The sequence below is a fragment of the Coturnix japonica genome, chromosome Z (genome assembly GCF_054131305.1).
Source record: "Coturnix japonica strain WE chromosome Z, WE-NBRP24, whole genome shotgun sequence".
NCBI lineage: Eukaryota > Metazoa > Chordata > Aves > Galliformes > Phasianidae > Coturnix > Coturnix japonica.
This window is the reverse complement of record NC_140702.1, coordinates 38,051,219-38,263,349: the sequence shown is the minus strand read 5'-3', so window position 1 is coordinate 38,263,349 and position 212,131 is coordinate 38,051,219. Positions and strand designations below refer to the sequence as shown.

Sequence of the window (212,131 nt, the reverse complement as noted above, 5' to 3'; positions counted from 1 at the left end):
ACAGGTATCTGCCTTGTTTGTAGCATTTGATGAGCAGTACACAAAGTGTGAGACAAGTATCAGAATTAAGGTTTCTTGGCAAAATACAGACAGCTGCACACAGCAGTACAATTCCCACTGCCCAGACAACATTGAAGATTCAGATCCCGTCTCTGTTCCCACAATATGTTTGGCTTTCCAAGGGAAATACAGAGTTTGTACAACCCACATTTAGACTCAGATATCTCTTACCCTGATTGGCATTACTCTAAAGCAAAAAAATAGACATCTACAGAAGAATTTTCAGGGTTGTACCAGGTAAGCTTATCTTCATGGTTCCAACTAAGTATGTCAGCCCACTTCTTAAGAAGCATCAAAAACATTCCTTTCTGAAAAGGAAAGGTTCCCAATTCTCCCATCAGCAGTTCTTCAATATCAGCAAAATAAAAGCACTGTGATAACATAGCCATAGGCAGGAAAAAGGCAGAGAGAGGAAAAGGGAAGCTACGCAGGTTCCTGTCCCTTATTGGGCTGGGCTTCAACTGTGGATGTATCCATACCATACCATACCATACCATACCATACCATACCATACCATACCATACCATACCATACCATACCATACCATACCATACCATACCATACCATACCATACCATACCATACCATACCATACCACTGCCTGGTGCCATGCAGTTTCCCAAAGAGTGTGGATTCCCTCATCTGTACATCTTTTACTGGTTAGGCTTAAGAACTCTTCCTGACACAATATACTATATTTCATCTACTTCTCCACCCAAGAACAAGTTAGTATTTTGCAGTTACTAGGAAGTTACCTAGGCAACTTATCCCTTGAAATAGCATTTATTTATGTAGTACACTTAAGCTTTCTCCTAATCATCAGTGTTCTTGTCTGATAAGTTGTTGCTGTTTAGAACACACTAGCGCTGCTTGCCTTTTGATTATCCTGTAGCTGAGCAGTAGGTCTGTGTAGATTATAATAAGGCAGTTGATAATTTCTGCTGAGCTCCTGAAGGCTTTGTTTATCCAAAATGTTGCTGTGTCTCTCAGCACAGTTGGATAGAAATATAAACACCACAGAACCTGGCAGCCACTCCTGTCTGTAGCAGCCTCCAGAGCCTTTATTATGAGTTACATGCAAAGAGGCTGCACAGAACATTAAGGTGTATGATGTTTTGTACACCTGTAGTAAGTACCCAGTGATACTTAGCATTAACTCCTATGGCTAATCTACCATTAACCAGAGATTCCCACTTCCATAGATGCAGCACACTAAAAGTGCAAAGAGTTTTAATGCTTAGTATACAGTGACTGCCAAAAAACCACTGGCTGCCAAAAACTAAAGGATCAGTAGGAGATGTATCGTTACACAGTATTTCTGAGGAGATCAGGTGAGATTGCAGAAGCAGGGTTCAGTTCTGAGTTGTTTACAGTATGTCAGTGGTGAAACTGCCTTCTGTTAATCAAAGCACATGTTTTGCTAAGGGTAACTTGAGATTCGCTTAAAGATCTGGTGTGATTTAAAAGTGTTTCAGCTCCAACATCTGCATATAAGGAAAAGACTGGATAAAAGGAAAAAACTTTTTACAGTGAGTGTGGTGAGACACTGGAATGAGTTGCCCGGAGAGGTGGTGGATGCGTCATCCCTGGAGACCTTGGAGGTCAGGCTGGGTGGGGCTCTGAGCACCTAATTGTTCCTGTTCGTTGCAGGAGTTGAACTAGGTGACCTCTAAGTGTCCCTCTCGACTCAAATGACTTTGTGATTCTGTGACCTTTTTTTTTTTTTTTTGAACTTCTGCTGTTTCTTAAACTCATGTTGTATTGTATGCTCTACACAAAAACAACTGGCTGAATGAAAAAGGGAACTGAATGTAGGAGTGTGTGAGACAGATCACGCTTTAGAAAAGCCATTAGCAGAAATTATCAGTGTAGGTGCAGTGAGAGAAGTTACTTCATTTTTGCCTTTTTTTTAAAGTAAGTTTTTCAATATCTGTAAGTGATCTTCTGGGTAATTATACGGAGAGAGAACTTCAATGCTGAATACCCAATACCAATATTATTTCAGTTTTAATCCTTATTTGTGTATATGGTGTTCCTTCAATTCCTAGCTAAGGCTGTACTAAACACGTGAGCAAGAGGGGCACTATAAGAGCCCTGTCATTCACTCAAGAAGTACTGAAGAATAAGGAAACCATTGTTGTAGGCATTCATTGTCATTTTAACCTGTGAAAAATGGATAAAGGATTTTTATTTGGTAGTGGTTTATGTCCATATTTCTGAGGAGTAAACAGTCATACAAGCTACAGAGATTTAATGAGAAACAGACTCCAGATGTTATGTGCCTATTGAAATTGGGAGATTAAAATAAACAAAATACACTAACGATCATGTGGCTTTCTCTTTAGGTGGGTGGTTGAGTTTCTGTTTGTTTTGTTTTACATAGTGATAAAGTTTCAGTCCAGCTGACTTCTTTATTTGCTTTGGCACTTTGTGTACTTTGTGCATTTCATTGCTCTGTAACTCACAGTAGCTGCGCTCCTTAAAAGGAATAGACTCAGAGAAGCCTTCGTTCTGGCCCAAACAAGTCTGATAGATTTAATGATCCCAAATACTGGTGAGGTGAAAAATATCCCAGATTCAACTGTCCTCCAAACCCATGTTATTTACTGTGCTCTTGCTCTACAATACTAATGCCTGGATTGAAAGATACCAATTAAATTAGCACTGAGAAAGCGAACAGTTGATTGGATAAAATCACAAAACAATTGAAAGGGAAATCTGGTCCTTTCAGCTTGTACTTTGAAAGCAAGCTCAGGTTTCCTTCTGACTGATGTTGTCTGAGAGTTACCATCGACAGATTTTGCTAATTGTATTGTATGGTAGACTGACATCATATTTGCAATGTGAACTTATGCCCTAAAACAGTAAACAAGGGAAAAAAAGCAGTGAAAGCCAAATAAAAATGTTGATGTAACAAATATTCTGAGAGGGATCAAAGAGGAAAATGAGAGAATGGTGAAGCAAAGGATTTGTCAGATAATCATTTTCATATAGAGGAAGGGTGAAATAAAAAATTCTCTCTTAAATTCTAAAGATTTACCATGTATGGAAATTTTCTTGAGCATCTCCACATGTATATGCTCTTATTAGAGTTATTAATGTGTTTTGAGGTGACAGTAAATAACTTCAGGTTCAAAGAGAGACATAGAAACAATATCGGCTTAGGAGATGTTTTGGAAAAAAACAAATGTTTCAGTTGCTGGCAGATACTGTAAAGTTTTGCGTTTTTATTTTACCTTCTATCATGTAGTCTAAACTTCACTAGCACTGAAGCATCACCAGAGCTAATTTGTATGAACTGTTTTCACTCTCACCTCTCCACTGGCTCAATCAGAGAGGGAGGAAAGCCAGAATACATTTGCAAAATGTTGTACAGTCATACTGCGGTAGAGTTGGGATTGAAAGACTGATCATATCACTTCTACTCCTGCTCTTCAGTTTGTCAATGAAGCACTCAGTAACATTCAGTCAAATACTTCTGAAAGTTTACCATAGTGTTTACTTATGCTGACTGATGGCAGCGTTCCATTAATTAAACTGCAGCAGATAATGCACCACAGCCACACTGTTCCAATCTTTTGGTGTTTCCCTGAAACTTCATGATGTATTAAAACAGAACAAAATCTCTTTTGAACTTCTGGCAGCAACTTATCTGGGCTTGATTTAGTTCCCACTCAGTATTATTCACAATTATCTCTAGTTATTAACAGACTAGAATGTGTTCAAGCACACCTCCCAGGTCTGTCATCCCAGTCTCATCATTTCTTCATCCTCATGTTTTAACATTTCAGTAAATCCTTAATGGCCAACCAACATTGCTAATGTATTTTGTTCCTGGTATACTTTGACCTATCGGCCTTTTTAGTACCAAGTTATTCTTAAAGCAGTAGTTATTTAACCTTCCCTTTACCATTTTGTATACTTCCTACCTTCTTTTCTGTATGCTGCATTTTTTCCCTTTCCCTACCAATTAAATCAAGATGAAGTTTTTGCCAAATTGTCTTGGTACTATATATATATATATATATATAATTTAATAAGTCTCTTTAAAGTTCTCTTTTATTTATACTACACTGTGCTTATTCTTCTTGCAGAACTCACTCTTAATTTTCCCAGATTTGTAAATCAGCAGTTTTGAAGTCTCAGGTACGTGGATTAATTCAAGGAACTCTCTTCTTTTTGCCCATAAAAGTTGTTGGTTTGAGTTACTAGATCCTTGCAGGAACTGGCTTCAGGTCAGGTAATAATATTTTTCACCAAAACTCACTTTTTTCAAAGGCTGCCACAGATTTTGTGCAAAAATGTTATTTAAAAAGCTCCTGTAATTGTTAAACAAATAAATCAATGTTGTTTTTTTTTACTGGCTAGGCTCATATTCTCCAAAACAAAAGATTCTAACACAGTACAGGCAGGAATAATTAGGAGTAATTAGTTGTATTCTCATTTAATTCAACTGTTTATAGTATTCTTCCTCTCTCTCTTTCTAATCCTAGCAGCTTTAGCTTTTTAGATAATCCACTGGCTCACATGTATTTAATACCCTCAAAATTTTAAGTTACCAGGAACAAAATACTTAGAAAAGGTCTGTTTTACTACAAATGCCAACCAGCCTGCTTTATGCAGTCTTTCTAATGATATAGTTGTAGTCAAAACAAAAATCACTGTTAGTATGTCGCAAGCCACATTAATGAAGAGCCCTGAGAGCTAGCGTTAAAATTGTGTGTTGGGTTTGCAGATAAAGTTAATGGAAAACACTCAAATGAGTCTTTTAGGGAAAGCAGGAATAGAGTCTGAATTGTTGAGTGATTTAATTTTGAGCAAAATCTAAGCTGCAATCAGATTCAGATGAACAAAAAGGGGTGGCCAGTACAGAGAAGGAGGTGATTGTCCCCCTCTACTCAGCTGTTGTGAGGCCCCATCTGGAGTACTGCATTCAGGCCTGGGGCCCCCAGTATAAGAAAGATGCAGAGCTCTTGGAATGGGTCCAGAAGAGGGTCACTAAAATTAACAGATGGCTGGAGCACCTCTCCTATGAAGAAAGGAACTGGGCTTGCTTAGCTAAAGAGAAGGCTCCAGGGAGACCTCATCCACAGATGAGGATTGTGACCTTGCAGTACTTGAAGGGAGCAAATAAACAAGATGGAGCACAACTGTTTACATGGTCTGATAGTGCTAAGACAAGGAGGAATGTTTTTAAACTAAGACAGAGGAGGTTTAGGTTGGATATTAGAAGGAAGTTTTTCACACAGAAGGTGGTGACGCACTAGAACAGGTTGCCCAAGGAGGCTGTGGGTGCCCCGTCCCTGGAGGCATTTAAGGCCAGGCTGGATGTGGCTCTGGGCTGCCTGGTCTGGTGGTTGGAGACCCTGCACATAGCAGGGGGATTGAAACTACAGGATCACTGTGGTCCTTTCCAACCCAGGCCATTCTGTGATTGTATCATTCTGTAAAAAGTTCAAATTTTATGCTATAGTGGGATTTAAATTATGTAATACTAGCTACAAAAATTTGAAAATACTAACTAGCATTTTCAAAGACTCAGAAGGAGCAGGTTAGAAACACAACAAAACTAAGTTATCCACACTTCTTCAATTGTTCAGTATAAGCAGAGCAATTCACACCTAACACAGAAGTATTCTAGAAAGAACATATGTAAGGCAGTACTATGAAAACACTTTCTTTGGAAGGCAGAAAGCAATGAGTGGGATGGAGAAGTGGGAATGTGAACGGAGAAGGACCATCTTTGACAAGGCCTCGAATGCCACAAACTGCAATATGGCATTTTGAATACCTTAAGAAGGAATTCAGTTAATTAATTAGTTGTTTGCTGGGGACTGTTGAAAACCTATATGACCTGTTGGCTTCAGCCTGACTCACAGTTGGGTTCTGAATGCATGTTCAAAAGCATCTTAAATGAGAATGGATTACAAAGAGGTTTTCCTTTTCTTACCACCTCTTTAAAGTTCTTTTCCCCAGATGAAAAAGCAATGAGAGCTTTACCAACCAGAACAGCTACTTACCCCGGAGTGCATAGAATGAGTATACTACTCACCGCTCATGTAAATTTCATGGTTAGGTTTTAAAAGGAGGGAAATCTTTCCCCTTTTTTCCCCATACTTCTAAACTTTACAGGCACACATTTCTACCTCTACCACTTAGGTTAGAATTTGTCTGAACTGTTGATAAGCTCAAAACCCTGTAAATGAGCCTGCTGAAACAGCCAAGCAAGAAGAGCGAAAAACAGTGGTTTTTGTTTTGTTTTGGTTTTTGACCAGGCTGACACAAAGGAGAGGTAAAGGATCAAGCAGCTGAGATACAGGTGCTGATGTTACATAATGTAACATGATATAAGTGATGTTACCTTCACTGAGATAAAACAAATTCTTTTTTACAATTCCCTCTCCCTTATATTCTTCAACAGAAAAGAAAAAGCAATAGTAATTCACTGAAGTCTTTACTTATAAAAGTTAACTGTATTCCAAGAATCTTATTTAAACTGCTGTCATCACATAGTAGAGAAGCAGCTCATTTTTGCAAGTGGCGTGAAATTATACTTCTTCAGCAACCAAAGTCTGAGATCCTCTGACTGACTGCTCAACAGATACAAGCCAGAGACCTGAAGTGCAACAGGTAGGTATCTTTCCACTATTCCTATAGTTACGTAGGCAAACAAAAAGATCAAAGAAACTCTGCTCTTGCAGTAGAATCAACAGCCAAATGCTTAAAAAACATGAAAATTCTGAATGTTTTCTCTTAATGTTCCCATCACACACAAGCCAAAAAAGCATTTTAGTGATACTTTTAGTAATGAGTATCTACAGTTAACCAAATCTCAAGTGTTTCAAACTTTCTGGGTGTATTATTCTGGAAATTTCAATATTTGGATACTGAAGACAAAGCATGTATAATTGAAAAGTAATGACACAACGATACATCCATCCAACACTTATCATAATAAGAAACATTTTGGGAGAACAATAATTCAAGCAATATAAAAGAAAAGCTAGAATTCCAGGAATTAGGATACCGTAGTACAAAGTTAGGGCCAAAAATACTGTATTTTTAACCAGGACATTTCTGAGGGGCAGTAATTACACAACCCACAAAAAAAGAAATAAGAGCCAACCAAAAGAACCCCCCAGCAACCCAACAATTCCTCTCCCTGAAAAATCAGACAATACATGCATTTAAACGACACGTTAAGAACAGCAAATATGATCTTTATTTTTAAATACTGCAAGTTTAAAAATGTATCTGATATCCCCACCCCCAACCCCATAATAATAATAAAAAAAATTGGTCAAATAAGGATTTCCTACAGCATGGTAAATGAGGAAACCAGCAACAGGCTTCAGCTTAGACTGTATTTCAAGGAAAAAAAAAAACAAAACAAACAACAAACAAACAAAACCAAACAAACCCACAGCTTTACAGTAAGATTGATCTGATTTATCTTGTATTTTTACACTGTCTTCAAAATTCCCCTTCATTCCTTTTTTTTTTTTTTTTTAATTTTTCTTTTTTGTTTTTTTTCTTTTTTCTTTTTTTTTCCCTGCAGCATGGCTACTGTGAAAAAGCTTGAGTGAAACTTACAGCAATATCCCCTTAACTAGATAATGACTGGATTATTGATTACATGGAAATGTTTCTGTTTTGACTGATACAACTCAAAGTGTTATGGGTAAATATAAGACAAAAAAGAGGAAATACCAGTAACTCCTCAACACAAAACATACAGTTTTGCAAGACCTCTACTAAACTAACAAATTAGACAAGGACAGATGACTTTAGTTGTTTAATGCATACTAAGTTTTAGAATGTATGGTTTATGTCAAAAGAGGGACTGTATTTACAAAAGCGTGAATTTCTAAGTTACAGTAGTTGACTACATAAATCATCTCCATTTTAGTTTCCTATCTTCTGATGGTCTCTTCAAAACATATTTATTTTACTGGTCTCTTAGCTAGAGGTAGGTCATTTGTAGGCCTTGTTAATGTGCTGTGCACACTTCATTAGTTTACAGTATGCAGGATAACCATGCACAGAGCTTCAAGAACAGCAGCACATATAATAAATAATTTGGGTAAATTTTACTTTTTCCTGTGGGTTAACATGTCTCGTGTTCTCCTAAAATGCCATTCTTTTGTGAAGAATGTATAACAAAGAGAGGGTCCTTAGGTTGAGTAATCTGAAAGTCTTTTGACCCTTACAACCAAAGGCTGGGAGCCTAGCAATGTCTTTATATGCAGCCCTTTTCCCCCCATTTAAGTATTTGCAACTCACGCAGTCACTTCTGACTGATATCCAGCATAAAAGTCTCCTCCGCTTTCAAACTTAAAAAAACTCATTCACAATCATGTGGCAGTAAGATTAAAAATTACAGTTCATACACCTCGACAATCAAAAGAGTCATAGTTATAAAAAGTAAACTGCCCTTATAGCTGCATCATCCTACATATGCAAGGACAGTGCCAGACAATTAGTGAACAAGGCAAGTTTAAGGTTTCTGTAAAACACATATTACAGCTTTCTTGTGCTAGCGAACATCTAGAATACACAGGTCACCAAGACGTTTTCCTTCCCTCCTCACCCATTTGTGACATTCAAAGAAATCACATAATTTTGGCAAAGTTAAAAGGGTTTCTGTCTTATTTTTGCCTTCTGCTTCATGTTAGAGGCACAAACTTCTGGACTCAAGTACTATAAGGCATAGTAGAAATCACCAGTTAAAACAACAGCAACGACAACAACACAATAACAACAACAACAGTATATTGCAAGTGGGAACAGCTGTGTCATTTAAAAAGGAAAAGTTTCTTGTAAACTGTCACACTGCAATGCTGTGTTAGGTGATTTGTGTAAAGCTTGCCCTGGCATGCTATTTTTTTTTTTTTTTTCTTTTTCTTTTTCTTTCAGAACATGCTCAAATGATTTAAACGTTGCCACAGGTTTAACTTACTTAAAATACACCAGAAATGAAGACCAGTGGCACACACTCTTTAAAACTTCTGCAATCACAATATAACTACAAACCATGAGTAAACTTCTGTTTTACTTTTATACAAAACTTAGAACAACACGTGCTTCTCCCGGGCCTAATATTCCACAACAAAAATCAAAATAAAACAAAAAACCACCAAATCAAACCTCAGTTAGACACCAATAGCATTTGCCAATGCATTCCCAGGTTAAAAGAAGTGTTATTATCAACTGTGGAACTGTAAAACAAGAAGCTCTGTTGCACTTATGACAATACCCAGGACCAACTCTATAATGCTGTGCAGTACACTCAGCTGCTCTGATCACCTATTTATAATGTAATAATGTCAGTGTCACTTTTTACAATCTACATCCATCTGCTTTAGCTTTACTATAAAAAAAGCTTTAACATCTTACAGTTGTTAAGAATGATGAAGTGACATTTTGGTTGTTATCTAAAGCTTCTGGAATTTCTACAATACTGTTTAATTCATTTCATGTTCTGGGTTATTTTTGGGTTATTATTATTATTTTTTTTAATAGAGAAACAGCATTTACCCACAAGTATTTATGTGCAGTAGCTTGAATCATCTCTAAATTCACTTTTCTAATCAAAGGTTCTCAGAAAGGTACAAGTAACCTAATGCAAATGTGTCAAATACTAAGAGCTTATGTTCCAATCCCAGATATAACACCTTATGTTCTCCTCACAAAACTGGTTTCCACATCTGTACAAAGCCCTGTCAAGCTTTAAGCAGATTCAGATGTGAATGACCTCTGTCTGGGTGTCTCCAATTTACTTCTACTCAGGAATGTGCAAATGATTTTATACAGCACGATGCTAGTACCGCTCTGTACTACAGATTTTTTTTTGTTTTGTTTTGTAAATAAAAAACAACAACAAATCCCTAGTCAGAAATAAACTGACAAAATTTACATTCTTCTCTCTTAAAAAAAGTAAATAAAATAACATTATTTAAAATGTGAATTAGCTATAAGACATACAATACAATTACATAGATACATATCAATACAGCACATTCAATTTGCCAAAAATTAATGATTACAAAGCCAATATGGATGCTGCCATATATATATATATATGTATATATATATATAGATGTATGTACAATGATTATAGCATTCATAATTGCACTATACCTACAACCAGTTTTAAATTACAAGGTGTTTCACAAGGGACCAAACTTATTACCGTTGTTTTGGACTTGGGAGGGTTAAGGATGAAAAACGTCTCATTAGTACTTATTGTTAACTTTGGTAATCAATTAATAAGCCATTCCTTTTCCCACCTCCCACCTGCTGCTACGAGGCAGCAATTTCTGTGTTAAGTGCATTCTAGTGCTACTTGGCAATGCAGACAATCAATCTAATTACATGCCTGATCTCTGAGTCTTCTGTAGCTTGCTAGCAATCATGCACCTGGTCAAAAAACACCTTTCAACCTAAGCTGCAGAATAAAGGCTCAACAATGTGTGCTGCATTTTTGTTGTTAAAAAAATTGCACATTAAAATCTCAAGAATGATTTTTTTCACTGTATCATTTACATTACTACATCATTTCTAAAGAACATTGAGAGAGGCTATTTTGCATGAAAGCCTATCAAATGTCTGTGAATGAGTTAACAAGCAACCTTCTCAAGAAAGGTTCCTGTATGTGATCCCCCATCAATATTTTTTTTGTTGTTGTACAACTAAATGTGCCTTGATATTATCACAGAAAACAATCTCATGCCATGTCTGACATAAGGAGAGACTTGAACTGTCTGTAAATTAGCAGACCATATGCATGCGTGTGGTGCACCTTGTAGCACATTCACGCACAGAGTTGTTTTTGGTATTTGAAAACTGAACACTTTCTGATAAAGGGAACATAGGAGCTGATGTTGTTTGTTTGTCATTTGGCAGTTGACTCAATCAGGTCAGTTCCCAACTCATCAGTTTGGCATTTCAATCAGTATCTCATGTTTCAAGAGTATTCATATTATAAAAAGCCAGATTTGGCAACATTATTTTAATGCAATAAAAATTGTTTTTGTACTATGAAGAAAAAACAAAACCACCACCACCAAAACAAAACAAACCCCAATGCTTAAGAAGAGCTCTAACTAAAGAAGGAAAAAAGAACACTGTTTCAGGCTGTAGCCATTGGGGAAAATGTAGTGTCTATGACATTTCTGTTTGGCATCTGTGAATAAAAGGAGAAAAAAAAATGGCACATGGCAATTTAAAAGAGATTCTATCATATTCAACATACATCCTAAGTTGTGTTTTAATTATTTCATTACTGTCTTCAACACACCTTTCCAAACAATGAAAATTAATCAGTATTCATACAAAACTCTAATTCTACTCTGTAATCTCAATATTCTAGTTGCAAAAGAGAAGACAGAATGAAAACACTCATGTCAAGAATTTAAAAATCACAGTATCCATTCTTTTGATCCTTCAGAGAAGTACATACTGTAAAGTTAAAATGGTCTGATGAATTCAATTCTAATGACAATATTTTCCTGACCAAATCAGTCAACAGAAAATGTTTTTACTCAGGAATGTAACTGGGAAAAAAAGGCCATTGTACCTTCAAAAGAGATAAGAGAAAAAGAAGGAGGGAAAGAGAAAGGGATAGGGAAACAGTAAACAAGCTTGATTTTGCTCTGATAGCAGAAATCTGCTATCCTTTATAAGTGTGTGACTGAGAATTTCAAATACATTGAGTCACAAGGTTTTGCCTAAAAAATGAGGAAATGTGCTGTGAATGTACTTCAGCATCTTTTTGTTTTCCTCCATGTAGTTTAAATGAAATCATAATATTAACTACAAACTTTGTGGAGATTCACAGAGTCCAGGCCGGCAATAAATTAGTATTATGCAAATTGTTTTCACAGATCATACAGTCCCTCCTGTATATCTTCAATCACACAAAGTTGGTTCTGGAGGGCCTCCTAGGCACAGTTAGACCAGGTTGTACTCCTTCAGGTTTAACTGTAGGATTGTGTCCTTGACAGCAGCAAAGACAAAGCGGATATTCTCTGTGTCTGTAGCACACGTGAAGTGGGAGTAGATAATTTTGTCACTGTCTGGATTCAGGTCTACGAACATCTTCAGGATGAACTCTCGGGCCGCCTGTGCATCCCGCTGCGGTCCTGGTAATTAAGAAAATAAAATCTATTTTCTTACAGACAATTCAATATCTGAACTTCTTTAACAGTGAAATGTCTTTGTCCCCTCTCTCAGCTCTTCATTCCAGTGTATGTCAAATCTTCCAGTACCAACCATGGAAGAATGCCTTCACATGATACACTGTCTTTTTGAGAATATCTTTGTCCTTTTGCCCATGCTTGCCCCACCTTGTTACCAGAAGAAATCAAATCAAACCATAATCTTGTTTGTAGAGCTAAGTTCAGCAAGAACTGTATAATCAAGAGACAAGGACTCAAAGACTTCCACCTCTGAACTCTAACAGCCCTACCACTCCTAAATTTTTCTTTTTTTCCCCTCACCCATGGCAGATGGCAGAAGAGATAAGTTTTCCCTGAACTGCTTGAATATTGCCTGTTTGTTTTTTTTTTCTGGACAAGCACTTAACACAGGTGTTATCTCAATTTCAGTGTTGATAGCACAGTATCTTGCACAGCCTTCTCACCTTTAGGATGTCATCTAAGAAGTTTGTCATTTGAAATATACTTGAAAGAATGAGATTCTTTTCTATTCGACTGTCAGTTTTCTCCCACCCTATCAAACTAAACTTACTCATTATTATTACAGTCTGATCCCACAGCCTGTTCACTGCTTAAAACAACCCTCAGACACACAGTCTTATACAAAAGCAAACCTCAACTAAAGAGTATGTGAGACGATTTGTAAAGCAAGGAATGTGTTTTCATTTATTTTCAGCTCTTACACTTCAGTTCCAATACTCACTCCAACTAATGAAAATAAACAGAATCCGGTCCACTGCCAACATGATAGTACTGATCTAAAAATTAACTATTTCCCATAAAGAACTGGTTATTAAGTGTACTGTCCCCCTACAGACAGTAGAAAATGAAATCATGAATGATTTCAAAATGAAATCTAAAAACTACACAAAAGATTTCAATCATATTTTTTAAAAAATTAGATGAATATAATTTGCAAAGGTTTTTTCCTGGTTTTTTTTGTTTGTTTTTTTTTTTTTGGGTGTGTGTTTTGTTTTTAGGTTGTTGTTGTTGTTTTTGTTTTTTTAATTACATTTTGTCAGTATGGCAGTGTAAATAGAGAATGAGCTCCGATGTCAGTATACTTACCATCATACTCCGGAAAATAATCAACTAGATGGGAGTACATAATTTTCTCCTCTAAGAGATCCTTTTTATTTAAGAACAAAATGACTGAAGAATTCTGGAACCATGGATATGTGATAATTGTTCTAAAGAGTGCTTTGCTCTCTTCCATTCGATTCTGGAATAAAACAAAGAAAAGAGAAATTCAAGTAGTCAATCAAATATTTAAAGAAATACATGCAATCAATTTTAGCAATCTTATTTTAGTTAACAAACAGAGCCTTTTCATGTTTTCCAACTTCTATTCAACTACAGCTAGTATGTAAGCAGCTAGGTAAACATGCAAGCCTTGGTTGTTTTTTTTTTGAAACTTAATCCCTCATAAATATTCTTTATAAACATATTATAAATATTTATAAATATTCTTTAAAACACAGGTTGAGAAAATGAACGCCAGAAGTGATACAAATATAGAGTCAGATAGAGTCAGACTATGCAGAGTTATGACCACCCATCAAACTTGTGACCACTGAGATGCATTTGATGAATAACAGGGAAAAGAATAAGAGAAAAATACCTAAGGAACAATTCAAGTTTGAAGAGCATTACTTATTTTACAGGCCTTTCTTGAATTCTAAATAAGGAATTATATGATTCATACAAAGATCAGCTTTAAAATAGTCACAAGTAAATTTGGTATTTGAGAATGCTTCCCCAGTGTCCAAGAATTGTAACAAAATCTTTTAAAATTGTTAAATTTGTCACTAATATAATTGGGTCAGCCTTTAATTTTAATTTATTGCTTAAATGCTTCTTAACTACTTTTTTCATTATAGCTGAAATGTAAACAAAGCCTATATCTCTATTTATCATTTTTGACACAGCAAAATTACATTATGATTTGAAAAAATTCTGAAGAACTGCTAGGTTGACATCATGTGGTTAACAAAGCATTGGAACAGATGGAATTCAAACCCAGAAACTATATCCCTCTCTTTTATTGTCATTAAAGGAGCTGCCTACTCCAAAGAACTGTTTCACCACCACCAGGAAGAAACTGAATCCTGCAGATATTGCTGTTGCTTAGTGAAACAACAATCCATTAGAAAACTCAGTTTTCCAATAAGTGTATCTTGCATTAGTCTCCATTTTAAACAGACCAACAGTATGCACTAAAAAAATAAAAAATAATGATTTTGTAGAAATTTATGGTTTGATGGTCATCCTTTATAGAACACAATCTTCAAGTGATTCATAAAGCCTGACAAGCATTTTGGAATATGGATGAAAACAGAAAGCCGGATTTATAGGTTGAGAAGCTAATGCATAGAGTAAGATCTTTTTTGGCTTTCAGTCAATTCTTACTTCTTATCCAGTTCAATTCTTATGAATCATATTGATTTCAGCGCCGCCAGGATTTCATTCAGAAATGAGAAAAACTGAAACATCAAAAGAGCTAAGCATAAAATCTAAGTCACTGGATTAACTGTTAGTCAGACTTCTCCACATTATGTAAAGACTTCTTCTCTACTAAAGGGCTCATAAAGAGGTAATAAACAAACAAATCAGAAATGAAGCAGATCTCTATGACTTCAGAGAGTGCCATAAATTCAAAGCCAATTGGGAATCCCCAAAAAGGAGACTTCCTACTACAAAATCAGTGTAAAAGAGCTGCCTTAGGAAAAAGTTGTATCAAAGGAAATCATTAGAGCCTTGAGAAATAATTTGCAGAAGTGGTAAGCCAGCAATTGCAGTCGAGAAAACTGAAAGAACAACTGAACTGCTTTAGGCATGTAGTTCAGGACGTCAGTAACCGAAGTCAATAAAATACTACCAGATTATCCCAGACTCCTTTACTTCACTGTATTCACTAGTAAAACCACAAGTTCCATTTCTAAAGAAGTCACTCACTTCCAAAGTTCATCTTCAACTACATTCCAGGATACGCAATGCTAAATATGAATCTATTCCTGAATCTTGCAAAGTAGGCTTTGAAGAGGAAATAGCGGACCAGTGCTCCTGCTAATTTTATATTAAGTTATCCAATGCTAAATAAAATGAAATGGAATTCATTGACAGAGCACACTGACTCTAATGATACAAGGACCTTGCCCTGTACCGCGGTAGCAACTGAGGATATTGGGAAGGTGAAATAAAGTCTTGCATAATAACTCACATCTCTGGGGAATGGTAACTATTTCACTATTGGTACATTGCTATAGACAGCCCTTAGAGCATCTTCATGTGCAGAGTAAAGCAAACAGCAGCAACTAAGATATCAGAAGGGCTGCAGGAATATTTTCTGAATATATGCTATTCTGTAATGTTCCACAAACACAAATGTCCTTAAAAAAAGATGTCTGTAGTAAGATAGTACTGCTAGAACATCAAGAGAACAGATTAGACAATTACATGGATTCAATGCAGATTTCACTTACACTTACACTTACATTATCACTTACACTATTAACAAGTGTCTTGTAAAGTCTTGTAAGAGTGTAAATTAAGAAAATTCATTTAAGAAATTAAGAAATTTAATTTCAGTTCATTGCATGATATACACAGCATTGTGTATATTACTAAGTAACTGCTATAGTCAGTGCTACTTTACCGGATGGAAAGTTACTGACTTTGTAGGAAAATATTGCCATTTGCATAGTTAAAATGAAGAGCAAGTGGAATTGATACTTGTGGAGCTAGCATGAAAAATACTCAACACAAGCCCTAAAGATTAAGATTATGACAATTATTTTTTATCTTATTAACAAGTTAATAACCTAGACTCAGAAAAATACACAGGTCACTCTGAAAGTAATGTCTCCTATTTACTGCCACAGAAATGAAAACAGATACAAAGAGCATAATAATAATAAAATAATATTTAAAGGACATATCTGCTGACACCTAGTGAAAACAGCAATTCCCAGCTGAAAAAAACAAACAGTGCTTTGATAGACTAGAAAATACTAGGTTCAGCATTAAGCTGAAACAAAACAGAAGCAGTGATGGAGATTCACTCAAAAATATAATTGTCTAGAGAGTCATCTAGTGGGTAGAATGCAAGTTACATATTGAAAAAAATCTATCAAAATTTTTCTTATAAACTGTTAAGAACTTAAGTAGCATCTGTTAACAAAATTAGGAATTCACAAATTTTTAGGGATTCAATTTTACTTAAGTATTGGGAGAAAATGTGGTGAAGCAGACAAACGTTCTTAAATTAACAGTTTCCCTGGTATAGTAAATTTATGCTGGTAACAAATGTTTATTCAAGTGAGAGGATAGTCAGAGGATGATAACTGCAGAACAGGAGGTACTGGCATGAGAGCTTCATAAAAAAAGCTCTTACAGATTGCAATATTCCTTAAGTTGCTTAGCATTGAGTAACACACTATATTATTTTATATGACATGGTGTGAATGGTTTTTGTCAGAAAGTCTGCATTAAGAATGTCTCCACTATACAACAAGGACTTCCAGCAATTATTTAAACAGAAGAACTGCCTGGCTGCACAGAAGACCCTGTAGTGTACTCCTTGTCTAATAGGGCTGCTAACTGAAAAGTCGGGAAATAGCAAAGGAAATTGGAGGTGGGAAGTAAGGAGATATTCCTCTGCTATGAAAAAGAATAAATATGGGATCAAAACTGTAAGTGCTTCTGATTTTTACCACCAGTATGAAATATAAACTTGAAGCTACACTGCTGTGACTGGCAATTTTGATAAAGGACTCAAAAAGAGACTACTTCAAACAGGGAGCTCAGAAATAATTCTATTTGGTTTGCTTTGCCTCGAATCTTTCTGCAAATAACCCTCACAAAACAAACAAACAGAAAGCAACAACAAAAAATGCTGCTGACAGAAGTCAAATCCATTGCCGAGAATTGTACTTCCAAATCACCTGGAAGAAGTCTAACCACTCCAACAATGTGAAAGTATATTGCAATGTTATGCATCTAGCAAAGGTAAAAATAAATAACAACTGAAATCCATGAAAACTGACATATTCAGAAACCACCAAATCACAAAAATACCGCCAAAATAGAAGTAGTCTGAAAAGTGGTCAAAACTGCAGCATAAACATTGCTATCATATTTTTAAACTGAAAAATGAATATTCTATTGATTGGAATGAATGACATGATTGCTACAATAATAAAATTCTCATCAATATCCTCCTGATAAAAACAGAGAAAATATATTTAAAATAAAACTGTTGTTGAAAGCTGCTACTCTCTAGTCAGTTTTTACATTGGTTACTGAACAAAAGAAATGGCGATATTCTTTGCCAGTGATTGCTGCCAACAGCAACATTTACCAGCAGCACTTCTGTCAGCTTACCAAATGAGTTCATGAACATTCAACCTCTCATTTCCATTATTATCCACCTACTCTGACAAAAAGAAACAGGCTCCAGCTCTTCCATACACAAATGCTTAATACTTTACACTTTAAATGTATAGGGTTCTTTATCCACAAACCAAAAAGAGAATATGAATGTGTGTGAGCCTGTATGAACAAATATAGTACACACAGTAGACAGTTTTGGCACAGATGATTAATGTGTTATTTTCTCTAGTTTCCAAATAAACAATGAGTTTTGGAGATTTTATTCACTGTTAACATTGTTAGGCAATTATGAAGACCATTTGAGGATTTTAATTATATCTGGGAGTTTGTATTATCCCTCTGCCCTATGCTCAGTTCTTCTGGATTGCAGAATGTTGAAAAAACAGGCAACTGAAGAATAATTTTTATTCACGATGGAGAAAAAAGATATCTGATCTCAACATTGTTTTCTTTCAGTCTTCATGCTAAGCCATGTAGGACCAGACTGTGAATAAAGAACACAAAGTCCTCAGAGAAAAGTGGAAACATGCCCAGATGTGAACTGAAATATAGTTCTGATGTAAAAATGAAACACGCTCTACAGATAATTACCTCTGTGAAGAGTGGAAGTATTCTAAACTCCGTGTCCTCGTGCCATCCTTATTTTTGGCTTACATTATGAGTACATATGACTGGAACACTGTACTCATTTGTCACCCATTAACAGATCACACTGACGAACATTACAGAAGTTCCACCTAAATAATTTGGATACTCCTTATTTTTACAGATTAATTTTGTCCCAATACAAAACACGAGCATGTATGATGGCACCTACATCCCTGCAGACTTTCAAACACTTCTAATATGCTAAACGTTAACTGAATTTTTTTTTAACAAACCAAGAAACACTGACTACTCAATTTTGGACAAGCTAGGTTTTCCATCAACCAAAACAACTGACATCTTTTGTCTTTGTTCAGCACAGAAACATCACTTAAAGCCTCTGTTCCTTTGGTTTTAATTTGTACTTGTGGCAGAGGCACAGAAACCCTAATTTTCTGAACATCCTGTTCTGCCTTCAAAGAAGTATTACTTCTAACAGGCTCAGAAAACGGTTCTTCGATGTAAATTAAGTACAGTGAAGAACTGAAATGTTGGATCAAAACAGTAAATGCATCAATTGAAAGAGGTGGTACTTTCTAAAAATTTAATTGAATCTGTTGACATCTATTTGATAACTAAAGGCACAGGAAGGAAACACTAGTTTAAGAGAAATTAAGTTACACATTACTATTTTAAAGGTAATAATCTTAGCTGCAGCTATATTAAATAACTAAGGCGTAGCTTTAGAATTTACATATTCTGCTCTCTTCAGTATTTTCCTAGGTTGTAACAGGTGAGTACCTGAAGACTAGATGGATCTTCTATACTGTAAATCAGTGTGATCTGTTAACAAATGATGAATTGGTACAATGTTCCAGTCATAATTTTCTTTTGATGTACAAGATTAAGAAATACTACAAGTTCAGAAAGAAAAAACAGAAACTCTAAAAAAGTACAGATCTCTACTTGAAAAGAAACTTCTTTTTAAATTAAAAGTAACATAAAGTACATAATCCTTTAAAGGTTATAAATTAAGAATCTGGATAGGAAGTATAAAGGAATTAGATAATAAAAGTAAAGATGATTTGTTCTGTTTGCTTCGGTATCCAAGGCTAGTGAAAACCCAGCAAACGAACCTCCTACAAAATACAAATGTTTAAAGTAATATTAATGTTAATGTTTTAAGAAAGGCAGTGATATCTTAATTTGTTTGTACTTGGTTTCATTTATCAATGAAAATGAATTCCTTGACAAGACAAAAAGGAGAAACCACTGTTTTCCTAAGGTACAGAGATGAACATTTAAGATACTTGTATATACCTGTCTAGGTTGATCTGAAAGTAACACCTCCTATTTATTCCCACAGAAATTACAAAATATATGAAAATCACAACACAGTTTGACAGAGCAAAGCATCAGTTATGGAACACTGTTTTCCAGCATAGTTACCATCATTAACTGTACATTTTCACTGGCGATGAACAAGAGCCTGCATACTACGCTCATGACAATCAGCACCAGAGCTGACTCACTGTCATTGTTACTACTGCTGAAACACACCACCCACAGCCTCACTGTGCTCACATCCACTGTCTGATCTCCATAAAAGTTTAGCAAGTGTCAAAGAACAACAAGGGACCTATTTCTTCCATGTGAAGGAATTCAATTCTACACCTTCTCTGTTTTTGGAGATGTCAGAAGGGTGACTATCAAAACTGCTCTCTTGACTTTCCAGAGGGTGGACTTTGACCTGTTCAGTATACTTCTTGCAGGGGTCTCTTGGGAGTTACTCTTTAAGGGTAAAGGGGTCTAGGAAGCCTGGATGCTCCTCAAGATGGAAATCTTATAGGCACATGAACAGGCTGTTCCCAAAAGACCAGTGTGGATGAACCAGGATCTATTGTTGAGACTCCAGAAGAAAAAGAGAGTCTATGTTCTCTGGAAGCAGGGACAGGCTACCTGGGGAGATTACAAGGAAGTTGCTAAGGCATGCAGGGCAGAAGTTAGGAAGGCAAGGAAAAAAAAAAAAAAAAAAAAAAAAAAAGCCCACCTCGAATTTAGATTGACCACTACAGTTAAAGAGAACAAAAAATCCTTTTACAAACACATCAGTGGTAAGAGGAGAACCAAGGAAAACATCCACCCCTGTCTAGATGCAGTGGGGAATGTGGCCACTGGGGATGAGGAGAAGGCTGAAGTCCTCAATGCTTTCTTTACATCTGCCTTTAATAGGCAGATCAGTAATCCTCAGGGCACTTTATCTGAAAGTCTGGGATGGAATGCAAAATACACCCCCAGTGATTCAGGTGGAGGCAGTTAGAGAGCTCCTCCTCCACCTGGACTGCCACAAGTCCATGGGACCAGATGGGCTCCATCCTAGGGTGCTGAGGGAGCTGGCAGGGGTAATTGCTGAGCCACTCTCCACCATCTACCAGCACTCCTACTTAACTGGAGAGGTCCCAGAGAATTGGAGGCTTGCTGATGCGACTCCCATCTACAAGAAGGGCTGTAAAGAGGATCCGGGGAACTACAGGCCTGTCAGCCTGACCTCGGTACCGGGGAAAGTTATGGAACAAATCACCTTGGGTGAGATCAGGCCCAGCCATCAGGGGTTCATGAAAGGCAGGTCATGCCTGACCAACCTCATTTCCTTCTACAACTGGGTGACCAGACTGGTAGATGAGGGAAAGGCAGTTGATGTAGTCTACCTAGACTTCAGCAAAGCCTTTGACATGGTCTCTCACAGTATTCTCCTGAGGAAACTGGCTGCCCATGGCCCAGACAGGTATACCTTCCTTTGGGTAAGGAACTGGCTAGAGGGCTGTGCTCAGTGGATAGTGGTTAATGGAGTTAAGTCCGGCTGGCGAACTGTTACAAGTGGTGTCCCCCAGGGGTCGGTTCTAGGGCCCATCTTGTTTAACATCTTCACTGATGACCTAGATTAGGGGACTGAGAGTACCCTCAGTAAGTTTGCAGATGACACCAAGTTGGGAGGTGGTGTTGATCTGCCTGAGGGTAGGGAGGCCCTTCAGGGGGATCTGGATAGGCTGGATTGCTGGGCTGAGGTGAATGTGATGAGGTTCAACAAGGCCAAGTGCCAGCTCCTGCACTCTGGCCACAATAACCCCATGCAGCACTATAGGCTTGGGGCTGAGTGGCTGGATGACTGTGAAGAGGAAAGGGACCTGTGGACCTAACAATCTAAACTGATATTTCTTACCCAGTTTGTACTGGGCAACGGATGGTTGCCTACAGATTATTTTTTTCATTAGTGAACACCTCATGATATTCAATGCCTTTGTAGCTTTTCAGCATATAATGGCACCTCAAAAATACATCCTTTGCTTTTTGATAAATCATACATTTTTGAAATTTTTTTAGCTTATTATGAGTTTAGAAGAGTTGTGTATATTAATTTAGCAATACTGAAGAAATTGCATCTTTTCTGCTCTCCTCTACCTATAAAAAGTTCAAACTTTCATTATTACTAAATATCTACATGAGCTATACAAGTTTATTTATATTCCTTCTTGTCTACCAGAACCTCCAAAATCACAAAAATCACATTTGTATGAATCCGGATTTTGAAACTAGAAAGAGCTGTCTCTAGTTCTCCCATAATTGCAAATGCTTACTGGCCTACTGCAAAGCAGAAGATTATTTCAGTATTTATTATCTGTCCTACATAAGGCTCTCACAACTGGACAGTCTGAACACAGTCTCTTTTTCTATGTATGTTGTCCACTTGCAAAGTATTCAACACCTTGTTCCTCAGAACTCTGAAGACTTAAGACCACCAAGGGAATGAAGGTGTATACTGTGGCCAACTCCATTAAAAAAAAAACACCTGGAGAGACATTAGCAAAGTCTCTCAACTCAATATAGACTCATCTGATTTATAATCCAAATACATTTCTTTTGAGTAGGCTAAACAATGGAAGAAACAGACTTACAGTTTTAAGTTTGTCATGCATTACATTTTCAAACACAGGTCTGAATCTTGAGGGCTCTAAAACCATTTCAGAATGGTGAAGAGCTGTATAAAAACACATGCACTGAATAACAAATAACAATTCTTAAGATTTGTGTTTATAGATTAGAATGATATTAATGAAATTATTTATTAGCTAAAAAGAAACCAACAGATGATTTAAAAGTATACTTTTCTTTGAGACTTCAGGCAATAACGTACAGTGGACTAAATAGAGAAAGAAAGTAGTCTGCCTTACAAAAAATCATACCGTATAATCTGGTCATACAAGAAATGCAAATGGAGAAGCAGGTCACTGAAACTTGTTGGGACAGATCTTTAAAGTAAGAGGCACACGGATCAAAGCAGTATTAGACTCTATCACAGCATCACACTGATGCTGTACATACAAAGAAAGAATGGCACTTACAATTCGGTACAGAAATTTTAACATCATTTCCCAATTAGAAATGAGATGCAAGAAACATCTTCAAAATGAAGATTTTTACAGCTTTTACAGTTTTACAGCTCTCCAAGGTATAAGAAAAACGGTAAAATCAAAACACCTTTAGAAGTAAAATAATCTTTTTCTTAACAGCGATAAAGCAGTTACAGAAAAACTACCATGACTTGAGGTATTCTTTCGGTCATCAGAGAGCCCAAGCATAAATGTGATCTTTAGTGTATTCCCTTTGATTAAATAGACAAACCCTTTTGGTCTAGAATCACAGAATCATTAAGGCTAGAAAAGATCGTGAATCTAGGTCAACCTGTCAATACCATGCCCACTAAATCAAGTCTTTAATTGCCTCATCTACTGTTCTCTTGATTCCACCACTTCCTGGGGCAGCCTGTTCTAATCCTTCACCACTCTTCCAGAGAATAAATTTTTCATAATATCCATGCCACACCTCTCCTCATCTAACTTAAGGTCAGGATGCCATTAACTTTCTTGGCTACCTGGCTGGCTAGCAGACTCAGATCTTGGTACAGAATGCATCACGATCACAAACACTCATCCTGTTAGGGGACTCCAACCACTCAGACAGCTGCTGGAAAAGCAGCACGATGAGCTGCAAGCAATCCAGGAGACCCCTGGAATGCTCTTAGGATAACTTAGTCAGGTAACAGATGGCCTCACCAGCGGTCATGCAATACTGGACTTGCTGCTCACCAGTGCAAATGAACTGACTGATGACATCAAAATGGGAGGCTGCCTGGGTTGTAATGACCATGGTGTGGACTAGGACTAGGGGAAATGGTTTTAAGTTGAAGGAGGGAAGATTTAGGTTGGATGTTAGGGGAAAGTTCTTTACTAGAAGGGTGGTTAGGTCCTGGAACAGGCTGCCCAGTGAGGTTGTGGATGCCCCATCCTTGGAGGTGTTCAAGACCAGGTTGGACAGGGCCCTGGGCAACCTGATCTAGTAAAGGTGTATGTTTGGTGGCCCTGCTAGGCAGGGGGGTTGGAACTACATGATCCTTGAGGTCCCTTCCAACCCGGGTAATTCTGTGATTCTGTAATTCTGTGATTCTGTGTGACGGAGCTCACGCTCCTGAGTAAAATTAGGGTGCTAAATTTTAGGAAAGCTTATTTCCAGCTCAGGGAAACTGTCCTCATGGGCCAAAGTGCAGAGCAGAGCTAACAGACCTTAAAAAAGCTTTCCTCGGAGCACAAGAGCTGAGACATCCCCAGGTGCAGAGTCAGAAAAGGCTGGACACTGCATGGCTGATCTGGGACCTGCCAGTCAGAATGAGAGCAAGTCCAAAATGCACACACTATTGAAACAGGGACAGGTACCACTGAAAAATATAAAGAAGCTGCTAGGCTGCATAGGGATGGGGTCAGGAAAGCCAAGGGTTGATAAGAAGAAAGGCTCCTACAGACAATCAGAAAAGGAAAGTCCATGAAGGTGTACCCCTCTAGTGAGTGACATAGGCAAGCTGGTAACAAAAGACAAGAAGGCTGAAGTACTCAACAGCTGTTTTTTTTTGCCTTGATCTTCTCTGATAACTGCCTGTCACATGACTGAAAAAGAGCTGGTGGATGGGAAGCTGAACAGGAGTCAGCAATGTACCCTTACAGCCCAGAAAGCCAACCATATCTCACGCTGCATCAAAAAAAGTGCGGCTAGCAGGACAAGGGAGGTGATCCTGTCTCTCTGCTCTGTGCTGATGAGACCTCACATGGAGTACCATGTACAGATGTGGAATCTTCAATATAGAAGGGACACAGACTTCCTGGAGTACACTCACAGGAAGGCCACAAAATGATTCAAAGGACAGAACACCTCCCCTGTGGATAGGCTGAAAGTGCTGGGGCTGTTCTACCTGGAGAAAAGAAGGCTCCATGGAGACCTAACAGCAGCCTTTCAGTACCCAAAGAGGAGCTACAGGAAAGAAGGGGACAGACTCTTTAGCAGCGTCAGTGGCGACAGGACAAAGGGAAATGGTTTCAAGCTTAAGGAGGGTAGATTTAAGTTGAATATAAGGAAAAGATCTTTCACAGTGAGGGTGGTGGGGCACTGGAACAGGATGCTCAGAGATGAGGTAGATGCCCTGCTCTTAGAAACTTTCAAGGCCAGGCTAGATGGGGCTCTAAGAAACCCAACTGAGCTGTAGATGTCCTTGCTCATTGCATGAGTTGGACCAGAAGACCTGTAAAGTTCCCTTCAATCTCTAAGAATTGTGTGATTCTATGATTTTACGATCCTTTTCCTCTGTGCAGCTTTCCAGACACTGCCTGTATGGGACTATGTGAATAAAGGGCAGGACCCACCAGAACACCAACTCTTTCAGTCACCAGCTGAATTTCCATCACCACTCCCTGGGCCCAGTCATCCAGACAGCTTTTAACAAGACTATATCAGCCATGAACTGCCAGCTTCTCAAAAAAAACAAAAACAAAAAGCTGAGGGATGCAGTGACAAAGACTTCACTTAAGTCTATATAGACTACACCCGCAGCCCTTCCCTCAACCACTAGGTGGGTCACCCAGATATAGAAGGAGATCAGGCTAGTCAAGAAGGACCTGCCTTTCATGAAACCATGCCAGATAGGCATGATCCCCTAGTTTGTCCCACATATGCCATGTGATTGTGCTCATGCTTAACAGAATAAAGCAAAATTGTAAACTCCAAATGATTCAACCCAAGAAGGTATTGCTCCATCTTTAGAAGTACAGATGCTCTAAGTCATGATCCACAAGCTGACATTACCTGATCAAACAGAAAAGCAAGGGTTTCAGCAAGCCACCTGGCCAGATCAAGCCATCTGAGAGCAGCTTGGCAGAGAAGGATCTGGAGGTCCTGATGGACAAAAGACTCAGCATGAGCCAGCAGTGCGCTCTGGCAGCCCGGAAAGCAAATGGGATCCTGGGCTCCATCAGGAGAGGGGTGGTCAGGAGGGATAGGGAAGTGATTGTCCCTCTCTACTCGGCTCTTGTGAGGCCCCATCTGGAGTACTGTGTCCAGGTGTGGAGCCCTCAGTACAAAAAAGACATAGAGATTCTGGAAAAGGTCCAGAGGAGGGCCACAAAAATGATCAGGGGGCTGGAGCACCTCCCCTATGAGGACAGGCTGAGGGAGTTGGGTTTGTTCAGCCTAGAGAAGAGAAGGTTGCGGGGTGACATCATTGCAGCCTTTCAATACCTGAAGGGAACTTACACCCAGGAGGGGAGTAAACTCTTCGAAAGGGCTGACAATAGCAGGACACGGGGAAATGGTTTTAAGCTAAAAGAGGGAAGATTTAGGTTGGATGTTAGGGGGAAGTTCTTCACTAGGAGAGTGGTTAGGCCCTGGAACAGGCTGCCCAGGGAGGTTGTGGATGCCCCGTCCTTGGAGGTGTTCAAGACCAGGTTGGACGGAGCCCTGGGCAACCAGATCTAGTAAATGTGTATGTTTGGTGGCCCTGCTAAGCAGGGGGGTTAGAACTGCATGATCCTTGAGGTCCCTTCCAACCCGGGTCATTCTGTGATTCTGTAATGTAAAACTAGAATTAAACCTTTCCTCAAGTTTGGTAGCTTATTTTGGAAAGTTAGAACAGAACCTGAGAATTACTGTAACTAATTATTCTTTAGATAATTTCCAATATACTTTGTTTAGACTTGTACGATTAAAATGCTGATTATTTCTTTGTTACCTGTGTCAGCTACCAAACAGTAACACAAACCACAGAAAAAACATAACCAGACACTTCTGGCTTGGCTTGAATCTCACTGAATTATCTTTTTATATTCACATCTAGTTTTCAGAATTACAAGAGATCAATTGGTGCTAATTAGGGCAAAAGGACAGCTGCTCATTTAAAGACCACCTCTTATTGAAAATTCAGCTTTCAGTGACATTGTTGATAATAAAGAAATGTAATCATATATTTCTCTCAGAAGAAGACTAAATGTAAAAGCTTCCAGTGCTTGGTCCCAGACGACTAAAAAATTAATCTGACATACAGCCATGTCCAGAAACACTTACCATGCTATATCAGCCATTCCCTTAAACAGTGAAATCAGTATGTATACAAGCCATGGAAGAAGATTATTTTTTTTCACCTAAATTCCTTGAGTGTATTTTAATAGACTTCCATGGAACAGTACGTAACTTATAGAAGTTTGATGCATATACTGGATGCTAATATTCTTTGTCCTTTCAGCTCACAGGTCACCAACTAATATTTCCTTGTTTCTTCTGTTTTTTGAAATGAAAATACAACTACAAAATACATTAATACAGTCTATGCTTAAGTCAATTAAGTGAAGTTTATTAGTGTAGGGTCTGTTCTAGAAAGGAATCTACACATTTTGTCTTTCACCACTGTTTTTTTCTGTCTCTGATTCTAAACACTAACTACTCAAATAACTAAGAATATCTCTCTTTATTCAACAATATTCCTGTTTGTTGAATGCTCCACAACATGGCTTAGACTTTTGATCTCTGTAGTACTCCTCATTTCATTACACACAGTTGTGTATGACTGCTGGTAGATGGATTTGGAAAACGTCTGGGACAGGCAGAAGTATTTTTACTTCAAAACTGGTGCTCTGTGCTAATTATTGCTTACCTCATTGTCTGATTCCACAAGCACTTGATCATACTCACTAAGAGCTACTAGGAACATGATAGATGTGACATTTTCAAAGCAATGTATCCATTTTCTTCTTTCTGATCGTTGGCCTCCTACATCCACCATTCTGCAAAATTAACAACCACATCAACTCTATGAACACCATAAGAGATAATCACACAACCACATACATAACAAAAAAGAACTCAGTTGAAAAGAGAGCTTGGTTTGTTCTTCTTGATGATCTCTCCACTGAGATTAAAGTTTAATGAAATCTGTTAAAAGTAAACAAGTAACCAAATTTGACTTTTAGTTTGATGTCTATATTTAATTCATTGTAGGTCTCAAAATTTTCAGATTTCTGAGATGCAGAAGTCTCACGATAGTGAGCCATGATTCTGGAATGTATACCCTGTATATTTAGCAGAAACATGTGCAGAGAATAGGTTTAGAGCTCTGCCTCTTCCCTCCAAAAATTATAAGTGTCAAAATTTCCAGCTTCTCACAGATGATCTATGTAAGAGTGCACATAGAATACAACATGTATTTACTGAAGCTGTCAATAGACAACAGAAAAACTCATATTTGATGGCAGGGTACTCTCACTTCATTCCATGTCATAATGTAACTAAACCCTTGAGAGGTCTAACTTGTATTGTAAATGCACAGTTATTTTCAAGCAATGGTACCTGCACTCAAATAGGTTTACTTTCTCTTTAGGAGAGTGATTTCTTGCTAATCATCAGCTACACGGGAGGTAATTTTGCATCCCATAATTAGCATTAGATAGAGACATGATTACATTTTTAGATTATTACTCATAATAAAACTTTGTTAATTTTTATTGAAAAGATTACTTGTAGATTTTCTATCAGTAGTGTCTTAAAAAAAAAACAACTAACCAAATTATCTTTCATTGTTTTGATACGTTTAATATCAGCTGCTTAATAATTAACCATAAAAATGAAATGAATAAGCTTTACTTTTAAAAGCACAGTATTATTTTTTAACGCACTTTTAATCAGTATCCTACATGTGACGTAATTAATGCAAAGGAAAAAAAAAAAAAAAAAGAAACTAAATGAGTGCTAAACTTTTTTTCTACCTGAAAATGACGCTTTGTAAGTCAAATGGATATTCGATGATTCCTGTTGTTGGAACTCGAACTCTAAGCACATCTTGCTGAGTTGGCAAGTAGGTGGAATCTGCTATGCGGTCCAAGTCATTAAGATAGCTATAAACAGGGAGAAACAAAAGGAATGCAAGACAGTGACACCATAATTTGACTGAGGAAAAGAGAAAGGAAGATTAGGAAGCAAAAGTTGGCTGCTGGATGAGAAAAAATGCCAGAAAAAAGGAGCATTATTGGCCTAAAAAAGAGGACAAAGTGTAATGTTGTGCTACACTTGTCCTTCCTGTACACTTTCACAGCTTCAAGCAAATTTGACAAAATTATTGTCCTTTTAAAATCTACTTGGCTTCCACATGCAAAATCACCAAATATTTTTTTGTTACACGTTTCTAGGCAACTTATGGATAAATAATAATATAAAATGTATAAGAAATATGAAATTGCACAGTTTTAGCTGACAGGATAACATATTCCTAGATATTTTGACTTTAGAATCTACACAGACATACAGATAGTACAAATCTGATAGTTATCAGTTCAGTGTATGTTTACTAGACATAAAATGATTGGAAGATAAATGGCACCAACTGAAGATTACATTGAAAGAAATAATAATTACACCAAAAAGGAAAAAATCCACCTACTGACAAAGAACTCTCCAGAGTTACTGGAAGGCAGAATTAATCTCACAGTGGGACCTCTTGCATCTGAAATTTCTGCACTCACACTGAAACCTCTCATCAAGTTAATAAGTCTAAATAACATACATGGAACGCTTCCCAGATAGTTAGCAAGTAATCCAAAACTGAAATAAAACTACTTGTAAAGCTGTTCATTAATTACAACACCAAACTCTTCTGCTGTTGTTTAATGGTGGTTTTCAATCATAAAGCAGCAATGTACTGGAAGTACAGGAGCTCTCCTAAGAGAGATGCTTCAAAAAAGAAATGTGCCAGTGTGTGATGGTGATGGTCTGTTTGGGTAGAGGAGCTGGTCATTTCATGAACTGAGTGCACCAGGCAGCAGGGGTTCTCCCATAGGGGATGTCTGAGAGAATGACTGCTGCAGAAGTTCTTGGCATCTGGTTACTTAGAAGCACAATGATCTCAAGCTAGCCACTGATATAATACATTAATCTAAGAATGCTTTGATCTGTTGTAGTGAAGGGCAGAAATGGACTCCTTGATGAAGTATCACAAAACTCTTAGCATTCTTTTCCTCAGGGTTACTACTGAATGTGTTCTTTAAAAACAAAAACAAAAAAAACCACCATACAGCAAATTATACTACTTCTAGGTGCTCTGAATGATTTGTTATCAAACAGAGGAAGCAAGTCATTCTAAAAAGAAACTTTGTACCTGAATGACAGAAACAAAGCAGCTTGAGTTCTCTACTTCACAGCAAAATACTGAAGAACTAATCTATTAGGTCAGGGAGACAGACAAAAACATTAACAAGCTTTCCTCCCCATAATTTTATTCATGAAAGATTAATCTGAAAAAAAAAAAAAAATAAAAAAAAATTTGAATGTGGGAACCTTACATGTATTTAGAAAGATGTATTGAACCATGCACCTTGCATTACTTAACATATTCATAAGGTGTAACTCCAAAAATATTTTCTCAGATTACTGATTAGTTTCTGCCAATTAAAAAGGCTTGAGAACCTGAATACTTCATCTGCACTTAGATGCTTTAAACAAAAAGCAAACCATCTACTTGCTGAGGGGAGAAAAATGTCCAGGAAATCCATAACCACCACAATAGGAAACTGATGGAGGCCTTGAAGCACTGCCTACCTTCTTTTAACCTTCTACATCACAGTAACGGTTTTGTTACTATTTTTTGAAGGCTCCTTGAAAGCACCATGAGTCACTCCATGCTACAGTTGTATTTCTGACAGCAGAAACTGGTATCTGGCCCATTTATACAGTTACCTTGTTGCACTACTTTGGAAAGCCTCATTTGTGATCTCCAGCCTGAGCCTGGTAACTATAACTCTGAACCATAACGGCAGCAGGGATACTGCTAAGGTGTGCTGTAACACACATCTGGCTGATTCTAGACTGGAAATAATTTAAAGGGATAACATTAAATAAACAGATCTCATTTGAGCTTCTAGAAGCTATTCAAAGGGCAGATGAGCATTTTTTACTTACTTATTTATTTTCGTCCTAGCACTGTTATCATTAGACCTCACAAGCACTTATCTATCCTTTAAAAATACATTAAAAATAGTCCAAACTTTAAAAAATAAAACTTTTTCTATTGAGCTTTGTTTTTTCTCTTTTTGTTGATTTCTTTCTTTCTTTCTTTTTTGAGACATTTCTGCTGAAGAATTATTCCAGTTGAAATTCAGATATTAATGAAGCTTGTACAGTCTTGCTCTGAGGCAAAGGACTAGGATTTATCCTTCTTTGTATTTTATGTTACTCTAAGAATTCTGCAGAACCACTACTCTACCCATTAACACATTGTATGTGTGTTTTCACATTCTTCTAGCAACTTAGAGGAGAGTTAAGTCACTGAATGATTAAACACATCAGACATGGGTGAAAAATGTTTCTGAAAAAACAGACTGAAAGCTTTGACTGCAGTAGTAACATGAAGTTCCTCTCAAGATACTCCAAAATCACTAAAACCTAGATTTCTCTTAAAATTCATATTATCTCTCAAACAAAGTAACACAATTATTATTGTGTATTAAATATATAATGGTGTGATTATATGTCCTCAGAGCTACATGGACAAAACAAAAACCAAAAAAACCAGAACATCTCTTTTCCAAGCACAAGAACAGACTTATACATTGCACTAGGAGGCATGGGGTGATGGTTTGATTTTTCTTAGTAACCTACTCGCTGGATTGATTTTACCGTTTCAAAATGCTGAGACAAAATACAAGTATGTAAGACAATTGAGATACCATTATTATTTAAAAATATACTACACAGAATTTTCATATATCATTATGTGAATAGTGGGAATAGCTGCTCCTGTAATACTGAAACTTCATCATTGCAATTATTTAGTTTCTTATGGCTTAATTCCTTACCATGGTAAAGACCTATGTTTTTGTGTCTTGCTCATACCAAAAGGGGTGGAAATTTAAAGCAGTGGTTTAAAGAAATTCTTTGATTAACATGGGAATGGCATTGCTGTGTGCCTATGCTTTAAGTATTCTTAAGCTTATTAAACAATTAAAGAAAACACCAACTAGCAATTTTAAACATGAACACATTGGTGAGTGCTAGTTCTTTTCTATCTACAGCTGTGCAGGCTCAGGCTCCACTCTAGCTGCATCTCTGTACTGAAGCCACCGCCCTTACCCAGTTGCCAGATTTTTCACTTATACAATGTCTTTGTAACACATTTCTCTCAAAATTATTTGAACAGTGAAAAAATACTATTAAAACTGTACAAATTAAGCTAGTTTATTTTATAGGGATGTAGAAAGTCCGTAACTTCCAGCAGGAAGCCAGTATGGAGTCACTTCCTCCAGTAGCTTACCTACAGCCAAGACAGAACTTACTAAGCCAGAGTTATGGGAAATCTCTTAAGAGTGTCTGAATTCAGATAGGTGATGAATGAAGAAAAATAAGGATTTTAATCTCTTTTCCACATCTGTTTATTACAAGTGTGATTCAAAGTGTCTTTGAAGTGCTCACCTAACGATTCCCTACGCAAACTAGTGACAAACACTCATGGGCAAACAAACTCTGTGCACTTAAAAATAATAATATAAAAAACCAAAAATAGCTATATTAAAGAAGTGCACAAGTTATTTCAGAAAAATGTAAGAAGTAATTTTTAAAAAGCCCTCGGGAGTTTTACTGCACGCACATATACACAAACACTGTGACCAGCCTTTCCAATACAAATGGCTTTTCAGCATATGCTAGAAATTAATGCACATGCATTCTTGAATCATAAAACTTGTCACAAATAAAAATTTTCACCAACAAAACTGCAGCCAACACCTGCCAAAGGGAGATCTTTCCTTAGTTTATTAAATTCAAACTTTAAAATACTGATGGTGAGATGGATATTGGAAATAGCTGGGCAAATGCCTTGTGACCTAGTCTAACAGTAACTTGTGTTACGAACTGAGAACTCACTTCTGTGTTGAGCAGCAGCTGCACAGAAGTCTGAACTGCATGGCACTCTAAACTGAATTTTGCCACCTGCTAAGAAATGTCTTATTTTGATGAGACATTTTGTAGCTATAGGTCCTCTCACCCAAATAGCACTTCTGGCAAGCATTTCTGAAACAAACAAAACCTGCATATTACTTTAAAAATAAAAGATGCCAAATCACATAGATCTGATTACATTTGTAGTGAAGATCCAGTTTTAAAAGTTAATTATACCCGTAATTAGTTTTATAAAAATGAATTTTACTGTCTGCTGATGTAATTTTCCAGGAGGTTGCTATAGCAATAGGCACAAGGTGCATTACCAAGGTAATCTGTGTGTAATGAGCAGGTGACAGTAGCTCTCTCTTGACGTCAAGAAAAACTGCCACAGCCTTGTAGCACACTGGTGATCTGCACACTGACCAGAAACAAAGGAAGCCTTTTGTTTCCTAGTCAGCACCGAGAAAGAAGTAATTATTTTTAATGCACTTTACATTGCCTATGACAAGGTCCAAATCCACAGCCAGTTTCCAAGAAAGCCAGGCCATGAAGGTGCTAATGATAAGATTTGAATGTGTTTCAAATGTACCTTTTGTGTGCATTACAAAACAAACAGAAAGAACAGGTTAACAGGAGTAGTCTGACTCGCTCTGCATTTACTACGTGCCCTTTTCATACAGAAAATGGGCAAAGAGGGGTGACTTCTAACTCTATTATATACACCAGAGAAGTTTTAACCAATAACCTTTTCCAAGAAGTACAGGTCTCTCATTAAAGCCCTGTCCAACATCTACTACTTTGGAGAGCTGCACCACCTAATAAAAACTGACCATTAAAGCCTACTGAATTTATTTTCAGTGAATGAAGTCCTGAAACATCTTCAACATGAAGAAACACAGGGCAAACACTTCATACAAGCACCTTATTCTAGCCATTCTCTAGCCTGAGATTTTTTTTGCAGGTACCACATGATAGTGAAGCATTTTCTGAAGAAAAGGTTTCTGAAGAAAATTCTTGCATCTCTAAACTAAATTTAGTGCATAGCCTAATTAATCAAGCAAAAGCATTAAGAGACTGGAGAAAAAAAGACAGGAAGAGCTACATCCTTCATCTATCTATAACTTCCATTTTTATTTCCAAGGCAAAACAGAAGATTGCTCTGTTCATCAGTACTGCCCAGTAACTCTTGTCAAACTCAACAGGCAAAACTGGTGGGACCAAGATGCTCATTAGTACACTAATAAGCACTCTGCTAAAAAGAAATTTGTCTGCAAGATCTGAAAGAATAAGGGAGACATTCCTGGAGAAAACAGTGCTTCTGGTACATTCTGCTGAGAAGGGATGTGACTAAACCAAGCCTCTAAAGCAAACAAAAGACGCTGAATAGAAGCAATTATTAACAGTGGTAAAAGCATTGATGTACAACTAGTAAAGATGACTTGTTACAACTCAGCCAGAAAACAATGAGACTTTTTGCCCGATCTATATAAGAAAATGAGAGTACTAAACAAGAGGAAAGGGGCAAACCCATGGAACAAACAAAATGGATATTATATTAGGAGATTTCAGTATAACTGCAGCTAAAACAGCAATGCTTACCAAGAAGACTTCATATGCAAACATTTTCAGTGCTTTTAACCATAAGCAAGATAGATATCATATGGCTTAAGTCTTCTAGGTATGACAGTTAACAGTAAACATTTGCAAAGTTTAAACCCCAAAGCTCCAGGCTTTAATGAAAAAAATGTGTATTTGTGGGGGGAAAAGAAATATGACTCAAGTCATACGACTGCAGGTATAAGCAGAGCTATATCACTACACAATAACAAGGAAATGAAAACACTACAGTGCAAGTATGATAGCAAATGCAGAAACAAAAACTTTAAGGATTCTCTGCATGAATGAATAATAAAATAGAGCATTAGATATCTTGCACAAGTAACCAAAAGGGGGGATTAAATACTGGCACAGACAACACACTGAAGAACATGGGGGAAGGGGTGTTCTATTTATTTCTCTGGAATGTTATAAAACACAGGTAGGACAGAGTTACTAAACAGTTATTCTCTGACATCCTTATATAGCAAACTAGAAAGCCTGCTTCCTTAACCTTGGTTAAGATACTGTTACCCAATAAAGCCCACAGAGAAAGATCTCAGCTCTCAGAACTATTACTTAAGTTTATCTTCACTGTGGTGTTGGTTTACATACTGTGAACGCTACCTCTGAAGCCATAAAGGGAAGTGGTTTAGTGGTAAATAAGTGAGTAAGTCACAAAATAACGTATACGGGAAGTTAATAATCTATTTATCTGATGTACTCTTGATTTTATTATGGCTAAGTCTAGAAATTACTTTTAAAACCTACAGGAACATTGAGCTTTTGGAATATTCAATAGTAAAAAAACAATATATTTGCTGAGCTATCAAGAGTTTCAAATCAACTGCCAAGGCCCAGAAAACTTTCTCTTAGACCTTATCCTTCTCTATTCTGGTAAACAGACATGATGCATTCTTCCATAGCAGTGGGTATAAAACCAATAAAAATGACAAAACAGGTCAAAGGATAACAGCATGTACAGAAAAACACAAGATATATTAGAACCAGAAACAATACTCAGAAACAATAACTACAAAACACAGAGGAAGAGGTTGAGAAAGACAGCATACACTGATACCGGGGAAAGAATAAAAACAGTATAGAGAACAGACTGAAAACACAATTACTGCAAAAGCAGAGAAAACTTATGAGGAGAGAATCATGCAAGGAATGAATGAATAATACAAGACATATCGATACATATGCTCAGATTATATACAAGAAAACAGCAAATCATTGCTTCTGCTTCAAACAACATGTCAGAAGAAACTACTGTCTCACCGAGTCAATGAGCACTGGGTGCTTAATTCTGTCTTATTGTCTTGTGAATCTCAATTGTAAATTTTAAGCATCTTGTTTTGCTGCTTTGTGATACAGTGACTTAAAGTTAGCAGATTCTATTCAGGTGTTCTGTTGCTAAATACATTTGCTGTATTTCTGAAACAATATATTTTTGGTTTCTGTTAGTTTACTACACTGGACTTCCCTACTGGAAGAAATTCTACTCACAAGCATAAATATATTAGAGGATCTTATAAAGTCTCATATATAATAATTCGTAATTCTTATGTTATACTACTCCTTCAGAAACAGATTTTGCAGAACTGTGTTGTATGAACTATATTATAGCTAAAACCAGCAAACTTACAAACCTCATGTTAAATCGCTATATCTGTTGAGCTTTAAAAATAACCCATTGATTTGTATGTTTACTTTTGGCAAATCATTGGTGCAATCAATTTGCTTTTATAAGTACTTAATTACTCTTTATTAAATTTAATAGTTCTAAGAAGATCCATTTGTCCCCCAAAAACAAGAGTTGAACATTTGATACCAATTCCTATCACACAGACATTTTCATTGTTGTTGATCTACAACAGGTATATTTTGAAATGTTCTAACTCTACTTTTTTTTTTTTTTTTTTTTCCTTCTATGCTTTACCAATTTTGGTACTTTTTCAGTTATATGTTTGCCTTTCTGACAGATACATTCTTTCACATTTTGGCCTTGTTTACACAAAAGAAAAGCAGCTCAATAAAACACACTACCTACCTCACCACCAGGACTGCAAAAGCAGCCTGTGAGAAAAAGGTGAAAATCTGGGAAGAGAGAAATCATAGAAGACTTTGCTTTTTATGAATCATATGAAAATTGATAGCACTTCTTGCATTAAAGTACATGGAAGTACTTTTGCCCAGCTTGTACTTTTAAATGTAAGTCACAGGAACCCAGGCTTTCTACTTAGAATCTCTCAGTTAGAATATTACTTTAGAGTTTGAATGGTACCTAAGTTTCATTCTGGTAAATACATACACATTTAGTAATAAACTAGAAGCAAACCACAACTTAAACGCAGCTCTTAAAATACATTTGGTAAGTGTACTTTTGTGCTGCATGTCTACAAGTAGTTAAAAAGCTAAGAAGTAAAAATTACTTTGTAAGAGACAATGTGAGATACAGCTGTTTGTAGACATCGTATACTTACTATTTAGTTGAATCTGATAACTGATACTCCCGTCGTCGGTCATAACATTCCTGAATTCCAGGGTCATTCCATAAGCTTCTTATTGCATCTACATATGGGTTCTCAAAAGTTGACACCTTCTCTACATCGACTTCCCGCACTAACTGTGCGTGAGCCTATTTGAAACAAACAAAGCAGTAGAACTTAGACCACCTTAATTTTCAGAACAGCCACCTCACCAATGTATATACAGAATTTGTAAAGTACTATATGAGGGAAGTTGTGAAGATGGGGAAAGATGACCAGCAGCATAAGGAGCTCTAAAAAGAAAGAACAGAGGAAACCTTATCTATTTTGTTTGTTTACTTGGAATGTTTGCAGATCTCAACATGGATCAACACATTTTGCTCTTTATATGTTACCAGACTCTGTAAAACAGAGTACCTGTTGGTCCCTTTACTACTGGACAACTCATTAGCAGCTGAATATGGGATAACTGGGTAACTAGAAGAAAAAAAAAAAAAAAAAAAAAAATGGTGAAAATGCAAAATATCCTAGGAGGAATATTTCACCAAAATCTGTATTCACGTGAATGATGGTGCAGGAAGAATCATAAAGAGTACTGAGTAAATTACACGTAAGTAATGATAAAGTACACTTGAACCAAGACAAAGAGCAGTAGATATAAAACTAGGACAGAAGATGAATTAACAAATGTGTGCCTTTATTTCAGACTATGTTTACTCCAGACTACTTACTATTATTAAGATTGAATATATGAGGTGTTTGAAACAAAATTCTTACTTAATTAAGCTAACATTAAGTAAAATTTTCAATGTTGAATTTTACAGATTTAGGGCATATGATAACCAGTTAGTCATCTTGACTGATTCAGACTCTGAAAGAGCCCAAGAGATCAGAGAGGAAGTTAGGAAGGAATCTGTCTTTCATGGAAATTTACTGTAAAAAGTTCTTCATGCTACCAGAAGCATAACAAAATTTACTACTGAGCAAAGCAAAGCAAGATTCTTAGAAAAGCTCTCAAGTTTCAATTTGTATTATAAACTGTGGTTGTGCTATATTACAGAGATTCTTAAAGAGTAGGTTCTAAAATTGGGATTTGCCAATAGGAAATAACCTCTAATAAAAACATCACACTCCTAAATACTGTCAGAATTTACTTAAGCACCATGGAGACAAAGAAGAGCAATTTCTAAGTTGTGCACACAATTTCTGTGAAACATGATTTATTTATTTATGTAACTTCCTTGTATCTTATCAAGCTCAGTTGCTTATTCTGTACCCTTCAGCTTTCATATGCTTCCAGAAGAATGATGCCCCAAATATCTACTTGCTGACTGACAAAGTGATACAACAGTATACTCTGATATTCTTTTTTATATACTTGAGCTCTTAAATTATAGCCAAGTGCTATATCAGAATGCTAACAAAGGTGAAAGACTGACTAACTACTCAACAATTGCTCTTTAGCTTTCACCAGAAATTTCTCCTAACTGATTTATGCCTCTGAAAGGTACTCAAGTATTCAACAACGGTAGCAGAGAAAACCATAAATAATTACTTAATTCAATTATCAACCCAGACTTACACAGCAGTTGTCCAAGACACTGCACTCTGTCATTTATCTGTTCAGAGTGTTCTGCCATTCAACTAATACAACTCTGAACCACAGTTAAATCTTATGAAATCAACTATGCTATATTCCAGTAAGCAATATCCGTCAGAAAATTAATTCAGCTTTTTAAAGTGATAAATACTTCCCCTGTGAACACTGCTTCTGTTTCCTTTTGGTTTGCTTGAGTACACTCATGAAAGCTTGTACTCTACTGCTCTACAGCTCTCCACAACAGTGCTAGTTAAAAAAAAAAAAAAAAAAAAAAAGAATAAAAAAAAGTAGAATCACAGAATAACCTGAGTTGGAAGGGACCCAGAGATCTCTGAGTCCAGCTCCTGGCTCTAAAAAGCACCACCTAAAAATTAGACCATACATCTGAGAGCATTGTCCAGACAGGTAATGGCCCTTCATATAGATTTCAAGTCTTTATGAAGCCTCGGATGCATCTTCTTGTTCACAGAAGCACTGTGCTCTCCTGTAGACAACGTTTTTTACTTCTAGAATCTTTCTCATTCAGTATCACACTCATAAAAAAGTGCACAGCAGATGCACTGTTTCACACATGCTATGACAGCACTGTTTCTAGGAATGTATTGCCCACAAAGCTCACCCTTCATTGGCCCTAACAGATGCAAGTCAGAACGTACCAAACACAGACTATACAGTGTGGTCCAGCCAAGACTGGCAATGTGCTCCATGATCTTCAAATTGGAATGGGGCCTGGCATTATCATGCTACATGGGAAAGGCTGTCTAATTCTCTGGCCTAACTCTGGAAGCTCAAGCTTTCAGTGCAGTCAGTCATGATGCAGCAGCCAGAATAGGCAGTTTGTCTGGGCTCCAGGAAACCCAGAAGCAGCAAGGATCACCTGTTTGGTCTCCATAAACATTCCACAAGTGTTGATGAATATCAGTGGGTATCAGTTTTTCCTCATCACGGAATTCAATTACACACCTTTGCTTCATATGCACTTCCAAGTCAGATGTCAGACTGTCCCTCTACTGCCATCGTTCAGATGGCAACAAAATGTAACAGAACATTGGTGTGAAGGTTCAACCTCTATTGCTCTATCACTAAAATATATCTATCTCTGATGTCACGTGCCAACATTATAAAAGAGGAGGCATTACTTTCAAATTAGTACTCATAATTCTTAGTGCTAGAGGCAGACATCTAAATACATCACTTAGTTTCGTTTTTCTCTCATTTGTTCAAGCAAATCATTGAAATATAGAATGGTTTAGCTTGGAAGGGACCTTTAAGATCATCTAGTTCCAACTCCCTTCTACAGCCATGGACACTTCCCACACAACTTGCCTGGTCCTGAACACCTCCAGGGTGGGAGCATTCACATCTTCTCTGGGCAACCTGTTCCAGTGTCTCACCACCCTCACAGTAAAGCATTTATTCCTAATATTCCAAAACTAACTTCTTTCAGTTTAAAGCCATTTCCTCCTGTCCTGTCACTACAATCTCTTATAAAAAGTTTTCTTGTAGGCTCAGCTTTCTCATAGGCTCCCCTTCAGGTACAGGAAGGCTGCTATATGGTCCCCCCCAAGAACCTTCTCTCCTTCAGGCTGAACAGCCCCAGCTCTCTCAGCCTGTCCTCACAGCGGAGGTGCTACCAGCCCTATGATCATCTTTGTGGCCCTCCTTTGGACCCACTGCAAAAGCTCAATGCCCTTTCTGTGTAGGGAGCCCCAGAACTGGATGCAGTATACCAGGTAGGGTCTCATGAGAGCAGAGTTGAAGGCCAGAATCACCTCCCTTGACATGCTAGTCATATTTTCCTTGATGCAACCCAGGATACAATTGGCAGCCTGGGATGCAAGCACACATTGCCAGCTCATGTTGAGTCTTTCAACAACCACCAGGACCCCCAAATCCTTTTCAGGACTGCTCTCAAGTCATTCTCCACCCATTTTGTATTTGGGCCTGGAATCATCCTGGCCCAGGTGCAGGACCTTGCAGTTGGCCTTGTAGGAAAAAGCCAAAAGCTCACCTCTAATTGTGTCTAGAGTGTGGCGGTTGACTCCGCATCTTGAGACTGCCTCCATCAAGAAGGAAAAAAAGGTGACTGTCTCTGGCATCTCCCTTCTGAGAGAAATGGAGGTCCTGACTCTATTCATGCTGAGAGAAGCCCTAGGATTTAACAAAAGGACTTCAGAGGACTTGAGTGGGCATATAGGTCATATTTTCCTCTATCCCTCCAGTGGCAAGGAGGGATACTGAGAGGAGCATGAAAACACATCTCGCATAAAGATGTGGCTGAGAAACTGGAGCAACTGCAAGATTTTGTTTTTGATTTTTTACTATACGGCAGTTTACTCATGCCTAGCCTGATTTTTGCTGATGGGTTTCACCTGTGTCAAAAGAAGAACAAGTCTAGGATGTTTCTGTATGGAAACTGTATTCTGTAAACTGTATTCTGTATTCTGAGTGTATGGAAGATAACTTCCTGACATAGTTGGTTGGGGACTTTCTTACACAGAGTTCTCTAATCTTGGTGAAGCTGATGAACAGCTACCCTGGACATCTGGAAGATGGACTTTGAACTGTTCAGGACACTGGTAGGTAAGGCCCATTGGGATTTGGTCCCCAAGAGTCCTGAGGTCCCAGAAGGCTGTCCACTACTCAGGAAGGAAGTCTTAAAAGTGCAGAAGGAAGCTATCCCTATTCGCCGCAAAATGAAACAAAGAGGAAGAAGACCAGCATGGATGAACAGGGAACTTATCCTGAGGCTCCAGGAGAATAAGAATGTATGTATTTTGCGGTTAAAGCAATGGGCAACTTGAGGAGAGTACAAAGATGTTGTTAGGCTGTGCAGAGAGAAAATTAGGAAGGCAAAAGCCCATCTTGAATTCAACTTGGAGACCAGGGTAAAAGAGAATGAAATCTGTTTTAACAAATATATTAATAGTGAGAAGAAGGCTAAGGAGAATCTTCAGCCTCTACTATGATGTGGTGGGGAATGCAACCACTGAGGATAAGGAGAAGGCTGAGGTTCTCAATGCCTTCTTTATGTCTGTCTTCAAAAGTCAGACCAGTTATCCTCCTGACCTGGAAGTCTCAGATGGTGAGAAAAATAAACTCCTCATGATTCAGTTGGAAACAATTAAGAGACCTACTACTCCATTTTGATTGCCACAAGTCCATGGGGCTGGATGGGATCCACCTGAGGCTGATGAGGGGCATTGCAGAGGTGACTGCCAAACTACTTTCCATTATCTATTAGCATTCTTGGACAACCAGAGATGTCCCAGAGGACTGGAGACTTGCCTACTTGACTCCCACCTATAAGAAGGGCCGTAAGGAGGATCTGGAGAACTAGAAGCCTGTCATCCTGACCTCGGTATTGAGGAAAGTTACGGATCACCCTGAGGAAGATCACATGCTACATACAGGACAACAGGATTAGCCAATCAGCATGGGTTCATGCAAGGCAGCTACTACTTGACCAACCTCATCTCTTTCTATGAGCAGATGATCCTCCTGATGGATGAGGGAAAGGCTGCAGATGTAGTGCACCTAGACTTCAGCTAGGCCACTGACACTGTCTCCCACAGTATTCTCAACAGTGACTGCAACCAGCGTTTTAGTATGCTTGGAAAAAGGCTCAGTCTTTTATATTCCTTTTGATATAATCCCTGTAATTTTTTCAAAGTAGGAGTCCAACCCATGAGTAATTTATGTAACAGAGCATTAGCAGAAATGTAGTCCAGGGGCTTCAAAAGAAATTTCTCTGGGATCCTACATCCACAAGAGAAAGCAGCACACTTGAGATGCAGCAGACAAGGTTGCTTTTTTATTGATAATTTCTAAGGACTAGTTGATATTAAGATGCTCATTCAAAGAATTATCTCACATAGGATAGACCATCTTTATATATGTTTTCTGTTTTGTAGAAGGATTTCATAAACACACCAGAAAAAGCCTGTGGCTGTAAGTGTTTGGCAGTCAGTAACTAAGGGATAAATCAGAGGAGTTAGGTTTGGATGCCAAAGCTTACATTGATTGCATAATTGAGTGCAATGGCATGTGACCAGATCCAAGAAGTCCAGGAGCTGAATCAAAGTTGTTACAAAGCTACCACCATGATCACGTACTTGCCAAACTATTAATAATGCAGCTTAAAAGCAGAAATGATTACTTAACACCAGTTCAACAGGAGTCATGAGTTATGACTCATGAACCTGATGACTTGTCATCTACAAGTGTGGTTCACGCAAATACCCCCTCTGCCCTTACAGGATTGTGTAGCAAGGGATGCTTCTTTGGAGATTATCCTGCAAACCTATAGATATTTCTAAGAGATATAACATTCAATAAGAATAATAAGACTATTCTATTTCACTCTCTTGAAAACTAAATGGCTGTGGGATATGTTCCTCACCATGCTGGAAAACAGGAACTTAACTGATAATCATCCCCCAGTAGGAAAGTACACTTACACAGTATTAACAAAAACAAGGGGACTGTAAAGAGAACATTGCTTCTTTTGAGCAACTTTGGAGCAAAGAACTAGGCTAAACAGGAAAGAGGTTTCATGATGTGCTATAAAGAACTGTATACAAATTAATACAGTGTGCTATGAAGTGCTCTAAAAGGCTTAGTACGTTCTTAATCATCCTTCAATTACTGAAAAAGATTAACAGGGTATTGCACTACCTCAGTAATAATTTGTATCTTTTCATACTTCACATTCTGATGCTAGAAAATTTAAAACAGCATCAGCTTACTGAAAAAGAATTCCCAAGACACTAAACAGAATCTGAAAAACTCAGTTTGGGTCAGGAAAATTTTTATGTTAACAGTCATTTTCTGTAAAAAGTTTAAGATAACATATCCTGACTAACGAGAACTACAAAAAAGCAGAATTTATGACTTAACCTATGACTTAAGTTGCAGAATAAATCCATTCAAAATGTATCACTAAACTCTAGCTGCAATAATCTTAAATATTAAAACACTGCAAAAATGAAACAAAGTCATATGCACATGTATGAGGCTTGCTTATTTGTTTTTACTAAGGCTTAGAGAGGCCTCAGGAAGCACAAAAAATGAGAACATAATTTGTATGCTGCCAACAAAGCCCTGCTTTTTCTTGATCTTTTTATTTACCTTAGAAGCTGCATCAGAGTTGGAAGACGAACGCTATGCCACTGCTACAGGGCTTCAAACAGAAAATTTGAGTGAGATTTTATCTAGACTCCTATCACAATTTCTACATACACAATAGCAAAGCCTTTGGAAACTTCATTTTAAAAGTCATATTGTTGTTACAGTCTTTGAAAAAAATGTTTCACAGTGTTTTATGTCCTTCTAAAAGATTCTCTTGGAAGTGTCTAAGAGAGATGCCACCCTACTAGTCTCTCCTAAAACTTCTGATCCTTTTTCTATAAACAAAAGCCTTCACAGGCAACAAAACCATTTTCTCTGATGTCATTAAGCTGAAGAGTAAAATGTTATTTTACTCCCTGGATACTAGTTTATCCTGTGAGAATAACTATCAGAAATACAGGTGAGTTAGAAAATCAAGTATATAGACTCACAGAATCACCACCATCAGAAAAGACCTCCAATATCATCCAGTCCAACTACCCCTATATCAACATTTCTCACTAATCCATGTTCCTCAGTACAACATCTAAACATTTCTTGAACACCTCCTGGGTTGGTGACCCCATCACTTCTCTGGGCAGCCCATTCCAGAGCCTGACCACTCTCTTGGAGAAATTTTTCCTAACATGCAACCTGAACTACCCCTAGCACAACTCAAGGCTCTTTCTTCTATGTTTTCCTTTATGAAAAATGGGATTTTCTCCAATAAGGTAGAACATATCCTTTGTTTAGGGAAAGGAAAGGCACTGGAGGATACAACTACAAAAGCATACTGCACTGGGAAAAAATTAATCATGTCTAAAGTGTCAAACACAGAGGCTACTGGTAATGCAAATGACATTATGGGACAACAAGAGGGCGTAATCATTTTCCACTTACTGTCCAGCTTTCATATTTCATGTATAAACATCTGGTTACCTGGCTATCACTGTTAAGCTTTGTCTGGCAAATAAAAAACAATGTTAATGGATCAATAAGCACAAGTGTGATCTTCTTTTGAAGTGAAAGTGAAATCTCAGATTGGTGAAATAAAACTCACTAGGACCTGAGACTAATTTACAGAGAGCCATTTCACCACAAATAAGAAAAAGACTGGCACATAAGCAAAATTCTAGTCATGTAATATCAATTTAGTGCCACTGTACTAGAACACTCAGTATCATGAACTAACTCTGTATGACTGACATAATACATTCTAGCAATCCAGGAATCTCTCTGCCTAAATGGGATAACTTGTTAACCAGACTTCATAATCACCTACCACTCCAGCTGAATTTTTTACACATCTGACCTGAAATTGCACAGCTAACTGCTGGTTTTCTGATATGTGAATTAAAAATCCATCATTCTTGCTGCGTGAATTCCAGAAAAAGAAACTGCATAACACTCTGAATACAACTCCTAGTGACTTTTAGTTACCTTTAGAAACCTCTTTATGGATCAGTCAACTGCCATACTGCTCCTTTCTAACTACTCCAGCAATTCACTTCCAAGATTTTTTTGACATGCAGGAAGGCTATGTATTCTGCTCTGAAACTGCTCAAGATAATCTGCCTATTTAAAATATCCCACAGTATTACCTTCATTTATGCTAAATCCATTAAAAAAATACATGCAATTGTATTTTAATAATGAATAATAGCTCCAACTTTAACTTTAATTAAAGAACTCACTATATTCCACTTACATGCATTTAAGTTCTTAACTGGGATTTTATTCCATTAATTCAGCAAGTTTGGGATTTTTAGTTTGAAGAAAAAAAAGAATAGCAAGTAAAATACAACCCATATTAGTGAAGAGTATCCCCTACTTTCTTATAGCCTCCTTTACATACTGAAGAGTGGCTGTCGAGTGCTCCCGGTGCTTTTTCTTTTCCAGGCTGAATAGCCTCAGCTCTTCCAGCCTGTACTCATGTGGGTGACGTCCCATTGCAATATTTGTGTGGCCCTCCTCTGGCTGTGCTCCAACAGATCTGTGTCTCTCCTGCACTGAGGATTACACATCTGGACACTGTACTCCAGGTGAGGACTAATCAGAGCAGAGAGGGAGGATCTTTTGATTCAGCCCAGGGTATAGCTGGCTTTTTGGGCTGCAAGGGCACAATGCTGGCTCATGTCCAAATTCTCATCCACGTGTATCTCCAAATCCTTCTCTGCAAGGCTGTGCTATCCTTTCTTACCCCAGCTCATACTGACAGTTTCCTGAGTCTCCAAATTCAAATAAATACACACATTTCCCAAGCAAATAATGAAAAATACTGGTCAAGAATCCCTTACTGAACTTTAGAATAAACCGAATTGCAGCTATTTGAGTTTTGACATTGCTAATCTTAACATAAAACCAAATCCAGACTTCTCCTGGATGTAGCTACCAGCAACTATTTACATCCTACTGAAGCCCTCATAATTACCAACTGGTGCACCCAAGTGTGTGCAATTTTTTTCTACTGATAAAACCTATTTCCTCATTAACTCAGATCTGCAGTGACAGAAATTAAATTAAAAACATTTCAGATCTAAATTAATCTAAGCAGGAATTCGCTACATGATCCTTCCCCTCCACCACAGTTGTAGTTTGCACAAATTATCCAGATTTCTGCTCTACATAAAGATAGAACTACCAACAATTGTTTCCAAAAGACCTAATTATGCACATACTGTCAGGTTTTCAGAAAAAAAATAAAATAAAAAAAAACATAGTATAGAATTTATCTTTTTGAAGAATAATTCTGAGATCTCTACATGCACAACATATTTATGATAAAAACATGTTAGCAAATACACCATTGTTTCTTGAACTAGCTAAACCAGTTCATATATACACAATGTAAATGGGCTAAACTAATGGACTTCTCTTTAGTGTTAGAGAAGCTAACATTCTAGGTGTTAGTGAAACTACTGCATACAGCCTACATGAGTAACTAAGGTGACAGAGGCAGAAGGCAGTTACACTTGAAGCTAAAAGACTCAAATAACATGTTCCATTATATTTAGCTGGTGTAAACTGAGGCAGGCTTAGAACTGTTTTCAGCAGCACTGAACAGAGGTCAGCACCAATCCCAGAGTCAGGGATGTGTTTTATGGTCCACCACAGCTTGTTAACATGCACACTCCACAGAATTGAATCACAGAATCACAGAATTGTAGGGGTTGGAAGGGACCTCTAGAGATCATCGAGTCCAACTCCCCTGCCAAAGCAGGCTCCCTACACCATGTCGCACAGGTAGGTGTCCTGGCAGGTCTTGAATATCTCCAGAGAAGGAGACTCCGCCACCCCCCTGGGCAGCTTGTTCCAGTGCTCCGTCACCCTCACTGTTGTAAAGAAGTTCTTCCGCACATTCGTGCAGAACTTCCTATGATGTAGTTTCATCCCATTACCCCTAGTCCTATCCCCACGCACTTCTGAAAAGAGACCAGACTCACCACTACGGCTCCCACACCTCAAGTCCCCTCTCAGCCTTCTTTTCTCAAGGCTAAACAGACCCAGTTCCCTAAGTCTCTCCTCATAGGGGAGATGCTCCAGGCCCTTCACCATCTTAGTGGCCCTCCACTGGACACTTTCCAAGAGATCCCTGTCTTTTTTGTACTGGGGAGCCCAGAACTGGACACAATATTCCAGATGAGGCCTCACCAGGGCAGAGTAGAAGGGGAGGATCATCTCCCTTGACCTGCTGGTCACGCTCTTTTTAATACACCCCAGTATGCCATTGGCCTTTTTGGCTACAAGGGCACACTGCTGGATCATGGTCAATCTGTCGTCCACCAGGACGCCCAAGTCCCTCTCAGCAGAGCTCCTCTCCAGCAGGTCATCCCCCAGCCTGTACTGGTGCATGCAATTATTTCTACCCAGGTGCAAGACTCTACACTTGCTTTTGTTGAACCTCATCTGGCTTCTTACTGCCCAGCTCTCCAGCCTGTCCAGGTCTCACTGAACGGCAGCACAGCCTTCAGGTGTGTCAGCCAATCCTCCCAACTTTGTGTCATCAGCAAACTTGCTGAGGGTGGTCACTATCCCCTCATCAAGGTCGCTGATGAAGGTGCTTAACAAGACCGGACCCAGTACAGACCCCTGGGGGATGCCGCTAGTTACAGGCCTCCAGCCAGACACCGCACCGCCACCAACAACCCTCTACACTCCGTTAGTCAGCCAATTCTCGACCCACTTCACTGTCCACTCATCTATCCCATACTTCCTCAGCTTTGTTATAAGGATATCATGGGGGGCAATATCAAAAGCCTTAAACAACATACATCTGACATCCTATTATTCACAAAACAGTAGCTGAAGAATTCGGCCACATGGTAATTAACAAATCAAACATGCTCACTCTCAGCCCTTCCCGAGGAGCATCTCCTATATACTTTGCCCATAGATAAAATTATTAATGGATACAAAAATCATGAAAGACAAGTTAGTAAATTCAACTGTCTCTCTAAAATGACTTCACAAGAAACCAGGATAAATAACTGTAATTTTTAATTAATGTTTTCCCTACGAGAGCTTGATAGTAGTCTTCTAGACCTACTAAATGTTTTTGAAGAATGGTGGTCAATAATAATACCACAAAAAATATCAAACTTTTCTGCATTGTTTTTCAAGCAGGATCCCTGGAAGAATATGCTATACAAACATGAACATGCTAAAATTTAATTCAGTTTTTAAGTAAAATGACTGGCTGTATTTCACAACCCTGAAATAATTAATTGTCTCTAACAACTGCAATACAACAGTAAGCACATAAAAAAATGAAATGACAATGCTGATGTATGTGAACTCTCACTTAAGAAGTGTACACATGCACAGAACTCTTGTTCAAGCCTTACTCCTGTGCAAAACCTGAATGAACCTTGTACAACAGAATCAGAAGAATAACAACTTAGCTTGGCTTCATGGATTTGAATAGATAGAAACGAAAGAAGTAATAGAGGTAAGAATCATTTGTTTCAGGCAGTTTAGAAATTCATGAATCTCCTTCAATTGTTTACATGAACACATAAATTTCACTGTTTGATATTTAGGTGAAAAGTAGGCATGTTTCCTATTTTGTTGTTTGTTTTTCTTTTTAAATCAAGTTTTCACTCTTGTGTTTCAACTCAGGAGAGCAACATATTAAAGTATTTGCATTAAAACTAATCTTCTACAGAATTATGTTGTATCAGTTTTCAGTTTCACACATATAATCTTTAATCTTTATAAAGTACTACTCCAAAGAAAAACAGACCACACTATCCCTTATTTTTAAAGGAAAAGAGTGCCCTCTGCTGACTAATTCATAACAGAGAACATAATAATCTCAAATGCATTTCTAGAAGTATCAGAAGACTGGGAGCGTCCCTTTTAAAATGATAACCAACTCCAGCAGAAATTCTCCTCTGCAAAAAAATTGCAACGAATTTAAGTGGTTAAGTGTGTACTCTTCAACCAGGATGACTGCCTTTCTAAACAACTACCTAATTTCTTGGATAGAACAATTTTAAAAATGAGTTTCAGATTTATCCTGGGCATGCAAAACTACATTATAAATTACCACTTACTTCCTTTGGATGCTTTCATTAACCTTTTGATGTCTAGAGTAATGAAGTGGCAAAACTGCAGGAAGGGGCAACATTTAATCTCAGATGAAGAGCTGCTCTTTTGAATAGGGTCACACAAGAATGAATTTTGCCCCAAGCCATTAAAGACAGCAACCAAACATCATTTTCCAAGAGAAGCCACAGACATATTATAACCTTGTGATGAGTAACTATTTGCAAATGCCATCGGGGAGAATAAAATGGGAAGAAACAAAAGAAAGAAAAAAAAAGAAGAAGAAAAAAAAAGAGGTTTTGTGCCATGTGTGGCCTAAAAAAGTGACAGCTTCTTTATAAAGTAGGCATAATCTTTTCATTCCTAGAAACATACCGTATTTCTACTGGCTCTAATCAGATGCCAAGAAGCATTTACTTAAAGGACAGTAAAGCACTCCTGACTCCTCTTTCAAGGCTTCAGGCAAAATATCAGTCTCCTGAAACACAGTGCCAACTTCAACCATTAAAAAGGAGGATGAAAAGCCAATAAAAACACAACACTCCCTCAGAGAAATCATAGAAATGAATTTTGTATAAATAAGAGCTTGAAAAGCTTTTTTTTCCCTGTTACTTGGTGTGTACAAAATCAACACCCTCTGAATTAGCATAAGTAATTTGTATCTCAAAATGATTCATTCTGTTCAGTATCTAATCAGTATTTACAGAGCAAGGTCACAATAGTTCTTTTAACAGTAATTTGGGACAGCTTATATCTGCCAAAGCATAAATGGATTATCTTCCCAAGATGATGGCCAAATCAGAACATGATTCTTGTAACTGTACAACTAACCGTTAAATGTGAGGAAACAGGTTTTTTTGGTCTATAGTTGGTTTGGTTTTTAGTAACGTAGATGGATTATGAAAGCCCATGTTTTCAGTTAGAGTCAAATATATATAAAAGAATGCAAAATGCAGGGCTTTTACTACGATTTTGATTAAATTGTACCTGGAAGAGGCTTTTGTTAACTATGTAACTGAGTGTGTTGTTTTTATTCGTGCAGAAAGGTTTCTATACTCAGTCACCTAATCTTGATGTGCTTTCAAGTGACAAAGTCAAAACCCACACGCTGACATATCACATCAAATCTGCTGGACATAAAACGTCCTGTGTAGCAACATATGCTTCAGATGTAGCACCTTTGCAATTCCTTCAGAAACATCTAAGGGAGATTCTAAGGAAATATTCAAATTTATTGAGTTAATTTAAGGAAGCTATTGGTGTAGCAGATAGGCTGCTATTCACATGTCCTATCACACACAGACAACTACTTAAGAAATTAGCTCAAAGCTCCACACAATCACTTTTGAACTGGAATTACACTATTAATGCAAATTACTATTGTAATACTGAACTAGACAGTTAACAGAACTGGTCTGCAATTAGTATGTAAACCTGAAGATAGCATTAATTTCCCTTACTTTAGAAACAAGAAAGGATGATGTTGAAAAAGTCATCAAACCACCAGACTTCCGATCCAATAGCATTCAACATTATTATCGTAATTTCTTTTTCCCTCAGTGGGCACAAATCTCCCTCTAGAAGGTCTGTAGTGCTTTTTTTGGTTTTTTTGGGGTTTTTTTTTGGTTTTTTTTTTTTGGACAAAGTAACTACATACTTTAATTCTGGCCTACCATTAATTGCAAATTGTTCTAACAGCGAATAATATTTTGCTTCATTCAATCATTACGCTACTTGAATTTCATGAAATTGAACTCACAAAAAACCACTGTATCAGAAACATGAAACACTGCAACGTGTTTGCAGGTAGGCTAGGACATGATTCTCAAGAAACAGAGAAGAGTGGGAAGGGAGGAATTAGAATGCTGCCAACCCAAATAACACGTTTTTTTTTTTTAATGTCTATTTCTATAGATTCTGCAGAAAGCACAGCAACTCCACAGTCACTCTAAGAAATGAAGGCTGCTCTAAGGACTGGATGTCCTGTTGGTCAGCACCTGGTAGTCCCTCTATTTAGGTATGCTACCGCTGCTGTCCTTAAACAGCCTCTGGAATCAAACACACAGACCATGAATCACAGAATCAGAGAATATCTGGAGTTAGAAGAGATGCACAAAGGATCACCAAATCCAGTCCCTGCCATGACACAGGACCACAAAAATATCAAGCCTTATGTATGGGAGTACTGTCCAAATGCTCCTTCCTTGAACTTCGACAACATGGGCCTGTGCCCACCGCCCTCTGGTGCAGACCCTGTCGCTCACCCCCAGCTGCCCCTCCCCTGGCACAGCTCCATGCCTTTCCCCGGGCCCTGTCGCTGTCACACAGAGCAGAGCTCAGCGCTGCCCCTCCGCTCTGTGTGAGGAGCTGCAGCCGCCATCAGTCCTCCCCCAGCCTGCCCTGCTCTGGGCTGAACACACAGCCAGGGACCTCAGTCACTCCTTGTACACCTTGTCATCTAGACCCTTCATCATCTTCGTAGCTCTCCAATAGCTTTATGTCCTTATACTGTGACACCCAGTGCTGCACACAGTGCTGTAGGTGAGGTCACACATTACAGATCAGAGCAGACACCCCTCCCCTCGCCCAGGGGCAGTGCTGGGCCTGGGGCACCCCAGGTACTGGCACACAGCTTGCTCCTGTTCAACTTGCTATCAACAAAAGATCCTTTTCTGCAGGGCTGCTCTCCACCCTAGTCTCCCACTCCATACATATATGCAGGAATGTCTGAGTCCTGGTGCATACTTTGTGGCACTTGCCGTTGATAAACTTCACACAGAGAGTTATGACCGCCTGGCCCTCTAATTTGTCAAGATCTCTCTGCTGGACCTCTCTACCCTGGAGGGAGGGAACAGTTCCTCCTAATTTATCATCATCTGCAAACTTAATTAGTATGCAATTTGAGTACAGCATCCAGAGCATATGAGAAAACTCTGAAGAGAACTGTTCCTAAAATGGAGCCCTGGTAATCCCACTAGTAACTGGTTGCCAGCCTCGTGTAACCTCATTAAAGAACAACCTATTAACCAATTGTCTATCCATCCTAGCATGTGTTTATTCAATTATATGCTGGACATTCTGTCCAGAAGGATACTGTGAGAAACAGTATTTAGAATTTTTCTGAAATTCAAAAGATAACATGTACTAACTTCCTCAGTCAATTAAGAAAGGACTACGCCCTTCTCTTCCTTAACCAGCATGAGCACAGTTCCTATTTGGAAATGTTATTAGAATCTTATGATCAAAACACAATCATATGTTGATTCAGAAATCAGCACAGTCACACAGTATTTTTTACCTGACAGAAACATTCTCAACTGCTATTGCTGTCAAACCCTCACAACTGTTCTTAACCAAAATTCAATGGCAGTGAACTTAAAGTAGCTTCACTTCATTGGTGTAACTCTGGTGAATTGTCAGTAAGCGTATAACAAAGTAATAAAAATCTCTTAATAGAAAGCTAAGCAATTCATGGCACAATTCAAAGAAAACTAAACTTTCTCTCATTTCTGGCATGGGAAAAAGAATACCCAGAATCCATAATTCCAAGGCTGTTTCTCCTGCATTTTCTTCCTTTCAATAATTAAACAAACCACTGTCAGTGCCACTCTGCCATGTACTGTTTTAAATTTCAGAACTTTTTTTAAAACAAAAAAGGTCTCACTTAGAAAATCAAATTCTGCTTTCCAAGAAGCAACCAGTTCTTTTTCTTCCACACAATTCCTCACAAATTACACATTCTACTTCCTTTCTCAAAAATCTTGTCATGGAGTTTTCACAAAATAACATTCAAAAATCCCAGTAATTCACCACGAGGAGAAGTATTAAATTCAAGGTAAATTTTCATTGGCAACCATATTTACTTTTCAGAGACTGTTAATCGTAGAGTAGTAAAATCATTCAATTTCAAATTGGAAAAAAAATAAGAAACCAGTTTGAGGTCAAAAAGTCTTACGCACTTTGGAGAACACCAACTTTTAAATTCAAGCAGCAAAAAACCAGAAATGTTTGCACTGTTTGCTGCTGAGAGCCAGCACATGACTCAAGTACTCAAGTATAATGAAAGAGGGAAAAAGAAACCACAAAAAACAAGCCAACAAAAAGAACAAAGCTCCCTGGATAAGAACAAAAGGCTCCACCTATGCACATTACAATGGCTGCTTCCCTGCAAAACCTATTTCAGCCTGTTGCACAGTGTCACAAATACAGTTTCAACTTCAAAATTTAGAATCACAGAATCAAAAGGTTGGAAGGAACCTAGAAGATCACCTAGTCCAACTGTCATCCCATTACCATTGCTACCATAACCCACTAAACCATATCTCATAGCTCCTCATCCAGATGCCTTTTGAACACTGCCAGGTATGGCAGCTCCACCATCTCTCTGGGCAGCCATTCCAGTGCCTGACCACTCTCTGAGAGAAAAAGCTTTCTTTAGGTCATGTGAATCCCACTTAGGAGATTATTAAAACTTAGGCTTTTGAGGAGGAAAGAGAAGTGTTATTCTTCAGAAATCATATTTTGATTCCATTAACACAGAAGACTTATCAAACTCTTTCATACAATTAGGGTAAGCATTTATTTATGGTTGGGCTCTCAATGCTATTAAGAAATTTCATTCTCTCATATAACATTATTTTAATGGGAATCAACCAATTTTGTCTGTAAGTCTTGATGCATCATACATCATACTTCTCAGCCACTATACTGCTATAACAGTAAGCAAAATCTTCAATCTGGAAAAAAAGGATGAGCTTGATTGTTAAGAACACATTCCACCTTCTTCACCTCTATGACTGATAGGAACAAGAGTAATGACTTGGGTGTAGAACTGATATTTCCATGTTAAGAAATAAGAAAAAGGAGAGAAGGAATGAATAACAAAATATTTCTCTCACTTTTCAAGTGCTTGGCAACCTCAATTTCTTTCTATTGAAATCCAAATCAAAATAGCTCCTGCAATCTGTACTAAATGAGCAATGCAAAATTTACTAATTTTATGTCAATCAGATAAATTACACAGATTCCATAAGGGTCTTAAATCTGGAACTTGTATTCTTCTCCTGGCTTTGTCTTGTTATGTAACCATATTTGAAAGCTAACTACTGGACAAATGATGATAAATAGTTCAAAAGGCCATGTTGCCTAATTACAGCCTTCATAAACTGAAAAATGCTCAGTAATTCTCCAAGGACTACTGTGAATTCAGAGTCTTAATTTACATAAAATCTACTTTATTAATACAAATGCAGCTATTCTGTTGCTTCTATCACTATATATATATAGTGATAGAATAGATAGATATGTGTGTGTATACATACACACACACACACACATGATGGCAACAAGGAGAAAGCTATGGGAAAGGAAATGACAGATTTGAGAGATGCTGTGGGCACTGCTGTCTCCTGCTGTCCTGAGAACAATTATAAAAGGAGAGTTGCATGCTTGAAGCAGGGGAATTATCAAAAACACTCCTAATCCAGTATTTTACAAGTACATTGTTCTGATGTGGCTAGTCACCTTACAATTACCAGTAGATTCAAAGGGTGAAATAAAAAATAATAGAAATAACTAAGAAACACAGCTATAGCAATATGGCTATAGATTTTTATTGCTTCTCACTGTAAAGGTACCACCACAGTGGTTGCTTTCATGTATAATTCTCACTTTACAGATAAGTCCACTTCTAGTACTACATGTTCAAGTGATGTACCAACAGCACCAGCACCAAAATAAAAAATGAAACATTGAGCCTTAAGGCCAATAAGGGTTCCTATTTCCCCAAAGAACTGAAGAAAGATGTTCTAAGTTGCCCTTTTCTCTCTATCCATCAGCATTACCTGTATAAATGCTAACAACATTTCCAACATCGGCCCTCCATTCTAATATGAGTGAATAAAGATGTCAGAGAAGATGACAAGATGTCAGAGAAGCAAGAAGCAGCAGAAAAAGCAGTCTGGGAGAAACCAATTCATTCATCCAAGTGTTAAAAAGATTGTAAGATAATTACGGACTATGTCATGTCTCAAAATGTGCACTACAAAACTTTCAAAGGGCCACAAGAAAATAAGGTCCAGTGACTTGAAGCGGGTCTTAAAATAAATTGTACTTACTGAATTGTGAGAAACATGCGTATTTTTAGTCTAAAGAATAAGATTAGGAAAAAAAAAAATGAAAGAGGAAGAAGAGCCAAGCAAAAACCTTCCAGACAAAAAACATTTTCCTTGGTATCACGCAATACTGGTGAAACGACACTCCACTTTGAAGGAGAATCTATAACTTCACAATTTTGATTAACATGAATAAGATTATGTCTTTCCTTTAAATATCTGAACTAATGCAGTTAGAACAGATCTCCTTGTCTATATTGCAGTTAGCACAGAGATTAACATTTAAGCTATCATTGCTACTGCTCAGCAAAAAGAAGAGCTAGCCACAAAAAAAAATTATTAAGAAAACACAAGTTAATGCAATGAGAAACTGCTGGAGAAGACAGCCTTTCAGCCAGACAAAAATTTGTGGAAGTTAGTAGAATTTTTAATACACAAAACCAAACTCAAAAGTTGTAGAGACAATAAACAATTAAAAAAAACCCACATACAAAAACAAAAAAAACCAAACACCAGAAACCCCCAAACAAACAAAAAACAAACAACAAAAAAAAGACATTAAACCATTCATATTTCAGCACTGAAACTTCTATCAGTATTGTTTGTATTTTTCACCCATACCATGCTTCCATTATTTTTACCCTCATGACAACCTTCTGTTAGCCACTACTGCTTTCTTTATTGTTATCTCACAATAAGCACTTAGTACTCATGCAGATATTTTTAGCTTTTTTATTTGCTGGAGGCCTTGTGCATAAGTTGACAAATTTGACAACTCCCTTCACAAAGACTTCACTTGTTACTGAACCGCAAGATCAAGCTCTTTTGTCTCATACTGAAATACGGTTCAAGAGTCAGACATGTAAGTCTTGATTTCCCTCAACTGTTCTTTCAGAAAACTTGGAAGACATCCAGCAGCTACATTTTCTGCTTATCACATTATTATCACATTTAAAAATAAAAAATATATAAATTAAAAAAAATTTAAAAAAAGAAGAAGAAGAAGAAGAAAAAAAAATTTGGAGCAACTACTTTCTTTTCTGGGCATAAGAAACAAAGATCCAAATTGAGATCATTCTTTGGCAATACAAGAGATTTTACTGACTCACAAGCTTTGTTGGATTTATCAAATAGTTCTTGAGGAACAGGATTAGAAATAAGTGCTTTGAGCTTCTCCGTGGCATACTGTCCATAGTGTTTTATATAAGAACTAAAAAGATCAGTTAATTGCTACATTTGCTGCAATTATACTCACGGATTAATTTCAAAACCCTGTGGGTTTTAGTGTCTGTAACAGCTCATAGTAGTATCTCCCGCTGTAATAAGCGAAGGTGTTCCTGAACTACACACCTATAACTCTCTGAAATGAAAGACACCATAAGTATCTTGCTACCTTACACAAATGATCTGGTTTTACCTTACTGCTTATGGATTTTTTAATTAATAGTATTTTGGCATTATTTTCTGCACTTGTGTACACATTTTCATGAACACTGATAAGTGTAGTACCAGACTAGAGTTTTACTTTAAGAATAAATGAAGAGGCACCTGTATTTTTCTTGAATTATTAAATAGCATGTATTGTAACACATTTTAGGTGCCATCCACTATCAAAACCAATGGCTTCTTCATATGTAAACTCATAACACTGAGAGGGCTTACAACTAACGTAAGTATAGGTGTGCTCATTCAGTAAATAGTCCTTCACTCAGATCATCCCTATACATTTTGGAAGCTACACTTCCACTGAAAGGTTAAATAAATAAATAAAAAAGCCAAACAAAGCATATTCAAACCTAGACTAAGCTTATATCTCCCTACTCCACCCCAATGTTAATATTCCAGGTCTACCCTAATTTGAACCCTGACTGTGAAGCACTTGAGATTTTAAATGACATTTGATGACAAGTGTTTAACAAGACTGTTAGTTACCATATTTTACAGTTCCTTGTTCCAGGAACAGAAGACTGGAAAAGCCAGTTGGGTAATTTACATCCTCTCGGGAATAGGGTGAACTACTGCAATTTTCAAGGTACTAGATTTACTTCTGAAGCATACTAGAATAAACGTTACAGAGTTTATAACTGAATTAGGTCATTAAGTTAACACACACTGGACTACACATACTCTTGAGCTAATTTCACAGCAAAGGTAATTATCCAGAGGGGAGGCTGGAGGTAGGCTGTTTGCCAGGAGATCTGGCCAATAGCTCCAAGCATCTTAAACTCATTATGGCGTTGAAAATAATGGGAAGATTGGGCAACCAGGAATGTTTGGTGTATTGCATGCCTGTGTCACTGCACCCTCTGCAACAGCTCTTGCCAACCCCGTGAAAAGAGAAGAAAAAAGATGCAAAAATGACTGTATGGGACATTAATGGGTGAAACCCCAAGACATTTTTGTAATCTCTATTCCTTCCACTGAGTTTTGTGTCTTTCTCAGGACATACTTTAAGCTGATAGAATCATAAACCTTGGTGTAAAATATTTGATAGTATTTTAGTACAGGCTGAAATCTTATTTAAAATGTGCAATCCATATCTGAATTCCATAGGTTTACCAACTTCCAGTATCTAAATTACAATAATTTTTGAATCAAGACTGACAACACTTCTTTTTTTGGAAGTATAACAAGAGCTCTCTCTCTCTGAAGTTGATTTATGCTGAATACTTACAGCATAAATCAACCTCTCAGTTGCTGTGCTTGCAGCTTTTTAATGAGATTTATTGTTCAGTCACTGCTGCTACTTCCTCTTCAAATAAACAAAACTTCAATTTCCGAAGTTTAAAAAAGTACCTAACTATTTAGATTTGGAAAGGTAATAATTTAAATGGAGATATAATACTGTATTAGAAGACGACAGCATGACTTAACTTTGCTATTCAGTATATGTCTTAAGAACTCTACACCTATCTTCCTGCTCTTCTTAAACAAAGGAAATGAAGTCAAAGTGTTCCTAGTATTTCCTAGGATCTCTCAGGAAATCCTGCAACTGAAACAGATCCTTCCCCTATACATATTACAAACAGTTTTTATGGAATGTCATACAACAACAAAAGAGGCACATTAAGTGACATGCGGCAGTCATTTAGTAGTATTCAGATCTGACCAGGTATGTGTTAAATCTAATAAAATACAGCTGAAAAACATCTCCGTAGCATAGGCACTGCTGGATGAGTTGAGCATTCTTTGCACTACCCTCACATTTCTTATTTCTTATCAGTTAACTTATTTTGTAAGTCCTGACTAAATCACATAGAATTGTTTAGGTTGAAAGGAACCTTAACCATCAGCAAGTTTGAACCCCCCTGTCATGAGCAGAGTTGACACATCTTTAAGTTTGACTTTATTGCATTATTAAGTTGGGTCTACTAGCCAGATAATAAAACTGCAAAACTGAACTAAAAATAATCTGGGAACTATATTCATAGAAAACCAAACTCTGCTGGAGATTGTGTTTTGTTTCATTGCATTAATAAGTCCATGAAACACTTCAGTCACTGTTGTTTGTTTTGGCTGGACAAGGAAGCGTTATACTGTTTTATACACATTACAGTAGCTGTTAGCTGGAAACGCTCTGCATCTAATATATGTTCAGAAAAGGAAATGGAAATGCTAATTAGCATTTCAAAATGAAAATCTGAATATCCAAAACAAAAAGTTAAAGAAAAGTGATTATATATCAAACGTTTCTTTTTGTAGACATCTAGACTGCTATTGATTCAAATCCCACACAGAAAAATATACCAGTTAGAAATCCATCATCAACATGGTTAATACTGAAATTTTATGTTTGATCTTATATTAGATGATCACAAGATATATAGTGAAATATACAGTAATTAATTACACTCAAGAAGAGTGTAATTAAATCCTTTATAAAGTATTTAAGTCAGGGTAAGATACAGAGTTAAGCGGGAAAAGAAATGTTTTGTGTTGTCCTTGCTAGAACACCAAGAAAAGGAAACAATGAAAAACACAAAAAGAATGAATTTCCTTGAGAACACTCAATAATAACAGTATTTCATTATTTCAACACTGCATTGAAGAATGAGACAAAACATCTCAGAGAAAATTTGTTAGAGAAAGGCTAAAGCATGTTGAAACGAGTAAAATACATGAAGCTACATGCTTTCTAAAGAGTCACATCAACTTCTTAAAAAGAAATAAAAATGTTAAATAATAGAACAGTCAGACAAAAATACACCTACATTTTTTTTTTTTTAAATAGAATATATTTACTCTTAGACCTCGAACACAAATACTCTAGTTCAGTTTTTGCTTCTCAGTAAAGCAAGAAGTGTAAAATGTTGAAAATAGAATTCAGTGCTACTGTTGGACTCAACTCTACTGAGCTATTGAGCTCAGAAATAGCAAACAAATAATTATTGAATGTTAGGTGTAAATATGCCAGAAAATCATATGGTTAGAAAAAAAATCTGGGAAATGAACATGCTATTTCCATATACTTTGTAACACACTGAGTACAGCTGTAACAACCAGATGCAAATGTAGCCTCCATCTCACTGGAACAGTGAATGTTGACTGCTATTTCAAAATAAATGAATTCAAAGTATGTCAAGCTACATTTTGGAGCTTTCTTCATCTTACAAGAAACTTTTTTTAACGTATTTTCAAAGTTTCCCAGACCACATTTTGAAAGGAATATTATAACTCCAAAAATCATACACAATTTAAAATTGGCAGCAGCAGAGGATATGTACAGAGCTCTAAGAAAACCATATCCAACTTCAGTTGTCAATGCCATTAACAGTTGAATTTTAATTTAAAAATTTAATTTAGTCACTTATTCCTTTTTCTATGTATTTTAAGTTATTTCACTATGAGAACAATAGTAAACAGCATATGTGGGGAGTTTTCTTCATACTGGTCTTTTTCAATTATGCATTTTCCCCTCTATAAAGGCAGATGTCCCAGGGCAAGCAACCCCTAGAGCTACAAATAATTTTCTGTTGAAACAAGAGAAAAATTTCTATTGAAGCAACATGGAATTATGGTACTACTAGTAGAATAGTAAGGCATTATGATATTACTTACACAATGCATTTTGAGAAATTAAATACAGACTGAAAAAAAGGAAAGGAACCTGAAGGCACTTCTGTACTTCAAGTAGCATAACTGCACGTCCACAAAGAAAATTTTTACAGAGCCATTCTTCTGCACTACCGTGACTCCTTCATATGTGGTAAGCAAGCATAAATACCCTCAGAGGGAAGGAAATAGCAACTTCTTTATACAACTCTTAACATATTTCCCAGTTTATTCCACTAACAGTTTTGCGCTTCTTTTACAGAGGAAATGCAACTAAAATGAGAAATGTAAATAAATCAAAGTAGCTTTTGCTATCCTAGATAACATTTCGAAGAAGCTCTGCATTTTTTTTCAGCACAAAAAGTGCTCTGCTCTTCTACTTCCTAACCTGGTAAATCAGCTAGACTATTAGAAGAGAAGAACAACTTTCAGAGAACAGGCTGTGTTTAGTCTCCTGAGTATGGATGTTCATGCATGCATATCAAGCCTGGTCTTTTTGTAAATAACACTTTAAAAATGAGAGCACAACAGGATCAAAAGAAGGCTAATCAAAAGAAAAGCAAAAGCAAGGGGAACAGAGGTGGGTACAAAGTGCGAAAAGGTGACAATTTCAATACTGCAATATGTACACATTAGGTGTATTTCCATTTTAACTATCCCTTGCATACACCCTTCCAAATTATTTGCAAATAATACAAAACAAATTTGCTAGCCTAGTCGAGGAGTGCCAGAATCAGGACAGGACCAGGAGAAGAAACATATAAAGATTTAATTAAGTCTAAAACGAAACTTTGCATTACCTCTACCAAAGCACATGAAGAACTGCACAAAATTCCTTTTTAATTTTTTCTTTTTAAAATTATTCTCAGGGAGGTTCCTAAGCTTTCAGAAGACATAATCTCACTTTATCAAAATCTTGCTTGTAAACATTCAGTGAACAGTTAATAAAACTCAAACGTAATGACTTGTCAACACAGTACTTGCGAAAAACGGGAAAAGGAATAGCTGAAATTTCCCAGGACTCCCACTTCTGCCCACTAAGAAAAGCAAAACCATTTCATCTCTGTCAACCTTTCCTTGTCTAAGTGTTAGAGCACTTTCAGGAATGGAAACCCCATGAAATTTCAGGCATACAATTCAAAAGCCCTAGATAAGATTGGGAAAGGCAACACACAATTTTCCAAAGAAGTGTTTCAATGTAAGTGATGATGCCTATACAGCTCCTTCTCAGCCATGTATGGATCCTAATGCTGATGTCATACTGACCAACCAGCCTCACAGAGAACCTTCTCAGTGAGAAGGCTCTAATAGACAAATTGCAATCATATGAAAATTATAGAAACAAAAAATAAAGCAGATTTAAAAAATAGAAAACAAAGCAAAGTGTAACCATGGAATGTGAAAGACTTTCACAAGGACAGAGAACTAAGAAGACATTAGGGACAGGAAGGTAAGTGAGATTGTTTGGTAACTACCAGATGAGAGTCCACAACTGGTATTACAATAAAAATAAATAAATAAATAAAGAGAACAACAGATTCCCAGAAAGCATTATAAAAATCTGTGGGTTTTTTTGTTTTGTTTTGTTTTTTTCCCAATATCTGCAAATTGTGTTTAAAATACAAGTGGGTGGTTGGTTGTTTTTTTTTCTATATACTACAGAACTTTGGAATTCAAATATATGGGGTTTTACTTGTTAAGAACAAATTATTCTAAAAGAAGCATACAAATATAATTCAGAGATAATCAGAGAGACAATAAAATATGATACAACGGCACCAGTGCCCCAAGTAAAGGCAGCGAACACAATTTTTTTAATCCCATCAAGACTCTGAAATTAGACAAATGATATAAGCAAAATTAAGTTTGTTAATTGTCTGTAACACAGTAACATTACATCACAGTAACCCGATCTTACAATATATTACCCCAACTAGGCCACTCAACCAGGAAGAGCATGCTTCCACAAAACAGTTGTCCAGATAGCCAACAGACTCATTTCCCCAGTCCTACAAATCTGTACAAGCAAAAGTATTGCTCATTCAGTGCAAACATCAGAATCCATAACTATCCAATGCAAATTTTAAGAATCCAGAAGTAATTAGAAATAATAATGTCTCAATTGTGTAAGCTACAGGGGCTCCTATGGAATTAGGTCACTTGCAGAAAAAGCAGGCACTGTCCTAGTGATGCAGACTTCTGTAAATCAGAGGAAAAAAAGGAAGTACACTGTGTAATATATTGGCAAATAGTTTTCCTTAGTAAGATAGTAATGATAAAACACAACATATTTCTCTACAACTTTTCCTTTAAGTACTTAAAACCCCAATACAGTTAAACTAAAAGTTGTATGGACACAAGTGCAGAAGTAGTCAAAATGTGACAGGATTCACTGGCACAAATACTGTTAACTTTGGTTTCCTGCATTCCATTTGTTGGTGGAATATGTCCAGTTTAAGCTGGAAGTGTTTGTTGCTTGTTTTTTTATTGAATTTAGAGTCCTCAGGAGAGATAAATGATTTACATTTTTTCTCCAAGCATTGATTTACAGCACAACCTATCTTCATAACATTTGGACCAGATTACACTTCCTTGAACTTCAAGTTTCAGGAGGAAGTGTTGAGACTGAGAAGCATCTGGAAATCCAAAAAGGTGATAGATGAATGGAGCTGCACTTGGCCTTTTCAGGTACTCATGTGCCAACCTGGCACAACCACTAATGAAATAGGCTTAGCATCTGCATCAGGACAAAGTCAGCAACTTGAGGGACATGAAGGACTGCAAGGAAATTATTGCACAAAGCCAAGATAAGAGACTCTGCAAGTCCATTCATCTTCCTTTACTGAGTAAGTATTTGGTATAGGGAAAGAAGCATGTCCATGCAGTACATGGAGGCAATGTCAGACCAAATAAGGCCTGGTAGTAAGTATAAAAATGAGTCCAGTGCTATGAAGAAACAGTAGAAAGTTGTAGTCATACATAGTTTCTTCCTAGAGGGAATGGGAGCTTCTGTTTGCAGGACAGATCCTTTTCACAGAAGACATTTTCTTGTCACAATTATGACAAGGGCCAACCAGGAAAGCTTCCCTCTTGGACCTCAGATTTAGGAATAAGTAAGGTTTTGGGGGAAAGCTGATGGAAGATGGCTGTCTTGGCTACAGTGATCAAACTCAACATCTTAGGTGTAATGAAAAAAAAAAAAAAAAAAGGTTGACAGAGTTGACACTCTGCATGTGAAAAGAATCACAGAATGTCAGGGATTGGAAGGGATCATCTAGTCCAATCCTCCTGCCAGAGTAGGAACACCTACATCAGGTCACATTAAGTTTCCCAGGAGACAGGCAGAACAGTGAAGGTACCTATAACTGATATGAGCCTGCTGTGGTACGCTATTACAACAGTATACTCACTATAAAAAACTACATTTGATCCATCACTCAGCTTGAAAGAAATAATTAAGAAGCAAATAGAAATTACCTACATCTGTGTTGATGATTGTTGTCTACAGTACATTTTCCAACTACTCACATATCTGAACCTCAGAAATAAGGGGCTTCCACAACTAATTTTGTCCAAGACAACTTAATAATAATTGTAAAAAGGTTCTATGCTTCTTTAATGTCTTTGAAAGATATGAAAACAGATCCTTATGATGATCATTTATTTCCTAAACCAAACTATATTCCAATTTTAGCTAAAACATTGACAATCAACATCACCAAAAATGCCTATACATTTGGAACCATGCCACTTTGTTCCAATACAGTTCATTACGACAACTTATACATTCAGTAAGATCCTGTTTAGGCATACTGACTTTAAATTTGAGTTCTCATGGATATCTACCTTTCTTGCAGCTACTAAATCTAAAATTGTCAGAGGGTAACTTTCAACAGAGTGGAAAACAGTGAAACGCAGTTTAAGATGTCTATGTTTTAAATTTGCTGCACACGTAGGTGCACTTTGTACACTGCAAGATTAAGGTATAGGAAACAAGACACTTCCTTTCCATTTAGATCAGCAGAACTTTAACTCATGCAAAGGAGCCCAGAATTTTGGCAGATCAAGAGATGCCAGCAGAGGTCTTAGTTCCCAAAGGGACACTCCTGAGTAGGACAGAGCAGCTGATGGATTTCATTTTTCAGTTTTTTGTTTTAAGATTTAGAAAAACAGAACAAAGATAACACCTGCTGCAACTTTTCCAAAGTTTGTCCCCTGCAGGCTACTTCCTGCACACAAACTATGTAAAGAGTGCTTCTGTATGATAAAACACTGTAAGACCAACATGAAAGTTAAATGGAAACATTAGATAAAGTCTTGTCAAGCTACACCTTCTCTTTGATCTGCAAACATAGTTTGGATCAGTTTGTAACACACAACTTGAATAAAAACTAATGGCCATTTGTAAAAACTTTACCTTGTGCTTTCTAACCTCTGCAGAGGTTAGCTTTTATTTCTGGCATTAAATAGAGTTGGATAAGCTTCTAATTGCAGGCAGAAAAACTTTCCTGTTTGACTGCAAATCCACCTGAGGATAAGCTTAATGCATGCACACACTGAACAACAACCTCAGCAAGAGGACATAAAAACTGATTGTTGTGGGTCCTTCTGCTCCACTGGAGAAACTTCTTGTTATTCAGCTTTATAAGTTTCACTACTGTACAGTATAAGCCCACAATCTTAATCAGGTCCTTATTTTATTTTCATTATTCTTTTCCTCATATGGTATAGTAGCTTTCTCAATGCTTTTTTTTCTTGATATCATCTGAGAAGTTAATTTCTATTACAACTGCGGCACATTCAGAAACAAGTTAACAATTAACCACAAAATTTTTAAAACAGCATGGGAAAGAACAATCATTCTTAGAAAATCATTTGTCAGTAGACATGCTATAATTGATAAAGATTTTCAAGAGGTTGTAACTTTTAAAGAAAAAAATAGAAACACAGTACAATAATATTGTCCTTTAAAAACACACATGAGCAATAATGCTAACTAAAACAAAAGTTATAAAACTATTTTTCCAAGTCCATTTTCCAGCGTTAGCAGAACAGGATTATCAAGGTGCATTATGGATGGCAGACTAATATAGACCCATTTTAACAACTTAATCCACCTCAGACACAAGAACAGCTATACAGTGATGGCTTAGTCAGCTGTATGGAGAACTTTCTGACCTCCACCTGTTTGCAATAACTTACTGCTTTGTCGCTGTCATGCTAAGAAATGAAAAATTACAAATCACCACAAAGAAGGGATCACTGCAGTGATTCACACAGTCTACTTCGTTCTCCACATTTCTGCCCTTTATGTCAGCATCACCAGTTCTAGTGACCAGAGTCAAAACAATGCTTGGACTTTCATCCTCCACTTGAAATTGACATCAGGAGAGCCTGGAGCTAACAGGCTCATCTGAATCTAAAACAAGGTGCAAGCAGAGTTCACACAAAGGCAGAGTGTGAATTAAGGAGGTAATAGTCTGCTGCACTTACAGAGTGGAAAGCAGTCAGGAAGAGAAGGCATGTCAATGACACTAGCAATACATCACAGGGACAACAATGCACTGATCTGCTGTGCTGTAAAAGGAACTGAACCAGAGAACAATGGAAAGGCCCTTCACCCTCAAGAAGTCAAGCTCTTGCTTGACTCTATCTCACAATTTAGATAATTGCATCCATCTGTCATGGCAAAAATCTAGCGGGCTTGTAACAAGCATCAGCTGCTTCCATAAGTACATTAAGGTGTTTCAGTTTTCAAGGCTATTTCATGAACAACTTGAGCTCGAAATGAATTACTATTACTTTGCTTGCCTCCTCCTTTTGTATTTACAAAGACAATAATCATGATTCACTTGCATATTAAAACAGTGTTCTCTTCCTGAGTTAATGCTTGCGCTGCTGTATGAAGCTCTGACAAGCACCAAAAGAAGGAATTAACAAATTTACAACTAGCCTCACCACTGTGTTTTGCTTTTTCCAGTAGTAGCTACCCAATTGAAAAACTATGTTAATTGTATTATGTTGCTAATGTTAAGGGAAGCAATGGAATGCAGCACTGCTGTTTTTCTGAAGTAGCATTCTTAAGAAGGAAAAGCTAGGAAAAAAAAAAAAAAAAAGCCATCAAGAGACATATACTTATGCTTACAACCATAAAGTTTCCTTCTCCCCTTCTTGCAGTGAGCAGCATTGAACAAGCCATCACCTTATAATCAGAGGTTCACATAAAGTTGACTCCCAGAAATTCCAGTCTAACACCATTAGGTTGTATAACAAACAAGTAAAAAGAATACCACCCTTCCTTCTCCAGAAGCTATTCAGTGGGTGCTGCCAAGACTTTAGCAAGTATTCCTCTCTGCAGATTGGTGTGTTTCTAAATTACCTTGTTTAATTCTTTTATGTTAGTTTCAGCCTTCCTGGTAGATGGAATTTTTATGAAGAACTAACAAACATGAGTCAGAATTGACTGGAATGTCAATGACTGACATGGAAATTATATCATCCAAGAGAAAGGGCATGACAGCCAGATAACCAGAAAATCCCTCAAACTTCAGCTGCTAACTACACAGATTTTGAGCCTTAGGAATATTAATAGAAAAAAAAACAACAACAAACCCCGCCACCCCCCACCTCCCCCCCCCCAAAAAAAAACAAACAAAAGATATCAATGTACCGAAACTGCACTTTACAGTAGATTTCATTCAATCAAGGTATACAATAAACTTTCATCTCACAGTTAGAAGATGAAAGAGTAATGGAAGGAATTGATGAAAAGAATTCCATTAACTAGACAGTGATCAACATAAAGTATTACTAAGTAACATCTGTCATTTAATAATCTATCCAAGTTTGGTTACCATTAGTATACAGATCTAAAATCAGAGATTCAAATATTGTTATTGAAACACTGTATTTCTGGGGAAGGATGTCTACAAAAACATTATGTCTGTGCAGACTAAAAACACCTTTTACTAAAAAACAAAATCAATTTAAAAAAAACCCTCTACTGTTTTGTATCTCAATTGAAAAGGAAACAGTATTTCAGCAGTTACATCATTGAAAGAGGACATAATTAATTAAGGTATTATGACTTGGGATACTCTTTTTTGTGCCCTAAAACATTGTAGAGATGAGGGAAAATAGGAAACAAGGCAGTACAAATTTAAGGACCATAACATGGATTTCAATGATTAAGGTAAAAAAAGTATAAAATGTATATACATAATGAATTTCAATTACTTGCTACTGGCAATCTTTCTCTGGATGTTTCTTCCTCATACTTCTCAAGACTTTGTTCCTACAGATCAGAGGCCTGTCTGAAGCCTAAATTTTACTGATTGTTGTATAAATGAACATATACTATTGAAGAGGACAAATCCACAAGTTTCTTAAATTGAACTTCTTCAGACAAGATTTTATTAGTGACAGTACTTAGCATACTGAGACTCTGCCTTAGCACAAGCATAAAAAATAAAATACAACTCTATGGGGACCTCTAGTGAGTTCCACAGTTCGAAAGAGGAGGATGATCAACAAGACATCTTTCAGGCATTTCAAATAAACTGCCTGATTATGCATTCATGTTCATGAATTCTTATGTGATTAATCTAGTGTTAGTTTATATAAGAGCTCCTCAACATGATTAAAAGGACAACCACTGGACTCAGCATAATTAATGCTGAATCATAAGTACCTACAAGGAAGAAATAAAAACAAAGATGCACCAACATGGTTCACTTCATACTACAAAATTTTAAGATTGTAGTTTTATGGAAAGGCTTTCCTGTGCCACTACTCTCATGAGGCACACCTTGGTGAATGCAAGGTGTCAAGAGAATGTCTACAAAGTGAAGAAACAGAAAGAGCACTCATTTTTTTGGTTACATTTTCAACTGTATCTTTCATTTTTGTTCTTTCCTGGAGGCAAATGGGTAGGCTCCTGGATGATTCACTACTTCAAAAAGTAACTACTACAAAAGATAAGAGATATTACACAGGAAAAATAGTTCTGGAGTGTTCCACTTATGAACTACCTATTCCACTTAACAATGCAGTTAACCAAATCGCTGGTCTGGGCTGCCATTGCTTAAGAAGGCCCATATACAATGAGTAGGTACTGCAGATCTGAGACATTAAAAGAGGTGTTTCTTTAGCCAGGCTTTCTTCCTACCAGAAGCAGCTTAGTCCGCTTGCCCTGTATGCCTCACCCTGTCAGTACGTGCAACTTAACTGACCTATGGACTACTGGTGATGCTGCTGTGAACACATTAACCATATGGAAGTCACATTCCCTAATAATACACACCAACACTGACAAAACAGATGAGATGGAGGAAAATGCTGCTCAACTGAGTCAGCCTCTCTCCACTTGAGCAAGGCAAGTCATGCAAGTAAGAGGAATCACCTCAAAAGAGTCACTACACTCTCACTGTCCACCATCTATGCACAAAAACACTTCAGGTTAACAGCATGCAATTAGAAAAGTCAGAAGACGAAGGAAATAATTGCTGCTTGTCTAAATAGTTATGACTGACTTCTATTTCATTGCAAAAATGAATTCTTCCATTTTCATAGAATTGCATTAGTGACAGTAGAAAGTTAGAAACCAAGTGCATTAAAAAAAAAGAAGAAAAAAAAATAGGAATATGATGAGCGAAAGCATTAGTACTTACTTATAACTATTCACAACCTTACAATTTCCAAAATTAGGACTCTAAAGAAGTCAATGAAAGTGGAATTAGCAGCTCAAATAGGTGTCCTCTTGCTGAATACAGACTTAGGAATTGAAAATAAAGACATCAAAAGACTGGGTCCAGAAACAGTCAACACAACTAGCAATCCACTAAAAAAAGCTTCAGAATGACATCAGACCCATTTTATCAGAGAACTGAGATTTTCTTTCTAGTATTTAAAAGAACTGATAGCAGAAGAGGCAACATAAATTTCATGAGATTAAATGAAAATTACCTGCAGTTGTCTTGATTCTTCAGAGAAGACATATCTCTTAAAAACTGGTTTTTACATAGTCAGTATTAGAAGTACTTTATAAGCAAAGTTCTTTACAAATTGCCCTCCTTACAAGTTGGACTGTAGTTCAATCACTGCTGTTTCATATCCAAAATACAAAATTTCATTAATGTCATTAAAGCAAAATCTCTTTGCCACAATTAAAAATAAATAAATAAATAAATAAATAAAACCCTTGACAGTGTGTGAAATTCCAATTCACAGTATAGAGAACAGTATAAATTACTGAACAGGCAAGAATTTATACATTCAATCCTCTCAAAATGGGGATATAAGTGTTCGTTATCTTTTACCAGGAAAAAACAAAAACAACTACTTTTCTATTCTGGCTTAGGAGATTAATTAATAGTGTTGACTTCTATAAAACAGAAGAAAAAAAGGAGGTCTTAAATCAGTTATGAAAGAAATGAGACCTGGCAGCAAAACTTGAGTTGTTACTTTAGCTTTCAGATCTAGCCCAGAGAACTACTTTGTTCCTTTCTTTAACAAGAAGAAAGTATATTTAACTACAGGCAATATCTGAGAAACTACTGAGTAACATGCATTAAACACAACCCCAGATAATGGGAAGATATGGATTAACTGACATTCTCTAGAACATATTTTTGCATATGAGGTATGAGGCCAAATGACAAATCCAGCAAATCTATGTTCAACAACATACCAAAAGCAAGACAAAAAGAAAAGAAAGAGTTAAGCATAAGGTAGCAATATATCATCTTTATGCCCTCTGGACTGTTAAAGCTAAAGCTTTTAGCTTCAGGCACTTCTCCAAGTTAAGAAAGAACATCCTCAGGGCTGGCCTAACTGACTAGCAGCTAGTGGGTCTGGTAGATAGTACTTCACTTTTTCTTCTTCATCAAAGCTCATGATGGCCCTATCACACCTCCAAGCACGCTAACATGAATAATGCATGAGACTGGAGGCAACTGTTGAGATCCACAGGTTGGCAGTAGGTCACATATAGCCAAAAATGGCAGCTCGTTATCTAAACCAGTTGTTGGTTTTGCAGAGCAGATACCTCTGCTCGCTATTGTGGTGTTACTGTATCACAAATATATGACCTCTGTATTCACTTCTGTAGCCATGTATGTTCTGAAGAAAGCTAACGCCAGTATGATTAAGACTTGTATGGGAAATCACAATTTGAACCTCTGATTAATTAGCTGAGACAAATGTTGGGTCAGCTGCGGGAGCACAGGTGAGAGTAATCTAGCTGTGCTCCCAGAAGGGGTGGACTTTGACTCCACCTCCTCTGAGACCTCATTTAAGGGCTGACCACCACTAAGACAGCATCTCTTGGAGACTGCTCCACAGTGAAGACTGCCTCAGCTTTCTGGTCAAGGCATTGACATTGGTGAGTTTTCTTTACTAATAACCTTTGACTATTTACCACCATCTTGGTCAACATCTTTTTATTAGCCACCCTTACAACACTTTGACACAGTGATTTTTACAAAAAGTAGAAATACTTTTTTTTTATACAGAGGTCAAAAAGAGAAAAAAAGACAATAGCCTAATTCAAATTTGTTACTCAATGTTTAGGTGGTGTTTTCTATATTGGCAATAAATAACATTAATATTAACCTAACTGCAATGGGATCCAGTCCAAGATGCCTATGTAGATATGCAGCTCCAATTTACTTATTGGCAGCTATGTTATTGAAACTAAATTCATTAAGCAAATAAATTGAATTAATGTATTGCTATAGAATTTATATTTAATTACCCAAATTTAATAAGCGTATTAAACATTTCTGATAGGACTGATATGCTTGTGGCCACACAAGCCAGTGAAAGAGATGAGGACCAAAGACAGGATCCCTACAGACAGCTGATGTATACAGGCAGGGGAAGAATTTATACCTCTTAATGATCCAGGGCAGTGTGCATATAATACCATCACTTTCCACTCATGTCTCTGCACATATGGAGTTATCCTGAAACAGCTTATTGTAAGAGCTCTGCTGCAAGTGGAGTGAAGAAAGCAGAGGCTCTACATAGAGCCACTACACAGAATGCTGGGAAGAAGAGAGAAATAACTCTATCCTTTCTCTGCAGCAGCTCTGAACAGTTCTCCAGCACCTCTGGTCGTTCTGAGATCTAATTACTAGTATCTTAATACTTACTGGTCTTCAGCATAGGCATCTGCTTAGAAAGATGTTGTATAAAGAACTTGAAATGACAGACACATACAAAATGGCAGGCAAGCTTGCATCAAAACAGAAAAAGTCTTTTTAAAGGATCTGAGCCTCTCTCTTGTGCTGTTACTGAGTGTGGGGGGAAAAAAAATTATGAAGTGCAGAGGAAAATGAGTTTGCTCATTGCTGAGTTACTGATTTTATTTATAAACTGTAACTGTGTTGGAACCCATAAGATATCCTAACAGTCAAGATTTACCCTTGATTCTGTCATTACATTAATCTGCTGATGCAGTGAGGCATGACTAGGAGATGGAAGATGAAAAGAGGCGTCTGTATTTTGGGTGCGGTAGGGTTCTGCTTAAGCACATTTTTAATCAGCCGGTCAGAGTGTCTATGAACTCTGATCTCTAAGACAAAATTACTCCACAGTAAAAGCATGCACTACATTTTTGCTTTTCATAAAAGGATAGTTACTGCTCCTTCCTTACAAGTATTTTTAAAAAGAGATGTCTTGTATTTTGGTCAATACCATCAACTGCAGATCTAGAATTATGGCATTGTTTTCTGTTTGCTTCCACAGCCATTTGGAATATTTTTTTCAGCAAGCCCTCTATTAACATCTCCAGATCTCTGCAGCTGGGAGAACCCTGGCTGTACAAAGTGGATACTTGGAAATGCTACCAAATCAGGAAGTCCATATTCAACCGCCATCTTCATAAAGTGGGATAAAATGAACTTATGTCAAATAATGACTCCATTTGATTGCTTCCGCAATTCCTGCTGCTGAAGAAAATCCTGAGAAACATCTTGAGTTTCAAAAAGACTGAGAGTTCAAAACAAATATAGGAACCTGGTAAAAGGAACACTGTAGTTCTTGCATATTATCCTTCTCTCATACCCTTCAGCAAAATACAGCTGCTCAGTATCTGATATGTAGAATACCCAAGGTGAGGGGAAAAACAAACAAAAAAAAGGTTTAACTTAATGAAAGAGGTCTATCAACTTGTGAAAAATAAATACTTAAGGGGAAAAAAAAAATGCTTACAAAAACCCTGCTGAGAGATAACTATATCATGTTCAAAGAGTAATTATTTAATGAAACCACTAAACACTGAAGAAGTTACTGAACAAATCTATCTTCAGGAATTAATCCTTACCTTATAAGTAGGTTCTTGTCAATTAGACTGTATTTCTTCCCTTCATAACAATGTATGTGGGTCTAACAAGCCCTCTCCAAGACATTATTTATTTGAATTTCTTCTCATTGTGAAAGTTCCACATGACAAATCTAATTTTCATTTCTTTCCCAAGAGCAAAGAAATCATAGAATCTCATTCTCACATAGTTTTGACCACTAGAGCAGTACAGGAAAACAAATTGCATTAAAATGCTGAATAGACAAAATTTGATTGCATTTTATGTTGACAAGGATTCTGTAGACAGTGTCTGTTTTGATGCACAGGCAGAGGGTTATATCATCAAGCTGGGATGCATTCATAAAAGCTTCTTTTCTACTACATACTATGGTTAGTAGATGACAAATTAAAACAAAAAACAAACAACCAAACACCTACTAGGTCACACAAATGCATCCTCATGTGCATTAAAAAGTAATTATCTGAATATGAATGACTTAAATGAAGAAAAATTAAGAATATTGCTGCATTTTTCTCATTTGTCAGAAGGGTAAAAACACCACCCACGCTGCTGATTCATATGGTCTCATCAAACAGCAGTACACAGGAAGCTCTACAGGAAGACCACAAAAGATGACAGGCATTGAAAAGGGACAGTCAGAAGCATACCAGTAAGTATGCACTGGAATCGGGAAAGAACAGAGAAAGAGAGCTTTTGAGCTACAGCTTCTCTGATTAAAATTAGACCATCAAGAATTTACAAAATAAATTTATTTTCCAAAACAGTGAAAAAATAAAGTTTTTCCACAGGGGAGAGTTGCTATTTAAAATATTTTGCAATGCAGTGAATGACTACCCTGCCACAGCATGGGCAGCAAGTGCAAGTCATTGTTTATCACACAAGAATGACATGAGTACAAAGCTGTGCTGCCATGCCCCATTCTGATTAGGACTATTTTATTTATAAATATTGTCCTGCTGAAAAACTTCTTGCTTGAAACAAGGCTGTTCAAAATGAACCTAATAATGCAGTTACATAATTTGTTTTCCTGGTCAGTGGCACTAGAACTACTGATGAAATCTTAAAAACTCCAAGTCTTAGTTTGGAAAAACGCCAACAGAAGCTTAGGTTCCTCTCAAAGAGCCGACTTGGGTCACAAGCAGTAAAAGAACTATAAGCAAACATGGTACCTTTATACAAACTCTGGAAGAAAAGCGTTCTGTGATCTAATAGGCCTACAGAAATAGACATGCTCCCTCTGAATCACAGACAGCCCCAAGAAATTACCTGTATAATCAGTGTCCTCCTTCAGGGAAATCCCTCCACTGCTGTCACTGTGTAGTCTCCTTTGCAACCTCTGAGAAGACTCATTCATTCCCAATTTCCTCATCCTCCTCCTAAATATCCTGGTCCCTTTACCAGGTTTGAGTCAGGTAAGTAACTACAATTTTCTTTATAATACCCATTTTATATTCTGCATGCCACAGTATACACACTATTTTTTTTTAAAGCCACCATGTTTCCTACTGTTCTATGCTCCTCTTTTTACTTGCAGATGGAAAGAAAATGCATACTATCCAGTATGGTTATGCACTGTTTCAAGTGGCTTTATTTTCAGTCCTTTATTTTTATGTCTCTCAGTACTGAAAACTCCAGATTGACTGAGAAAATAAAAAGGAGGAAAAAGTAACTAAAGTAACTAAAGAATATCCAGAAAGTTTGAGTTTATGGGAATTATGTAATTAAAGCTTTAGAGCAAACTACTTCAGCTTTAGAGAGCGGAAATAAATTTTGAATGAAAGCAGCTTTATTATATTCAAGAAAAGGAAAAGAAGGCATCTCTCCAAGAAATTAAAATCGCACAGTATACTTCCTATTTGATTGGAACACGTGCTCTAAAGAATAAATATAGCTTTCAGACATTGGTATAATGAATTATTTTGGCATGAGTTTTATTCTCAAGTGGTATTTCAACATATGCTGTTATGGTTTAAGTCACAGGAATACGATTTTTTCATTCTAATTCATACATTCAATGAATTCTTAAAAAAAAAAAAAGTCAACAGAAGTTAAAAACAAAAAGCAATTTTCCAATACAAACTATTTTTTTTTCCTGTTTCCGAAAATGCAGACTACTAACTGGTACTACCTTTGCATTGATACTCAGTTTAGAAGCAATACGGCAGTATCAGGACACACCTTAGAATTCTTACATAATGCAAATTCTGCACAAATTGCCAGAATCATCTGAGAGACTACTTAGTTAATACCACAGGTATAAACACCACTGATTGTCTCTCCAGTACTAAGCAGATTTCTGCTTTAAATGATCCTTGAAATAGCCCTGAATAACTGGTGGTACCATGTTTCTCCAGTTTCAAGTACCTAGAACAAGTATTGAAAAATAAACTACTGGGCTACTTCAGGAATAATCATAATTGAAAAAGCAGGCAGTAGCAGAAAGGTGAACATAAAAATCTTATTTATACTTCATTCTAAAGCAATTTTCAAATACTTTGACACAGCGTGGCCTTACAAATGGTACAGTTTGAACAGTAAGTCTGCATTCAGATTTTCCAAGGTCAACCTGTTATTCTTCTTCTATAACATATGTAGTATAAGCTCAGCAGATAACAGATACATACTAGATGAGAAAAGTTTGACTAAATGTTAAATGCCAACCCAGTTTTTTTATTTTTTATTTTTATTTTTTATTTTTTTTTTTTTTTGGATACACAGGTGAAAAAAAAAAATAGCCATGATATGGAACAATTAACCCCAAATGCCATAATAGGATTTATGAGGCTTACACAAACACTATGTCAACAGTTTTACTCTGTGGTGCATCATCCCTACAGCTCCTCCACCCAGCATATGGCTGTAGGGAGTCTAGAAAGGAAGCCCAGGGCTTTTTCATGCTAAAGTGGCAGACTTTTCATCCAGCCTGTAAAACTGGCAATATTTGGTTTAAAGTTAATAGCTAGTCCAAGTCTGGAGACCAGATGCAAATGTCTTCACTTATCAAGCACACTCATTTATCTGCCTGTATGGCCAGCAATAGAGCATACGCTCTCAAACTAGCAGCTACAGCTAGTTAAAAATATTAAAAGAGAGTATCTTCAAACAGACTACTCAGGACACGACCTACATTTTGAAAATAATGCTTCAAATTAGCAAAATATATACATGCAATCTATTACTGTATCTAGAAAATGGTTTAGAAAGGTTAACTAACCACTGATCCAAATTTTAACTCTGCCCATAGGTCACACAAATTAAAATGAAACATTCTGAAACAACCTTAATTAGCATAAAACCCCTCCATCATAATAGTTTCTTTCAGAGTATCACTTGTTCCAGCCAGGGCACACACCCCATCAGCTCTCCTGCATGATAGAGACTAAGGAAACTGAGAGCCACATAAGCACTGGACAAGTGTTATGAGGGATTTAAAGCTACTCACAGCAAATGATTTTCCTACTTATCCAAAATCTTAAGTCCACCATACTGTTAAGTAATCTGCAGTCATGACCTGTATACATTTTTACTGAAACCTAAACATTCTTCAACATTATTAGCTCTGAGTTTTGTTTCTGAAAAAAAAAAAAAAATGAAAAATTAAGATGCAGATAATGTCATGCTTTTGGCAGCCTCCTTTTCCAGACAAAAAAATAATAATTAAAAATAAAAAAATAAAAAAATAAAAATAAAAAAATCAATGGACTCTTACCACATGCCTCACATTTAAGTAATCACCTAACAGTGAATACAAAGTCTAAGAGTCAAGAAATGAGGGCCTGTGTCTTAAGAACAGGTAGACATGTGACTGAGGTAATAAAGTGAGCAGGCTTCATACATATTTTAATGCAGGATAAAAAAAAGTGCAGAAAAACTGCCATATACAAAAATACAAAACCTCAAAATTCAAAACAAATGAAAATGAAAAGCAAAAAAAGTGTTTTCTTAAATCTCTTGTTAACACAAGCTCAATCCTCAGCCAAAGCTGAATTTTACTATAAGAAAAACCTTTCTTTTATCCTGGACATTATAATTTATAATACATAAAGATAAATGTGGGCTTGAAGATTACGTCCACGATTATGTGACTTGAAATACATTTCCTATACCTGCATATTTTCACTGCAAAGCATTCCCCAAATGCAACAGGCATAAATACTGAAACAACTCCAGCAGCTGATCACTTTTAGGAAACATAAAATCCATTGCCCAGATCTATAATAAAAATTAATTTTTATTTTCAGCCTCTTGAACAACTTTTTTTGTAGTCTACTTCGTTATTTTTCCCCTCACATCACTTATGTTGTCATGACTATTTTAAAAGTTTCACAGGAACTTAAGGACATAGGATTCAAGCAAGACTTCCTGCCTGTTAATCACTACTGAGTGACGTTTTCCTGACAAAGTCTACTGAACAAAAAAGCAACTTATCTTTCCACAGTTACACTGAATGGGAATAGCATGGCGTAACTCGGTATAACGTAGTATAAGATTATTAAGAAAATCTGTGCACATTTTAATGTTGAAAAATGCACATGCAAATGTCTGTAACTGCACTTGACTTAACACTGTACATTCACTCAATACTAAAAACAGGCAATTCTGAAATTTGCTTATGTATATTTTCAGAAAAAAACTAATGCTTTTCTGTTCCTCATAAACTACTTCTTACTATGGAATTCAAGAGGCAGAAGAAAACTTCTTGTAGTTAAAAAAAGCTAACAGCACTTTGTAAGAACTAAATTGCTGGACTTAAAACTTGTTTCTTTCTGCACTATATTAAAATAATCCCAAATGCTTACTTAGCTGTTCTTTTTTAAATAAGGAGACAGATTTAAAGACTTCAAAATACCCGAACTTTAGCAATTCTCAGTTATAGGTAATAGAACTGGTACAGTAAGAAGAAAGCTCTTCTACTATAGCCGCAATCTACAGTAGCTTCCCAGAATACAAGAAATTGGACATAAGAGTCACTTTACCCTCATTTCTTTAGATGCATCAGCATCAACAGCTGTAGTTTCCTAAACTAATGTCCAAAACAAGCACTGTGCTAAAAATATGCTGTTACTTAAGCTTTGAGATACTCTCTCTAGAGATAGGATTTCCTGATATGATATTCAAATTAATAGGAAGTACTCTTCCTGTGTTTTCTAGACTGCTAGACTAATGAGTTTGTTTTCAATTGACTTTTTTTTTTTTTAAACGGATTAATTAACCAATTGGTGGTTGCTACTTTATAGCGAAGGACACAGTGTACAAAGTGTAAGTGTAGCAGACCATCATCTTCTCTAGTCTAGCATGATACAGCAGCAAGTATTGCTCTTGAATTTTCAGAAGGAATTTTTTAAAGGAACTGCCTCAAAACCATGTCATTTGATCACTTTTCTTCATATCTAACCCTATTTAAAAGTGTTATAAATGTCTGTAAAAAAGCTAAGCACAAAGATAGATATTCACTTACGGCGAAGTCACCTGTATGCAGAGAAAGTGAAAAACTCTAATTAGACAGATTTGGCCACGTGTACAAAACAGACAGCTATGCCAATATGAACTCATTCCAACTATACCAAACATGCTATATAAACTGAACACTCTAAACTTGAATATTAAGTACAGACCACATATTTTGAAGCTTTTTTTTTTTTTCTTTCCTTATTTTCTACTAATCTATCATTAGGACCACTAGACACTACAGAAAAGTGATACCAATTTTAAAGAAAAGAAAAAAACAAAACCTGTGTTCACAATGAACAAACTTTTCAATTGAGAACACTAGGAAATACTAGGCATTCTGCATACAGCAAAAACATGCACTCAAGTTATAATCCACACTAAAATGCAGTTTTCATTTTAATACTAGTTACATATTTGATTTTGTTTTCTGAGAGATGAGAGAAAACCAGACAGCTGCAGCACACAGTCAAACTAGGAAATTCAACAATCTGTTTTACTATTTTGGACAATTTTCTACCATGTGCTCCAAACACTAACTCCTATTAAAGACGGTTAACAGTATGTTTTTTGGCAGACTGGATTCTTCTACTTTTCCACTGCATAAACTCAGATTCCTTCAAGACTCTGGGGTTAATTCAACATTATGTCACCAATAAAAGGAAAACCAGCCATAACTGTCAGATGCAAATGGAGAAACAATGCTTTTTTTACCTAATAATGAGCTTTTAACTGTCCTATTTCTAAACTGGCAACCTTGATACACATACAGCAGTTAAACTATAATGATTAACAAAAGATTTTTGTATTAACACAAATATTTCATCACGTATTCCTATTCAACAACTGTTTACTTCCTTCCAAAAAATCTCGTTTTTTGATAATTTCTGTTGTTTTAAAAAAAAACATTAGAATAAATTAACCTTTAATTAGTTCATCAGAGAAAACAGTAGTTTTGTCCCATATTACTAAATTATCATTCATTCAATGTTCATAATATACAAAGCAATCAAGATTCAAAAAAAAAAAAAAAAAAAAAAAAAAAAAAAAAGCTGAGCCCTCCACCTTTTATCAACTCTTCCTGACAAAATTGCTGATAATGACTCAACTGTAAAAATCATTTCAAATTCTTAGGAACTGTTCTCAAACAAAGTCCTGCCACTTCTAAGGCAAGAAGTAGGACACAAAGCAATGTAATCTATGCATTCAAGTAAATACTAAATATTTCCCTCTCCTTCATTGAATGCTTGACATATTGTACTTACCTTTCTTTTAAAACACAAATATTTAAAAAAAAAAAAAGATTAAAAAGAAGTCAGACTAGTCAAAGACAAACCTTACAACATTTCAAATGCAGTTTGTCCTTTTGAATTTCAGCAGCATCATCAGCATCAGAAGAATCGGTTTTAAGATCTTGTATAAAACTTTTTATTTTAAAACATGCTCAGAGCCAATTATCTCGAACTATTTTTCCACATGTAATATCAATGGTAAACTGTAAGCAGTGCTGGTGCAGACCAGAGAAATGGTTTAACTGTGCTCTGGCCACAGTACTCACTGGAAGGAAAAGAAGTGATAAATTCTAAGGAAACATCAGGCTGGCGCTGAAACTCTTCCTGTAATGCATGCCCCAAGACATCTTTTTAAGAGTGGCTCCCATGGAGACAGCAGCAACTCTGTGTTGTCAGAACAACATAAGAAGCAGAGAACTAAAGACAGGACTGAAAGATGACCCCTTCTTCATAACTTCGAGTATAATTTGTATGTGACATGCAGTTTTTGAAGACTTTCACTGCATTTGCTGAAAAAAAGAGGAAAAACTTCAGCTATGGAAATAAACAAAAAATCTCACCTTATTATGTTCATACTTGTACGGAATTTTGAGAGTATCCATGGCTCTGATCATGGCCTGCATTGCTGTAAATATATTCTGGTACACCAGTTTTGTAAAGCCCCTTTTGTCTTCGTCAGAATAACCTGATCCATGAATGATTCTCATCTGCTTGATAAATGTGCTTTTGCCACTCTCTCCTGTACCTGTAAAGACAAGTAAGAAGGATATATTTTAGTTACAGGACTCAAACATAACTTTTCAGTACAAAGCTGACACCTTATTCTGCACAGGGAAGCACAGGGCAAAGTGCTGCTTATACAGTACCTACCAAGACCAGCTGACTACCAAACAGCAGTATCAGAAACAAGGCATCGCTACACTAAAACTTGAACTTGGAAGATATGATAAAATAGGATGATTTATCAACTAAATGAGTAACTAAGATAAAACTTCATATACATACATTGATCTACTATTTAAGAACATATAAGCTACAGTTCAAGATATTGTCTAAAAAATAATTAACTTCAGATAATGACTATGAGACTTGTTATCACAAAAATTCAGTTAGAAAAAAATTATCTTGTTTAGCCAATTTGCAGGACACTACAATAGACAGCAGTGTTAAACCAACAGATAAGTTAATTGTAAAATAACAGTAATAATAATAAAGTACTATAACAAGTACAGTCCTGCAAACTTCAAGCTCAGAAATATATGAAATCAGCCTTAATTAAAATTTGGCTTGTATTCATAAGCAGGCAGTCAGTTTCCTCAGATTTCTTTCAGTTTCAGACAAAGCACAAGTGATTTTCTTTTAACTGAACACTTTTTAGTATTTGTCTATTTGAAGTTAAGATCTCTTCGTTGAAAATTTTGTGCAGGATATAGCACTCTTTCCTTTTTTCCCCTTTCAATGAACTCATCCTCTGTGATTAGAAGAGCTTATCTAAATTATGTTTGCTTAAAAGGAGGAGTTGAAATTTCGAGCCAACAGTCGTACAGCCATATAAACCTTATATTCAATGAGATAGCCAGCCCAGATAGTCACAAACACAACACGTTCACCAGGCTGCACTGCTTTTCAGCCTTCCAGCTTGGGTTATATACTACAGCATTCACAACTCACAACAGAGGCAACCTGATACACCACACGATATTTTAGCATCTTACCAGAGAACTGTGTTTCACTGCACAACTAAAGTATGATGCTACACTGGCAATCTGTAAGTATTTCTGAGGTAGCACACACCACATAACTTCAAAGCTCTAAACATAAGCATTATCGTGAAACCCTTAACCATAAAAAAAAACTTCAACCCCAAATGTTCCTTACACACACATTCCCAGAATGCAAGCAGGGTGCTACATCTTGACCTATTTTACACCCACTGGGGAGACAAGTGATTACTACTGGAATGAAAAAGCACACACTCCGAAACTGGAGAGTGAGATCAAGCATGCTAATACACAGAACCTTCCCTAGCATGCTCAGATTATACTGTGGTCAAGACAACTGAGGACAACTGTAGAGAGAGCCCCTCGGGAGGGCAAAGGTGTCCAGGAAGGCTGAACACTGCTCAAGAGGAAATTTTAATGGCATGGAAGCAGGCCATTCCCATGTGCAGTAGAAAAAGTCAGTCAGGGAAGAATGGCCTGGCTGAGCAGAGAGCTTTTGCTCAGACTCTGAGAAAAAAAAGAGTTCAGAACACTGGAAGATCTAAGTATGTTGCTAGGATAAGCAGAGAGAAAATCAGAAAGGCAAAAGCCCAGCAAAAACTTCATATGGTCACCAGACTTTACCTTGTAAAAGATAACAAAACCTGTTTTTACAGTCACATTATGAGTAAGAGAAAGACGAAGGATAATTTCCATCCTTCACTGGATGATGTGGGAAACCTTACCAGTGAAGGTAAAAAAGACACTGAAGATGTCCATCTTACTTCTATTTTTAATAATCATGTATGTTATCTTCAGGTTACTCCACCCCCTGAGCTGGAATATCAGCACGGGAAGCAGAATAAACCCTACATAATCTAGGAGAAAACAGAAACCCACTGCTTTTCCTGGACTGCCACAAGTTCATGGGGCTGGATGGGATCCACCTGAGGCTGCTGAAGGAGCTGGCAGAGGTGACTGCCAAGCTGCTTTCCATTATCTATCAGCATTCTTGGACAACCAGAGATGTCCCAGAGGACTAGAAGCTTGCCAATGTGACTCCCACCTACAAGAAGGGTCGCAAAACGGATCTGGAGAATTAGAGGCCCATCAGCCTGAACTCCGTATTGAGGAAAGTTGTGGAGCAGACCATCTTGAGGAAAATCACATACCACGCACAGGACAACAGGATTAGGCCCAACCAGCTTGGTTTCAAGCAAGGCAGCTACTGCTTGACCAACCTCATCTCCTTCTATGACCAGATGATCAACCTAATAGATGAGGGAAAGGCTGCGGATGTAGTCTACCTAGACTTCAGTAGGCCTCTGACAGTGTCTACTCCAGCACTCTCCTGGTGAATCTGACAGTCCATTGTTTGGGCAAGTATACTCTTTGCTGGGGAAAGAACTGGCTGGACAGCCAGGAACACTGAGTGGTGATGAACAGAATTAAAGCCAGTTTGTGACCAGTCACAAGTGGTGTTCCCCCAGGGATCGGTACTGGGCCTGTCCTCTTCAGTATCTTCACTGATGACCTGTATGGGGGCAGAGTACACCCTCAGTAACTTTGCAGATTACACTACATTAGTAGAAACTGTCAATCTGCCTGAGGGTAGGAAGGCTTTACAGAGGAATCTGACAGGCTGGATAGCTGGGTTGAGGCCAGTGGGATGAAGTTCAACAAGACCAAGTACTGAGTACTGTACTTTGGCCATAAACCCAAGCAATGCTATTAGGCCTGGGGCAGAATGGCTGAAAAGCTGAGGTAAGGAAAATGATCTGGGAGTATAAATTAACTGGCATCTGAACGTGAGTCACCAGTATACCCATGTGACCAGGAAGGCCAATGGCATCCTGGCTTGTCTAAGAAACAGTGCAGTTAGCAGGACTGACTATCCCTCTGTATGATCACTTGCACTGGTGAGGCCACACCTCAAGTTCTTTGTTCAGTTTTTAGTCCCCCTCACTGCGAGACGACATTGAGGGCCCAGAGTGCATCCAAAGAAGGGCAACAAAGCTGATGAGGGGTCTGGAGCACAAATCTACAAGAGGAGCAGCTGAGTGAACTGGGTGAAGGAGGCCCAGGAGAGACCTTATCGCTCTCTACAGCTACTTGAAAGGAAGCTGCAGTGAGGTCTCACCTCCCAGGTAACTAGACACAGGATGAGAGGGAAAGCCTCAAGTTGCACAAAGAGAGGTTCAGATTGGGTATTAGGAAAAATTTCTTTTCAGAAAGAATGGTGAGGTATTGAGCCAGGCTGCACAAGGAGGCGGTTAAGTCAAGTCACTGTCCTTGGAGGTGTTCAAAAAAATTTGTATATGTGGCACACAGGGACATGGTTTAGCAGGCATGGTGGCAATGTCAGACTTCATGATCTCAGAGGTCTTTTCCAATCTTAGTGATTCTAAGAGTCCAGTAACAAAGGCTCTGACCATCTTCAGGGGACTGCATAGCCCTGGCAGAACTCTCCCTATGCAAGCTGGTAAATTGCAGATGACTGAAAACTGAGAGAAGGGACCAAGAGGTCAGAGGGTCATCCTAAGGGACCTCAAAAGGCCAGAGAATTGGGCTAATGGGAGCTCCACAAAGTTCAACAAGGACAAGCATGAAGTCATGAAGCCTGCAGACAGAAGCAACCCCAGACACACAAACATGCTAAGGCCACCCAGCTGGAAAGCAGCTCTGCAGAAAAATCTATGGGGGACCAGTTTGAAAACAAGAAAACACTGTGCTCTTGTCCATACAGAAGCTTTAAGTATTCTTGACTGCATTACTCAGGATAGCAACAGCAAGTTGAAGGATGTGATCCTTCTCCTCTGTTTAGCAAAGGTGAAGCCACATCTGGACTACTGCATCCAGCTCTGGGCTTCCTAGTATCCCTTGTTTTGCTAGCCACTACTTGGCTTTCCAGACAGCAAATAGACACTGCTGTCTTGCATCAAGCTGCTCATCCACCAGAACCCACAGGCTACACCCAGAAGACCTTCCTTTTTCTCTTCTTCTGACAAATATACATAGGAACATGACTGTTTCATAATTATTTCATAATAAAATGCCACGTTTTTCTGAGAAATGTCATAATTTTAATACAAAAGTCTGTTTGACTTGAACCTACAAAGCACAGAATCGTGTTATGCCTTTCTGACATGATGAACTCTTACACAAATTCTGTCCTAACTAATGGACAAGAAAACCACTTGTATCAAGCATCTATCAAGAACCTAGGTCAGCTGCAACTTATCCTTTTATGTGGTTGTTTCATTGTGTGGTATTGTACTAAGAGTTTGTCAGCCAAAGACGAGTAACACATTACCCTTGGAGACATAAAGATACATAGGTGTGTGAATATTTAATACATTTCACACACACGTATACATACGTAAAGAATATTTATTATGTGTAGTGTTTAAACACACATAACCACAAAACAGACTTGCTCTGGTTTATATGTTCTATCTATCTGTATCAACATATAAACACATATACATGAGTGAACTTTTTTTCAATAAATGAATAGGCAAACCACTATCCTTACGAATACAAAAATCTGTTTTTTGAGGATCATTTAAAGAAAAAAAAACCCTCAACTTTGCCCTTCTTCAGGTCAGTGCTCAAACTGTCATGTGATCTCCAGCAAACTAATCTTTTGATTAAGTTACCTGTAACAATGAGAGCATTTTTAGCCCTCAGCTGCGCTGCACGTTGTGTGTGCAGGGGCAACGTGTGGAAAGCAGCCCTACTGAAACAGGAAATCATGGAAAATTTATTGCCAAGAATATACTAAAATATGACTAAAGCATAAATGATAGAAAATAATAAAAATTACAGGAATGTCCCAAAAGAACTGAAGAAATTCATACACAGGAACTGACAAAAACTTGATAGTTTCTCTTATGTGGTTATAATCAAGGAAAAGAAAGTTGTCTTTCTTTTAAGATTGTTGCTGACAAAAAAGCACACAAAGAAATGTCAGGCACAGCTTTCTCTTAAAAAAGGAGTCAAGTCTTTCTGTAAAACTGTTTAATAGTGATAAAACACCATTTACCTGCATGTCTACAGAGATTTGCCCAGACACTTTGCTCAAACCAAAATAAATGGGGGGGAAAAAAAGCAACAAAAAAACAAGACTATTTACCACCTGGGAAACAGGGGAAAAATGGGATTAATGAATTACCATTGTTAGTTAAGCAAAAACCGCAATCACTACAGCATTATTCCTGGTGAAGAGAGGATATTACTGTTACAGCACTATGGTCAAATCTAGATTTTATTGTTCTAATGTATTTTCAGCCGTTTAAAATCTCATGATCAGTAGGAGGAGATCAAGGAAATGGCTGATAACACACAAACTGTGCCTTCTACAGCATCATCTATTACAGAGCAGGTTGTGAAGACATGCCTAAAATCTTTTTGCTATAGTAAACAACAACAACACAGATAATAGGCTAATTATCTCCATGGCACACTGCATCTCCATGCCATAAAACAAATATCTAGCTGGCCTGTTTTCCTTGGTGAAGAACAGAAAACTTAAAAGTGGTTTCAAAAAAAGACACATACGCCTAGATAACGTGCCTTACTGCTTCTGCTGTCCACCGTCACCTGAGCTGATACAGCTCTAGATGAAATAAAGAGACAGAAAAGATAAACAGCAACAAAGAAGAACAGCAGAACAGCACAAAGTGGAAGAACTACACTGAGGTCAATTTTCTTCTGATGCTATTGCACATTTAAACTAATCAAGTCTTGGATCAATTCTCTGAAGCTACTCTTAAAAACAGCTGAAAGCCACACAGCATATATGAAACATTAAAACACATAAGTAAGAAATCATGAAAAAGAAAAAATTGCTCCCCATCCTTTGAAAAGGATAACTCTCCTCTCAAAACATGACCTAATATAACTCTTATGTGGCACATTGCAGAGAAATCTGCAGTAAAGTAAAGGAGTATATAAATATCTTAAACAGTTATGAATAACCACTCAAACACAGCAGAGAGTATTATCAAAACTTAGGAGCTATGAAAGTCTAGCAAGTTACAGCCTGGCAAATCTCTGAACACCTCCCAGAAGCTTTTTTTCTTTGAACAATAATAGCAACAAGTATTACTGAATCATCAAGGATTCTTAAAACCAGAGATCTACCAGACCCTCAGCAGTATTTTATCCAAAAGCAAAACTAGGAAGGAAGTCAAGTTGCTTAAATGCAGCAGTAACCCCTTACGCATACACCATGCACAAGTTGCTGCACAAATGCTGTTTTTACTACTGCGTACACTGAACAACAAAATGCTGAAAAACAGTGTTCTTTACCCTGCCAGACTTCCTGAAAAAGCACTCAATTTTTAATAAGTGGCAATGCATCTCCTGGCAGAACGGCTTTAAAATTTATGTGGTGGCTGCCAAGGAGGAATCAGGAGGATAATTTAAAAATAACTCAAACTACAAGGGTAAGCAGGCAAACTTCTCTTACATATGGGTACACAATACATACATGTACTTGTTTGCCCATTTCTCTGCATTATGAATTACATAAATCTGAAGTACAATGTTTTGTGGGATCATAATGCAATGCTGCTATTAAACTAAAACCACAAAGATACCATTCTCTAAGCAAAATCCACCCAGCATCTGTCAAGTGAACAAATACTACTAAACTAAAACTGATTTGGTTTATTCCTAAATTTGACCTGTAACAGGACAAAAAAAAATTAAAAAATCACATTTTATTGGTTAAAATGTTATACGAAAACTAGATAAGCCTAGAGGGGAGAAGAGAGATTCTTAATTCTTAATATGTAATGAAGTAAAAAACAATTATTGAAATCTGCTAACTTGTTAGTTGCCATTGACATACATTTACTAAGAGCTACTGAATCCATGACACAAACATTCACAGAAGTTTGTCTTTTAGCTTAGGACTCCATGACAAAAATGAGCATGGATGAAGTTGAGAAGTTGTTATGGTTTTGCAATTTGGTTGGTGTTGGTATTCCACATCAGAACACCATGCCTAATAATGGGAGTAAAGGGGACAGGTTTTTTTTTCTGTGGACTGCCTTAAATGGGCATGTGGGGAGGGGCACCGGAAGGGAAGGGAGGAAGGGGACGGGGTTGCTGGCCCGGCTCCCTGCGAGGAGACAACGTGGTCGGAGCTTCCCGCCTTCCACAGCTCCATCGGTGAGATTGGGGACTTGGTATTCTCTTTGTTGAAACTCTCTTGTTGTTGTTTAGCGTTATTAGGTTATTAAACTGCCGTTCGTTCTCAGATCATCTTTTTCTCCTTCATTTTTTGTTAGACCCAATCGCAATCTCCCTTCCCTTCCCCTCTCCCGAAACGCACGTGGCCGGGCCGCGCCACGCCGTGCCGTACAGTGCCGCCAGAGAAAAGGGGGGGAACTGTTGTTCCTGCTCCCCCGGGTTTGTTCCCACTGTCCCCGAGTGAGCTCTAGAGAGAACTCCGTGACAGAAGTGCAGATTCTCAGGTGGAATAGAACCAGCATCCCATGCAGTCTGGATCCACCTTGGCACTTCTTTCTGCTGACTACTTTTCTACTTGAGGTATAACTATATCGTTTCATCAAGTATTTAGTCAGAAGGAAACAGACTGTAGCAAGCTGTTTCACAGAACAAAGTACAAAGAAAGGTGTATAGATCAATCTCATCAGATATTAACTAGTAGATTAGCATACTTACTGCTTAAGTTCATTTCATTAACTCCTTTGTAGAATAAGAGCAAGAACAGTAACACAGATGTGTGAAATCCAAGAAAATGTTTGATTTCAATTGTAAAGTTATATTCCACTTGGAAGGGAGCTTTATGTTCTCTCAGCTACTACTGATTTAGCTGAAGAGGAAAAAAATAAATATTATTTATTTTGTTCCTGTTGCAGTGGTGGAATGCAGAAGGATCACATTTCTGCTGAAACCAAGTACTGTGCTACATGAAAACACAAAAACCATGCAGAATCCAGGCTCTGAATGAGCCTGGCTCTTTAGGTGCCAAAATATCACAAAACTTAAGACAGACTGCATGAGGTCATCCCTGGAGCTCCTCTAGGCAGCCAGCCCATCCCACTGCTAGGACCCAGGCTGTTGGGCTGGCTGCCACAGTCCACTCGCCTAGCAGCGGGCCCGGCAGCTGAGCTCTGCAAAGCACCCACCCAGCCTGCAAGCCCTGGAACCAAGCCAGAGCCACCCTTCTCAGCTGCTGAAAGAAGAGGGTGCTGAGCAAACAGAAGGCTATGCCTGGGGAAGTGTCACAGGTTCCTTGTGCTGAAACTCTAACAGATGCACACCTCTGTGGCTCCCATCTGAAGGAGACTGTGACTGAAGATGATGCAGCTTAACTTAGCACTCCTGCCCAGCTGAGTTCGGTCCTTTTGCCCACTGCTAGAAAAAAAAGTCACCTCTACAACACACTGTGTCTCCTCTGTACCTGAACTCTTAAAATATATTTATATACCGCTCTATGCCTCCAACCATTCTGTGTATTTATAAATGAATTCTGGGAACTAACCGTTCCCATCCTGGTTAGAAAATAAATATAAAACCTGAAATAATTAAAATGAAAAGCTGTCCAAAGGCAAGAATGAAATTGCTACAAAAAAATATTACGTATCCCAAATACAGAAAATATTTCTGTTTTCTACAGAATGAATAGTAAAGCCATATTATCTTTCTTCTGAGGTTACCAAAGTACATGATTGACATCAGCGGATTACACATCACCAGGGATGCCTGATCTTGGGAAGCACTTTCAGTTATGTTTCAGTTACAATTAAGGAACAGGCTAAGGCAAGAAAGTACCTGAAGTTTCAAAGCTAAAATCAAGAACAAACAAGCTAAGTTCTCCTAATGTATGTTCCTGGAATAGTAGAACAGTAGAACAAGCATTCTTTATGCTTAAAATTGAGTACAACTGACTACAGAGAGATAAGCTACAAAAACGACTTGAGTGATGAATTTTGCAATTTAATACAGTATAAGCTTAAACCAAAACCCATTAATGAAAAAAGCTGGGAGAGCTGTCATACTTCTCTACTGCCACTGACAAAACCCTGGTACATACTCATCCTTTTATTGGTTTGATCATAGTCCACCATTTGCATATTCCATCTGCTTTCAAAAAAGAAAGCACATCATCATTTCACTGTACACTAAATTACCTACTTTGTATCATCTCAATAATTCAGCAACACATAGTTAAGAAGACTAACAATATTCTCTGAAAGAAAACAAAATATTATTTTCACGAATGACTCAAGTACCAATAATAAAAAAGGCTGGCAAGATAAGTTAAGACACTTTCCAAAGAAACAACTGACAGAATTTTATGAACACAGCTTATAATGTGAAGAATCACACTGAATAACCATGTCGAACATCAACATCAATCCACAGTGAATTGGTTCAAAAATAGTCTGGAATATCTTGAATGCTTACAGAAAACTAAGCAAATGTTACCAATTACAGAAGATCAGTAAAGTTACCACACATTATAAAAATTGTATATGTATCTGTTATATATAATGACTTTTTTCCTCATTGTTAGATGACAGATGAAAACCTGAAGAGGTTCAGTAAGGCCAAGTGCAGGGTGTTGCACATAAGTTGGTGCAAGCCCAGGTATTTATACAAACTGGGAGACCTCCTTGAGAGCAGCCCTGAGGAAAAGAACTTGGGGGGTCCTGGTGGATGAGAAGCTGTACACGAGCCAGCAGTGTGCGCTTGCAGCCCGGCAGGCCAACTGTGTTCTTGACTGCACTAAAAAAGGGGTGGCCAGCAGGGAGAGGGAGGTGATTGACCCCCTCTTCTCAGCTCTCGTGAGACCCCATCTGCAGTACTGTGTCCAGGCCTGGGGCCACAGCACAAGGAGGACATGGAGCTCTTGGAACAGGTTCGCAGGAGGGCCACTAAGATGGTCAGAGGGCTTGAGAACCTCTCCTATGAAAAAAGGCTAAGTGAACTGGGCTTGTTCTGCCTGTAGAAGAGAAGGCTCTAGGAAGACCTCATTGTGGCCTTCCAGTACTTGAAGGGAGCGTATAAACAGCAGGGGTAACGGCTGTTTACAAGGGTAGATAGTGATAGGACAAGGGGGAACAGTTTTAAACTGAGACAGGGGAGGTTTAGGTTATATATTAGGAGGAAGTTTTTCACTCAAGAGGGTGATGACGCACTGGAACAGGTTGCCCAAGGAGGCTGTGGATGCCCTATCCCTGGAGGCATTCAAGGCCAGGCTGGATGTGGCTCTGGGCAGCCTGGTCTGGTGGTTGGCAACCCTGCACATAGCAGTGGGTTGAAACAGGATGATCATTGTGGTCCTTTTCATCCCAGGCCATTCTATGATTCTATGACAGACTTACTGTACTAACAAATTTCTATAGAGCGAAGCATAAAAGTTTAATTCTCTTCCTTAATAAAGGTTAAAATAAAACCCTCCCTATTTTGTAGACAGCCACAATGCCCTCTAAAGCAGAGAAATCCTCTTAATTTAATCTGGCTATGCTTGAGCAGATAATAAACTTTGCTTATCATTCTAACATAGCCACCAAACCCAAAGAAATAAAAGTAATACTCATCCTTATTGTACCAGTGACATAATTCAACAGTCCAAGTAACTAGCACAATAAAGGCTAAATAAGACCCAGAACTGCCAACAATTATGAAGATAGAATTAAAATTTAAATTCAGCTGATGTTCTTTAGCTTCTTAAATGAATACTAACTCGAGGTTTTTCCTGAAACAGAACCTCTCAAACTCCCTTAACAAGAAATCTAGTTGATCACATTTAGCTTTGTGTCAGATAATCAAAACCACATAATGCAACCAGGCGCAACCCATTACTGTAAGTCCTTGTCTTCCTCCCTCCACTTTTGATTTTGAAAAGAAAAACAAAGCAAAACAAAAAACAAAACCCACATTTAAAAAAGATAAAAAAAATCACCCAGATGAGCAGAAGAATCTCCTCAGAGCCTCCTTGTCTTTTCAAGCTAAAAATTCTAGAGCTATCTTCTTGTGACTTACATACAATTTATAAGCAACAAAATGAGAAAAGAATTGGCTGCCTTCACAGAGGAAAAGCAAGATTTTACACAGCTTTGTAAAAAGGTTCAAATAAGGACACAACTCCACCCTGCGTGACTTTATTCTCCCTGGCTTTTGAAAGGATCCTTCTGAAAAACCTGAACTGAAACAACTCTCTATACTACGCTTATCAGTTCTGAAGAAAACAGATAACCACAGGAAGCTTCAACAAAATCTGCCCAAACCTTTCCTTCACGAAGAACAGGTGCCAAAAACAAAGTTTTACCGAATCTTTTCCTCCTCCCCAAACATTTTCCATATCCTTCTCACTGCAATACCTGACAGCAGTGCTGAAAACCAGTCTGTTTAATGCTGCTGTTCCTTGGAAGAAGTACAAACAAACACAGAAGTAGAGACGAGCACACATGGAAGTATGCGTATGATACATGTTCTTATTATCCTTGCCAAATGAAGAGCAAAACCTGCCTCTAGGAATTTATGTATAATTACTTTCTAGTGTGTTTTGGCATCCACAACTGTGGGCAGAATACAGCCTTGGCGAGCAGAGTCCCTTAAGTATGCTCCAAGACACTGAAGTATCAGAGCTGATCAAGGGAAAACCACTGTGTTTTCTCTGGAGGAATAAACTCAGAATAAAAATCCAGGTAGATGAGCTGACACTTTCTTCATCCAACCTTTTATTTTTCCTTACTCGTTTTTTAGACTGTCATGTACTTGGAAGGAGATCACATGCATCCAACTACATTTTTTGTAACCCAATTGTTATCATTATAAAAATATCAAAACATTTCTGGTGTTGATTTGCTGAGCAAACTGATTCACCTACTATTTGAATGATGACTAGGAGGAGGTTAAACATCCTAGATACTTTTTAGGATCTGTTTTTGGTCATTTACCAGCACATATTAATAAGAATGATTTACAAAATACCTGAAGAGAAGGTGTAGAGAAGAAAGAGCCAGGCCCTTCCCAGTGCCAAGACAAGAGGCAATGGACAAAAACCAAAACACAGGAGGTTTCATCTAAACATCAGGAAGCACTCCAGTACTGCGCTGATGACAGAGCACTGGCACAGGCTGCCCAGAGGCTGCTGAGTCTTCCCCTTCAAGACTGCCAGAAGCCATCTGGACATGGGCCTGGGCACCCTGCTTTGGGTGGCTCTTCTAGAGCAGCAGTTGGGCCAGGGGACCCAGAGAGCCCTGCTAGCCTCAGCAACACTCTGAATCTGTCATTGAAAACAATGGGAGATGCAAAGGACCATACAAACATTACTTCCTACAGACCTCTAGGAGCTGAATATCACAGAGACTTGAGTCAGTTTCCTGCACTGCCAGGTATCACCAGCTTAAGACAGCTCAAAACTTTAAGGAAGGAACTCTCTGGTACAAGGATTTAAAACAAAGTTGGGGGGAGAGAAAAAAAAAAAAAACAGAATCAGATTTTTAAAGAAGTTTATGAGTTGGTCAATATAAACAAAGTATTGCAAATATGCATTTTTTGGTTTTAACTGATTATGTTTTCTTGGTGACTTTTTTTTGTTTGTTTGTTTTTTAAATCAGGGAAGGAAAAAAAAAAAGGAATAACAAAGATCATTACACTGAAACATTATCAAAAGCATCAAGATGACTTGTTAATACATAATTCAGCCGTTATCAATGTATTACAATATGCAAATACAGATTACACTTGTAAAATGAAATAATAGCATCTGTTTTTCTAGTTTATGTTTCAGTAGCCTGAGTGCTTCTTACAGGGAAGTTCATTGTTAAAGTTCCTTTCAAGCCTCATATATCTTATGTTAGTCAACGGGATTATGGACAGAATTTCTATTCCTACCAACTTCTTAGATATGCTATTTCTGAGATAGCATAAAGCACTTAATCAAAAACAAGGACAAATGCTATTAATATCCATAATATTATCCCTTCATTTTTAGCATAGTAGCCAATAAATCATTTTACCCCTTAAAAACAATCAAACAACAACAACAAAAAACCCCCATAAAAAGATGTGGTTGCCCAAAAAATAGCAATATTATTTTCCCCTCTGCAGGCTAACATTTTTTTCTCCAAATGACAATTTAATCATTATGTTTGGAAATGAAGAATCTGGATCTCTTTAATATATTCTATTACCAAGCATAACTATCATGTACACAAATATATCTACAAAAGTCCTATTTGTCGCTCATGCACAGTCTTATACTTTGTATGCCCTACTTTCTTGAGGTGTAGGCAGCATTTTTGTGGTCTAAACTGTTTTTTAAAGATGCACTGCAATACCTGGTGATTATACTTACACTGATGCTTATCTGTATATATCAGAAACGCTGATAAAAAAAAAAAAACAAAAAACAGTTGAAATTTTACAAATTTCATAACAATGTTAACTATCGGTGCAAAAACATAACATCAGTTTTGAAAGAAGGGTGTTGGTTCTTCCACTGCTGTTGTTTAACAATAATACTCACCCTATTATATCTTTGTGAGATCTGTTTTCAGACCCCAACATAACACTTGATCTCACACACACACAAAAGACCTCCACACAGAAGCTGAAAGGAGGCAGCAAAGAATATGGTTTCTCAGAATGTGAAAACTCATTTCAAATGAATTGTGTCACTATGACAAAACACCTACAAGAGTGTCACAAGAAAAGTCATGCTTACACTATAGTGCAACATACAATGCAACAGGCAGTGCAGGCAGCACTTCTGGTATCACTGAGTATCCCTGTCCTAAGTGACAGATAAAGGCAAAGAACAAAGACCGTTCCATAGCACTTTGTTGGTTCTTTTTTTGTTAAAAACAAAATCAAAAAGTTTGATCGCTGTTTCTGGAAAAGACACACACTTGGGCTCTCAGCTTTTTTCCTAAATACCATAGAACAATCTCTCTCGAGAGGGTCACAGACAGAAATAATTTTCATAAGGATTTAGAAAAAACAGAAAAGTTCAGACATAAGAAAGATAAATGAACACAGAAGTAGCATCATGATCTGCATCTAACAAATGATGAGGTAACAGCATTTTTTCCTGTGAAGCTATTTGAGATCTCATGGTATTATGTTATGTACCCACAGGAAAGATACTGAAGCTATTCTCTCGTCTATTCTGTTAGTGCTTTTTTGTTGTCTGAATTACTGAACGCTGAAGTGACAGCTGTTTCTGACTGCATAATTAGACAAGAGTCAACTTATTGGTATTATTGTCCAATGTGATTTTAGAAACACAAAGCAAATGTCAGTGCACATGTACCTGTCTTACCCTTCTTCCTGATACATAATATTAGTTCACTCAGTAAGCCATGATAGAAAGAAATACTTTCAAGCTTCAAATATACCACTAGTACTAAAATGATAAAATAATCTTTACTTCAGTCAAACCACAAATGAATCTAAATAAAGTCCAGGATCTCGTAAGCAGTGAATTCAGTGAAGAATCTCCTTGGATAACACATTTTTTAAAATAAGGCATTGCACACACTGCATCCTTCCTAGCTTCCAGAGAAAACTTACGCAGAGAGTACCATAAATGCAATACTGTCTTCAAGGTGTATGTTAAACATGAAGTCTAAAGTATGCTCGTCTCATATTTAACCATTTTTCCTCATACCAGCACAAAGGTAACTCCCTGACACTCCTTATTCTTTCAAGAGGCTGCACAAGTGGTAACTACACAGGCCTAACTCTGCCTGGTTTCAAGTCCATGCATACGCACTTCCTCAAAAGAGCCTTCATCTCACTTCCCTGTATAAGTATCTCAGACTGACCTCTATGTCATTACATTTTAGTACATGATTAAACTTTGTGGGAATTAGGCATTTTATTGGGATAGAACAGGAAACACTGCACTACATGACAAGTAAGGTCAGGAAATTCCAGTTGGGAACCATACAGATCTTGAGATCTTGACCAAGAGAACATCAACACCTCTGCAGGAGGAACAGAGAAGAGGTGAGCTGAAGCAGGTGGGATTCACAACAGGTTTAATTTCCAACTAGCAGTCTCAAAAAGGCACTGAGAGGTCCATTCCTCTGAGCGCAGTAGCAAGGCTCCTCCTGAACAACTTCTTGAATGGCAGCCATCACTTCCTGGGCTGTGCCCATAACTGAGCCGTCCCTCACTGGATATCAAGAAATGGCCCTATTCTTGAAAGACTTGTCCCTTAAAACTAACAGTATTCCTTCACTCCTCCCCCAGCAAATGTGCAGAGTCCAGTATAGCTGACAGCTGAGTGAAGAGCTCTGACACTGCAGTAAGACAATGAAAATATTTACTTTCTGATGTACAATAACCAAGATATGCCATATCTAGGTTCATATTCTCCTTCTCCCCAAGCAACCTGTGTCACTTACAGCTGTGTGCTTCCAGCTGCACCAGCACATATGTACATCCAAACACACAACCAGCCCGCAGTCTATGTCAGCTCCAAGGCCAGCGGCATTATAAAATCCACCCACTGGGAAGCACAGTTCCAGATATTGTAGCACATTTCCTGCTGCTTATGGCAGACTGTCCTTAAGCTGGGGAACTTTTTTAAACAGTGGTTTCCCTTGGAGAACATTACTGTTTTTCACAGTTTCTTGCATTTTGACATCATCTCAGCTGCAATAAGGTGCTGAGCACCCCCAAGGCATCTCTGGTGACATGAGGCAGCCCCTCCACACCACAAAGCCATGTTTTAACTAGGCTTTTTCCATATTATAATACACTGATGTGCACTGTGTGCTTGAACACACAGAATAATGAAGGCTCTGCAGACACAAATTTATCACTGTCACTCTCTAAAAGTTTAAGAAATCAGGTCAAGGGTAACAGAACCAAAGAACAAGTTTATAATTAAGAAAATTATAATTAGATTCTCCACAAAGAAAAAAAAATCCCTGCATTTTATTACAAAAAAAAAAAAAAAAAAAAAAAAAGTAAATTGAATAGCAAGGTCCTGAGAGGACATCCTTGCCAGCCTTATACTCTACACCCACTGGGCATTTTCATGCCTGCAACATGATTATGGGAACATAAATTTCTTCTCAGATGAAATACTTGCTCACAGAAATAACTGAAAAATGGGGGGGGGCGGGGGGGGAGGGGAGGAGCACAGCTACTGGCACTATCAAGCCTGCATTACCTCTGAATCTGAAAAAAAGTCCTAAATTCACTGAAACCTGGGGCAGATCAAGTTCTACAGAGCTCAGTTTTTGTTTTACAGGCATTCACATAATTCTGTTGCTACCAGTTACATTTGCTCCGTGTTTCACAGAGATGACTTAAATATACTTCTAGCCATTTTTCAGTGCTACGCAGCAAGAATTAAGGACATGCTGAAGTAGATGGGCAGTCCCTATTCTGATGCTGTACACCAAAATATAAACTGATGTTACTGTCAGAGCAGAGAGCCCTAATGCAACTACAGCTCACACAGGGGTGAGAGGGTGGGGGAAGGACTCCTTGTTACTGTTTGTCTTTTTTTTTTTTTTCTTTCCAGAGGAAACTTTTACTTCCAGGAAGTAAACATTTATTTTACACGTCATTCCTTTGCACAATAGTCAAATGAAAAGTGTTCCAGTCCAAAATTTTAGTTTATATTTTAGGCTATTAAAGTGTTATTCACACGAGTCAACATTCTTCATATAATTCTGTGTTATAATTTCAGTTCAGCTAAAACAAAAAACCAACCAAACAAAAAAACACCGCAGTCAAACAACCAAGCGCACATCCAGCTGTCAGTGCAAACCATGCAGCTAGTCACCAAACGTTAAACAAGGATTTACTTCCAACAATCATGATAGTGAGCTTCTGCAAAGTGATTATATCTGACACTTCCAAATTTATTCTACTTTTCGCTGCTCTTTCATACCTTTGCAGCAAGAACTCAGTAACAAAAGCAAAAGATGGCTTATTTAGAGTTACATCCAGCCTGCAAGTCCTTCCCACAGGAGAAACAAAGACCTGAAATTCTTTCAGACTGCAAAATTTAGAATTTTATTTATATATTTAAGTGCAGTCTCTGCATCAGACATCAGTGAAAAGTGTTTAGAGACAGCAATTTATAAGGAGTGGAATGCCTGACAATACTTAAGTGAAAAACTTCAGGAAGTACAATATAAATTGCTAGAATGTTTTCATCATTCTTCAACCTGCTCTGGAAGGAAGGAAAGAAGGAATGAAGTATGAACATACAGATGGTAGCTTAAAAAATAGCCTAGTCCTACAGACATATATTTAAAAAAAAAAAAAACAAAAACAAACAAACAACAACAACAACAAAAAACTATACTCTAAAAAAGTCTTCAGTCTTCATATAACGGAAGTCCATTTTACAGACAGTCTGAATGTTGGAATTTTTCAAGACCAGGAAGAGTATTATTATAATCACTACTTTCTCCAACACCTGTACAATTTCTGGTCAACAAGCTCCCAATATGGCCAGTGATATTTTGCAGAATCAGTAACTTCAAGATCCCTGTAACCAAAGGAGGTGTTGCATCCATGGCCCACACACGCTCTTCAGACACAGTTTCCTCTCACTTGCCCCCCAGTAACTGCCCAGTCTGCCCCTGCACATCCTCTGACCACATTAGCAAGCAGAAGAAAGCTGTGTAGAACACAGCAGCACAGACTGCCAAGGCCTTAGCAGCACACTCAACACACTGCATGCACAGGTTAGCACCTGGAAGGGGAAAACATGGAAGGAGGCTGTTCCTCTGTTCATCGTGGCAATAAAGCAGTAGAGTCAGGAAGCTCCCTATGATGCTAACAGATTAATTTATTTCTGGAGCACTTCAGGCTCCTTCTCAGTCAGTCAAACACTATCAAGATGAAGCTATTGCTATTGCTGGTGAGCAGAAAGTGTTTGAAAAAGAATTCAGATATTACACTTAGAAGCACCTGTGGCCAGCATTGTGCAATGTTTCCTAATGCTGCTGCTTTAAAGAAGGATGGAAGCACAAGTCAATACGATAGCTAGACAGCCCTAAGAGCTCATTCTTCTTCTGTGTGGCTGCCAACTTTAGGGACACTTTTAACTGAACCCAGCTGTTTCATCTGCCACAGAAAGAAGAAAAATCCCAGCTGCTCCCATGCTACAGCACTACAGACTCAAACACTGCTGGAAGTCTTTGCCCATTAGTAAAAAATTAACCACTGCACACTCCCAGATAAGTACACAGCAGCTGCTGATTCATGTATGCACATTTAGTGTAAGCAACACCTCTTGCTAATTAGCACTTATGCCCTCAAAAACATTTGCCAAGAAGCTGCAGTTAATGCTCCCTTTTTTAACATGATCTACAAAAACTGTAACCATATCCACATTTACTGTCAGAGAGCATAGGCTGTTCTTCTAAGCCCTTGCTTGTAGGAACAATTTCATGAAAGATGAAGTGTTTTTAGGAATGGCCTTCCATTTGTAGCTGTTGAGAAATCTGTTAAGTAGTAAAGAACAAGAGGTATGTCTAGTCTAATCAAGTCCAGTTAAAAAACAACAACAACAACAAAAATCTACAGTTGCTCTAAGTATTTCACTTCTCAAAGTGAAAGAATAAAATAAAAAAATAAATAAAATAAATAAATATAATAAATATAATAAATATAAAATAAAATAAATAAAAATAAAGAATAAAAACTGTAAATAAGTATAACTGTGGAAACGTGTTAGAAGAGACAAGTGAATCCCAGATGCCCTGTTATATGCGTGATATGAATTCTAGAAGGAATACTTCTACCCAGACCAGCATTAAGCCTTTTGGAATGCCATCAGAGATCACCGTAAGTATCTGACAATCAAGTTTCATCTTCATAGCTTCCTGGACTGCATAGTTCCATCTACGTCCTAACAAAAAAAATACATTTTAAAGACTTCTGTAAAACCTGGCAGCATTGCAGAGACTAGCACTTATGCTGCTTATCATATAGATTGACTTCAACCTGCCAAATACTTATATTCCAAAAAAAACCAACCTGTCAAGTCAGAAAAATGAGTGAAAATGTTTCTTACATTTCACTAAAAACAAACAAACAAACAAAAAACACTTTCAAAATATGGAAACTCTAGAAAAGATAGTTTTCTGAGTCAAGCACAGCTATTTCTGTAATTCAAGTTACATAAAAAGAACACTATTTTTAATATATATATCACAGTATCACAGTCTTGTGCAGGTTGGATGGGACCTTAGAGATCATCGAGTCCAACCCCCAGGATTCGAGCCCCTGTGTAGCAGAGCGGCACTTCTACCACTTGTGCCACAGGGGATTCAAACCCGGGCCTCTGGTGTTGCAACGCGGCATTCCTAACACACACACACACACACGTATATATATATATACACACATTATTACACTGTGCAGCTTATTAAAAAAACAATTTCATTATCAGAGCTACAATAAATTGTACACCTTACCGCAGCAAATCAGTATGTTCAGGCTATTTTCAGGATCAAAAAAAAGCAAAAAAACCAAACTTTTTTTCCCTTTTTTGACTGTGACACGCTCTTATATGAGTTCCAATGATTTCAATAGAAAAGCAAAAATAAAAAACAATCACAGTTCTAAAAAATTAAATTACTGAAGAGCTTGGGAAACGAAACCAAATGACCTCAAGAAAGGTTAATCATAAAAACCCTTTTTTCTGTGATCCCTATTAAGGACTTTATTCTGCCATCCATACTCTTTATAAACTCCCAATAGATTACTGCACACCATGGCCTTATTAATATGCATGAGGGTAGCAAATTGTGAGTAGACACAGATACAGTACATTCCAATACGACTCTTAAAATAAGGAATAAAAAGCATGAAGTGCTTTCAGAAATTTTCTATATATGATATAGTAAGTACTGGTAGAGAGAAACTGAAGAACAAAGTTACCGTGGTGTGAGTTGTTATCACAACAGCTTCTCCAGTGCTTTTGTGCATGGGTAACCTCAATTATGCGTAAATACCAAATCTTATCAAATTAATTTATTAGTCCCCTTTTATTCTAGTGAATCTGGAGAAGTTAACAAGAATATCAAACATTCCAAAAAAATCTGTCCTGAAAAGTGACCCTAGCTGTGCTATTGCACGCTAAGGAATGAAGAGAACTTTAAGAGTTGCCTCTACACTTCTCTAATAACTGCTATCTTTTTAAATTAAACAATCAAGTGAGAGGAACAGAACACATTATTTCCCAGCAATTCCCTACATTTACTGTAATGCAGTTTTACTGTTACAAGTTTATTATTAGCTGTTTTCATGCCTTTTTTCCTTTTATTTGAGAAACAATTCTTTGCAATGTACTTTGTCACGAAACTAGAAGCACAGCTCATGATCCCATTCCTTCTCAATGCAGAGGTAAAATGTAACTAAACAGTAACAGTAAGCAATATAACACTTCTCATATTGCCCACAAAAGCTTTTATACTATTTTTGTTATTTTTTATTACAGAAAGTGTCTACTTCTAAGCAAAGAGATCAAATACCAATCACATTTTCCTGTGTTACTTTTCAAGTTTATTTATACTTTATTAATGATTACCAATTAGAAGTAAAGACAGCTTTTTTTGTTGTCTTTTTTTAAAAACAAAAAACAAAAAACCCTCCTCTACTTATCCTGTCTGTATTCTAGATTTCAGTGATTTTTTTTTTCTCCTTAATTCCACACGTCTGTTTCCTGAGCTATAGGTTTCAAAACACAGTTTACAAAATGTTCTCTATTCAGTTTCTTAGTTCCTTCACAAAATTTAAAACACAACAGACAGATAGCAAGAGCAGTCGCTGGGCAAACAAGCTATTCCATATTCAAACAATTTCCCTGCACAATGCATTGTTCTGGTTTCAGCTGGGACAGGCTTGCTTTTCTCCATAGCGTCTGGTTTTGAATTTAATTGAAAAGCAATGCTGACAACCCATCGATGTTTTAGTTGTTGCTGAGCAGTTGCTACAAAGAGCCAAGCGTGTTTCAGTTTGTCAGACTGTCCTGTCAGTGACAGGATTCATGAGGAGCTAGAAGGACACAAAACAAGATAAGCTGGCCTAAACTGGTCAAAGGGATGTTACCATATGGCACCATGGCAAACAATAAAACTGTGGGGATCTGGCTGGGGGGCTGTGCATCAGTTAGCAGGTTATGAGCACTGCGCATCACTTGTATTGTGAATGTGCACATATACATAATGACCACTACCATTATTTCCGCCTTCCTTTCAAGCCTTAGTAAACACTCTCTGTCTCAACTTTTTACCCTCAATTCTCATCTCTATTGGAGAGAAATGAGCAAACAACTGTGTGGTGCTAAGCTGCCTGCTAGATAAAACCAAAACAATCATCTAGATTTCTTTAAAGCTTTGTTTGTTGGAGTTTCATAACTATAAACCTACAGTCCCTCTTGACATATCCTCTCCATCACAAGGTGTGTTAGCTATCTTCAGTTAAACGCAGATGCTCTGACAACAGCCTGCAACAAAGTAGGTGCAGATGCAGCTATTTATGTTCTGTATGGTATACCAGCTTCCAATTACACACACTTTTGTGTCTCCAACAGATGACTGCAGGCAATCTAATATTTGATTAAGTCTGGAATGTATATGTATTTGAAAAAAAACCTTTTTACTGCTCTAAATACAGTGGTCTGAAGCCTGAGATAAGTGCGTTAGACATTCTTCTGATGTTCCTCAGATCGGCAGCGCTGAAATGCAACCATCCCTATTCCCACATAGGAACAGAAGACAAACCTGATGTTAGAAAGCCATCTACTACCAGGGTAGTATGGTAGTCTCTCGTGACCATTTCCTAGGGTAGGGAAGGACCTGCAGCAAATAGGCAGCAAAAGCAGAACTTTCCAGAGGCTGTTTACCAGAGCTGTATACAGCCCACATGACTGATGCATTTATAAAGTCACTGGGCTTTTTCCACAACCACAATGCAAACATGCTCTTGGCATGCATGCAGTAAACCTGGCACTCCCAGGATGCATTGCATTTACTTAGCATGTGCATAGTCAATACAACACATGTGTACTACTTCTACTCTGAGCACACTGAACTAATGAGGGGGTCCTGAAACAACATCTATGAGCTGAAATCACTTTCAGGGCAATTAACTGACTGATTATTCCAGGGCTGCATATGCAAGAGTCCATGCAAATAACATCCCAATGGATTGAAGTACCTACACTTTGGAAAGCACAAAATTATACCCAGCAGATGCTGAATAATCCTACACCATGTTCATTTTGAGGTACAAGCTTTCTTTGGCCTTCACTAAAGACCTTTTACAGGCAATCATGGACTGAAACACCACTGCTGAAATTCATGCATATTTCAGGTAGATGTAACAAAACAAACACAAATACCAACCACAAACTTTCAAAGCAAGTAGAAGGGACGGTGGCATACTAACTCTTTTGCTTGTGGTCTAAGTAACGTATCTCTCATGGTAAGAAATGCCATCTAGATCAGTGTGAAGGAAAGGAGATGCCCTGGAGCTTTGTTGCAGTCAAGCATTGTGCAACATGGAGGGAGGATGGAGCACCAAGCCAGCAATCTGCTAACTAGCTATTAATTACTTTCTTTGGTTTTTGAACCACAAAGGCTCACTGAAAAAAGAACTGGACTGGGATCTAGGTAATCTGTTGTATGTCTGTCACCTTTCTTGACTTGGCAAGTAGCTACTGGCAAATCAATCCTTTCTGTCTCCCTACCTTTAAAATAGCACAGTAAATAATCTTGTGAAGTGCTCTGAAATCTACAGATAAATAAATAAACAGTCTGCAGAAGAGCAAATGGTTTAACCAACCCAGCAGAACACTGCCTTAAGCACCTACAGTATCAGGTATTTTCATTCTGAAAGAGCAGCCCATTATTGACAAACACTGAACCACCAAAATGACCTCCTATACCAAGGAGACAACTCCTTTAAGCCCACTGTTCAGCTTGTTTGCCTCCTACAAGCAATATCAGCCAGCTACACAAGTGATTTGACTTTGGACTGTACAGTCACAAAAAAAAAAAGTTTGCTATCAACAGAAGTGCCGTATTGGCTTTTGCTAGGAAAGTGTGTTAACAATGCTGTATCAACAGATTAAACTCTTAATATTTCATTTATTTCTGCCAGCAACCTTAGTTAGAAGCCATCACACCAGGTTTTGCTTACTTGAACTGGCACATTTCTAATCAAATGTAGGATATTTTAATTTTCTTCAAGACCAGGTGACATGAAATCATGATTCCCTTTGCCATGAAGTTAGACAAGGAAGTTAATGTTTTGTATTTCCATACTCAATGAATTTAGTTCACAAATTCTCTAGTTTCAAATTCAATCATTTCAGAGTTCTTAGATGTTTTGCTTTGTCTTCTTCCTCTTATCTAGTCACTATATGTCTCCCTACTATTTGTGCAAGATCTACAGTGGTGAGTTATAGTTTAAGTAAGGACAGGAGCTTTTTTGTCAACACACAGGATCACCATCTGAGCAGCATCTAACTCCTCCAACATTATAGTGTAGTGGCTTGCTCCCTTACAAACTCAGCTGATGGACTATTTTTTCCTTCTAATTAGCACAGAGAGTTTTTGAGACGTACCTCTCAAATATGAAGTATACTCTTAGCAACTACCTCTCCAAAAGCTTCACATCTCTTTATTAAAATAAAACTTCCCTTTTCTACTCTCACTGGTGGCCAGTAATCTTAATAAATCACTTCAGATAGATGTGTATAAGATTTTGTATCTCAAGTTCTGTGCATCTGGCTCAGCCAATTTCAGAAAATTTCAGAAGTTAGAGTCATTTTCGTAGACTTAGAACTGACATGTGAAAAAGCGGACTTCAGATTTCTCACTCTTACAATAATGTTTTGTAGCTATGTATATTCCATTGGTCCAAGTTACTTTAAAGGCTGTATAAATATACTTGCGCATGCAAAAAGATGCAGAATAGAGTTGTTTTCCTTTGTTCCTGATAAAAAGACAGTCTAAAAGGTTGCCTTCATTTTCCCCAGTTTGACTTAAGATCAGAAACTTCTATTGTGATAAACTCCTGCTTCGATGAAGCTTCCACTGAAGAACTCAGTAAAAGACTGAGCTAAATGACCAATAACTGAAAGAAAAAGTCAAATCAGACAAAACAAAAAAGACAAGCAATTTAGATGCTAATGAAGACAAAGTTTTGACACTGCCTAATCAAAGAGCAAACATTTCTGAATCAATTCAAGCTTCCTGAAGAGTCTGAGAGACACTGCAAATAATGCAAAAGATAAGTGACATACTGTTAATGGTTCATACGACTTAAAAACTGAAAAAAAAGAGAAGATACTCAAAGTTTTTTCACTCAACAAGCTGATGCTGGCACTGATACACAGAAGGATTGAATACATAGCTAATAATCTTCATGAGAATCAGACTTGAAATATGTTTCTAAGCCTGAACCTACTTATTGTTAAGTATTAATCTTTTATTATCTTCATCACTAACAGGGAAGGTAAAATCCCCAAGGTGAAATGCCAATTTCACAACTTCATGCAGCACAGCAGTCAACCACTAGGGCTATGTTTTTATTCCATCTACTTTAAACACTATTTAGAGATGCCTGCAAACTCACACCTTTCTTCCAGTCTTAGCAATGCTGGAAATGAAGACTTGGCTTCCTTAAACTACATCAATGGCAGATCTTCCATCTGAAGCCCCTTGAAGACCAGACTGTCCCTTTGGGTACCCACACATTAACCTTCAAATTAGGTTCAGGAGCACACTTCAGAAGTAGTTCTCCTGACAAGTTCCTTGCACTTTCCTGAATTATCATCAAAACACCTCCCAGTGATAAGTTTTTCTTTAGAATAAAACCGGTGAAAACAAACTAGGTTATGGAAGATGTACTACAGGACCACACCTATTGCATCAAGCCACAACCAAGCATTTAGCCCTTGGGATAAGATCATATCTGGTTTGAAACAAAAGCAAAATTTCAACATGGACATCAGTGTCTCAGCACCTAGTGATCTGCCCTACAGACACACTCTTCTGTTCACAGTTTCCTAACATTTGCTAGAATGATGACTCTGTCTCCATTCTCCCACCTACAATCACAAGGATAATAATAATTAACTGCTTCCTCCCTTACAGAGGTGACAGTGAGATTGATCAGATAGTGGGTGTGCAGCACTTTCAAAATAGGAAGTGCTATATAACTCTTCCCTCTTAGTACAAATGCTCTTGTATCTAGCAAAGTAGTGTAGAAACAAGAATTAATTTGGAAAAAACTCCATTTCTATGCAGTTAAGCATTGCTCCAGTTGATCAAGCAACTGACTGCAGCAGGTTTACTTCATAGAAATTGATAGTTTTCTGACATGCTCACTCAGAGTATATTTATTGATTTCATTTAGGATGCTGTTCTTTTAGATATAAAAGCTCTTCTAGATCTGAAAAAGCCATTTAGTATTCATCAGCCAGGATCCAGAAGGACCATGAAATTATTAACTGAATCATTCTCAATGTAATTGCCATACACAACACAAGCAGAAGCACCAGCTGGTATGATTGTTTCTGTCCTACATTTACTTTTGATTAGTTTCAGTGCTGACAGTGCATGGAATTCATGCATATTCACTTCTGAGACAGACACTTTGATTATTATATCTCTTTAACATATTTATTTAGGTCTATGTATTCCAGTTTCCAGATTTTCCTACTGATCTCAGGTTTGGCAGAACAGCAATGACCCACTCTGAATTTGAAGACCCAAATTTGTAGGCTTCTGAAGCCAAGGCAGAAGACGCACATGCTATTAGAAAACTGCACCTACTAGGTATGAGACTTGAATGTGTTTGCTACTTGGAAATCAGAGCTCTTAACTAAGGCTTTAACTTAGGCTTTATCTTAGGCCACAGACAAGCACCTGACAGCCGTTTTTGAGAATTTTGTCTTTTGAAGTTCAGTGGCTGTAAGATACTCTGTCTGGATTTCAACTCACATCAACATGAAAATAATGAATTGGTATCTAGGCCAAACTCCAGAACTATGAGGATTTTACATCTGTGTTTTGCTGCTTTCTCTAGATGCTAATGAGAAAAATCTACACTTTCTCACTTTTTGACATTTAAGCTCCACAGCTGCTTAGGATTTTGCTTCTCACTTACTCAAAAGCTCCCCACAGCTGGCAAAAACGGAGAGTTTAGTCTCTCATTCTGAAGTGCCACCCAGCACCTGTAAAGAGAACATCTCCTCACAGAGGCATACATGTGGCAGGTGTTTGCCAGCCAGAACAAGTTAGGTGTGAAGCGTGAAGATATCTTCTGTGTTTCAAAACACAGACAGAGGAGAAACTCCATAAAACATCATATTTTTCAGCAAAGTCTTGTAGGATGATAAGATTTAATTTCTCTTTTTTGACCACTTCAACTCAAACTCTCATCTTCAGCCTTTCAAGAAAACGAAGTCACTATCAGTATACACTGTGGTGTACCTGCTATCCACATGTGGGAAAACAGGCAGCCACATCAGATAAATAGGAACAACAACAAAAAAATCATGTTATCACTCTCAGTCAAAAGGTCAAGTCCAATTCTGTGATGGACTCATAGATCTGAGTATCCATACACATACTTATTAATCTTATTCTGCCTGGGCTTCTAAATCAGGTCAATGGGGAAACAAGTGAGGCACTGAGGTTTTTGCTGGCAAAGGACACAATTCTCTCCAGGAATCCTGCTATCTCTTGAAATAGATTCTTCCTCTACATTATGTGGCATGAGGAGAGTAAATAAATGCAGTCAGGTGTGCAAGCTTGCTGATCACTGTGGTATGAGGAGCCAATAGTTAAAGAAGCTAAATGTACTAGAAGTAAATTATTGGATTTCAGTGCTTTTAAACAGGCATTTAAAGAAAAGAGTGACTGGACTTTCCATATACACATTCAAAAATATCAATCAAAATTACTTCTGAATAAACAGAATTACTGACATAATCCAGACAGAATATAATAGCACCATTGTAGACAACTCACATTAAGGCTTTTCAGAACAAATCAACTACTGGTACCACCAAAAAATACTGGTAAATCACCATACTCAGTAGAAAAGAATGAAAAGGAACTTCTATAAATAACGATTTTTTATAGACTTATAAGATGTTCCCGAGATACTTAAATATGAAGTTTAATTCAGACATTTAACAGAATCTTGAGTAAGATTTGAAATTCCTACTGTGCCTAGGCAAGTATTTCCAGTATAGCAACTACTAAAATCTGCGTCTTTGGTAGTTTTGGTACCACATGCTCTTTGCTCTCTCAGCCCACAAACTGGACAATGGGTTAAAGGGGGACAACACAGTCTATCACAGTAACATATCATGCCTCTCTCTGCTGCAACTTGAAAACTGAGATTCAGTATGACACTCAAACAGAAAAGACCTTGTATGACGACAGTGATCCATGAGGTCTTCAAATGAAGGAAAACTCCTTTGTGCATCGAAGCTGAATAACAGAATTGAGTTGGAAGGACCCTTAAAGGCCATCCAGTCCAACCTCCCTGCAGTGACCATGGACACCTACAGCTAGAACAGCGTGCTCAAAGCCCTGTCCAGCCTGAGCTTCAGTGCCTCCAAGAATGGGGCATCCACCACCTCCCTGGGCAACCTGTTCCAGAGCCTCACCAGCTTCACTGTAATTAATCATCCTGCAAGATCCAAGCTGTAATAATTAAGTGGATTACAAAAGCAGAGATGACAAGATGCAATCGTTCCCTGATAATTTACAGCATCTAAAGCACTATATAGTAGGTGAAACAAGCAAAAAACAGAACACAAAATCCAGATCTGCCTGAATCATCATTTTGTTTGAGAAATGATGTTGAGTATGAATTATTAACTGATCCAGGAACAAAGCTTGGTGTCATTTCCAGCATTCTGCTGAAGCATAACTCTTAGAACTATAATTACAATGAAATTACTGGGAAAAGAATAAACCCTACAACACTTATCACTACAGAGAGACTGTTAGCTTAAGAGGAAATATTCTTAAGCAATATTTATGTCACATACAGAACTAAAATAGACTTCAGTATTAGAAAAACAGCCCTGCTTCCTGACAAACTTAAAAGGCTGCCTGAAGTCCAAAACAAGATTATAGTGAATTAATTAAACTTCTGAATTTGCATTACCAATTGGTCAAGCATATCTTCTGCTTCAAGACTTTAGAGGAGGATCATTTTCCCCTTCTCTTCATGAGAGGAAATGGTAGAGATAACAATTAAGCATTTCCTGTCTGGTTATGAGTAGCCTTCCTACAGACTGTCTTTTAAATTTAACTGTCCAAACTCGAAAAGAGAGAAAAGGGCCCTGATCTATGGCATCCAGAAACAGACTGTTGAAGTCCTGAGTGGGAAGGGAAAATGGAAAGAAGGGGAGAGAGAACTTTTATTTACAGCTTCAAACCTGAACTTAACACATTTCTTTCTAGAATTTTTCACTACAGTTTCTCTGTGGAGGAAATCTGGATATTCCAGAGTACTTAATCACAGAGCACCATACACCAGAAAACTAACAAACTCATCATACCTGCATGCTGGCAGAACACATAACAAAAGTTCTAAGACACAGTGTGTTTGAAGTAGACTACTAGGAAAGGACAAAGACAGCCCATCAATTAAACGGATTTGTCCCTCCTTTCACTTATTAATCTTTACAAAGAAACTCGAGAAAATACTGAAGTCTCAAATTGGTGATTCCAGTAATAACTACCATTATTTAAATCATCTGCTTTTTCAGGCCAAGATGCAAAGAAACCCTAGATGCTGGTAGCTCAAAAGAACTTAAAAATAAAACAAAAATCCACAAACACATTGGTCAGTTTATTAAAACAAACAAACAAAAAAAACAACCACACCTCCCACATTTAGTGAATAGTGGCATACAGCTGACTCAGATTACTACCTGACAGATAAAGGAGGTCTACCCTCTGCTGAGGTCTAACCCTCTCACCTTGTCAGGAGTTTCACTGACTGCTTTCCACAAGAACACTGAGTAGCAGTTTTACCTGAAAAGAGACATGCAGATGGGCCAAGATTCCTATTCCAATGTAGTCTGGCATATCAATTTCTCCATACCTCCCATCTTTCTCACATAACTTCAGGATAACCTCAACTGGACAGACAAGCAACTTAAACATTTGTATGTATTTCAAAATAAAATTTCTATTTGAAGCACTGTGTCTTTGTAGATAGATGCATTTTGCATCTTTCCCATACATACCTACTTTGTGTAGACAATTGACCCTGGTCTTTGAAAATCATCTCTGACTTGATCTTGCAGCATACTTCTGCAAGTGATGAGTGCAGAAAGAGGAAGAGATGGGAGTTTCCTGCCACCAGACAGGGCATTCCTGTGCACAGGGCAGAACAAATGAGCTTATGACTGCACTCAAGTTTATTTATCAGGGTGTTTTTGTACTTGCCCAGCTATCACCTCATGAGATGGGCACTTATCACATTAGGGCACTGCCTAAGTGTATGTGCCTGAATTGCAGGGTTTCAACCCTCCTGTGACTATAATGATATATAATTCATCATACTGTACCTTACATAACAATGCTGACACCACTGGGGATGCCGACACTGGATCAGGCCTGCAGACCCTTAGCCTATAGTCAACTCCTCAAAGCTACAACCTGCCTCAATCCTGTGGATCCTCTGTGACCTGCTGAAAGACAGCCCTATGCTACCCAATGCAGTCCACAGCACAGGGTAACAAACTACCCTGCTGCCCACCCCACAAGACAAGCTTAAGCAGAATGGCCTGCTACTCCCCAAGAAACACTGGAAACACATTCATGTTACTGGAATACCTCCAAGCTGCACAACTAAGGTCTTCAATACTTTTTCCCTCTACACAGCCAGTTACAACAGCTCAGAAGCATCTACAAAATAATTCCTGTACACTCATAAACATAGGAACAACTGTTAAGTGAAAGGTTGCACAGAGATGGGAATGCTATAAAATACCCCCCACGCTAGTTAGAAGTCTTGATTAACTGGTGATATACATATCTGAAGCGCACTCACAGTACTTCAGAGAACCAGAGAATGGCTGAAGATAGTAGGTGTTGTAGAGCTCATTCTGCCCAACCCCTGCTCCAGCAAGGCCACCCATAGAAAGGTGTCCATCCCCATGTCCAAGTGGCTTTTGAAAATCTCCATGGTGGAGGCCACATAACCCCCAGTTAACTTGTGCCAGTGCTCCACAGCATACAGGCAGTAAAGAAATGCTGCCTGGTGTCCACACAGAATTCTGCACTGTAGTTTGTGCTGTGGCCTTTTTTCCCCACCACTAGGTACTACTGAAAAGAGAATGGCTTTGTTTTATTTGCATCCTCCCTTCAAGTATGTCCCAAGCCTCTTCTTCAGGCTGAGCAGCCCTGGCTCTCTCAAGCCCTCCACAAAGCCCAAACATTCCGATCCTTTCATTGTCTATGTAACCTTTTGCTGGACTCTATCCCAGATGTCCATGCTTCTCTTGTAACGGGAAGCCTAATCTCAAACTCACTACTCACCAGGCAGAATGAGCAGAGGCATGAGAGTTTAGGCAGATGAAGAAAACATTTTTTCCAGGGATAGAGGAACTCAGGCTACATGTGAATCAGCACTGGAGAAGAAGAGCCAAGTTCCAACCATGCTCCAGCTGCGGTAGCCTACGTTTGAAAATTTTGCAGAACCTGCTGGTTTCCAGAGGTGCACCAGAGAACTTTCTCTCACAAATACTAGTCCCATCTGCCTTTAACTCTCTTCTCAATGAGATTAAGTTCTCTCCATGAAAGACTGAAGGTAAGACATGGATAAATGAGAAAAGATATCCCATAAACATCCCAGCTTTCCAACTGCAGCTAAGTCCTGGGTCCTTCATATAATGCTGTAATGATAACAATATGCATGGAGCTCCTAAGCTGATGACACTTCATACTTGCCATGAAACAAACTGATGTGTATCTTGCAAACTGTTAACAACTAAATAACCTGCATTTAATACCCTGACACCAAACTTGAACATTTTCCATTTCATACTAGAAAGAAATAACCCAGAAGAAAACTCTAAAACAGGTAAAGAAAATAAGATGTTAAAATTTTGTTCTGGGGAGTAATCATGGGATTACTATGGTAGATAAAACTGCAGAATTTAGTTATCTCCATTTTAAGAAAAGGAGGGAAAAAATAAATAAAAAAAAGAAGAGGTCTGAATTTCACTGCAGAACTGAAAGTGATATCTTAAGAGAGGTACACTCTTTAATCAGAATTAATGTTGAAGGTCAGAAGAGTAAAAAAATATGTACTATTTGTACAAATGTTCTGATATCTAATAAGCCCAAAGAACTGCTAGTATATGGACACACATTAGAAAGGAGAGGTAGAGAGGTATAATCCATGCAAATATTGCATGAATGAAAGTTCAGTGAAGAGCTTTCTTACATATTTCAGATCTGGCTTGCTGCCAGTGATCTTTAACACTGAACAGAAGAACTGAAACGAATGTTACTGCCATGGCTGATAGCTAGAAGGTGAGACAAAAACCGTATCCTTAAAAAATTAACTTTAATGAAAAGTGGATGTGGCATTATCTCCTGTAAGCACTTAACTGATGGTAAAATTCTCAGGCAAATAACCTTGGTATTCAGAAGTTTAGAAATTACACTTTCCTAGAAGAGAAAAGCACCAGATGGAAATATTTCTGAAATAACACCACAGAACTTGTGGCATTAACAACAACTAAGACTAACACTTACAGCCCATGATCACGACTTGATTCCATTATGTTATGTAAACAAAAGAAACCCAGAACTAGTAAAGTTGGTATGTGACAGGCATGTTTTTTCACAAGAACTGCTTCAGTGAAAATCAACAGAAATACAAGTGAAAGCTAGATTTGGGCATAAACTGCAACTGAAAGACAATTCAGAACATTTTATTGAGTAGCCAGACAGCCCAAATTCCACAGAACAACAAAAATAATCATCATAATAATGAAAGCAGTCTTAATAGGGGAGGAGGAGGTAAAAAAAAAGAACACTGCAATAGGTAAGTCAAGAACTCAGGAAATTTCAGAAACTTCCAGTAGAAAAAGTAAATTAAGAACTCTCATGTTCCACAGGAGACCGCACATTTTTGTATCACACGGCACTTACAACAGCATTGATTCCTCACTAAATTGTAATACAACCCTTAGTATGAACAGAGGAAAATCCACGCATCATTAACAAATAGTTGCTTCTGTTTCCAGGAAACATCACACTTACAATGCCAATGAAAGCATTTCCACTACAGCGCCCAGTGAAGACAAATAAGGCAGGGGATTTAGTAGTGTTGAAACAGTGTTACTCAGCAAGTCTAGATACCTCAGAAGCATCTAGGAAGTCATCCGACCTTGTAATTTTTGAAATATCACTAAAGAAAAATAATAAATGAAGAGGGGGGTAAGGAGAGACTGACTAACAGGAAGCTGCTACGTGGTTACAACAGCTCCAGAAGTCTGGAGTATAAAGTAGAGGAAATAGGCATCTGCTAAGTAACTTGGTGCCATACAACAACCCAACACACCATGCCTTAAATGAATTAGAGTTGTTTAAACAGTAAGTATTAAATTATACACACAAAAGTTCTTTGATATCACTCTTATAAGCAGGATCCCAGCAATATTAGATCAGTATAATAAAGACTTTTAAACCGTGAAATAGAATAAAATCAACAAAAACTATGTGACAAAGCAGGTGGAGAATGGTAAATTAAGGAAAGGTTATGATGCAGACATGAAACTGACTTAACCGGTAAACGAGGAGCAGGCAAAGACTGTGAATCTTGAATACTGTTATATGCAAGGTTGTCATCATCATAGTATCATAGTATCATAGTCTCGTGCGGGTTGGAAGGGACCTTAGAGATCATCGAGTCCAACCCCCCGGGATTCGAGCCTCTGTGTAGCAGAGCGGCACTTCTACCACTTGCGCCACAGGGGGGATTCGAACCCAAGGCCTCCGGTGTTGCAACGCGGCATTCCTACCACTGCGCCACCGGGGCACACGGTCAATTGATGATTGAATCAACCCTGAAAAGGTAATTATTTTGGAGAGTTTTTCTATTATGGTAGACAATGATCCAAAACAACTAGTTTAATGCAATGGCTAAGAAGGGTGTTGAATTCTTCAGACACCTCTCAGCAGTGGTAACTCAACTAGCAGAAAAGGAATTTTAGTTTTGTATTTGTACTAACAAAAAAAAATAAATAAATAAATAAAAAAGAAACCATACACAAGTGTTCAGTTCTTGTTGTAGCTCTTCAGCATCAATGCCGAAATACCTGAAGAGGAGTCAAAAGAGTTAATGACTGAAGAATTAAGAAAACCATTCTACAGTTATAGTTCAGATTAACATCCCAGAGCTCCAGCCATACAGACCAAGCTAAGAACTGTTTTTTTTTTCTGTGGTTCTCTTTCCAGGTTTTTGTTTGTTTTTTTCCAGAACATCTTCCTTTTGTTCTTAAAGTTTAAGAAAATGAAGAATTTATACCATGGCTTGTTTAGTGTTTTTCTGTTTGTTTGTTTTTTTAATGTTTTACCTAATGTCAGATAACATATCCCACAGTAAATAAACAGGTTAACTGTTGCTAATTTTTTGTGGTATGGATTTATATTCTGGTTTGAAAAGTAAAACAAAAAATACCACTATCTCCCCAAAGCCAACTAATCATTCAAAGGAAAAAACAAGTACATAGACAAACCTAAAAGCCACGAGCCCACACAAAATACAACACTAAAAGTAAACTACAGTCTAGATTGGTAGGTTGAAACATTGTTTAAGAAAACAAAAACCAGTTATACTAAGTCAACGAAAACAAATGTCTTGCTTATAGCTGTATTTCCAGCCACTCCCCAGAGTTCTGGCTCTCTTTGCACGTAAAAAAACCCTGTAAAGGAACAGGAAGGTATTAGTGCATTCCATGTAGCTTGGTATCATGCAAACAAGACAAATAAAACACACAAGCATGAAAGGTGATGACCTGTTTCTCCAGCTGCAGATTATTCCAGAAAATATCATCATTCCTTGGAGATAGAAACAACTAAAGTAAAAAGCAAAAGCATTACAGAATACAGCCATGATGTTCCACCCTCCTCTTCAGGCTATTCAAACATAAGAATGCATCCTACCAGCTTGATAGCTCACATATACTGTACCACTGTACATGTGGGGAAAAACAAACAAACAAACACCCACCTTATTTTCCATCTTTAAACATCAAAGAGTTCACATCTCCTTTTTTTCTGGTTTCACACTAATGGGAAACTCCCCCCAGACAAAAAAAAAATATTGTGTATAGAAGTTTAACACCGTACTTCTGACATTGTTACATGAAATAGTACACAAAGGAAGTCCACAAATCAAAAGATTCAGCACAGGTATTTTCCCAAGAATACCAAGCTGAAAACCGCACTAGCAAAACTAAGATAGTAGTAAATTTTAAACCACAAGCCCAAGTACATCCAGGGAATACTTGTGTCAGAAGTTTCTTTAAGAGAAACAACTTTATGGCATACATATTAAATATCCTGTTAAACGTCAGAGGTTTGCATTTGTCATGGGGAAGACAGCCACAATTAAGCTATTAGCAAATTCTGCACACAGTGTTTATCTGGCTTCAGTTCAAAGGCTAGAATCCTTAGAGATACTCCTAAGTTTAGTTCTTAACCTTAGCTAGATCTAATAATTAATAATACTGCATTACTCTGTAGTACAACTTGATACAGAACAAAACTCAGAATTCATTATTATCTTGTCTCACAGATAAAAGGCAAGAATAAACTGAATTAAGCAAATAAACCCCAAGAGAACAGAAATTACTCTGGACAAAGAATGTTTCTAGATTCCACTGAGCACAGATGGTATTGCCAGCCAAGGTGAAGACGATCAGAAGCTAAGACATCTTCCAGAATAAAATACAACTGATGCTAACATCAGAAATAGATCAAACATGCCTAAGTATAGGCCAACATACATGAATTCACTAATTCCAGTGGATCTTAGCCCTATTTTCTGGAAATACTTTATTGCATATACTGATGAAAGCAAATTTACTTCCGTTGCTCACTCTGCCTCTTAATGTAATCAGCTAAGGGAAGAGTAACAGTGAAACGCATCTTTTCAAAGTTCAGAGCGAATGTTTATTATCTCTCATACTTTATCATTTCAGAGCTGAGATAAATAAAGCAAAAGAAAAAAGAATACAAATCAAAAATCTCAGTTTCATTTCTACATTCTAGTCTCACTAAGAAAAATAGTATGTTTAGATGCAGCTTCAGAGGGAAAAAAAATACTATTCCATCCAGAAATCAGGTGCAAAAGTATAAAATGTTTAATTCCAGGACACTCATTATTACTAAAACATTTTAAATTACAACTTGAGCTTTTCAGGGCTGCCAAAGATGTCTCTCAATTTCAAAGGATTATAAATGTATGTAAAAATATTTTATATATCAAAAGCATTTTTCATAGGGGATTTATATGAAACTCTCTTGGCATTAGGCCCAATGCTTGCAGTTTCCCTTATGGAAATTCCATGAGAGTTCGCTTAAGTGTCCCACTTAGAGGACACACAGAATAGCAGTGACATAAAGGAACTCTGATCACTCTCAACAATGGGCCAGGTCTGCAGGGCTCAAGAAGTCATCAGCTATCTGGTGACCTGCAATGGGAGATCTCTTCTTCCTTAATGACCTCCAGGTGCCAACAAAAAACAGCACCCTCAGGACAGGAAAGATCAAAACAGCAAGAATGCTGTCAGCCTGTCTGAAAATCCTCTCAAGCGTCTCGAACTGTTAACATACAATCATGAAAGAAAAAGGAGAAAAAGAAAGTTTAAGCAAAGCTATTTAAAGACTCCCGTAGAATCATTTGTTTTGCTTATTGGTCTTTTTCATCAGCACAACTACAGAGTATCTCAGTTTCCAGGATACTGTTATTTTCATTTTTACATACAAACCAAGAAAGACAGAAGTAAAAAGTACTGTATATGTATATAGGTATATATATATGTGTGTGTGTATATATATGTGTATATATACATATGTATATATGTATAAATCACATTATTTTTCTCTTCTAGAAGACTGAGACAATTGCACCTGCATCAAAAGTGGTGGTTTTTTTTCCTGAAACTATTTTTTTTAAGCACCTTCAAAAGGTCTTTGCTATCAACCACATGCTGATTTCAGTGCCATCTAAATTACAGATACTGAAACGAGAAACATCAAGTTGGCCACATACATGGATGGCAATACAAGAATGTGCTAAAGGTACACGAACAATTCATTTTCAGTGTCGAATTTCCATTACTATTGTTGCTTTAGTCTTTCTATGTCACAAGTAGTACACTTCATCTCAGTAAATCCAAAATCACAGTAATGTAAGAGCTTGTATTTGATCTTAAGTTTCTCAAGCCTCATAAATTCCCCCAAATCACAAGAAATTATGGCATAATTTCCTATTTATATACATGTTAGTTTTTTTCTGGCCATGTAAGTTAACAGTGTTCCTGTAGCAGCAACTATTTCATTTTCCAGATGACCCTCATTTAACCAGAGACATGGGCTAGAATAGCCCTAGGGCTTCTTTTAGAAGATTCTTTGACATATGCTAGATAATAAACACTATCATTAATGGAAAACCTAAGAGTTAAAAAATTTCCAGTGATAGGTTCACAGAACGAGGAAGAAAAGCAAGTTACCTTAACTTAAATAAACGTGCCCTCTTGGTATAAGGATTTTTGACAAAATTATCTTGTAACTTTTGAATCTGGAGCTGGTAGAGCAAAGAACTAGAGATGAACCATGAGGCAGTACGATGGCAGCCACTGAGCAACCAGATCAGGCAGTGTGACAGACATGTGAACAAGACAAGGCAGTAATGAGTTTTCTGCAAATTTAAGTATTATCAAGATCTAAATGTTTATTCTAATGGAGAATGACAAAACATACCTAAGACATCTTTATTACATAGTAGATCAGTTCGTTAATCTGCAAGCAGGAAAGTGACTTTTTGCCCCTCACTACAAGAAAGACATTGAGGCCATAGAACGTGTCCAGAGAAGGGAATCAAAACTGGCAAGTGGTCTGGAGCACAAGTCTTAAGACGAGTGCCTCAGGGAGCTGGGATTGCTCAGCCTGGGGAAGAGAAGGATCAAGGGAGACCCCACTGCACTCTACAATTACCTGAAGAGAGGCTGTGATGAGGAGGGACTTGGCCTCTTCTCCCAGGCAACAAACAGGACCTGAGGAAATGGCCACAAGTTGTACCAGAAGAGGTTTAGATCAGATGTAAGGAAAAATTTCTCAGAGAGTGGTCAGGCACTGGAATGGCCTGCCCGGGGAGGTAACGTTCAAGAGGCATGTGGATGAGGAGCAATGAGATATGGTTTAGTAGTTTGTGGTAGCAATGGTGACAGGAGGATGTTTGGAGTAGATGATCTTGTAGGTCCTTTCCAACCTTGTGATTCTAAGATTTTCTTGATTTCATGGCTGTAGCATAGCTAAAGTAGTAAATTCTAAGCTCTCAACTCTTGTTTGCTGAAATAATCTAAAACTGGTTGGGTATCTATCACATCCAACCATGCCAAATGCCTATAGAATAGTTAACCTGAAGACAGGTAACCACATCCAGGAGAAAAACACCTTGTGATGACAATTACCAACATAGAGCTCTACTTTCAGTTAACTTTAGAAGAGTTAAGGATCTAACTGCATTGATCTCTTGTAGAAGATTTCAGAATCAAAAAGGTAAATAAAATGTATTTCAAATGCTATATGCTCTTTTCACCGTTTTCTTAAAAAACAAACAAATCCCCCATCAATGTATTTTTGATAGCTGGAATTGCATCCTGAAGTATTTTGACAAGAACCATCACCCCATTTTCCAAAATATAAAATGACAGACATACATGATCAGTGAGGATAGTTCCTTGGGTGAACATTTAATCCGTTTGCCCAGTCCCGGGCACTAGACAAAACTGTTCAGACCCACTCCTAACCACTTCTCCCACATGCAAGGCAGGTCAACCTGTCTTACAAACACCACGGCCACAGCTCAGCTGCACAAAGGCAGTAGTGCTATTTTCTCTGCTATCTTTTTCCCCCTTCCTCACAAGCAGGTTCAGTTCTTCAGAAGCTCTCTGGTGTCCACAGCTTTGTTCAAGCTATGTCCATACTGTGCATCACATCCCCTTCAGGTAAGGGATGAGGTAAACCACCAATGTGGGTTGACTGAAAGGCAGAACCTTTGCTTGATGTGTTTCACTTCTGCCTCTGGCACAGCCACACACCACCCTCTTAAACGCAGAAAGTAACAATAGCACTTCTCTGCTGGCAACTGCATCTACACAAGGGCTCTGTGATAAAACTCTGCAGTCCAGACCCAGCTTTGAACACTAAGCATAGTGCACAAATTAAACAGTTTGAATATTCCATGCAATTTGTCCACCACAAGCCCACAACAGACAACATCTTCAGACTATTACTCTTCAGTTTGGTCTCTCTATCAACATTACTTATTGGGGGAACAACGTGCAACCAGAGTACTCAAGATTTAATCTTCTATTTTGTTCAAAACACATTTCAGCTCTTCCTGGAACACCCCCAGTAACTTTCAAACTACTAAAACCATACTATCTCTTAGATTTGTGTTCTCTGGCATTAATAAATCTAGTTTCTTTGCAAGGGGCTAGCTACAGTTACAGCCTGCTTCATGCTTCCAACTCTGATGCCAGAAAAACTGCATACAGGGCCTGCTAGCGTTTCCTGCGTTCAAGATCTCCCTCTGTTTCATAGTGCTTTCCTGCTTGTGGTTCGTGCCAGTCAGACATTTTGTAATTAGACCAAATAAGAAGTGAATGCTAAAATACTACCATAATTGTACCCATAAGAACTGTTCATACATAGCAAAACCAGATTTTTTCTGAGTGTCACACCATTCATCATAGGGAAAAAAAAAAAAAAAAAAAAAAAAAAAAAGAAATAGTCCACAATGATAATAAAATGTTCAGTGTTTACAGTTCTCTGTTACTGCAACAAAGCTAATAATCATTAATCACATCCATTGTACCAAATTATTTTACACCTTCCTGGGATTAATTCTGCAGATTGTCATAATATTTCAAAAGAAATACTTTCTCTTATGAAATCAGCATTGGCATGATGCACCAACGTGGAGAAGCTAAAAAGCAGAATTATAACTTCCTAAAATTGCAGCATACACCCAAATGTACTTTCTTCAGAGATTCTCTGCTCAGCACATGCTTTCCCTCCTGCACTAGCTCCATATTGTTCTTCAATGTGAGAAAAAAATTCAGAGTCCCTCAGCTCTCTGACTTACAAATAAAATTGACTATCAAAACCCTGAGCTAGCTCTTATGTGCTTCAGTGGGTGTATATCACTTCAAAAACAAAACCAAAACAGCAACAAAAAACCTTTTTAAGCACTGCAAACAAAATATCCCTCTACAATAAATAAAAATTAAAAAATGGATTATGTTTGTGTATATACATATATATATGTAAAATGTTTATATATATATATACATATATATATACATATATACATATACATACATATATATATATATATATCATATATACATATATATGTAATATGTTAAAATAATATTTATATACAGGTATATGCAACTATATACCAAAAAATAAAAAGAAGTTGTTTTGCATCCAGGATAACGTTAGAAGATATAACAAATAGAGATACTTATCATTCCAGTTACAGCACATCAGGATGTGTACATAAAGTATTTGCTCACTTCACTATTGTAAATGTGTACTGCAGCACCTAACTTAAACTAATTTCAAAGTGCGAGTGGGAGGATGGACCAATACATATACAGCAGCAAAATAAGGTTACAGTTCTAGGGTTTTTTTGTTGTTTTGTTGTTGCTTTTAATTATTTAACAGCATGGAAAGTAGTCAGTCAGAATATACTGCCCAATATCAGTGTTTGCTTCCTTTGTGCTCAGGAGTGAAACGTGCCTTATCCCTTGACTTCCATCCCTAAGCAGGGTATACTGCCTACCTGCACAAGGACTCCAGACTGTAGGAGGGAAAGAAGAAAAAGCCAAACACAAGGCAGGATCATAAAGGAGACTCCAAAGTTCTCCAGAATGCTTGGTCACAGACACACACCTGAAACTGATCTCAACTCATTGCCTGACAGATTCTTAATAACACTCAGCATTCCAGGTTAACAGCTCTACAAGTAGAACACATTGCTAATCAACAGCAAATATTTGAACCTACCTCACAGTTTATTGTCTTTCCAGTTTTGCTGTTGAAGATACTGAGATAAGCAGCTGCAAAACAGCCTACCAAAAATACAGAAGATGAATACACTTGTGTCATTTTCTCAAACACAGTTGATACCTTCATCACAGGAAGGCATATTCTGACATACTCAAGGTATACTGGAACCTCTCTACTGTACACTGCTCTTCTAAAGAGCAAAGCACTGAAACAGATACAACAAAAAGTCTGATTACTTCAGGGGTTAAAAAATAATGCCTCAAATTACACTTGTGTGCATTCACTGGCCTTTTTCTCCAAAGAATTTTGAATGAATGTGGTTGGAAAATTGCTGTCTAAGATTTATTGTCCTCAAGCTTAATAATGGTCAGAAAGCTTACAACAGCAGCTACACCGTGTATGTCTATTAAATATTCACATTTCTATTATGTGACTTGCTCTGGTTAGCTAGTCATATTTGTACACAGCAGAAATCTGTTTCTGAACAGCTTAGTGTCTGCAACAAATGTTCAGGGAAAAAAAAGAAAAAAAAGAACACATCAAACAATGCATGGCCAGACCTCTGAGATTTAGTCAATGTACATAATGTAAACAGGAAATTCATTTCTGTGTGGCTTCACAGAATTCCCATTTTCACATACTTCAAAACACGGATCTGAGTACAAATGCACCAGCAGAGATTTACTGCAACATCTGTTAAGAAACTGCCATCCTGTCCTGCTCGACTAAACCACACAGAGCAGCTCAGCTACAGTAAAAATAAGGAAGCTTGCTTGTTTCTCCAGCTGAGGAAAAGATTATATAAGACCAGCATGCTTCATTGTTGACTTAATGGGCTCACTTCCTTCTAGAGTTATCTAAAGAAAGTTGAAGTCCTTGCTAATTCACTGAGTTGCACGATTCTTTAATTCAGTCAACAGAGGTCTATGAAAGCAAATACATATATATCCTGAATGCTTATTCGATATTCACCAGGTGCCCAGAAGCTCCTTTCCACATCAGACCAGCTGCCATCCATACTAATTCACATGGCTTACCTTCTGCTTCCTTTGCAACACAGCCAATGGACAGACATTTATGTCAGGCAGCCCTCTGCAATGCACCTCTGTTATTTCAGACAGAAGGAACAATCACCTCTTAAAAACGTGTTCTGCACCTGACAGTGCCAGCAAATAGGACAGGAAACAGTAAATATGCTGTCAGCCCCTCCAGCACTTAACTTGGCCAAGGTTTCTCGATATAGACGTAGCCAGCTAGTACAATACTGCTGAGTTATTCTCTTAAACACTCCGAGAATTTCTCCAAATGCTCTGAGAAAGCAGCATGTAGCATAAATATATGCAGCATACATTCAGGGATGTCCAGAACTGAGGAAACTCTGCTGCAATCTACCACTTAGCTCCAGGTGCTGCTTTCTGAGACCCAGCAAAATATACACAAATTACAGTCAAAATGATACACAGAAAAACTTGAGCACAAGGAACTTAAGTATGTAAATGGACACTTAAAACATAAGCATGAAGAACGCTCCACATTTTGTCTGGCCCACACCAATATAATACATTAAAATACCTCATTTCTTCCCAGTTATAAAAGTAATGTAAGTGTTTTTACAGCTAGCAGCAAACAATGGATGGATATTAACAACTTTGAGCTCTGGAGAACAATCATACAGTTTTACAAAGCATTCAGCAGTAATGAAATCCAGAAGAATTTGGAAAATACGTGGGATTAAAACCAAAATTCAGTGGAAGACTGAATTTGTTCCAAAGAGCCTTAAACGTTACAGCCAAGTTCTGCTAAAAGAACTACTACGATGTCTTTGTAGCACTCTTCAGTGTATGTTTTAAGTTCTGGCTCTTTAGAATCACAACAGTAAAAAACAAAAAACTCACCACTTTTCTCCTGTTCCCATGTGTCCCAAAAATGAAGCAAAGATGTACCTAAACATGGTATTTAAATGTATAATTGCAGAGAATGTTTATTTTTAAACTAACACTTAGGAATAATCTTAACATGCACTGAAAGTTTTCCAGAAATGACTTAGCGTACGGAACTGTGACCCTACGAAAAGAAAAAAAGATATCAGTACTAATACACACGCAGGGTGCACCTGGCACTGTGTGTGTGTGTCACTTGGTAATGGTAACATGCACAACCAGGAGAGAAAGGAGAAAACTAATTCACTTTGCAGGGAAGCACTGCAATGGCAGTGGTGTGAGGTGGGGGTGGGCATAATGTGTGGCGAACACCAAAAACCCAAAACTTGTCTTCTGATCCAAAAATGCCATTTTCCCCCCACACACTGTACATACATCTAATTTTCAAATGTGGAAGTAAAAATCCAGCACAGATCTGCTTATCCGTGCCTTAAAGCCTTTCAGGTTAATAGCTTTAGCACGGGATTGTTGCAAGTGAAGAAGAACATGCATGGCCAATTAGCACGGCTCAGTGTAAGCTGTGCTAGCTCTCTCCTTCGCGCCAGGGGATACACCTCGGTCTCATTTTCAAAAGCCTTTAACCCACTTAGGCTTCTCACTCCCACACCACACAGAGGGACCCAGACATTGGAACTACTTAAACATACATTTGCGTACATTTAAATATAACAAAACTAAGCAATATTAGCACACTAGTCCTTTCAGTTTTGAGGACAAAAGACATCTTTTAATTTTAAATTAGCAAGAACTCTACTGTCTCATAACGCAACTTTAATTTCAGACATTTGCCATGCTTCCAGTCTCACCATTTTTAATAAATACTTTCTACTTTTAAAACATCTATCTCTCTTGCTCTCCTATGAACGACCCACACAGACACCACATCCTCACCAACCAAGCACTGCTGATGCTGGGGAAGCGGTGAGAGTAACCAGAAAGAGTCCTGTCATGCATCTAAAATAAACCACTATTCAGAAAACTTCTCCTCAAAATTATTATATATATATATTATCTTATATAATATATAAAAATGTATTATATAATTATTATTTTATTATACAATAAAATTATTATTATTTTATTATATATTATAAATTGAAGCTTGAACCTCTACCCAATGCCACGACTTCAACAGTGGTTCACCACTATCTACATTTCACGAGATGAGATCATTAAGTGTTAATCCACACAGCTGCACAGGCATACACACTTTCAGCCCAGCACAACAGCGTGACACAGAAAAACCATAAATGTGCACACAGTAACAATGTCTGCTCCAGTTTTGTTACCCAAAGACAGCCAGCCATGCTGCCCAGAGGGGCACTGAACCCACACATCCTGGTCTCTAGCACCTCTTGCTTACATCTCCCCTGGCACATCAGAACACCAGAAGAGGTGGCTTACACCACCTCCTCTACAAAGAAAGGCTGAGGGAGCTGGGCATGTTCAGCCTGGAGAAAGCTTCAGGAAGACATCACTGCAGCCATCCAGCACTTGAAGGGAGCTTATAAACAGGAGGGAGGCCAGTTCTTTACACAGGCAGATAAGAACAGGACAGAAAGGAATGGCATTAAACTAAAAAAGGGAAGATTTAGTTTAGACATGGCAAGGCACTAGCAGAGGCTGCTCAGAGCAGCTGTGGATGCCCCATCCCTGAAGGCGTTCAAGGCCCAGCTGGATGGGGCCCTGGACAGCCTGAGTTGGTGGATGGCAGCCCTGCACACAGCAGAATTGGAATTTTATGGTCCCTTCCAACCTCAGCCATTCTGTGGCTCTACAATACAACAACATCAGCAGAAAGCTTTCCTGCAAGCAGCCCAGCAAGACACACCAGCAGCCGCCCAGAGAGCTCCTTGTCTGCCCTTGGTCTGCATACAGCCAGTGGCACTGGGTAGGTGGGCTCTCTGGGCAGTTTATTGGTGTCAATACATATTTTGCAGTTTTGAAAGCTTGGGAGAAAACTCTGACTTCACTGCAACAAAAAACATGGAAACACTTAAAAAGTTTGGACCTGAGTTAACATGCCTGGTATGCCAGCTGTCTCCGCTGAAGTGAGCGTGCATCATTCTCTAACTGTACTTAAGCTCGCATTTGTCCAACCGTATGGATGGTATCTACTCTAGTTCATCTTTATTGTGAACTCCCAAACAGCCACAACAGTCACCAGGCAGAACCAGGCCAGAAACAAGACAGAACGCCATTACTGCAAGCGCCACCTCCACCAATGTCCCTATCAGTTGAGGAGCCCCAAGCCTTCCTCCATGTCAGAGGACACAGTGAATCCCACAGAGCAACAAACAGCACTTGCACGGGGAAGCACTGCCTAACCTCTCTGTCCTGTTCCCTGCCCCACATACAGGCCATGAGAGCAGCCCTCCCTTAAAACTCAGAGGCACTGGGGAGGGCACATGGCAGCCACTGCAAGCCACGGGCAGCAACTGCACAGCCACAGTACAGGACGTGGATAAACACATTAATTTAAAAGGCTCATTTTAACAGGAGCCAAATTCCTACTAGATAAGTATCGCTGCTGCATACTTGGAGCTCCAAAACAACCGCCTCCGTTCTAATGAGAGACATACAATGCCGAGGATTTTCTTTCCTGATGGGTGGGTGGGCTCCGAAAGTACTACAGGATCCTGTCATCCTCGGCACGCCTCAGGTTGCTATCAGCTCCTTGCCCGCACGCTGGCCTTCGTCGTTTCTCTTCCGTTCGTAACGTCGCTCTACAAGCCCAGCACAGCCCCTTATCCCAGTTTACCTCATTAAATAAAAATCACAACAAATAAAAATGCGCCAAGCGAGCTAACAGCCGCGGAACAGGGCAGGGCAGTTTCCCCCGAGCCCCCATCACCCCGACGCTCGCCCCTCCCGTCCCTCGCTCTCAGCTCCATGTTGGAGGCCGCTTCCCTCCCGCACCGAGCCTACCACGGCGGGCACCCACGCCCCGCGGCGGCGGGGGCAGGGCCGGCGGCTCTCTGACGGCCGCGGCCGACTAGCCGAGAGCCCGGGCGAGCCGGGCCGGCCCCGCCGCTGCCTCAGGCCCGACCGCAGGGACCCTGGCGCGCTCCCCGGAGGCAGACGGGAACGGCCCGCACCGTGCCGCGCCGAGCCGCGCGGGGCCGGGCCGGGCCTGCCGGCGCCGAGCCGCACTCACCCAGCAGCAGCAGCTTCAGCTCCCGGCGCGCGTCCCGCTTGTCGCGGCGCAGCTGCCGCTCGATCTCGTCGTTGATCCGCCGGGCTTCCTTGGCTTCCTCGCTCAGGCAGCACGCCATGATGGACTCCAGAGTCATTCTTCCTAACTGGTTCAAACACAGCCCCCACCCCCCTAAAATCGCACGCACTCACTCTCTCGCACACCCGCACCGGCCGGAGCCCGCACCGCGCACCGCAGGGCAGGCGCGGGGACCGCCTCGATGCCGCACGCGGGCGAAGAAAGAGGCAGGGCGGCTCGGATCCCCGCCGCTCCCAACCCCTCCTCTCCTCTCAATCATGCACCGCACAGCGCGGACGCCTCCACCGCGGCGGCAGCGGCGCTCCCCGGCCGAACCCCGAACTCCCCGGCGGCGGCCGCCGCCCCCGCCGCCCGCAGCGCGCACCCCGCCCGCTGTCGAGCGCTAGAGCCCGCCGAACCTACGCGCGGGCATCGCCCGGCCGCTGCCCTCGCCCTGGAGTCGGAGCCCAGCGACCTCGGCTGCGCCCGGCGAGGGAGCTTCCTCGCCCGCCCCTCTGGCGGGGACAGCCGCTGCCGTTGAGCTACCGCGGCACGGCTCGACCCTGACAGGGAAGACGGGAGAGGGGGCGGGCGGACAGAACCCGGCGGAGAGGAAGAGGAGGCAGCGGGGGCCGGGCTCGCCCGGCTTTTCAATGGCTCGGCTACGCGGGCGTGGTGAGACAGGAATATGGCGGAGCGCCGCTCCCGCGCTCCCCCTCCCGCTGCCCCACGTCGGGGGCGAGTGGCCGGGAGTGCCCGGCAGCCCGGTCGTTGCCCGTTGCCCCCCCGAGCGCCCCCGCGGCATTGGCGGTGGCGGAGGTGGAGGAGGAGAGGGTAAAGAGAAAGGGGCTAGAGGAAGGCGACTGTTGTCGCCCAGCGGCCGCAGGGATAGGCGGCCCCTCCGGCCCTTTCTGCGGGGATGCGCGGTTCCTCCCGGTGCTGCCGCGCGGGGCCCCGCCGCCCTTGTGCTGGGCGCCCACGAACATTTCCACCGCGCTTCTCCATCCTCCTCCGCGGCTGCGGCTCGCGGGAGAGGGGAAACGCATAAATTCCTGGGAAGGAAAAAGGAGGGGGGAAGACACCTCTCCACCTTCACAAGGAAACGCGAAGGTGCGGGTGGATGCCGTGCTGCGGCAAGGAGAGCCGCACAACGACGGCACCGCGCACCGCCCGTCCAGCCCGGGGACGTCCGCACCAGAACCCCACTATCGGCCCTCGGCCCCCCTCGGCGCGACGCACCGCGCGCTGTCCGCCGCAGCGCCGTGCCTGCTCCGAGCCGGCTGTGCGGCCTTCCCCACCCTCCCCGCGCCGTGCCCTTTGCACCCCAACCCCGGCGACCGCGGCCGTGGGTCCGCGGGTGCGTCCCGAACACTTCGCGCACGGACTGGCAGTGCAGGCGTAGAGCGGGACGCTGTGGGGGCTGAAACGGAGAGCGCAATCAGCCCCGTCGTGCAGTCAATTAATTTTGTGGGCACAAAACGTTGTTGTCGTTGCTTTAGAAAATGAACGTTCCCTACCTAGCTCCAGGTAGGGTTTTGTGTCCGATGTATAAGAACGGTCAGTGCAAGTCAGAAAGGTTTTATAATTGCATTTCTTTATCCCTCCAAATCAATATGTCTCGGTTATTAATCAGAAATGATACTTCAGTAGAGAAACATCATTTCTATTATAAAACCTTTGTGTACGTAAGTATAGCAATGTATTTGTCAGTCTATCCGGTGTCTCCAGGTTAATGCCTCAATATTAAATTGAGCGAAGGTTTTTAGAAATTGAATTTTAGATAGGACTCACATTGAAAATAATAATAATTATGTTAACAGGAGACCAAAGGGGAAGGAATTCTTTGTAAAATTAATTCTAAACGTATCAAAGCCTGTTTCTAAAGGCCAGACCTACAGCCCGAGAGCAGGCAGCAGGAGACGTTCTGTATGTATGACAGTGCTGTGCCTAGAACATGGCACACAACATTCGGCTCAGCAGTGAGCAATGTCTGCACCAGGGCTGCATCAAGGATCTGAGTGAATGGGTCAGTGAGTTTGTGACCTGCGGGTGAACCTTTCATCCATTGGCCCAAGGGCACTGCAGTCATCAGGCAATGCTGTAGCATCCGTGGAAGACAAAGTCTGACTCAACTTTCTTAACCAACTCTCTTCTATGCACAGTGCTCTGTGTACCTCACATGCAAAACTGTCATTTAATTCTGCATTTTTAATGAGAAAAGACACCCAGGGGGGCACAAATGTAATCTGTATGTACTGCTCCCACTGACATCGTTGGATTTTAATCTCTGCTGGATAAGTGCATTCAGGTTGCTAATGGGAGTGCTTTCTTGCCTGGCTCCAGCACCAGCAGAGAAGCCATTGAGCGCTGCTCTGCCCCGTGCTGTCTTAGTGGAAAGCAGAAGAACCCCCATTATGCACAATTACATGATAATAAACCCATGAGGAAGTTTCTCTCCAGCCCTCATCTCCATAATGGTCGGCATTTGTTTTGAAACATGAAACACCCTTTATAAATATTTTATCTTAATAGGAATTATGAGTAAATGACAGATGCCGTTATTACCCGTACAGGTAATTATGATGCATAGATACCATCCATACTGCCACCTAATCCTGCGGAGATACTTCCTGATAAGCCTTCCCCATAACATTAATAATTTCATAGTGCTCTATGCAAGCCATCTCCAGCTCACGGCTCATAGCAACCCATTGCCTGTGAGACGTTTTAGTGCTGCATGCTGCCACAGGAAATTAAAAGTGAGGCAGACAATGGGAGTAGAGCACAGCATTAAGCACACTGAGCGCTCAGTGCTCTTGCTCAGAAGCCAACAGAAGTTGGGGAACCACCAACCATTGTATCAACTCTGCATCTCTCCTTACATCTCTATATTGAAGACTTGAATAGGTGCAAGGATATTTCTTGTCACTTTCTGTCCACTCTGCATGAGGCGTCCTCTCTGTGATTTTCTGACAGAACCCAGCAGTGCCTGAGCCCACAGCTCCTGCAACACATCACGTGCAGTGGCAGCATCCCGGCAGCATCCCGTCCTAAGTGATGGAGCACCTTGCGGGTGCTTGTTGTTGCCATAGAGCATCCAGATGTTTTCACAGCGCCATCCACAAGTACATCCCAGCCTTGTTTCTGAGCACTTGCCATTAATTTAGAGGCCATCAGCATCTGCACAGGGCAAACTGCCCTTCCGGGATACCTTCCTGATCTGTTGCCCTTGTAGCTTTCTTTCTTGCTTCTTTGTTTGCTAGAAAATAAACACAAACAAACAGTACCTGCTAGTTCTCTGTAGGTGACATCCAACATCTGCCGTGATGTTCAGCTGAAACAGTCAATCTGTTCCTGTGTGCCTTGTTTTCTCAGCTCACCTTCCCCACCTTTCCCAGTGCTTACCCATTTTCAGGTAACAGGTGTCTGCCTTAGTCCTGATGGTCAGCCTGGTGACCAGAGTGGGGCATAAGAAAGCATCTGTTCATTTAATTTACGTGAAGTACATTTGTGCAGTTTATCTCACAGAATCACAGAACTGTAGGGGTTGGAAGGGACCTCTAGAGATCATCGAATCCAACCCCCCTGCCAAAGCAGGCTCCCTACACCACTTCACACAAGTAGGCCTCCAGGCGGGTCTTAAATATCTCCAGAGAAGGAGATTCCACCACCTCCCTGGGCAGCCTGTTCCAGTATCTCCTTGTACTTATGTGCATATTAAGAAGTCCTTACTGGTGACTTAGTTCTGCAGAAGTGCAAAAGCTGTGCAACCTTTTATCATTCCCCAGAGGCTGTCTGACTCCTGACTTTGTTCCCCACCACCCGAGGGACGCTGCTGTGCACACCCCGCATGTCGCAGCATCGCACAGCACGTGGTCATGGGGCTCAGCGCCTTTTGTGCCCTTTCCTTTGCAACCTTAAGTAGCAGACACCCGTTCTCCTGTACAGCTCGGCTGTACACACAGCTGTTTTCAGGTATTAACAGAGCGGGCCCTCCAGGTTCCGCAGCCCCGTCCCACTCCGGCGCCGTGACCCCGGCTGACGCAGCGGGAGTCCCTGGGGCGCAGCCGCGGCGCCCCCTGCTGGCGACAAGGCGCGCCGCCCCGCCCGTTCCCGCGCAGCGCCCTGCCCGGGGCTCTGAGGAACGCGGGGCGCGGAGCCGGGCGCTCAGCCGCTTTCTGCATCTTCCTGCGCTGCAGCGGAAGTGGCGGCTCTCCCTGCCGTCCCGCAGGCGAGGGCCGTGGTGGTGCCGTTGCCCTTCGCTTACAGCCCCGAGCGCAGCGACCGTCGTTTCTCCGTGGGGTCGCGTCGGGACCGGCTCCCCGTGAGCTGTCGGTCGCCCTCAGGGCGCTGTGCCTGTCCTGACCGCGAAACGGAGCGCAGCTGGACGTGGTGTGCCATGCCGGCGCTATGCAGAGACTGCTCTTTGGGTCGAGAGCAAATCCTCCATAAGAGGTCACAATACGGCATGGTGTGTCTCTTTGATGTCTGTGCGAGCCTCGGCTCCGGTCAGGTTACGGTCTCTTATTCTTCCATGGCGGGGGAGGGTGAGCCGAGGCAGACGAGCGGGAAGGTGCCATGGCAACCGCAGGCACGCAGAGCGCCCTGCTCGGCGCTGAGGCCGTGGGCAGCGGGCCAGTGCTGAGGGGTCCGCAGTGCGGGGGGCTCCGGGGGCCAGATGGCTGTAGCGAGTCTGCTGCTCGCACTGCGAGCGAGTGGGACAGAAGGAGAGGGACACTAATGCACTCCATCACCGTGCGATTCCCTGCCCTGCCCTGCTCTGCACCACACCACCCTTGCCTTCTATTCTATGGACCCTGGTCCTCACCAGCTGATTTAACTCCTCAGCCAAGCGTGACACTGCATATGTCCCCAAGTTATTTTGCTATTTGAGTCTTTTGGAACCGAGAACGGGAAAAAGCCAAGGGTGGTAAGGACCAGCCTTTCTTAGGCAGTCACCTCCTGGATATATCTGCTGATGCGTTCCACACAGACTGCACAGGCCTGGTGGAGCAGTGCTGAAAGAATAACACTTAAAATGACACAATGTTGTAGGATGGGTAGGGTACTATCACATGTCACCCTACCAAAGCAATTCATTGAAGAAAGGTGATTAAGTGTTCAGCATTACCATCAGTGATCATTGGTGACAGTCGGTCATACTGGTAACATACAGCGCTGATATCTCGTTTTTTGTTTTATTTTGTTTTTTGAGTTAGTGAGACACCCAGTGCTTTGCTGCACTGATTTGCAAGTGTTAATGACATGAGATTTTTGGATTACTTATCTCAGGCCTCAAGCATTTTTTCCTACCCTTAAAATCTACTCTTTCCCTGTTGGCCAGCTATCAGATACATGCTATCTGATTTCATTCAACATTTTCAGTACTTTACCTCCATCATCTTCAATGGAATTACACTGTTTTCCATCACCAGACATAGCATCAGACCCTGGTTCCATCCAAATCAGTTCCATTTAAGACATTTAACATCCACAGTGTAATTGTGTGTGTCCTCTCCTTTGTTGATTGGATATTTGGTCCTACATCCTCAAAAACATTCTAGCCACTAGACCAAGCTGGTCATTCTACCTTATTTCTTTCTGTGTCACTAGACAGTGAGAAATGAGTTACAAAGCACCTAAACAGACACAGCTCTTTGTGTATTTCAGTGGAAAGTATTAACTCAGTTTTCCTTCCATCATCCATTTGCTGCTGGTGATTTCCAGAAGTCCCTTCCAACCTAAACCATTTAGTGATTCTGTGATGTATCCAATGAGGGTTAATCCTGATCCCATACTTCATTAGAACATGAGTATGCATAGCACGTAATACATTTTATGTAACCATAAGTACAAAGTGATCCCCATCACAACAACAGAAGAGAAAACATTACTATATTGTTCTGCCTTAACAGGTCAGTAGCAGAATAAATAATAACTGGGTATTCTGGGTGCGGTTCCAGCATACACCACACATGGTCACTACAGATTCAGGTATCAGCGCCACAAATAAAAGTGAGTGTGCCATCAGTGAAAGACACTGAGGAACAAGACTTTTTAGTTCTTTCCTATTTACACACACGTTTTCAGTTGGTCGACTTAAATACAAACAAACATAGTAGATAAAAACAAAATAACAAAAATAGAGAAAATTCAGCATTAAAATTAAATGATATGTGGATGTAATTGACCACTCAGCTACAGGAGGATAAAAATTATAACCTGGTCAGTTGTACTTTTGGGTGGGAGATAGTTATTGTTATACATAATTTTATGAGATGATAGTAGGTGTCCATCAGGAGACTATTTCCAGCTCGTTTTGTTTTAAAGTGACTGTAGAGAAGGATCTTGAGGCAATGACTAATTGAGGTCTTTTTCTAAATGGAAGTGCAGTAACAGTGAAGGTGTTTTACTATCTCCTCATGTGAATCTACCAGAAGATCTTGTATTACTAAGAAAAATAGATGTTTTTGAAGTCTTGCATAAAACCATCACAATCACTTGAAAAAAGCATGTTTTCTGCAAGTATTTTTTAAATGGTGGGAAAGGCTGAGTTAGCAGAAAGCAGATAATTGACATCCATTTAGAACTCCTGCAGGAACTGAGACACTCCATCGGGTACTGAAGTAAAAATGCAGATGTGTTGTGAAACTTGGTTTGTCGCAGAGACAGCCAGTTAAATGTTGCCTTGGCCAATCTGGTGTGAAGATTCTTGTACCTGAGATGTGCTGCCAATTATGGCAATGCAGTGCCTGCTGTATATTACTAAAATTCCCTTGGCACCTAACACTGAATTTAGGTCATGTTCTCTCAAGGAAGAAGACAAGTGAATGTATAGTATTGGAGGGAAATACAGAAAGTCATTGGTGGGGAAAAGGACAACAGGACTCATTTCATCTATATGAAGAGAGAGAGAGAGAAAGGAGGCTTTTGAACACTGAAAATGCTGCCTTGGACATATAGAGGGCATTGAATGGCAAGGTATTTTATATACACATTATTTGAAATGCAAATTTATTACCTCAGAATGGGTATAATAATAAAGCATACTCTTGGGTTTCTGTACTTCCATTAGTCTGCTTCCTAAGCCAGTTATATTTTCAGGATGGCAACTAACAAAAATAATATGACACCTTGCTTTTATTTTGGTGCTGATATGTTTAAAGATGTTCAAAAAGGTGATTTTTTATTTTACTCCAAAATGTTTAATGCATCTATTTCTCAATGAAAATATGAGGCATTTTCAGAATTTGTGATTAAACTTTAGGTTGGAGACACAGAAAATTCTAACTATGTTTTGGATTGCATTGTATGTTCAGACTCCTTATATGTATGCTGGGAACATTTTGCCATTCGTACCTGCTTATTCTAAGAAATGACTCAATATTATATGAGATTTACACAGGAAAAGCATCATGCCCCCTCCCCACTGTTGTACCATTTACAATTAGCCAGAAAAGCTGGACTGTCCTGATGGGTCCACAAAGATAAATACAAATTCTGTTTTTTTTTTTTTTTATTTTATATGTATATATTTTTAAAGTTTGGTGAAATATATATAAATTCTTTTTGAAAAAAAAAAAAAAAAAGAAGAAATGCAGTTTTTCAGTTTCTGTTAACGTGCCACTCACAGAGGAGATAGGATATTTAACTTCTTTTTCCAAGCACATTCTGGCATTATTTTTCTTTTTTCTTTATAGCATAATGTATGTGAGCAATTATACTGTAACATTTGAGAATTTTCCAAGTTCCCTGTGAAAAGACAGCATGTCACGTTTATACATGCGTACAATTAAGCTTGTTCCATTTACACAACACCACAGAATGGAGTAATTTGGAAAGGACCTTAAAGATTATCTAGTTCTGCTCTGTGCTGTACGCAGGGCTGCCACCCAGCAGCTCAGGCTGCCCAGGACCCCATCCAGCCTGGCCCTGGACACCTCCAGGGATGGAACTAAATTTCCCCCCCCCCCCCCCTTTTTTTTTTTTTTTTTCATTAAAACCATCCTCCTATTGTCCCTTGTCACTGTCTGCCTATGTAAAAAGTCAGTCCCTTTCCTGTTTATAAGCTCCCTTTATGTACTAGAAGGCCTTCTCCAAAATAAACAAGCCCAGGTTTAAGTCACAGCAAATACATGTGCACAGATGTCAGAAGGAAACTGGCAGCCTCACACCAGTAACACTGTTGTTTCTACATGTGTTGTCAGCAAAAAGACAACCCCTTTGAAGAAGATCTTGCATTCAGGGCCAGATAAGAGTTTTTACTCCTCCAGAAGCTCTAGGTGGGAACTGGGCAGGATATCCTGTTTGATCACCTTTTTTTTCCAGAGGTACAAAATATTATGTGAATACATTTGCATGTTTTCCTGCCTAGAGAGCCTTACTTTCTTTTCCTGGATGTTTGGTGAGGGTTAAATCTTGCACATACTTACTTAGGGCTCATTTTTAACCCAGCATACAGATGAAAAGCTGAAACTGCCACCAGAAGCCCTGTAGATACACTGAAAAACAGCATTTGGGTCCTTATGTTGTTTTTTACACTGTGTGTGAAAAAGCAGTGTTTTTCCTTGGAAGAAATATCCTGCAGAAACCGAAATGCATCAGAGCAGCGGCCTTTAACATTCCCCATTAAAATGTAGTTCAAAAGTTCATTGCAAAGCATTTGTGTTGTGCTTTGCAGTTTGCTTTGGAAAAGCACTGGCCCTACTATAAGAATGAATTCAGTGTCTGTAAGAAATGCCACCCTTCATTATTTGTTCAGAAGTGACAATATCGCTATTAACCTATTTCAGGTACTTATGAGTGGTTGTCCTCCCCCTTGCTTCCTGATGTTCTCGAGTCAAACGTTCTATTTTTAATGACCTCAAATGAGCTGGCACTTGGAAAAAAGGCCTAAGCATGGGGGAAAATTACCCTAAGTGTGTTCTGCCATGCATAGCAACTATTTTAATTTGAGATTTTGTGCATCATGACTAAATTCTGGAGTGGGGCTTTTTGTTTGTTTGTTTGTTTTAAGAAGTAAACCAAGCAATGGGTCAGAGAAATGTGAGAGCAGGAACAAAACGTCTTACCAAAATAACACACAAAGATAATTCACATTTTGATCTGTTGCAAAACGGCGGGAGAAAAGCAGACGACCACACCTGTCATTGACATATGATCAGCTATTCTCGTTTATTCCTTGGCTGCGTGTACCTTTATAATACGGATAATTAGCTCATACATATTGCAAAAGTGGAGCTCATCATTGGTTCCCAATTACATACCATCCCCGAGTATCTTTGCAGCTTGTTGTTATCATCCTGAAAGTTACTCCCTTGCCGAGTTCACAAAACCATGGTTAGTTTCTCACCATCCCAGGGCATCCTGTTGATCTCACTGTCCTTGCAGGTGGCATGGCTGCTTGATTAACTGCACCGTGTTTACGACCCTTCTCAGCTAGCTGTAAAAAACACTCCCTACATTTCCCCCGTTTTCTTTTAGGATGAAAAACGGTTTGATTTAACGACCGATTAATCATATTTAACAAGCAGTTCAGTTCATTTGTTCAGTCAGTTCTCATGTAGTTTTATCCTGCTTCATAGCTGCTGTTCTGTGAACTTCTCATCTGGATCCATGACTGACGCTCTGTAGAATTCTTCTTACAATACTGCCTATAGAATAGCAACACTACTTAAATTAATAACATAACTATTATAACTCAATCAAGGCCTCGATTGACAATACTCTAAAAGTGAAAAAGAGACAAGTCAAATACAACATAACAACATTACTATTAAATCCACTAAAAAGAACAAACATGTTTGTACTGCAACCTAAGTTTCTGCAACCTGAAAATAAATCCGTGAGGGTCCCATTGTGTTAATCTGTAACTGATCAGGAAAAGTCTTCAATTTTCATATACTCTAATATATTGATTTTAATGACCACTAAAATTTGTGCAATAAATGCTTTTAGGATGCTTATAACCATGCTCTACCAACTGAGTTATCCGGGCTAATAATTGATTAATGATCGCACAATTTAATGGAATAACATGTCCAATAGAACCAATTTTAGAGGACAAATGTACTAGAGTATCACTAGGGGCATTAATACTTATTGACCCTTGAGAAACAGCAAGCCATGTTGGTGGTGGATGTGACAGGTAGTGCCAGCAGGGCGTCCCCTGCTTCAAGGTGCACGTTTCCTCTCTCACCCATCACAGATTCTCTCCTGCATTCAGGGTCTGAAGGATTTCTTCCAGTTGTACACCATATCCGCATGGCCAGTGCGTGATACAGAGCCCAAGTGGAACACCTGCTTGGAGAACAAAATAAACTATCAAATTTAGTTCTATTAGCGTGCACTTTTGTCTAAAATGATGCATGGTTATATTTTCAGATCCCAATTAATTGGATGTAAAAGAGGTATCCGTTCTATGATACAGGGTCATCTCTGCCTGGGATTCCTTTCCAGGTTTTGTCTTAGCAAATTAAGAAAAGCTAACTAATAAGCTAATAACATCATAACCAAACAGTACTAAAACATTAAAAGAGCTATTCTTGTAGATTCTAGCATTAATTAGATCAAATCCTGTTTAATACACATCTGATCTATTACTAAAATAGAAGAAGCACACAACATCCTAGCTAATGCTTTAAACTGTAAATCTTGAGACTGCATTGGTAAAACAGAAAATCACAGAATCACAGAATCACCGTATTATCAAGGTTGGAAAAGACCTAGAAGATCATCTAGTCCAACCATTACCAATACTTCCTGGCTAAATCATATTCCTCAGTGCCACATCCAAGCGTTTCTTGAACACTCCCATGGTCGGTGACTTCACCACCTCCCTGGGCAGTGCATTCCAATGCCTGACTACCCTTTCTGAGAAGTAATACTTCCTAATGTCCAGCCTGAATCTCCCCTGATGCAGCTTAAAACCATTCCCTCTAGTTCTATCACTATCACACACTATGTCAGACTATTACTAATATTATCTATAACACAGCAAGTTACAAAGCAATACCACTAAGTAAGAAACACACAATTACAATTACTATAAAGGCTGGATGCTATTTTCTGCCTTCAGATGAGACCGAAGATATCATGCTGGAACCCACATAGGGCCAGTCCCTGTGGAAATACGGGCATATTCACGACCCCAAATTGTCAGTGGTAGGGAACAGTCCCAAAGTCCTGTGGCCATATTCCAAACATTAACCATAGGCTGTTCCTTTTGCACTGGGGAAGCCTCAAAATGACGATCCACATAAGCTGTATCTGTATGAACACGATTCACAAACTTCAGCACAAGCAAAACAAGCAAAACCTTACATAATATTTTCAAAAAATTCAGCACAAGCAAAACAAGCAAAACCTTGCATAATATTTCTTGTAATGTGTCTCCCATATTCCCCCTTTTTTGTTTAATAATAAGAATGGATTTCAATGTTTGATAAATGTGATCAGTGATAGCTTGTTCAGTGGGAGAATGAGCAATGGCTGTAGTATGTTTAACACACCCTTCTTGGAGGAAAGTTCGAGTGGCCTTAGAGGTATACGCAGGCCTATTATCTGTTTTTGTAGTATGTGGGATTCCCATAGCAGCAGAAGCAGATAACCAGTGTTTACGGGTGTCATGACTGTGTTCACCTGTATGTGCTGTGGCAAATACATAAGAAGAATGAGTATCTATTGTTATATGTGCATATTTTAGACAGCCAAATTCAGGAACGTGAGTGACATTTGTCTGACACAGTTGAAGAGGTGCTGTGCCACATGGATGTGTCCCAATTTGAGGCAAAGAGGTATCAGTCAAATTATGTAGCCGGTATTCAATCATAAACACAGCGTATTGCATAGCAGAGAGGATCATTCTTAACACAGTTTTCCAATCGTGAGGGGTCATAGTGCAACTGTCACTGTTTGCAACCAAAAGATTGTATGTAAAGGCTGACTGAACTCCGTATGTTCTCACTGACTCCCTTAGCTCCTTCACTGCCTCACAAGGCAGGGATTCCAAATGGGGGACCTGATTAGGAAAGGTTTGCAACGTGTCAGCATCATCTCTTAATATTGTTTCTTTTCTGCCTTGTTCTAAGACATCACAGTACGCTGTAGGGAAATTTGTCATTCCTGCTCCAAACAAAGTATCAAGAGAAAATGCGTCCGATTCGCTTTCTGGATCTACAGGACCGGGGTCACAACGATCCTCTGGTTTCGGTCCATCCGCGTCTTTAACCACGTTATACACGGGCTGCACAGACGCAGCCGCGCACGACGAGGGGGGGGCGGCACGGCGAGGTGCAGAGAACGACGTGGGCGAAGCAGAGGGCGGGGGCGCCGTAGAGACCGACAACGCGGCGAGAGACTTGTGCGGGGGGGCAGGCGGCCGCTGGCTGGGAACGGCAGCTTGTATCGGAGCGCGGCCGCTGTTCTTTCTTGCCTGGCGACGGCAGGTGACGGTGTTGTGGTTGTCCGAGCGGCAGTTCTGGCACCACACACCGACAGCTTGGCAATTCCGTCGCAAATGTCCTTTAACGCCGCACCGGAAACATTTAAAAGAGGTGCTTGGGCCTGCACTGGTTACCGCAGACGCTTGTAAGGGTGCAAGAGCTGCTAACACTTGATTCTGGGAAGCCTCAGCCTGTGCCTTTAATCCTGCCCCTAGCTCTTTAATAGCCTCAACTATGAAAGCCTGAGCCCCCGTGGGCACACTCGATAATCTGTCTAACGCCTCCTCTATTGTCCAGTTACTCCTCAAAGTACTTAGAATGCCACGAGCTGTAGCATTACAATTCTGAAGTGCACAATGTTTTAGCATTATTTCCCTCATGTACTCTGGTACTCCAGCCTTCTCTATGGCTCCGGCTACCTTATCTAGAAACGCTCCAAAATCCTCATTTCTTCCCTGCTGGATTCCCATGTAAGACGGCAGCCCACCTGGCACCTTGATCTTATCCATAGCCTGCCTGGCCAGATACATTGACTCCCTACATTTAGCTGGTCCTAATAAAGCCTGGGCCTCCGTCCGGATGAAAGGACCCACCCCTAAAAGTTCTTCAACGGTGACATTATACAAGGGATCTCCGGGCTGCCTAACTATCGCAACGCTCTGTTGGCACATCTCTTCCCAATAAGCATTAAATAGCAATTGTTCGTGCTGCGAAAAAATCAACCTAGCTATAGCCCGACAATCAGATGGCAACAAAACCTGAGTACTCCAGATATAATCCAGTATCTGTCTCGCTGGCTCACTTTTTACTCCAAACTGACTGACCGTAGACCGCAATTGTGACAACAACTTCCAATCTAAAGCACTGATAGCAGCCCGTGTCCCGCCTGCAGCATTAGGCGAATACCCCACCGACAGCACCGCCTGTCGCACCGCTTCCAACGCCTCACCGTCTCCCGCCTCTAAACAAGCCCGCGCCAGCGCAGCCCAAGCCCCCCCCCGCTCCCGCGCGACGGCCTCCGCCAGGGCACTCTGTGCCCCAGGGAGCGGCTCATTGCAAAGGGGGGTCGAGGGGGCCGGCTGTAGCGCCATGGTCGATGCAGGCGGCTCGTCTGATACAGACGTACCGGGAGACGGGGCACTCGGCTCCGCAGCCGCCGGCAACGCAGGCTCGGAGGCCGGCGGCAACTTTACGGTGGACAAAGCAGGGGACACCGGGCAATCTGACCATTCATTAGAATTCTTATTCCTCCCCTGCACAGCACTAGCTTGTTCTGCCGCTTCCTTTTCTGCCTGATGTAGCAACAAATCATTATAAACCACACGCCACCACTTCCCGTATTTTTTAGCTGTTTTATCCCCATCTAATATTCCCTGAAAAATTGCATCTCCAAATTTATGCCACTCAGCAAGATCATGCACTAAATACGGATTCTGAAATAACCCTTTAGCATACCCATACGCTAATAACTCAGGGAGTTCCTTTTGCAAGTCTGTCCCCTTAACCTGACACTTTCTTTTCAAAAAGCAAGAAAATACCTGACACCTTTTCTTAAAAAAGCAAGAAAATAATTCATAAACCGCTTGCCTTCCCATACCTATTTGTCAGCACGCTGTTGCAGCCTTAAAGGACGTCGTCGGCCCGTATCAGCTAGGCCCTTCTGTAAGGTCACGTAGAGCACCTGCACCTTCTTTTCCTGGCGCATGCTATCCCCACTGCTTAAGGATCCGAACACCTTCGCCGCTGCGATCCTTCCTGGTAGGCCATGTCGGGGTCACCAATTGTTGCAAAACGGCGGGAGAAAAGCAGACGACCACACCTGTCATTGACATATGATCAGCTATTCTCGTTTATTCCTTGGCTGCGTGTACCTTTATAATACGGATAATTAGCTCATACATATTGCAAAAGTGGAGCTCATCATTGGTTCCCAATTACATACCATCCCCGAGTATCTTTGCAGCTTGTTGTTATCATCCTGAAAGTTACTCCCTTGCCGAGTTCACAAAACCATGGTTAGTTTCTCACCATCCCAGGGCATCCTGTTGATCTCACTGTCCTTGCAGGTGGCATGGCTGCTTGATTAACTGCACCGTGTTTACGACCCTTCTCAGCTAGCTGTAAAAAACACTCCCTACATTGATCCTTCAAAAGGGATGGAATATAGGACACTACATAGCATTCTTCATTTCAGACACAGACATTTTAAACTCCATTTTAACTTTGTAACTGTTTATCACTTTATTAATTGGATGCCCTAATGTATAATTATGAGTAAGACAGGAATTAATGCAAACAGCAGTGAAGTTGTGCCAGTCTTTTTTGAATCTTTATTAAAGATTATGCATTTTCTTTACTGAATGAACCACCAACAATTCTGACGTATGCTACAACCTATGTTATATTTTCTTTAAAATAGTATAATCTGCAACTTCCCAGAACTTGGAATCTAAGCTCAGAACTTACCTTTTTCAATTATGTGTGTATCTGTTGTTCTAGCAGGAGATATTACCTCTTCCCATAGATTTTACCTATCCACAGGTTAAATGGAAATAGGACGTATCCATTGTGTAAATTTTGCCCTTTCTTCCAGGAGCACCAAACTGTAAGAAAATGCAGTGGAATACCAAGGTTAACAGCAGCTTTTCAAATCTGAAGCATCATCTGGTGCCATTAGAAATTATTTCTGAAATACAATAGAAAAAAAAAATCAATTGAAAATGATTTAGATATTTAGGCACTTAGTTTCTTCCTCATGTGGTAAATAATAAGTGCTGCTCTGCATGTTAAGCAAGTGGTGTACAACACTTAGTAGACAAAGAACAGTCAGAAAAGGGTTTGGTGCATGCTTCACAGAACACCTGCTGAAGCCAGAAGTCCCCCATTATTTTGTATGTTCTGCTTTGTACCAGGCTCTTTGTCAGACTCACTAAATCTTTTTGGAAAACATCACACATCATTTCCCAGCTTTAAGTAAATGAATGTAAGGGTCTGGCCCTAAATGTAGTTAAATTAAAACAAAGACTTAGAGGAATGATGCTCTACATATACAGTGGCTGATACTGACAACAGCTATAGAGACAAATGAGTACCTGTTCTTATACATACGTGAACACAGACAATGTCTTTTGTTTCAGATTTGCTGGAATAAGATTTAGTAGTCATTGGATAAGAAAAGCAGAGTATAATATTTTAATGAGGGTATTCTAGCCAAGTATTTTAAATCATTAATTGCCATGATCTAAGCTGGCAGCTTTGTGTTTCCTGATGAAACATGTTGCCATTTAACACTGTTTAAGAATACACTGTGATCTTAGGATCAGATTTGGCTAAAGATTATGCTAGAAATATTTGTCTCCCTAGAAGATTCTTTCAGAAGCTGAGCTCTGTTGTCACAAGACGGCATCAGATGAAGTGAAAATACTTTCTGAGACAATCTGAATACTACTGGCAGCTCTGGAGGTGAAGAAATTATTAAATCATCCACTGAGATACACAATGTAATTATCGTTCTGTAGTACAGGAAGGTGCAAAGATAAAGACCGGAAGACTAGAAATGACTTACAGACTTCCCTTCAAAATGTTTGAGTCTGCTTTTGTGATGTGCTAGGAGAGATTTACAGAATAACCTGCTCCTTACATCCCACCCAGCAGTGAAGCAGATGTTAAATTGTACAGTCAGAGGTACAAAACCTTTTATGTGACCAGAGGTTTTTTACAACTTTGCAAGATTTTCCCCTTTTTTTTGAGGCAACAAATGCTGTTTGTTAATTGTGAGTGGGTTTTTTTTTAGTCCTTGGCTTAGCCATTTCATTTTACCTCAGAATAAATTTTCATCAGTCCCAGGAAACAGATCTCTGAAAGAAAATGATGTTTCTCTGAAATTTGTTTGGACATCACGCAAATCAGTAAATATTGGTGCATTCACACAAGTAGTAAATTGAATTCACTTAATCCAGATAGCTTTCAAAAATCAGGGGTTACTGGGTTGTTTTTTTTTATCATTTGATTGGTTTTTGTTGTTGTTTTAACAAGTGATGGGGGACTCTCACATATTGTAATTTTTCAGTTGACTATTCTAAAATCTACTTTCTGGAGTCTTTTTATTTTATTTTTTTTTTTTTTTGCTGTCACAATCAGTAATAAGAAGTACTGTAAGAATTAGAAGGCTAATCCATATGCTTGCTCACACTGCAAATACATTTTACAGAATTTATCTTTTTAATCTCACAATTGCCAGATTTGCTTATTACGCTATTTCTGAGTTCAAGATCACTATCAGCACTCACAATCAAAAAACATTTCCATATGTTTATTAGCATGTTTTTTGTTGAATAAGACTTACTTAATTTTTGTAGGGGGAAAAAAACAGCCTATCTTTACATATATGCTGAGCACCCCACCTGCCTGTAGCAAAGGATTGAGCCTTGATGGATTTTCCCACAACATGTTTTACGGGGTAGGTTCTGCCCAAGGAGAGGTAGCATCTAAGTTCCTTACAGGAACACAACTGTATTCCCAAAGGAGGTTCATAAGAACCCATTCATGCCTCCCTGCTAAGTAACAGTAGGGCCACATGGGTGGGGCCATTGCTTGCGCCAAATGAGCAACAGGATGCAAGGCTGCTCTGGTGCTACGAGTGGTGGGATTTGTCCTGTGGGATTTGAGCAGCATGGCACAGTGCAGCCCAAAGACAGTCAGCACATGCAACAGAGCACAGCTGGTTCTGCATAGCCCCAGGTTAACTGCAGTGTGGAGCACAGACACCAACACGTCCAGGATCAATATATTTACCCCTTGGCTCACTATAGTTTACCTTCCCCAGAGATGTAGGTTACAGAGTGTATTAATAAGATACAGGCTTCTTGAACCCTAAGCATAAGTCCCAGTATAGAAGACGTGGCCTGTTCAAGATCACCAGCATCTAAATGGAATGTCTTCTGCAAGGCTCCCAACACACAATCTTCCAGTACTTCTTCCAAGATGATGGCGTTGGAAGTTCTGTCCATTGTGCTGCTTACTGAGGAAACAGACCTGCTAAACCTGTGTTTTGCTACTACTTTGTGGCTTTATTAGGTACTGATCCAAGACTCACAAAGGATTTGCTTCATTCACGTAATTTGTGGGTTAAACCACAACAATGGCACCCAATGTGGAGGGCTTGAGATAATAGTAGATGTGACTGGAGTATGCTAACACAGGGAGTTGTGGTAGTTTGATATTTGCTGGTCACAGTGTTGATATTTTCCTTATGTATGGAGCTCTTTGAGAGTCTTCTCATGGAACTATACTGTGTAGCATCTTACTAGCTGCTTATTTTCCTTGTTGCATTGTTTTTCTCTGGGGGTTGGATTAAGGTTTTTATTTTGCTGTGCTTTGTGGCCCTGGCTTATATCATAAAAAAAAAATTGGCTCCCAAGAAACTAATGCTTTGTGCATATTAGTCATTGCAATCATCTTTGAGTCTTGGAAGCCATATTGTTGATACTGTTATTAATTAACTCTTACCCTTGTCTCCTCGGGGAGCTTGGCTAGGAGGAGATAGGAGAGGGTGCTTTCCAGCAGTTCCTCAACTTCCCTTTTGATTTTCCTTCTTTCTGTAGGGCTCTAGAACCAGTTACAACTCCTCTTGGGAATTCTGAGTATCCATGGAATGTTCAAACCAGTGTGCTGCCATTACTGCCTCATGAACGTGTTTCCGGTTATGTTTTAGATTAAACAATTATTTAAGGAAATCACCCAGAAATCTGCCCTGAGGTAGGATAGTTCTGAGTGGCAGGGAGTGTGGGATGGTACGGGCAGGTGTGTAGAGCAGCGGGCTGAAGTTCCAGACAACTGGGAGTGGTTTGGAACTTCACCTCTTCACTACCGCAGAATCATGAAAAACTGGCAGAATATTTCATAAAGGTCTCCTGTTGCCCAGGAAGTCCTACAAGCACAAATCATGGCAGCATGCTGGGGACTGGCCCGTGTCTACTGAGCTCTGCCCGACACTATTCAGCATCCCCAAGGGGAAGAGAGTACCTATAGGTTCTATAATAAAGCAAAAGACTTGCCACCCCTCATGACAAGCCCTGCAGTTACTCCTGCTACAGGTCCTGTGGCTGTTCCAAGTATTGCGATGAGAATAAAATGTCCTCCCAATGGAGGTGCACCATACTCAGATCAACCTGTTGTTGATCTAACCCCTGCATTGCATCCTGCAATTGCTCTGATGTTTCTGACAGACCCTGCAGTTACCCTAAACCTTCTGATGGGCCCTGTAGTGCTGTGCCACCTGCTGGATTAAACCACAAGTACCCAGTTAATATTTTATATGCTTTTAGCATTTCAGTCCCTCTCTCTTTTCCTTTTATGAATGGAAAAAAACTCAGCTCTGCAGTCTCTACCAGGCCTTATCAAGTCCTTACATGAGGATTACATCTGATACGGTTCTTACACAGCTGACCATGCTGAGAACAGCCTGTTCTAGCTATGAGCTGAGAGTACTACTTGTCATTTGAGTTCTTGTTGTAAATTGTAGATACTAGTTATTGCCGTCCGCTTGATCTCTCCTACATTCTGTTTTTGTCTTCACTGCCCCATTTGGATGCTTTGTTCATCTGTTGCATCCTTTTGTAAGTTACTCAAGATCTGATTTGTAATGCATACATGCAGACACCAGATTTGTAATGCATGCATACAGACAGCAAACAACGGTTGAGCAGTGGCTTTCATTTATTTTTTTTTTCTGTAATTCTGTAATGTAGTGTTGGGAGAGCATTAGTGGTGCAGCCCTAATTGGAATCAGCTATAATACAAATACATAGGAGAAGCTCTGTGTGATAATACAGGTATTTCAGAGATGTTAGTTTCCTCAGTGGATACATTTCCTTCTTTCTGCCATGGCAAAGCCCTCTCTGCAGCCATACTGTGTGTCACCCAGTGTGAGCACAAACTGAACTCAGAGAAATCTTCAGCCCTTCTGCAAAGGTGCAGAGTAGAACATTTAGGGGTTATAAATGTATTACTGTTAGTAAAATTACACCATCAGTTGTCAACTTCTGTATTAGTAAGCCAGTGTGACTTGTTTTCTGGTCTGATTTAGGACACTGTGCCCTTGATCAGTGCTCAGGATCTGTTTTCCTCCTGTTAGTCCAATTTTGGATTGCTTTTTAGCAACTACCACTCTCACAACTTCCAAAAAGCTCTCTCCTTAGAAGGCACATGTTTGCCAGTCACAGTCTGCCTCATATTGTCTGTCATGATGAGTCTTTACAAACAAGTCTAGATGCTTAGCTTGAATTTGTTGTTCAAGAATTACAGTAAAGATCAGGGAGATGAGTTCATGTCACACACTGATGTTCGTGTGCATGCCACAAAGTGAATTTCTACCTTTGAAACATAGTGTGATACTCAGATGTAAAATTCAGCAGTTAGCGGGAGCATTCAAGTGTGGAGCCCTCAGTACAAAAAAGATATGGAGATTTTGGAAAGGGTCCAGAGGAGGATCTGGGGGATCCAGATGATCAGGGGGCTGGAGCACCTCCCCTATGAGGACAGGCTGAGGGAGTTGGGTTTGTTCAGCCTGGAGAAGAGAAGGTTGCGGGGTGACCTCATTGCAGCCTTTCAGTACCTGAAGGGAACTTACTCCCAGGAGGGGAGTAAACTCTTCGAAAGGGCTGATAATAGCAGGACTAGGGGAAATGGTTTTAAGTTGAAGGAGGGAAGATTTAGGTTGGATGTTAGGGGAAAGTTCTTTACTAGAAGGGTGGTTAGGTCCTGGAACAGGCTGCCCAGTGAGGTTGTGGATGCCCCGTCCTTAGAGGTGTTCAAGACCAGGTTGGACGGGGCCCTGGGCAACCTGATCTAGTAAATGTGTATATTTGGTGGCCCTGCTAGGCAGGGGGGTTGGAACTACATGATCCTTGAGGTCCCTTCCAACCTGGGTCATTCTGTGATTCTGTGATTCTGTGTGCTCAAGTACCTGCTGGCTGCAGCCTCACACAGACTTGTGTGCATTACATTTCATAAGACAACATTTGAAATCAAGAGCTACATTTGGAATGAAAACATTATTTTGAAACACAGAAAAACAGCCCATGGTAAGCATGAACAGTTTAATATTTCAGAGTTTCAGATATGTTCAAAACAAGTTTTACTTAAAAAAGGAATAAGCCTTTAACTGATAATCTACATTAACGTGGACCCTAAGGAGTCTTTTTTTCTCTCTTTAAGAGCAAACTCTAATCAGTATGTCTGTTTTGAAGTCATATCTACTCCTTACACAGCAATAAACAATGAGTAGTAATTCACATTTATTTTTGAAAATTCACACGTATTTACATATTAATACACGTACATGTATTTGGTATCAAAATGTTTTACTGCATGTGGTACTGCACTAAGTTGTTATTCTTAACCTTTTTTCAAATGTTCTGTGTCTCATCTACTGTTGTAGAACGGCGGGAGAAAAGCAAACGACCACACCTGTCACTGACATATGATCAGCTAATCTCGTTTATTCCTTGGCTGCGTGTACCTTTATAATACGGATAATTAGCTCATACATATTGCAAAAGCAGAGCTCATCATTGGTTCCCAATTACATACCATCCCCAAGTATCTTTGCAACTTGCTGTTATCATCCTGAAAGTTACTCCCTTGCTGAGTTCACAAGACCATGGCTAGTTTCTCACCATCACAGTGCATCCTGTTGTTCTTGCTGTCCTTGCAGGTGATACGGCTGCTTGTCTAGCTGCACTGTGTTTATGACCCTTCTCAGCTAACCAGCTGTAAATAACACTCTCTACAATCTACATATAAATAAGAGGCATCAGGCATGATGTGAAACTCCCGGAGTGCTTAGGTGTAGGTTGCTGTTGGCTCCAACAGAGCTACAGACATGAATGAAAGTGAATTGAGTTCTCAAGCGTTTTGATAAATATAGCTGCAAGGCCAAACACTGAAATAGAAGGGCTTGTCCTGTCTTCTTAATACTGTTCAGTCAGGATTTTGGAAGATTCAGACATCCGATGTGGGCACCTAAGAGTAACTCAAAGATACCTATCATGTGAAAACACAAGTCCCCATATAGAAAACGTCAGCTTGGTACCTTAAAGATCAGACAGACAAGAATCATCTGAAAATACATTCGTTTCCTTGGGATAACTCCCAGTACAAAGAAGCAGAAACAAGCTGTTGATTTTCCACAGAATCAAATGTTAGTCTCTTAATTAACTTGATTAATAAAATGTAAGGTGAGAAAGAAAGTCTAATGATAAGATACCGAAGTACTAACCAAGACTATTGCTGCATTGCACAAACATGGCTCCAAATAGGTTTGCCGGCTCAAGGGTTTCCTCAGCAGTTTTGGAAACATCCGGATTGAGCACTTCATCTCATGATGTCAGCAAATAGCACAAGTAGTCTCAATAAGGAATTCTTGCTGTGACAGTGGGTGAGGCCAGGATTCTCTCTGCAATGGACCTACATGTCAAGAAGAGAGCTGGAATTGCTTTAGGAGCTTTGATTCATTCCTGCATTACTACTTAACAAAACTACCGCCTGAAAAACTTCAATCTTCTATTTAATAGTTGGTCATCTTGTACTTTTCTGAGTATGGTACTCACTGAGTCATTAGCAGTGCAATCTCTTACAACTAACTGTGTTGCCAGCTGTACCTACCTTGCTGTCAGGAACATTTTATACATAAAATCAGACTGTTACTTACTTTAAATCTTGATCACTGATCATATTTATAGGTTTGCTCTGCTATTCTCACCTGGTTAGAAATAAAACAGGCACTACCCTGTTCTTTTGAGAGAGAAAATTACATTATCACTACCAATTATTGTATATTGTCCTTGGGAACAGTGTTCCTGCAAGTATCCACTTCTCTACTGTTATTCAGGTAATAACAATTATTTGAAGAATTTGTAACTAGTAAAAAAAAAAAAAAAGGCTTATATTGTCTAATTTTTACTTAATTTGTTTTCAGAAATGCCAATAGCCTTTCAGAGCTTAGAAGGATGTCTGCCTCACATTACCCTGAAAACAGTGCATATAAATGTTACCTGCTGTTTGCTATTTAATTTCTTGATGCAGGAAATACATTCTGGTGTCCACATCAAAATTTTGGCACAAAAAGGTGGCTGAATAGGTGGCCTCTGTGAGACAAAATGTGAGACTGCTCTGTGCTGGACACAGTGACTGCACAATAGACTCACCACAGGACACAAGTATGTCTGCCAGCAGCACCGGTAGTGCCACTATCAAACGTATTTATCAAGGGTAAAAAGTGCTGCATAACAGCTGGGAGAAAAGCTGAGAATGAGGGACAGAAGTTGACCCTGAGAAGAAAGCAGAGTGGAGGGGAATTTGCTTGCCATTGTTTTTTCTTAGTTTCTTACCACCCTACTCTACAGTTAATTAGCAGTAAATTAATAATTCCTAGGTTGAATCTGTTTCGCCTTTGACGGTAGTTGGCAAATTATTTCTCTGTCCTTATCTCAACCCTTAAGCTCTTCCACCTTACTTTCTCTTCCCCTGTACTGTTGAGGAGGGGGAATGAGAGACTGGCTGGGCAGGCATCACTCCGCCATCTGTTGTCAGCTCACCACATACAGCACAGTGCACTAGGCCTTCTGCTTCAGTAAAACTTATATAGCTGTTTCAGAAGTTAGTATATTTTGGAGAATACACAGAAGTACCATTCTTGACAGGTTCTTTTCTCTGCCAGCACAATGATTTATTTTGAGACTTCTAAAGAGAAAATCCAAACATGGCATTGATGCTGCAGATAGGAGAAAATTACACAAAATGATGCTCAGAGTGGAGAAATATATTAGAAAAGAACAATCTACTTTCAGACTGGGAAGCTATTGGTAGAGAAATTCATGAAAAAAATATTTACATGTTAATTAACAATATTTATACACTGAATTCTTAGGTATCATCAAACAACTATGTCAGAATCAGGACAGCATATTCCATGCTCATACTTACATACTTTTACACTCTACATTCCTCCTGTACTCATATCTCTGTACTCCCACTTCTTCATTCCACCCCATTACACTCCTACTTCTACATGCACTGACTGTGATGCTGGATTCTGTCCTTTAGTATTTTGCTAATAATAAGCCTAACGCTGGATGGCTGCCAAACTACTTTTCTGAGCCAGGCAAATGTTACTCTGTCTTCATACATCAATGTTGGGAAAATATGTTCGCCCTTGACTACAAGTCTGAAAAAAAATACTCCTTTGAGCAAACACAATGCTTCCCTTAGTATTTCTAAATGTCATCAACCATATACAGACCTCAGTTAATTGCTGAAGTCCCAATTTTCCACCTTCCCATATGAGAAAGCTCAAGAACTTTCTCTGCAGAATACTGCAGAATCTTGAGTGAACCACTGGGCTTTATCAGGGTAAGAGAAGAAGCCTCCCCACCTCTTTTTGTTTGTTGTTTGTTTGTTTACTTTCTGAATTTAGATTGCATTGAAGGCTTTTGCAGTACTAGTAACACCAGCATTTGTTTCTGAAGAACTTAATTCTTCCAAGGTTCTTAAACAATAACAAAACTAAAAACGCTACTTAATTATTTTTCCACCCCAACTGTTTCTTCTAGCCAGGTGTATCCAAAACTGTTTTGTTTCAGGCCTTTCTACGTAGATTTACATTTGCTGGACAGATATTTTGAGTAGGGCTGTGTGACATTTGAAGCAGCATCCAGCATAAAGTCAAAAAGTCATTGCGTGTTAAGAGAAGGTAAATCTCCCCTGGACAAGAAGTAATAACAGGAATACAAATTTTTATATGACCAAATCCAATTCTCTATTTCATTAAAAAATCTTTCTGCTGTCATTTTGTCTTTCGCTCTTATGCTGAACTCACATAAACAGCTTCCCATAAAGTGTAGGATGAAGAGGCCACAGAAGAAATATTTCCTACTCGATGCTCTGCTTTAAAATCAGTATCTATAGGTTTTCAGTCTTCTCAACCGAGGAAGCACAAGAAAAATTAAGTCTTGAAAATATGATTTTGTGGAGATAATGCTTAACTCAGAATATATAGCTCAAGAGGGAATTGTGAAAATCATCAGCAACAGCAAGAGGAGGTCGAAGACAAATGCTGGACTGATAGCTACTGCAGGTGGTCACCCAGAAAGCATGTAAGAGGAAAAGGCAGAGACATTAATGCCTTTTTTTTGTTTTTTAACCTCAGTATTTAATAGAGGAATGACAGATATCAGGCTGCCCAGTCTTCAGCCTTTGGCAGCAGTGACTTTCTGTCTGCAGTTACCAAAATAGTGAGGGAACAGCTGTATCAGTTCAACATTCGTTAAGTCCATGTAGCCCAATGGGATTCAACCCAGAGTGGAGAAGGAATTGACAAACATTACAGCTGGAGCTCTCTCAACAAATTACCAAAGGTTGTAGGAGCCTGGGGAGATCCCTGCAGACTGGAAGAGCGTCAAGAACATACCCACCAACAGGAAGGTCACAAGGACACCAGTAAAAATACACACCTGTCAGTCTAAACTCTGTGACTGGAAAAGTTACACAGATTGTCCCGGGGGATACCAAAAGCCTACATTTAGACAAGAAAGTCATGTTCTCTTCCTTGCACTGAATGTGACTGGTCAAGAATTTAAGTTTTCATAAAATGGTCTGCAATTCAGCAGAAGAATTAAAAAACAAACATGCCAACCCAAACTGTCTATAAAGAAAATATTAAAAAGAAATATACAGAGCTCTTTAAATAATGTAACCATTAGTAATGGGAAGTACGTGATGAAGTACTGTCGCCAAAACTGATCATAAACCAGATTTCAAAGTGGGTTGTCTCCACCAAAGATACTGACTTAAAGCTCTAGGTATGCCTCTGAACTTGAAAATTTACAAGCAAATTTTATGGACAACACCCAGTAAACTGAAAAGAAAAAGAAAATGAAACTTCAGTAGATCCTCGGGAGATTATAAAATCACTATAGAAACATGTGGCTACTACTTGAAAATGAATAATGTGTTTCTAACTGTTCTCATGAAGTTTCAGAAGTCTAAACAGTATTTTCTAATGAGATTCTGAATTTCTGTATTTCAGCACGAACTTTCAGTAAAAAAGAAGCACAGCTTTCAGGAAAATATTACGAAAAATAAATGCATCAAAGTTCTGTATTTTAATAATTTTTACTTCAGGTCATAAAAAGACAAACATTTATTTAGTTCCAAAGGTATCTGCCTATCTTTTAATTCACACTTTTTGAAAGGAACTTGTTCTGGAAATACAAATGTCAAGAAATATCAAATGTTCTTTGGGCTGCCCTGACAGAAAATTCCTGAAAATCAAAGAGACAAGAAGACCTACGTAAGTAGGCAAGAACTTCGAGTCCAAGCAAGCCTCATTCAGCGTCACTGAAGGACATGCTATTAACAGAAACTAAGAAGTCATCATACATTGAGTTAAATGTCAGATGTGATTAAACTAGTAATGATGAAAAGCTGAACATAAGAAATAAATGTATTATTATAATTACATACTAAATATTTGATGAATTAATCCAATTTCATTGCCTTCAAAATGAAATTTAGCTCTTTTACCATGTATAGTGAAACACAGCTCTGGTAATGAAAGCTGTACAAGATTTACAGTCTGCTGCACTCTGTGTTGCCAGCTACCTCTGCTTAGTGTTCCTCAGGCTAAAGTGCACGGGCATTATGAGGAAACATCTAGCTAGATATCTAGCAGCACTGGTGAGTATGGTAGCTATCCATGTATCTTAGTTCCCGTCCATGCCCCTTATATTTTATATGGAAACTTCAGTGTTCCTTAGGCACTGGGTTCCCCCCACAATATCATCTTACACATTAACATTACCAAGCTGGATGGAGGATAGAAAGCATTTGTCCTTTCTACCACTTAACTCTATGTGATTGAGTCTGTTGTAATCCTTATCTTCCTCCAACAGATAAAAAGCATATCTGAAATATACCATAATGGAAAGAGCCTATTTTTCACCCTCTTTCAGTACCGAAATACCAGAAGTTACTGTATTCCTCAAAATTAATGCAGTAATGGTACTGTTACTGTAACTCACTGTGGCAGCTCAGCCTAAGCAGGTCTGCACAGGGAATCAAAATGCCATGACTAACCCTATGCAGTGAGGTCTGGAAAATGGTTCCTAAGCTAGGAGGAAATTTAAGGACAAGAAGGGTCAGTTAAAAGTATATTAATTTTTTATATATTCCCTATATCATGAATTTGACCTACATAAATACCTATGTCAGAAAAAAATTAACATTTATATCCTTATAAATACAGCTGTTTATTTATGCAAATAGAATAAAGAATATATAACTTTTTTTTTTTTTTTTTTTTTTTTTTTTTTTTTAAGTAGAAGTAGAAACTTCCTTTCTACATCTTCTTCATTCATTATTTCATCCCTTCCTAACTCTGGGGCATTTAATTTCTTGGGTGATTTTCCTTTGTGGCTTCTCATATATATGACTTTCAGAATCAATCCAGAATCACAGAATGGCTTGGGCTGGAAGCTACCCCAAGGATCAAAAATCTCCAACCTCCCTACCGCAAGCAGGGACGCCAACCTCCATACCTGTTATTAGACCACTCTGCCCAGGGCCCCATCCAACCTGGCCTTGAACATCTCTGGGGATGGGGCATCCACAGCCTCTCTGGGCAGCCTGTTCCAGCACCTCGCCACTCTCATAGTAGAGAACTTCCCACTGATATCCAACCTAAACCTTCCCTATTTCAACTTAAAACCATTTCCCCTTGTCATGCTGTTATCTACCCTTTCAAAAAGCTGATTTCCCTCCTGATTATAGGTTCCCGTCAGGTACTGAAAGGCTGCAATGAGGTCACCCTGCAGCCTTCTTTTCTCCAGGCTGAACAAGCCCAGCTCCCTCCGCCTGCCTTCACAGGGGAGCTGCTCCAGCCCTCTATTTTCTAAGAATTTCTAAGAATTTTTTTCAAAGACGGTTGAAAAAAGATTTTATGAACATTTCTGACAGTGAGATAGAAAGAAGTTACATGATTGTACTGCACACTGCAGGGATCCAGCTTTTTACAACAGAAAAGGAAGCCAGTTGTAGACAAGAGGAAAATACCTTATTTCTACTAAACGACTTCTGCTTCTCACTCAGTTGTCTTGCTCTTACACATCCTACTCTACGACATTGGAAGCTTACCCATAAAAATAAGACAGGATGTTATTTGCAGAGATAAAAGAACTGAATTTAAATGACCATATCCATCTCGAATTTTCTGAAACAAAGGATATTCACCCTTGAGATCTCAGCATTTCTTTTTTTTCTCCTCCTCAGTCCATACATATTTTATATTTCCATTTTGGCAGCTTTTTCTCTCTCTTTTTCCTTTAGTCCATCCAAACTGCTCCCTCCTTAACAATGCATTAGCCTCCAACATCACCCCCATGTTTCTAGGCCTTTTGTGCAAAAACTTGGTAATAAATTGGAGTCTCAAAACTCTTTTAATTGTTCAGTGTGCCTTAATCTGAAAATTCACAAACAGTCATTCATTTTTGTTTCTAATTGGAATGCCTTTGGATTGTCCCGAGACAAATACGGAGATTTTGAGGTTTCTTTAAAATATTTCCTGTGTGTTAAATTGCCACATCCTATTATGGCATAATGCATGTAATAAATAATACTGTGCATTTCTCATCATGCAATAGTGAAGTTCCAAGAAGAATGCGATAATGCTGTCTAATGATGACACAAACTACAATCAGGAGGGAGGGCGTATATTTCTAAGATCTGATAGTGATAGGGAAATTGGAGAATGATTTTAAAACAAAAGAGGAAAAATTTGTGCTAGCTATCAGGATGAATTTCTTTACTCCAAGGGGGTCTGCGGTACTGGTACAGGCTGCTCAGAGAAGCTGTGGGTGCCTCACTCCTGGAGGTATTTGAGGCCAGGCTGGATGAGGCCCTGGGCAGCCTGAGCTGGTGGGGGCAACCAGGCAGGGGGAATGGAACTGGGTGGGCTTTAAAGCCTCCTCCAACCCAAGCCATTCTGTGATTCTAATTACTTTCTGCTTGCTTAAAACCCAAGATTTATAAGCTCTACCAATACATCTTTGCTTGAGGAACATTGCCACCTAGCAACAGAGTTCCTCTCTCACTTCTGGACAGGAGAACTGACCTAGCAGCAGCTCTTTAAACTCTGCCAGGTTGTTTAGGAAACCACACTTCTGTTGCTTTGCTAAGTAGACCAAAGTGCACAAAAACATATGTTTTTACAAACATGTTGTGTGTACCATACATGACATTATTTTAAGTCCATCGTTAATAAAAACAAACAGAAAAAGATTTTCTTTTTCATTGCTGACCGACTTGGGAAATACACAGTCATGAACAAGCTCAAGAAATACAGGAAAAAAATAAAATGAATAATCTTGCCAATCAAAAATAGTGATGCAAAAATTATTTTCTTGTATCCTGAAAAATTTTTCTGTAGAAAGGTTGGATGCTCTAATACATTTATTTTTTTACGTTTTACTTGTTCTTTACAAATTAAATATACGAGACCAGCACACTTACTTGGAAGTCTGTGAGAACAAAAGACTTTGGAATGCTCTGAAATGACTGGAATATGTTGTTGTTTTTTTTGTTTTGTTTTGTTGTTGTTTTGTTTTTTGTTTTGTTTTGTTTTTTTGTAATTTGCAAAACCTGAGAGAAAACAGCACATCTCCAGGTCACATCACTGTGTGCTCAGGGTTGAAGTTGTGAAAGCTGGTCCATGTATTTATTTCCTGGACATCCAGAACAGCTCTTCAATGACATTACACTGCCAAATCTTTTACTAATTACCAAAAATCCAAATCTTCATGCCATTTTCAAAGCACATGGTGGCCATAAAATAGGATTACTTCAGTTACTTACAGTTTGTAAGCTGTGGGAACACCATGCATGCAAGACTGTGATGGGAACTGAGATAGGAATGGCAGATTCATCATTACATGTATTTATAGCTCCCTAGGGCATAACCTGCATCAGATCCTCTGCAATATTTTGAATTTCCAATCTGAAGATGTCTATTTACTAACAAATTCCCTTTTTAATTGTAACTTAATTGTGACCCTAGTAACTTGCAGATTTCAAGTCTGAGGGCAATTGTTTGATAGAACATGACAGAAAATTACAGGAGCTCTATTAACAGTGTGATCTCGCTTTTTTTCAGGCTGGGAAAAAAGAAAAAAAAAAAAAAAAAGGACATAAAAAAATTAAGGACATATTAATCAAAAACGATTTCAAACATGTGTGGACTAGCAATGAAGATGTATTATAACTCCTACGCCATTAATGGTGAGTTACCAAAGCAGCATAGACAGCATTTTATCTAGATGTACCGAATATTTGATTTTGCTTTGAGTTTTGTCTGTGACCGTAAGAGGCATTACAAGCACTGGGAATGTTTTCTGCTATAGTCATAATCAGAATCTGCTGTTACCATTTGGATGATTATGGCCCCACACAGCTTGCCTTTTATGCTCTATTCACAGAATGTCAAGATGAAACAACTTGTACAGACAGTGACCTGAGACTTACTGAGCTAATTAATTCCTGTTCCAGCACACTTAGGATGCTTTGGTTACTTCTGATGTTGATAACATCAGCTGTACGTTGCATTGCACCTCTGCGAACACACAGCATTCTGGCAATGTTCTAAGGGCCTTAATCTGTTTATAGATTTCCCGTCTTTAAAGTTTAATCCTTCTGTCTGCAAGCAGACTAGAAACATTACTAGAAACATTAACTGGCCAAAACAGCAAATTGCAGGGACAATGATTTACAGCAGGCATTTTCTGAAGTGGTTGGTGCCAGTGAATGACCTGCAGGTCCAGAGTTGGGACATAGACTACATGGAGTTGCTGGTGTTAGAAAGCAGGTACCTCTAATGCCCTCCACTGAGCGCTATCAAGGTCTCTCCAGTAGGAACTGCAACTGGGCCTTCATGAATTAAGCCAGCAAAGTAATGAGAAATGTGATGAGGGAAAAAGGGTTTGTTTGCTCTCACACCATTCAGACCAGCTACTGCTGGCAGCCAAAATGCTGCAGTATGTTCAGCTCACAGTGACTGTAACATGCATCTCTGGTAGCACGGATACAAGAACAGTAGGCAACACGCTTGCTGTTTTTCCAGCCCTTCCTTAAAAGCTCTCTTAGAAAAGGGAAGCTGTGATATACAACCACCAGAACCCCTACGAACTATTTCCCAGGTGCCAGCTTTACCCAAGGCACAAACAGGCCGCCTTCAAGCCTCACAACTAAGGCCGGTGCGCCGCACTCGTCTTCAAGCCTCGCAGCACAACAAGACTCGCAGCACAACAAGACTCGCAGCACAACGAAACCCTCCCCTCCCTCCCGCCCCGCCCCGCGCTGCCGGCGGGGAGGACGGCGGGGAGCACGGCCCCACGCGGGGAGGGGCGGCCGCTGGGCGCGGCCATTTTGAATGCATGAAAAAGAGGGGCCGGGGGATAGGGCTGTTCGCCACGACCTGTGTTGGAGCCGGTTTGCTGCGCCACGTGGCGGCGGGCGGTTGGCTGCCAAGGGAACGGCTACGCGTGTAGGGGCGGCACCGCGCCGGGGCGGGCGGCGGCGGAACGGCGGAGGTGCTGGTAGAGTGGGGAGGAGCTGCGAGGTCAGCCCCGAGCCCGCTCCTGGACGTGGCGGGCGAGCCTCGGGGCTGGGCTGGTGGGGGAAGGAGGTGGCCGTGGAGGGGGGGAGGCGGGTGGAGGGGGGAGGCGGCTCGGGCTGGTCGGGGCTCTGCACCGCTTTGTGCGGCTTAGGAGATACGCGTTGTCAGGAAGGCGGGGCGCGGAGGGAGGCAGGGAGGGACGGAGGGAGGGCAGCAGCGCCCCTGGTGGCGGCGGGCAGTAAGTAAATGGGAGCAGAGGAACTAAGGACGGTGTTATATAATTTCAGTCACTGAAGTAATAACTTTAAATCCGAAATTGTACTCTTAGAAGTAGCAGTCATCACATGCTCGCACGTGGCCGATAATTCTTCTCCATTCAGAATGTTTCCGAGGATTCTTGAGGCTTTGTAGCCTTTAACAGTATGAACAGAAGTTCGTAATGTTGCTATTTGGCATCCTGTGTGGGATACTTAATTCTATCTTGAGCCAATTTGCAATAAATAAATAAATATTAAAAGCAAAGGGAATTCAGACTTTTGATTGCAGGTCAACTTTTTACAAGGGTAGATAGTGATAGGACAAGGGGGAATGGTTTAAAACTGAGAAAGTGGAGGTTTAGGTTAGATATTAGGAGGAAGTTTTTCACTCAGTGTGGTGTCGCACTGGAACAGGCTACCCAGGGAGGCTGTGGATACCCTATCCCTGAAGGCACTGAAGGCCAGGCTGGATGTGGCTCTGGGCAGCCTGGTCTGGTGGTTGGCAACCCTCCACATAGCAGGGGGGTTGGTTGAAACAGGATGATCATTGTGGTCGTTTTCAACCCAGGCTGTTCCATGATTCTACTAGAGACGATCACAGCTAGTTCTGCTAGGAATAGTCCTTCGTATTTTTTGATTTTGGGTCAGGAGATTTTCAGGGCTTGCAGGAATTTTCAGGAACCTGCAGATGCTGATGCAACTAAATTAAGATTTAAGATGAAAATGTGAACTTAGCAGTTTCTGTTCAAATGTTAGATTTTTGTGGTTTTATTCAAATACCAACATGTAGCTTTTTCTGTGTCGTGCCCCCCCCCCCCATATTCAGCTGTGCTTAAATGGGTAGTTCAAGCGTTGTCTTGAATACAGCAACTAAAATTATTGATGTCTTTTTTTTTTTTCAATTTCTTGTTGGAAAAAGCTGATACATTTTTTCATTATTTTACAGAAACATCAAGTGGAGAAATGATTGACTCAGTCAAAATAAGAAGACAATGCATGCTGGATTTCTACTCACACTATGAACATCTTTGTGCTGTTCAAGGCTCTGTTCCTCTGAAAGCTGTGAAAGCTAACCTGACTCAGGGTACTCTTGACCTAACTGTAGATAGCATCAAAGCTGCTGACTGGACACCACTTTTAGATGCTATTAGGCATGATAAGACGCTGACTTCTGTTGGAATAAGATGTTTTCATCAACAAGGTCTTGGAGAATCAGGTTTGTAAGTAGTGGCTCTGGAGGATTAATATGTTGATGTATATGTTAAAATTTATGGTGTAAAGCTTCTGTGTGATTAAATACTTGAAAAGGAGGAATTGAACCATCCAAGGAATTATTTTTATTTAAAAGCAGCAGCAACAAAATGTTTTGTAATTATGGTTACTTCTAAGTCAGTAGAGATTGGGGGTTATCACTGTGTAAATTTTTGTTTACTAGGTGCTGAAAGATATAAAACTTACTTTAGAAGGAGAATTCCAGCAATTAGATCAAAGGATTTGACTGGCCAACTATGCAAAGCTCTCAAAGGCTGTCTCAGCATTTCAGATGTACTAAAAAATTTAGAACTGCAAGGTTTGCTTCTGAGGGAGAGAGATCTAATACTTCTAACAAAGGTGAGACTTTATTGCTGTACAAATAAATGAAAAAATGATTGGAACCTAAGAGAAGTAGCAACTAAACTTCATCTGTGACAAATATATAATGCATAAAAATGTGACTGTTCTAACACTTCTGTGTTATCCAGGGTATGTGTGATTCTTTTGAGACATTTAGTGTAACACTGTTTTTTCTGTCAAAATCTGTCAAATTTATATAGCTTCCCTGTGCCCTATGATTAAGGAAGACTTATGCAAAAGTTATTAACAACTTCCTTGTGTTGTATGTGGCTGTATACAACTTATACTTGTAACTACACTTACTGTAAATGGCAGGAGAAAAGTGGTGATACACCAAGGAGAGTAAAGCAGGTCTTTAAGGTGTGTTAATTAGAATACTGTCTGTAGTTTGCTTTTGAGTGGCTTCTAGAAAAGGAAGTGGTGCTTTTAGCCTGTAGGCTGGGCTCCTTCTGTGTTAAGACAAAATGAATTAGTTTGAAGTGAGCTCTAACCTTCCAACCAGCTCCTTAAGGTTTCTTGTAGTGACTTGGACTTCTCTTTATTTGTTTGTGTTTTTTTTTAATCAATAAAAATGCTGTTTTCATTCTGAAGGGTATGGCCACAACTTCATCTCTAGAGAGCATTTCTTTAGCCCACTGTCCAATTGGAGATGGAGGATTAGAAAGTAAGTTAAGAATCAAAAATGTGTCAATATACTTTTTTCTTATAGTCTTCAAGTGGATTAGTTTTTGAAGTACTTCCTGTTCTAAATTTGTAGTGATTAAAATAACAAAATACATTTTATTCGTGTCTACGTTATTTAGACTTGATTGTGCTTTCTCGACACTGGCAAAAAGCTGAACTTACTTAATAATTATACTTATGGTTTTATTTCCAGCAGTTATGAGGTTAAAGTTTGAGATGAACTTTCCTCATCCTGTTGAGATGAGTAGACTGAAATAACATTTTCTTGCACAATCAGATAATCTTTGCTAAACACCTGTGCTAAAATACAGAATTTTACAGCAGCATCTTTGACCCGTTCTTTGTCATGGCATTTGCCTACAGAAGTTGATTCAGCTTCTTAATAAGATAGTGAAAAGATGTTTGTTTTGATAACCTGATTGTGGTTTGTGTACTTAGTGTGTGTGCTTTTTTTTGTTTTCTCAGCTGTCTGTCAGAGTGTGAAGAATTCAGCTACTATCCGATATGTTAATTTCACAGGGTGTAGCCTTACCTGGCGAGGTGCAGAACACATGATGAATGTATTAAAGGTAATTTCATCTCATTTCTTGGAGCTAAATTTACACAGTAACCTTAATAACTAAGAACAGCAACTAAATTCAGCTTGTAAGAAATCTGTCCCATTTTTTAATTTGTTAACAAAAGAACTGCTATTCAGTATGTTGTATCGAGCTCAGGGAATGGTTCATGACTTGAAATCGTCTCAGGGAAGAAAGGTTATGGCAGCTATGTCACAGATTGCCCTCTTAAAATATATTTATATCCTGAAAGCTGTAATTTCATTGTGAGAGGGCTATTGTGATTTTACCTTTTCTAATGCTGAACTAATTTTATTGTGATGAATTTCGTAAGCTTATAACTGATTATCATGGAGACTGAATTGTTACTGAAGTAGGTATGAACGTCTTAGTATATAACTTAAGCTATAGTAAAGGAAAACATTCTGATTAACACTAAGAAAAGTGCAGGCTATTCCGTGTGTTGTACATGCTGATCATTTTGTTATAATAATTCTGAGCTCAAAGGAAGCAGCATGTCTGTTTTAGATACATGTTCTCTTATATCCTCTTCCAAGTATTTCCCAATTTATTAAAATGTAGTGGGATTGGATAATGAATAAATGAGTTGTCATTGTAAGTGGCAGTGAATGTACAGGCCTGCTTTTTGTTGTAGTTATTATATATTTCCTTGACTCTGAATGTTAAATTAACGTGTGCTGTTGAACACTTGTTTTGTTTTTTTTCTTTCAAGCTCTAACCAAAGCAAATGTGATGCTAAGTGTGTGAACAGTCTTTCTGAAATTTGTGAAACTGAATGCAGAAGAAGCGTATTTACGGTGTAGGAAATTAAATGTGGTCTGTCTTAACAGGTTTTGCTTGAAGAAATAACAGTTTTGACTGTCTTCATGTTTTGCTTTCTGTGAGGATTTGGGCTGTAAATGATAGCTGTTTTGAGAAGTGCTTTCATCATTGTCACATATGTTTCAAAATGTCTGAAGTATTCTCAAGCGTTTAGTAGAAATAATGAAATTGTTTGTTGTTGACAAACTACTAATTAATAAGCTTGTGACTATCACGGTATTCTAATTGATGTTAACTTTTGCTTGTGTGAGAGCACAAAATTTCCTACTGTGTATGTCTTATTAATGATGCATTGTAAGTGGGCAAAGAAGGTGGTAAGTTGTTTAGAATTCTCTGTTGATATTTAATGACTTTGCTATGAAATAGATGATGAGAACAAAAATGACTTACCTGTAATTCTGAAGCACGACCTGTAGTTCTTAAACTGTCAGCTAATATAAATGCTTCACACACAAGCCATTAAATACTAGTTATTATCTGTTTGTTATTTATAATGGCTTTGTCTTCACATTTGGTAACTCCTTATTTCAAAGCACCAGGCAATGAAAAGACACAGTGAAGCTTGGGTTGAAAGTTTGCGTTACAGGAGACCAGACCTTGACTATATGACAGGCTTGAGGCGTGTTACTTTCAACTGCAACATGCTTGTTGGAGATAGAGGAGCAAGTGCCTTTGCAGATTGTTTGGGAGAAGACCTGTGGCTTAAAGGTATTGTGAAATACTGACTCCTGAGATATAGTAAAGGCGGACAGGAAATAAAGTTTGCTGTGTGTTAGAGCAAATGTAATTTGCTCTATTTATCTTCCTATTTATCTAGGAAAGAATTATCTCTTTGAAAAGCAACCTCTTCTTAGAGGAAGTGTCCTGTAGGATACTGGAGAAGTAATTTGTTCTATCATATGTCTGTATGAAATGATGAATACCAATGGTACAATTCAAAGCATTCTGCACATGGAATTAAGTTATTTCAATACCTGAGCATCAGAGCCAGATGCACAGATAACATGCATATTGATGTAAGAATATCAGGTTAGAGATTACTTAAGCAAACTGGGCATCTATAGGTCCTGATGGGGTGCACTCAGAAGTGCTGAGAGATCCCAGATGTCATTGTGAGTTCAGTCTCAGTCTTGATTGACCTAGGTGATTGGAAGAGGAAAATGTTAATCCTGTTTTCAGTAAGGGCAGAAAGAATGATTGTGGGGAATTGTAGGCCAGTGAGCATTGCTTTGCTTTTTCGGGAAGATGGAAAAATGCTGCCATCCAGAGGGTCCTCAGCAAACTGGAGAGATTCAGTGCAGTAAATGCAAGTTCAGAAGTCCTGCACCTGGGAAGGAATAATCACATGTAGCTGTACATGCTGAGGGCTGACTGTCTGGAAAGGAGCTTAGCAGTAAAGGATACATGGGGTCCTTTTATAAACAAAGTTGACTGTGAGCCAGCTGTTTGCCTTTGTGACAGAGAAGGCTGTCATCCATTAGAAGTGCTGGTAGCAGCTAGAGGAAAATGATCTGTCCTCACTACTTGGCACTGAGGAGGACGCCACACCTGGAGTAGTGTGCTCATGGAGAGGAGAGAGATTAATCTACTTCAGAGATTCTCACAGAGGACATCTAGGATGTTCAAGGGACAGGAGAGTGTCACCTGTGAGGAAAGGCTGAGGGAGCTATTTGCTGTTTAGCCTGGAGAGAGAAGTCTTAAGGGCAGGCTTCCTCAAATGTATAGCTGTCTGAGAGAAGGGAGGGAAAAAAAAAAAAATGGAGCTGGATTCTATTCAGCTGTGCTCATTTACAAGAAAAGAGACAATGGGCACAAATGGAAGCATGGGGGTTTCCATTGGAAACATTAAGAGAGATATTTTGCTGTGGAGCAAATGCACTGGTACATGTTGTCCACTGAGGCTGTGTGGTCTCTCTCCTTAGAAATACTTAAAAAAGGTTCAAATTTTGCAGCCTGTGACTCTGGGCAGCTGAATTAATTGGTATCCAGAAATAAATCTTCGGGGAATTTTCAATTACAGTGACTTAACTGTGATTTTATATTCCTTCCTTTGCAGTTGTTTAGCATTTATTTCTTAATGTTGGTCTGTAATACTGATTATGAATTTCAGATGTGAAAGAGTTATTAATATTTTCACACAGAGTTGTTGCTGTAATGTTCTCTATTCATGTTGAAACATGGTTTTCAACAGGTGTGGATTAAATTGTATTAGATATTCACTAAAAGTTATGCCATTGACTAATGTTTTTTTTTAATCTCTGAATATTTTAGCACTTGATTTACAGCAGTGTGGAATATCCAATGAAGGAGCAAGGTCATTATTAGATGCTCTCCAAACTAATACAACATTAGTGGTTCTTGATATAAGAAAAAATCCATTGATTGGTATGTATCTATAGCTGCCTCTGTCGTCTTTGTCGATTTTTTTTTTTTTTTTTTTTCTAATAACGTCAGTGGGGGAAAATATACTACTTTCAAGGAAAAAGCCTGCAACAGTATTTTCCTTAGGCTCTTAAAAATGGCTGAAGAGATGGGGGCAGCCACTACTTATCCAGTGATTTATAAAGATTTGTTTCATAGGAAATTCTCTCGTAGTGAATTCTTAAGACGTCTTGATTCATTCTAGATCGTGTTTTGATGAAAAACGTCATTGAAAGAGTTCTCTTGAATGGAAATAGTGGTAATTCAGAGGTATGTGGTAGGCATTTTGTTTTGTTTTTCTTGTACCTGGCTTGATTTTGGTTTTTGTTTTCTTTGCAAGGATTTGTCCAGAATTAATCTAATGCAGCTATTCCAGTTACTGATAAGAAAGTGACACTTAAGCGTTAAAAAAAAACTTTATTTAAAACTCAATTTATTTTGATAATATTATTGATAATTTACATAATCAATTTTTAAGTTACTCAAGACTATTCTTCCCAGTATTAACCATCTTTAAAAGAAAAAAGTTATAGAGATGAACAGCACCCTTTGAAATCTTAGTATCTAATACTCAATATAGCGCTTGGAGTAACTTCTATAAAATATTTGTGCCATTTAGATACTAAATCTTTTGTATATAACATAAAAATCTGAATTAGTTGCCCAGAGAGCTAGTAAGCAAGTGGGTGTACACTTACTCTTGTTTTCTGAGAAGTGTAGCAATCACAGATCTTGTTTTGGAGCTTATTGCCCTTTTGGCTTTGAAAAAGATTGAAAGTCAGAGCTGTGTGTTCTATAGGGAGAATTTAATTAACTGAGGATTTCATTTGGCATCTCCTGAATTAATATGGTTTTCCATTTCGATGTCTTTTTTTAACTTTTTCGAGAAACTGTGAAAAACTTTTTCTCCTTTGCAAATGCAGTTAGCACTTAGAAAATGTTGCAGGTATGACATGGAAATGGTATCTGCCTAGAGAGAATGCAGCTCAAGGTGAGATTGCTCTACTTAAGACACTTGTTTTATATCTGCCAGAATAGTGCAGTGTAGTGTACTTTACTGTCAGTGCTAACAGTCCTGCATATACAGTTAACAATATAAAAAGTAACGGATCAACAGCTTGCTAGTAGATAACAGCTTTTTTTCCCACAAATTGCAACACATCAGACTATATCTATTATCTCATAAGCTCTGGGGGTGGTCTCTTGTAAGTAGCATTTACTGCTTATCATGGTAACAGTGGAGACATTCAGAACGGGATAATCCTCCTGTTCGGCCAGATGAATGCAAACATTTGATGTTGTAGTACCAACTGTGGTTTCTTTTGAAACTGAAACATTTACTATCCTCAGTTTTTACAGTTGATGTCTTTTTTTTTTTTAAGCTCAATTACATAAGCATTAATATAATGAAGAGAAAAACTGTTGAGTTTTGTGAAGGTAATATCTTGACGTGTTATATACTAGAAGTCAATGTGGGTGTGTTATTTTTTTTGTGTAGGTTTTTTTTTTTTTTTTTTTTCTTTTACATAAAAACTGAAAGATTAAATGTAAGTGTCGTCGGGTATACCATCACAGAATGGCTTGGGTTGGAAGGGAGCTCAATGATCACCCAGTTCCATCTTCCTCCTGTGGGTAAGGTTGCTACCCCCAGGTCAGGCTGCCCAGGGTCCTGTCCACTTCTCACGATGGGGCACCCACAGCTTTTCTAGGCAACCTGTGCCAGCGCCTTACCACCATCTGAGTAAGAAATTTGCTTGTAACATTTAACCTTAATCTCCACTTTTACTTTAAAGCCATTTTCCCTTGTTCTGACGTTGTGTAACTTTGTCTGAAACTAGTCTATGGCTTGTTCTTGTAAGAAGTTACCTAACTCATCTACCCTGTAGAGGCAGCTAAAGATTTCCATGAATGACTATCCCTTGGACATTCTTCAGATTCATCTATCTCTACTTACAGCTTTCTAACTTGCCAGGCTAACTGCTACAAATTCCATGAGTAGAATTCAGAAAATGTGGAATCTGTCACACTTCAGATATATACTGAGCTCTGTTCTATACCACATGAGCAGGGTGCCTACTATGTGAAATATGGTTTTTGTCTAACCTGCTTGTCAAGACAGGAAAAAAAAAAAGATAAGTTGCTGGTGTGTTGCTTCCTAAAGAAGGAGTTAAGTGGACTTTTGAGTGGCATTGTTATAATAAGCTGTACTAACTACAGAAGATTATGTACTTAATGACTGTCGTAACCTTTAATGTACTGTTACGACTTTTTCATTGGCTGTCAGTCACAACAGTCCTTCATCTCTTACGGAGAAAAGCATGAATCACTTCTGTGCTTTTCAGTAGCATATAAATTTATAAGGTGGTTTGTTAAGTAAAGCCTCTGAATGTAAGAAATTTTCCCACAAATATAAAGGGCTCCTTAAAGTAGTATTATCCTAGCAGCACTTCTCTTGTGTAGGTGAATGTCAAGTTTAACCTATTAATAGCTGCTGTTTAATGTGTGTAGTAAAACAGGTTATTTTTACTCTCAAAAGTTTGGAGTTCATTTCCAACTACAAAATAAAATCAACAGCTTACACCTGTCAAGAGCTTGGTCAAAATGTAGCTTATATAAGGCTTATTTAAGTCACCACAAAAAACAGTGTGGAGGAGGGAATGGCAGTGGGAGAGGAAAGGTCCTGCCAGTGATTAAACTGCTGGAATTGGTCGATCACAATAAATGATCTTCCCTATGCACTAGGTAGGTGTGACATCAGCTTACTGTTCATTGTACTCTGCTGTAGGGCTTAGGGCTAATAGTAATGCAAATAGTATTTGCATTAGTATTTGTTTCCTGTGAAACAAATTCAGTAGTGAATTTTGTACTAATTATGCACACTGAAAACATTGTGACATAGTAACTTGATTGTCTACATGGAATAATAATAATTAATAATAAAAGTAATTGGCAGATGAGGAACCTTTAAAGAATAAACCTATTACCATAAAAATATAAACAATTGCTTTTGGTTGTCACTGTCTTAATTGTAAATTGGGTGTTCTTTCTTTGTAAGGAGGCTTTTTTGCTAGAGGCAATGAAAATTAAACTTTTTATTTTTTTTTTTTAAATACTGATTTTGATAGTAATAAAATCATGTAAGTTAGGTTTTTATTGCTTTGGAGAACCTTGGCCTGAGCTAGTCATTCCTAGTAAGACAGCTTTCTGTAGAGAATGAAAAGCAAGAGCCAGAGTTTCCTTTTATAGAATTGGTGCTTTTATTTTCTCTATAAAAGGAAAAGTGTTTTGCTGATAATGTAGCATTCAGACTTGCACTGAATCTGTCTGAGCTGGGGCATTGTGGGATTTTTTTTTTAATTTGCCCTAGCTTTACAGTTTTATTAAGTTGTATATAACAAGCAGAGGCCTACATCTATCTAACAAAAAATCCCTTCATCTTAAATGAGCACCTTTTAAAATATCACCTACTGAAGTAACATTTCTTACTTTATAAATCCTAGTATAAGTGGCTGTCTTCCCCGTCTTCCAAGGATGTTTTGAAAGCTAGACCAAAGAAAAGAACTATTGTCCTAGGAAGTGGTCGAAAAGGAAAAGCTACTATTCGTATTGGTAATTTTGTCTTTATTTTCTTTAGAAGTTTCTTAAGTTCCTACAGTCAATGTGTTTAAATCTCAGTGTTCTGCAGAATCTTCCTTCAAGGAAAATTTAGTTTATACTCAATTATGTCTTCTACTATCAGGCATTTCTATAGCAAATTCACTCCTGCTTTTAATGTTGCTAGATATATGGCTGGGAAAAGAGTAGAATACACTGACTTGAGTTCTGAGTGCATCCGCCCTACAGGTGTTTGCCTCTAGTACACTTGCTGGTAGTGAGCTGCCTTTTTTTTCTGATTTCTCTAATCTTTCTGTAGCAGACTGTCCTCTACCAAAACAAGCAAGAATGATTTTTCTTTTACTGATATACAAAGAATGTTCTTTTTTTTTTTTTTTAACTTTATATAAGCCCATTATAAACAGTGTGTTTAAAATTGCATAGGTATTGTGAATATTTATAAATACTCACAGTTGAAATACACCACTTCTGAATATGTTGCTGAAAACTTTGCTGTAATGCATTTGGCTCTTTCATCTTTGTTCTGGTTATCTGGAAGTAAAGAGGTAAGCATGAATCAAATTAAAATCTGTACACATAAACTCTGATGATCAGAGCGATGGGAAAACAGAACGCTGTACTTAAACACAGGAATCAGAAAGGGAGAAGAATGCTGAAAAATAACAAACTCGGCCAGTCTCTTATTTACTTGCTGAGAACAAACTGAAATTTGGAATGCAGTTACTACAGCTCTGTGTTTTTGCACCATTGAAAGAAATTATTTGCTTTGCTGCTTGCTCTCAAAGGAGTAACTTGAGTCCCATCTCATTTAACAGTTTTGAGCTTGTTACTTTTACTGATACAAAAAGCCTTGGTGATCATTCTCCCTAAGGCTTATTCTAAATTTTTCTTGAATTACAGTGTATGACTTGAACAATGACAAAAGGCTGAAACAGTAAATATGAATTTTCATTATTATTCCACTTAAGTGGTGGTATTGCTGGCGGTCTGTGGCAGTGATCAACACAAATCGCAGCTTTAGATGTGAGCATCTTGGAAAATTTTAAAAATACTTTTCTCACTGGGACCACTAGAGGGCTATTTAAAGAACATGCATTGCATTATTTTCTACTTGGGCTGCCTGAGCTGAAAGTTAGGAGAAGTTAGTTGAATAACTCAAATAGTTAATAAGAATAAAACTCCTTGGCTGTAGAACTTTGCTTCCTTTTGTGATACAGCATTTAAGCATATTAGCAGACTGTGTGCAGATTAGTGGGCCAGCCCTCCTTTTGAGAAGAAAAACAAAAGTTGGTTCTTGCTTACTTCAGCAAAATAAGACTTAAATGATGGATTTCCCACAGCCCCTGTTAGTACATTGGAGATTTTGCTTATAAATAGTAAATTGTGACTTCATGTGTAAATACCTAGCTATCATGAATTTTCTTCTATTTTTGCTATTCAATACAGGATTAACCTCTAAAAAGTCTGTGAGTCCTGGGAAAAAGACTACACCTGTGAAAGACAGCTATTCACCAAAACCACTACCACCAGGCGCAAAAGGCTTCCTTCCCTGGCGCACTGCAGAACGTGCAAAGAGGTGCAGGTGAGTCCTTACTATGAGGGGAGAATGTCAAAGCATTAAGAACTGCATGAAAAATATAGGAGAGGACAGCTTTTTTTTTTTTCTCTTAAGTACATGTTTGAAAGTTGAACATTTAAAAAAAAAAACTTTCTGAGAATAGAAACATGCTTTGAGGGTGTTACAAATCCTGCTTGAGTAAATTTTTAAAATATACACCATAGGAAGGGAAAAGTGTACAAAAATCTTGCTGACTTGTTCTCTCATTAATATAATTTATCAGACTCAGTGTAGCTGAAAATGTAACTTACTTTTCTGACTTTGTAGTATAATCTGGCATCCAGTTCAAGCTGTCTAGGTTATCAGCCTGTCTTTTCTTTCTGTATTGTTTTCTTACTGTCAACATTATTAATGCCTAGTAAGTGTCTAAACAGTATGAAGTCGAAGAAAAAATTCATTTTCTAACACTTGGAAGTTGTAGTAACACTTGGTAGTTGTAGTATAAAACCCTGATAATCGTAGATCCTTAGATCTTGTATTCTCAAAGTTGAGGTTGTTCAAATAAGCATACAAAAAATTATGTAATGCTCTATCATAACTATTTTTAAGCTTTTTTCTTCTAGAGGTACTGGACACCAAATTCTCCTGGTTTCATAATAAACAAAACAAGTTACCTATTGAAAGTGTTGTTAGCATCCAGTAACACTGCCCTTAGTAGTGATTAAATAGGAATAGTAGCAGAGCAGAACGTGGATGTATTGAATGTTAAAGGAATGTGAGAAGGGTCTAACACTGTTTTAAGTTACTTCATCACCTTTCCTCGGTCCCTGTGTCTAGAAGTAAAGGCATCAATGATGACATGATAAATTTCTGTCTTGAAAATATTTTCTTTCTAACTTTTCAGGGGAGGGCCAGTGGACAATTCTGAGGAGTTACCACTGAAGATTGAGGTACTTTCTTACTCATATGACAGTTTATTAATTGGATGAGTCCTTATAAAAAGATGTGTGCTCATTAGAATCTTACTATCTAAAAGTTGAAACCAAAACATTTTAACTTAGTTTCTTTGTCTCGTGGAAGTGCAAAATAAGCTTTCTTCAGCATTTGTTTGAAACTTTGGTACTTAATTTATTTCCTTTTCTTTCTCTGCCTTTTTTTCTTACTTTAATTGGGAAGCTGGGCTTGGGTAGACATAACCCATCCTGAGGCTTTAAGAAGAGTTCACATTCTATTTAAACTGACAAGAACAGATACTACACTTGAGTGTGCCCCGGTGGCGCAAGTGGTAGGAATGCCGCGTTGCAACACTGGAGGCCCTGGGTTCAAATTCCCCCTGTGGCGCAAGTGGTAGAAGTGCTGCTCTGCTACACAGAGGCTCGAATCCTGGGGGGTTGGACTCGGTGATCTCTAAGGTCCCTTCCAACCCGCAGGAGACTATGACTATGATACTATGATTCTTTTTCTCTCTTCCTGCTTTCTCTCTTCCTGTTCTTCTCCTGCTTTTGGACTACTTAGCTTTAGGTACTCAAGTTGTGTGCCTCCGGTGGCACAGTGGTTAAGGATGCCACTTTGCAACACTGGAGGCCCGGATTCAAATCCCCCCTGTGGCGCAAGTGGTAGAAGTGCCGCTCTGCTACACAGGAGGCTTGAATCCCGGGGGTTGGACTCGATGATCTCTAAGGTCCCTTCCAACTCGCACAAGACTGTGATACTGTGAGTTTGAACCCCTCTGTGAAACTACCGAATGGGAGGGGTAGGGGGAGGGAAGGGGGAAGAGTAGGTGGGGTGAGGGAGGAAGTTGCTTTCCTGCACCATCTTCCTATCCCATTTTTGTCCCCTCCCAGTCCTCTCTTCTTCTCTGTACATCAGGAAGAAGCTGCATAGTTGGGCAGGCTGAATATGCGTTTTAATGGACTTGTGGAAAGCTTTGCATTTAAGGCGTTTGATGCTATTCAGTTTATCTTATTGCATGGATTGATACTGTGGCTGGGTTTTGTTTTCTGGTGCAATCAGACGGATGTTCCTGTGAAAGTGACAGTAGAAAGTGCTTCAACATCTGAAACTGAAGAGACTGAAGATCTAGAAAATGTTATTCTTCATCCTGATTTGACAAAATCTCTAGATAAGGTTAATGTAACAAAGTATCAACAATTCCAGGTAAGAAGTATGCACTGTGCCTTATACTTCATGAAGACCTGTAAAATCAAATCCTCTGTGTTTGAAGGGTAGAATATTAGGTGGATAAGGAATTGGTTGGGTGATTGCGTTGTGGTCAATGGCTCTGTGTGCAAACGGAGGTCAGTAACAAGCAATATCTCCCAGGGGTCCACTACTCTTCAACATCTTTATTGTGATGTAGACGATGGGATTGAGTGTACCCTCAGCAAGATTGCTCATGACACCAAGTTAAGTGGATTGGCTGATAAAGCAGAAGGAAAGGATGCCATCCAGAGGGACCTTGGTAAACTTGAACAGTGGGTCTTTATGAACCTAATGTGGTTTAACAAAGCAGGGTGCAAGATTTTGCACTTAGGTCAAGATATTCCCAGATATGTATACAAAATGGGAGAACTTGAGAGTAGCCCTGTTGAGAAGGATTTAAGGGTCCTGGCTGGTGTAAAACTTAGCAAGTCAGCAGTGTGCTTTAGCACATTTGTTCTTTATTCCTGCTGCTAGTTTGGTAGTTCTAAAAAGAAAAATTAAGAGTAGTAGTGAGACTATTGGTACAAATATATTCACAGGGCACATTCTAATGAAATGAAAACAAAAGGCATGTTAAAGCAACTCCATAACTCTACTGTTTTAATGTAGCACTGTTATAAAAATAACATGCTCACTCAGAGACTGGGTTATACCTCAGATGTTGCTAAGATTTGAAATTTGAGTGGAGAAGCTGTATTGCCTCCAAGTACATACTGCTTAAAATAAGACCTGAAGTTGTATTTCGTGATGGCTGTCATTGTCCACTAAATGTTGTGCACTAACTGCTCATGTCTATAAGTACTGGGATGATAGAGCTGTTTTTATATAGCCACAGCAAAGTCAAAACTTTGACATTGCAGGTGTACATTCAGTTGCCAAGTTAGGATAGCTTAGGAGTTGATAGGAAAAGCAAAATGACTACAAATGCAGGGTAAATAGTAATGTGACTTTTTTCAGGTAATATATGTTTTAGGTCTGTCATTTAGAAATTTTATTCAGGAATGTTCTCTGTGGGCCTGAGAGTTGAAGTTGTGTAAGAGCTTTTTTCCTCTTAGGTGGTTTCATATTAATACTGTTCATGTGCAGCACACTGATATTGTGCTGCACAGAGAGCGTTGAAGACAATCTAGAGCATAGTTGGAATCACAGAAATTCATATCATATGAATATTGTACCAGAAGCATGTATGCAGCAAGAACTTCGCTGTTTTCAGGAACTACTTGATCTTTGTGTTCCTGGTATTTGGTGAGAGTGGAACATTATTTCCAAGACACAACAATTAGAAATTGAAGTGTGAAGAAGTTCAACGAGGAGAACTTTGAAGTCCAGTGACTTGGAGCTGAACAACTCTAGGCACCAGTAGAAGATACTGGGAGCCACCTTGAAAGAAGGGAACTTTGCATAAAAGCCCCTTAATTTCCTGGTGCACGCCAGTTTGAAAATAGCCAACACTGAAGGCCAGTGAAGATGGTCAGTAGTATTCTGCGCTGCATTAGAAAGGGTTCTCAGCAGGTTGAGCTCTACTCAGTCCTGGTGATACCATACCCAAAGTGCTGTGTTCAGTTCCAGGCTTCCCAGTGTAACAGAGAAATGGACATCCTGGTGAAGAGTCCAGGGAACAGCCATGAAAATTACATCTCTCTTATGAGGGAAGGCTGTTTATTAAGCTGTTAAGCCTGAAGATGAAAAGGCTCAGGGGGAATCATACTAATGTATATAAATTCATGAAGTGACACAGAGCTAGTCCCTTCAGTGCCAAGTGCCAGTACAAGAAGCAGTGGACACAAAATGGAAGGCAGGGGGTTCTGTCAGAAACATCAGAAGGAACAGTTATGTCCTTAATATATTTGATAACCAAAACACTACCCAGTGCTGTAGTTGTGTATCTGATAGCACTGCTTAAGCAGTATTGGGCAATTCCCATCCCTTTTTGTTATGCTGATGTAAAAGCAGTGTTTCACACCATGGCAGAATGGAACTTCTCATCAGCATTTAATTGTGAGGTCTACTTTCCCTTCATCTTTTCTTCCATTTCTTGATTGTCTTTTCCTATCATGTATCATTTTCTGTTTATCTTATGGCAAGATGATTGAACATGCTGTTTTGGCAAAAAGTGGTATTTTTCCATGTTAGTTTTCAGCTGTGTTAATTACTGGCCAGTGTGATTGGTTGAATTTCAGAGATAGACCAAGATGAATGGCAGAAGTCTGTGTCTAATAATGTGAGACAGGAAGTGATGGACACTTCAACTGTGCTGGCTGGACTTAGGTTCTATTGTTAATTAGCATTACTGCATGGGTGATTGAGAAGTTGATCTAGCTGAGAAGCAATCAGAATGCTCAGTTGTAGCAAGATTTGGCATGGTCTGCTACTGAATTGGGACAGTCGTATGTGTAGCACGGTGACGAGACTGCAGCATGGGAGTAAACAGTAAGAGGTGAAAACTCCTTAGACTGCCAGTGTGCCAGCTAAGATCAAACATCTTTGAGGTGACTGAATGACTAGAGTTTGACTTCATCATGTAGCATCTTGAGAACTTAACATCCTTCTGCTCAAGAAAAGGATTTATGCAAAATATTCAGTGAAATACAGTTTTGTTTTCATTTAAACAAAAAATGCTTAGTTAACCAAACTTAATTTCTGCTTAAATAGGTCTGATAAATACTTGTTCCTTCCACTAGAGGGAGTTTGAACTGTCAGAGCTAGATCTTCATGAGAATGTAGTTCAGAAATATTGAAAATCTTAAAATTTACTTTTATTTTTTTGTTCATGTGTAATACATTTGGAAATAAATCTTCTGTTTTTTTGATAGCTGGAGCTAGAAGAATTCAAGGAAAAACTAAAGGAGGAACGAAGAGCAAGAATAATGGCTGAGGAACGGATAATGGAGGTAGTCATTCCTAACTAACTATTTATCTTTACACCAATCAAACAACTGGCTTACTTATTTGGAGTAATTTTCAATAACTCCCTAACCTCATAGCTTCCAGAACTTCAGTTCAAAGTTATATGGATCATTTGCTAGCCTAAGGACAATGATGAAATCTACATTTGGTAATGTTTGTTCTGTTGAACCTATTCCAGAGCCTTGAACTCCTGGCCATGCTGATCTTCCAATATACTTTGTTCTTTTCAGGTGTATTAGTTACAAAAATGAGCATTTTGGCATTTGTTTTCTGTGAGAAAATGATACATTCTGCTTGAAATTTGTAACAGTTGCAGTACTTTGAGTTTCACTGAGTAAATATGTATCTTATTATGCTGTTCCTTTGTTTTTTTGTTGTTGTTGTTTTTGTTTTAAACTGTTCCTATTGATGATGAAAATCTCAGATGCATTTATGGGTAAGTAGCATGTTAGCTGTCACTACGATTTGCTCTTGCTGACCTACATAAGACCCTTTTGATTTAAGGGTAATCAGTAAGCAGAATTCTGTAGCAAAGAGTTAATGTAGTGTAAATAAATAGATTTTATTCTTAGGCGTGATCTGCAGTAGGATGAATAAAAAAGGGATGGCCAGCAGGGAGAGAGAGGTGATTATCACTGTCTGCTCAGTTCCTGTGAGGCCCCATCTGGAGTACTGCATCCAGGCCTGGGCCCCCCCATATAAGAAAGATGCAGAGTTCTTGAAATGAGGCCAGAGGAGGGCCACTAAGATGATCAGATGGCTGGAGCACCTCTCCTGTGAAGAAAGGTTGAGGGATCTGGGCTTGGTTAGCTTGGAGAAGGCTCTGGGGAGACCTCATTGTGGTCTTTCAGTAGTTGAAGGGAGTGTACGAACAGAAGGGTTAAATGACTACTTAGGTTGGCAGTGATAGGACAAGGAGGAATGGTTTTAAGCTGAGATGGGGAGGTTTAGGTTAGGTATTATGAGGAAGTTTTTCACTCAGAGGGTGGTTGCCCAAGGACGTTGTGGATGCCCCATCCTTGGAGGCACTCGGGGCCAGGCTGGATGTGGTTCTGGGCAGCCTGATCTGGTGGTTGGCAACCCTGCACATAGCCGGGGGGTTGAAACTGGATTATGATTGTGGTTGTTTTCAACCCAGGCCCTTCTCTGATTCCGACAGTGGTGGCACCTTTTTAAACTTGAACAATAAATGGTGCCCAGTACAGTGAGCAAATTTCCCCAAAAAGAATCTGTATTCTACAAGGTTCATTTTTATTCTTCATGTGGATATTCCTATTCTATAATGTGAAGTGCACCAGTGGGCTCTGATAGTAATACTTGCTAGGCTAAATATCCCCTGCAGGATGTCTGTCTTTCTCATACTAGACTGCTTGGACCTATACTTTGCCTTTTGGGAAGGGATAATCTGAGTAGTAAGTAGTAGTTGTTCACTTACTAGTTTAACAGTAAGATTTGTGCGTTTTTGACACGCACAGAGCAGGCGAGATAGATAATATGCATTCTTTCTGATACAGAGAGATAAACATAGCATAATGGCCTTCACTATGGCCTTTGTTATAGGTCGGAGTAAGTTATTTGTGAATGTATTGTACATATGCAGTTATGTGATTTAAAAATAGTGGCTTTTTGCTTGCACTTGCTCTGTGCTGTTCAATACATACTGAAGGCAGTGCTGAGTCATCAGCTTTGAGTTCCTGACATAAGTTCACTTACAGTAGCATAGGATTGCATCTGTAGATAAACAAACATGTTCCATGTGGCAGTGGTCTGAATATTTCTGGTACAGGAAGCTTGCTATCAATTATCTTGTGTATTTCGTTTTGTGATATTTCTCTGTAAGCTTGCAAAGATGGTGTTTGCTTATTTTTTGAACTGGGAATGATAGGAATGGCTTTACTTTTTTCTTTAGCTGGAAGTTGAAAATGCAAAGCTGAGAAATCTAAATTCTTCTCTATCTGAGGCTCTTCATACGCAGTCAGTAACCAACATGATTTTGGAAGATGAAGGTGTTCTAGGCAGCATTGAGAACTCTTTCCAAAAGTTTCATGCTTTTTTAGACCTTCTTAAAGATGCTGGGTAAGTTCTCACTTTGAGTTTAACTGCCTCTGAATGAATTACGTTGCCTTCTTCCTTCAGCTCCCTAGAAATGAACTAGTAAAGAGCTAAGAGAAAAACAAATTTCTGTACATCCTTGCTGTTCATTCCCTGTTGTTCAGTGATACAAGCACTGTCCCACTGAATTCAAGTACTCATCCTTCAAAAAAATTTGGAAGAATTGTGTTCCAAAGGACAAGAAAACTGCTTTTAAAACATCTTAGCTCAATCTTTGCTGGATTGTCTGTTGCTTCTAGCAGTTCTGTGGCTCAAAAGACTTACAGTGCAGTTGAGCTGGCTTCAGAAAGTTTTGGGGCTCCTTCTGCTGACTGATAGAAAGCAAAATGGATGAAGATATCCTCTGTACTTAAATTCTGGATTGTTTATTAGAACTTAAAATATTCAAGAGAATATTGATTAAAGTTTGTATTATGATTCTGACATGTTTTGTAGTGTCTGAGTTGGTTTATTTTTCTCATTCATCAAAATTAAGTCCTTAAGCTTGTTCTTGTAAAGCTTATTTAGCAAGGCATGGCATACTTCCCTGTTAGAATGAGGGAAAGATGTGAAAGTATGCTGTAGCCTACTGATATGTTCAGAGAAGACTACCGGCTTATTTGCCCTCCCTGCCGCCTGCTCACCTCTCACCAACCCTACAAATTACAGTAATGAAGCTCAATGTAGAGTTCACTCTGAAGTATTCTACAGTTGCAATCAGTTTAAATTACTGGGAGTAATTGAATAATGCTCATCATAGGTTCTTTCACTTAGGGAGCTGCTCTGAAACTTAGAAAATGCCAATCACAAAAACTTGTTTCCTCAGTAAGCTTCTCTGCTGTGCTATGCTCTCAGATGTTGGCAGCATCTTCTCACTTACTGAAACTCAGGCAAACAAACCTCAAACTGACAGATTTGGCTGACTTTGAAGCTGGCAGGAAAAGCATTATGACTGTATCTGTGAAGCGTATAATTGGATTTGGCTGTTAAAGGTGATGCTAGTTCGAGGGATGTGTACCAAGTTTCTGCTTGAGTGATAAAGTTTTAGTCTTTGTTCTACCTGACAGGGAGATTGTTTGCCAGCATCCTGTTTTGGAATCAATGCTGACTGGAAGAATTTCATTACTTCTCCTGGTAACACTGAGTTGAGAAACTGTCAGTTTAATACATGCAAGCTAATTTGTGCAAAGATGAGAAAATAGCTTTTGCCACTTGTTTTGATCTTTAGTAGTCTATTATGGGCCCTCTTAAAAATGGAAGAATGTCTTTAGAAGTTCAAATAGATGCTGTTTCTTCTGGTTTAAAATTTTTAGGTCTTTTATGTAGCTAAATGTACATGTATAGCTTATGTAGTTTTATCTTTTTTTCTTTAACTTTGTTTTACAGACTTGGACAACTTGCTGTATTGGCTGGGATAGAGCAATCAGATTTTGGTCTTTTGGGACACCCACAGATGAATTCTACTGTCAGTAAACCTGTTAATATGCTAAAGGAGAAGTCTTTGGAAGAAGGAAAACAAGAGCATACCCAAAATAGCAAAGTCAGTCTATAGATTGAATTCTGGTTGTGATGTACTTGATGCTATTTCAGTGTATTTTTTGGCAGTATCACTACTCTGGACAGTAATGGTTAACCCGATGATCCAATTATCACAATCTTTTTCTGTAGCTGTATTTCACAGATGATAGCAATTCAGTGCTTCAGGTTTTTTTTGTTTTTTTTTTTTTAAATAATCAGCATTTAGAACAGAAAAGGTATTTTGAAGATGTACTACCATCTTCTTTAGTGTACACTAAAGAAGGTTGTGATGGTAATTTTCTTGCATCTTATTCTGAAATATGAAGCTGCCATACCGATCCATTAAAATCAGAAAATATAATGACAAGTTTTTTAGAGATATTTAAAAATATACATAGTGGTTTAAATAACTTCTTAATTTAGTACAGCATGCTCACTAAAAAGTAGGAATGTCTTTCAAGTGTATGTTTTCAGTCCTGTCAGATTCTGAGGTAAGCCATGCCACGAATTCCAGGCCACTGTACATCTGTAAGATTAGCAACGTACAGTTTTAGTTTATACTTCAAATACAACAGATAAAAGAAATTTGGGGGTATTTTTTCAAGAATATTATTTAGGTTTACTTTAACAAGATAGCAGGCTGCCAACAGTTTTCTAAAGTTGGATGATACTACCTAACTAAAAAATCATTCCACATTCCAGTATGTTTCTCTTACTGAATGTCTTCCCCATGAAGTGTTCCAAATTCTGTAAGAACACTGTGAGCTTCCAAAACAAAGTAATAAGGAGTGGATGGTTGTTGTTTTTTTTAATGCTGTTAAAAGCATTTTCCACTTTTGCAGTTGGAATCTGTTAAAAGTAGTGGGAGTAATTGAGTAATTCTATCATAAGTTGTTTCACATTGCTGTGGTTCCACTTGCAACAGTGGTTTCATTGTGATATTAAGTTGTTCACAGAGCTAACTTAAACCATGTTTTTTCTAATCCAATACACTTAGAAGCTTGAATTGAAAGTGTTTAATTTATATGTGGCAAAAGATGAATACAAAAACGTCCAACTAATGTTTATGCTATCTCATACTTACCTCCTAGTATTGCATAGTTTATAATCTTTTGGCAGCTAAGTGTAGGATAGATTACTGGTATCAAGCTGCTGTAAACTCACAGCACAGTGAATTTCAGGTGTTTCAGAATGTTGGTAGTGATTGTGCTTTGGCTCCTGTAGTACGACTGATTCAATTTTGTAGCATAAAGTTCAAGCTAGTAGAGAAACAGTGAAATACACCTACTCTGTCATTACCAGCCTAGCAAACTTCTGAAACTTGGTTGCTTTGTAGGTAATAAAGGTTATGTGGCTGCTCTTATCTTTGAATGTTTTCTAAGTTACATTAATACTTCATTTTGCTATGCAGATTCAAGCATGTTGCAGTGCTGGATTTCTCTCTATATATCTCTATCAGTATATTTATTAGAATCTCTTATTTCAGAACAGAGATGGGAACATCCAGCTTTCTCCTGGCACATCTCAATCTCAGATGATTGTGAATTTCTCTGCTGTTTAAAGAGATGCATGAATGTCAGACTGCTGTGCAGCAGCTGCAGCCAGCCTTATGGAAAGAAGATGAAGCTCAAGCAACTAACCAAACCAAAGAGGATAAATCTCGAAGTAGCACTCCAGCATTGTCTGAGAGGAGAGTCAAACAGAATGAACAAGCAAAAGGACATCATTCAGCAAGGCAGTTGGTTACTAGTCTGAATTTATTTACTGATTCCAGTGTGAACGTTAAAAATAATGGTAGCGGAACATTCACTTCTTCTGATGGAAAAAGCAAAAATTGTTCTTCAAAGAAATACATCCCTAAAGTGACTGAAAAACTTTAATTGCTAATGATGGAGAAAGAGAAGAGCAAAGTAGACTGCAGATGGTAGACCGTTCTGGAACTGATACTGTAGGATCTGCATCTGAAATACAAGAAAGCATACAAAGTATTGCCAACACCTGAAATGTTTTGACTGTTCTTTATGTGTGTAGGATTGAAAATGTGTCCTTAATGCTTATGTGTGAGTTGAGAAACTTTCTGTAAAGTAATGTAGACTTGAAGACTTAGCATTCCATGCTGCTGTAATTTTGTTTCATGTTTGCACCACTTGTTAACAACTTTTTTTTTTTTCTTGAAATGAATTATTTACTGGTACCATTCACTTCTTACCACTTGAAAAGAATTTCCTGGAGTGTGGTTTTGTTTATCATAGATCTTCTTATAAAGTGTAAAAGTTTTGGGCTAATAAAACAGTACAAATTTATTTATTTTTGTTTATTTTTGTTTTTATTTATTTTTGTCTGTTGCAGTGGGAGTGAACGCAGTGGTTTTTGGGGGGAATACCAGTTCATGCCTAACTATGGGGGTATGATATTCACAAGCATAACTTTCGGATGCGAAAGTGTGAATGTGTCTAGAATGTTTAAATACTGTCATTATGGCTGATTGCAATTCAAAGTATAATATATTGTGGAAGGTACCTCTGAAGAGTGTCTAGTCAACTCAGGTTGCTCTCAGAAGCTAGAGAAATGTGAGTACATAAAGCTAGAAGAACATAATTGTTTCAAAACTCTGGGGATTTTTCCTCCTGCTACTACTTGCTGTCTTTTCACAGGCAGCAGTCTTGCAACTGCCATCTGTGGCATGTAGCAACAGACTTCGAATTGCATGAGGCTGTGCAGAAATTACTTCTTTGCACAGTAGATGTACTTCAGTATGGTGCTAAAAACAGTACAGTATTTATTTTTTATATCTGTACAGTTGCTATGAATAGGCAGTCAAGAGTCAGGCATGGTAATTTTGTTCTATAATTATCGTTTTCTTCACTAATTTTAATAATGGCGAGGGGAGGGGGGGTGGAAAGTTGTATTGTTGTTTTCTTCATACAGAGTTCTGTGAAGTTAACTTATTTGAACAAGTCATAGAAATGAAACTGAACATTTGAACAAGTTATCTGAAGAGCTTTTAAGTCCAGCAGCAAGGCATTTGGTAGAATGAAAAAAAATAAACTTTTTGTGGTCAGATTATGAACCCAGGTCACTTGGTTAAGCAGAAGGAATTTATGTTCACTTTGAGTAAGCTAGTCAATTTTCTTTGCTTGAAATTTCTTTCTATAGCTTTTTCACATGCATGTGCTTGCACTGGTCTTGATTAAGTTGCCATAGCTGTCTTGGAGAAGTGGGATAGTAGAATCCAATCTATATAATGCTTATCTTTTATGAGAAGTTTAAAGCTTCAAAATTAGCTGTATTGGCAGTTGGTTCTGAAAAGCTGCCTCTTCTAAAAGAAGACTAAATTTTAAAGTTTCACCTTAATTTCATACATTATAGCAGTAGCTGAGACTTTCTGTGATCAAAACCTTTTAACGTACTGGTCATGTTGTTATTTATTTATTCATTTATTTTTTCTTGGCTTTGGGATTTTGTCCAGAGAGCTGAGAAGGAGGGAGGGAGTCAAGCAATGAAGACATCAGTCTTTTACGCGTATGAATTAGGCAACATAATTCAGGCTGAGCTGATGGGTGAGGAAATTTCCATGTGGCTTATTTTTCTCTCTTATCAGCAGTGAGAATTCTGTAACACAAAAAGATCTGTGGAAATTCCTGTCTCCATTTGCTTGAGAATTGTGAATGTAAGCATGAATCCTCAAATGAAAATCTTTTACTGAGTAAACTGCAGATCACCTTGGCTATTGCAACAGTGCACGAGTAATTGCATAATGAAAGTCTTCAGAATAATAGCATAGTATATTAGTCTGTGTGGTTTTAGATATTCTTTTAAGTGTTTGGGATCTGTAAATTCAGTCATGATTCACTGCTTGTGATTTTGAAGTGACTGTCTCATTTGTTGATGCAATCAGATTCTTAAGTAGTAAAATGCTGTGCATGCTCATTTTAAAACAAAAGCTCTAAAGCTAATTGCTACAAAATAGTGCATAACATTGCGATTTCAGAAGTGTATCGCACCTGTATGGGATTAGGAATTGCCTCTAATGTGTTTCTTAAGAATACTATCAAAACCATATTACAGTTTATGTATTGTGTGTCTGTTAACAAGTGGCACAAGTGATGACTGTTAAATACCACCAGTATTTGCTTCTAAATTATAATTTATGTCAAAAGTAATCATTTAAAGCCAGACTGTCCAGGTGGTACATAATTTAGATGGCCTTTCTTGTCTTCAACTTGCCAGAGGAACTGCTGCGTAATTCCCCTGCTATGAGAATCTGGTATGCATACATTATACAGTTGAATGTTGCATCTGAAATCACAGATGGTGGTAAGGGTTGCAGATTGCCTGGAAAGGAGCATCTTTTTTAAGGCTGTCATGAATACTTCAGAAATTTCAAGGTGATTTAAGAAAATGTATTAAAAACAAACAACACTACCTTTGGTATATAAAAATATTGTAATATTTATATTACATCCTATTAAAATACTTCATATTTTGTTGGTACACATCTTAAAGGATTATGTAACCACCTTACATACACCTTACAAACTGAGTTTTGCTCTAGGTTGTTTCAACCTTTTGCTATTCGTTAATGTTCTACATGTTTGTCTGTGTTCGTGTTTGACATAAAGGTCTAGAATCAATAAGTAGCCCAGCTATTTGCTAGGGAACACATTACTGTTTACTTATAAAGCTCTACCATTTTAGTCATCTTATTAGCTTCCTACGAATTACTACGCATGTTTTGTAATTGTATTATATTTGGAGTCAAATATCTGAGGAAAGCAAAACAAAACCCTCTGAAGTACCTGCATTTTATTTTCGGTCTCATCAAAATTTGCCATTCTCACTGGTCTGCTGAGCCAGACATCCTGCCTGCCTCCTGAAATAGATGCCAGGTTGCTATGTAGTTAGCGTTATTTATCTTTGAGTAATGACGTTAGTTTGCCCATAGTTGTACAAGACAGAGAACTTGTGTGTACTCAGCCTCCTGCAGCGAGTCAATTCTTTTCCAGTGGTAGCTTTTCTCTCTAGTATGAGATATTAAATCATGATGAAACCAATAAAAGTTCACTGGAAACATTGGAATTTTAATCTCTCTGAATTTTAATTTGCTTTTTCTTGTATCCATCACAGTAAAAACAGCATTTGCAGATTTGAAGTTTTTAATTATACAAATTCACATTTGTCTGTGGCACTGACAGGGTCACGAGTCAAATAATGGAAGCCAGTAGTAGCACTGTAAGTCACGATTTTTAAAGCCTGCATTGTATGTGGGATGCTTATGAATGTTGGCATACTGAATGTGTGGATTTTGAAGTAATGAGAAGATGATAATTGCTGGTAGCAAAATATTAAAATAGCAGAAATCTCAGTAGTAACAAAATTTTGATGTGACCTTCACCATATTTTCTTCATTGTCTCTTGTTGCAAAAGTTTAATAATCATGTGTGAATAGAAATGGACTGTTCTGTGTTCAGGTAACTGTCAGGTTTATTCATGGATTTTTTAAAGTGCTGAGTGGCAAAGCTTCCAGCGAAGGTTATCCTCTGAACTCATGGGAGCTGCTGGTTTTGATCTTCCTGGTCAGGATGGGGCACTCCTGAAGTGAAAAAATACAGTAGTTGGTATTTACTCCTTGTGCTCTGACCTGATAATTCCTATTTTTGTGTTCTAAAAGTGGGTGCTAGAAATTTGAACAACAACATTTAATTCCAAAGTTTTAATTTACATTTTGGGTAGTGACACGCAGTATTCAAGACCAATCCTGCTTGGACATCAATGTGCTAGGTATGGTAGGGGCCCAGCTTGTTGATGTGAGCCACCTGTAACCAACCTGCATTATTTCAGACTGTTTCCACCACCCCTCCTTACCTTGGGTGCCTTGTTCCCATGGAGTACAAGTTGATCTCCTAGGCAAAACTCTTGGCTATACAGAGCATGTATAACTCTTTGCCTTCTTCTGTTAGAGACTCTAGCAAAGACGACTGTATTGTGGCACCTTTTATGTTGTTCAGCAGGGATTTCTGTTCAGTTGGAACCAGTCTGAATAATTAGGAGTAATTTAGTTGCCTTGGGTGTTGTGGCCTAAAGTGTACTTTAAAAATACCCTGCTGTTTTGAAGAAAAAGTATTGAAACTTTGGTGTTCCTCAAGTTTGCTTTTATTTCTTCAGAACCAAGGAGGGCTCTGGTGCCTCAGCGTAAGTTTGGTGAGGTTCTTAAGCTGTGTCCAAGGCCAGAATGAAGGTCATCTTTTCTGTAAAGCTGCCAATCTCTGTTAACATTTCCTAAGGAAATCAACATGCACTAGATGAAAATGTTTTAATGTCAGATCAGGCTGTTACCTGGAAATTTCTTTCATAGTTCCAGCTTGATTTGGTTAAATAGGGAAGTGAACAAGTTAAATTACAAAGTATTTCTTCACTGAAAAAAATGAAATATATATATATTACAAAGCATATATATATATGCCTTGTAATAGTGATTAATGAGGTAATCATTCCTCTGTACTTGGCACTGGTGGGACCACACCTTGAGTTCTGTGTTCAGTTTTGGGCACCTTAATGCAAGAAAGAGCCCTGGCATGTGTTTGGAGAAGGGCAGCGAAGATGGTGAGGGGTCTGGAGCACAAGTTTTATGAGGAGATGCTGTGAGAGCTGGGATTGCTTAGTGTGGAAGAGAATCAAGGGGAGACCTCATCCCTCTTTACATCTACTTGAAGGGAGGTTGTTGTGAGGTGGGTGTTATCTTCTTCAGGTAACAGCTATAGAATGAGAGAGAATGGCTTAAAATTGCCAGAGGAAGTTTGGGCTGTATATTAGGAAAGATTTATTCTCTGAAGGAGCGGTCAGGCACTGGAACCAGAATATTGTTGCTGCTGAGAAAGCAGGTGAGCATGCGCAGGGTGAGGCAGCATCGGCTCCTGTGTAGTGCTGAGCTGAGGGGAGTTCAGAGTGTGCACCTCATGCAACTGTGAGAGAGAGCAGCAAATTTCCTTCAAGATATTTTCAATCACGCTTAATGGTTTGTTTTGTCAGAAGTGATTTTACTGCCACTGACTTTAAAATCACTTCTGAGCCTGGCAGTGCGTGGCAGTTTTTCTCTCACTAAAACTATTAGAGGAAATTGGATGAGCTAAAGGCTTTCCCTCAGCCGCAGCAATCTCCCCGTGTTAACTCCATGTTTCCGCACTAAGGTATCCGTGGGAAGAATGCTGCGTATCGGCCTGGAAGAGCTCCGGCCCAGCTCTCCGCCCCACGACACCAACGACACCCCCGGCACAGCGTGGGCAGCACCGAGGGGGTTGAGCGGGAGCGCGGGGTCACCTCCCGGCTGATCACGCCTTCGCCTCGTGGCCACGCTGCCAATGGGCGGCCGGGGCGCTGCCCGCGGGCGGCCAATCGGCTGGGCGGTCCGGCAGCGACCCCTCCCACGAGGTGTGCGCGCGGGCAGCCAATCGGCGGGCGGGCGGCGGGGCGTTTATACCGGCGCGGCGGCCGGGGGCGGCGAGCAGTGGTGGGCGAGCGGCGCCATCATGGAAGGGGCGCGGCAGGTGGCGAACTTCGGCGCTGGGCCGGCCAAGCTGCCGCGCTCTGTGAGTAAGGGCTGGGACCCTCCAGCTGTGGCGGCGAGGTGGAGGGTGTCGCTGGGGCGCGCTGGGAGTTGCGGCAGCCGCGCTTGGCGGGGCGGGTGGCTCTCTCCGGCCGCGGGGGGTGTCTCGATGGGGCTGCGGGAGCTGTTGCTCCCGGTGCGGCCCTCTGGGGCTGCTGCTGCCGAACGAGGGCGGAGAAGCTGAGGTAAACAGCGAAAAAGTCGACCGCGTAGCTCTCCGTTCGTTTATCCCGGCTGCCGTCCCGAGTTCGCGTGCGGTGACCCGCTGCCCCTTCTCCTCCGCCGGCGCTGCAGGACGGCCGTGCTGGCGTTGTCCGGCGCCGAAGCGGCTTCTGTGTGGAGCGCTGGAGTCCCGTCTGTGCGCTGTGTGTATCGTGCCGAGTTTGGTACTTTAGCAGCAGGTAGAGAGCATAGCAACCCAGTGCCATCTCTTCACTTAAAACAATAATAATGAGTGCAGCGCAGACTTGACTCTGTGGGAAGTTGCATCAGCAGCCGCAGATGACCCGGTTGCATATGGAGTGGGGGTGGCTCGTGCTGGATTACAGGCATACGACTGTCAGCATAGGAGCGATGTGCCGTGAGAGTTCGTGGTTCTTAGTTTCCTCCATAGTTTTCTTACTTATTGCCCATGTTCTTTCCTTCTCAGTTTTACTGGGTAAATGACCTCGCTCCACTTTATTTTTTTTTTATTTTTTATGAGTTCCCTCTTGGAAACGTCCCCTAAAGATTGCACTGCAAAGACATTGATTGCTCCATATGGTAGAACTGCTTGCTCAGAAAGGAGCTCTTGCCGTCTCTGCAGCAATATTGGTCACGTTGTCACAGTTAGTGGGGCGTTGGAGGAGGGTCCAGCTGTGCTGCAAGCTGCTGGTTACTTAAGCACCTTCGAAAACACAGCAACACGAATGAGCTCTGCTGCCTCATTGTTTCTCAGTGTTTGACTTTGAGGTGACACTGCATGCAGAGTGCTCAAACTTTCTGAAGACAGAGCTCTTTGTGCCTATTAGGAAGCACCATAAATGTCTATAGTAAGGCATGTGCAGGTTATCAGATAATGCTACCAACAGAACTGCATTCTACCTAGTGTTTTAACAAGCCCTTTCTGATGATCTGCAAGTTGGCTCTAACTTTTTAAACTCTCATTTGGCATGGGTATGTTTGCAGTTTGAAGCACATTTGTTAAAATACTGTGATCTCAGAGATGAAAAGCAGCACAGCTGTTCATGGTTGAACTGCTGGTTACCAGCTTTACAGTTGACAGATCACACATGCTCTATCAGCAAAGTGGTTTGATTGCTTCTGCAACTGCCCAGAGCACGTGGGGTCTTGGCAGACTCTGAGATGTGCGTGTACAGTGGGTGCTCTGGAGGCTTTTCTACTGAATTTCCATCTCCTGCTTCTATTTGGAGGGGCTAAGAAAGCTTTGCCTCTGATACAGGAATTCACTGAAACCAGAAGTAATGTTGAAACAGATGGTTAGGTTCTAATTCTGCTTTGTTGACATGCGAGAGCTATGGAAGAAAGGCAAATGAAAGGTTGAAGCAACAAATCAACTTGTCAAGGCTCCTAAAAGTACCTTGACTTTTGTTGCCTCAGAGCTTTCACAAATTCTTTTATTAATTTTCAGTAACAGAGAAGGTGCATCTTTAGAAAGCGCAGGACTTTGTCCTATGAAACCAGGCCTTGTGGCATGGAGTCACTGTGAAGTATCCAATGCCATGTGCTCTTTTTTGGTGTTTCTTTCCATATCTCAGTTAGCCTGTATGTGGGAGGTGAGTGAAAGAACACAAGGCAGGGGAAATAAGAGTAGAAAAAGCACCCTCCTGAACATTAAGCCTTCTGTGAGCATTTGGGAGTTCCACTCAGCTCTTAAAAGTCATTCTGAGGTTATCTGGAAGTGTAACTATTGAAATAAGAAATCTCCACATGAAGCGTGAGATTTAATTATGCCATTTTAAGGCATGCCTTCAGCTATTAGATACAATGAAATTACATGGTGCCTATTATTTTATCAATTTCTTTAGAGAAATGTTAGGTTACTGCACTATAGAACAGCTGGTGTGTCTATGAAATGTTAAGGATTCCACGTAGTAGAAAATACTTAATTTATCTGTGGTTTTTATTTATTCATTTATTTTTTGTTAGGTATTATTAGCAGCTCAGAAAGAATTGGTGGACTACAAAGGACTTGGTATTAGTGTTCTGGGTAAGCAAGACTTTAAAATTTTTGTATGGTTTTCAGAGTGTAGATACCTAATTCAACTTAAAAATAAATAAATAAACAAGCTTTTGGTGTTGATTTTTGTAACTGAATACTTCATTTTCTTGTGTAATAGCTTGTAATACCTTGTTCTGGTTATATATGCCCTTTTGTAAATTGCTGTTATTTCCTTACTTTTTATTCATTTGGGGGAATCATAAAATGATCCACAGATAGCTGTTTACTACTCCAACAAACTTCCATCCGTAGTTGGATGGAAGTAACTAATCATAGAATGGTTTGGGTTGGAAAGGACCTTTAAGATCATCTAGTTGTAACCGCACTGCTATGAGCAGCATGGCACCTCCCACTAGACCAGGTTGCTCAAAGCCCCATCCAGCCTGACTTTGAACGCCTCCAAGGAGGGGGCATCCACAGCCTCTTTGGGCAACCTGTTCCAGTGTCTCAACACCCTTACAGTAAAGAATTTCTTCCTAATTCCATGTCTAAATCTGTCTTCTTCCAGTTTAAAACTGTTTCCCCTTATCCTGCTGCTACATGCCCTTACAAAATCTCCCTTCCCAGCTCTCCTGAAAGGGGTCTCCCTTTCAGATACTGGGTGCCTGCTATAAGGTCCTCCTGGAGCCTGCTCTTCTCCAGGCTGAAAAGCTTCAGCTCTCTCAGCCTAGTTAATCATAATTAAAGCACTGGTATTTCTGGATCTTTAAGGAATTATCTGCATTTATATTTACATAAATTGCTGTATGTGGATAAACACATACTGTGCAGTTGTATTTATGCACAAATCTGGTGTACCATGTGGTGAAACACTTCAGATGTTTTTGATGCCTGTTGTCCTTCCCATTGGGAAGTCAGTGCTATTCTGCATGAGGTGCCTTATGTTATTTGCATGACTCAGTCATTTTTCTGTCCCAGAAGCACAAAACATTTATGAACAAGCATTCCCAGCATTTTACTTCTCCTCTGAAACTTTTTCATTGCTAAATGTATGATTTGCAGCAGTCTTTTTGGGATATGGATCTGTGTTAAAATTGTTTGCTCTTCTAGGCAGAAGAAAGCCCATGGTTTAATAAAAGGAATTAAAATACAGTAGCCTTAACTTCTAATTAGGACTACTGCATGATTAAGTTTTTGAAAAATAACAACACCCTTGTACTGGTTTAGCCAGTAGAGAGTAAAGTAGTAGCTAAGGATGTTTTTAGAGTGAAGAAATGTGCATCTTCCTAAGGAATATTTTTTATTCACCTTTTCTTTCTGTGGGATCATGTGGCTGCCAAATATGAATGGAGTGGATTTGCATGGAATTGGACAAAATCTGAAAAGTAAGAGTTTTATGGGCATTTGGAAGGCTCAACAGAAATACGAGTTGGAACTGGGAATGGAAGCCTTTGGTTATTGGGTCTGCGAGTGTAAAAATATTTCAGCTTAGCACATTTGTTAAAATCACATTCATACATTGCTGTCTTGTTCCATGGTATGTTTTTTTTTTCCCTTACCATAGAAATGAGCCATCGGACTTTGGATTTCTCAAAAATTTTAAATACAGCTGAAAACCTCCTGCGTGAATTACTGTAAGTGAATTATTTCCTATTTTTAAATTAAACTTGTGATAGTTGCACTAAAGATGTCAAATGTGGAGACTTTTCCTTGAAAGTTCCTAGTTTGTTTAGATAGGCATCTGATAAAGTAATTACTGATAAAGTAATACTACTGGAGAGGATATTATTATTAAGATAATTATTTTTTAAGAAATAATTGGAAATAACAGGAGTGTGTTCTCTGTTGGCATGCAGGTGATCTGTATATTACTGATTTGCATGCTACTTACCTGATTTTACTAACATAAAATCTATAAGGAAGTGTTTTAGAATCACTGGTCAGGAGCCCCTTTCTTATATGTGATATAACATTTATAAAAGTTTGAAATAGAAAATTGTTAGATTGTGGATTAGGGTTAATGTTTTTATATCATGCATTAGAATTAGTGCACTATTCTCATAGTAGTTTTGTATGAAAGCACTGTACTCTTTTTTGAAGGCTTGACTCTTTGTCACAGCCAACATAATTGATGGCAGGGCTTTCGTGAGTAGATTGAAAAGTAATTTTTTTGATGATGTAAATAGCTCTTCCACTTGCTCTGCATGTACAGTGTACTATGTGGTCACATGTGCAAATTTTTAAAGAGTCTAAAAACTGAATTGTACTTCAAGAACTTTCTGGTGAATCTGTCTCAATTCAGAAATGTCGCGAAGCTTGTAAGAGACAAAACTTCAAGTGACTATTAGCTCTGCTGGAATATTGTTCAAGCCTGTGTGTGCTATGTTAGAAGCTTCTCAAAAGTGAATTTGCTTATAGGTGTGTGAATCAAAGTTTGCTTATTTCCAGAAAATTCTATTAATTCAATGTGTAAGTCTATTCCTACTATTTGGGTTGTTACTCAGCTTTGGGGAAAGCTGACAGGATTTGGTTTAACCTCTTTGGTAAATATCTACATAAATAGTGGTGGTCCTTCTCTGTAAGGTTGCAGTTCAATGTATGATAGCAAGTGGTATGTGTCCTTTGACTTTCAGGAATAAAATAAATGGTTATTTCTTGCTTGCAGAAACATACCAGAAAACTACAAAGTTATTTTCCTCCAAGGAGGTGGATCTGGCCAGTTCAGTGCAGTCCCACTAAACCTCATTGGCTTAAAGGAAGGAAGACATGCGGATTATGTGGTTACTGGAGCTTGGTCAGCAAAAGCTGCTAAAGAAGCAGAGAAGTATGCCAAAGTGAATATTGTTCATCCAAAACTGTCAGCCTATACAAGTAAGTTGATGATTACATCTATTGATGTGAATGCTTACTGTTCTTAATTGCTGTAAAAATTGGCCTGTCTCAGCTATTGCGTTATTCAGCATTAACTAGTTAAATGGTTGACTGGCCAACATTCAGAAACTGTCTGCTGCATGTCTCCATATCTGTGACTGGGAGGTTGGCTAGCTGGCCTAATGGTCTCCACCAGACAAGTGTTCTGAGATTACAGTGAATAGGTTCCAGAGCTTGAGTGGTAGGAGGGAGACGGGAAATTATGTGGGCTAACTTTATTTTATTTTATTTAACTTAGATTTTAAGGTATTTGCATGTACATGGTAAAGTTAATTCAGTTTCAGATGCACTCAGTAATAAATTACTCTGAAATTGAGAAGTATGTCTGTCATCTTAACTGTACTGGCCCAGGAGATGGATGATGTGCTTTTTGTTATGGTCTTTCAAGGGTTCTCAAAAACTCATCTCCTGTTCATTTATTAGTTAGCTCTGAAATAGGGCGGGCACTTCAAACTCCTTCTCATAGACCTTGAGGACATTATTTGAATGACCACTGTATACATGGAAGGGAAGTTATGTATAACTTTTTCGTTAGACAATCTGTTTCAGGACATTTTATGTATATGCTTTAAGTAGTCTGTTGTTATCAATAATTATTGGACTATGAATACCTGAATTCTTTAACTTTGTTAATGGTGCTTGTATTTCTTTTCTGTGGTCCATGGTACATAAAGCCAAATGAGTGGCAATGGGGAAGACAAAGAATATTCCCCAAACCATTTGGTTCGCCAGTTAGCTTTTATATCATCTTCCAGGTTCATATATCCTCTAAGACACAGGAAGGATTTAAACCAATGACCTCCTGTTATAGTGGAGTGCACTCACCATTTGGCAGCTACAATTGGAGTGAGAGGCAATAAATCATGGGAGAGGTATTAGCAGCGCATCTTCCTCCTATCTTTTGGAGAAGAGGAGAAAAGAGGAACAACCGTCTGTTCTATACAAAGCCTGTTCTGTGCTGTCAGGACATGCCAGCGTATGGCCTATTGACTGAGGCAAATCTTAGTTTTGTAGATCCCTTGCACGATTTAGATAGGAGACAGCTGAGCACATGCTTACTTTTGAACAGGTCTAAAAATGCTTCTTGGGGTTCGTGTAAATGGAATTTCTGATAACTTTACCAGTAAAAATTTGGATGCTTCAGTAGTTTCAAGGACATGTAGAAGATTCCCTCTGATGAAGGTTCCTAGGGAAAAGGGACTGAAAGTCAGATGAATATCTGTAAGCCTGATGATGGCCCACCACAGAATACTGGGGATATACTGTTGTATTTCTTCTGTGTATTACCTTTCCAGGAAGCTACAATGTAGCTTTTTTTACTTTAGGCTACAAAATCATTCTGGGTTTATACTTGAAGGTGTAGTCTTAAAATAAAACTACATTCTAGGAAAATTACATCTGTTTAGTGACCTTTGATATCCTTTTTGTCTGTCTTAGACATTCCTGACCCAGCCACTTGGGATCTCAATCCAGATGCATCGTATGTGTACTACTGTGCGAATGAGACTGTTCATGGTGTGGAGTTTGACTTTGTTCCTGATGTCAAAGGAACAGTCTTAGTTTGTGATATGTCATCAAATTTCCTGTCGAGGCCTGTGGATGTTTCCAAGGTACAATACAGTTAAGGAGGGGGTGAAGGATGGAAGGAGTTGGACTTGGGTGAGGCTGGAATCACTAGTACCTACATCTTCAACTGCTTTTTTTGTTTTTGTTTTCCCTGTTTTGCTTTTCCTTGAGCAGGTGGATTATATAATGCCTCTTGTGAAATACCAGATTGGTTGAGGATGGTTTTGTCTATGTGTTTTTAGCATATTTTGTTTGCAGTAATGTGAAATGGGTACAAGGTGCTTTGAGAATTATTTGTGGCTATTAAGTATTTAGCAAATTACTGGAAAACTTGTTGAAGTGTTTGAATGAAGATATACATAGGATAACAATTCTAGCTGGAAGTGCACCTTGAAATTAGAACTTCTGCTGGCTTGTCTTTGACATGTTCAGCTGTATAATTTTGTATAAAAATACTGGTTTATTATTCAGTTAAAATCAACTAGTAGATGTATGCAGTGATTCTTTCCTTTCTTTCTGTTAGTTTGGCGTGATTTTTGCTGGTGCTCAGAAGAATGTTGGTTGTGCTGGAGTTACTGTTGTAATAGTGCGTGAGGACTTGCTGGGATTTGCACTGAAGGAATGCCCTGTAGTAATGGATTACAAAACACAAGCAGCAAATGGCTCTTTATATAACACTCCACCATGCTACAGGTAACTTATCCAGCTTTTTAATGTGTATTATTCAGGGAATTTCTGCACTACCATCTGCTATGCTTAGTGAAAAAAGGATTTTGGAGAAGAGAGTTACTTGTCTTCAAGTAACATGTGTTAAAGGATTTCATGTGATTTTGATGAAAATATCTGAAATTATTGTAGTGGGCCTAGCTGCCCAATGAATGGGACTTGGCCATAATGGATGTAATATTTTTAGAATTAAATACCGTATGTCATAATTTCATTGTAGAAATATCAAGATCTAATTCTTTGGCTTAAACAAATAGGACTCGAGCTTTTGCAATACCAATGCTTCTAAGACTGTGAGTAGGTAACTTGGGCATTTAGTTTTGCTGCTTGAACATTCATTAGACTTCATTGAATTTCTACCTGACCAGCAATTGAGCCTCCATATCCATTTCTGCCTTCATGCTAGGAAATAATAAATGGTGTTATCATTATTAAGTGTTTTTAAAGTATGAGATATTAAAAAAAAAAACCAAAAAAAAAAAACACAACACCTTGGAATATTTCTAGTTCTAACTAAATTATTTACTGCAATGGATTTTGAAATGAAACTAGAGAAGAATTTTAAAAAAGGTAGTTTAATCATTGCTTTGCCTTTTTCCCTAGCAAGATTTGCTGTATTTCTTTAGCTACTACCTCAGTGCCTGACTTGGGATTAAAAAATAAAATTGGTCAATCTTTGTAATTATTGACAGCAGACAAGGTAATAAAATTTGCATGTTCTTGGGGAATTTGTATATGCATGAGGTAAAACAGATTACAGCTTGCCCTTTTAAAAGTCTGATACCTAGCTAGGTGTTACTTTGCTACAGGAATACTGAGGAATTAAATCAGTAGTGTTTACCCTTCTTAATATGGCACTTCTAAACTGAAATAATTAAAAATGTCCTACCAACGCCTACTAAAACAGATGCTTTCCAGAAAGTAAAATCTTAAGCCAGACACTTCTGTCTCTAAAAAGTATTTTGGCAATATGTAAAAAAGAAAAACAAAAGAAAAATGTGTTTGGGTTTTTTTTTGGTTTTTTTTTTTCCCCCAAAATTTGCATCACCTCTGATCAACAGGAAATTCTGTTTCATAATGAGAATATTTAACTGCAGCTCTTAGACTTTGTTTCATACAAGCCAGAATTTTTGAAGTTACAATAGCTAATGGTATCCAGCAGATTTCATATACACTGTATGATAATGAACTACAGTGGTTCCTGCATATAAACTCTACCTTAATAGCTTTCTAATGTAAATTCAGTAGAATTTTGAGGTATGGTTTGTTACCGAATCCATGTTTCTCATGATGTGGTGTGTATGGTGTGTATTAGTGGAAAGGCATAGATATAGTTTATTTTAATTTATCAAAAGGGAAAATAAATCCGGTACCCATATGTTTGTTTCATGTTCTGGTGCACAACTGGAGTTTTCCAAAGCTGTATGGCCACTGTAGAGTGGGCAGTACTGTGATGATGTACTCCTGCAGCCATCCAAAGACTGCCCTACTGTCTGAGTATAGCCAATATCATTAGGATTTGCATTTAAGAGAAAAATTAACCTAAAGTTGCCAGTTTGTTCTTTTCTTGTCTGCAGTACATAGGCAGTATGAGCACTTTTTTCAACGACTGATAAAACCTCTCTCTCATGATTGATTATTTTCTGAATGCCAAGTCATGCATACTGTTTTGGACACCATGTACTTGCATTGCACATGCTGGGTTTTAAATCCAGCCATTCATGTTTTCCAAGTACAAAGCTATTTCCATTTGAAGAAACAAAGTTCTCAGCACTTCAGCAGTGCTGCTTCTCTGTTTTGAAAAGCAAAACCAAAATTAAGTTTTGCAGTCTTACTTAATTTTGGCCATTGTGAATAAATTGTAAAAAGCAGCATTAGCTGCACTTCATTGTCTTTCAAGAACACTAATAGCAGAGAACTAAAAGAATGGAAAATAAAGCTGGAAAACAACCTTTCTCCTTTCTGACCACTGTCTTGCCTGATTTCAGTTGGTGCTGCAGACTCAAAGTGGAGTGTGCTCCAGAATCTAAAATATAACAGAGAGAAGTGTTGGCACTGTGTATGCCTGTTTGGCTTGGTTCTAAATGGCTGTTCCAGGTTTTTATAAGGAACTGGCAAAACTTCTTGACTTTTTTTCCTCTCCTCTTTTCCTTGCACTCTCTTATTTTTTGCTGGCAAATAGACAGGAAATATTAACAGAACATACAACAGCTACTTCAGCAGGATGTTAAATTAATTTTAGGAGATGCCAATAGCTTTAAACATTGTGGCACTATGGTGCTTAACTCTTTGACCCTGATCTACTTTGGTAAAATTAGCAGTGCATTCCCTATTAAAAAAAAACAAAACAAAACATCACACTAATTTTCAAGCTCCAAGGGTTTGTTTAGCATTTAAAATTGCTCCAGAAACATTATTTTGGCTGATATATAACATGGATTAAGGGTTTCATCTGGCTGACCACTGTGGGTGATTCCAAACCTAACTTTTTTAAACTTTATTTGTCCAAAACTTTCACTAGAGGAAATGATAGCAAGAAATGAATGTGGCCCTATGTACCTGTCAAGGGCCTAGGCAATTCTGCTCTTAAATTCTTTATACCGTATATTATTTATACTATAGCCTGCTGTCATAAATGTAGCAAGGCTGTGCTCTCAGATCTATAAGGTGTATTTGTAATAGGCAATCGGTAACCTGATTTATTCTGCAGTCTTTCTGAAGTGTTCAAAGATTTGAGACTGACATCCCCTGAGAAATTAAAAGGAGTGAAGTTTAAAACAAACACCTGCTAGACTTGTGTTAGGGAACCTTGTAGGGTAATGTTCTCTGAGTACTCCCTTGGAATCTGTAATGAGGGGATAAAATAAAAGCAAATCTGTTGGAAAGGCACCATAAAAACTTGTGAACAGTTTATTATGCAAAATGTTGCAGTTGTGGGAAATGCCTGAACTTGAACAAGCTGAGTTTTATAAGCGAAAGCACAAAGGCAAAAGGCCCTGGGGACTTTTTTTTATGTTGCACTGGCATTGAAATACTTGGTCCCTAGACATGTGATTTCAGTAGGCTTCCAGGACTCTGCTTAAACTTGAATGGTAGTGAATAATTAAATGTATTACATTAATTATTTGTTTCATCAAACATCACTGTTCAGGTGGGAAAATGATCTTTTTAGGCAGAAATGGGATTGTAGGTTTTATTCTTAATGATTGTAAAAATGGGATTAGATTTCTGGCATTCTTAGTGCATGTAGATTTGAGATTCCTTCTTACATCATGGCTAGAGCTGAACAGGCTTTATGCTGTAACAGTTACCTCAAAAATAAATATAATGTCACACAGTTAAAATTTTAGTGTACTGTTATTTGTGTCTGTTTTTTGCTTTTTCAATCAGATTTTTAAAAAATAAAATAAATGTTTTCTTTTGTTACAGTATCTATATCATGGGACTGGTACTGGAGTGGATAAAGAACAATGGTGGAGCTGCAGCCATGGATAAACTTAGTTTAATCAAATCACGAATGATTTATGATATTATAGATAAATCTAATGGATTCTATGTGTAAGTTGTGTGCTTTCTCCTTGCTTAAATTTTTTTTGCTCAGCTAAATGCTTTAAGTGTAACTTTAACTTACTTTTAAAGTTACTTCTTTGTTATGTAGAAATTGAGGAATTCTGAAATCCTAGAGATTGTTTTTGCAAATAATTCACTTGGTAACTCCCAAGGATAAGTTTCATTCCAGTAGAATGTTATTTCCTGTTATCCTACACAAATCGCTTGAGAAGCCCTTAATATAATGCAGGAGCCCAGGAGATACGTGTACTGAAAGCAGGTTGCAACTATTCAGTATGCTTACTGTATGTCTGAGAATATGGGCAAAAACAGAGGAGGTGGCTGGGAAGAAGCTGTTGAGAGGAATTCTACATCACATCCATCAAATCATCTCCTCAGAAATCAAAACCTTTGCTTTTTTTTTTTTTTTTTTTTCTTTTCCTCCTTCACTTAGGCAGAGTATCTTTGTTAATTGTAGTCAACTCTGAAACACTTTCTGAATTAGTCAGAACTTAATCTGTGCAAAAAGGAAATATTTTCAGCTATTTCTGATGTTATTTTAAATAACAGATTTGACTGTCTGTTTTTGAGTATGGATTTTTTCCCGACAGGACCCAAAATGTGTTGTTAAATCTTGATGTTGTAATAGTAAGCATAATAATGATGATGTTGTAATAATAAGCAGTAATAATGTTAGTACTCATAGGTTCAAAAACTAGCAAGCGACAAAGACTGCAAAATGTTTTCCTTTGCCTTCAGTATGAAGTCAAAATTTGGGACCTAATTAACCTGAAGTTAGGATAGGGAAATTAAATTTGGATTTTATATTTAAGTTGGCTTCAACCTTAATTGGCAAAGATATAGTTCATAATATTCAGTGCATTCTGCTTATCCATTTTTGTGATGGGAAAAGCTTTGCCTTTGGCACTGCAATGATTAGAATTGTGATCCTACTTTATTAAAGCCCTGGGGACTTTTCCATAAACCTCAGTGAGCAAATCAAACTTTGAAAAAAACATTTCATGGCAAATAAAAAGAATCCTTGTTTTTGGCAAGCAGGCCTACAAGACTTGATAGGCAAATGCAGTGCAGGTGGAATGGTGAACTGGCAAATAAGGAAAACAAAGCAAACTTCATTAAGTGGTCATCTTTAAGTATGCATCTTCCTTAGCAACACAGTTCAAGCCATTTTTTTAGTAATACAGTTTAAAAAAATCCATTCTTATCTGAAGCTGTCTTCCTAGCTGTAATGTACCACCTAATCTATAGCATGCATTACTGAGCAAGAGGTGTGACAAGCTTTTTGAGAATAGAGACTGTTCCACAAAGTTCTGTGTGCCATTTGCAGTTTGTTGCTTTCTAAAGTCTCTGTGCTTTCATGGAGGTATGTTAGATTGCCTGATAGGAAACGGGTTGTCTCAAGTGGAGCGTATCCATATATATATCAAAATGTGAGAATCCTTACAATCATGGGCCTTTCAAAAGAGTGTTTTCCTGGTTTCAGCTGGCACAGAGAATTTACATATGTTAATATTAGGATCAATTACTGTTAAATCTGCGCAAAGGATCCAATGAAGAACTCAACACCCCTGCTGACTACAAAAAACAATCCAGCCCATGCTCAACCTACAACCATGTCAAATGGAATAAAAAAAAATGTTTCCTTGTGAATTTGTGCAAGAATTTACATCACAATTTTGGGAAATACTGTGGCTTCTTATCTCTTTTGTAACAGAAGCACTAAAAAGAAGTATTTAAATGTTAAATGCTTCCCTCCATTTTCCCTTACCTTTTGCCCTGCCATGTTTTTTTCTGTCCACAATAATCACAAATGAAACAGAATCCATAAAACACAAATTAGAAAAAAATGAAGTGTAATTTTGCTTCAAGTGTATCTTAAATCTTCTACTTTGGATTAAACCTAAATTTAGGTTAATCATTATTTTTGTAACTTATTCAGATGTCCAGTGGAGAAGAAGAACCGAAGCAGAATGAACGTCCCCTTCCGCATTGGCAGTAACAAGGGCGATGAAGCCCTGGAAAAGAAATTCCTTGAGAAAGCTGTGGAACTTAACATGATATCTCTGAAAGGACATCGGTAAGTGCTGCACTGGGATGAATCCCCTTGCTGTGCAGAATAAAAAAATATTACAGTGATACAGCAGCAGGCATCATGTATTGACTTACCAGCCTTTCTTGCTTACAAGCTGTTCTTCATATTGGTTTGGGAGCACTGGGAATTGCAGTCTTGAGACTGTAATTAAAAACTGGTGGTGAATCAACTATAGCTTAGTTGTGATGGGTCACAGCTTTCTTGTTAATTCTGCCTTTCTCCAGCGTAATTAATATTTCTCGTCTCTGTTCAAATGCCGAAGAAGGTGACATTTTGTCAAATTCTGTTGCTGCATAAAGTCTCCATTACATTACTTATCAAGATGATGGAAAGAGTTCCTTCACCTGTTACAGTTCTGTTTGTGGAATTAAAGAAGCGTAGAGCTGTAATAACTAATAAATACTAAGTTGCTTTAGATTCTCTGATTACCTTGAGTAAAATGTTTGCATCTCATTCATATAAAACATGAACTTCTTTCTGTTTGGGTAGGGGAAAGTAACTGTAAATGATACTTGTCTTTTTTAGCATATACTGAACTTACATTTTTTTTTTGTTTTTTTTTCCTCCCCTCTTTTCAATTCAGATCTGTGGGAGGAATCCGTGCCTCTTTATACAATGCAGTAACTGTAGAAGATGTTCAGAAGCTTGCAGCGTTCATGAGAAGCTTCATGCAGATGCATCAGTCATAAATGCTCGTGGATTAGGGCAATGCTTCACTTCTATGAAAACAAAAGCTGCAGTGTTTTAAAATTACTGTGCTAATGCACAGCCTCAGCGCACAAATTACATGTTCTTTTAGTTCCAGTAGCTATTTTAGTTATCTGCATGGAATTGAGGCCCAGTCTTGCAAGGGCTTGGCAGCCTTGGCTCCTATCTGAAGATGAAGATTATTAGACTGATCAAGATTTGAACCAAAATTTGCAAAGCAATATTCTTAATGTGTAGTTAAAGCACTGTAAGATGCTATAGATCTCAGTTCTGACTATAGACATGCTACTACTATGCTCAGTTAAAATTAGTCGCTCTTTAATTATAATAAACCCAGAATAGGAATCAGTGCTACCATTTGGGGAAAAAAAACAACAAAAAACCTCACCTGTTTCTTGTTGCTAGTTACAAAATGACTTCTTCAAATATACCTTGTTAACAGTACATTCCTGAAGGCAAAATTTCTAACAAGTTTTCTATAGAGATTTACACAGACTACATGACTACACAGTGAGTGGTGTACTGATGTTAAGTGTTCTCTAAGGGTATCTAGTTAGTTTATCAGATATTTCAGTAGTAGTTTTCAGGAGTTAATATCTGGTTTCTGAACTTCAGGCCACTGTGTTCAAAGCTTTGCTTCCATGCATGAATTGTTTGGACAGTCCCATGCAGTAGTACATGCTATCGAAGTTTAGGACTGGGTCTTTTTTGGTATTACTATTTACTGGTTGAAAGCTAAGATGCATGGACTTACAATTAAATCAGTATATAATACGTTTCTCTATGCAGTTCATATTTTAAACTTTCTTAGGTTATTAATTTTTTATTCTTATATTGGAGCATGCATATTGTCGCTCCTATCAAAAACCTGTTTTAATTTGCTACCCTTATGCCAAATTGGATCGCTGTATTCCACTCAGTGAATATGTGACTTTCTCTGCACTGACTTCTTTGTCTGAAGTGTCATTCCAGATATTTTCCTTGTCTTCTCGTTGCTTCAGTTCTGTCACCTTTTGTATGTGGGATCCTGTCCAGCTGCTCTAAGTGAAAGTCTTGACTTCTGACTATTCCTGACACTACATCATACTTTAGGTCTAATTTTCTTACTTGGATCTTGTGGCTTATTCCAGACTTTGATACTCTGGGGTAGGGGAGGAACTATATTAATGCAAAGATCTTCAGAAGATCTTCTATGTAATACCCTACTTGGGTTACTTTTCTTTCTTGGCCTGTGAATTTGGTGCCAATTAATGTATGTTGGTACTGGCTTCCTATTTTAAATTACATAAAGGCTCTCTGATAATATCACAACATTTAATGTTACCACAACTGATTTCAGACTGTTAAGTTTCTGGTAAAGAATTGAGTCTTTTTGTTTTATGTAACACTAATACAGTGGTAACAATCTAATAATGCTAATGGTGGACTGCTTCTTTCCTTGTGAATCCTCACAGCAAGTCAGGGGATAGGGTCAAGGGGTGGCTTCCCCTTGTGTCATTTTATGGCTGCTGTTAGGAGATTCTTGACAATGTAATGTAACGCAAAATAATTAAATGAAGTGGGTGAAGAAAATAAAACTTGTTGCAGCATGCTGTGAAGCACCAGTGTGTTGGAAGCTTTTTTTTTTTTTTTTTTTTTTTTTTTGGCAGGAGGATGAGAACTGCATGCATAGTATGTGTTAGAATTTTAAATTGGAGTATTATCCTTTTTCCTTAATAATGTTTCCCTCACTTATTGTTTTTCTTCAAATATTTCCTACAACTACCATGATAAAAAGAGTATTACTGCACAATAGCCTTGAAGGACGCTTTTCATGCCATTCATGAAGATTTAATTCCATTCTCATATTAAAGCTATTTAACATTTAATTAGAATCCAGCTTCCTACAGAGTTTTGTAGACTTATTTTCAACAGTAACTGTGGCTTTAAAGATAATAAATGATTCTGTGCTCCAAAAACCTCCAGTTTTTGTTAGCAGGCACAGTTTCCTGCATGGTGACAAAAAAAGAAAAGCTAGAATGGCTGTATGTGGCTGATCCATTGACCCAAAGGGGAACCTCTTTGCTTATGGTTTCATAGTTTCATAGTTTTGTGCGGGTTGGAAGGGACCTTAGAGATCATCGAGTCCAGCCCCTGGGATTCCAGCCTCTGTGTAGCAGAGCGGCACTTCTACCACTTGCGCCACAGGGGGGATTCGAACTCCGGGCCCCAGTGTTGCAAGGCGGCGTCTTTAACCACTGCGCCACTGGGGCACACACAGTGTTTGCTTCTTCTGAGTTGTGTTTCTTTTTCTAAATCACATGGGCAAAAATTGTGGAAATGCAAAATGTGGTGTTTATGATTTCACAGAAGGAGTTTCTGGCATTCTATTTAGTCTGTAATATAAAAGCCCCTAGGCTAAGGTGGAAGGTGGGGAGGCGGCAGGGGGAAAAGGAAAAAAACAAAAACCAGAACATGATGCCTGAGTAGGAGCCCTGGTGAAAATACTTGAGTTAACTGGACGACATGAAGCCCTGTCTGGTGTACTGCAGCTAGGCCTGGGGCTGCCAGCATGAGAAGGAGATGGGCTCTTGGAACTGGTCCAGAGAAGGGCCAATAAGATGATCAGAGGGTTGAAGCACCTCTCCTATGAAGAAAGGTTGAGGGAACTGGGCTTGCTGAGCTTGGAGAAGAGAAGGCGCCAGAGAGACCTCGTCCCCAGATGAGGACTGTGGGTGTACGACTGTTTACATGGTCTGAGTGTGATAGGACAAGGGGGAATGATTTTAAACTGAGACAGGGGAGGTTGAGGTTAGATATTATGAGGAAGTTTTTCACTCAGTGGTGTCGCACTGGAACAGGCTGCCCAAGGAGGCTGTGGATGCCCCATCCCTGGAGGCATTGAAGGCCAGGCTGGATGTGGCTCTGGGTGGCTTGGTCTGGTGGTGAAGTGCGTGAAGACTGGATGAGAAAAATATAATAAAAAGGGGCAAGGAGGACCCAGTGAGATACAGGTAGTCTACATTAGCCTTGCCTGAATATTGGGAAGAAGATGGAACAGCTCATCATATGTGTCAAGCAGAAGAAAATCATTGATAGTTAGCATGGACTCACCGTAAGGAAATAATGCCTGACTGAGCTGATAGATCTTTGGGATCCCTGAGTATTGTCTTCCTGAACTTCACTAACATTTTCAACCTTGTCTGCTGTAGGGTCCTTCTAGAGAAGATGATGAGATATGTTCTGGATAAGCAGATAGTGAGACAGATCAAAAGCTGGTTGAACTGCTGCACCCTGGGGGTGGTGATCAGTGGTGCAAAGTTTAATTGGAGGCCAGTAATAAGGGGTGTACCTCAGGAACAACACTGGATTGGGTCCTGTTTAACATCTTTGTTAATGTTCTGAATTTGGGCTTAAAGTGCACCCTCAGCAAATCTGTGGATGGCATGAAACTGGGGGAGGGACTGGTGCACCAGAAGGCAATGCTGCCATCCAGATGGACTTTGACAGGCTGATAAAAGGGGCTGACAAGAATCTCATTATTTTCAGATAGGAGAAATGGAGAGCCCTGCACGTGGGGAGGAATGGCCTCATGCACACATATTTGCTGGGAACCACCCTACTGGAAAGTGGCTCAGCAGAAAAGGCACTGAGAGTCCTGGTGGCCACCAAGTTGAATGTGAGCCAGCAGTGTGCAAAAAGGCTAATAGTTTTCTTGGCTGCATTAGGCAGAGTACTGCCAACAGTTTAAGAGAGGTGACCCTTCCACTCAGTGCTGGTGAAGACATGCCTAGAGTACCATGTCCAGTTCTGGTACAAGAGAGTCGTGGCCTTGCTGTAAGAAGTCCAGCAGAGTGCCACCAAGGTGATGAAAGCACTAGAGCACCTCTCCTTGGAGGAGAGGCTGGGAGAGCTGGGCATGTTCAGCCTGAAAGAGTCTCGGGACCTACAAACACCCAATGGGAAATTTGCAAAGGTGACAGAGCCAGGCTCTTTTCAATGGTGCTCAGTGCATGGGCAAGTGGTAGTGAGCACAAACTGGAAAATGGGAGGCTCTTTCTGAGCATCAGGAAACTTTTTCCTACTGTCAGGTTGATGGAGCACTAGCATAGGCTGCCCAGAGGCTGGAGGGTCTCCTGCTTGGAGACATCCAAAGGCTGCCTGGCATGGGCCTGAGCACCCTGCTCTGGGTGGTCCTGCTTGAGCAATGGGGTTGAGCCTGATGGACTCAGAGAGTCCTGCTAACTTAATGACTGTGATTTCCATAGCACAGCCTAGCACAGCTGTTGTACTGTTTCCAAGCCTAGCACAAAAAAATTAAATAAGAATTAGAAACTGGTTTGGCACATCCTTATTCGTCAAGATAATCTTAGTGGAAGAAAACGATTTATATGAACAGTGATGGGGAGAGTCCTGCTCCTTTGTTGGCTGACACTTTGCATATTCATGTTTTTCTTGTTTGTGCTTAAATTAAATTCTGTTTTTCTTTTCAACGTGTAAGTGGTTTAACATTTGAAGATGTACCAGGAGAATGTGTTTGGCTGTAAAAAATTCACGCCTCTTCCTGGCTTTGAAGTAAATGTTTGGAGTGAAAAAGAAATACAAATTAAATATGTTTCAGAAGCTGATAGACTGGAAATCGTTAATGTATGCTGAAAGCGTTATTAGGTCTGGAACTGTATCAGTATATGATTAATATTTGCTGTATCTCCTTCTCTGGATAAAAAATAAAATGAGCGTGAATCTCTTCATATTTGATGGGAGTGTACATAATTAAGAAGGGAACAGCTACAAGATTTTACATGAGATCAATCACTTTAATTGGAAAGAAGTAACCCCATTTCTATCGTTAATTGGACTCTTGATAATTTAGAACCAAGATTCATGACATCCTGTGATAAATTGGTCTCTTTCAGGCTAAAGAAGCTAGGAAGCTATAATTACCCATGGATTACTGAAATATTGGAGGACCTTGATCAAAGAGATGCAGTGAAATACGTGGCAGACCAGGTAGGTTCTGAATATTGTTTATTTAATTTTTGTTTGTTTGTTTGTTTGTTTCTTTTTAAGAGGCTAATGAATAAATGTCTGTATGATGTGACAAAAACAAAAGCTGTATGGTTTCTGACATCCTAGAAAATTCACACTCAATCTCCTGCTTTTGCACTGCGTGAAAAGCAAAAATTGAGAACTTTATAAGTGGGTTATTCACAGAAGGATCTGAAGAAACTATGAGAAAGGTTGCAATTATCTAAACTATTATGAGAGAAATTGCCATTAATCTACTTAGAATTTGTATCATAATGGACAAATCCGAGTTCAGAGTTGTTTTGACATGATTCTTTGCTTTAGTTCCATGATGTAAACCAAAGTCATCTCTGAGCTGCATTACTAGAACTAGGGAGTAGTGGTAAGAAATTCAATTTTTGATGCATAAGTGAAAAAAGATACTCTTTTGGGAGTAGTGTGTGTTTTTACCTACTGGTCTGTAAGTTGGAGTCACTTTAAGATGCAGTCTTGTGCTTTCCCTTCCTGTCCTCCTTGCTACTGAGGCTCCATGAATGCTAATATCAGGGTAGCACTTGCAGCAAAACTGTGTCTAGGGTAGAAACTGTGGCACATTACACAGTGGCAAGATACACATATCACCTGCAATGTGTAGTTTACTTGACCTATATCATGGTGATAACTGCAGATGAAAAAAGTTCTAAGTTTAATTACTTCTTTACATCCTTGTTAAATCAGAGAAACAGTTTCATTGTATTCTGAATACCCTCTGGCCCTGGTTTTAATTATGGCATTACTTGGAAAGGAAATTGCTTGTTTGACAGCAGTAGCCAGAGTCTTTAACTGGCAGCTGAGTGTACATGTCAGGAAGTGAAATAAATCACTCAATTACTAGCAAACCTTTAACCTTTTCGTGCAAAACACATGAATGTATGTGTTTACAGTAAGCCAAAATGCTACTTAAGTCCCTACTGCATTTGGCACTGAGAATGTAAGTGCATATCTGGGATTTTGACACCAACCCTCTGCCAAGTTTTGTGTGGTCTGATCTTTCTCCCTGTTTGGTGGGTGCTGTCAGCCATGTCTAAGTGAGAAAACGTTATTCCCTACACATGGGAAGGAATGCATCTGAAAATCAGTCACAGATCCTTCAAGTTTTGCTTGATATCATATGTAGGTAAATATGTGATTGCCTTGTGACAATCTTAATTGTCACAACCTCAGATCTTAATTTGAGATCTGATTACTCTGATTTCTATGACTTTACACAGTCACTGAATTGTAACTTCCTTATCCAATACAGAAGTAATTCCTTCTGTGGATATTGATTTCAAGATGTTCATCTTTGCCAAAAAAATTGTGCTGGTAGTGTATGAAATGATGAAACATCTTCTGTTTTATGGTAATCAATGCTAGCATAAATCATAGTTCAAGCTAACACTGAATTTACTTAATGCATTCCAAAACAGCAGAAGTTCATCCATTCTAAGAAGTGGACAAAACAGTAGGTGAAGTTCACCAACCAAAAAAGATTTGGCTTAAAAATACTGAAAGAACACCTGCAAACACTAAGCCAAAATGATAATTAGCATTGAAGTGAATGATCAACTGAAGTGAAATGATCAGCTGAGAACTGCTGGGCCCAGTGTATTTGCTTCTAGATCTCACTTTCATAAAAGAATTATATTTATTTAGATGGCTTACTTCATTAAGGATGCCTGATTATTGAAAATGTGGAGCTTGTTTTATTAAGAATGCTCATGCACAAAACTTTATGATGAAAGAAAGACACAGAAGAATTTGCTGCCAACAGCGGTTGCCTGGGGCTGATATACAGGGCAGCAAACACTGTGTGGATCTTCAGTTTCAGTGAAAGGGAGGAAGACATTTTGAGCAAAAGTCTCTTGTTCAGAGGCATAGTTCTAGAATAAGGCCAAGTCAGAGAGGTGTATAACTTCATAGAGCAACCAGATTATATTCATAGAGGCTAAAGCTCCAAATACAGCGTAAGCAATCCTTCAGTGGTGATGCCTATTATCAACCTTTGTTAACTCCCAGAGGCTCCTTGTATCTTTTCAATTCACACAAAGAATTATGCTGTATTCTGAGAGATGTCCTATATTTCATATTAAGACAGACCAACAGGCCAGCCATCTGGAAAACCTGAAAGACTGGAAAGTTCTCTGAGTTTTGGGAGTTGTTGATGTGAAAGTTCTGCAAAAGCAGAAGGGAATCAGTGATTCCCAGTGTTATGCTTCCTCCTGTGCTGTCATGAAGTGCCTCACAGGTGGTCTGTGTGCCTTTCCACGTGAAAGACATTAGGACAGAACTAAACTGCAGTATAAAAGCACATGACAAATGCCTAAATCCTGAAAGTTCAGCTCTGGGCAAAAGCAACGAGAAATGTCAGTAGGTGCAACAGTCTGCTACAAGATTTAACAGATTTTCAAATTTAAGAAATACTAGTTCAGGTCAATGTTACCTCGATCTGGTAACCTGAAAAGTCAAGTCCCTTTGTGAATGTGTATCGACGGCCCCGACCAAGTCACAGCTGTTTGTTACACCATTATGGTGAGCGGTAAAATGGCGTTTATTGGAATGTGAGGGTCCCTTATATAGGTATCCAGTTTCATCCTTATCTTTTTTACATATGCATGACCCAGCAGGGGAGAGCCTATCACGTTACATCCCGAGGGTCCGATTTCGCCTAATACAACAGGTCAAGAAGACATAAATCCTCTGGGGTGTTAATATACTTAGCGTGATTTGGCTCTATACAGAAATATGAGTCCCAAGAGTGCAAAACAGGAACAGTTTTTAATTCAGATTGCAAGAGGATGAAAAGACAGATGAGCAGCATTAAACTCTGGCATACTTGGGGATGTTGATATCTGTGGTGTGACCCGCATGACCTAAATAACTTACTCTAGTTTACCACTTTGGCCCACAAGCAGGAGAAAGCTTCCAGACCCCACTAGAGACAAGCTGTGGTACTGCTCTGAGAAGCTGTGGTTTTCCAAAACAGTGTAGAACTGCGAAAGAGAAATTTCCTTCATTTCAGTATTAGAAGAGTGGTGATTAGGGTGTTACATGTCTGATTGACTATGTTCAGAGTATGTTTAGGCTTCTTTACAGATTATATACAACATGTATTCCACCTGCCAAACCTGTGGCTAAGTGAGTTTCTGACATGAAATGTCTCCAGCTCTTAAGAGAGCTGCTTCCAAATGGTTTCTGAAGTTGCCGTATGCCTTATGATTTCTTATCTATAAGGATAAATGAAATCTAAAGTGGAGTCTCAAAAACTACAGTCCCTAGATTAAAATACTCCATCAGTATTAAAAACTCAATTTTAAAATGCACTGATTATTCTCTGGGAAGCATATAATCACTATTAAATTGCAGACCAAAAAGGGATTTTATGACCCTCATGCTATTGATCCTATTCATTCAAGTGATTCTGTTTTATGAAGGAGAACTGATTTCAGACTGTTAGTTATAGAAACAAGATGTAAACTTACAGTAATAAAGCCAGAGACCTTCTTGGCAATGGGTTTTAGTAACTAGTGCTCCAAGACTATTCATGTAATCTGGTTGGAGTTATGGCACTTTTTGAAACTTTCCTCACCCAAGCCCTCAGTCAGCCATGTTAGCTACAGACATGGTATGGTAGACCATGATATGCTTATCCATTGCAGTATACTGTAGGCTACTTTTCATCTCATCAAGACTGCACTGCTCCCAGAAACCGTGCAGCTGTGATAATGCTACTGAGTCCACTGTTATATCTATCAAATGTGACACATAAGGATTAATGAATGGAGGGGAGAGCAACTCAGTCAAAACTTAAGTGATCTACTGGTATATGTTTTGTGCCCGTGTAAGGGAGATGGAAAAGTCATTTATATTAGATGAGGGACAATAAACATGAAAAACAATAAACCCAGTGTGCTGCTTACAAAAATACTATTCAGTAAGAGGCACTGAAGGCAGAGAGAGTTTTGATTCACACCAGTGTAACCAAGACAATGTTCTGGGCCAGGGAAGTTCAGAGACCTCATGTTCAAACTGGGAATAGCAGCAGAAATAAAGACAACACAAGAGAAAAATATCTCATCCGAATGATTGCCTTTTACTTGGCTTAGGCTGGGGCTGTTACAAAATGTGGATCCTCAGGCCCTGGTAGAAAGAGCACTATGCATCATGTAGCAGATGTTCTGTTCTGTTCGTAATGTTGTTTTAATGGCCACACAGTCTCCTTTTGTTATGAAAAGCACAGACGAACCACTGATTCCAATAGTGGGCCTCTGCTTTTATAGCATGCTTAGGAAGTAATCCTTGTAAAAACACATCCAATGGATGGAATTGTTCTTCTTTTCATAGATGTCTAGTGTTAAACAATGAAATTATTCACGGAAAAACACATTTACAGTTCTTCCTAAGTCATTCCCACCGTCTCACAAAACAACGGAGACTGCAATTGAAATGGGTACATCACCAGTACCAACTTTGTCTGAAACTTCCTAATCTAAAAGACCTTACGTGGTAACTTGAAATTTTGCAAAAATCTATAGGCAGGCATTTTCTTGCTTAAATACACGCCTCAAGATGATCCTCCAGGAGAAGAAATTGGGAAATAGTTCAGCCTTTTCTGTGTTCCCAAATGCAGATAACAGTGACAACTATGTGGAATAAGAGGTGACCAGAGTTACTTAGAGAACAGAAGAGATTCCATGTTCTAAAGTTGGAATTTGCAGAGTCTGTGCAAATTACATGCAAAAGAAGAGCTCGAGTCCTCTATCTGAACTTGGCTCTGCTATAAATCTGTTAGAAAACCATACCTGCACAAATTTAACAGGCTTAGGTCCTTGGAAAATCTGCCCTTTACAGGCACGCCAAAGTCTCTTTTGTCCTGCCAGTGCAACCAGCCTGTCTATAACTCTAGTCCATGTATTGTTCGGCATCCTGCAGGGATGAAACTGAACCCCAGAAAAGAGGGAGGAAAAGGATAGAAACAGAGAGAGACCCTGATTCTTTTTCATGTGTACTGCAGGCACAGACTCTGGAGCTTTTGGATCATCTGCTACCCGGGAAGTTTGGATTAGCCACAGGGGCTGATCTGGGTCCTTGCCCTGCAGGTGCCCCATGGTTCCAATACTTCTCATTGCCTGTTTTTTAGGGATGTTCAGTCCTGCTCCCTGCTGTTACTGCTGTTCTGCAGTGCAGATCAGGATAGGTGAAGGGAGAGATCATGTGCTTGATTCCACTGGAAACAGAGGTGCTTGTTAATGCTCTCTCATGAACCTCTGAAACCAAAATTTCAAAGTTAATGGAGGAAGACTCTCACTAAGAGAGAACTGGAAGTCCTATTACTTCTTAGGAAGATTCTGAGGGAACTGAGCTGTGAAGGGCTCTGGTGTTTGACTGGTAGGCGCACAACTCAAAGTAGGCTTCCTTTGCTCTTGGGAAACATTAGGTGCAGAGACTTTCCCAGCAATGCATTCCCATGCTTCTGCTGCACTCAAATGCTTCTGCTGTGTCCAGATGGCCATTCACAAATGAATGTTGACAAGCCAGCTGGGGTGGTGAGGCCCTGCAAGAGCACAAAAACTGAAGTGCTGTCCCTAGATGATGGATGCAGATGTCTCCAGCCCACTGAGACATTGGTGCTTAGCACTGTGCCCTTCAGCCAGAAGCTTCAATGACAGCAGCCTATGACCATTCTGCATGAGCTGTAGAACTGTGGGCTCAAGATAATGAGCAATAATCTCGTTATTCTGCCTTCAAAAGGGACTAAACAACAATTTTCCTTTGGCTTCTCACAGCCTGTGACCCCTCAGGATAAGGTGCTAGGGGTGGTGAGGCAGGTCTTTGGCTGTGGGGTTGAGGCTGCTGTGGTGGGAGGTGGAGGCAGGTGGACTCTGTGACTCAGCCCTGCAGTGCATGTCTTGTGCCTGCTCCTCAGGCACTAGAGGATGATGCTCCTGCTGGAAGCACCCCACTCCCTGAGGGGGAGCACTGCCATATTTTCTATTCATGTGATTATTTTGGTGAAGCAAAACTTTGGGAGAGGGAGTATCTTGTACTGCACTCAGTGGGGATTAATTCAGCCCCTGTTTGTTACAGATAGGTAGCTTCTCCCCAGGTCAGTGCTGTGGTGCCTGTGCTACCCACAGCTGTATTGCTTTAAGGAGAGTCTGATTCTCCAGATCAGGCTTTCCTGAGGTGCTATGGAGTACAGTCTGAAGTGTAACAGTGTGAATGGCTGCAGGCTTCCCTTTCGCGTTATGAACAGATTTTTCTGCTGCTCTACAGTACTCTCCAATTTGCTGCAAGATAACTTAGTTTTCTAAAATATGGTTTAAAGGCTTAACTCTATCAGCGAATGAGATAGTTCATGGGATTATTTAATTGGTCATTAATGTAGACCTTGAATGATATAAAGGAAGGGCTGTCTTCCACACAGTTATACTACGCCTCTATTAATAGCCCATTAAAGCATACGTTCTAGTATCTTGCTTTTTAAATCGTATACCTCCTTTTGTTTGGGAATAAGAGGGTATAAATTGAATTCATCTAGCTCTTGGAACTTAAAACCTGTTATTTTCTCATCCAGTGCAATGGGGCAGAGGGATCAGACTAATCTTTTCAGAATTTATTTAAAGTAAAAAAATAGAGAGTTTTATTAGCTAAGATGTATGAAGCAGCTGTACAGGGTAAATCTCTGGGCATGTACTTTGCCTTCCTAAATCTCAAACAGAGGTGCAGGCTACTGAGGTTACCAGAATGTAGATCTGCCTGGTGCCAGCCTGGCACATGGGCTTTGGTGAGTGGAACTCAGCTGTCAGAGCAGGCAATGGGGCACTGGGCTGCTCCCAGGGATGTCTTCTACGAAGCAGAGGTGAGCACCCCAACTTCATAATGTACTGTGAGCATTACAGGCCTGGGCCATGTGAAGGTTCAGCATGGAGTGCCAGTGCATCTTTTCAGGTGGAGGAGCAGTGTAAGACAGGTCCAAATGAGCGACTATTATAATCAGACAGCAGAATCTGAAAAAATTGGGTGCAAGTTTGTCCCAAGGGATGCTTTGCAAGTACCTGCTTACCCAGTGCTCCTTATGTCTTTGCTTCTGGTTTCCAAGTCATCCTTCCCATAATCTGCCTGTAATCCAAATACAAGACCTTCACAGCTAGTGCTATTTAATAAACACGTGTTGCCCAGAAAAGAACTAGGAATTAGCCAAAGAGCAGAATGAAATCAGGAAATTTGCTTGTTGGCACTGGACTCCATGCTGAGGCCAACAGAAGAGGAGCTCAGCTTGACTGGATCATCTGGTTCAAGGCCTGAGTCACTTCTCTGGCAGAGCCTGAGTTGCATAAACAGTCAGCTCAGGGAGTGTTGGCTTGCTGTTCTCTCTTAGATTCTCTAGACTGTGAATGCAAACTTCACTTTACTCCTCAGTTATGTCTTTCTTACAGTATAAACTCTGTAGGACACCGGGACTCATCTTTTACTTGCTTTCACAGTGGCTGATATTCCTTGGCTACTGTATTAATGGCTGCTCCTCAGAGGGCCATGGGTTTCTTTGTCCCTTGATGAAGACACCCAGGATTTAGTCAAGGCAAAATGAAGCCTTAAGGTCTATTATGACTTTTTAGAGCATAATGCTGAAGCAGCTTCTCTGTCACTCTGTTATAATGCTCCAATTTAAGCTTAGAGTCAGTTTTTGTCTTTCCCACTGCTAGAATTGTTGAAATAAGCCACTACTGCTGAAAACAATCCAGCCTTCAATTTTATTTTCATGTTCTACTCGAGGGATGTCTGTTTGGTTTTCTTTAAAGAGGCTACTAATCCCTTTTTCTTGGCACTTGATTGCTAAAGACACAGAGCCACAAATTTCATGTCTGATGACTTTCATTAGAAGGAGAGCTCCCCTGAAAGTGGTGTTGCTCAGCAGGGCTAATTTCAAGTGCTTTTTCTCTCACAGACAGATGTAACTGTTGTAGGGTGTTTGGGGTGTAGCAGCTGCTTATGTTGTGGAAGCAGCTCCATTTCCCAGGCAGAAATCCAGGAACAGGTTGGCTCTTCTGGCAAACTGATATGTGGACTCTAGTCCCTAAAGAGTTTGTTACCTGGCTCTGGAAATCAGCTGTTTCATATCATAGTAATAAGATGAAGAAAAATTGTAGGGTGTTTGTCATCAGCTGCAGTTCCTTGAATTATTGCTCTATATCTCTCCCTGTAAGAGATGAGTTTCTGAGACAAAGAGAATACTGACACAATAGAGGATGAAAAAAGCAAGGCTGAGCCTGAATTTAAACAAAATTCTGTGCTTCAAAACACTCTGCTTTTTAGAGATGTTCTCTTCATTTTAAAAATTCAACATAATAGCTAAAAATAAGCAATCATTAGAAGACTCATCTTTTTTTCCCCTTAGTTATATAATCCTTTATCACTTGCTGCTGCACATTTCTAAGTCATTCCTACAGTGTGCTGTAACCAATGATACTAAAGTAGTTTATAAATACTTATAATATAATTAGACATTGTAATAAATAATCCTGATGCTTTACAACATTTTTACTGTATCTGCTCCTATAAAAGGAACTACATTCTTGTTTATTTTTACAGTCTTTTATGAATCCTTAACTGGAATGAAACCAGAGGCTATCTTTATACAGAATATTTATCTTTCTTTCCTGTACATCTATATGCTTTTTAGAAGCTTTGTTGTGTTCAAGAAACAATCAAAACACACAGCATATCCATAACTATACCTAGAGCATGAAAATTCCAATGTGTAATGCATACTCATACAATACTGTTAATTGCAAAAGAGCGCCGGTTTGAGGGAATGTGGTCTGACGGAACTGGAGGTGCCTAGATGCTACTGAGCCTTAAAGAGTTGGTATTACATTTAAAAACAGTCACAATTTTCTCCCACTTCCAGTGAATCTGAGATAGCTTTCTGCACATTCCAGCTTTCAAAAATGGTCATTTTGGGAACTTTCTGAATACAAAGGCCATAATGGTATTTTGAATTTGTAGTGAGATGTGGTCCATTTCAATCCTGTGAGAATGAGGAAATTGCTT

The 212,131-nt window shown here is 38.9% G+C and overlaps 3 protein-coding genes and 1 long non-coding RNA gene across 5 annotated transcripts in view; 3 read left to right on the top strand and 1 right to left on the bottom strand.

Annotated features, from left to right (window-relative positions):
* Nucleotides 1-7,548: 7,548 nt before the first annotated feature.
* On the bottom strand, nt 7,549-125,879 carry LOC107306232 (guanine nucleotide-binding protein G(q) subunit alpha). 2 transcript variants are annotated; one of them, XM_085529918.1, is made up of 8 exons: nt 125,741-125,879; nt 125,265-125,409; nt 79,687-79,871; nt 36,634-36,788; nt 28,387-28,515; nt 27,279-27,408; nt 13,346-13,499; nt 7,549-12,202 (listed from the first exon to the last, which is right to left on the bottom strand). In XM_085529918.1, the coding sequence occupies exons 2-8, from the start codon at nt 125,398-125,400 to the stop codon at nt 12,012-12,014; spliced, it is 1,080 nt and encodes a 359-aa protein (XP_085386044.1). In that variant the 5' UTR covers nt 125,401-125,409; nt 125,741-125,879; the 3' UTR covers nt 7,549-12,011. The 2 variants fall into 2 exon arrangements, with proteins under 2 accessions (XP_085386044.1, XP_015704671.1); XM_015849185.3 differs by having other exon boundaries at nt 125,745-125,877.
* Nucleotides 125,880-156,375: 30,496 nt separating this feature from the next.
* On the top strand, nt 156,376-178,998 carry CEP78 (centrosomal protein 78). The gene is given in 18 exon segments (XM_015849188.2): nt 156,376-156,408; nt 157,632-157,901; nt 158,121-158,296; nt 158,891-158,963; nt 159,449-159,552; nt 160,917-161,091; nt 162,655-162,768; nt 163,010-163,074; nt 166,305-166,413; nt 167,866-168,001; nt 168,882-168,927; nt 169,991-170,134; nt 172,993-173,070; nt 174,996-175,162; nt 176,564-176,717; nt 178,182-178,253; nt 178,255-178,566; nt 178,569-178,998. Coding segments are annotated over 17 exon segments (2,307 nt in total). The 5' UTR covers nt 156,376-156,408; nt 157,632-157,648; the 3' UTR covers nt 178,698-178,998.
* Nucleotides 178,999-184,194: 5,196 nt separating this feature from the next.
* On the top strand, nt 184,195-199,650 carry PSAT1 (phosphoserine aminotransferase 1). The gene is made up of 9 exons (XM_015849190.3): nt 184,195-184,281; nt 186,447-186,507; nt 188,024-188,093; nt 189,125-189,330; nt 190,828-191,000; nt 191,480-191,649; nt 195,112-195,240; nt 197,192-197,329; nt 197,928-199,650. Exons 1-9 carry the CDS (start codon nt 184,222-184,224, stop codon nt 198,031-198,033), a joined length of 1,113 nt encoding a protein of 370 aa, XP_015704676.2. The 5' UTR covers nt 184,195-184,221; the 3' UTR covers nt 198,034-199,650.
* Nucleotides 199,651-202,913: 3,263 nt separating this feature from the next.
* The window catches only part of LOC146753927 (uncharacterized), an 18,386-nt gene continuing 9,168 nt past the window's right edge, over nt 202,914-212,131 (top strand). The window contains exon 1 of the long non-coding RNA XR_014939757.1: nt 202,914-203,041. This is a non-coding gene — a long non-coding RNA (uncharacterized LOC146753927). The remainder of the gene's footprint in view (nt 203,042-212,131) is intronic.

What these genes read in the sequence shown, in the direction of transcription:
- LOC107306232 (XM_085529918.1), bottom strand. Translation starts at nt 125,400, where the DNA reads ATGACTCTGGAGTCCATCATGGCGTGCTGCCTGAGCGAGGAAGCCAAG. An exon ending in TTACAAAGCGTCATTTTCAG is followed by an intron (nt 27,409 to 28,386) that starts GTAGAAAAAAAG and finishes TTAATTTTGCAG; the next exon opens with AATGGTGGATGTAGGAGGCC. An exon ending in TTGTGGAATCAGACAATGAG is followed by an intron (nt 13,500 to 27,278) that starts GTAAGCAATAAT and finishes GTTTTATTCCAG; the next exon opens with AATCGAATGGAAGAGAGCAA.
- PSAT1 (XM_015849190.3), top strand. Translation starts at nt 184,222, where the DNA reads ATGGAAGGGGCGCGGCAGGTGGCGAACTTCGGCGCTGGGCCGGCCAAG. An exon ending in CGGCCAAGCTGCCGCGCTCT is followed by an intron (nt 184,282 to 186,446) that starts GTGAGTAAGGGC and finishes ATTTTTTGTTAG; the next exon opens with GTATTATTAGCAGCTCAGAA. An exon ending in GGCCTGTGGATGTTTCCAAG is followed by an intron (nt 191,001 to 191,479) that starts GTACAATACAGT and finishes TCTTTCTGTTAG; the next exon opens with TTTGGCGTGATTTTTGCTGG.